This window comes from Triplophysa dalaica, chromosome 12, assembly GCF_015846415.1.
Source record: "Triplophysa dalaica isolate WHDGS20190420 chromosome 12, ASM1584641v1, whole genome shotgun sequence".
In the NCBI taxonomy this organism is placed as follows: Eukaryota; Metazoa; Chordata; class Actinopteri; order Cypriniformes; family Nemacheilidae; genus Triplophysa; species Triplophysa dalaica.
The window spans coordinates 9,900,437-10,188,794 of record NC_079553.1 but is presented as its reverse complement, the minus strand read 5'-3'; the positions used below and the strand labels follow the sequence as shown (position 1 = coordinate 10,188,794).

The following is a 288,358-nucleotide window of genomic DNA, read 5'->3' as shown; positions in this document are numbered from 1 at the left end:
GAGAACCTGAATCTTTTCCCATCCAAGTAGATGTGTCGGGCCTTTTATGTCAGTCATGTCTAATGAATTTCCTTCACTGGTAGTTGAGGCAAAATAAAGAGTGATTGAGCTGCTCAGACATAGCAGTCTCACCTCTTCCTGTAGCTCAGCGGAATTACAACAGCACACAATGTCACAGCCATCCTTTGTCTCACTTACACATAGACTCAAGAAAAATAAAACAAAGCTGAAAGCAAACACTCATAGAGGGATTTTCACTTGTTCACTGATGACTTTTTGTCTACCAAAGGGGAGCAGGGAAACACGTAGGCTATTATGAATCATGTCATTTGCCCCTCAACTGTTATTTCATGATTGTAGTGCCAGAAGCATATTAAACGGAGTCCATATACACTGATGAACCAAATATTGTGACAGTGAAGTGAATATCGTCGATCATCTCCAAACAAGCCACACATGAACTCATTCCCCGCCAGCCATTAAAAAAAAAGTTTCCAGCCAGCACCAGCATTTTTTAAAGGGGTCATATCACGTGTATTTCTGTGTCTTTGGTGTGTTATAAGTTGCCCATGAGTGTATAAGACACGTAAAATTGCATAAAGATGCGTTCTATCTAAAAGCGAACATTCACCAAGACCTGCCTAAAAAACGCCTCGAGTAACCACACCCCCACAAATCTACGTCAGTTTGTGGTATGATTTGACTAAAACCGCCCAAATATATACGCAAGTACATGATGTTCCAAATATGGTAAGAGGCATTACATTTCCATGCAGTATTCGACCAATCACTGCGCACTGGTAAACTGGCCAATCATAGCATACCTCACTTTTCAGAGCGATGAGTTTTTTAAAAAGTCCACGAGTTTCAGAGAGGCGGGGCAAAGAGGAGATACAAACATGCACGGTATGTAAAAAAAAATGCGTTTTTGAACCTTAAATCGAGTATACACAACGCATTTCATCTAAAATAAATGATACTATTCGTTTTAGTCCTATCATATCACCCTTTAACATTTTCACTAAAATTTGATGGCTCACAGTAATTTTTTTGCAACGAATATATGGACAAACAAAATATCAAATGAAAGAACAAAGTCTCTGCTTTTAATGTACCTGCTGTACAACAGTACAAAAACTGATTGCCGTAATAACTCGTCTCTGGCAGGGAACGGTTGATTTTTAAATGACGAGATAACTCGTCAGTGTGGGGGAAGAGTTAAGGTCTGTGCAGAATACAGGTGAAAAGGACAGGAATAATGATCTGAACAACTTTGACGAAAATTGTTGTGACTGGGCCACGGTATCATGGCAGGGATTGTAGGTTCCGCCAGTGTAGCAGTTGTGAACATTTAGCAACAGTGGTCCGAGGAGGGATGAAACCCAAACTTTCGGTCTTAAATTTGACACATTCCACCTACGTAAATATGATTGTTGCAAATGTGCACTCTTCATGACAATTCCTGGCTGACCTTTCTTTAAAAACAATATAACTCAAAATTGAATGGATTTAATGATATAATGGGAACTTTGTTGGTTTTAATGGAAACTAAAATGGTATTAACTGGCATCTGATGGATTCTATTGGTCATTTTGTAATGGTTTTAATGGAAAAAGCTAATACTTCAGAATAATTCACCTGCCACACTGCACACATTGCTCACAAATGGTTTGAGGAACATGATGAAGAGTTCAAGATGTTTCTGTGGCCTCTAAATTCCCCAGATCTCAATCAAGTTGAGAATCTATAGGATGTACTGGACTAACAAGTCCAACAGCGGCTCCACCTCGCAACCAACATGATCTGCTGCTAATGTCCAGACGGCACAGGACAGCTAAGGGGTATCTCAGAGTCAACGCCTTTGTGGGTCGGTGTTGTTTTGGCAGTACGCAGAAGACTAACAGCATATTAGGCAGGTGGTCATAATGTTTTGGCTCATCATTGTAAGCAGCACAGAATCTTATGTCATAATTGTGTTGACCCAGCTGCTAGTGTAGACCTTTCCTTGGTTCGGTTTAGGTTAATATACATCCATAATGCACTCTTACTCGTGTGATATTGCTTTAGTATTGGATGGATGAGATGTACAGCAAATGGAGCTTAATACTACCAATGACAAATGGTAAAGAAAATGAAAACAGCCCATTTGAACAAAAGACCATCATCTTAAAAGCAGCACGTGGTGGTGTCGATGCAGCTGCTTTGCGGTTTAGGATTCGGACTGTGTATTAGAAATAACATGAATGGATTGTGTGAAATAAAACGAAAGAATAGCAGGGAGTCTGTAATGTGCTATAGCATGATTGTGGGTCAGTAGGTCAGCCAGTGTTGCTAAATGGACATGCAACTGTCATGAAATGCACAGACAAGGAACCCGAGGGCAGACAGAGGTGGTGAGAAACAATGACTTTGTAATGAAATAAAAACCCATGATGGGGCAAACAGCAATTAAAACGTACACAAAACAAAATGTTCCCACAAAGGGGCAAAACAAGCAAAGTCCAAATGAAAAGAAATATCATTCCACTGAACACGACAAGGCAAGATTGGAACAGGGTAAGACGCTGGGGAATAATACATGCGAGCTTCTGAAACGAACTATACCCAATGAACCAGCACGGGACAGAAAACACAAAGGACTTAAATGGGGAAAACTAATGAGGGATAATGACACTCGGCAGGTGAGAGGATTAGATTACGGGGAAACCAGGGGGCGGGGCCAAGGCACGCGACAGGAGAGCACATGGCGCAAGGTCGCAAAAAAGGCCACATGCCAAACAGAACACAACAAGCACAAAAGACACTGTCCACAGAACTAGAAAACTCCTGACAAGAAGGGCAGGATCATGACAGCAACCACATGCAACCAGCCGTTGTGTGGTTGCATTAGTGACATGACATAAGGATGCTGAGGAGGTAAATATGGCTTTAAAAAATTTGAGTAAAAATAACCATAATCTACTTTGAAGACACTTTAAAGTAGAATAACCCCCAAAATTATTTTCATTTTGATAATGTCGCATTTTAATTTTTGTGTGATAAAAAGATGCATTTTAACCAAAGCTCTGTCAAACACAGTAATGAGCTCTGGCTAGCCGGTCACATTTTTATTTCCTGTATGGTCAGACAGTGGATGAAACAGATGATAGGTCTCAAAGAGTTTCCGCTCTCCGTAACTGTTTATACAACAAAGTGCATCTGGCAACATGTTTTATGGTGATTATTTTGTCTCTTCTGTTTGTATAATCCTCATCAGGCCTGTGGTTATCTTTATTGTTGTCATAAATTATTGATGTTTGTATCTTTAATCAAGTGTTCACAAACACCATAAACCAAAACTCTCGAATCGAGTGTTTCCAAAATGTGGAAAACTTACAGAAACAGTGCGTTTAAGAAATCTGTCTGGCTTATGAAACTTTTTGGATAATGTTCTACAAAACATACATTACTCTGATAATTCCGTGAATAATAAACTATATAAATACTTTTTAATTGAATTGATTTGATTTATTAATAACGATTACATGAATTACAAATTATTATTTGGTTTAGCCCCATTGTGCGAATTCATTCAAATAAATTCCTGAATTCCCATGATAAATTGATGTTTTTTAATTAATTTACTAGGAAATGATATTAAAATAAAATAATATAAAAAAGTTTGTTTAAAACTTTCGTTAATTTCTTCTGTTGTTTGTATTTTCGTACAACATATGTGTAGGGTTCAAAAATGAAACAGGAAGTTCTGTGAAGAAAGTTTAGAAAAATGGTCTATAGTCTCCATGTAGTCTCGGTGCTACAGTAGCATCGCGATGCTAAAGCTTTGCTCTATTTTTTAAACAGTAGTATCGTAAGTAATGTGGCATATGCACGTTAATGTTCATTTAAACATTTAAATTCTGTCTTTTTCTCTATTAAAAGAAACAATACAGTCTACTACACCTATACTTCCTTACGACACTCTACTGTAAATAACAAATATGTACTGTTTGAAATGTTTTATCCAAACCTAAACTGTTAAATCACATAATTACAGATATGGTGGCTGTGATGAATTCAGTGTAAAATCCTCAGTGGTGCCGCTCTTCCCGTGAGAGTCACGGTCAGGACAAGCCAGGTTTAGACTACACATGCAAGACTAAACACAGGATGAAAGTAAAATGCATTCCTTCCCACTGCTGTGCTGTTTGTTCATGGTGACTCAGAAGTTAAGTTACTTTAAAAAAAACATTTGTATTTTTTGGCATTTCTGCTTTGAAAATATGAAGGGTATGGTGTAATGAAAGTGGGTGGTAAATGATCTGTCAGTACCCAAAGAGTTGTGTCGTAAGGCACACTATGAGAAAAAGCCTACATTCAAGAAAATGCAACAAAGCCAGGAAACTGTTCTAGTATGCTGAAAGTATGTGTTACTCAGAGAAGAATCTTGAGTTATAAACCAAACTACGTGCCTTGGTGGTCCAACCACAAGAACTAGAAAACGGTGGCTTGCCTAGTATGATTAAACATCCAAACCTTGCACAAGTATAGTCACGGGTAGGCCCATGCAGGCAATGTGTTTGATATCAGCCAGCTAGATTGTAAAGGAGGTAGGGTTCCCCTAAAAATGATGGCCAATGTTACTCACACTTCCCAGATCTGGTCCTAGTCAGGACTAGTGTCTGAATCTTCAAAAGCACAGGCGAAACGATAGCAGCACACATCACAAACATTTAACCACATCTGTTGGTTCAGCGGTAAAACAAACACCCGGGCAAATAGAAGGCACCTCTCACACAGCATATACTGTTGAAAACAGATGTACTGATATTTAAAACACTGTAAAAACACACACACTTGGAAATTATATCACTGAGGATGCAAAGGTTTTCATGCTTTAGAAAATAAACCTCACCTTTAAACCTAACCCTCGAAGGAAGCTTGATACCATTATGGGAAAAAAAATCATGTATAGAGCTGCATGTCTTCAATTTTGTTCTGCAGTTGAAAAGTGGAGAGCCCCCAAAATTTCGGGAGGCCACAATACCTTCTCAAAGGGGAACCTCTCTCGAGTTCAGACGTTCATATAATGACTGAATAAATGGGGGACTTTCTTCAGAAGGGCCCATGGCTACATTTGGGCATCTCCAGGGTTTTAGAAGCTCCCATCTGTGCTTAGTTTTTAGCACACTTACTTACTGTAATAGCGTGGCGAAGCAATTACAGTGATTACATTTAATTTCGATAGAGGTCCACTGGACTTGTGAGCTTATGAGGATTGCTTATGCGATTACAGTGCTGTGATGGAGGACAGATAAATCAGCCTTCCACTCTACCAAAGGGTATATGTGAACCCACATACTATACACAAATCTCCTCTCTCTAATGCTTTGTGATCAACACAATGTTTTAATCCACTTAAAAATGAGATGTATCTTTCAAGGGTAATTGTGCATTCAGCCTATTATTGTTCTCAAACAAATAAACAGTATTTAGGCCTTCTGGGTGATTAACTTTTGACCAAGAAAATCCGGTGACTACGTTGTGGTGATTTTATCTAGAAATTCTAAATACTTTTGGGAAAATTACCTATTTCGCTAGTCATTATATTATTATTGCCTTTATCAGCTATTTGTTTTTGTAAATCAGACATAATTCTAAACCCCCCCAAAATCTATTAATTTGTCATCAGTTACTCAGCATTATAATTTTTTTTTTGTGGAATACAACTATGAAAATAAGCATTTAAATACAGTTTAAAGCATATAAAAAATTAGTCATCTAGACCAGTGGTTCTCAAACTTTTTTGGCTTAAGTACCCCTTTTAATGATTTTTTCAAGCCAAGCACCCCTTGACCAGACAACAACATTTTACTTTAAAATACAGTCAAATATGAGCCTTTATTATATGTAAATTAGTGGTGGGCCGTTAACGGCGCAGTGAGACTCTTATCGCGCGATAAAAAAATGTCGCTGTTAATCTATTCTCAAAGTTGGGTTGGGAGCTGGGTCTATACTACGCAAGCTATGATGACTTTCACCTTGATATTTTAGCGCGGATGTATACCAGCTTAACTGCACTGTACGGGGCGAGAATGAGATTTTTCAACTCGCGTGATTCGCGTCATTCGCGGAAGCAGAAGCCGGCTCATCATCTCATAACCAGGGCTTCATTCGCGCGATTCGCGCAGCAAGTAGGTCTATTGGCTCTTTGCATTAACATATAAATCACTCGCGCTTGACACGCCATTCGCGTTTGGTCTGAACACAACATAACGTTACTGTGAAATTACCGCATCAAACGTGACGTGCTAACATGGATGCAGCTATGAAGACGCCGGGTTTGCTTCAGGGAATATTCATTTTTAAGAAGCTTCCCAATAGAAACATCGACAAGACTAAGGTTGTTTGCACCTTGTGCAATGCGGAATTGGTTTAAAAAACACTTTCTCTCAACAGGTAGTGGTCTAACTTTAGTTGAAACCAGTAACTTTGTATTGGCACCTAATGTATTATGGCTCCTGTATGACATATCGCTTGTTGCTCCCTCACTCTTTGTAAGTCGCTTTGGATAAAAGCGTCTGCTAAATGACTAAATGTAAATGTACTGTAGGAGCTCTTCCAGTCTCAAGTACCACCTAAACGCAAAGCATCCCTTAGCTAATGCGGAAGTAAACACAAGTTCATCTTATTGAACATAATTTAATTTTCATCTCCAATTATCGTAGTAGAACAGCTTTCTCAAGCAGTTTGTGATGCATTTTGGAAACAGGAGATGAGCCCCTGGTCTAATGCGCCACCTGGCTTGAGAAACCCGTTCTCAAAGACTTGCTTTTAGTCATTATTTGGGTGGCACACATATTCTGAATGCCTTCGGCAGAATTCAAATGAGCCATTTTAATCTAGATTAATCTAGATTAATCTTGGAATTAATCTAGATTAATCTAGATTAAAAAAATTAATCTATGCCCACCACTAATGTAAATGTATTAATACATTTTTTATGCATCTTTGTGTAGTCCTAATTTCATATATAAATACTAATATCATAATTTATAGATTTTCATTATTTATTCCTAAATGGCAGTTTCTCTCATGTATGCCATGCAGTACCCCTGGGGGTACGCGTACCCCCATTTGAGAACCACTGATTTAGACCAGGAGTTTTCAAACTGGGGTCCGGTTTTAAAAAACAAAAGACAGCAAATTCTACTGAAGATTATTACAATTTAATTTCTATAAGCAATATATTGTCTTTGTTAGACAAATAGTAAGGGTAAAATTATAGTTTAAATGCTTCTTTATACAAAATGTTTTCTAGGAAGGGGTTCATCATATTTGGGGGTCTTTGACATGAAAAAGTTTGAATAGCCCTGATCTAGCTTCAGTCATCATTTACTTTCATTATATGAATATTTCAGGAATTAACCATTTATTTTATACATTTTAAGTGACTAAATGACAGCAAGTTATTGTTAATAGAAATCAAGGGACCATTTTTAATATTCTCACAGCAGGGTGTGAAATCGCCCCTGACTAAAGCACGTCAGCACTTAGGACCCTGACATCTATGGCCTCTGTGGCAGCAGGGTGTACAAAAAAAGGATGTGGCTCCACCACAGGCATGGTTCTACTCATTTCTCTGACTCTCTCGTGCTACGAGTGACCTACAGCTGATCTTACAGGGGAAATTCAAAACCCTGGAATCCAGCTTAATTACCGCGGACCGGGCCAATAGAGGTCCAAAAGATCCATTTATCACAAAATGTGAAAGAAATCTTACTAAAAATCGCTAATTGCAATCAGAGAACCAAATGTGCTATTTGGGGAATTAAATAGTAAACTGTTGTGTGTGGTTTATTGCTCATGTGAATGCATTAATTTATCAAAAAACCCAAAAGTAATTTGTGGGTCAGATTAACATGATGGAGTTTAAGACAACAACAAAAGGCAATAACGTTCAAATTAAGGCATTGTTCTGCAAAGCAACTGCCAACCCCATAAAAAGATTTATGATGAATGCTTGATTTGTGACACAAACAAAAATCTCGTTTGTCATGGTACTGTATACAGAAGCGATGCCCAGACAAGTCACTGAGGAGAAGTCTAAAGGGTGCGTTTTATTTGTAGTTTGGTTATCTTGTTTTTTTTGGTCCAGACCACAGAACAAAAATAAATGTATTCCTGGTTTTCTTAGCATGCTTAGGACACACACTGGGATTTCAACAATGAACCTATAGATACCGAGTTTACAGTATTAAGTCGTTCATTACCAATTAATTTAACCTTTATTCGGCTATGCATGCATAACCTTGAAAAAAGAAAAACGTGAACTGTGGATACTTCGACCTGCAGTTTTATTAGGTTACTAACAAAACGGGAATATAACGGCAAACTTATTCATCTATATATCATTATATAGATCGATAGATTTGATTATATGGCAAACAAGAATCAATAAACAATACAATTTATTTTGAGGTTTTGAGATAATTGCAACAGAATTCACTTATTAGGCTACCCTGCAAGGCAGCTGACTGGATGGGCCTGACTGACAGGTGGGTGGGCCAAGGACCACCCAGGCCCACACGTAGCAAAGCGCCTGTGCAGAATTCAAAGCAACAGGACATCCAAAGCAATGCTGTGTGCTGGGTTATACATGCTTAATATAACTTGCAAGGACATCATAAAGTGTTTAAAGCAGTCAAAAAAAGGCAGATAATTCCTTTTATATTATGACATTTCTTGATGTTCAGGGTTGCATTTTGTATTATTGCTTTATGATTTTAGTAAATTTTTATGCAGGTCTATGTTGCCTTTATAATTCAATCGAACCAGAGTTTTTATGAAAATGGTCTTGGTCTGCTTGTTTGGTGTGCACCAGGGTTTTGATGGCAGTGTTCACATTTACTCAAATAAACCGCACTAACAGAGAAATCACATCAGAGTTTGTTTTAATCAAACCAATCATGCCACGTGTGAACACGCACAAGTCATTGGTTTATGCTGCCTTCACATGCATTCGGAAATTCCTACTTCAACCTGGAAATCATTTATGGAACGGTGCTCTTTTAATGTATGCAGGTACTTGTCATGTTTTAGTGCTACTAAATCCTTACTAACATTAATGTTACTAAATAAATGTAATGTTACTAATTCAGACGTTACTTCTTGGATGAAGTGGGAATTATCGAATTTCTAAATCACGTGAAGGCAGCAAAAGTCTTCAGCAATAGCTACACCTCCGTTTTAGTTTTTAAATGACATTTTTGAAACAGTACTATTACAATTTATTTTCATAAAGTCAAACCTTATTAATATAGTACATTAAGATTTATTTCAATTATAAGATCGTTTTCTTATATCCACTGACCCTAGAACTGCTCCTTGACTCGAGTCAGGGTGAGAGCTATAATGCCAAGAACTTTGGGTTTGAACTTTTTCCTTAATTAAACTCCTACACATCACTTTACTGCAAATTAAACTTTTAATTGAAACAGCCCAGACTCTGACAACAAGTTCCAAACACTGATGATCATGTCTAAGACACCCAGACATTAATAAGGACTCCCTATATTTTTCCATATTTTTTGGCGAAGTGCTTCACGATTGCTCCTAAAGGACACGTATGTCCACCAAAACAGGGGAGAGCTTTGATTTATTTTATACGGTTTTGGCTATATTGCCAACAGATGTGCTGTATTGTACAGCACTGTTGTAGTTACCCCCACCCCGCCATTAATTGGTTCAGAATGGTCGGGTGCATTTGTATTCCCAAAGCAAGGCTCTGGCAAGGCAATGCTGTGCCTTTACCAAATAATAAATCATATTGGCTGCATAAAATTGAGCTAAATCATGAAGAGACATGCATTGTTCATGAGTCAGGAGTGCGTAGTCTTTGGAGAGGTCTGACGCAGGCTGACTTTAAGTGCGAGTATTCTAATCTCGGAGAACTCAACTTTGCGGTACCACAACGTAACGCAATACTCCATCATTGCGCTAAATATGGTACAAATCTTCGTCTTCGAAGAATAAGTGCATGAAACCATAAATGGAACACTTAAGGGATTACTTTTTCTTCAAAGCCTACAGAACAGTGTGTTTTTGGATAAGCAATGACCATCGAATTATAGGGATCATGTGCTTTGAGGATTTTCAAGGAATTTCTAATGTAGATCTTTTACATTGCCGCAACAGACTGCATCTTGTGATGGCATGTTGTCATTAATCCCTACATTCTCCATCGCCAAGCAAACAGGCAGAACTAAAATGACGAGGGGCTTGTCAAGACCAAACTGTTTCAGCCCACACCTGATCTTCAATAAAAGCTTTAGTTTGGTTTTGAATTTCCATTCCCTTCTGTGGTCACTTTGTATCCCCGGTCACGGTGTCTCCACCATCAGGTCAGTCTAGTCCGTGACTGCATTCGGCATCTGGCAAGGAGAGGACAGGCACATTCAGGGCAGAGACAGTGAGTCTCCTGCAGATAGATGAGCTGCATGTTGGGTGCAGAGCCATGCTCATGTTACTATTAGCCAGAAACACTGAGCCTTTCACCTCTCCTTAAGTTGACCTACATTCATGCTGCCTGTATTGTTACCGCCTGGATAGATAAACAGTTCCAGATGTGTCGGCTGCTCTCTGTGGGTCCACGTGCTCGGATGCTTTAAAGGCTGTGCTGTATGAGGGCACTTATGTACAATGTGCCCCTCCATGTTTGACATGGAATATCCCAAAATGTAAGACAAGTCCTTCGGAGTATAGAGATTACCATGGACAGATGGATGGTGGGATGTCGGGGTAACAGCCAGAACTAATGTGCAGGCAAGGATTCTGGGAAGAGGTAGAAATGAGGGTGGAGGGGTTGATATGCCTCACAGAAGAATCAATAAAAGATAAACAGATACTGTAGATACTGATATTCCTAGCTTAAAAACAAAATATGGGGGATATATATTGGAAAATATAATGCAATAAGGGCAGAAAAGCATTGTGATGGTGGAGCCATTTTAATGTCTGATAGCCGTACATGGTAAAGTTTTTTAACAAAGGGGTGGAATTATTATAAGGCCTATATCTAGGCTCCATCAAGGTTTAGGGTGAAGTAATGTAGCATCACAATAAGGGCAATACAGACCTGGAAGAAAGTAAGATTACTGAACAGGATATTTAGAACATAAGGCAGTAAGCCAACTTCCTTTACCCAAATGTTCAAGTTCTGGGAAATGGGATGACTACAGTAAGTATGTTTGGGGGGTGGCAGTAAGTGGGAGATTGAGTCACATTAATCTCAAGAGCAAAAAAAACGTTCGCACATAAACATGGAGAAATAAATGTATAACAAGGAATATTTAATAGTGAATCATTTGACAGTTCATACTTTACATATTTGCCTTTTTAGGGTTTTTAATAAGAAATAAGAAAAAGAGCACTGAAGGTTTACCAACCGCACAGCTGTAAACTAAATCAGCCTTTGTAGGAAATTAGATTTTGCTTTAACATGCCTCAATAATCATCTTAAATGCAGAGCCAAGAGCACAATCTCTGTGAATCCAGGTAAATGATTTGGAACCTCATCAGAAAGCCCTACACTTCTGAAATACCAGTGAGGACACAACACAGCGTGTGTGCGACCATGGTCTTAAACAGTAACTGTTCAGTGAACATCTGATCCTATTTAATATTCCTTACTGGTGCTAAAATGTTCCCTTTACAACTAAATAAACGCTTGACATCGCTGTGTTCATCTTTCCCTGTGTCCTTCTCGACTGTCATAGCACTGGTAACATAGTGTCATAACACACATGGTGTCTGCCAATCTCATATTAATCTTGAGTACCTATAGAGTTGTATTGCATACTTCGTATCTTCGAAGAGTATTAAGTTTGATCACATTTATAAAAGAGAGATAAAGCTTTAAGATTGTTTCTGGCGCGTACGGGGGGGAGGGGTAGGCTGAACCAAAGCATGTGCGAACCCATTGTAAACAAAACACAGACATCAGTTTCACTCACCGCATGCTGTTAATGTCCGGCATCTTTTAGCGCCGGGGCGGCTCCATATATCAGTTTCAAACCATCTCCACATCCAGCGTTAAATCCACAGTTTATATAACTTTGATCACCCAAATGCAGTGACCAAACAAACACCTGAACTTCGTGAACGTATGCTCTCTCTCTCCTGCTTACAAGTGAAAATGACGTCTGCGCATGCTCCTTCTCCTGCTCTCCTGTGGTCGTGCCGCATGCTTTCCAGGAGAATTGTCCAATAAGGACCAAAGTAAAGTTGTTACAAAAAATGTATATGTTCGAAAAAAAACTTTCCGAAACCTGTACGATCGCTGGGGGAGTGTATCGAGCACAGAAATACTACATAATACGCTCAACTCGTTTTTTGACAAGTTCACAATGTTAAGCATGAGAAGACTGCACGTTTAACATTGTAAAGAAGTCAGAATGCATGACACATCATTGCAGGGCCGCTTTAAGGAAAGATCAACAATTTATGTGGTTACCTGGAATTGTTCTTACAGTTTTCATGTGTCTTGTCATGCTGTCGGTCTTTCACATTGTTTGCCCTTCCAAAAAATGAGACGACTGAAAACGAATGGTTACATCTTATTTACAATACTGTTCCAGAACAGTACATTCTGAATATTTAAATGTGTGCAGCGAATTTCACAGAAGATTGCTTCATGAACCTGGGATAGATCAATGCAGGCTGTGCACAAAAGTTTTTGTTAAAAAGTGGGGCAATTTCAACCATTACAACTTCACTAGGACAGTCTGGTGCATCAGATTTGCATACTGTAAGTATATTTTCATTGTTAAAGACTTTGTTACGGACTAACGCGAGTTTATCGTATGTTTGTAGCGCATTTTGTTTCATTGTGTGCAAATGCAGACACGTGTGCAACGTGAAAAAAGACAACATAAGTCTAATAATCAGTAAGTATGTTCCAACAAGAGGCAACAAATGTCATGTTTATAATGGGGTTTATTGTCTTTATTGAGACGCGACGAGACATGGCGTAAGACTGGTTGATCATAAACGGCAAATATTCATAATGTCGTATATAAAAGGTATGACAGCTAGCTGTAGAACTATTTAACCATTAAAAAAATAAACCTTACCAATCCTTTGCATCCTGCTGAAGTCGTGCTGGCAAAGTTGATGTATTGGCTTGATCATCTTCATTTTCCGTAACAGATTTGGGCTCGAATTGATAAGGACAGCATCAGGAAAGACAATCAGTCACCTGTTAATACAATTGCCTGGGAACATGATATTTCGAATTTTTCTGTCAAATACTTCAGTATTCGACCAATTAATAAGCATATATTAAATGGCCAATAATAGCACACCTCGCTTTTCAGAGTGATGTTTCAGAGAGGCGGGGCAAAGAGGAGATACAAACTTGCACTGTATGTGAAAAATACATTGTTTTTAACCTTAAATCGTAAATACACCTTGAATTACATCTAAAACAATCTATAATATTCGTTTTAGCCGTGTCATTTGACCCCTTTAAAATGGCTCTTATTTTCTATTTCAGAAAATCACCAAGATGTTATTGTTATAGGAAGGAGTATCCATTTTTCATTCTTGATCTTTTTTGGTATTAAATTCCATGACATGTCTCAGCCCATAATACAATTAGCACATTAGCACATAGTGTCAGCCGTTTTCTGCTTGTGAATTGGGGTTTACAGAACCAATATAAAACATGCCAGTCAAACTGCCCTTTAAGATCACGGATGGACACAGTCAGCCGTCTCAAGAGACTGGGCTGTCTGTCATGGGCTAAATAACTGTTCTGTTTGTTCACTTTTTCACCCACCCTTATCAAGATGTGTTCAGACGGGACAGATTACTAGCAATACTGAAGTGGTCGGGAAACCTTGAGCACACTGGTTAACTCCAATTCAATATTAAATGGAAGACAGTGTAAAAAATGTCTAATATTTTTGATAGTCACCAAATTCTTTAGGATATTATTATCGATCAGGTCACAAATGTTCTTCTAATGATCAATTGCTCCCTAAGGACATTATAAACATGTGATTCGTGCCAGCATTTAAGAGAATTCACATCATTAGAGAGCTTTTGAATTGTAACTTTTGGGACATTTATGAACGATCACATCATAACATTTCATTATAACTAAATTGTTTAAATGGTAACTTATTAAAGCTGAGAATGAATGCTTGTGTATCAATAATGAATATATCACAGATACCATTGACCTATACAGTTGTCATTTGATTGAATTACATTTTCTTTGTTCATTTAATTAAATTACATCAAATAACGTGATGCTAATTTAAATGAATTAATTTAATGTAAACCGCTCACTGCAGCAGAAGTTGAAGTGGGCCTATAGTCATCTGGCAGTGAAATTATTCCTCATTTGGAGTGCAGTGTGTGAATAATTGTTTGTGAGAACTCGGTCTCTTGTGAGGGGGTTTATGACAAGCTTCCAGGGAAAAAACTTGTGAAATTGTGTTCATAGCAATTTTATGGGTCTGTGCCACCATGATTACTCCCAAGAGATTCATCAAGCCAGGGGGAAATAAAGCCTTCTTGTTCAGAAGTTCCATTGTGGAGAACAGATTCATTCCTTACAAGACAGACCGTTGGTTCAAGCTCTCCAACTCACGTTTCGTTAACAAAGACACGTAACCCCTGCGCTCTCATTCCAACCTCTATTTTCGGCAGAGTCCTGGAAGCCAATGAAAACAATCTTTATCGTGTTTTTCTGTTTCCTGCTGGGCTGTTATCTCGCTGCTTCTGAATTGAATCACAGACAGCTTTATTCCTTACGGGGCTGAAGAATAAGCAGAATTCTACCCAGACAGATGTTAGTCAAGTACTTCTTGTGAATGTAGATGGATCAGTTTTCATGAGATGTAAACAAAGCTGATGGATTGTAATGATAAATATTACAGTAGACGAACTAATAAAACTAAATAAAAACATCATGTGGAGATTGTTTGTTCGCTATCTGATTAGAATTTTTTGGACGTCTGGATAGTTTTGAATTGTAACACATCTCAATACTATGGAAGGAAGGAGTCGGGAACCGGCAAACATTTAAACATATAATAAAGTAATAAAACAGCCGGCGGCCCCTCACGGACGACCGCCGGCGAACAAAACATAATATAAATACAAACATAACATAAGTTTGGGCCCGGTCCTCTCTCATCGACGGTCCGGTCGCTCGTTCCTTTTATGCTCCCATCTCCTACGTGATTCGGGCCCGGTGTGCGCACAGCTGGCGCTAATTCACAATTACTCACCGGACTCGAACCACGGTCTCGCCCCGCCTACTCTACTACATACCCCCATCACCCCTCACAGGCCGGGGGGTACCCCCGCGACTGTGCAAGCTCCCTCCCCCTCCCTCGGGGGGGGTGGGGTGGGGGGTATGCAGCGACGAGACGAGACAACGGAGACGGGAGCCCTCGGAGCGACCGGAAAGAGAGAGGGGAGAGAGGAAAAAAAAAAATCCGGTTCCCCGACATGCTGCCGCTCGTTCCTCAACCAGCCGGAGTACTCTCGTTCGCGGTGCCTTGCGGTGGCCCTGGGGCTTCGGTGGACGGCTCGACCGTCCGCCCCCTGGCGGCCGGCGGTGGCTCCTCCTTTATCCGGGAGTCGGGGCGGGTTCCCCGTCCCCTGTTCCTCCCCCTTGGGCGGACGGACGCAGGCTCCGGCCTCTGGCAGGCGGTGGCTCACCCGGCACTTCCGCCCCCTGCTCCTCCCCCTCGGGGGACGGACACAGGCTCCGGCCTCTGGCGGACGGCGGCAACCCCCCCGCTCCCACTTGGACGAAAGCCACACCACCTCGACCCAGGGGCGCGGCAGCAAAGGTCGCCGTTCCACCGAAGTTTTGAACTTTCAAAACTTCGCACTTCTGCACTTCCGTTTCCCCAGAGCCACCGCTTCGGGCAGCCACTGGCGGACGCCCTTCGTCCGCGCTGCCCGAACTCTCCGGCACCGCGAGGCCACTCGGCGGCCTGGACTCTCCGACAGCATGTCTCTCCTTCCTCCCGGGTTTCGGCACCAATGTAACACATCTCAATACTATGGAAGGAAGGAGTCGGGAACCGGCAAACATTCTAAACATTTAAGAAATTAATATAACAGCCGGCGGCCCCTCACGGACGACCGCCGGCGAACATAACATAAATATAAATACAAACATAACATAAGTTCGGGCCCGGTCCTCTCTCTTCGACGGTCCGGTCGCTCGTTCCTTTTATATGCTCCCATCTCCTACGTGATTCGAGGCCGGTGTGCGCACAGCTGGCGCTAATTCACAATTACTCACCGGACTCGAACCACGGTCTCGCCCCGCCTACTCTACTACATGAATATTTAAGTTTTTTCACACCTACAACAGTGTTTAGGGAACACTGTACCTCTCCTAAAAGATGGCTTCTTAGCTTATAAGTAAGTTACTAGAACATGAAATAATCATTTTAAATATTTTATTAGATTAATATTTTTTATAAATGTGACCTTTGTGAGGAAAACATGTTTACCTTCGGTTTTAAAGTAAAACACAACATTCAAATGCCAGAAAAAGGCAATTTGGTTAAACTATTTGTAAATATTATGTCATATATGGTGTTATAATCCATATTTTTTATTTACAATCGCTCAAATCAACAGCGCAGGGTAATTTGGGTACTGCGTGTCATGCTGAACGGCGCCTTTTAATATAACACAAATTAAATATGCTTAATTACATACATGAGGTTATATTTACGAATGAATAAACAAAATTGCATGTCCATCTATTTTGAACTTTGTGTCTTGCCCTCAAACTGAAAAAGATCAGCATTAATGAGCTAATACAATATTGCTATTCTTATTATATATCCAATAATTTACTAATTTGGTAAGTAACCGTCAAATAAGCTGGATAATGTACATCCAGATGATTTTTATAGCAAAATAAATCCCTTCAGTATGATCAGGACCCGCAGCCTATCGGTTTGGGTCAGGGTTTATTCTGCAATAACAACCAGCTGGCTGGTTGTTAATTTAACATAAACTATAATTTTTTTATCATTTCTATATCTGGCCTACTGTATTTATTGCAATGCTTACATTATACAGACTACAGTAGTTTCACAATGTTAAGATTTCATGCCTTATATCATTTTATTGTAGTAAAAACATATGGTCATTGTTGAGCTTTTACGCAAAACTTTACAATTGAATCGGATTGCCTTTTGGTGTTAAATATAAAGTTATGTGGAGTGAGAACCAAAAAAACAATCAAAAGGAAACCGACTGACTAACAACATGCCCTAGCACTTGTTGTGCCTGCTTAGGACAAACACTCAGATTAACAAGCAAGAGAGGCAATTACATCTTGTTGCTTTATCTCATTACATCTGGTTGGGACACAGTGTCAAGAATCTCTCCCACATTGCACATGATGCTGTTACGCTCTCCAACACATACTGTATTAAAAAGAGATTACAGGCCAGATCCTCTATGACCATCTGGACAGCATCAGCTATCATTTTACACTGTACAATTCAAGAGCGCAACGAAATCCTGGTTTCATCAGCACGGCTTTACATATGCTGGGTGCTCAAACCCTTCACTTTTTTAACTTGTCATTACTCCAGTTACATAACCCTTTCACCCCAATGTCCCAGGAGATCGGAGGGGGCCCATTTAGCTTCTCTGAAAAGGTGGTAAAATGGTTAATCTTTAGCTTCTGTCACCACTGACTGTGTGGGCTAAAGAGGTCTTTGCAATTCTGTTGAAAACCAACACCAACAAGAATATGGCACTTCCCCAAATTTATAAAAGGACTCCGTTTTGTCTATGTATTTAAGGTTTAAATTGAGCAGAGCTTAGTCCTGTTTAACAACACAAGGAAAATGTATCTGCCTCAGATCAGTCACAGGTTGTTTTGAGAGAGCTTTACAAGATCATTCTATACAGTTGACTTTTAACTTGGTATGTAATTCCCAGTTGCTTTTGCTTTGAGTTGATCTAATGCACAGCTAACACCTGGAATTAGAATATTAAATGGCTGATCAGATCATATGTGGACAGATTGACAGTATGAGGCTAAAACTACATTCAAACGTACTGGCCAAAAGTGATGTACTTTGGAAAATTTTCATTTTCTTTCTTTGTTCATACATTTTGTTCAAGACACTTTTTCCAAATAACGTTTTCCAATGAATGCCTTAAAAGTTGTGTGCCGTATACTTCATATTCTTATTTTTATTTTGGTAACCTAAGAGAACATTAGAAAGCTTTTTTTTGTACCAATGTCTACCCCAAACCCCCGGCCATCACTATTGGCCACTACTGTACAGTAGTTGGAAATGCATGTGGCCACATCAAATCAGTGTTATGTCAATCTTTTTACATTCTTTTCTGGTTTACGAGCATACTTTTGTCATCAGATACGCATTGAAACTCATCCAGATGGTGAACCAATTACTGTCTTTTGTTACGACTCATTTCCTCCAAGTCATCCACTAAAGGAAGTGAAGAATTTTGGAATTACTTTAAACTTTTGGAATACTCAGCAACCAGGAATTTTGGGGATAGTGGTCTACCAGCCTACTGCCGACAGTTGACATTCATAAGGATAACACAGCTTCCCACACTCAAAAATGGACACTACTTTATGCGCCAATAAGGCTACGGCGCACTGCTCAGAAAGCTGTACACTACAGTGGTAGTTGGAGACTCTATAATCCGAAACAATGGTAGCAGGGCTACACTTACATACTGTCTTTCTCAAGCAATGATCCTGACACAACATAAGTCTGTAAATCGGACTGCCATCATACATGTGGGAAAAATGAAAAACAGTGATTTTATTAAACTCTTTAAAACACTAGGAAAACTGAAAGTACAGTCATTCATCCGTAGCAAAATGTTTTCTCCGCCACTCAGTCTGAATACATGGCTTCATTAAACCTGCAACGTGAGAGGACTGAATTTCACAGACAATTTCTATCTTTACCGGAGTCAAAGAAAACTTTTTACAACAGATGGCCTTGGTGCAAGAGTGTTAATGGACAATATCTAGCTCTCCCTCCATTATCAAGAAGTAGAGTGTGCCAGTCCACTCCTGAATATTACCTAGCCTCAATGACACCTAGCCTCAATGACCACAGGATTTCACATCAGGGGCCCATTCTCAGTTAGCTCGATTTAATTGTTGACGATTTCGCATGATCTTGAATTATTTGCTTCTTCAACGCTCATCCTGGACTTGTTGTCTTAGAAACAGGTCCCTTAGCTTAAACCTGCTCAGGTCAGGCTTATTTCATGTAAACAGTATAAGATCACGGCCATAACGCAGTGAAGTCGGCTTCAGTCATACAAAAGCATCTTGTTGCACAAGGCACTGGATTAATAGAAAGAGCTTTGTGAATTTAACATGTAATTAACACAACGTTTTGCTTTTAGAACAATATTTATTGTAATATAATATAATATATTTAGAACCATTCCTTTTTTATTGTGAAAAGTGTTCGGAGAGGACCGAAATAAATGAATGACGTAAAAGATTGTGAAGATATTTGCCATATTAAATTGTTGGACCTTCATATTAAATATATATAAAATCACACACAGTGCATATGTATATAAATATACGGTATATACTGTACATATGATGCAGGGAATTTATAAAAATGGAAATATTAATTCTAATATAAGTAATAGTATTTACCAAAAAGGAATTGAATCAATAAGGAAGATGACCGAATAAATCTCTTAGATGGTGTGTGACCTAATGTCCTCAAGGACATGACCTGAATCTGCAACAGTTAACAACAGCCTTCAGATACATTTATTATGGGACTGTGTTTGAAGACACCATTCCCGGACCCAAACCTGGTACACTGGAGATCTAGGACAGGATCATGTTATGACCTTTGGGCAACTGATAGGAATGAAGAATTTCAGTGTATAAAAGGTATAAGGAATGAACCTGACAGGGCCTGTTTGTTGCATGTGCTACACTACACACATCATCAGAAAAGAGAGGAGAGCTGTGATGATCTCCAAACTACTACATAGAGACTGAGCTTCATGAGATATAACTATTGGAATACCATTTCTTTATTATTCTTAAATAAATAAAAAACACAACCCACATGTCATTTTTTACAAGCATTAGAGATGCTAGGCCAGTTAACAATATAGAAATAATTTCTAAATCTCTAATCTTTTTAAAACTAAATTTCCAATTTTAGGTTTGTGTTCTTTATAATGTCATGATCAATGTATTGAAGTTTTGGCTTTTTTATGTATTCAACCTTTTAAAAGTTTATACATGGATGCGTCTGGTGCCTTTTGTGGAGAGAAATCAATCATTCACAATACATTAAAAGCAATAAAATAGCAAAACAAAATCATATTTTCTTCATGTTTTACATGTTACAACTTTTCTGAGCAGATTCAGTAGATGTAGGCCTTTGAGATGATGTGGAAACACCATCTTCACTCCAATTAACCACTAAAAAAGCGAATTTATTTAAAAAAAAAAGTAAAAATGTCTTTATCAGTTATACAACTTAAGTTTACAACTGCTTAAAAATGTCAAAAATATCTCTAAAAATAATCTGTCTGTGCATCAATGGAAGTGTTCCTGACATTTAAAAAAAGGTTTTCAAAATTTGTCATAATCTTAAAGCAGCGGTAAAAAAATGGACATAATTACGTCTTTTAACACAACAATCAGCCAATAGCAGCGCTGCTGATAACTGGTTCTTCTATCGATACATGCTGTCTTTCCAAACAATGCGTGAGCGTGCAAGGACGCAGTCCATTAAACCATATTTACTTATCATCAACAACAGGTGCATTCGTAGAACCGAATGTTTCATTTGATCTTGGATGTAATAAGCAACGTAGGAAGAACGGGCCCCAGCAGTCGGATAGACGCTTTGATAGCACCAATCAGCCACAACAACCATTGCTCACGGCCACCACTCAGGCTGTACCCTGTGCCCAGGGACATCACATCAGTTGGACTGTGACGAAGACTCAACACCCAAGGACGTTTCTGGGGATAACAACCAGGAGAGGTAAGATAACATATTTCAGCCTCCCAAAACACCAGACTCACAGTCCCTCTCTCCACCTACTCTCCGACATCACCTCCTTTGAGCTTCTCAGAGAAAATGCAGGAACTAGTGTTGGAACACAGCTCTCCCACTTTAGTTCACAATTTTCAACCAAAAAACGACAGGCCCCACAAACACCAAAGCCTCTGGGTCTAACTCTTCCACCCCCCTCCTTGTGAAAGAGCCCTCCGGCCCCTCATGCAACGGCAGGGATCACACCAGCCCCCATCTGCTGGAGATGAACAACACAAGAATATGCATTGGGTCCCCTCTTTGATAGAAACAATCACAAATGTTTACAGAACAAGTCCGAATCCAATGTTCTTTCAGCTTTCCCTATATCTGTCCTGATATGTATGCCCTTTCAAGTTGTATGGCAAACCTATCTAATCTACTGCCCATTAGACGTCATTCTTAGAATGATAGGGGGTTAAAGAGTTACTGTTAAATTTGTACTTTTGAACATCTGTCCACTAAAAGACAAATCCTTTTGTGTTAATGACCTCATCACCAGTGAGAACCTGGACTTCATGTTTCTAGATAAAACTTAGTTAGATGACAGCTGTAGTGCTTCAATCCTCAATCAATCAGCCTACCTTAAACTTTACTTTTGTAAATGTCTTCAGAGCTATTAGGAGAGGTGGAGGAAAAGCTGCTCTATTTAAAGATATCTTTCAATACAAGCAAGTGTTACTTGGTGATTACACATCCTTTAAATACTCAAGTATTGCCTTAAAAGGTGCACCAAGCATTCTCTTTGCAATTATTTACAGACCTCCCAAATACTTCTCAGTCTTTGTTGATGACTTTTCAGAACTTCACAGGTCTAAACATTTCATCTACCTCTGTCTGATAATTTCTGTATTTTCTTTGATATATCCATCTTTCCTCCCACTGAAAGCCATCATGAACATATTGCAAAATAAGGACATTTGGAAGTTTCATTATAAATGGCCAAAACATTACACACAACTACAATAAGAAGAATCTTAAAGATTAGAATGTCATGCATTCTGACTTCTTTACACTGTTTAACGTGCTGGCTTCTCATGCTTAATGTTGTCAACTTGTAAAATAATGAGTTGGACGTATGACATAGTATTTCTGTACTTGATACACTCCCCGGCACTACAAGTTGTTTCGGAAAGTTTTTTATAGTTCTGGATCCCTGAAGTTAAGGTGTGTCTGTTTGTTCACAGCATTTCAGTGATGGATAATATAAAAGTGCATACAACACTTTGGATATAACGTTTATGATAAGGATATAACTTTTGAAACTGATAGATGGTGTGGTTCCAGTGCTAGAGGATGCCGGACATGAACTGCACACTTTAATCGGCGTGTACGTGCATAATGTACAAAACATGAAGGGATTAATGTGATGATGTGTTGCTTGCTCATGACGAGTTCCATCCCACTCTCCCTACTACTCCCACCTCTAGCAGCTTGTGGTTTTCCGTAAATAATAGTACAGCTGTATCTCTCTTTTATACATTTGATCAAACTAAATACTCTTTGAAGATACAACGTATGCAATACTACTGTGTGGGCCTTCAAGATTAATATGAGATTGGCAGAAACTGCCTGTGATACACAATCTTTAAAATGTTTTTATTTTTTTATTTGATATCCTTTTCTTTGATTCAATGTATGTGATATTTAATATTAATGTAATGTCATATTGTAATATTATGTAATATTTCCTGAAAAATCTTAATTCGAAGGGCTATATGGCCCTTCCTCAAAAGAGAATCGAGACACTCCTAACTCTTCACATAAACATACTAAACAGAGGGGTATGGGAAAGTGTAGGGGTAAGAGGTAGAGATTGGGTTGGGCCATCATTACCTTGTGCATGAAATGTGCTATGTAAATAAACTTGCCTTACCTTAAATGTACAGTAGCCGAGATACAGACTGACTGCATGCTGCTTCTCTCCAGAGTAGTTACCTTCTAACATGTGGAGTTATTTGCCTTCTGGTGTCTGTACTGATGCTTTTACAAGAACAGATCTTGGACTTCCAGGAAATTATTAAGAGAACCGAGTTGAAGTGAAAATGAAAAATGACAGTCCGGTTCTCCAGAGGATGTTTAGTTTTTCTTTTCTTTTTCACAGCAGCTAAAGTTTGCAACTGAAGAGCAGATTGAAAAAGGGCCATCAAACTTCAGAGTCCAACAGACGGAAATAATTGGGACGTGAGAGGAAAAAAAGCTCAGGAATCGCCCGGGATATTGGTTATGTTTCGTATCTTCAGTGATTTGAAAATCTGCCATTTCTGCAAACTGTAAACAGTCGGATACACACTCTTACCCAGTCTGTTGGCTGTGGATTCTGGCTTTCCCTTCACGCCTCAGACCGGGGTTCATGGAAAAGCAGACCCAGGGGTAATGCTGTTGGGATGGCAGTTTTCACAGAATCCTACAGTTTTTCCTAAAGACTGCAATGATGTGTGTATTTTGCTGGAAACAATCCAAATGAAATGAACGAATATATTTTTTATAAGAGAATGTTATAATTGCCGTATTGGTAAAATACATCATTAAATACTTCTTGAACTGGAACATGTTAAAAATCGCAACTGTCATTCTGAAACCTCGTATGTCCACATTTGTAGTTTTTCAGGATAAGGGATTTTTTAATAATGGCATACTGTGCTGACAAAGTTGGCAAGCACTTTTTAATACGTTAGATATTTACAAAATCCAGTGACAAACATAAAGGGTGATTAATAATAATGATCTATGACAAAAAATAAAGAAATCGTGAAAGATGGAGATAAAATGTTTCAGAAGGGAAAAAAATATTTCTCATAACATTCAGATGTGTTGTCCTAACCTGAGATTTACATATAAAAAATAACAAACAATTCAGAGTTTCATATGCATTTCTCATCTGGAGGTAATTTCTTCTCTTATATGTAAATGCAGTAACACACTCTCTAAAAGCCAAGAAAACTTCAAATGTATTATTAATGTATGGAGAAAGATTAATTGCCACCTATTAATTTAATTTGTCAATGTTTTAAGATTCTTCCAAATTCTCTTTTACAGTAGGTTTTTTGTTAAGAAAACAAGGTGATGATTCAAGTATTCCTAGGTTAAAATAGATATTTCCCAGAAGTCTTAAAATTAGCTAAGCCAATGAGCTCTGGGTAGGAGGGGTCAAGCAAGCTGTGCGGCAGCTACCTATACAAAGATTACAACAGACATCAGATCCTGTTTTCTTTCCCTGTGAGAACGTTTGAAACCACAGTTTGACTTCTCACTCATCAATTTACCTTTTCTCGCACTCAAACATTGGCGTACTAACAAACAAATACACACATACCAGCACAATCACATCAGTGCTGGAACTGCTGATATGCAATGAAACTTTAGTGTTGGCCATGAAGTGTAAGGCTATTGTTCCGTGGAATGGCTTGAATGAATCCTTATGACTAATCTTGCATGTTTTGTGCAGATGTTTTGGTCAAGTGAACATTTTGGGACACCTTTAACTGCAAATCCACAAGTAAATCCAACTAAATAATTACGGCATACATCATAATATTTTGATTTTGCACATGAAGGTTTTCTTTCCGTTTCTTTTTCTATGAAAACACTGCAGCTGTTTGTAGTTTCTCAACGCAATTTCTCCCATCTCAAACCATAACAAAAGTACCACACCTTAACAACAAGTTTACAGAGACATATGACTGGCCGCACGAGGCCCACGTGCTGAAGCCACCGCCGTCTGGGGTGCGTGATAAGCCCTGACTGACCACACACATCAATAAGCCCTCATAACATCCATGATACGACACGGTGAAATATTGTGTTTACGTTTATATCATCAGATGTTGATAGCAGTTTGAATCACAAGAAACTTTCTAAACAGTAAGAACGTTATTATTTGAGTGTTTGATGATACACATGCTTTAAATTAGACGATAGACTGTCATGATGAGCTCTTTGCTCTCACATCATAATGTTGTTGAATATTCTTTTAAATCACTATAATGTAGCTCAGTCAAAAGGTGTGAAAAGGTGTCAAACTTCTTTGGATTTAAGCAGCATCCCTCTCCTGCTCTACATGTGGTGAGCGTAATCCAAAACAGGTGTCAATTAATTGGCCGTGGGTCTGTTTGCCATTACTTGTGAAATATCGGCATCCTATGGAGGTGTGTGCTGGATCACTGGCGTAAAACTGACCTGCTTTCATGTTAAAGAGATTAGAGCTATTAGAGGTGCATGTGGAAACAGAGAGAATTGTGGATAATTAATAAAATAGCAATAACCTATTTTGACATATTTCTATTAAAATCTTAAAGGAACACTCCACTTGCCAGAGCCGAAGATCGACTGAATACATTTCAAAACGGTAAAAAACTTTGGGAGAATTGAAGAATGAGCCTATTTCCAAAAAAAGTGGAGTGTTCCTTTAAGAGAAAATAGGGATTTCTTAATGAGCTTTGTGAATGGTACTGTCCACCCAAAAATGAAAATTCTGTCATCATTTACTTACCCTCGAGTTGTTCCAAAATTGAATACATTTTGGTGTTCTTCTAAACGCAAAAAAAAGAAAAAAGAATGTCTGTAACCAAACCGTTCTGGGGCACCATTGACTATAGGAAAATGAACTACTGTGATGATCCAAAGTGCCCCAGAACTCTTTGCTTTCCTACATTCTTCTTTTGTGTTCAGCAGAACAATGAAATTTCCAAAGGTTTGCAACAAATTTAGGGTGAGAAAGTAATTATAGAATTTTCATATTTTGGGTGAACTATCCCTTTAAGGATTGTAAATATGAAACATATTGATTTTTTTCGATTTGGGAGGCTAAGAGGCGATCGGGGACAGTTAAATAGTCATAAGGACACCTCACATGTGATGATTTTTTTAACAAAAAGTTGGTTGCGACAAGCCTTGAATCAGGCCGCACCCTCACCGATAACTAGAAGGGCAAATCGGGCCTATGGAATCGACACAACAAAAAGAGTGCAGCAATGTGAATCCCCATGAAGTCATCTTTTATAAGCCGTATAATACATCACACATTAAGTGATAGATCATAAAGGATTAGGTGCTGGGCATCTACTGTATAACATGTTTTACAGTGACCTGGAGAAAACACGGCTGGCTCATAATGACACTGATGAGGTGACACTGGAAGGGTAAGACATGAAAAATTACAACAGATAGAAAGCCCATTACAGTATCAAGGAGGATAGTTGTTTCATTTGGAGCTAAGCGTAGTCAAACCTGCGGTTGTCAGCACAGGGACAACGCTGAGACTTACAGTACGGTCATGAATCCTCTATGGTTTCTTTATATTGATGATGCTGTTGCTCCACGATAAACCGCAATTACAGTGTCCTGACAGCTGTTTTGTAACACATACTAAGACCATGTTTTATTTTGTTTACAAAGCTCCCAGCAGAGTTGAGTATAACATATAATGTCTCTGTTCTTTTGTCTGAGAGCAGCTTGCATATGCTTTGTTTCTTGGACAGTCGATGGCTTCTTGCCACGTCTGTGTAAACAGAGCTTCACAATCTAAAACCCTCTTCATAGAAAACCTCTAGAGTTGGGTCCGGCCCATTCGGGTCTTGCAAATAGCTGGACGAAGGCCTGGAGTGAAATAAAGCACCACGGTTTGGCTGCGGTCCAAGCTCTACAATCTGGGGATCATTGCTTCATAACGTCTTCATTTTAGAAATGAAGGATCCCCAAATGAAAGAAAAACACCCTATTCTGTGATGCGCATTGCAAAATGACCTTGCAAACAAAATACGTAGACATCCATAACTCGGGCCAATAAGGATAGCCTGATAATGACAACATTTTCCCAAGAGGGACAATGATAGCAACTCGCCTGCGGGTTACAGTTGGAGATAAGAGAGCCGGACACACAGTTCAGAGAGCAACAGCTGTTAGGTGGAGGTTCCAGCTGTGGCTGAGGGGCATGACTACATGTGGATCTCTGGGATGAAATCTGTCAGTATAAATAAACAGGAGGTCCCTGCATTTTCTTTGACATCACCTCTGGCCATACAGATACTTGACCCTCTCACCTCAATACACAAGGGGCTGTGCTCACAGAGGACAGAGAAATGGGAATAGGCAATATAATATATTCCACAAGATGCTCCCCTTGTGGTTATACTGTACCCTCTGCACTAATGACTCATGGGTATTTATGAAATCAGTGTGGGGGGGTGGAGATGTTGAAGTCTTCATATGGGTAAATTACGTCAAATGCACTCCTGCCGGAATACAGAATGGGACGTCAATGATAAACAGTTATGGTCTGAGTGTGGTCGTGAGGAGCTTTGTGTTTAGAGAAGCACTAACTAACGCCATAATGCATTTGTGTTAAGACATCAGGTGACACATTTTTTAAAATTTATATACCTTCGAGTAGAACCAAAGAGTTCATTCACGCCATACAGGGAACCCCACTATGTGATTCCCATAGATTGCTTTGGAAATGGTGTGTATATAGGCTGAATATTATCCAGGAAATATTTCCAATAAAATAATAAAATGTAACTAAATAGAATGACTCCACAAAATGGGCTGTTAAAGAGGTTTCCCCCAAACTAAACACTTTCCCATTTGCACGCCAACAGCTAAGCTGCCATGCAAAGCTGATTAAGTTTATAATGGACAACTCACCTCTGAGTTCTGCAGTCCAGCTGATCTCTAATGGAGGAGGGAACTGGGAAACAGGAAGCCTAATTTCTCATGGACAGATCATTCCAGCAGGACACCAGACATACTCCAGCAAATGCATCTGAGACAGGAAAGAGAGAGAATTATATAATTCCCATAATCTTGCTTGTGTAATGTTTGGCATGTAATAATCATTTATTGATAATTTTATTCAGAGTTGATTGTTGAGGAAAGAGAGCTGTATACAACAGAGACCAATATAATCCAATAATCACAGAGTCATAAATGCATGTCAATTCAAAATGCCCAGGTGAAAAACTATATACGCCGCAGAAAGAAATTTAGAGACCATTTCAATTTGTATTATCGAATAAGCATTTCTAGATGTACTGTGGCATTTTCAGTCCAGTGTCTGTTGAATTTCAACAAAACCAAAGCTCAGGAGTGACAGCAATGTGAACGACTAACAGCATGACAAGAGACATGAAAACTGTGATTAATAAAACAAGGTTATCATTACTTTTCCTAAATATCTGTACAAATGTTACTGTTGTTTTGGTTAAAAGGGAATTTGAACTAGTTTTCTTTTCAGTATTTTAGGTCTGAAAAAACACAGAGCATCTTTTCTGTTATCTTAAACCTGTATCAGCAAATAAATCCAAATAGAAACAATATATTTATATTAAAAAATAGGGTTAAATATTGATAGTGGCCCACGAAATAAAAAAGAAATTGTCAAGTTCCTTTGCTTTTGCAAAGTTATAGTGTGCAAAACTCCCCACTTGACAGGGCAGCTAATTTTCAGGAAGACTTTACAGGATTCCACTCATCACACTTTTGCTTTCTTTTCTTTATTTAGAAGATTGATGCAATATGAATATCCAGGTGAAAAACCTTTAAACATGAATAAATACCATTTTAAACAATGAAACAAAAATAAATACATTCTATGAAACACATGAGTATTAAATTCTCAATACCCAGAAATAATTTAAATATGGCACACATCTGCAATACTTTCACAGTATGGAATTTGGCTCAACCTCGTGATTTACTATGCAATAACTTAGCAGCTTTTAAGACACATCTAAATACATAACATTTGCATTTCAATCAGCTCACATGATTTTAAAAGACATTAGATTTAACTGCATTTACCTACAATGACTTGCAACCAATGGACAACAACAATAATGCCCAGTTACATCCAAGAATAGAAAGGAGCTCACCGGCTGCGTCTTCCTTGAAAGCTTTGTTTTGCTCCAACAGTCTTAGGTTTTCAGTCTAAACGTCCAGATCTCCTTCACCTCTCATGCTGCTTGCTCCCACTACTGCTTTGTAGAGAGTTTGTGTGTGCGTGACTCCAACCCCAAAATGATTAGTAAATCACCTTCACCTGGTGCACTCAGCCTAGTGTATCAAGGCTGGAGGGGCGTGGCCCACAGTTCAGCTCAACACCTCCCACTCGATCTTCCCACGGAAACCGTTGGGAAGATCGCAAACCATGGTGCACTTGTAGTCAAAATTTCTCTCCCAAGTCTCTTGCCTGCTCTTCAATTGGCAGCAGGACAACCAGTCGCCGGACGTCCCGGTGAAGTATTGTGGACCGAAGGATGCTGGAGACAAAGTACTTGGGTGCTGATCCTACCGGCCTCACTTCAGGGATACAGGAGCTTGGAACAATCCTGACATTAACATCCCGTACAATGGCCCTGGAGTCGATGTTGACACTGACAACTCTTCCAAGCTTGAACTGTCCCCTCAATGCATTCTGATCACACAGCCAAACAATGTCTCCAACAGCAACATTCCTTTGTACAGTGTGCCACTTACTTCTTACAAACAGATTAGGACCAGCAAGCTGGCTCCATGACCTCCAGAACTTGTTGACCTGGTGCTGCATTTCCTGGAGTCTCTTATAGGGATATCTAGTGAAGTCAAATGTCTTCCAGTCACTACTTGAAGATGCTCGCCCCAAAAGAAGTGCATTGGGTGTAATGTACTGCACGCTTTCTTCAAGACTCTGCACCCTGGCATCGATAGGACGCTCATTGGCGAGATTAGCAGCAAGCTGGAGGGTTGTCTGAAGCTCACTGTAGCTAAGGCAGGACTCTCTCCCCAAACTTTGGAATGCCTTCTTCAAGATGCGAACAGCTGCTTCCGCAGCACCATTTCGATGTGGCGAATCAGCTGGTTCGATTTTCCACTGCCAGTCGGTCCCATTTTGAGCTGAAGCCTCTTCCACAGCAGACCTGTCCAGGCCATTTAAAAACGCATACAACTCGTCCAGAACAGGTTTGGCACCGACAAAATTGGTCCCAGGATCAGACCAAATCTTCTTAGGATGCCCTCGAAATGCTGTAAATCTCTGATAAGCCATCAGGAAACTTTCAGTCGACATAGTATTGGCCAATTCTGTGTGGATAGCTCTACTGGCCATACAGCAGAATACGACTCCCCAAACCTTCATTGTGACCCTCTTCCTCACGTCGTCTTTGACTTGATAAGGTCCAAACAGGTCCACCGCTGTGAACTCAAAGGGGGCTGCCGGTCTAGTTCTTTCTTGAGGCAGATTTCCCATCACTTGTTGACACGTCCTGGCCCTGGCTTTCTTACAGATCACACAGCGGTCTATAACCTTTTGAGCAACTCTTCTTCCTTTGACGATCCACGCTTTCTTTCTCACCTTCAGAAGAGTTGCAGCGACTCCCTCGTGACCCTTACTGTGAGCCTCACGAACCAAAAGCGTTGAGATCCAAGCACTGTAAGGTAAGAGGGGAACACCAACTTTGTCTTCTTTAAAGGCCTGGACCCTACCACCACAAACCAGCAGTCCAGTTTCTTCCTCTCTATAGACTACCAGCCGGTCTGTAGTGGTGGTGGGAAAAGTCACACACTCTTGTGCAGCAAGGAAAAGGTCTCTTAGCGCATCTTGGCGTTCTGTTATAGTGATGACTCCGCTCAATGAAACTGCCTCCCACTTTGGAGTTCCCAAGGTCCTATTATGGGCTGCAAACCTCTTTGCTGCCCTCCAGACCCATGCAACAGTCTTGACCAGGCGAACCAGATTGCTGAATCGTCCTTCATTCACCAGACTTCGGACAGCTGCACCTGCAGGTGGCCTTCGATGCTCTTGATCTGGCGGCTCTTTCTTTGTCTGAGCTCTCGTAAGCGCAGCAACGAATGATTTCTTCTGCATCTTACCAATGCTCTCTCTGGCAATTGCAGAAACATCCTTTGCAGACTTGATTGGCCACTCATCTGCTGGTAGACACAGGAACTTTGGCCCCTGCTGCCACGCTGACTCTTTGTCCAAGTCTTTCGGACCAGCCCCTCGAGTGATGATGTCGGCAATGTTCAGGGGTCCAGGGATCCACCACCAGTCTTCAAGTCGTGTGCTGCCTTGGATCTCTCCAATTCTATTGGCGAAGAAAGTCTGGAAACCATAACTCTCGCGCTGGATTGCACCAAGAACTGTTTGACTGTCAACAAAGTGGTACCACTGCTTGACTTGGATACGGCCCTGTTTCTCAAAGAACTTCTTTAAGCGGGTAGCGAAGACTGCTCCACAAAGTTCTGCCTTCACTGCTTCCCCCTTGTGGTCTAGGGGTGTCAATTTTGCTTTGGACTCCACCAATCTCACCGTTGAATCATGGTCACTGGTCCACAGCAGGTATAAGACAGCTCCATAAGCATGTTCACTGCCATCAGAGAAGGTAATGGCATCAGGTACGGTAGAAGCACCCATAGGGGTCAAGGCCCTAGGAAACTTGACCTTGCTTAGCTGAACGTATTCCTCGAAGAGGCTGATGGCATCTTCTCTGAGCTTGTCTGACAGCGCAAGATCCCATGTGTCTTTGGTGGTGCTACCTTTAGGTTTGGCCTCTTGGAATGCTCTTCGAACCAAGATGGCCCCTTTCTGCTTTGCAGGCGTCATCAGGCCAATTGGGTCATACAGCCCAGAGACTTGACTGAGCAACTCCCGCCGCGTTAGTGGGTCTGGCGTCTGGTCTCTCACTTGCTCCAGAACAAGATTTTTTCCAATTCTCATATTTCTCTTTCTTTTCGAGAAGTTTATCCCAACCATGATGTGAAGCTTGTCATCCTTCACTGTGTAGCCAAGGCCTAGAGCTTTATTGTCCTCATCTTTGAGCTGGTTTGGCAGGACCACCATCTTTGTAATTGACTCCTGTCGCAGTCTTCCAGCCGACTCCTCCCTCCTTTGGCCAGAGAAAACCCACGGCTTTAACTCGAAACCCCCTTCTTTCAGAATCTGTTCCACATTTTCTGTAATGATTTTGAGCTTGTCCAATTTGTCATGGGAGGTCAGGAGGTCATCGACATAGCTGTCTTCTTGCAGTACTCGACGCTCTTCCTCAAGATGGCTAAACTGTGGAAGATTAGCTGTCTCTCTCATGGCGAGTTGAGCAATACAGCCTGCTGGTTTGTCTCCAATGTTGACTCTCGTTACTGCGTATTCGCCCAGCTCCTCTTCTTCTGAGTCACGCCATAGAAACCTATGCAAATGTACTTCTCGGTCTTCAAGCCATACTGAATTGTACATTTTCTTAATGTCTCCCAAAGCAGCAAAGGCTCCACTCCGGAACCTCAGAAGTACAGCACGGATTGGATTCAGGACATCTGGGCCTTTTAGCAGGAGATCATTAAGACTCAAACCTCTGAACTTCTGACTGCTATTCCAGACAAGTCTTACAGGAGTCGTGACTGAGTGTGGATTGGGTGCAATGAGATGGCTGATGTACCATACTGGTCCAATCCACGAATGTAGGGCATCCTTAGACATCTTCATTGCGGCTCGCCGGTTAACCATATCGTGAACTTGAGCAGCATAGGCGGCCTTCCATTCTGGTTCCTTCGCCAGCTGCCTCTCTGTCCTCAGGAAGGTGGCTTCGACTGCATTCCTGTTGCTCGGCAACACAGCTGGATCCTCCACCCAGGGGTAACTGGCATGCCAGTGTGGGCTCTCACTGTGATCGTCAGAAGTTGCATATGTAAGACCACTCCTCACCACCTCCAACTCTCTTTCTTCAGAAAGCGTCATTTCTTTGCCACCTGGCTGACAGTTTCCACAGCGACAGCCTCCGCATTTCGGGACACAGCCGGCACCAATACTGTCCCATTTCCACCACTCGAGGAAGTTGGAGGCAGTGGGTGCTGAACTGGAATGCTGACATTGAGTGATTATCGGGGTAGGTTGAATTTGTGGAGAATGGATAGGGACCACACAGGTATGTTCTTCATATTTCACCGCAGCGGTCCTCATTGACCTTGCAAAATGCGTTCTAGACATATGGGCTGATACTGCAACCTCTTCAAACAGCTCAGGGTGTGTGCCAGCAACAGTCTTTCCCAGTGGTCCATCCCACAGCACAAGGTCCCCCACTGTTCGAATTTTCTGGGGAGCCAGCTGACCTTCCTTGTGACTTACAAGGAGGTGGATCTCTCTTGGTCTCACCAGTTCACTGAGCGGAATGTCAGGGAAGAACTCTTGCAGTTTCTCAGCTGCCACATGCCTATGGACATCTGCGATGCTGTCTAGCCCGTAGCAAATCAACTGGTGAGACCTGAAGGTACCTCTTGAGGTGCCAACGCGGATCTTTAAGAGATAACGCCTTGTTTTGACGAAGACTTTCATTCCTCCTACACCATGGACCACGAGTGTGATTCTTTCACTTCTTAGATTAAGTCGACCTGCTGCCTCGTGGGTGATGTAATTGGTGTCTGAAGCTAGGTCAATCAAGGTACCAATCCTTTGTCCAGCATTGGCCTTAACCTCCAGTAGCATCATGATGACAGGCCACTCTACTAAGCCGCCTCCCTTCAGAAGACTTGAGTGCCCTTTTGCAGCATGGCAGGTTCTAGACACTGTGTTGCAGAATACATCTTGGCATTGCTGGGCTAACTCAGGCGATAGTTTGCTGAAGAATTCTTCTTGTACCTCAGTGTAGTTCCTTGTGCTTCCACCTCCCACCATGCTGCCTTTGCTCTTCCTCTGGGTTGTGCTGCCTCTGAATGTTTCAGCACTGGGACATAGGTAATAGTGGTGTTCTGCCCCCCGCCTGCCTTCACATTCAGGATTTCTACACAAAAAGGACGTTTTGCAGTGGTCATCATCATCATCATGAACCTCCAAACATTTCCCGCAGGCTCCCAGTTTCCTTACAGCATCCTTCTTCTCTGGGAGTCTGAGCGCGCGGAACTTTCTGCAGAAGTAGAGTTTTCTCTTATGCTTGATGTCGCCACAAACGACACATCCGTAAAGATGGCTGCTTGACTGGTTTAAGGCCCTGGTTCTGGCTTGCCTTTGCTCAGCCCGGATTTCTTTTCTTGGTGGGTCTTCATCCCTCAATTGGTCCAGCTGCTCATAGATGCTTTCTTGACCCTTGAGGAAAGCTAGAAGACCATCAAAGCGCTTGTCTGGATCAGCACTGCCCTTTTCAGCTACACAAAGTAGCCACTCTTTCTTCAGTGCATCAGGGAGTTTGCTTTCAATGGACCTAGTCACCAGAGGGTTCTTTAAAGCACCAGTGTTTCCAAGGTCACTCAGGTCTTCAAGAGCTTTCTCAACAGCTTGGATGAGCTCAACAATCTTCTTTGGCTGGTAGCTTTTGACAGCTGGAAGCCTCTGCAATTCCTCAACTATCTCAATGGCGATCACAGTTTGGCTTCCGAACCGATTCTCCAGCACACGAAAGATGTCGTCTGCTGTTTTATAAGTTGTCAAGCGAAGATCTCTCTTTATCCTTTCATCTAAACTATCAAGAAGCTGGAACTTTTTGACTTCTTTCGACCCAGTCGGTTCCCCTTGCACCTGAAGGGCCTCCCAGTCTCTTCTCCAGCAGTGAAAGTCACGCTTGATGCCAGTAAATTTAGGGAGGGAAGTTGGCTTCAGTCTAATGGCTGACGATGGGTAGCCTTTGGGAGCTGCAGTCAAATCCTTTTCAGCATCTTCTTCAGCTTTTGCTTGAATAAATTGTGCTTTTCTTGACATTAACTTTGGAATAGCCTGGTCAAGCTCTCGTATGCGCCACTGGAAGTCTTTCTGCTCAGCAGGAGGGGCCCAACACTTCCACTGCTTGTGCAGCTCTTTTGCCTTTTCAACCAGTCTTTCCAGGTAGTCGAACATAAAGTCGAAAGCCTCTTTGCCTCTGCTGAGTTCGAAGGATGCCAGACACTCTAAGTTACCCTCTGCAGCTTTTACCGCCATAGTCAGTTCCTCTTCTCCAAAGTTAGCCCAAAGTGTCTTTTGGACAAGATTTTCCACATCCTTCAGTTTGGTTTCACACTCACTTGCCGCTTTTCCAACATCGGCTTTTTGTTGCTCACTCAGCACAGGAACTGTAGCACCTTTATCCAACTCCACTTCTGCCATACACTGGGCCTCCACATCATCATTTGCCTCCATGACTTTGTTGGCCTCAATTGTAAGCCTTTTGAAACTGTCTCTGAGCTCCTCTTCAGGCAATATTGCATGCATCCTCACAACCTTGTTGGCCAGCCGGGAGAATTGCCGCTTCGCCGTTGTTCTGTTGGCTTTAAGCTGCTCCAGCGATTTTGAGTCGGACATCTTCTATTCCAGAAGCATGAAGTAAGGTGACGTTCTGTTTCTCACCAGGCTTCTGGGTTTCCAGGCCTGGCCGGTCGCGTCGGCCGGTTTTTCACTGTCAAGTTCCTTTGCTTTTGCAAAGTTATAGTGTGCAAAACTCCCCACTTGACAGGGCAGCTAATTTTCAGGAAGACTTTACAGGATTCCACTCATCACACTTTTGCTTTCTTTTCTTTATTTAGAAGATTGATGCAATATGAATATCCAGGTGAAAAACCTTTAAACATGAATAAATACCATTTTAAACAATGAAACAAAAATAAATACATTCTATGAAACACATGAGTATTAAATTCTCAATACCCAGAAATAATTTAAATATGGCACACATCTGCAATACTTTCACAGTATGGAATTTGGCTCAACCTCGTGATTTACTATGCAATAACTTAGCAGCTTTTAAGACACATCTAAATACATAACATTTGCATTTCAATCAGCTCACATGATTTTAAAAGACATTAGATTTAACTGCATTTACCTACAATGACTTGCAACCAATGGACAACAACAATAATGCCCAGTTACATCCAAGAATAGAAAGGAGCTCACCGGCTGCGTCTTCCTTGAAAGCTTTGTTTTGCTCCAACAGTCTTAGGTTTTCAGTCTAAACGTCCAGATCTCCTTCACCTCTCATGCTGCTTGCTCCCACTACTGCTTTGTAGAGAGTTTGTGTGTGCGTGACTCCAACCCCAAAATGATTAGTAAATCACCTTCACCTGGTGCACTCAGCCTAGTGTATCAAGGCTGGAGGGGCGTGGCCCACAGTTCAGCTCAACAGAAATTATAATTTTACCTAAACACAAATATATATCGTGTGGTCCCCAGAATTTCTAGGCGCAGCCAGGGGCCAAGGCGTCGGGTTTGGGGACCACACGATTTCATCTCTGCTCTTTGCGGATGATGTCATCGTGCTGGCCCCATCAGACCAGGACCTTCAGCATGCACTGGGATGGTTTGCAGCCGAGTGTGAAGCGGCTGGGATGAGAATCAGCACCTCCAAATCTGAGGCCATGGTTCTCGGGAGACATAGCTGGAGGGACTAGGTCTCCCGGATGGCCTGGGAACGCCTCTGTGTACCCCGGAAGAGCTGGAGGAAGTGTCTAGGGAGAGGGAAGTCTGAGCATCCCTGCTTAGACTGCTGCCCCCGCGACCCGGCCCAGGATAAGCGGAAGAAAATGGATGGATGGATGGATGGACAAATATCTATAAATAGTTAAAATAAAAACGGCTCTGAAATGGTCACTACATTTATTCTGTGGCTGTATATACTATAATACATTATAATACATTTAAATGTACTTAAAGTGCTCTGTTTACACTCACAAATATTGTATTAAATATACTAAAAACTTTTTAGAACTCCGTAAGATAAAGTTAAGAAGATATAAGTTTCCTCAGTTGTGGTATTTTTAGATATATCAAGAATGGATTTTTTTGTATACTGATAGTTCACGCAAAAAGGAAAATGTAAATCCTCACTTTAAACCTGTATGACTTTCTTTCTTTTGCAGAACACAAAAGAAGATATTTTGAAGAATGTTGTTAACTAGCACCCATTGGGCCCTATCGTGCACCATGCGCAAGTGTTTTTGCTAGTTTCAGCCCGACGCGGTTCTCATCCCGTCTTGCGCTGCGTTGTTTAAATAGCAAATGCACTTGTGCTCATTTGTCCACCCAAGGGCATGCTGGTCTCAAAAGAGGTGTTTTCAGGCGCAGTGTTGGCGTGTTGCAATTTTGAGGAACTGAAAATAGACTGCACCATAGACCAACTCAAACCGGTCATAAGGTCCAAATTCTTATTTATTTTTTTAAGCGCATTAGTAGAAAATGCGCCTCTGAGGCGGGTCCACAACGCACTTTCACTTTGTCCTTATTGCATAGAGGGAAGCGCACCAGCACACAAACATGCCAGACATAAAAAAAATATGGATTACAATGTAAAAGATTGTTATTGTGTACATAAAGATAAAAATCCAGCTTGTCCTGTAGATGCTTTTCTTCTCTGGAGAAGCGTCCAGGCTTTGCTCTTGCGAACTCCGCCGTGAAAATAGCGAATCCGCCATGGCACAAGCGCAACTGGCTCTTAAAGGGAATGAGAGATGACACTCTGATTGGTTTATTGCACGATATGCCCCAAAAACACCCATTACTCTTTAAGAGAATTGGGAAAACCCATTTAGACCAACCATTTTCCCGTTGTTAAACTAGCAAAACTGGTTTCGGACACGCCCCAAGCACACTTGCCCTGCGCTTTAGACCATGGACTTAGATCGTAAAAACAGGCCCATTGACTTGCACTGGTTTTGTGTCCATACAATAGAAGTGAATGGGTGCCACCGCTGTTCAGTTATTGTGACCTGTGTAAGAAGGTCATACAGGTTTGAAATGACAAGAGGGTGAGTAAATGATGACAGAATTGTCTTTTTTGGGTGAACTATTCCCAAATAGTCTACAATATTAATGTGTGACACTTATGTATATTATGGAAGTGTACTTAAAGTGTAGTTAATGCAATTTTACCTCGGTGTATGGAATATACTGAAAAAATAGAAAATTCTGTTTTCTCTAGTGATCTACTTCTCCTTAATCTAACACTTGAAATTCCAACGTGTTCAGGCTTAGCCTGAAGTCATATTTCTGTCTCAAATTTAGACGTCACCACATGAGGTATATTTTAGCTGAGCAGGCAAAACATTACCAAAGCTTTCAAAACACTGTTGGCCATTATCCGACAAGTTCAATGATCAACATGTATTGTGGTTTCCTTAACTTTCACTATCAATCTTGTAAATATGTATCATGAGGCTCTCTTAATGAGGGCATTTTATCTTTGAGAAGATGTGACATCAATGTCAGGATGTAAAGATTTCTTTCCACAGTTATGATTCTCTAGCCATAAAACATCCGTATAGAGCAGGTAATATCTTCAGTTCTCAATGTCCAATGTCATCAGGGTATCACAGGAATGCTGGGCCTCTCCATCTGCTCAATATACAGAGGGAGTGTGCTATCTGTAATAACATCATGGCTGTTATATGGACACAGGGGAAGGACGTACAAGCTATAGATCATCATGGCTGTGATTCATATTGGAAGTAATTCCCTCTCAGGTCATTTTTACAATTAAAGAACATGTATGTTTTACTATTAAATGTTTTGCATTTTGCCAAAGTCACAATTGAGCTTTTGCTAGGCAAGAGACTCATCTGGTTCATGTTGATGGCAGGAGAATAACACAATAGGTGAACCTTTACAGCCACAAGTAAAGAATAAAGAAGCAAAACGAAAAATTATAAAAGAAGACTGAAACGACTGAAAGAAAAGTGTTTTAGGCAAAATTATAATTTTAGTGTCATTCTGTGAACTACTACATTTCTCCCACATTTCAAATAACAATATTGATTCTATTTGTATTCATTTGCAGGAAATGAAAACTGGTCAAAATAACAGAAAAGATGCTCTGTATTTTTTGTAGACCTCAAATACTGTAAAGAAAACAATATATTAAAGAATACAAATAGTTTTACATGTATTTAGGAAAAGTTGTTTTCTTCCATTTTAAAATGATCTGTATGTGATACATTTTTATCGTATGTATGAATGCAGGAATGTACATCTACATTTAGTCATTTAGCAGAAGCTTTTATCCAAAGCGACTTACAGATGACGGAAAGCAATGGAAGCCACTGGAATAACATAAGGACAACAAAAGGCATAAGTGCAATAAAAAACTGATCTCATATAGCCTAACACACGCCTGTCGCGTCTGGTGTAGACAGGGTGTACCACAGTATACAGAGCTAAGGTTTTTTTTAAATAAACAGTCTCTACTCCTCATACATTTAAGAGTAATAAGAGGATCCACCACTTATTCTACTCAAAACAGTTAGAGATGGTCATGCATCATAAATCTGCTAACACTAACAGTAACCAACATTTATGAGCTAAACGTTTTTTGGCATCAAAGTGGATACTTGCAGTACATCACTTCAATAGCAGCCAATAGAGATGCGCCAGACAATAAACAAACAAATACGATTTCTTTACCTAAAAAAAGAGAGGGCATTCAGTCATACCTTTAGTTCTGTTTAGTTCACAAAATCAGTTCTGTGTTCAACAGGAGGTCAGAGTTACATGATCATAGTTTCTTCCTTTTTGTTCTTTGACCTAATTGTGTCAACAAACAGAGGCTGCCCAGTCCTTAAACTGGGAGGAGACAAAAATGAGCATTAACTGCAACTCCTGCCATGTCTTCATCCATTTAATCTCGCTGTTTGACGCTGTAGAACTGTTTGTTTTATTAGGGCCATATGTTTGGCTCATGTTTGGAGGGACTAAATGAACAAATTATCAGAAAAGTGAAGTGTGTGGACTGTGTTATGTCGTATACGCTCTGCTTTCAGACTTCAAGAGTCAGAGAGCAAATATGATGACCGTCTAGACGAGCCACACTTACTACTACTGGTATTTGCTATTTTATTACAAGGTTCTGCCATTTGGTGCCTGGTGTTTTTCTGGGTTCCTGGCCAGTTGGCTTGTTGATACACTTGCCAATAACCTAAATGCCACCATTAAGTTGTCATTGAAGGCCATAAAATATAGAGTGCCAGAGATGAAGGCAACACCTCTGTCCCCTTCTGCGGTGGAAAACCCGAAAGAGAGTTACGCAGCCAGTTGCATCTGTTGCTGCACAGCATGATGTAATGCATACAAAACCTCTGCCTGTCTGAGTTCTGGCAGTCAAAGCCAGCGAGCAGGCGAAAGTGAGCATGTCATGTGACCTGCACAGCTAAATGGGTTGAGTGTTAGTGCTTTTAGCATGGCAAGACCACGCGCAAGGACTTTTCAACCACCAGGCAGTCGAGGCCAAAAGGCTCAATGTTTCATCCTTGTTTGAGAAGATGGGGGTGAGAGGGAACAGTTTGTTTGTTGGCTGAAACAACATGATCACCCAAAATGTTTCCTTCGTTATGTTCTTGAAATCGACTCCCATCAGGGTTTGACGGACCATGAACGGTGATATCTCAAGCTTAGGATTTTCATTCTTCTGGTTAAATAGAATCTTAGCTAAATAAGCCGTTGTGAATTTTGAGGCCAAGAGTAAAGAGTTGTGATGCAAGCGTGTGTCAGGCTTAAAGTTGGAACAGGTTTCATTCCAGCTGGCAGCAAAGCTAAAAGTTTAAACATGTCATACATTATTAAATCCCATTTAATGGTTTCACTGTCTTTAATTTTTTTTATATTGATATTGATGTAAACACATTGACAATCTAATGCTGCATAAAAAATACACTACACACATATTGAGTAAAATCCTATTTTACATTTACATTTAGTCATTTAGCAGAGGCATTTATCCAAAGCGACTTACAAATGAGGTAAACAATGGAAGCAGTTGGAACAACATAAGGACAACAAAAAGAATAAGTGCAATAAAACTGGTCTCACAAAGCCTACCACAGTATAAAGAGCTACGTTTTTTTTTTATTATTATATAGAAAGAATGGAAAAAGATGAAAGTCAGAACTGATCGGTCAGGTGCTGATAGAAGAGATGTATTTTCAGACAATTCTTAAAGATTGCCACAGAACATGCTGATCTTATATCTGCTGGCAGAACATTCCACAAATGTGGAACTGACCCATAGAACGTACATTTTATTTACCCTTAACTATTCTTATCATACTTTTACTGTTTATTAAAGCAATAAGCCCCATAAAGCATCAATGAATCTGTCTTGGGTAGTCAGGATGCGAGGAATACCATTTCGGGGTCCGAGACTTCATTCGTTTCAAGTGACACTACTACTTTAACAGCTGTTTATAGGCACTTATTTATTCACATGACACTTTCATGACTTTCTTCTGCAGAATATGAAATAATATATTCTGAGGATTGTCGGTAACCGAACAACCAATGCAAGTGAATGGGTACCGCCATTATTTGGTTACCAACATTCTTTAAAATATCTTCTTTTGTGTTTTGCATAAGAAAGAAAATCATACAGGTTAGAAATAGCAATAGGATGAACTATCTCTTTAAGAACAGGTGCTATAAACCCAATTTGTACATTACAAAGGGACCAAGCATCCTTGAAACAAATATTTTAACAGTTTATTAAAAATAAATAGCTGTCTGGCCATATGGGATTTCAGTATGTGAATAAAGGTTTAAATTCGTTTTTTTTCAGTGCACTCTTAAAATTGATGGGTTATTTTCAACCAAGCTTTGGATGAACTGTTTGACTGTAATTTAACCTGGGTTGTTTCAACCAAAAATACATTTTACAGTATAGCTTTGAAGCACACTGTGTAGTGTGTATACATAGTATCGTTTGTTGTTTGCTTTTGGCATATCCAAGTGTTTGGACCCTGAAATGGTTGTGTGTGATGACTTATGTGAGAAAAAGTTTAACTGTCGGAGCCCTTTTTGAGCCTACACATGAAAATGCATGTTGGAACTAAAATGGCGGTAACTCATGAATTCTTTGGAGTACAGACTTATGGCTCGTCTCGTTTGAAAAAGGAAAAGCAGCTGATTATTGCAACAAAACAAAAAAAATCACACACACACACACACAAAAAAATTAAAGGTATGTTGTTAGGTTTATTGTAAAATTTTTATAAAAATAGTTTGTTTTTCTTTGATTAAAAAATACATTAAAAAATACGGGTCAAAAGGATAACAAAAAATCTAAGCACAGTCTTTATAAAAAAGAATCAATTACTCTCCCTACATAAATTATAAAAAAAACAAATAAATCTTTATTCTTGAGTCTTAGACCTTTCCAATGATATATAGTTTGTCATGATTCGATTAGAAATTACATGCACAATATTGACGCAAACTTAGGTGCCCATATACGGAACGGGTGACATTTAACAGGCTACATTGAGCAAAAGCTGTTTTTCTGTTTTGATGAGAAAATCCAAAAGATGGAGATTCATGCTGTTAGTGTGGAAGAGTGAGAACAGATCTTATTTCCCCTCTCTCCAGGAAAATGACCTCATTTAGAACCAAGTCCCGTGAATCATTTAATGACAGCAGAAGTCATAGCATGGACTGTGGTGCAGGCTTAGCAACCGAGCCATTAAAAACACAAAACTTCGCAACAGCTGAGGAAATTAGCATTACAGAAGGAGGCACTTTTGACACCCCAGGACAACAATCGCAAGGAAAACACTCAATGGATTTGACTGACGACGTACAAATGTTTACAGCTCGGATCGTTTCAATTCAGACCCATAGGTGGCTGTTTATGAGTATGTGTGGTCTTTCTGCCACTTTTTCGAAAGAGCGAAGATGAGTGGTACTGTAATTTTAGCTTGAAGTTAAAATGTTATCTGTGACTGCTGATTGCTTTGACTTGAACTTCTCCAGCTGGATTTGGTTCTGGCCTTGCCCACAGAAAGCCAAATTTGTTACCGTTATGTTATGGATTGTTTAAATCTCACATGCATTCGAAAAAGAGTATGAAAACTGTACAGTCAACATCCGCTCATTCAACGGACCACCCTAACAGCTGACAGCTACATGGCGTGTTATGTCAACTATGGTCGAAGAGCTGTTTTAAATGTTCAAACAAGGAACTTGTAACCATCCTCCATAGTGTCAAAGCCAAACACACTATAGTGTTATTGAAATGTCAAAAAGGTCCATGGTGTTGACAGTGAAGAAGTTGACAGTAAGCACTTTAGATGTGAAAGCATGTCATATGGCACAACTAATTCATGTCATCAGAACTTTTTTCAATATATTTTAGGGGAAAATAGAACAACATATGTGCACCATAGCCTCTGTTAAATGCCTTGCAATATATTGCCACCCATATTTCTGCTCTGTTTATTTTTGCAGATTGCAGCACTTTTTCATCAAGCCAATGTCAGACCCTGTGAGGTAAAATGTGGAAGGTATCTGGGGAGCCTTGAGCTCCACCATATTCCAACCATATATAGGATGGGATGTGAACACTTCCAAAAAATAGTTACATTTCTTAAGATGTGCTGTCAACCTAGGTACCTTAGAACAACCTTGGTTCATTAGAGAACAGGACATGGCCTCAGAACCTAAAACATAAAAAAACATAATACAAACAAAAGTCACAGATAAGATCTATTTAATATCTCCATTATTTCTCCTAGACATCAATGAACGCAAATGGAAACTGAGAATAACATTTTTGTGTTTCACTGAGGGGAAGAGAGATTATATAGACTTCGACATGAAGATGAATAAATGATGACATAATGTGTTTTGGTGAACAGTCCTGTTAAATAAAACACAACTGAGAACTCCAAATCTCCTGCGCCTGCAAGGCTTTCTATTTTTCCTCTGGGAACCCATAAAACACAACCTGCCTCCTTATTAATAAAAATAAAAACTTTAACCTGCATCTCTGTGCATTTATCTTTTTTGGAGATTTCACTTTAATAGAATAGATAATACTTACTAACTGCAGCATATACTTCTAGCAGAAACATCTAGGCTACACTAAACATTTGAATCAATTTAACTTCTATACAAGTTATTGCTGTGTGTTAAATGTTCGGCATGTATAAATGAACATATACCTGGTAATGGAATAATTTGCATTTTGGAATGGCTTTGACAGAAGTGACATTGAGAAATTAGTTTGAAATGTAGCCATAGTGTGTTTTATATCATATGGGTCATATGTTAAATGAGCTGTAACTATGGCTGGGAGTCAAAGTCTATGATAACAAACCCCTAAATCTCCCCCAGCATGCGGCAACATACATAAAGCATGATATAGAGTTGGTTGTACGCATAGTAAATCCTGAAACGCATAACTGTTCTCTGTGCTTTTCACTGGAGAACATGCATCATCAAGTATGGAGGTAAATGGGGATATTTTCACTTAGTGCTTGCATTGCCGTGTTCTTAGTGGATGGACTTCAACATGGTTACTACAAACCAGCCGTGAAAAAGTCTGACCTGGCTGACATTTTCAAGACTTAAACAACTCATTTCAGTCATGGCAAGATTTGAAGGTGCAGCTTTTACGCCGAGGATACGATTTTCAGCATCAACAGAACGTCCAAAGACAACATACCCTTCAGCAAATATCCAACACAAACAAGGGAGGGACAGGTATCACTAGTTTAACAATAGAATTAGCTTAATACAAAATAAACACATTTCCACAGGGACGTGAGGCTACTGGACCTTCTTGAATTGCTACAGTCATCGGGAAGGACACATGAAGTCTTTTAAATGTCAACATCCATGAGGTTAAAACACCACTGAGTAATCTAATAATATTTTCATTACTAAAACCCAATTATAACTCGGTTGGATAATAAATATGTTAGAATCTAATAAAGCTCATTTTGCAGCAAATGTGACTTCGGTATTCATTTTTTACCGTGAAGATCTCACATAGTAAGTAGTACAGGAAAAGCAAAAAGCCATAACACAACAAAGCCTAAGCAAGATTGTATTACCTATTACTAGTTTTATAGTTTTGGAGGAATATTTGTTCTGAAATACAGAAATCTCTGCTCTGATTAGACATGGGAAAACATTACTAAAATAACAGAGATTGCTCCCTAAGGTCCACAGAGCAAACCTCTTGAGACCATGTAGGTCAAGGGACAGCTGGCACTGGAGTTTCTAAAGATCACATCACCCACCATGAGCGAACATGGTCAAATATACACTCTTTGGCATACTTAACCTTTAGCAGCGATTTCATACAGAACGTCTCTCTGAAGGTTTGGAACAGTAAACAATCTGAGAGCTTGTTAACTTTAACATTGTTAGGATATTCTGAGTAATTGTGTAGATGCAAAGTCACAATGGATTATGACTAGCCCAGCCAACTGCGTGGTTATACTTAAAATAAAATGTCATGGTTTATGTTGGTATTGAGTTCTTAAACATCATGACTAAAATCTGTACAAATGGCCTTCAATTGGCAATCCTGATAAGAAACAAATCCTGAATGCAACATGATTGTATCAGAAGACAATTAAGTGGAAATAGACAAAATAGTTTGTTTATGATTGATTGTTCTTTAAATTTATCTCAATTTCCCCATAAAGCTTGCTTAAGACTAATCCTTCATAAAACTTTGGGAGTAATACTTCACCCATTCATCCATTGTATGTTTAAAGCCATGAAATACCCAATGTTTCAATAAATATGACACTTAAATTTTACTACAAACTGCGAAAGCTTTACAGCATCATAATTGTGGATGTCTACGACACACAACACTGTCACTGCCGCCACAGTTTTGGATTCAAATCTTTTTTTATGTATAACAATTTAAAATCTTTAGGGTTGCATTTGTGTAACATTTCTCAAGACAAATGTTGAATATTGCTCACATATTTAAGGAACCGTTCACCCAAAATGTAAAATTCTGTCTTCATTTACTCACCCTCAAGTTGTTCCAGATCTGTATAAATGTCTCTGTTCTGATGAACACAGAGAAAGATATTTGAAAGAATGCTTGTAACCAAACAGTTATAATGTCCACCATTAACTACTACGTAGGAACAAATTCTTTGCACAAAATAAGATATTTTAAAGAATGTAGGACAGTTTGGGGGCACGTTTGATAACTATGGTAGTCAATGGTGGCCAAGAACGGTTTGGTTACAAGCATTCTTCCAATTATCTTTCTCTGTGTTCAACAGTACAACAAAATATATACAGGTTCAGAACAACTCAAGGGTGAGTAAATGAAGACAGATTATTTATTTTGAGGTGAACTGTCCCTTTAAGGAAAAGAGGGATAAAGACTAAGATTATTACATCCAGATTACAGTTTTCAGGATTGCTTGAAGATCTTCTCAAAAAGAGAACGTGAAACCAAACAGAAAATCATGTTTCTTTAGTTACACCAGTGGTGCAACCTTCAAAACCCGTGGTTGCCATTTTGCAATGTTTTTGAAAATTTACCACAACACCAAATATCCATAAACATCATTTATGATCAGTTCCTTCCTGAAAAATACTTTTTTGATTCAAATACGTTAGATGTTGATATCTTGGAAGGGGGGAAGCGATCTACGCTCTTCGATATGACTTTTCCTCTCATACTTAAAAGAAAATGTCACAGGGTTAAATAAATCCTTCACTACCAACCAGCATGTAAATGTGCTTTCATGGTTTTTAGAAGTGTTAGCCCGTAAATGCAACCGGTTCCCTTAGTCAGCTACCTAAACAAGTGTTTCCTAGCTGAAATTCGAGGAATTTCTGTAAACACTCGTCCTTTTCTAAAATAAACATTTCACCACATGGCTTTCTTTGCCACAGAAACTGCCGTGACAGACCCCATGACACACTTACCTTTAACACACAATAAAAAGTTCAAGCATTCCCTATTAGCTCTATTGATTATGTAATCCGGTCACCAGTGCAGGTTTATTTTAGAAACGCTGAACAGTCAATCTTTCATAGGATGAGCAGTAATTCAAACTTTATTCCCCATCATGTAACTTTTAACAATGTGGGCTTTCTGTTTGTTTTTACTGCTTCTTTAAGATTCCCTTTCACATGCTCTACAGATCAGCCAAAAGAAACAGCGGCCTTCCTAATTCTAGCTGGAAACTGACTCGTAGGCTAAATCGTTTAAAAGAAATGGTTACGAGTTTATTACTGTTGATGTACTTGTCTATCAGCATATCTGTCAATAACACAACTGATTGGTTCTTGAATGTTATCATGAATATTAATATTGAAAAATGATTTGCACTGGAATGTCTACCTGTTCTTTTATTACAGCATGTACATTACCTGATTCCTGTTATCCCATTTAATACTGCTTCAAAAGCATCTTGTTTTTTATTTTAATTTCTATAACGTGAAAGATTTAGTCCCTACTATTCAGAATTGTTCTTTTCAGAAAGGGGCACTGAAGAGAACAAACCCTACACAACCAGAATAGCTGTCTAATCTCTGTTCTGTGAGCTTACTGGAAACACATAATGAGACCGAACGTTGCCAGGCGAAATAAAAATGGGCTACAGTTTCACAAATCAGGCAGACAATTCAGAGACCGCTGTAAGAATCTCTGTTGAATCCCCGAGAGAAATACAGCTGTTGAGTGATCTCATGGGACTGTAAAATCGTAATGACTGTGGTATCATGGAACACTGACAGCATGCCTCACGTTTGTGGGCAAAATAGAGTGCTGCTGTCCAAAACAAAACAGCTCCCGCCCTGAACGTCATCCTTTGGCCATATGTTCTCTGTTTTCTCTGGCTAAATGCTGATGGACTGGGACACGGGGGACACAACAGTCCAGACTTACATACAACAAAGGGGTCCCACAATTTGACACAGCACAAAATGTATTTGCAGTTTAGGTATGCTAAAGCAAATTCATCTAAATGTACTACAATCAATTTTAATAACGTATTAAATTAAAGTGGCAATACACCATTTTTTGGTATAAATTAAATGTCAGTTATTTAGCAAAGCCATACAAAAAAAATCTCTCTCTTACCCCGATTTGCAAAAGTAAGCTTATAATAATGATTGATTAGATTAGTCGTTGGGTTGGATTTCATGGGAAATGTCAGTTTGACCTCATTTGACTTCAATACACGTAAACTTTGTAAAGCAACCTGCCATAGGGTGTTTTAAACAGAGATGCATGAAAGTTGTGGATTGCAGCTTTAAATAAATCTCACTGGTTCTTGCACGTCTTATGACAAAACACCCGTATGACAAATAGATACAGCTTCAGTGAGGGAATTCAGCGAGGGAACAAAGGCAGTGCCTATTGGTTTCTGTTGTATGGACACAAAATCAATGTCAATGTGTGCCGTCAATTTTAGGTTACCAACAATATTCAAAATATCTAGTGTTCTGCAGAAAAAGAGAGTCAAACAAGTTTGAAAGGACAAGTGAGTGAGGGTGAGTGAATGATGACAGAATTTTCATTTTTCGGTGAACAATCCCTTTGAATGTACTCTGGTCTGTATGTTATCATTTTAATACATTGTAATATCATTTTTATGTTTCAGTGAACTATTGCTTTAACAGCCCTTTCTATGAAACAAAAACTACAAATGCAGTACATAAAACATTTGCATTTACAAAAAAATACAGCTTTTTAAGAACTAGTGCTAATGCAAGCTGAACAGGAAAAAATTAAGCCTCCAGAAGTGTTAAAGGGAGTTCCCAGGACTCAAACAAGGGTGAGGTCATGTTTGGGTTCACTGGCCTCAGCAGACAGGTATCACCAGCAGCTGAGAGGGAGACCTCTCGAGATCAGGCTTTCGTGAACCAGTGACCACCAGGGCCTCATGACATCAGCACTAGCGTGTGTCAGACGTGTGGTAATTTGTGAGCACCGCTGAACAGAACTATGTCTGTTTGATGTCTGACTTTAACAAGAGGGGATGGATGGCTTTTGAATGGCTAATGACAGGAATGACTACAGCAAGCATGAAGTTAATGTTAGGTGTACACGAGTATGAATGCTTGAGACATTTAGTCGAGACATTGACAATTACCCAGAGTTAAGATGTCAAGAGCATCAGAAATAGTCATTGAAAGGTGGTTGCACTTTCATAGCTCAAAAGATGTCGTGTTCTCAGTTATGTTGAATGCAAAGGTGCAATCTGTAAGTTTTGGGTTAACATAAACAAAAAAAGTTTTTGAAGGCATGTATTCAAAATCAGTGTTTAAAAATTAAAACGTATTTCTTTACCATGATTTAGGACAAGAAGCTTATTATAATGATTCATTCATTTTTAAAGGTGCAATCTGTAACTTAAAAAACTCTATAAAAGTCATGCTATGTTCTCGCTCAATAAGGGACTTTTGTTTTTGTTTATTACAAAAATATTGCAGCTTTAGCTTTCGGGTCAGGTTTTGCTGAACATTCCAGTGTGTCTTTAATCATTTTTGCGTAGTTATGTCGCATAAGCAGAAACACTGTGTTTGTGAATGCTGATAATCTTTCCTCTCTATGAGATATTAAGAACATTCTTTTTTGTGATGTTGGTCTTTTTGATTCTCTGTGTTGACTATGTAAAACATATTTTCCTTGCATGATTGATGATGTATGCTTAAACTTGTCAAAAAGTTTTCAACTAACAGTTAGGACACAAACATAAATTCATTGCAGTTGTTTATTGAGTAAATCTTTGTGGCGAATATAAGGACAGACTGTACAGGATATGACAATTTTCAACACCACCATTAGGACTTTTCATCGATAGCCGGTAAACACAAGCCTATCTGCAGATCAGACCTTTGCTGTAGGATATGTTTGTTGGATCTGTAACTGACAAAGAACAATAGTTCCATTCTTGGTGTTATGGCATGACAGCAGATTCAGCCATATGTTCCCAGTGTGTATGAGAGCCGCTCTGGTTTCTTAAATGTGTTCTTCATTTCCACTGGCTTGGGAAATGTCACATCCAGACCCCCATCAGACATCCCTCAACATTTACCCCCATTGATGACCATCAAAGTCAGCTCGACGTCAAGCCTATTTGCAGGCAAAAAATATACACCACACACTATGATAAACTTTTGTTGTTGGAGTATGTTCTGCTTCAATAAACATATACAAAGTAGATATATTTCACAATCTTACTTGGGAGAGGTTTTCTTGGGAGAAGTGTTGCCATTGTCCCTCAAATCCTATTTATTTATATTTTCAGAATTCTCTTCTACGTCAAAAACCTCAATCCAGTCCAAATGAGTGAAGTGAAATGTTGCAGTACACAAAGGTGCTGAATGTAATCTGGAAGAGTTAGTAAGAAACACTAAACAGAAAAGGCTTTCTTTCACAGTTTGAATCAGCTCTAAAGATCAGGCCATATATCAGCAGGTAAATAGTTCCAGCTGTACACTAGTAGCAGAGCTCAGGACGTGATGGCTGAATTAAGTACTGTATGTGGTTCCCTGCATACAGTTACCTTTCAGAAATGCTTTAACAACAAACAAAAAACGTTTGGCTTGTCTTTGTACATTTATAATGTAAACCTTTAGTTTGCTGTTCTAATTTCTTGCGCTTATTGTTTGCACCTGTTTCTTGTTATTAGCATCATTAGCCTTGTCTATTTAAGTCTTCTTGTTTCCTGTATTAGAACAATGAGTTGGGTTTTTTTGTCTGTAGTTTTTTAAATGCACATAATTCTATTTAATGCTTTCTGAGACGCCTTTGTGTCAGCCTTATGATCTGATTTATGAGTGAACCATATCGTCCTTTTGCGCAATATATTAATGATGTTATTCCTTTTAACACTCATTTCATCAAGTTTTATAACTGATTAATCAGTTCCATTGGTTCACAAACTGGGGGCATCAAGATGGATCCAGGGGGCCACAGATTTTTATGAAATATAGAAATTTTGCATACATTTTTTATGCAATCACATCAGCAAAATAAGCGGGCAACCTAAGGAATCGATGCATCTACAGCACACAGATGAACAAACATGGATGTTCCACATGTCTTAAGTAGCATTAACTCTACACTTAAAGTATAAACTACTTGATTTGGCTTATTCTTGTTTTTCCATATTTTCATCAAATGTTTTGACGAAACCGGTCATTACCATATATGTAGAACGTTTTGTTTATTATTAAAGAAAATAACATTGCTCATCAAGCTCATGTCCTTTCTTATACAGTTTAGCAACATAGCCAAGTTAAACAGTTAGCTCATTTGTTTCTTTTCAAGTCCGACTTGGTGTCTTGCTATCTTGTGACAATATGCAGGTTTGATTCGGTTTAATATTGTGAACCAGCTAAAAAGAATGGTTGAAGAATTGTACATTGATATTTCACAAATGTGTCTCTGTTTTGATATCTTTCAACATCTGTGTAAACATCTAAAGTAATGGGAAATCGTGGCAGGGGTTAGTTGTCACAAAGGGAGGAGACAACTAGGTTTTACATCATAAATCCATTACACAAATGTTATAACGTATAAAACGAACATTTATGTGTTTAATAATATTCATAACAAACGTCTGACATGTGGCCCTGGTGCAGGCCCAATTATCAAAATACCGCTGGGAATCTTGGCACTATTTCCTTCCGTTATGTCTTTGTCTCTTTTGTCAGGTCAATTGTGAATGTAAATTGTGTTTTTACACTCACAATACTTGGTTATTCAGTTTGTCTGTCATTCATAATATTTCACACAGAATACAGCAGTGTTTACTGTTCTTTGAATATGAACTAAACAACAAAAGATTTCATGTAATGAAATCAACTGTGAAGTGACGAATAAATAAATAGTGGTAGATTGAGAACAGGTTTTGCTTCCCTGTGTCATTATCTAGAAGCAGGAAAAAATCCAAAGCCAGGCATGATTCCAATTAGTCAAGGTCACAATGGCTCAGCTGCTTTAACATTGCACAGATAAAAGTTTTGCTTTCCAATGTAAACTGTGAAAAAGTTGTCCTCAAACAAAAATAAATTCTACCAAGAAAGTGATTATTTTTCTGTAACAAACCAGCCTGTTTTACTTTGGCTCTCATTGTTTGAAACGGGATTGTCCACTTTTAGGCTCATCTTTGAATAAAACCAGAGGTGCTGCGATCTGTGAGAATGTCCGAGAGTTAAAAAGACTCATACGTTTAATGTAATATTGTGAAATCGACTTTAACCACCCAGGGTTGTTGAGGTAAACTCAATTCGAGTGATTCAAATACTTCTGTAGCACAAACCTTCATTTCCTTGAACAGGAGCCTCACCAAATGACTAAGAATTTCTGTAGAAATTACAGTATTACTGGCAGCAGTTTACCAGTAATTTACATTTATGTAATTTACTGGCAACAGTTTGTTCAAAGATAAATGATCATTAAACATTAACATGACTTTATCCTTACTGAAAAAACTATAAAATAACAGCCTCATGTAAAGCATTCTGGGAACCAAATTTGAAGTAAAGCGGTATAGGTTTGTGGATTTCTTGTTTGCATGAGGCTGTAATTTATATTTTTTTCTTTAAGGATAAAGACTTGTTAATGATTAATATGCATTTATCTTAAAAACTGTTGCAAGTAAATTAAATAAATCTACAGTAAGTCACTGGCAACTAGCTGCATAACTACAGCAAAAACGTTTACAAACCGGGCTGTTTTTCCTCCCTGTGCAGAGTGGTGAAGTTTATGGCATTAGTCGGTCACTTCCTACATGCTGGATTCGAGGTCTACCTTGCCGGTGGAGGTGCATGACTCAAAACACAAATTTTCACCTTTGTAGTGATCAACTCACATTTCCTCCTAAACGTCCCAAGACAGCTCAGTTATCAACGACATGAGATCATAAGGGTCAGTGTGACTCAAGGAGGGGGCCCAAAGAGGGTCACGGATCACCAGCTGAGGTGATGGGAGTGACCCTGGGTGTTGCTGGAGTTCAAATCCTCAGAGTCCTTCTAATGCTCTGTTTAAGGCGGAGCAGTTTTGTCACATCAAGGATGTGTCATGGACGGAAGAGGGAGGAGAACTTTGCTCTCCGGGCTGAAGTCAGTGTCACGACAATGCCAAAAACGTAACAATTAAGTGAGAGATGTGCCTGACACGTAGACCTTCACTTTGTAGATCAGGTGTGTAGATCAGCTCTGAGGTCTGATCTTTTTGGCGCCTTGCTTGGGTCAGACCAAGAGGTCAACAGTAACACTACTAACACTAAACGCTGACTGGAACAGCAGGAAGCTTCTACATGGACTGGGCAAGATGATGTTTCTGCAGCTGGCTTCATAGTGCTAGGGCTGCATGGTGATTTATCGCAATACCACTAAATCCTATTGGAATCGAGCTGGCTGTGATATGCAATGTGTCGATATTTCTTTTAATGGGTAGCTTGTCCGTGAAGCACGGCTCTGGGATCAGTAGGAAATGCTGTTCGATCTAAAAGCATTGCGAGTGTGAGTCACTTATAATGTGCATTTGAAATAGCAACAAAAATATATAAACATACTTTATTATCATAAAAACGGCTGATGAGGCTTGAGCTACAGTGATAAAAAGATGTCCATAGGCATTTCCTAGATTCTAGAAAGTGCTTATGGTCTTCTTCTGCAGTGCGTATTTGGAGTTTACGCACGAGAGCGCCCTCTGGCTTTCGGATGGAGTAGCATTTCCCGTACTTCACTCAAAAGCTGTGCATAAATCGTGTGATATTTATCGTCGGTTTATCGTGAAAGCCCTACACAGTGCTATATGGTATGTGGCTGATGTGATAAAACGTCTACTGCAGGACTAATACGAACATGCACAACATACAGGCTAGATAGAAATATTAGCAAGTGACTTTGACTAGAGTTTAAGTTAACACAGTGACTTTTCGGTAAAGTTCAGTCACAACTGAAAATTCATTCATGGTTTTCTGAACCTTGTTTTTCTAACCTGTATGACTTTATTTCTTCTGCACAAAAGAAGATATTTTGAAGAATGTGGTAACCAAACAACATTGGCCCCCATTGACTTCCATAATACAGACAGAAAACCACCAAGACATTTGTCGAAATATCTTCTTTTGTGTTCCACAGCAAAAAGAATGTCATACAGCTTTAAAAAAACATGAGGGTGAATAAATAATGACCCTTTAAGGGCTATAATGGGGTCTAAAATCCTACGGGCGGTTTCACGGACAGGGTTCAGGTTAAGCCAGGACTAGGCCTTAGTTAAAAGAGGACATTTAAATATAGTTTTTACAAACATGCATTACGAAAACAAAACATTACGTTGTGCATTTTGGGACAAAACAATGTATATTGAGATATGTCAGTGCAAGATGTTTTCGGTTTAGACAGCTCTTACATTTCTTTTTGTCTAAGACTAGTCTTATAGTAATATCTCATCGAAAATTGAAAATTCAGACATTATTTACTCAGCCTCTTGTCATTTCAAACCTTAATGACTTTCTTTCTTCCAGAGAACACAAAAGAAGATATTCTGAAGAAAATTGATAACCGAACAGCACTGGACCCCATTCACTTCTATTGTATGGACACAAAACCAATGTAAGTGAATTGGTGACAGTTAACAACATTCTTCAAAATATCTTCTTTTGTGTTCTGCAGAAGAAAGTCATACAGGTTTGAAATGACAAGGTGAGGGTGCAGAGGGTGCACTCTACTTCACCCATGTCTTCTGTTCCACGATGAATAATCTCTATGAGCACTGACGAAGGCCATGAGTATGTAGCCTAAGGCAGTATACTCACGCCATAAAGATGCTTTGAAGTCAAAAGAAGTGCTTCAATATGGAAGTAAAGCAATAAACAGAAGCCTTTGCATTTCCTGTCAACCAGTGAAGCTGGGGTTCACTTTCTGACCCCCAATGCTCCATTAACTTCATAATGAACAGCAAGACTTATTTCACTGCTGTGAAACTTTCATTAACAGAACTTCAAATACAGACAGTTCCCGAGTCCCATCCAGTCCATGTGGTTCTGGTGTGTAATCTGGTATTCTGCCCATCAAAGCAAACTACGCATGTCACAGTTAATAAAAAGTCAGTATTGTTTACCCTAATGAGCAGGGTCATATCATGACAAGTCTCCATCTTCAAAAGCAATAAACTCACCAATAACCTTTATTTCATGTGATTGGAGAACTCTTGGTTTAGTAAATAAGCAAGGAAGCAATACACCTAAGAAGTACACCAAGATTGCATGCCTTAAACAAGCTAATTTTTACTTTTCGACTAACAAGACATTTACGTTCAGACTATTCCGATAAAATGCTCATAATTAAATCAGCACTACATTTCCCCTAATTCTGTTCAGTGCCGTGCGAAGATCACCATAGACGCAGCAAAAACAAGCAGGGTGGAGCATTGTCAACCTGATTTTGACTCTGTTTCCCACACTAGATGACACAAACATGTGCGCCCCACACGCACAGTGACACTGTAAGAAACAAATGCAGAGAGGAACACTCTGTGCTTAATACCCTCACTCTCATCTCCGCTCTCCCATGTCCGCTCGTCTGATGATAATCACCTCTCAGTAATAGGGCCAGTTATTGGGGAGCGGTTATACACCACAGATGATAGCGTAGCCACCGGATGCACTTTTGGAAAATGTGAGTAAGGTGCTTTGCTTTAAAGTTCAAAAAGCACTTCCCCCTCATTACTCACACAGTCAATACTGTGGGCTGCGCAGGCGCAGGGGAGTTGAGGCCTACGCTCATAGACTATTTGTGACACTGGACGACAAAACCAGTCGTAAGGACCTATTTTCGAAATTGAGATTTTTACATCATCTGAAAGCAGAAGAAATAAGCTTTCTGTTGATATATGGGTTGTTGGGATAGGACACTATCTGGCGAAACAACTACTGTTTCAACTACTGTTTACAAAGCTGGAATCTGAAGGTGCAAAAAAATCAAAATATCGAGAAAATCGCCTTTGAAATTGTTAATCTGAGGCCCTGTAGCAGGCCATCCACTCACAAAAAGAACGTTTTAATACATTTACGGTAGGAAATCCATAAAATATTTTTTATGGTACATGATCTTAACTTAATATCCTAATGATTTTTGGCAAAAAGAAAATTCTGTAATTTTCACCCCTACAATATATTTTTGCCGATTACTAACAATGTTCCTGTGCTACTTAAGACTGTTTTTTTCTTGTCCAGGGTCACATTTAGTTTGAGTGCCATGAGCGAGATGAATGTTATAATCTCTGATCACAAGTTTCTCATTCGAACAAGAATCTACAATGAAGAATCATTCTTCTTGGTAATGTTGCGAATCCGTGTATCATTCGTTCTTTTCATATTCAATTGAGATACCAAAATCGGAAAATTAAAAAACGGTTTGTTATTTAGTTATTTGTTTATAAATGTGATACCACAAAGCAAATAACGGGTCATTTTTCGTACTCTTGATTTAATGCTCAGATCAAAAATAGGAAATAAAATAAAGGGGTCACGACCGATTTTTATTTTGATATTTAATTTGTTCGATTTGCGTGAACCGGAAGTTATCTTCGTGTGTGTGTGTTGCACTTGGAAGTTGGCCGCACTGGAATAATATGCTGATTCAATAAAATACTTATTTGAAACTGTCAAGACACATAAAGAGATGTCCTACGCTGCAGAAGATGGGTATCCAGCGATGTTCTGAAATGAGTGTGAGAAGATCAGTGGTGTAGTCCTAACAAAAGAAGTGCTGTACTATACTATACAACCATAACCCCGACCACACATGGCCAAAAGACAGGGGTCAGTGTGTTTGTTAGATTTGTTTTTCTAGTAATATATGACAACTATTTAAGTTAAATATTTATGCATTATTCTTCACTTATGCTTTGAATATGAAGTTATAGAATTGGAAAAAAATAAGGTTGGAAAAAACAGGTCTATGCCAGTACTGTCGACCTAAATACAATATTTTTTACAAAGCATTATATCTTTGTTACGCATCACATATACAAGAATACGTAAAAACATATGCAAGATTTTACAGAGATGTAACTTTATCATCACTGCGATCTCTGTGTTAATATTTGTTAATAATTTAGATTAGATTAGATGATTAGATTCAACTTTATTGTCATTACACATATACAAAGGGGAAGATATTAATGTATGTAGTTAAGGTTGTGGTAAAAACAGACTACATTATTTTAAATGTAGGATAAAAGTAACAAGTAGGTTCACAATGACTTTAATTGGAACGAGGATACATAGATTTCGTGAGGATTCTGACTTTAAACAGTAGGGCTGTGTAAGTGCTATGTTTCATTTCATCATGTGTCATTTAAAGAAAGCTAGTATTAAAAGTTGTGACAGATACCAAAGATTTGGGATGCACTGTAATTTCGTAAAGAGATAAAGCAGCGCAACAGAACCCCTTGAATTCAGTGTCAATGCCAGATGAGAGGAGCCACTGCCGGTGAGCGGCCTTTAAACCAGCTTTGACCAAAAGTGAGCAGTTTTATCAATATTACTGGACGGAATCAGCGGGACTCAATCAGTCATTGACAGGATGAGCTTCTCGCAGGCGAGTTGCCAACACTGAAGATGATGCGCTTGGCGTGGTTGTCGGAGGTGGGGCCGCAATAATTTTTGTGAATTTTCTTAAGAAATGCACCTATTGTATGACTGTAATGTGAACACGATACGGTTAAAGGGAAAGCAACCACAAAAGCAGCTTGGAGACGTTAAGCTGGAGAATAAGTGGGTATACGCTAATATGGATCTTTAGAAGTCGTTATACGCAAACAGCACTGTGGAAAAAGTAAGCATACGGCGTATGAGTGCGTATGGCCCCGACTACACCACTGGAGAAGATTCTGTATTCAGCACAACCTTATGCGAAAAAGACATGTAGTATCGGACACAGAACTGGAGAGGGCTGTGGTTGGATCAATATATGAAGTAAGATTTTTATTTAGGTTTTCACATTTTATATCCTGCCCGTCTTTCAAATGTTAGGGCTGGGCGATATATCGCCATCATCTGCTTTCAAATGGAGCGGCATTTACTACACAGAGCCGTAGTTCACTGACAAGCTGAGCCATATCGCCATTAATTATCACGGATGTATCGCCTGCGATAATTAATGCGATACGGCTCAGCTTGTCAGTGAACTACGGCTCTGTGTAGTAAATGCCGCTCCCTAACATTTGAAAGACGGGCAGGATATAAAATGTGAAAACCTAAATAAAAATCTTACTTCATATATTGATCCAACCACAGCCCTCTCCAGTTCTGTGTCCGATACATGTCTTTTTCGCTTAAGGTTGTGCTGAACACAGAATCTTCTCACACTCATTTCAGAACATCGCTGGATACCCGTCTTCTGCAGCGTAGCGGAAATCTCCTTATGTGTCTTGAAATTTTCAAATAAGTATTTAATTAAATCAGCATATGATTCCAGTGCGGCCATGGTGTCGATACGAAATTACAAAAAAATACTGAGTCAATCACTGCAAGATTGAGGTTTTTCAGGCTTCTTTTAACTTTTTGCAATTACGGCAAACTTCCAAGTGCAACACACACACGCACACACACGAAGATAACTTCCGGTTCACGCAAATCGAACAAATTAAATATCAAAATCAAAATCGTGTTGCGCAATGGTTTTAATGACATCCCTACAATTAAATCAAACCATTTTATTACTTCTGCATTTGTCCATGGCTTTTTTAGCAGAATAAAACATGTTTGTAGTCGTGAGTGATTGTGCAATCACCTCAAGGGGCGACGATCAACCTCCAAAGGAAAACATTCAATTTCATCCGCCGTTTAATGGCTTATTTGTTTGACTTCTGTGGTTTTGGGTAAGGAGCAGTACTATCTTAAATTAAAGAGGAGACATAATTCATGACCAGCAAATAACCGGTAATAAATCTTACAATGACTGGGCCTTTGTTCATGCACACTCTCATTTCTAGAATTTCTTTCTATAGCAACCCTATATTTGTTAAACAATTTGATTATAAGTCAAGCTTGTGAAGATGATTTCTGAGGCAGATATTGAAAAGATGCCAACTGCAGCAGGGCCCTTAACGCTTTTTAGGCAGCGGTGCCATCTACACCCATCTCTCATATGGGTTCAAACACACAGAAATCAATAATACCATAAGTGTCTTAAATCTAAACAAAATGCAAAATGAGTTACACATGGGCTCTCAATGATACCATTGTTCCGAGTGAAATCAAGAAAGTCCGCTAAAGTCTGTAAAAACCAAAACTTGAAAAAAGTTATCTCAGATTTCCTGCCCCATGTAGAGGCGCAGACCCTCGGGTGATTTTTGGGGTACCTGACAGGATAAGATCCATGCGTATGAAGCACAATGTTGCACTGTACTGGCTACAGTATCACATGTAGCATCATATTTTTTTTAATGAGACAGAGAAACATATGGTTGCTCTTCATCAAAGTCAGCCTCGGGTCAACAAACCCCCGTGAAGCCAGGAGTAATTACCTTTCATCCCTCAGCACCTCTGATGCAGGAGTCCGGGAGTCTTCACGTACGCCACGTAAGAGGTGGTATCAATCCTACAGACACATAGCGGTGCGTTTGTTTCACTTCAGACTAGGGTAGCGGACAGCCAGTTGCCCTTTTTGGGTAGTTCAAATAAACTGTGGCCCAAATGAACACACAAGAAACTAACGCATGAAGGGTGCGTACCAAAGCCACGCAAGTGCGCCGTGCGCACTGAATCACTTTTGAAATAAATGGCTATACAGAGAAAGTTGGCAAACAATTAACTAGGATAAAAGTAACATGTGGTTCAGAAACGTATACGCTAGTAGAGGTAACATGAAAAGTAGCTGTGTTTATATAAAGATATATTGCTGTAGGACTTGGGCACGTGTAGCAGATTTAATATTGTGTGGCGCACTCTAGTGGTAAAAAGGCCCTATGTGTTTTACATTGCATTTCCTAAAAAAGAAATTCACAACTGACAATAATTTAGAACTGGCTATAATTTTTTTCTGCGTTTTATTAAAAGTCGCAAAATACTAACACGTAATACCCACTTTAGTTGGCGACGCATTAAGGGCATTTAAAACCCCACATACTAGCAAGATTCATTTTGTGTGTGATCTTGATATTTTTTTAATCAAACTTCTTGTAAGTGTTTTAAACGCATTTTTATGTAATATAGTTTTTATTATTCATTTGTTACTTATATATATTCTAAACCTCACCACTTCCGTGGTCTTTGTGTCGATTTTTTCTTTTCACAGCTGAAGACTGTTTGGCTAATTGCTTGATAAACGCACACACCCCCATTTCGGTTTGAATGGGTAGCACTTTTTTTCCTCTCAGATGTTCGCTCCTCCTTGCCCCCGAACCAACCCCCTTATTAAAACACTCAAAACCCTGCACAGTTAAAAAGAGTCTTACAAATGTATGGGTTACAGGAAGCATAAACTTATAGCGTCTGGGAGAAATTAGACGCAGAAAAGGACAGTTCACTACTTAAACCTGTACGCTTGGATAAACTTGAATGAATGACATCTTAAGTCACCAACATTGACTACTGTTGGATAACTTTGTATCTGTCTTTTATGACCTGACATCATCAGAAGTAACTACCAAGATGCTCCAACAAACCTCATCACATCAGACTGATGCTAAACATACATAATCAATGTATTGGAGGAGGCGAGAAACTTGAATGTGCTCAGTCGTTATATTGGAAACGTGGATATTGCACATATTTGAAATGCAGATGCTCCATTCGGGTCTGCTCTGATTTCCCGACAAAAACTTTGATGGAAAGGTTTTTAGAGTCTCAGTGGTGCTTACAGAGCCTCGTCGGACAACCCAGTTAACTAACGGGACTCCACATAACTCCTCCAAGGTATGGTCGTAATAATTTAATGCATTATATGTTTTCAATATTTGTAGAGAGAAAGACAGCACTTTATTATCCTTGGTTGGTTATATTTAGATGCATTTTATTTCGCATCTTGTTCATTAAACCATGATTATGTCAGATGATTTTGAATGACTTCAGCCATCAGTTCTTGCCATACCAACACGTGCCTTCCCCCCCCCAAGGCCCCACAGGTTGCATTTATTTTATGTACGATATTGTTGTGTATCAAAGCTCACGAATGTGCGAAGCAGCCAGGCAAAAATAGTAATAACCTTAAAATAATATGTACAAAAAATAGCCAACACACATAGTTACGTACAATACGTTGAGCTTGTCATTGATATTTCTTGTCGCATGTTGATGTACATTTATTTTGCTGGCCATGTTTCACCACAACAAAAGCTAATAATACTGTTATTAATAGTTTTTTTCTGCCAAGTTGTAACCGAACACGATCGCAGTACTATTTGAGAATTCCTTAAGGATAGAGGTATTCCCTCTGTAGAGCTTTGAGTGGCAACTCTATCCAATGACAGCGCAAAACAGCTCACGCGCACTTCCAGTAGAATCCATAAAAAATTATGGTGACGCAATCTTCTAATGATGCGTTGTGACGCCTTCAGTGCGTCAGCAATTTTCATGGTAATGGATCACAAATGCAAATGAAACATATGGAAACAGTTTACAAATAGGCAAATGATTTCCAATGAGTAGATCGGGTGGTTGAATGACATACTGTGTTATGACTGGGTTCAAAATCATTGTATATCTTTGCCATAGTTTTTGCGGCTTTAATTATATGTTTAATTTAAAGAGTTTACTTCTCCTAATCGCCCATCTCCTTTTTCACATAGATTTTTGTTATATTTTAATGTTTTTGAGACTGTAACTTAAATTAAAAATGACATCTTTGATCAGGTGCTCAGGAAGACAGTTATGTGAAGATTTGCCAAGAGTCCCCATAATAACACCAGTTAAAGCCTCTTAAGCCACTTATAACAGTTTGTGAAAATGCCAAAACATTCCCTGTCTGACAGTTTCAACCATTAACGAAAAAAATGTTTTTTTACACTTTGAAGTAGTTCTGGGACAAAACCAGAAGCTCTCGTGATTTTAGACTTCGATGCAGGAAGCAGTGGTTGAGTTTAACACCAAGTGTCAAAGACCGGAGCCCATACAAAAACAAACATTGTAGATAACATATCTGACAGGGCCACGCCACAAATCTGTGGCAGATTGATTGATGTGTCAGTGCTGTTGGTGATTTATTTGGGAGGCGACTGTGGCAGTTCCAAGCTTCTCCCCCATCTCAGCTGGGAGAACAGAACCACCCACCAAGGAGAGCCGGCAGTTTACACTGTCGTATCTCATAAGGGCAATAACAAGGCAGTGCCTCTAGACTTGTCTCCTTTCAGAATTCCCACCAACACTCAGTGAAATAGCTTGTTTGATGTGAATACCATTAGCTTTATTTTATGTGTTATCTTTTCCAGGAATTTTGCACATCCAGGAAGCATTTAGCTTTTTGAAGTGTTTCAACATTTTAAATGTGAACATATCAGATTTTTTTACATAATGGAGTAGTTCATTGGAGAATAACATTTATTTCACATGTGTATTCACTTTGCTGCTCAAGACCTTTGAATGACTAGCACTATAGTTGACATTTTGAGGAATGTCCTAATGGTTTTGTGTCCACACAATGGAAATCAATGCTGGTAAAAAAAATAGTTCTTCCAAATATCTTCTTTCGGGTTCTACAAAGAAAAGTCATACGGGTTTTAAATGACATGGGAGTAAATAGATAATGAAATAATCTCATTTTTAAATCCAGTTATAAATTTTGTGATGAATACAGATGCCCATGAGGGTTTTACTTATTTTAGTAAGTTATTTCACCCGTGATTCACTGCTGCTAAACATTCATGCACTATATCAAGGACTTCCCCTTACTTTTCTATTCCTTTCCCCAAAAACAAGAGTTAAGCCACGAGCCTCGAATTTCCTGCCGCATAAATGTCTTGAGGGTCATTGATGAGTTATTGTGTTTCAAATAAAGCTCTGTCTTCCAAAGCTGGGGATAACGATGAGCAAATCCTCCTGTCTCCATTAAATAACACAACCCTCTCCCCCTACGTTCAGACATAGTGTAAAAGTCTTCTCTAAATGAATGTGTATACTGTGGCTGAGCCTTGATGGTCTTTTAAATGCCTTAATCTATTTCTCCCCATTGGCCACGTGCTTAATGATTGATCTACGCTCTCATTTGATCTAAAACAAGCTTTGACTCATTTTGTGGTGCTGTTCACAGGGGCTTTGCAAGCCTGGATCCCTTGTGGCTCGTGCTAATTTACTTTTGCTGCACTGTAATATTTTACCTACCTTCAAAGCTCAAGTTCTAGTTTTCCCTATTGAGGATGATTCAACTCTACATTGAACCACTCCCTGCTTCTCTTTAGGACCGTTGAATCAGTTCCAGAACTTCATAGATATTGTACGCAACATACATGTACTGTAGTTGCAGACTAGTTCATGTGCAATAGTTATACAAACAATAAGGTAATAATAATTTTCGAAAATAGGCTTCCATACAACATGCAGTGAAATAATGAAAATATACTTTAGACTCCAAGAACGAATAGATTTGATATATGGGGTTAAATGCTTATAGCGAACCAGTTAATTACAAATGTCTCACACACTTCCTCCGAACCATTTTAAGGATTATCTAAAGGATAGCACCCCCCCCCCCTCACAACAAGGCAAGTCAATTTGCATGTTAATCTCTCTCATCCTGGGAGACACAAAACGCACACAAATTTGCGTAAACGCGATAAATGATCTCATTCACTAAGATAATGTCCCTTCTGCTATCACGCACGATCACAATTAGTGTCCTTTCACATGTTGGCTGAATTTTGCCGTGTCAGCAGTCTTCACACTTTAAATGAGTCATTTGGGTTCATCTAGAGTGTTAAGCAGGTCTGGGGATACCCCAAGAGCGTGTTTCAGACATTATCAACACACGCTCTCCTTAATCCAACAGGCCGACACGTGTCTAATGTGGATGAGGTGCGGTTCTTCAGGTCCGTTGGGCCCTACGTCAAGGGCCCCATAAACGTGCCGGATGACGTTAAAGGCCGCGACACGTGCCAGTTAGACTCATGCTGTGCCGGAGACGACCGCATGGCCGGAACCGCTTCCTAATCTAAATCAAAAGAAAAAAGGTCATTCAGACAGGTTTTAGTGTTAGGTAAATGAAACGCAGACATTACTGCATTCGTCTTGACTTAGTTGTGAAAAGACAGAGAGACTTTAGCATGGTAATTTCACCGTTCATGTGTTCCCACGGAGATATAAACAGATGATGTCAGAGGGTGGTGCTGCACACTCACGTCTGCCAAGCAGATGGGGGAAAGTGCATTAGCAAGGAAACATGGAACAAATGGCCATAGAGAGTGTTCAGCTATTCACGAGAGGAGGAAAATGCAAAAATTGGACTTTTATGCATTTATGCTGAATGTGTTGCATTCAGTGACATGCAAAAATCTGCCCCCATAAAGCTGTCCTCACATCCGCTGTCATTTCCTTTATATGTGCAGTCTTGCTAGTAATTCTCTTTTATTAACATGCAGGGATACCCAAAAGTATTTGTGCAAACCAAGAAGCATTTGTTTTCCTCAAAAAATTATAACACATGGACAGTTTTCAAGAAAGAAATTTAGCAAATAATCTTGGGTTTTTAATTTCTGACGCAATGAATATTTAGAATTTGTTTAGAATTGGGTTTTTGATGCTTTGGGTGTCAAACTTACAGTAGTGCAGCGTCTCAATGGTTCATGTAATGATCAACATCTGTTGCTACTCTGCAAAATAAAAGTGAGAAATATATTTATGCAGAAATATAGCTAAAAGTATTTTATTTGGGTTCATATTTTATACCTAATGTGGTGAATTTCAATAGGAGCTGAACACTTTTAAAGGGAAAGTTAATAAAAGTTTTTAAATAAGAATGTACCCGCCCTCGAGTTGTTCCAAATCTTTAAATGTATTCGTTCTGATGAACACAGAGAAAGATATTTGGGCGAATGCTTGTAACCAAACAGTTCTTGGCCACCATCAACCACCATTGTAGGAAAAAAGACGTATAGTCAAAAGTGACCCAGAACTGATTGTCTTGCTGCATTCTTCAATATATCTTCTTTGTGTTCAACAGAAGAAAAATATTTACAAAGCACATTTTCCTGCTATGGTAGTCAATGGTGGCCAAGAACTATTTGGTTACAAGCATTCCGCCACATATCTTTCATTGTGTTTATTAGAACAAAATATGTATATGGATTAAAATAACTAGAGGGTGAGTAAATGACAACACTCTTGGGTAAACTTTTCCTTTAAGGCTACTGTGTTTTGTTTAAGAATTGTGAAACATGATACTCACCAGTCAATATCTTCTTATTGATTTCAGATGAGATGTGATAAAGTTTTTTCCTACCTACGGATTGTTGGGACGACACTGTTTGGTATTTCGCTGCTTGTGGGAATCTCTACGGCCTACATTATGGGGTATAAGCTCATAACAACTCCAGGCAATTATTTGTCCTTTGGTCTTTATGGGGCAATCTTAGTCGTACACCTCATCATACAGAGTCTGTTCGCTCTGCTGGAACACAGGAACATGAGGCGTTCACTGGAAACGCCCATCAAACTCAACAAATCACTGGCCCTTTGCATCGCTGCCTATCAGGAAGACCCTAACTACCTTAAAAAATGCCTGATATCCATCAAGAGGCTCACCTACCCCGGCATAAAAGTCATTATGGTCATCGACGGAAACAATGAAGATGATAACTACATGATGGACATCTTCCGAGACACCATGGGCCGGGACAAGGCAGCCACATACGTGTGGAAGAGCAACTTCCACCAGAGAGGACCAGACGAAACGGACGAGTCGTATGCCGAGAGCATACACCAAGTTTCTCGCCTGGTTCTCAACAACAAGTGTGTGTGCATCATGCAGAAGTGGGGCGGGAAGAGGGAGGTCATGTACACCGCCTTCAAAGCCCTGGGAAGAAGTGTCGACTATGTGCAGGTGAGTCTGTTTCTCTCAGGCGGCTCAGGCTTTGCCTGGCCAAGTACACGGGGGCAAAACGGCCAATATGTACAAAGAGGCTTTTGTGACTATTTAAGTGGATGCTAGACGGGAGCATGTAGTACGCTGAGGGTGAGGAAAGTACATTCCTGCTCAACACTGATGCTGTTCATTCGGGCACTTGTGTAGGAAATCATTCGCATATCTCAGGACTATTTCTGGCACTTCCAGAGCACATCGCTGGTGTTTTCCACGCGCATTGCTGTTAGATCATGACTTGAGCTTTTATTTAGCTCAAGGGAATGTGTCACAAATGTTCATGCTGCATTAACAAGTAAAACCCCCTAGACCTCTACTGTGGATTAAAATAAATTATAACATAATACAACATACACCAATTGAAACAAAATATGAACATTCTGTATCTTGTATAACAGTTACAGGAAGAGTTTACTGGTTACTATTTGTTGCACAACATCCATTTATCATCAACTTTATCAGATAAAACTAATTTCAGGGGACCTTCTTAAAGTGATGGCTCTCCCCAAAATTAAAATTCTGTCATCACTTAATCATTTCAAACCGGTTTGTCTTTATTTATTCTGCAGAAGAATGTTGTTTAGTGCCACCCATTATCTTGCAGTGGTTTTTACAAGAGAAGTGAATGGGTGTCGGCGCTGTTCGGTTACCAACTTTCTTTAGAATATCTTCTTTTGTGTTCCGCAGAAGAAAGTAAGTCATACAGGTTTGAAATGACAAAAATGACAGAATTTTGGGTGAGCAAAGTCATTCAAACATCCTCTTTGTGCAAAAGATTCAAGCTAAAGTCTGAAGTAAGTTAGTGAAAGAATGAAAGACACGGTTAAACCGTAGCTGTCATTCACAGGTAATCATGCAAGGGTCGCCTGCGCACCGAACAAATGATGTTATTTTATCCACATGCCACCTGGTTCCAATAAGATCCATGACCTTTGCTCTGAGTGTAGAGCCCTAATTGTGTTTAACTTATCATGGATCTTGCTACCAGGGTTGTGGTTATTCTCACTGTGGGATTTGGTTGTAAAAGCTGATTGGCGTAAACTCGACATTACTTTCTTTGGAGACTATAATTTCAGACTTTGCTAAACAAACAGTATCTCCACATTTGGACAGGATTTTGCATTGAGATACAATGTATTACCCAATCCTCCAAAATTCAGTTAAGCTAGGTGCAAAAACCAGAGTCTTATCCATTAAAATACAGTTGAACCCCCTAGCGTTTGAATACCGTGTCCACATGTTTGTTGAATCAGTATTACTGGCACAACAGAACAGAACGTATAAGTCAGAGCTTAGTGACTAATGCATCATGTGGGAGAGATCAATACGTGATTTCAGCAGCACATCTGATTCTTTTTGACCATTCAAACAAAGGCAATCTGGTTTCTATAGATGTGATTGTGGAATAATGTTTGCAGCATGACCATCTCAATGACGCGTTTCATTTAGTAACGTAACACTTGCGCATGTGGTGCAGATACGGACAGTGTAGTGATGACACAATTTGTTGTTAGGAATAAACGTTATAAACTGAGAGGAACACGGCATCTGTTGCAATTGTATTATTTCAAGTTAAGTTAAAACTTTTGGTAACACTTTAGTATAGGGACCAATTCTCAATATTAAATAGTTGCTTATTAGATGCCTGTTTTTAGCATATTGGCTGTTTATTAGAACTTATAAACCACATATTCAACATGACCATATTCTACTTCCTTAATCCTACCTAATACCTAAACCTAACAATTACCTCACTAACTATTATTAAGCAACAAATTAGTAGTTTACCGAGACAAAAGTCATAGTTAATGGTTTATTAATTCCGAGAATTGGACCTTAAAATAAAGTGTGTCTAAACTTTTGAATAATAATGTTGAATTCTGTTTGATGCAGGTATGTGATTCAGACACAATGTTGGATCCGGCCTGCTCAGTGGAGATGGTGAAGGTTCTGGAGGAAGATCCAATGGTCGGAGGAGTAGGTGGAGATGTGCAGGTATGTGTTCTTTATCACGTGACATTTGCCTTGCCTTAAAGTCCCTGTGAAATTAAAAATGACAATTCCTACTTTTTCATAGAATATTGCATATCAGTGGGGGTCATTTTCTTTTTAAAATTCAGTGCCCTCATAATCTTCAATCAAATCTGAAAATGCCCTCTAGTGGCTATCCATTTCAGATGACGTAAATTAGGCGGCGTGGGGGGAACATTTGTTAACTCCTCCCCTTCAACTTTCAGTCTGCCGCCAGTTCTATTTAAAAATGTAACGCCAATTTTTATACACTAAATTTGCAATGAAAAACAAACTTATTTTAAATTCTGTTTCTCTAAGAAATGCATCAAAATACGGAAGTAAAAATGACTGAAACTGTTGGTTCACAGGGACTTAAACCACTTTTATTTGTATCCATATGAGATGTACATAAAAATATTTGAACTTTATTATGTATCTTATTTTTTATTTAGACAATTTTATTATTTTAAGAATATATCAAAGACAATAATTGAACACTAACTGTTTGTGGGTCACCACGCCTTCACTTTAGCCAAACAGACTCTACTTAAGTATTCCTATACCCATCACACCATATGGAATCTGTTAATGCATAATCTGTTCATCCTATACAAAGAGTCTTAAGATCTTCCTTTCTTGTTCTGCTTGCTACTTCCGTTCATAGAATACAAATGTGGCATAAGAGAAAGATTTACATGTCATTCTGTATGTTGAACTACAGGCTCTTTGATTTGAAATTCTGCTCTGTCCCTCCAGATTCTGAACAAATACGAGTCCTGGGTCTCCTTCCTCAGCAGTGTGAGGTATTGGATGGCGTTCAACATCGAAAGGGCCTGTCAGTCGTATTTCGGATGCGTTCAGTGTATCAGTGGGCCCTTGGGGATGTACAGGAATTCCCTGCTTCACGAGTTCCTGGAGGACTGGTACAATCAGACGTTCATGGGAAGCCACTGTAGTTTTGGCGACGACCGTCACCTGACCAACCGAGTGCTGAGCCTGGGATATGCCACAAAATACACTGCTCGCTCCAAGTGCTTGACCGAGACGCCCATCACATACCTGCGCTGGCTGAATCAGCAGACCCGCTGGAGTAAATCGTATTTTAGAGAATGGCTTTACAACTCCATGTGGTTTCACAAGCATCACCTGTGGATGACCTACGAGGCGGTCATCACCGGCTTCTTCCCCTTTTTTCTCATCGCCACTGCGATCCAGCTCTTTTACCAGGGCCGGATCTGGAATGTTCTTCTGTTCCTGCTCATTGTCCAGGTGGTGGCGCTCATCAAGTCCTCCTTTGCTAGTTGCCTCCGTGGAAACATTGTTATGGTATTCATGTCCTTCTACTCAGTATTATACATGTCAAGTCTTCTACCAGCTAAGATGTTTGCAATAGCCACTATAAACAAATCCGGTTGGGGGACATCTGGAAGGAAGACCGTCGTAGTGAATTTTATCGGACTCGTTCCGATCTCGATCTGGTTCACCATCCTGTTTGTCGGCATTATCTATACGATAATTCAAGAGACGCGAAAGCCTTTTCCGGAGTCTGAAAAGATCATTTTAATAATCGGAGCAATCGCGTATGCAAGCTATTGGGTCGTGTTCTTGACGTTGTACGTGGTCCTCATAACAAAGTGTGGCAAACGGAAGAAAGCCCAACAGTATGACATGGTTCTCGATGTATAGTATTGTCCCTATGCCCCTCCCCTTTTCTGCGTTTACATTACAAAGAATCTCGGACTGCTTCCTGAAGGCGGGCACTTCACAGGTGACAGGAAGTGACACCGTAAGGAGACTCTATTGCTGCTGTGACTAGTACGTGGGATATTCCTTTGAAGTGAAAAATGGAAAACGTTTTAATAAGATTCAAACTGTTTATGTGAGCTTTTACACTCTCAATGTTTTAGTATTCCACCACCAAATGACAACTTCTTTGCACTTTCACGTTCACTCTCATTATGCATAATGCTTGACATAGAACTTTACGGAACAAAATACCTCAGTGGTTATGTTTGCATTGTGTGAGTGAGACTCAATTTTCTTAAGTAATTTATGATTTTTTTAACTTTAGTTTGTTTTATATATATATATATATATAAATATATATATAAATATATTCTGTATGTATACTTTTTTTTTTTAGATCGATTCCTAAACTTCAGAGTATTTTGGTTGTGCTGTACTTTTGTATTTGCATAATGTATTTTATTGCCTTTTTATATAGACTTGTTTATTTTATGCTTAGCCACGAAAGATTCTCTATTTTCATTCATTTTTAAATATGCAGAAATGCTTTGTGCATTTAACTGTTGGGACATTGACTTGTGTAACTGACCAAAATGTGAAATTAAGAAGCTGGATTTGTCTCTGTGATGACAGCATTACAAGCCAAATGTAGGGATAAGTTATTAATTGACAAGAAGGGCAATGAACTCATGGTATTACAGTAAGTGTTAAATGGGAGATCCATCTATTTATGCATTACTTTGGTTTATAGATTTGATTCTTTGCTTAATGTGTTGTAATATGAACTTGTACTGTGCTGTTTTAATTTGAATGTTTTAAATTGTCAATTGTGTGGCACTGCCACATAATTTTGGAAAAATCAGAGATAAGATTGCTTTGCAAATTCTGTTGTGAGTGATCCCAGAACATTTGCACACAAATGCGTGATTTTCACGCAGCCATGTAGTCCATTAAAGTCCTGAGCATTTTTTTTTGTCCTGAGCAAACACTCTTTTCAGAGATGCTAAACCTTCAATTAAGTGACGCCGTGACTTTCTTTCAAAATGAAGATTTGATTCCCTAGAAATGTAATGCTTGACAAATATATAAATATATATGTATGAAGATTATGTTTTGAATCATATCAAGTCGGTGAAACACATTGTGTTACGTTACTTTCTGTTGAAATAAACTATGGATTTTAGTTAATGATCGTTTTTTAAATAAAGGAGTAAAGTTGAACGTTTATTTACTCAATATTACGTGACTAAGACAGTATTTTTATAAAGCACTTTTTCTGTTTGTGCCAAATAAAAGAAAACTATACTTTTTCATAGGTAAACGCAATGTTGCTGTTTTCTTTGTAAACGTCTTGTACTTGAACAATAAATATATGACCTGATGAATGCGTTTTCTGTTTTCACTCTGCCTTTATAACACGCAATTTAATGTCTAGTATAATGGGTGGGGGACTTTCCGAGACCTCGGGTCGCTCTTAAAAGCGGAGACCTCGCTTGGCTTCCCTTCTGCCATTTCATCATGGACCGATGAGAGATGAATAGAACAATTCTTTTCCCGCTGTATCGGGATGCAGGATCGCCATGGTGATGTTCTTTGTTTACAGTGTATACAGTGTTAGCAGGATTGAGTGGTTGAGTCTAGGCTACTGTAAGCACCGAGGTGTATCTCATAGGATGTCCAAATAATAGCAGTGTGATCTTTCACTGCAATTCTCAGAAATTAGTTCAGAAATCAGAGATGATTTCATCAGTCAGGACATAGATGAGATACAGTACCTTCTTCTGTTCATAGCTGTTACCTTGGAAATTGTGTACACTCTGAATTATGCCTGCCGTAGTCTTGGGAAAACTGGGATGATGATGGCTTAAGCCCAGACACAGTTTTCACTGGTTATCCAAAAAAGTCCTCATTCCAGACAGTGTGCAATCTTGGCAGCTACGTAACGGCAGTTTTCCACTCTGTCACAGGTGGAAAGAATTCCAGGCGAAGCTCTGGTCACGCTTAGAGTAGGGCAGATTTTACACTGTCAGGGTGTGGCAGAGTTCAGGTTTATTGTAAAAATCTGGTAAGCCTGAAAGTGGGTTATTAAATTTATAAACAATAATATAAAATAAATAACTTTGTTCTGGGGGGGGCACGGTGGCTTAGTGGTTAGCATGTTCGCCTCACACCTCCAGGGTTGGGGGTTCGGTTCCCGCTTCCGACTTGTGTGTGTGGATTTTGCATGTTCTCCCCGTGCCTCGGGGGTTTCCTCCGGGTACTCCGGTTTCCTCCCCTGGTCCAAAGACATGCATGGTAGGTTGATTGGCATCTCTGGAAAAAATTGTCCGTCGGGTGTGAGTGTGTGAGTGTGAGTGAATGAGTGAGTGTGTGTGCCCTGCGATGGGTTGGCACTCCATCCAGGGTGTATCCTGTCTTGATGCCCAAAGACTCCTGAGATAGGCGCAGGCTCCCCGTGACCCGAGGTAGTTCGGATAAGCGGTAGAAAATGGAATGGAATGGAACTTTGTTCTGTTCATTCTCACATTCAGGCTAAGAAAGGGTATTTGTTAAAGAAGTAATTGACTGAAAAATGTAAATGTCATAATTTAATCACGATAATGCCATCGCAGGTGTGTCCAAAAATACAGTGTAATGCTATCCGAACTGTAATGGCATTGAAAATAGACATGATTTTGAAGCTTACACATGCACTGTAAAACTTTGCTGTAGTTTTTGCTGCAGGTTTGCCAGTAACTTACTGCAAATTCAATGACGACTTACCGTACTTTCAAATTAGTACTGTTTTCAATAACTTTAATCAAAATTAAAACATTATTAACAAGATTAAAACTTCGGCTTTTGAGATTCAAAATGAGCAAGAAGAGATTGGTACTCACTGCAAAAAATGACATTCTTCCTTAGCATTTTTCTTGTTTTCTGTATTTTTTTTTAATTCTTAAGTTACGATACATTTACATAATAAGAAAGGTGACCCAATATATTAAGTCTTACAGTAGGTTACTGGCAAACCTGCTGCGAAATTACAGCAAAGTTTGCCAGTGTGGATTTATCATGAAGTTTATGCAAGAACTGCACAATTTTCTGCGCTTAAACGTTCATATATTCTTAGACATTACGATACGCCGACATCATATGTGATGTCAGAGGTCAGGCTTAAGCTAGAACTCAACTCTTTCACGTAATGTGTACAGCCGTTACCTAGTGTCTATAGTTTTATTAGCTTGAGATATTAATATGTTTATTAAACAAACCCATCATCGCTTCAGAAGTTATTTATTAACCACTTGGGTTATGGATTCCTCCATAAATGATAAATTGTGTTTGATTGTATTACTTTTGTATATTTATTTTAAGTAAGTTGTACATTCTTTGACATCATCTCCGAAAAACACAAGCTTGTAATGTAAGATCACCGCATGGAGGGACAAAAAGTATTATAAAGCAAAAAAGAAAACTAAACAAAAATTTTAATATCAATAATATTATATTGCTTTTCACACTTTTGTTTAACAAAACAGGATATATATAATTAAATAAAAACATTTCTATCAGCACAGAGTCAAACCATTTAGAGAATGATATCTTTTATGAAGGATTACTTGATTTTGTTTTAAACATAAACTTACCTAGTTCTTCTATTTTCTGCAATAAAACAAGACTAAATATTTTAGGTATCATGATACTGTAAATGTATTTTAGACTAGAACTGTATTGTACTAGAACACAAGACGAAAATACTGTCATTTTTCATGTGGCTAGGCAACACAAGTGTGTCATCACAGTCCTGGCTGCTTTTGACAAGCACATTTATACGTTTCCTGAAAAAGTGGAAATGGGTTTTGCTTATGTCATGTTTTGAAGCACTCCCATGGTCACAATACACTTGATGTGAATGCCAGATGGAGGTGGACAAACTGTATTGATGCGAATCACACCAAAGGCTCATAAAACTGCGTCTGCAGATGAGTCGTGCATTGTCTGTTTTGAGAAACATTTTATTTATCAGGATGAACTTGGTTTGCAGTAATGTTCCCTTAGAGCAAATGGTATTGCGTTGAATGATTAACAACAGTGTTTTGGGTTTGAAGACAGGTTACAATGTATATTGTACTATAAATGCACTGTTAATCACTTTGTACAAAGGTGTCTGTGAAATGTTACAGGATAATAAGGCCATGACTAAGTCAATGTTCACCACTGGTTTGCATCTGGTTTTCAAACTCTACTCCAGTAAAAGTGTGTTGGAATGTGCAAGGTGTTTCTGATATCCTTTAGTTCTCAGCACTTGCATCATCAAAGTGAAAATCTAGGTCTTCTGAGGTAAGTTTTTAAAAGCTTTCCCACAAACCAACAAAACTTAAATTCGGTCTCCTAATAATCCAAGCAAATGTTTTTAATAAAGCCAAGAGCTCCTCTGCTCTTCATCACAGCGCTTGTGGCACAAGGAAGTGCTTTTCCTATTAGCGAGGTGAAATTAGGTCAAATTAAGTCATTAGAGTTAAATGGAAAAGATCTTAGGCCGGAATGTGAGGGGGTTTGACAAAAATTAGATTGAGTGGCCACCCATTACACAAATCACGGTCATGCCTCTTTCTTTTAGGATAAACCAGAAGATATCATGAGTAGTCTCCAAACCCCAAACTGCCCATTCGATGTGGCTATAAATCATTCTGAAGTGAGGTTTCGGACAGGTAATGTTCACTGTGATGAAGACAAATGATCCCTTAGCAACATAATGTCTACAACATATTCCATTGAGACAGCAGCCGTCCAGTATTACCTTCATTGGAGAACCTCTCACATTGTCCAGTTCTGTTGGGTATTTCAGCAGGCGGCATTTTGGACTAAGAAGAATCAAATGAAATGTAAATAGGAGGTTGTGGATTTTGAGAGACTGGCTCCGTGTGGAGCTCTTAAAGTGGTGACATGCTCTGCTCTGCTTAAAAGAAAATTCACTCCTTTGCCCACAGTTTTTTCATTTTTGTAAACCTTAGTGCTTCAGAAATGCTCAAATACAGACTGAACATATTTTAACAAATTGACTTAACTGAAAACACATTTTTACCCAAGTGGTGTGAACTTGTCATCACAAAAAGACTGTATTTATGTCATTTCAATGAATATGTGTTACAGAGTAGTTACAGAATTGCTCTGTAAAATCTGTAGTTCAAATGTGACATAGTCAAATACATGTTAAAGGAGCAATGTGGAGATTTTAGCGGCATCTAGTGGTGAGGATGCAAATTACAACCAACGGCTGCTCCACCTCTCCCTTTCGAAGCACTATGTCATCTGACACAGGTCAAACGTCACGTTTCCGCTTCTTTGCCGAAGGGGGATAACATATACGAAACGCGCTCTGTAGAGCGTAGAAACAACATGTTGAATGCCATGTAAGGGGACCCATGTTGTATATAGATAGAAATAGCTCTTTCTAACGTAATAAAAACATAATGCTTTATCATGTACAGTCTTTACACACCTCGTAATTCAAAGTTATGTACAGTATATTTATTGCATTTCTGTCAATAGATCCTCCAAGAAATTACACTATTTGTTGTACTTTTGGTTCCATTTTTTGTTTGTTGAATCTGGCCAGAGCGCCATTGTTTAGGTCCTGTATTGGCTGGAGAAGTATCTTTCAGTTCTCCGTTCAAAAAAAAGTTTGGACTTGTCAGAGTTGAATAAGGGAGCCCTAAAACACCCCCTTATACCCACTTCTGCTTCAGCAATTATATTCACACAGGTAGCCAACACAAAAACACCAAGAAACAAGACTTGGATCAGACTGAACCGTACATAGCCCCTGGAGAACAGAAAAAGCCCCAGACAACCAGTGTTAATTGTAAAAGAAGAACGCCCCGAATGAACTGACTGAACTGATTGAACTGACTTGCCCGCCATGTAGTGCCATGTAGCCAAAACTATTTGGAGGAAGCAGTTTTCAAGGAGGACTGTAATATAATCTTTAGGATGATAATCTATTGATTAGCATAACAAAAAATTACAGAAAAATGAAGGCAAAAGAGTCTCAATTACTGGCAGAGAAGCTTTTTGAAGTGCAAATGGGAGATCGCTTGTATCAAACATTTTGCTTTTGGTGTATTAACCTCTAGCAGCAGGCTTTGACAGCATCATCCATCAAACTCAATGTCCACAGCATCAGTGATCCCAACCCTTTCTCTGTGTGAATGAAAAGAGATGAGCTCTGAAAATTAAATGGGAAAAGAGATTTATGACCCGGCTATTTACATAAAACACACATCCACACAGATGAAGTGAGGGGGTACATCTTTGGAACAAAGCCCCAGAGGACCAATGAAGATAATCAGTAGGGGGGAACCAAGGTCAAGCTGAATTTGTGAGGAATAAATTGATAGGCACCAGTATGTAAAGTCTTTATGTATTTTTGGTGTCGATTTGATACAATATTTAGAATAAAAAAGGAGCTACACATTGTTGAATATAATGGGCTGAAGTGTGTACCTTCACAAAACCAAATGCATAAACCAATCTTGGATGTGTGGGGTTAATCTGAAAGCACAATATTTTCATTGTGCTTCAGTGTTTATTAAGAAAAAAACATACTAACATACTAAAAACAGGACACCTTCTTTCAGTTTAATGAGCTATTGTAATGATCTTATTCAGCTGTATCTACATTTGCATGTGTACTTTCGTTTGAGTACAAAACCTCTCACAAACAATGAACGATTTGTTGAAAAAAATGTTTCTCCCATTCTAAACCGCTCCAAATACATCATCGTCTGTCTTTCATACAACAACATTTAACTGACGTTTTTTCATACGTCTTAATCCCAGATGTGTCACAAATCCAAGCCAAAGTTTTAAAGGAGATTCAAAGCCAGCAAAGTCCAAAACACAGCCTGCTTGTGAAGAAGTCATGCCAGCTCGAAACCTCATAAAGGAAAAAAAAAACAAATGGTCTCTTTGCTTCACAGATTGCTGTTGGGTCTCCCCTGAGCGTGATGATTAAAACATGCTTTTTCAAAACCTTTCTAATCAGATGATGATTATATTTATCTTCAAACGGTATGTGTTGAGAAATTGACATTTGCAAGCCAAAGGGCAGTGAATAAACAGAGCAGATTCCTAGCTCAGTATTTTAAAACTAAAGTTAAATCATATTAACATCTCTGTCAATGCAAAACAGACTTGTCAACCTTATGTTGGTTTGGGAAACCCGTGGTGTCATGTGGAAATGTTCTCCTTCACTATCCAAAAGATACTGTGTCAACTAGATGCCCGAAATAAATGTATTGCTCAGGGGTGGTTCTTCCATGGCTCTGGAGATTTTATTGAGTTCTCAATAATATTTTGCAAAATCTCAATGTTTGGACACAAATGAACATTCTTAGTCATAAAAAACATGACTCAAACCATATTTCAAGTTTCTGTAGTTTTTAGATAAAATGACCACTTGAGGCACTATCTTTAAGAATTCAGTTTGTATAAAATGAATGTGGATATCTCCGATAATTTGATCAAAAATAAGATTTGTATCTTTCCTGTAGCTCAGTGGTAAGAGCAAGGTTGTGGGTTCGATCCCAGGGGATGGCATGTACTTAAAAAGAAAATAATGTATAGGACAATGCAATGTAAGTAAGTAGTTTTGGATAAAATAGAAAATCTGAAAATGCAGAAGACGGAATTTGTCTAAGAAAAATGATTGACATTAAGGCGATCAGTGTTTTATTGCTATTGGTGTATGGGAGATAATTTAGGTTTTCAGCAGGCTGCACATTAATGTTTAGTAGTTTGAATTTAATGCTGTTTGACATTTCTCTGTGTTCCAGATACTACATAAACAAGGGGACTTCCTACAACTTGAGCAGTGCATGACTAACCCTAGCTGCACTCACAAGATAGGAGCACTGTTCGGTCTGATCTCCCAGGACTGGGTGTGGGCCTGGTCTGGCTTTCAAATCCACACGGCATTATACTTCATACTACAGAAATTATCTCGTCGTTTGTGCAACATCTGCTCACGTACTTCCATGCGACAAAGCACACGCCACAATCTCCATCGCGCGTTTGTATGAAGCTTTTGAATGCTTATGAAATTCAAAACACATGATTTAATAGGCACTCCCTGGCTTTTAAGCTTCGTACTGTGATTTAAATCTTGAGCCAAATTTTTTAAAAAGAAGGCATCGTTTCAAGATGTAGAAATGAGCACGGATCTTAATTCAATACAGTGAAGAACAGACGCAATCAACCTTTGCGGAACATTACACAACGTTTTAGTAAAAAATACAGTAAAATATTCACATGTACAGTCTTTATTGGTAAAAAGAGAAACTGCGTCTTTGTAAAAATCAGTACCAGTAACTGATGCTGTGTGTGAACACAGAATAGGATTACCAACATGAGGTCAGAACCCTGTGGTCTGCTTTGGTCCAGTCTTAAAAGTCTGACGCAGATGAAGCTTTTCTTCTGAATTTGTTTACGTACATCAAAGAAACAGTTCAGTTGTCCAGTCTGAAGTAATACAATTACGATCAACTGCATGAATTTTAATGTTTGCCACAAAAATGAAACATCAACAGAAATACTTGATTCACACACAATGCCCACAATGTTTTCAGGGTTGATTTTAGAGCAAATTCCACTTAATGACATCATACAGGTTACCAATATTTTTGTACTGTGGGTCAATGGTAAAAAGACAAACGGCATTGAGTGAAAAGCACATTTAGTCATTTTTACATTTTTACCAGGATTGCAGTGGAAAAGGGGCTCTTAGCTAACAGTCACTAAAGCCACATTAAGTACCACACAAGGTTATTCTTTTAATCTCCAGATTACAATACAAAAGACAATCTAAACAAAAGGCTTACTATCTGACATCAATCTAGACATTTTACAGCTGACGGTCTAAATTCTGAGAACCGATTCTTTGGTCATGTTTAATTGTTTCTAGCACAAATTATATATTACAATATTTAAAACATCTTTACAGTATTCTCTGTATTCTCTACTCCATCTACAGACAATAACAGACAAATGCAGGCTAATGGGTTTTTGGCGAGTGCGATATGAATAACAGATGTACTGACAGAGAGTAGACAAAACATCACATTGACGTGGACTAAAGTCCATATACTGGAGTGTCTTTTGTGGTCAGTCGAAGCAATTCTTAAGAACTGATTATCCTCTGAAAGATTTTCCATTCGATAAGGTTAAAATACACTACAAGACTTTTGCTCAGATTTTGCTCAGTCTGGACTTGTTGAAGATAGTCTGCAGACTTGTTCAGTTAGTGTGCTTCTATCTGAAACTTTAAAAAAGTATGCAAGTGTTTGATGTCTAGTTAAAAAAAATTGGTCAGATCTTAAAAGTCATGTAGTGTATTCCAGTCATTAGTCTTTGTTCATGCTGAATCTAATGTACAATTCAATCTATGAAGGGATTAAATAAAACCAACAAGGGTTTAAATAACATGCACTGTAGATGCATAAACAGATAAGAAAGATATACGTAAGGCATCTGAGATGTGCATGATCTTGGTTACTATATTTAGCTAAGGAAGATGACTTATTCCTGAAGTGGATTTTCAACCATAACTACTCTCAAGAGTATATCATTAAAATTGGCAATGTGTCCCTGTTGTGTTTTGAATGCTGATCAACAACATCTATGCAAGTCAACTTCCAAAGTGTAAGCGTTCAACAATAAGCATAGTTTACAAAGTTATGTTATCTAGAAGGAATATTATTGAAACTGTGCAGGAGTATAAATAGTACTTTTTTGGGATAAGTGATAGTTCACCCAAAAATGAAAATTCTGTCATTATTTACTCACCCTCAAGTTGTTCAAAACTTTATAAACTACTTTGTTCTGCATAACACAGAGGAAGATATTTGGAAGAATGTTATCAATTTTCAGTTCTATAGGACATCATTGACTACCATAGTATAAAAAAAGGGTAGTCAAAGGTGCCCCGGAACTGTATACCTCCTAAATTCTTCAAATTTTGTATTCAACTGAACAAAAAAAGACATTTTTTTTCAATTATGGTAGTGAGGTATGTCCCAGAACTGAAAATTACTCACATTCTTCCAAAAATCTTTCTGTGTTATGTAGAACAAAGTAATTTATACAGATTTGGAACCACGTGAGGGTTATTAAATGTAACCCGGGACTACAAAACCAGTCTTATGGGTCAATTTTTCGAAATTTAGTTGTTTACATAATCTGAAAGCTGAATAGGATGATAACTGGCTGAGATACAACCGTTGAAACTCAGGAATCTGAGAGTGCAAAAAAATCTAAATATTGAGAAAAGTGCCTTTGAAGTTGTTAATCAGAGGCACTGTGGCAGGCCATTCACTCATAAAATATAGTTTTCATATATCTAATGTAGAAAATTTACAAAATATCTCTATGGAACATGATCTGTACTTAATATCCTAATGATTTTTGGCATAAAAGAAAAATCTATCATTTTGACCCAAACAGTGTATTTTTATCTTTTGCTAAAAATGTTCCCGTGCTACTTAAGACTGGTTTTGTGATCCAGGGCCACAAATGATAACAGAATTTCTTAGTGTAAACTGTTACTTTAACAACATCAGAAATTATTAGTCAAATGTACATAGCAATGTCGAGTCTTCAGTTGTTTTGAAGGTTGTGGTGGTCACAGCAGATCAGGTTGAAGCTGGCATCTTATTCCACCAGAGAACAATGGGTGAATGATAGGGAACAAGAAAGTGTCACGTATTTGATCATAGATGGCTGGAGGGAACATTTACATGCAGAACTGAGTTCAGGTTGCATCTGTCCAAAGATGTAAGCAAGATGAAAGTGTCTAATCTTAAAATTTGATCAAAAAATAAAGTTCACTTAAGGAAACCAGTAAATTATTACAGCTGTTGCATACTGTAATCACTTTCAAATATTTATAATATATGGTTCTAAGTCTGTTTCCATTTAAAATTAGACCTTACAACTATAAAAATCAGTTTTCTTTTGAGAATTTTACTGGAATTCTTTGTTTTACCTTTGAAGTCATTTCTTAATCATCTAGGCTTGAAGTACTTTTTAGAGCAGCATTAAGCAAAGGGTGGAGCAGGTCAGCATCAGATGAGAGAACAGAGATCCAATTATTCCTGCTGTTTACACATACTGTACACGCATGTATTTACACATCTTACGTAACTGAGCGTTACAGCGTTACTTTGCACCTTTACTCCAACACCTCTGATCAGTGGTGCTGCTAGGGATTCTGGGCCCTCTGGCTAATTTGTACTCCGGGCCCCCAAAGAGTGATTGTGTATTGTTTTCAAAAAGGGACAAAAAAGAAATACATTTTAATGGTTTATTAATTAATTAAAAATGAGTCTGTAAATCGTAGTCTATATATAAAAAACTAAACCAAAATATTAATTACATTACCAAGTTACAAATACTTTTGCACACATACATGAGCTGTTACACACACCAATAACATTTTTACATTTAAACATGGCAAACGACAACAATACATGTTTTCTAGAAGTTAACTTTTTTCCTTAAATAAGACTAGATCAAGAAATGCTTGACCAAAGCTTGTAAAGCTTGTATTATTATTGTTATCATCATATTCATAACAGCTTTCACACACCAGTTGCTTCAGTAAAGCAAACATGACGACAGATCATTAAAGGCAGGGTGTCCAATTTCCCAATTACCAGCAGTAAGGTGCATAGTCTATAGAATGGACATTAGTTGAGCCGAGCGCTAACAAAAGCGAAAGATGGGGGTAGGGGTGTGTCTGTTTTGGTGATTTGAACATCAACAACGGCTATGAGAAATCGGACACCCCTCCTTCCTTTATTCATAACATTACTCGAGAAAACTGCTACACTTTTAAATTATTTTTAGGACTGTTTTTATCAACAGGATTCTACAATGACTTAAATGAAACGATCAGGATAACTATTTCATACAATACATTTTGATTGATTCTTAAAGCTTTTGCAAGGTGAGAAGCATTCATATACAGTACATAAATGGACTAGCTTTTGTTGCGTTTCTGTCTTTTCTAAAGCACATCACAATCTCGATTTTTCAAGTGCATAAAAATACTTTCTTGGTATAATGTTTTACACAACATTAGTGTGTGTAACTGATAGAATTGATAGTTTATGTTAACTAAAACAGGTTATAGGACCATAACAAAAAACAGGGAACGTATATTACTTTTTTTTAAGCCCCCCCTGTTACGGCGCCCCTGCCTCTGATTACTGGTCAACTGACTGACCTTAACACGTTTAAATCATTGAAGTGATGATGGTGTTTACTATACTGTCATGATTCTGCCATTCTGCCATATTGGCCCAGTCTCGCCTCTGTTCCCGCCCTTGCATCTCCACATTATTGCTCATTACTTATTTCATGCACCGCAGCTGTCCCTCTTGATTGTTCCCTTATTTAATGCCTTGTGTCTTCTGCTTTGTGGTGGATAAATTTGCTTTGTGACGTTGTCCCTGGCACCCGCCTTCTCCTGTATTGCTATGTAAGTCTAGTTTGGATCAGCTTTCCTGTAGCTCGGTGGTAAGAGCATTGCGTTAACAATGTTAGGTCGTGGGTTCGATCCCAGGGGATTTCAGATACCTAAGTATAAATGTATAGGGTATTGAAATGTATGTCGCTTTGGATAAAAGTGTCTGCCAAATGCATAAATGTAAATGTAGTTATTTGAAGTCATGTCTAGTGTTGTCTAGTTTAGTGGAGACAGTCCATGTTCCTGTATACCCTTCCTGTTCTTACCCTTGTTGTTCTTTTGTTTTAGCCCCTCGTGGGTTTTTGTTTCTTGTTTTGTAATTGTTAATTAAAAGTCTTGTTAACCACTGTCTGCGCCTGGGTCCTCTGTCTTTGTTTCACCTCATGATCTTGACACTATACTTTAAACCATGTCCATACTGAATACATATTTTATATTTGTGAACCGAGAGGCCACGTTGTGACGTTTTTATCTTCCAGTGGTCTCCCGCATTCACGTGACGTGAATTCGCAGGTCAGAGTTCACCAAGCTTGAGCTTTGCTACGCAGCCAAATGAAACTTCTTCGGACGAGTTTGCGTTTCCAGTCTGGTGCATTCGCATGCGTATGAATGGAGGGCAATGGAATGAAAAGTCTAGCGTGACCAATTACTCAATCTCAGTTTGCTCCACATGTGGATTCTGTCAAACACAAAGAAAGATATTTAGAAGAATGTTACCAACTAACATTTCTGGGGTAGTCAAAGAAGGGTTGTCATAGGTGCCCCTGAACGGTTTGTTTTTCTGAACTCTTCAACATATCTTCTTCTGTGTTTAACAGTCCAAAAAGAAACAAATCTAATCTGGTAGTGAATGGTGATCCATTAATCACTTTTTCAAATATCTTTCTTGTGTACAACCAAACAAATAAATGTTTGGAACAACTTGAGGATGAGTAAATCATGACAGAATTTTTATTTTTGGGTGGACTATCCCTTTAACCATTAAACCCTTACAGTAAATAAAGCACAAACCCCAGGCTTTTTGTGACAGTGTGTGTCTTTTTCTTTCGTTGTCTGTCTTTTGGTCAAGTTTAAAGTGTCTGATCTACAGATCAGTTAAGGCAGTTATTGCAGGGGTCACACACTGCCCTTCTGTTTGTAGGACTAAAGAGAAAGCAGAGGGCTTGTATAAGCTGCCATCTTTCCGCCCACTTCTGGTCGTCACACGCTGGTGTACAGAAGATGCTTTGTTGGCAGAGGCAGGAGGGAAGATGTGTCCCGAATGCTGTTTGGAGGTCACAGCTTGTAAGTCACAACCAAAACAAACACACACGCACGGATGCACGCACACATGCTCGCACACAAAGAAGGATCTTTTTAAAACTTTTCCGGTCCATCTGTCTGAGCTAAAATGGTTTAGATCAGTAGATTAACACTATTATGACTATTTTTTATGTTATGGCAGTCCAGGTTTTTACAATCCAATTCCAGTCTATTTTTCAGCCTAGAGAGAAAAAAGAGGCACATTTTGTGTGAAAGATGAATTATGCTATTTTAATCATTAATTAGAAGTGATCTTCACAATTTGATTGATATCAATATAAATATTATATTTTAGAGTAGAGTACATTTTAGTAAGCACACAGGAACACTATTAACAAGTTGAAGTGGAAGAGCAGTTGAAGTGAAAGTTTTTAAGAAGATTAAGAAGTTCACATAGACTTTGACGTTGGTACAAAGATACTAGAGTTGAATCATGCTGACCTTATTAATAAATAAGTATTTTGTTAAATGACTAAAAAGTGCTCACTATCCTTTTAAATTGAATGCACTGTATATAGTACAATAGTACATAAGTGCATATTGTACTGCATGTGACACACATGGAGAGGTCAAGCCCATGAGAAGACGTTTGTAGTCAACTCTTAAAGCCTCTAAATCAACGAATCGAAATGTTTCCAACATCTTCTAGATAAAGGATATCACAGTCTGAGATCTAGTGGCCTGCAGAAGGAAAGAAAAATCTGCATGACTCAGACACAAGTGATATCACCGATTGAAGAGCCAGGAGATGAACAGCATCTCAACATGTGCGAGGAATTATGATGTACAGTTCATGAAAAGCCTTTGACCAGAGTTTTTTCATTAAATGCTTTAATTAATAGTCTTGCATCATGGGAAAGCATGTGTAGTGTAATCACAGCAGGGTTTTGATCCGCCCAGGGGAAGTCAGGTGCCTGTTCTGCATTAGGTGGAGACACAGAGACATCAGAGATGAGAGAGGACAGAATGAACATCGTGTGCGTAAGAAAGAGTCATAAAAAAGTAAAATGAGAAATGCTCTGCCATTCTGTTCCGATGGGGACACGTGCACACATGTGGTGGTGTTTAACAAGAGCCATAAGACACAAATTAATAAAAGGCCAGTCTCACACATGAGCGCCGAGAACCGCTGCGATCCAATAACATGGATGTTATAACTGTAAGCTATGAGTTGTGATATCGATTGGTAATCCAGGCCTTCAGATGGACTACAAACACCAAGGATGGGGAAGAGGTTGGACGCTGGAGTGAGCGATGGAGTCGTTTATAAATGCTTGAATTGACAGTGTCTGATGTATGTATATGTGTAACTTTGGATATACTGTATATGATATGAATGTATGAGTGGAAGATAATAACTCGGGTAACACAAAATCCTCTCAGAGCTCTTCAGCAAATCACTCACAGGTTGGGATGTGTGATTCCTACATAAATAAAAACCACTGGTTTTATTCCCAAAAGTCCCTTCTTTCTCTGAACCGAGTGAAATCATAAAAATTGCTGTATAAATCATCCACAAAGCTTTCATGTGTACGGGTAAAAATGAAACTCTAGACTGGGTGGTATTAGACATCTCAGGACCTCATATTTTACTGTACTATTGAGATCTAAGTTTCATTTGGCACTGACATTGTTCTCGCAACGCATTTAAAAGCTTTTGAAATGATGTTGACGTTACATACGTCAAGCATACTTTACATTACGTTTTAACATTATTAAACACTAAAATAAGCACTTATGGCTATAAAAAATACTTTACTATATACAAGAAAAGCTACAGTATTAAAAAGCTTTATAAACGGTATGTCGACTAACCAGCTACTGTTTATTCTTTGTATTCTCACTATATTAAATCAAATAAATCTGTCTTTGCATTATTGACTTCTTTCTATACACTTCCAACAAACGACATTTCCAGACACTCTCTCTCGAACAAAAAAAACAACACTGGGTGTGCGGCCAGTGTAGTGGTTTTCCGCAAAGGCGTTATCCTCTCGAACATGTCCACATTGAAGCACTTTGTCATGATTAATGGAAATGAAACGAGAAGAAAGGAGACAGAATGGAAACGAGAGAAAGTGGGTGTGAGAGACATTAGGAGAGTGGTTTAATCCACCCAGTTCCACTTGGACACCTTTTCTCTGTCTCAATATCACAGCAGCTCAGGTCTGGGAGCCAGACTGGGATACTTTACTGACACACTTTCCATTATTTCCCATCTGAGCTGGCAAGCTAGAGGGTCGCTGTATGTATCCAGTTCAGCCTCTTACGGTCTCTCTCACAGTCCGTGAAGATGTTGTACGGACTCTATCTGGGTGGTTTTAATGCAGTCACACACAGGAAGCAATTCATCTACAGTTGACATCCCGGGATAAACACACACAAAGTTTTTGTATACAACCTTTATTAACCCATTTGCAGTTACACTAGGGCATGTGGCGTCAGCATTACCAGTGTTTGATGTAACTAGTTAACTACAGTTACTGTAATTGAATTACTTTTCCCTTGAACAAGTAAAGTAAGGGATTACTCTTATATTTTCTGTAATTTAATTACAGTTACTTCTGATGTAATTAAACGAAAGACTGTGTTTATTCAATAGTGGAATTGACATCCACATTCAAGGTCTAACTTTAAAATCTGCTTTAATGTATAATTCTCACATTTTTAATACTTTGGTCAGCAAACAATATTTTATATTATTTATTTGAATGAATTAAAAGAGCTGTTTCATGTCTATCCTTGAACCACTTAACTAATCAAGTTTGACGTAGGATATAGAAAGTCATTAGTAATAAATAAAAACATTTTTGGAGAGTAATTTGTACAGTAATCTTATTAAGCTACTGAATATGTAAATATTAACATAACTGTAAATATTAACTGCCCAACACTGGTCATTACACCACTAAAGAAACAAAACACTTTTCTTATAAATAAATATGTGTACAGAAATAAAATCTGCATGTTTTTTGATTTATTAAAAATGTGGTACTTCCTAGTTTTTTATTTAAAAATGCAGGTTTATGCAAGTCTGCTGTAGCTAATTGAACATCTTTAGAACAGGTTATAACAATTTTTGGTGCATTTCTAGATCACATAGGCGTATGTAAAAAGAGACTTTCCACAAACAAGCCCCTCTCTCCACGGTTAAGCCCCAGGTGTTACCTCCAGCTTTCTTAGAAATTATGAGGTAATGTCAAAACAGGTGGGTGTGCGTGTGTGTGTGTGTGTCAGGCAGTTTTTCCTCGCAGCTGAATGTCTCCAGAGAGTGGTGTCCTACAGATGTGCAGGGCTCAATTCTAGCACTGTGCCAGATACTCGTGCTGTGTGATGTCACTCCATGCACACTTAAATACACTTATACAATCATGCTCTGCAATCCGAACACAGAGATCCAATTCAAACTCTCCTGTCAGTAGGCACCCAATCAAAGCTCTGCAGAACATGCTTAAAAGAGATTTGGAGTTGGAGGGAAGTGTCACCTTATAGTAAAGACTTATGCAGATGAATTGGTTGGATAGCTTGATCAAATAAGCAACCATAAATTAAAACTGCTTATTGTTCGCTTTTATGAAATGCAATAAACCTAGTCCTCATTTGGCATTGGGACTGAATAAAGAAGCACTGGAAATATATTTTGGGAGCTGTTGAACTCGCCGACCCACTGACGGTTAATTCAAGAGGGAAAATCCAACTGAGAGAAAAGCGTCTTGAAGAAAATGCTCTCACGGTGTAAAGTCTGAGGACGATGTTCATGTGAATGCTCCTATGCCAATATCATTTGGCTGGGTGGGCTCCCAGGCCGCTCACACGCGCATAAACCCTCACACAAACTATTAACATTAACTGTCCCATTTTTGTTCTGAGTATATTAGTTTTTTTGCCTGTTTAGCAGAAATGGGAATGTATCCCAGACAGTTTCTATAAAAGCTTGTGTTTGACTTTCTTTTAATGAGGGGAGCTTAAAATGTGTGTACTGTTCCCTCTAGTGGAGGGATATTAGAAGGGTGCAGTTGAATTGACATCTTGAAATTGCAAAAAGCCCAGCATGAGGAACAATAGCACATAAAAAGAACACTAGTTGCCACATTTGAACACCGTATATATTATTGTTGTGTTATAAACAACACAATCTGTACTTAACTGAAAACATCTATGTGTAGTCAAGGACGACACATTTTGTGTTACTTTTAACTTAACCTCGTGTTGTCGCTATTTAATTAACACAAAATCAACACAAAATGACCCATAATATAAAGACATGTGAGAATGTGTTATTATTTGACACATCCTTCTTAAGAGTCAATATTTATTAGGGTAAAAAAATTCATAAACTTTTTATGATTCCTTTTTTACCAATAAGTAGCCTATTGGGGTAAACAATTTGTATACTTTTATAACATTCCAAGCACATCCGACATCTTGACCTTAAAAGTTGTAATAATTCATGCTGGTGTTATTTGGAGCCATATTAGACTTGTAGTTTGGAGTTGATAATTTAAACAATAAACACTATGAAAATGAAAAATAAATAAATAAAAGCTCATTTTTATGTAATGGACTTTTAACACATTATGAATCATTGTGTGTGGTGTGATTTTATGCAAAATAAATCAATAAAAAGGGACTGAAAGTTTAAAGATACATGGGTGATTGCATTTTTGAAGTCTAATTTTGAAGTTTGGCTAAGATACTCCCTTTGTGACCCTTTTTGTTTGACTGCATGAAAACATTTGAAGCTACAAGTGTGAGTCAAAAGCTAAATAATCGCATCCAATGCCTCTACAACTTCATATTAAAGGAATCAGTCCTTTAATACGCACAGCTGTGTTGTGGAGATGGGAACATTTGTAAATTGTGGGGTGTTCAAATGGAAAAAAACTGTTGTTTTGTCATGTTGTCATGCATTCATCTAGAAAGCACAAGTAAATAATGTTATTCTGACAGTTTAATTTTCTGCAGTTTTCTGAAGTTATTAACTTCAAACAAAAGGAGGAGGAACAAGAGCTTGTTTGGATTCATCATCTCAGTTTTGGAACTGCCTGTCTAATTGGTGCCAGAACGGAGACTGCCAATATCCATTAGCAGAGTGAAATTATACTGTTTACACAAACACAAACACACTTCTGGAACTACTCTGTGACCACACAAAGAACAACCAAAAAAACCTGTTTGACACACAGCAGTTTATTTACAATGTAAATACTTTGCATCTACATTCTCTTGTAGAACTACTAAGATGCGTTATCGATAAGGTGAATATATAATCCAAACATTCTCTTTCACTATCATTCAAAATAGTCAATAGTTAAGGTTTAATAATGAGTGGTAAGCACCATCACGTATAAGGCAATAAAAATAAAATATAAGGGTATAACTAGGCCTTTCGGACCTTCATTTGTAAAGCACACACCCAAACAAAGTGAAAGCAAAGTTAATAATGTTTTCAGAATCATTAAATTGATCCCTTATTTTTGGCTTCCAGCAGTGAAGTTGCCAGATGTGATTTTATATTGCTGGATTTACTGTCAGTTAAACTCCGTTCCAATAATGACACATGAAACATCATCGTGAGTGTACAATTCTCAAGTTTATTATTCTTGCCAATAGCTGTGAACTTTGAGAATTTAATAATAATATCAGGTCTAAACACCTGCCACACACCAGCCTCTAAAACACACATAAATGCCTCAATGTGACATACATCTTTACCTATACCGAAATGAAATACAATCACCTGTTTTAAAGCATGCACATATGTCTTGGGCAGTCATTTTCCTACCTGGAGCGGTACCAAATCAATTTGGTAAGTATTACTGATGTCCACACTGGCATGAGCCATCGAAAAGATCCATATGGGCCTTTGCAATAACATCTGGCTCCTGCTAACAGCAGATAGTACCATCACATATCAGAATAACATCCAGAGTTCAGGTCAAAATAAGCTTTCAGGCCATTTATTTCACAATCCCAGAACTAGTCGATCCATCCTGGTCCTACAATGGGAGTCCCTAGAGGGATAAAATACACAACATATGATGCCACTGACCTGCTTTTATTCAATCTGTTGGGTAAAAAAGCATGTCCAAAACCACACTATAAATAAAAACACAAGGAGAGAGAAAGAAAGAAGAGATCCGATGGCGAGAAAACGCTGCAGTTTTACACAACTCTACATTCTACTCCATACACCTTGTTAAACCCCACCTAAGTTAATATTATTCCACAAAGCCTCTGCATGTTTAATAGTCCTTCAGCTAAAATAACTCTGTAGTAGGATTCTGCCCAACAGTCTGATTTTGTAGAAACAAATCTGGAAATCTCCCCCATAACAGCTGGAAGGCCTCTTGTGTTTTGTTTGGATTTTTACTTCCATTCTGGATAACCTATTAAAGGGATACTTCACCCAAAAATTGGGTTCATTTACTCGCCTTCGAGTTGTTCCAAATCTGTATAAATGTGTTCTGATGAACACAGAGAAAGATATTTAGAATAATGCTTATAACCAAACAGATCTCAAAACCCATTGACTACCACAGTAGGAAAAAAAACTGTAGTCAAAAGTGCCCCAGAACTGTTTGCTTTCCTACATTCTTCAAAATGTCTTCTTTTGTGTTCAGCAGAACGGCAGCAGAATGGCAGCATCGTACTAAATATAGCGACTAAAGGTGCTTCACGATATCATAGAACTATTTTTCGCCGTGTGGTTTCATAAAGAACCTATGACATCCACAAAATCATTTTATTGTTGTTAGTAGGATCTTTATAGTGGAAAAAGGTTCAATAGACTAAAAAGCTGAAATAGAATTTAATATTTTAAAAACGTTTGCTTGAATGCTTCATTCAAAATGGTTCCTCTGAAATCTTAAAAAAGGTGCTAAATGTTAAGGCTATTCCATATAGAAGAACCATTTTTGGTTCCCCAAAGAACTATTCAGTGACAGGTTCTTAAAGAATCGTCTTTCTTTTCAAATCTGAAGAACCTTCTTTGGCCACAAAGAATCTTTTGTGAAACAGAAAGGTTCTTTGGATGTTTAAGGTTCCTGGAACCATTTAGACGAAAAAGGTTAAAAAAGGCATCATGGAGTACCTTTATTTTTAAGAGTGTACGTACTGTTTATGTCATTGCTGTAAATCACTTTTTTTATAATGTGATCAATCAAATATTTCGCATTGTCCTTGTGTCTATTATACAATTATTTTGCAGTCCTTTATAAGTGAACTGTTGATGTTTTATTCATACACATACTGTCCTCTGCGAGATTCATCTTAATCAGCATAAGCAGATTATTTCTCTTATTACCTCATAAACAACACAATATGCTTACAATTACTGCCCCTCATCTTCCACATTTCCATATTTTGAGGATTGCTATAATTTAAGAGAAATCAACATTTTTCATGAGACCCTTGGCAATGTGAGTTCAGATTTTTACAGTTTGTTTCTTAACGTTTGTTGTTAAAACATGTTGGTCGGAGTGAAGAGAAAAACCAATAAACAAACCCTGACTAAATATATAGGCCTATTAGACATGCTAATTTAATGAGCACACTTTTGGCATCTGGTGTGCTGCTCACTTTGCAAAAACAAATGAGACCACACCATATTTATGTGATGTAATGTAAACAGTCCTTTGTTTTCAGTTATTCTATAATGTAGCATTGTGTGATCTATTAAGTCGAATAACTGACATCTACACTCGTAAAAAAAGTTGCTTCAAAAGTTTTTTCAATGCAAAACTTTTGCATCTGAAGAACCTTTTTGTTTCACAAAAGGCTCTTTCTGGCGAGACAGGGATCTTCAGATCATAAAAAGTAAGAAAGAGAGAATTCTTTAAAGATCCTTTGACTGAATGGTTCTTTGTGGAACCAAAAATGGTTCTTAAATGGCATCGCAGTGAAGAACCTTTTAAGCACCTTTATTTTTGTGTTTTTAAAACAGAAACATTGCTAAATTTATAATATAAAGAACCTATGGACCCGGACAGTCTTCGTGGTTCTCTCTAGTTGCAAAAGTGTTTACCTAAACCAACTTGGCATGTGCTAAAAGCAACATATCTGTGTAAACAAAATGAACAAACTATGCCAAGAATAATATTTATGTTTCATGCATTGCACACTTACTTGTATAAAGGTGTTTTTGTTCTGAGTGACGCAAATGACACATCAAATGTGGCTTTGAGATTATATTTTGCTTACTTATTCCTACAGCGGCTATTCTTAGTTTTTGCTGGCAAAATGAAGTTAAACATTCCACTGCAATTGATCTACGTACAGTTTTCACGCACCAAATGTGACCTCATAATCCCAGACTAGCATAGGGATCCAAAATACACATCTTGATATAACGAATACATCTGCATACAACAAATGACCCTCTTGTGCTGAATTTTTTAGTGAAACAAATGCATTGCAACTTGTGCATTCTCTGTTTCCCATGATGCACTACGATAGCAAAGAAAACCACAACTGTCATTATACCTCCACGGACCATTTTGGTATAAAACTGCACTGAGTCTTGATGGTGGGGGGTGATGAAAGGGAGTTTGTCGTTCAGCACTTGAATTATTCTCTTCTCATCGCACACAGGAGAGCCCCATAACTTCTCATCGTGGCCTTTTATTTCAACTCTAATGAGCTGCATGTGCCTTCCTGCTGTTTCACAATCGTAAGGGATCGACCAAAAAAAAAGAGAAACACGTAGAAAGGAAAAGACTAAGAAATACTCCCCAGGGTATGGCAGCCCTTTTAAATCACAGCCACGGATTCATGAGAGTTGCTGTGGGGTTAACTTGTAAATTTCGTAATTTTTTATTTAGTCATAATCAAACCCAGAAAGAAGAATAAGAGACAATATATAAATGGTTCCAGAGACACGTTTCTCTATCATGTGTTCACAGAATATTTATTTGGACGGCTTACAATGAAATCACTTTTGACTATGTTTTCATTTGGTTCTACCTTTGATCATAGGATTTGCTTTAAAGTCAGTTTCGGAATAAAAGTCAAAAGCACGAATGCAACATTTAACGGTTCTCAAATCATCATTCATTTAGTTCAAGTAATCATCTGTGATAAAATATTTGAAGTGCTTGAACATTCTTTTTTTAGAATCTCATTTATTCCACACTTCATTTATTTTCTTGCTTTGATCATTAGTCAACATAAAACCTAATTACCTCGTTAGATGTAAACGTCCTTATTCCAAGAGTGTCTTCACTTGGTTGGCTTTGTGTTCTTATTTACTTCACACGGGCTGTGATCTGGTTACAAACATTACAAATGCAGTACATTTTCACAAAACAGTACGTTATTGTGTATTTATTTATGTGGATGGCCCCTCACTGGTGGTGTAGTAATCTAAGATCGCCACTAGATGGCACTGAAAACATTTAGTATTCTGCGCATTTGAAAGGCGCGCAGACGGAGGACTTTTCATTGCGCGTAGTGTGTTGTTTACATTGCCGTATCGAGTTTGAGAACTATAACCATTATTAACGCCCTCCAAGTAGGCCACATCTTATTCAAACAAAACAATCAACAAAAGTGAAAGAGCAAAACCTCCATCTTCATTCTAGGGGTCGCGATTTATTGAAATGACTCATGCCGGCAGGAATTTGATCCACATAAACACTGAACGTGAATCCCAGCATTGTAAATTCAACTGCGTTGCGTTTTCTTTCCTCCTAAAAGTGTCAAAAACGATCTCAAAGTATTCATGAACGTGCCTGGAATTAACAATCGCATGTAATATATAAATCATAGAGTTTAATTCGCACATTTCCTGACAGCGGCAGAGTAAAGCTATGCGCCTGCATGGCCACATATCTCACACTGTTGCTCCACCCAAAGAGGATATGCACGGGGAGCTTAGAAAGGCTGAAACAATTCAACCTGAAGCACAACTTTCCCCTGTACGAGGGTAAAGTCCTGTGCTCGTGTATGAAATCACATGGCATTTTAAGAATGCTTCAAAGATGGCGGTAGCATCGGCGCTTTGCGGGAACAGAGCGCAGAGAAGCGCGTGTGTGGAGGTGCTGGTGCGGGAGCGATGGCACGCGGTGTTCGCGAGTTTAAGCGACGAGTCTCTGACGCTCAGCTGCGAGGATCCCTCCGGAGAGCCCGACGTTAACCTAAACGGCATCACCACTAACGGCTCTTACGATCACCCGGACAGTCCCAGGAGTCCGTACGCGGATTCCCAAGTGCCCGAAGCGATCGCGAACCGAAAAAGATGCGTCAAAGTGGCCAAACAGGAGGTCGGAGGACTGGGTATCAGTATTAAAGGTGGGAAGGAGAATAAGATGCCCATTCTTATTAGTAAGATCTTTAAGGGTCTGGCTGCGGATCAAACGCAAGCGCTTTACGTCGGAGACGCGATCCTGTCCGTTAACGCGATCAATCTGCGGGACGCCACGCACGACGAGGCGGTGCAGGTGCTGAAGAAAGCAGGCAGAGAAGTTGCGCTGGAAGGTAAGGAGAAAACTTTTTAAAGAGATTGTTCAATCTAGGGGTGTATCAGGGGTAGAGTCACCTGTTGGTGAGACTCGAAGTAGTTCAATAGACTTTTAAGAAGTACAGTAGTGAACAACACACACCCCGTGCACTCCACTACACACCTTCACCAGGTGTAACGTTACGCGAAGGAGGCGTTTGTACCTTCTAGTAGGCTACTGTGAAAAGGATGATGAACCTTTGAGATTGAAAAAGATAAGAAAGTCACTGTAAGTGAATGATAAAAACACTTGGAAAGTTAATAATTTTGCAGGTCTCGAGGATGGTGTTAAAGGTTTTCACAGTAGGCCTATAGCTGATATTTGAAACATGGATAGACAGAAACACGTGAGCATTGAAACAAATGCACAATGCAGACAAATATTGAACTTGTAATTATTTGTTCATCCATCCATCCATCCATCCATCCATCCATTTTCTACCGCTTATCCGAACTACCTCGGGTCACGGGGAGCCTGCGCCTATCTCAGGAGTCATCTGGCATATTATTTGTTCATAAACCTATTAAAATACATAGCACACTAATCATGTACTACTGTACACAGTGCAGATATGGTGCTATTTTGCAGATATCAAAATAGGTTATACATTAACAGAAATCAAGAGGTGAATTTCAATTTACCATACATTCATTGGGAGAAAGTGTTCTTTAGTAAGATATTGTGTATTTTACAATAAGTATTTGTGACCTGTGGCTCAACATTGTTAGAGAGTGTAGTTTGGTAATGTTAAGGTGGGTCAGTTTATAAAATACGGTTATACTGAGTGAGTCAGTTTCATTGGACGTATTGTATTTGTTGTGTTTGCTGTTTAGAGCTGCGGGAAACTTCATATCAGCTCTATACAGCCTTTATGATATTCAGGTATATTGCTGTGAACACCCACCAGAGGGTCAGATTGGACAGGGTCACCTCACCTTCTATAAAGAATTTAAATAGGACCTTGTCATTCTGCTGTGGGGAAGAACAGTGGGTGAAACTGTTTTCATTTCTGCATTTGCAGTTCCAGCATATCTGCATAAACTCAATCACCTATGACCGCACATATCAGATTAGATCAGGTTTCTTTGTGAATAGAAGAAGTATATTGGTTGCTCCAAAATGTATACATTAAAATAATTTGTCCAGCAGTATAATATCAAACAAACAGTACTCAATCATGTTTTATGAAACATAACAAAAATAAAGATTTTGATGTTATATGCATCCATTTTTACGTATCCAGGTATATGTAATCATCAAGACACTGGTTGTAGGCTTTTTATACTTTGATGAAACCTTCCACCAGCGTTGCTAATTCTTATTTGCGTCAAAAGATTCCAGCTGGTTTTACTATCTAGGTCAATTTAGTGCATAGTTTGAAAATAATAACACAAATTTCAGCCAAAGCAACCAGAGCGTCCAATAAATCAGCCAATGCATGTCCAACACGCTGTCTTACTAATTTTGCTTGAGCGAGAGAATTTTTGCATATCAAATTCATACTCCGGAGATTTCCCTGAGCTTGGGATTTGAGTTCTTTGAATAATTCACTTTGACAGTTCATACCAGAAATATTTGCACATTCTTCTACTCTTGCAAATCTACCGAATCCAACTTGCATTGCTGTGGTGTTGTTTTGAACCACTGTCAATCAAAAGTTGTTTTGTTAAAGGTTGCCTTATGTCCTTTGTAAGAAACACATTTGTCCTGGAGGACGACTAGTCGACGTCTCTGGGAAAATTTCAGAGATAGTAGTGAAGTCAAGCACACTGGGAATACGGAAAATAGATGCAGTTTCAGGCAATCCGTTTTTATTGATTTGTTATTAGTTTTTGTAATCTTTCATAGGCTATATAATTCAATCTTAATGATATTTGTTTTACAAATTTAACATAAAAATAGTATAATGGTATAAACAATGATATTTTAATGGTAAAAGAACAGAAACAGTATTCCTTCTGGACCAGCGTTAAACTATCATTGTTGACTTCACCCGAAGAGGTCTATTTGTATGCGTCAGAAGAAAAAAAACAATTCTTATTTTAGGACTTCAGTGAAATGAACAGTTTTCCTGTCAAATTCATAAAAGCCCCCTTTCTGTCTCTTTCAGCAACATTCACATTTTTCACAATCCAGGCCTACAATGAAGCTGACCGTTTTCAAAATGACTAAAGTGCACAAAAAGCCCCTTGCATACACATTGCATTTATGAATTCAGTATTGAGACACTGAGCGTCTTACAACATTCTCTATTGTGCAAAAAGTAATTGCATAGAAATGAATATTACTAGTCAGGAGATGCATTGAAAATATTGTATTCGAGCATTTGAATACATAGATATACTTTAATCTATAATTTCTGTTTATTACAGCAGTAAGTAAAGGCCTTCCATTGAAGAATTTATATAAAACATTCTGAAAGTCTAAGCAAAATCTCTTGTGTTTCAAAGCATGATCGTGCAAACATTACAATTTTCAGTTTCTAACAGAAGAAAGAATCATTAGCCAAATGCACAAAAAAAATCATTCCCACAATGTATCACTATTTTTTTGTTTTTTTTCTCTCACATATTCAGTACATAAAATAATGAAGTAGTGGCATGAGAGATTAATTGAAAGGATGATTTTTTTACAGAGAAAGAGGAACATGTGTAGTGAACAACACTAATATCATGCACTAGATAAAAGGACAACACATGCAATTCATCCAAGCTCAGACATTCTTTTGTTCATTCCAATAGCTGTTTATCTTAGTTAATGGTTAAGGGAAGTTGAAAACATATAAAGTGATAACATTTAAAATCTTGATGCCACTAGATGTACAATATAAAACGAGACTGAATTCTTCACATTCCTTTGATGGGTAGCCGTCTCGACACATCGAGAACTGAAATATTTAAACATAAGACAAGCAGAACTGGTTTACTTCCATGACCATTTCATGTGGTTTCAGTTTTACCGAAATGTGACCATGACGTGTTTAAATAAGAAAGGTAAATATTCACTGTTTAAAATTCAATAGCACTTGCAAACAAAGTTATTAATGTTTTACTACCACAGTGGCGGAACTGCGTTTGTTTTTTCAAAAGAAAAACAATACCAGCATAAATGACAGATTTTAATTTGTGCACAGATTTTCAGACCCCCATTGACGTTCACCCGTATCAGGCAGCAGCTCTCAGCTGTTGCACTTGAACCAACTTCTCCCTAGAGTGCATATCATAATGAGAGCTATTAACATCCCACGAAAATGTTCAAGAAAATACATAAATTGCCTCTCTCACGGACTCTTTTGCAATAAAAGATGGAATAATAGTGGCCGCTGGAGGCAAAATACAACAAACACACTTCAGCAGCTCTTATTGATCATTTTCACGATCATTCCAGATGAAATTGGAATGCAATTACAAAGTTCTCATGGAAACCAGGAACTTCTTTTTATGACAAAACACACATGAGATACAAAATATTTGTGTATCACACACGTTGAAGGTCACTGAATTAACTTTTAAATCGACTTTTTGGTAAGATAAGGTGTAACTACCTGTTTCTTTGTAGAACACAGGAAGTGCTCTCATAAGCGTGTGTTTGTAACTGCACTTATAGCTTGTCCTTGAGGATAAAGGACTACAGCAGCTCTTAGCCAAAGGAGTTTCACCTGCTGTGTGGTGGACTCTGAAGTTCTGAGTAGTGATGTTTTATGCAATAGCTCAACGAATCCTTGACCCTGAAGCACACCATTACAGTAAAGTATATGTGAGCCGTCGACACTGCATTCTGAATCATTTCCTCGTGTTGGTTATCCTGATTTTGTTACTATGTGTTTTTTCAGTTAAGGATACATGTAACATGTTTATCAATTTTTACATTTTATGATTTGGGAGACACTAATATGAAGCAACTTGCAAGGCATTTAAAGGACCAGGGAATGAAAATTTGCGTCATCTAGTGAAGAGGTTGTGAATTGAGGCTGCACTATGGAGGCTAACAGAGGGCCAGGATGTCGTCACATTTTCATTTCTTTGCCAAAGGAGGTTAAGGTAATATATAATACGATAACGTTATTACGAAAAGCGCAGTTTGTCCATTTAGGGCTTATGTTGAAACAACATGGCCAATTCCATGCAAAGGGTGTATGTAGATACAAATAGCTCATTCTAAGGTTATAAAAATGCAACGCTTGATTATGTGTGGTCTTTATACACCTCTGAACACATAGTTATGTATATCATATAGCCTTTTTATCACTTGATCCTTCAAAAAATTACACAGCACCTTAAAGGTACATTTTATTGGTATGTTTAAAGGGAATCAAAGCCAATATCTTTGCCCTGCTGACATAATGCCATACAAAACGAACTATAGGAGCACAACATTAATTGACACGGAGCGTCTCTGTAAACGGTAAACATCCAAATGATATGTTTTATAAAATCCTTATCGGAAAAGTCCTTCCTAAAGTGTGCATCTGTACTCAAATTGAAATTGTGTTGAGTATTGAGAAGTGTTCTTCTTACACTTTTTTAGACATTATTCATTTTCTTAAAGAGTACATAACTTGAGATCATGAGTTACATTGCATGAAGTGTGTAATGTTGCTGTGTTTAAAGGTAAACAGTCTGCCAAGTTTTAAATCCAAAGGTGATTGAATAATAATAATAAGTCATTGGCTTGAAAAAAAGGAAGTTGACTCAGAATCACCCAAACGGTTTGTCCCTGGTCCGATTCGCGAACCGGCGCAGATGTACGTCACTACGTATAGTCCCAGCCTACGTTTTACTAGGACTGCCCGCGGCGCGAAAACTTGACTCTTCTCCCCCATACACCGTAGCTCATGAGCCTTATTCGCGGTAGACCAATCACAGCAGACTAGACAATCCGACCAATCACAGCAGACTAGACAATCCGACCAATCACATCAGACTAGGCTACCGGATAGGAGGGGATTAGACAGATGAATCGCTGATCGAATAATTTGAGAGTTAGTCAAGAAGTAAGGTAAGAATAACTACCTATTATTATGAAATCATAGTATTTTTTCACCTTCTACGTACATAAACTTGTTTTTGGACACTCAATAAACCAAAGTTGGACCTTCAAAATCCCTACTTGTGTACTCTGTGAAGTAATAGTTCATCCACCAAAAAATCTAAATTCAGTCATTGTTTTCTCACTTCTATAATGTGCATGTCGAGACTCATTTATGTAGAACACTACTGGCCTACACAAGACATGCTGATGTCATGCCAAACAGCACATTCCGTCTTTTCTTTACAGGTAATTGTGAAATACCTCTAGTGTTGTGAAACATCTGTAGTGATGACGTCCAAAATGCTCTCGTAGTCAGAAGGATCCGGTAAAGATTAGGCTGTCATACTGCATTGGGATAATTGGCCCTCAGCGTGAAGTTTGCTTGAGACTCATGGTAGTTATATGTAATCTCTTTATTGCACCTTATCAGCAGGTTCATTTGTAGGTTCTTCACCCTCAGGTTCATTGCCCCGCCGTGAATACAGCAGAAATCGTCCGACAATGAAATAAGATACTATGCAAATGAGTGGTGAATTGATTTCCTCCGGCAGGACAGCTGCCAGCGTGATGTGGTTTGCGTAGGGGTTTCCTGCTTTCACTTTTGACTGGCTATGGTCCAATGCACATGTTTAATGGAAAAATTTACTTTTAGAGATGTTTCGTCTCAGTAACTCTTGAGTATATATACTCACAAAATAAAGCAGTGGGCCTTCATGAGGTTTATTTAGAGACATTCAGTCTATCTGGTGTCTAAGAACTTGACTGGGTCATTTTGACAGAAAAAGCTCTCCGCAAACTGCTGCATCAAAGCTGGATGAACACAATCCACCCTACTGTCTTTGCATTGTGTGCCAATGCGGCTGTTTCGTAGGAATGACTGGAATAGACAAACCTGTTTAACAAAAGAAAGTGTCCTTTGACTATATTGTGTGAAGTTTGTGAATGCATGGATGGTTCAGATACTCACATGTTCTCACATTTTTGTGTTCCAGTTAAGTATATGCGGGAAGCCACCCCATATGTGAAAAAAGGGTCACCGGTGTCTGAGATTGGCTGGGAGACCCCTCCGCCTGAGTCACCACGTCTTGGCAGCCCTCACTCTGAAACTCCCAACCCCCTCTCGCTATCGATACAGGGCGACCGCCGATACATCTCCCTCAAAATGTGCTACATCAGCCGCAGCATGACTGTCCCTGACCCAGAAAACAGGTACAGCTCACATTCAATATATGGATTACAGGAATGTAGCAAACCTTGCGGCAATTACACAAACAAGCTTAAATCTAATTAATATTCAAAACCTGATTGATTGTCAACATACTGCATTCAGCATTTAATAAAAAAGTTTTTCTCGTCGAAACTTTGCACGTTACTCTGGGGATTGCTTACATTTTCTTTTGTAGTGCTTGTTAAAGATGCCGGAGGAACTGATTAGAAATGTTTCCTACAATCTCTTTGTTAACAGTAAGGGGTCTCATTATTCACAGGGTGAATGTGACCGCCCTGGTAATGCACTTCGCACAAGCGGCTTAACTAATGCTTTATCCTGTTGCCTGACTCCGTCTTTGCGGACGTTTGATGTGCGAAGAGTAGTAGTGTCCTTAGCTTTTCAACGGAGGAACCTTCATGTTTTCAGAAAGTGATGGAGGACAACATCAAAGCCTATGTCAACAATGACTTCAAAGTATGTCTCAGTTTCTAGAGTGCTCAAGACAGCCAGAAAAATACATTTACCTTCCATCCTTAAGTAAAAATGTAACTGTAGCATTCATGTACAGGTATTATGCATTTGTGATAAAACCGAAAGAAAGCAGAATCTTATTTATATTTCACATTTAAGAATACATAGGTTTTATAACACGTGTTTTTGGAGGTGCACAGATATATTGGCCAATAATCGGTATTGGTCGATAAAAGGGATTTTTCACACTATTGGGCGATAGTTTAAAGGGGTGATGTTTATACATGATTTAAGGTTAAAAAGCGCTGTATTTTCTACATACTGTGCAAGTTTGTATCTCCGCTTTGCCCAGCCTCTCTGAAACGAGAGAGGCAATCTGAAAAGCAAGGTGTGCTATGATTGGCCAGTTAACCAGTGGTTAGTGATTGGTCGAATACAGCAAGCTTGTGACGGAAATGTATCGCCTTTTACCATATTTGAAACATCAGGTTGTACTGACAGGTACGCCCATCTTACTAACGTGCCGTATACATTTGGGCAGTCTTAGTCAAATCATACCGCGAACTGACGTAGATTTGTGAACGTGTGGTTACACGAGGCGTTTTAGGCAGGTCTTGGTGAGCATTTACTTTTAGATAGAATGCATCTTTTGTTCTGACACTTTCATTTTTGCAATTTTAAGTGTCTAATACAGTGGTTCTCAACTCTGGCCCGCGAGATCCATTTTCCTGCCGAGTTTAGCCCCAACTCTGATATAAAACACCTGAACAAGCTAATCAACGTCTTCAGGAATAGATGCATTCAATTTAATGTGGCGCTGCGCAAATCTATCAGTATGATATTTAAGTACCGCGACAGTTATTCAAGTGCAGATTGCTCCATACGCATTTGAATCGTTCTCTGTACTTTAATGCGATATGCCACACAATCTGTGCAGCCCCACATTAATTTAAGCGCGTCTTTTCCAGAAGTCGCTGATTAGCTTTTCAGGTGTATTTTCAGAGGCGGGGCTAAACTGTGCAGGGAAATGGGTCTCGCTGAGTTGAGAAGTTATTTGCACTTGTGTTGAGTGATAATTGTTTGCACGTTCTTGTAAAATCCAACTGAAATCCTAAATAAAATTTCAATCTTAATATTTAATCATCGCTGTCTCACCATCACACTATGAGCGCATGAGGAGGGGATGGCCCGATTGCATGGAATAGGAGAGCATCAAACACGATAACTGCAGAATAACTATATAACTTGGCATAATCATCAAATTTCAAAGTCTGGACATACAGCCATTAAGCCCTCGCCCAATCATTTCTCTTTATGTCCATGTTATCGGTCCTAACAATTATGGTGTTCATAACAAAACTGAAATGAATAAACATTCGTCTTTTACAATTATGTCTTCAAGTTTAATCTCAGGTGAAGGACACTACTAATTAATGATGTGATTTTAATGCGGTGTTAATGATCAGTATAAATGCTGCAGAGACCTTCTTTGGCTTTAATATAATTCTATATAAATACTATTAGTAATTACAACAATTATTATTTTGTGAATTGCAGTGATTCGCATGTGTGGCCATGGGATCGGGGGTTTTCAGCAGATTTACTTCATTTTTATTTTATGTCATCTAATAGCGGTTGGACCCAGAAACGGTATGTCCATTATGGTGCGTGACGTCAGGCTTAACAAGCGGATTGAATGGCAGGCTCATTATTATATACGAAACGGCATTCATGAGGTGCTTTGCATTGACTATTTATGGTAAAAAATGGACGTGTATAGGGCGGGATATGAGGCAGATTCACGTAGCCAAACTTGCACGTGATTTATAAAGCAAGCATTGCTTACAGGTTTTTTTTAAGTCTGAATACTTTGTGGCGTACGCTATTTTAGCTTTCAGGCGCACGTACACTTTTAGGAAGGATCCTACGCACAGTTTTATAAATGAGACCCCGGGTCCGATATATCCTGTAATTTAAAAGAGGACAGGTCATTTTTGTTTAATATTACTAGTCATGATATAATAAATAACATTTAGAAAGTTAAGAAATATTAATTTAACCTTTTAGACATTAGTTAATGTGAGTTCAAATAACTATCAGTATCGGCAGTTATCACTGCTGAATAATCGGTATCAATAAATATAGTATCGGTGCATCTCTAAATGTCTTATTCTAGTTCTGAAAGCAAATGTTTTGCACTGTATTGTACATTAACAATGAAACAAAGCTGTGGTCTGTCATACAACTAACCATAACATTACACAGGAAGTGCGTCAAAGCTGACACACTAGCGCTGAGATGTGTTTTGACATCCCTCTTAAAACACTGCATGCCATCCATATGTTTAACACACCTCACCCTGATAGATTTCTGCATTGTTTTCTCTCAGTAAATGAAATGGTCTTCAGACTCCGTCTGAAACGTCTCAGCCCAGAATACATTATTTCTCTTGCACAGGTGTATATTGAGAGCGAGACTGATAGGAAGACAGTTGGACCAAAAACTGTCAATCTGGAGCTCTCTGCAGGCTGACTGCTAAATTGTCAGCTCTCGCCCTCAGGCTCTGTTTTCAATTTACACCCATTGTGTCCCGTGTCTAATAGTCCATCCATCACTTTGGTGCTCCTGCGGAGCTCTACCAACACAGCAGACATACATGGCTTACCTCAGATGCCAGACTGTCATATGATTCCTGCCATATTCTTATCTCAAATCTATCAGGAATAAAAGTAGAAGCCCCACTCTCTGTTGTTTTGCTTGTATGGGACTGTTTTGATGGTCCACAGTGGAAATGTAAGTGGGGAGGTGATTGGATGTGAATGACTGATGGTTTGAGGTAGACGATATTCCTCAGATATATCTTTCCATCTGGTCTTTGTTGGTTGTGCTGTTGTGTTGTGATTGGTCGGAGTGATCTCATCTGACCACAAAAGGCACTGAAACATTCACTTGTTTATTACACTTCCTAAATGAGGCACAGGCATTAGTCGTGTAATTCTTCCAGTTATAGCCGTAAAGGGGAGCGCTCTTTGGGCTTCATCCAGAAAGCATTTTTCTCCAAACTACTGCAAACACAGCAGCTCCATCTGTGCTCTGTCTCCACCTCCCCTCAACCCCTCCAAACTCTCTGTCTTCATGAAAGTAGAGTCTATTTTTACTAGCAGAGAGCACCTGAAAATGATTTTGTGGATTGTAAGATTCCTGCTGGAGATGATGTATGAGAGGAGCATTTATCTCTGTAAACTTCCTGTAGCTGAAGTGATGCATGACTCTGTTTGAACCCTCCGCATCTGATTTTCTGGTGCTAAATGTTGACTCGAGAGCTTTTTATAATTGACTCTGACTTGTGGTTTTTGCCAACTTTGAAGTTGATGATCTCTCAACTGAGACAGAAATTTGAGCATTTTCCATTTCATCACATGAATCCTTTTATAGAAGCAATAATTGTTTTTCTATAACTTCAATAACTTACATGCCAGCATATTTTACATATTATTTTTGAATTATTTCTTAAAGGAACAGTTCAACCTAAAGTGATTTAGCCTTTTCTTGACAGAAAGCTGTTGTATCGCTTCAGAAAATGCCATGTGTCTCAAATATAGTGAACTTACAGTCACAGATAATGTTTACAGTACTTTTTCTGTACAGTTCTTATCAGTTACTTTATAGTACTGGTTTCATATGTTTATATGCATTCCCAGCTAACAGGAAATGACTTTAAAAGATAAGATAAGGAACCTTAGCTAGTTTTTATCAAAGTAATCAAAAATGTCTGTGACGTAATACTTAAAAAGCATTTTATCAATGTTATTAGAACACTGGTATAAAAGTCTTATTCTTTGTTAGTGGAAAATTTTAAAACATTCAGAAATAACGTTTTCATAGCTTCCCACCTAAGAGTGGATGATCATAGAACTTAAGCTCTCTAAAGTTATCTCGGGGTTATCAAAAATGTTTTTGCAGTAACGCCAAAAGGATCGCAAAAAAACATTGGTAAAAAACATATTTTTTGTTAGTGTATTGTCAAAAACGTTCAGAAATAACTGTGACGAGCAAAGCGGGACGAGAGCCATGATGGAATGACGCAGGGCAGCTGACACTCATTATCACTCGCGTCACCGACCCCTCCTCTTTTCCTCACGGCTCTCGTCCCGCCTTGCTCGTCGCAATAACGTTTTCTTAACCTAATTGGTAATGTTAGCTAAATGTTCTTAGAACTAATTTTTGTTAGCCGTCTGCTACCTGTAGTACTTTGTTATTCCAGATTATTTATAGATCAATGAAAGGATTGTCTTGGGACCGTTCCCCCAAAATAAATATTCTTTTATCATTTACTCATCCTCAAGTTGTTCTAAATCTGTATAAATGTCTGTGTTCTAATGAACACAGAGAAAGATATTTGGAATAATGCTTGAAACCAAGGAGTTCTTGGCCACCATTGGCTAACATAGTAGTCAAAAGTGCCCAGGAACGGTTTGCTTTCCTACGTTCATCAAAATATCTTCTTTTGTGTTCAAAAGAACAGATGGAAATTTAAGCAGATTTAAGGGTGAGTAAATGAAGTTACAAAATTTCTTAAAAACTAAGCTAAATTGTGCTCCTTTTCTCGTTTTTGTGTACAGACAGCTGGAGCTGCACTCCCCTGATGCAAAGCATACAATTGTCATGCGTTTTAAAGACACGTCTTCAACCCAGACCTGGTTTACCCTGATGCAGTCAACCATCACAAACCTCATCAGCAAAGTCATCGGAGAAGTTGGAGAACACGCGGGTCGGCACGGCATTGCCGGCAGCAGAGATATCCGGCACCTCGGTTGGCTGGCGGAAAAGGTGAAAACTTGATGAATGTGTAGAGTTTGATAAGTGCACAAAAAACGTGATTCACTTATACATTATATGTCATGAGTTGCTGTTACTTAACAGAAACTGTGGGAACAAACAGTTTAAAAGCTTTTGATGCCACTTTATGAAATTACTTGCGGCCGGGATGTAGCTTGCGAAACACGTACCCATAAACCTACATGCCAGCTCGGCTTTATTTTTGCTTATCGTCGCTGTCCTTTTGAAGCCTCGGATGTCCAAATTTACAGTTTTTCAGCATATGGAAATACACTGTACTTTTAAAATGATTATATACTGTGTTTTAAAGTTGACAAGAACTCCATATTTTTTATTCTGTATTTGCAAAACCTAGTGACAAACATATAGGGTTACTAATAATAATGATTTATGACAAAAAATGTTCTCATGAAATTCTGAGATACAAGGTTTCAGAAGGACAGCAGAGTTATGAAGGAATCTGCAGGTTTACACTTAAATAACGTTTAAAACCTTTTGCTGGTTATTTGGATAACTTTCTTTATATGGCTAAAAGTAAGCTGAACCCACAGGGATATGAAACACAAAACCCAGCATTAACTCAAACTCTCTGCTTTGATGTAAGGTTAAATCGGTTTAATATTAAATCAGAAAATATTGCGTTTAACTTGTCAATCTTTGGTGAATATACTATAGAATGAAGATGACTTTTAATTTTATTTATAAATACAAAAAAAGAGTGTTTAGTGTGGGGGATGTGGGGGATTTGAACACAGAGGCTTGTTATCGCTGATTATTAAAATGCATTTATTCACTTTAAAAACCAATAATAATAGTACTAAACATGCATCGACATGTCCTGTTTAGCATAGTTATAGAGTACACAGTGTTGGAGAAAGAAGTTTTGCTGGGAAACATGGCACATAGAGTTCCTCTGAAGAAGTGTTGCTCTTGCCGCTACTGTAGCGATTTATGGAGAATGACATTTCTCAGTGTGACCGCGGGTTTCTCCCCCTATTAAATCCTCTTTTCATGGGGGTCTCATTAGCTGTGGTCTGGCAGCGCTGGCTAATGGAGATCTGCTGTGATGGCACGGCTGTGGGCAGCCCCTTCTCAGTGTGCTCTTTAATGAGAGCTCCCTCGTACCGTCTCCTATTACCAACCTGCCCAACCCTCCATGAATAATTATACCATAGGAAAAAAACTCCAGTCTACCGAATACCCACAGACAGCGGCTAGATTTCCTTGTGTGACGGCCCGAGATTATAACAAGGCCCTGTTTGTGGTCACGCATCTGCTTGTGACGCACTCGGCCCCTCGGGTGTCTCATTTTAGCTTTCTGGAGGAAACAGACCCTCTGGAGAGCAGCCCTGTGATTTGTGAAGATTTGAGTAGTCCGTCAGACGATCTACAAAGCACTGAGGAGCCATCTGTCATAGACAAGAACTTCAGCAGTACATCACACTTGCGCTGAACTTAATTTGGAAAACTTTCTGGACTGTAACTCAATTTTGAAGCAGGTTTAGCTCTGAACTCTTTAAAGTCGATGTGGAACGGCGTTCGTAAATCAGAAAAATTGAAGAGTCATGGAAACGTCTGCAGTGAAGATAACTTTTTCTAGCTGTGCTTGTCCCTAAATTATTTAGACAGCTAGAATCCGCACTTTGTGAATTGTTTTTTTATTCTTATCTAGTAATCTGATCGATATTATACAAACAGATTCATAAAAGCAAATGAAGAGAAGTTAAGTGCAAAAGAGAAAGTTATAACGTTATGATGACAAACAGTGTTTTCTGTAGAATAATGTGCAGAGATAAATCATTCATTGTAAGACTAGGAATGTGCATTAAGAGAGTAATTGGGGTTCATTGTGAGTTTCTGTTGAGTTTAAAGTGTTTACATGGCTGCCGACAAACCTCTTTTAGTCGGCTTGATGGTTTAAATTTGTTGAATTATGTGAAACTTTGTTTCATTGCGGTGATCTGCAGGTAGGGTGGATTATGTATTCCATCTTAATAAAATGTGCTTATCAAATCATCTTACAAACAGTTGCCTCTGGACATGAGAGCTCATTTCGCCAATGTATCAGTTCAAAGCTGGAGAATGGTTCAGGACAGTTTAGAAGCTTCAATTTTTTTTTCTCAGGGTATTTACCTGCAAGAACCTGATATCACATCTCTGTGGTTTATCACTTTGATGGAGTTAAATTATGAATCTTTCAAACGAATGAATTAATGACCAGATGTCTGCACTTTACTAGAAACCGACAACTGAGCAAATTCGATTTACACTGCGGTTAGTCTCATTTTATTGAATGGATGAACCTTTATACAAAATTTTCTTCTAAATAAAGAAGAAGGATTAGAACCGAATGTAATCACGGGGCATGTAATGACCATACTCGAGCTGCTCAGGGTGTGTTTCAGGTTCAACTACATTATGAGGACAAATTCAAACCACTTGATAAATAAATGTATAAATGTTCTGATAAACTGTATAAATGTCCAAACGTTTGTTTAAATGGTTTAATTGTCATTATTTCCTCATCCTTTTGTCTTTCAAACCCACAATGCTGTTTTAGTCTTTCGGAACCAAAACTGATTTGAAAAGTAAAAAAACATCATTTAAAATGAGATGGTTCATCACAAAACCAAAAATAGTTATTTCTTCACCCTGATGTCGTTCAAAATTAGTATATACTGTAACTCTTTCTTTTGTGTTACACAAAAGAAGATATCTTGAGAACTGTCTCAGTGGTTGTGTCTATGCAATGGAAGTCAAAGGGGTTTGGTTAGCACATTCTTCAAAAAATATCTTCTTTTGTGTTCTGCAGAAGAAAGAACGTCATACAGGTTTGAAATGAGTTGGTTGAACAGTTCTATTAATGTCTTAATATGTTCTTGTGTGCATTCTTCATGCCTTAACTGCATCATTTACCGTTTTAAAGCATATTGGTTGTGAAGAACGAATAAAATCATTCAGGGTTGGAAGAGGGTGATAAAATTATCTCACAATATAAACATTTGTGAAAACTGTTCCGTTAAGGTCAGACTAGAGAATAGAAAATCAATATAAAAGCAATAGAGTGAATGTAAAACTCCTTATGTTGTGTGTGTTTGTGTTTCAGTCTGAAAGCGAGAGGCAGCGCTGGAAGCAGGTGCTTGTTGTGTTGACGGAGAAAGACCTGCTGTTGTTTGACAGTATGCCACGGATGAGAGAGCACTGGCTCAGCCCCACACACGCCTACCCTCTGCTCGCCACACGGTACAAACACAAACGCTGACTCATTATATATTATTTCTGCCTTTTAGTTCCTCTTTCATACATACACCTGAACATCCTTCAATAAACACAGCTCACAAAGGCACACACACACACATGTAGACACTAATACATTTTCCCTGCCAATTGGAATGGCTGACCAAACTGGGCCTTAAACGCATGTTAAAACGTGAAGTGAGCCAGTTGGAAAGCGCCACGGCTGTTAAATGGCTGTTGAAGCTGTATGGGGCAGCAGCTATTACTACAAGGGATAAAGCAAGTCCAAGTTTAACTGGACCCCAGCCCAGATCTCACTCCAGGGCTGATAGAGCAGTTATCACGAGCTCAGCTGGCACGTTTTCGTGTTTTGTTGACCCTGAGATTGTCCCGAAATGGTAGAAAGTAGAGACACACTTTTGGCCAAAAACATTTAGAGCTTATCTTGGCTTGGCCGAACTTCCCGTGTGAAATCTGAACGAAGACACTAAACATTTTTATATGGGGTCTATTGAACCCTTAGATGCATGACGTCTTTAGAGAAGATATCAGTTTTCCACGAAACTCCGTGTTTGTTGTTTTCCAAACCATGTCAGTTCATTGTCAACACGGTCTTTTGCGATTTCTGTGATACTTCATTTAAACTTTTAGGGATTTCATAGATCAAGCATCAAAGGGTTCATTGTTTGAGAATTGTTTGTATTGCTTTGTTTGACAGATAATGAATGTAGGTCGGTTTGAAGCGAGTTCTCTGGTTGTACTTCAGTGGTCTATATGTAAGTCAAACCACTCATGATAGTTTCTGATGCAGGCTGGTTCACTCTGGCCCAGATAAAGGTTCACCGCAGCCTGGCAGCGAGTTATCCTTTGCCACACGGACTGGAACCAGATTGGGTATCGAAACCCACCTCTTCAGGGCGGAGACCTGCAAAGATCTCTCACTATGGACCAGACACATTGTCAGTGGCTGCCATGCATCTGCTGAGATGATCAAAGAGGTCACTACCAGTAAGTGTGAATCCCGATTTTCCTCCTTAGACTAGTATATTATAGGTTATACGATCTTTAAATGTCTTTGCATTTGGAATGAAATGTCTTTTTATGAAGCAGATGACTTTTCTGTCTTTTCTTAGAAGTGACACATCTGAGAGCATCTATTTTCGGAAAACGATACATCTGGCTTCCTCTCCTGTGTGTTTACATTAGATGCTTGGCCGTGGTTTCTTTGATATAAATGTACTTAAATGAAATGATATATTTTGGGCTGCTCGACTGCTTGCATGCCAACATAAATACAGCTCAGCTCTCTGCTCTAAGTCTGTGGCTTCTGTAAATGTTGTATTGGGAAGTTCTATGCTGCACTACAGTATTTCTGAGTTTTGGACCGAAGACATTAAAGAAAAAAGTGTATTTTTAGAATGGAATGCCATGGCAGAGTTCCTGTGTGGTCCCAATGCATCAGGCGAGGGGCACCGAGCAAAGCATTGTGGGAATTGAAGCTCTCCGGCGGTCCCTGAGCCCAGACTGATAGGAAATTATCTGGACTGCATGTTGGCCTCTGGAGACCGACGCTCCTTATTTGGATATCTCACGGTTTCCCCTTCTGCTTCCTTGAAATCAAAAGTTTCACAGTTCTGAGATCAGTTCTTAAGAGTATTTTCATTTAACCTTTGAAGTCGGAAAGGCAAGTGGACGGAGGCTCAACAGAATAATATATATTAATTTTGTAGCAATGGGTGACGTATTTGAACAATCTGAGAAAAACGCAGCTGTCTTGGAAGATCTACTCAAGGAAAAAGAATAAAAATAGCCTGACCTTGTTACAACACCCCTGAAACTCTAATTAATACATTTGGGAGAACAGGATAATTGCTGAGAGGATCAACAGATGCACAACACAAACACAACAAAGCAGACCTTCCTCAACACTATGAATGGCAGATCAGATTAATTTAAAAAATAAATTTCATTTGCTTCAATATCTTGGAGCTCCCCAATATTTGGGATTTTATGGGAAAAGTACATTTGGGATCTGATATTCCATTACCTGTGTTCAGAATGGTTTCAAAGCTGTTGCAAAGAGAGTTTGCCTCAGTTGATTTGTTTTCTCATTTTGAGGATCTTGTAATGTTGGATGATGTCATGACTATACTGTTGTGACTACTAGACTCCAAAGTCCTGTTTCAGTCTGAACACCAATAAGCTCGTAGAAAACATTAACAGAAACTCCCTCGGGCCAAACGAGTGCTGGAAACATATTACGGTTTTTCTTTGTTATATTCGCCATGAAACAGATTTACGATGCTCTCTATTTTTTAATTTGCAAAATTAAGAAAATGTATATAAATAAAGTATGTATATCCAATAACCAGAACTATTTCGGATTACCAGTAGAATAAACGTTACTTGGCTTAACTTAAATGCTACAGTTACAAGACCCATTGATCAAATTGTTCATTTAATAAAATGATTATGCAATAACATTAAAAAAAAATGTATTTAATTTTCATACAATCAAATATGAATAGAAATAAATTAAATAAAAAGTAGAATAGTTATATAATTGGCCACTAGCCAGACTGATCAACAAACCCATACCAGAAGTTAACTTGGAGCCAAGCGCATGCCTCCAATAAAACCGTCTATCATAATTAATTTTAGAATACTTTACGAACTTACAACAGCTTCTTAAACAAATAAATACAGCAATTGTTATAATTTGTTATATGTAAATATGTATATTTAAACACTTTGTTTGCTTTGTGGCATCTTCAGCATTGCTGTTTGTCTGCCTCAACAATGTTAAATATTGACATAGACTTTGATTTTGTGATGGATGTTGCAGTATGAGATGGTGGAGGGAGGGACATGATTTGAAAACCATGTTTGAAAGCAATCTTTTTTTTTCAATTTCATCAGAAAAAAGATGAATGACTTCAAAGAGCTTATAATAGAACCTGTGTGTTGTGTTGTTTGTGGGAACAATGTTTAAAGGTAGTCAAGCCTTCCAGTAGAGTGTATACACATAAACACTGGAAACATGATAAATTGCCTACAGTTACTCCATTATTGCAAAGCTTTTGTGGTTTAAGTGACCAAACCTGAACATTCCTTTACTGGAGCACTTACGCAGGAGGTGAAAGGAAGGCATTTTTGTGACAGACTGAAAGCCTCTCTCGGCCCCGAAGCTCAAACTTTTTCTGATGGGTGTAGGGTTACGGTATTGTGAGGAGTAACGTGGGAATAGTATCACGAAAACGCAAACCTCTCTCAAACTGAGCAATTAAAGGATGCGTGAGAGTTTTATGTCAGATTTATTCAGTAAATTGCAGGACAAGATGCTTTTGCATCAGCGTAATGGACTGTAACAGAGGGCAGAGGGCTTTCTCACAGACCCTCAATCCAAAAGCCACACTAACATCGCAATTATCAGTCAAAGAGCGATTCTAAGAGCTTTATTGGGGCAAATGGAGGGAAACGCAGAAGTGGATCTGGCACGTTCACAATAGAAACGGTAACAGTAGGTTGCCGCACATCCTTTGGCGTCTGGTGAGCTGTATTTGAATGTATTTGAGGAGGGATAGTGGATACACAGACTCCTGTGATGTATTGAATGAAACCAGGGAGGTATTGAGATGAGGATACCGGTGGTGAATAACATACCAATTATCAGGCGTATCAAAGGACAGTTTTCTCGCTGATGGATTTCTCTTGTATTTCATTCACACCTCGGTGGAACATGTTCGGATCGAGCCCAGAACGGCTGCTACAATATTCAGTGCTTGACCTCTCGTCTATCTGTTTCATTTACTTAATCTCACCCAGATATGAAAAATGTTTATGTAACAGGGAGGTTTAATAGAAGTCAGTGCGATGGAAGTCATTCGTGCTCTCTGCTGCACCCTCAAGCTTAGTCAATCATTCACGATTATTTCTACCTTTTGTATGTTTTTTGTTCCTCTAATCATGTTTATTTACACATTCTGTACACTTCTCTGCAGTTTTTGTGTTATTTATCTTAATTGAAATGAGCTCAAAGACATAAAAGTGTTTAATAGATTTTTTGAAAGTTTATGAAAAATGATACATGTTTTAAACTGTAGGTATGTAAAGATTGTTTTGAATGTAATCAGTGCTTTTAAAGGAAATTATCATTTATTTACCCTCATGTCATTTCAAACCTGTATGACTTTCTTCCTGCAGAACACAAAAGACGATATTTTGAAGAATGTTGGTAACAAAACAACACTGGACCCCATTGACTTCCATTGTATGGACATAAACCACTTAGACATTTCTCAAAATATCTCCTTTTGTGTTCCGAAGAAAGAGTCATCTAGTTTGAATGTATTGCAAGTTGCTTTAAATAGAATGAAGAACAAAAATCGAATGCACGAAAGTAAATGTGTGTTTTATGATTTCATCATCCTAATGGAGTGTAAAATTGATTTGAGGTTGCTCTCATGCTGTCGATAAAAGTTACTCAATTTGAACTATTCCTTGAAATCTTTCGTTTGTGTTTTCTTTCAGGTTGTATGTATCAAGGTCAGGACTGTCGGCTGGTTATTCACTATGAACGGGGGTTTTCAGTAATAGCTGATAGAGATGAATGCTCTCTGGCTCAACCACTGTTTAGCTACCCCTTTGAAAATCTGAAGATGTCTGCAGACGATGGCGTGCGGATCCTGTATTTGGATTTCGGGGGAAACGAAGGGGAAATTGTAAGTTACATCCTTGCATCTGACAAAATGACCAAAACAATAAACTACGCTTGAACGCTGTCAACGTTTATAGCTATTATCGAATCTATAAAATGTCTAAAGTTTCAGATTGACTTTGAAATTCCTAACAAGAGTAAGTCTGTTCATGTCTATACAGATAAATGGATTTTCTCTGGAAGCACAGGACTCGTCCTAGCACGACTGCTGCTCTCAACATGTGTTTGTTGCATCAGGAACTTCCCTTCATTGCTAAATACCTTTTATTGTTTGTGTATTCACAGCAACTGGACCTGCACTCCTGTCCCAAACCTATTGTCTTTATCCTTCACTCCTTCCTGTCTGCCAAGATTGCACGGCTTGGATTGGTAGCTTGAGATCAAACTCTTATAGTCCGAAACAATGATGCGATTATCCAAGCATGGAGATGGGAGAACTGGGACATGATGGAGCTCACTCGACTCAAAGAGGGAAAAGACGCCGTAGTACATCAGACCTCTGAATGATTTTATTTACACTTGAGTAATGATAAACTGTGTAATTTTCAGAAAAATTATTATAGTGAAATGATTTCACATCAACTGATTTTCTAAGAATGAATCAAGTTATGTAATGAACACTAACTTGTGATTGGACCTGAAACAATACTGAATGTATTGTCCAATACATGCTACATCCTTGACGGCAAAGTATTGAGCACTTATTAAACCTTTAACATTAATGTAATGTTGAGAAGGAAGGAACATGTGTGTATGACAGCTTTTTGTGTATTTACATCTGTCTGGCAGCTATTGTGGATTAAAGAAAGGCTAGTTTTTAAACTCTATTAATGCACATACATGTTAAACAGCCTCAAAAGGGTCCTGTTGTGTTTTTTTCTGGTGTTTTGATACTTGAGATTTTTTTTTGATAATATCAGAAGGCTAGAGTACTGGTCAACAAACTGCCTTGTTTCACGGGGGCTTTCTCTCAAAAGAAGAAAATTTAGGCAGGATCAGGCCCCCTGACTCCTGTATTCATACAGTATTCACATACAAATAGAGTTTCAATGACCTGCAAAATGTGGAGGCACACAATGTTCATTCCTACATGATTCAACACTGCATTATGTGCATGCATGCACACTAACACAAGCATTGTTAGGATTTCATTTTCCACTTCATGTCACTGTGCACACAAATGCCTTTGAAAGACTGTCAATGTCAGCTTATAATAAGAGGTTCCCAGTTAATCAACAATTAGATTCTGTTTTTCCCAGAGCACTGGTTTGATGTTGGGGTAATGGATTTGTGGACAGCAGGGCCCCTGTGGGATTGTTTGTCATCTTTAGACTGTCCAATTGTGTTCCAGTTAAAAACGTATGTTCCAACAAAACTATTAAAACATTTCTGTTTGTTGAAATAAAATAAATCATAGACCTAAATATTATTTTAAAATTGTAACGATGTAAATTAGAAATGATAAACCGAAACAATTTTGAGGCACTAAAATACATAAACATAACTGAAATGACATTTAACAGTAATAAGAACAGAGTAAACATGCAGTTAAAACGAACATTCTATGAAAATATAACCTCTTAAATATTGTTAGGACATTTCAAAGATATCATAGTGAAATCAACAGTTGAAAACCAATTTAATTGGAGTTGATATGATAATGTCCCTTACAAAACAACACAAACATGCCCATTGTTAAAAAACAAAATGCACAATAACAAACGCAATTATATTTATTCTGAAATATTATTGGAGTTTGAACGTCCCCTTTTTGCTAATCACAGTACCAGCTTTAGAAAATACTCACTAAATGGATAGCAGGTGTGGGGTATTTGGGGTCAGTGAGATAGCAGCGAATCTTCATATCCACAGGTCGCTTGACAGCCTAATTTCAAGCAATGCCGCACTGAACACTTTGGAAGCAAAGCGTTGTAGGAAAAACAACGTTAAGAAGGAACACAAAACCAGTATTAACGTAAATAAAACAAGTTGACAAAAAGATTGAATCCAATATTTGGTGATTATAAGTTCTCTTTGGTATGTGGTATCTTTTTGACAACAAATTTTGTACACAAAGCATTTCAAAACAATCTTCCTGGTTCAACAAATTAGTCTAGATTAAAGTAGGTTTATGTGAACATCAGTGCAAATGTTTGTCATCTTTTATGTAATATTACCAAAATTATTCACCAAAAACAATGCTTTTTTCATTCAAAAACTGAGGTGCCTAAACTCAGATTTGACTGGGCCTGTTTGAAAATAACACAAAACTAGTCCTAAATGAAAGAAAACAAGTTGACAAAAAGATTGAATCCAATTTTTGGTGATTTATAATCTCTTTTTGGTAGGCGGGTCATTTTTTTTGTTAAGATTTATTTTTGCCGTTTTTGTCTTTATTGGACAGACAGTTATATTAGAGAGGACAGGATGCGAAGTGGATGAGCGAGAGGAGGTGGGGTCGGTGAAAGGACCACGAGCCGGGATTCAAACTCTGGTCGGTAGGCGGGTCACTTTGACCCAGAAAAACCACAAGTGTAACAAGGTGGGGAAAAAACACAAAAAAGACATTCTTTTGTGAGATGTCGTTATAGACTTTGTGAAGTCACCAAATTTCAGTCCGATCCAATAACATTAACTAGTGTTTTTGGTTAAAATAAAATAAAAATTACAAAATGAGGGTAAAAGAACAACAAATAAGGCTTTTTTATGAAAAAAAAGTTGAAAATTGTGATTCATTTGTGTCTTTCTTTACCACAACGCTACATAGATTCATAGGTCATAAAAACTTAAATGTTGCTTTCCGGTTATAAAAGTGCATATGCACTAAACAGACTAAAAAATGCTCACAAAATTATCAACAAAGCTGCAACTGGGAGGTGAAGATTAATCTGAATTCCCAAGGCTCTTATGTGGAGATTTTGCGAAAGTAAGTTTAGTGACAACTGTAATATGTTCCAGTTTCCCTACACTAAAGATTGACCTTTTTACGATTTATATACATGTATGCTTTGTATACACACACATTTCTCAATGTTTTATATTGACTTATTTCTATTCCTATTCTAAGGCCCTACTTGTGGAGCTAATGGATACAGCTTGAAACAGGAAAAAACTGCAAAAGCAGCATCTTTACATGGAGCTGTAAAAAGGGAATAAAGACTTCAACCAATTAAATCTCAAATCATTTAGATCCATTATAATAGAAGCCTGAAAGTTGTGTGTCAGTTTGTTTGTATAGGGCGTTTTACGAAGTTGATTATGCTTTATTGTCTATGTGTAACAGTTTCGACCTGTATGATAGTATTGGTTATGTGTGAAGGGTTGTGTTGGTGTGAAGGCGATATGAACTATGAAGCTTTTAAAAAAGTGTTTAATGCTGTCCTTGTACAATCACAATACAGAGTTAGATTTCAAGTCAAGTTCAAAATGATACCAAAGCGTTTTGTCAAGATTGTTTTGTTTTGCTTTAAAGAAACAGTTCACCCCAAAAAAAATCATCAATTACACATAATTGCAAAGCTGTATTTTTATGAGAAGTGATTATTGCAAAACAACTTCACATTGACAAAATGTGGATTGTTTTTATATGAATGTCAGAAATTAAATGCAAAGTTATGGAAGTGATGAAATCTTTAGTACTGTCACATTTGTCAAATGTTTCCTAAGACAGATGCTTCCACGTTGCATAAAGTACATGCACACACAAGCATTGTGAAGATTTCCACTCCATGTCTCTGTGCACAAACAAAGGCCTTCAAAGGACTGTCAGTGTTCACTTGAGAGGTTCCCAGTTAATCAACAATTAGATTCTGTTGTCTGTTTAGCAAAGGATTGATGTTGGGGTTATGGATTTGGGGATGGCAGGGCCCCGTTTTAAGACTGTCCAATTGTGTTCCAGAACTATTAAAACATTTCTGGACTAAATATTATTTGAAAAAATAAACGTTAATTAGAAATGTTGCTTTGGCAATTAACTGAAAGAGCCACTAAAATGATTATAATAAATTAAAAGTAAATAAACACTAAAACTGTAATGAAATTAAACCAAATATAAATTAAAAATAAATTGTCAAAAGCAAAAAAACAATTAAATTAACATGAAAATTCTATAAATAAAAGCTAATAGAAATGTATATTAATACGCAATAAAACGACATGTTTTCCCTCATATAATAACAGGCAAAAAACTAAGATGTTTAAAATAATTTAAGTTATTTTTCCCTGTAACAAATAGTTTAAGGACTTTTACATTATATTGTTTTAATTTCCCCTATTCGGTTTATTTGGGGAAAAACTGGATGCATGTGTCACACAAATGTTTAACATCTAAATGAAATTACAGCAGCACTGTCAATGTGCAGCAAGCGGGTTCAGATTGCATGTTGCGTTCGAGGGTTGAGAGTTGCCAAATGTCACGTAAGACCCCTCCTCCTTTTCCCATCACCCCTCTGGGCACCCAGGAGCCAGAACAATGGCCCTGTGTGGGACTGGAATGTGTTGGGCGATTTTGCCAAACGAGACACCCTCAACCTTTCCATAGATGGGAAGTAACAGGGAACAGCTCGTAATAGTTTTAGGAATAACTCTTTATGACCTCAGACCTCTGTGACCTTTTGACCCCAATCATACAATTAGTTTGGGGCAAACCATGATCCATGCAGAAGTCATTTAGCATAGGTAGCTCGACCTGATTTTGCCAAATGGTTGATGTCCCCAGGACAACATATTTTGTTGATTTTTTTTATAAAATCTTTTTTAATAAAACCTAAACCCACACCAAAGCCCAATCATAACCATAACTTACCCCTAAAATCAGAGGGAAATGATAAGTGACAAAACAATGGTGTAGAAGCACCTAATCCTGGTTGAAAGATTACATTTAAAATAAACTGTAATTTATTTCTGAAATCTGATTGGTTGATTTAAATATTGTTTTAGGGTCATGATGTTGTCCTAAGAATATCAACCAATTGGCAAAAACAGGAGAGCCGCAAAGCTAGCTCACATATATGGTCAAAACAGCAGAGGACTAAACACAATAAAACATGAGGTCATGTCAGAAGGAATTATGGGCTTTTGGAAAGAACCTCATGTGTTCCTTATTTCATGCCTGAGTGATGATTTGACCTGTGCGTACTGAAATGGGATATGGGCAGACACATCCAGCTGACAGATTTTCATGATTCAAACAGCATTTCTCAGAAAACATGTGGCTATGTTTGGCTCTTATGCGTGAATGTAATGTGGCCAACTTATATTGATACGAATAACCAAATCAAATAATCATTTTAATACAAACAAATACAACAAATACATTACTATAAAAATAAAATAGAAAACTGTAAATTATGCACACAAGGAATTCTGAGGCCGGGGAGACAAATGAAAACTTTTATACAAGCTACATCCACTCAGATCACGCCTGTTTCCTACTACAGGTTCGCCTTCTATTTCGATGCTTGACACTGAAGAATTTTTCTTTTCATCTTTTAGACGATTTCTCCACAACCCAGTCAATCACCTGTGGATGAGAACACAAAAAGTGTGTAAAACATTATCAAACCAAGTCTATTCACATCTAGACATGCAGAAAAACATCGTAATGCGGTTACAAAATAAAAGCCTCTAGCTAGTAATCTGCTGAATCATTGTTTTAAAATCAGTGGAGATTAGAGCTTTGAGGTCGCCTCGACACCTCACATCAAGTCCGCACAGTTGTTACAAACAGTTACAGTGCAGTTGACTGAAAGGGTGTGTGTGCTTTACCTGTTTGACATTGTTACTGGCTGCTTTTTTCATTTCTTCATGAAGGCCACGTGAGGTTTTCAGATCCTGTTGCAAAACAAACACAAGTTGCTGAGGTGTAACTGTTCAAAGCATTGTGGCAAACAGGCAGTACTTGTGTCTGAGCTATAGACGTTTGCTCTCAAACGGTCTCCTGCATTTTTAAGCCTCCCTGATGTGTCTAAAGAAGACAAATGTTAAACTGAATTGAACATTTCTTTGGTACAAGAAACCTTGACTGAAATAAGTGGACTTTAGGGAAATAAGTAAAATGTTACAAAAACAAAACACGACTTCCTAAAACAAAGTTCTGTTCCTGTCACGGCTCAATGATCTACATATAGCATCAGTCAGGAGCGTTTGGGCGGGATATTTTCCGAGCTTCACAGATGTCCTACAGGCAGGACAGCAGGGTGCGAGAGGCAGAAAGATTCTTACAAACCTTCAGATAAAACTTTGATATGTCAAAGAGTCTCTGACTGCAGGCTTCAAAGCACTTGTGCTGGCTGCTGATCCCATGTTTATGGAGCGTCTTATCCACCACCTCCCTCAGCATCTGAGAACCACAAACACCTGATGACAACTCAAAGTGCACAGTCATTTTGCACTGCAGGTTAAAACATTAAATAAAATGCAATTCAAGCGGCCAGATGATTACCCTGTTGTGTTTCTGTGAGCGGGACTCGATCTGGGTCTGGCTGAGTTTTTGACTTGGTAAGAGCTCGGCAACAGAAGCAGAACGTCTCGTCAGCCCTGTGTTTGAGCGAGAGTGGGCCGCCTGCTGCCGTAGAGACCCCACAGCCGGGTGTGTGCCGCCCAAACCACTGGAGTGAACGCCCAGAGATTCAGTGCTCTCTGATTTACAAAACCTAAAAGCGTGAGAAAAGAGGATTTTGGGAAAGATGTGGTGGATGGTGTAAGACATTGCTTTTCTGAGAACATCAACCCTTAAATCCCACTTTGTAGCCCACATCAAATCTAATCAAAATGATCTGACATGACAGTGTACTTGGGAACTCGAAGGCTCATTTCAACATCCTTGAAATCCCAGTTCCAGCCCTCTCGGTCTGAGCCGATGTAATAAGAAACTGCTGTTCCAGAAACATCATCCTTACATTTCCAGACTTGAGTTCCCGATGACATCACTGTGGTCAATACACAGCGAGGCAAACTGATGAAAGGCTTTAAAATGTGGCCAGGAATTATGCGGTGGGTTACCATTTAATAGAAACATCTATTTCAGTATGTCCGGACAACACATCTGCAACAGGCGTGATGGCCAGACTTACGTGCAGCTCATTTAGAACAATCTTCTAAATTAAGCACAAATCTCAGAAAAGAAACAAGCGGTTGACATTCAAAGCAGCGCACCGTAGTAATTTCCATTCAGTGCTCATTTCGCCTTTTGACAAAGCCATCAAACGCAGATCTATATTCAATTTCGGCACGAGTGACGACGTATAGCGCATTTAAATGCGTGTTAAATGATGGGGCGGGGGCCCAGATGAATGCTATGATGAGTTGGCAGAACTACAATGAGCCCCATGGGGAAAAATCAATGAAGCACCAGCTTCACAAAATGAAAGTAAGTGGAGAAACATTAGTTTGAGTGTCTAATTGAACGTCCTGCTGGTGAGAATGTGGCTTGTGACAAGAGGCCGATTCATTTAAAGAACATCAGCAAAACCGAAATGCCCTTATTATTTCTCATGCAGTGTATTGATGAAATAGGCAGATGCATTGACATGCATTGGCGTTATGGTTCGTCTGTCGGTTCGAGTCTCATGTTATTTTCTATTGACACATTGGGAGCTCTGTCATGTATCATCGACGTTATCTAGTTGCCTACAGATGAGGATTTGCTGAGGTTGCAGGAATGAATTATGATAGCCTTGGGAACCTTTAATAAGAATTGCTTGAAAATTAGAAACCAATCCATAATGTTCTGCGCCGTACGCATAAATGTTTATCAATTTACAGATATAAAAAGTAAAGATACATTTATAAATACTTCAAATGGCAAACGTAAAAGCAATTTGATCAAAATGGTCACTGATCAGCACTCGATCTATATTTTATTTTTAGTATGATGCTTACAGGGACATTTAACCCAAAAATTCTGTCTTCATTTACTCACTCTTGAGTTGTTCCAAATCTCTATACGTTTCTTTGTTCATCTTTCTCTGTGTTCGTCAGAACAAAGAAATGTATACAGATTTGGAACAACTCGAGGGTAAATGAAGACAGAATTTCATAGTGATAGGTGACCCAAAAATGAAAAACTTGTCATCTTTTATTCCTCATGTCATTTCATACCCGTTTAAATTACTTTGTTTGTGATGAACACAGAGAAAGATATTTGGAAGAATGGAAATATTTTCAATTCTGTGACAAATTTTTCCCTAATATGGTAGTGGATGATGTAAACATAACTGACAATAGCTATCTTTCTTTGTGTTCAGCAGAACAAAGAAATTCAAACAGGTTTGAAACAACCTGAAGGTAAGTAAATGATGACAGAATTTTCATTTTTGGGTGAACAAGCCCTTTTACTTTTGGGTGAACTGTTCCTTTATGTAAGAAAAAGCCTATGGTGACAACAGATTCCATAAATCCATTTCTAAAAATAAGATGCTCATACAGTATGCTCTGTAAATAAAACATTGGTAACGGTTGGCCCCTGAGGGCTCCTTATTATTTTTGATGCACCGCAAAGCAAATACTAACAATTTTAAACCCAGCACGCTCAGATACCAGACGATAGGAATAAACAAGAGCGATATGTAAAGACGAAACAGGAACAAACAGGAACACAAATAAAAAGATCTCGAGCATCTGCGGCCTCCACTCAAGAAAAAGCTGAATCTTTACACCTGTTCATATTGGGTTCTCACCTCTTGTGCGGCTGGAGGTGCGAGTCTGTCTCACGTGACCTGCGTTTCAGACGGGCCAGCTCGCTGTTCAGAGCCTCGCCGTCAGGCACGCTTCCCGGTTCAGAGAGAACGGCCGGGGACAGTGCGGGGCTAAGGGCAAATGGCACGGGACAGGGATCCTTACAGCATGTACTCTGGGTCTCGTATCTTATGAGACGAGACTGCAGCTTAACAAAGCCACGATCTCGCTCGAGAGCCTTATGCTCATCCAGACATAACCTGAAGACATACAGAGGGAAAAGATCAAGACAGGAAGTATTATTGTGATGAAATGTGATCTTGTCAGAAAAAAAACCTGGATGGATTTTACAACACATACTCGATTCCGTGGTAGTGAGATTTGGCCACCTTTGAGAATGAGAGCTCGGTTATCTTCCTGGGTGTTAGGTCAGGAGACAACTGAAACACATGTTCCCTAAACACAAATAACAAAACACAGTCAGCTGGTAAATCAATCAATGCAACAATAAACATTAATTTGAACGAATCAACATATGACTAGTTGTTTATTTCTGAATGAACTATTACTTTAAAATTACAGTACAAGTAGAAAGTAAGAACGCTGCTTTCGAGCTTGAATGATAAATGTGCTGTTTAAAACATGTGAGCTCCCATCTGCCATCAGGAACTCCAATCGCAGTTTCAATAAATGAAGAAAGTCATTATTAAACATTATCATTCTGACGCTGTGTGTGTGTGTGTGTGTGTGTGTGTGTGTGTGTGTGTGACTGACCCTCTGAGCACAGTGAGTGGCTGGAGTTCTCCTGTGGGCTGTCCATCAGGAGTGAAGTGTTTCAGCAGCTCTCTGGCATCCAGCAGCGTGCTGCTTCCCCTCTGACCGTCTTTAGGTCCCATCAGACTCTCAGAGGAGGCACTACTGAAGAGCCTGCACCTGTGGCGGACACTGAATTTAGAGAGACAGTTCACCCAAAAATGGAAATTCTCTCATGAATTACTCACCGTCTAGTTGTTTCAAACCTGTATAAATTTCTTTGTTGGTTAAACACAATGCAAATTATTTGGATGAATGAAACTGACCCCTGACAACCATTGTAGAAAAAACAATCACATTTTTTTGTTCTGTCGAACACAAAAGAAGATATTTTGAAGAATTTTGGTTAAACAAAACAGTTCTGGTGCACCTTCGACAACCAAATTTTTTCTACTATAGAAGTCAAGGGTGGCCGAGGAATGTCAGTTGCTAACATTTGTGACCCTGGGCGACCAAACCAGGCTTATTGGTAAATTTTTCGAAATTGAGATTTTTACATCATCCGAAAATTTTATGAACAAGCTTTCAATCGATGTATGGGTTGTTATTATAGGAAAATATCTAGCGGAGAAGATACAATCGTTTAAAACTCTGGAATCCGAGGGTGCCAAAAAATCTAAATATTTAGAAAATTGCCTTTGAAGTTGTTGATCACAGGCGCTGTACCATGCCATCAACTCATAAAAATAAAGTTTCTATATATTTACGGTAGGGAATTAACTACATATTTTCATGGACCATGATCCTTCCATAATTTGTTAATGATTTTTGCCATAAAAGAAAAATCTATAATTTTGACCCATACAATTTGTATTTTTTACTAAAAATGTTCTCATGCTTCTTAAGACTGGGTTTGTGATCCAGGTTCACATTTTCCTCAATAGCTTCAACAGAAATTCAACAGGTTTGGAACAACTTGAGGTCGTGTAAATCATGGCGGAATTTTAAATTGTGGGTGAACTGTCCCTTTAACTCTAAGCCTGTACTCTCTCACTGTCAAAATACTGGAGCTGTGCCATGAAATGTTATGGTATCATTAATCAGAGTACAAAATAACAAACGGTCCATAAAATGTCATGAGCTGAACAAATAAAGGAGTAAAGTAAATTTTTAAGAATAATAACCAAGTGTTTGTTTACCTGGATCTTTGTCGGGCTCTCTGTATGTTCTCGTAGTTTTGTAGGACGCTCCTTTCTGGCCAATATGTGCGTTTCCCATCTTTGGATGAAGATGTCACTGTTAGAAAGATCAGCAAGTTTAGATCACTGGAAACAATTACAAATTATCAATTCTTTTATAAGGTTGTGTTTATTAACATAACAATGAGCATAGTTTTCAGCATGTATTAAACTTTTAATGTTAGTCAATACAGTTTTTCATGTTAGTTCACGGTGCATTAACTAATGTTAACAGTTGATTTTAAAATGTATTTGTAAATGCTGAATATAACATAAATAAAGATATATAAGATAAATAAATTCTGCTGAAGTATTGTTCAATGTTAGTTAATGCATACTTTACAAATACAACCTTTTTGTAAAGTTGGTACCACAATTTTCTTGTCCGATTCAAACAGTATAGCTTCTACAGTAAACCTAAACGTTATATAAACATTATGTTCTATTTTAGTTTTAATCTATCGTCTAACCTGAACATAATCCATTAAAACCGCATCTCACCTTCAGTGGAGCTCTTATTCTCTTTCTCCAGGGATGTGAACTCAGAGGCTCTTGGTAGTGTAGACTCATGCATCTGAAGATACTGCTCTCTGGCCAGACTCAATAGAGCCTTCAGTTCATTCACAGGAACGGCGGCAGGTTTTTGGGCTTCTTCTCGTCGCCCTGGTCACATATGAGATATGCAAGAAAGCACATTTTTGTTCCAACGGGAAACAAGAAAGATGCCCAAAATTCTAGAAAATAAATGAAACACCAAAAACTGTATGTGGTACCATGGCGAAGACGAGCCGTTTGTTGATACATGAAATTATAGAGGGAATGTTGAACAGCGTCGCTTAGGAACGTAATGACGTATGCCATTTATCGAACTATGTAGTGTAACATGTAAAACGGTATCATGAAAGGTATATTCCTTAAGCAACTAATGTTCACACCTTAATCATAATATTAGCTTACCCAGAATAATGAAAATAATGTGATTACTGATGTTCATGTAAACGTGGTCACTGATGCGTCATAAATCTGCTACCACAATAATTTACCCAAAATTAGAATTCTTTCATCATTTAATCCCCCTCATTCCAAAGCTGTATGACTTTTTTTTCTTCTGCAGAACACAAAAGAAGATATTTTGAAGAATGTTGGTTCCCAAAAACTGGCTTCCATTATATGGACACAAAACCAATGAAACATTTCTTAAATACCTTCTTTTGTGTTCCGTGGAAGATAGAGTCATTTACAGAATTTGATTGACAGAAGGGTAAGTAAATGCATTTTGGGGTTAACTGTCCTTTAAAAGAATACAACATTTTTAAAAAGCGCTCATGTGAGATTAATAATGCGTGACAAAAGCAATATGACTGGCCATATACTGGTCTGGGGTTACATGAGTACAGCGTGTGATTGTGAATACATGGAAGTTGTGGGGAAAGGTTTTCCGTTGTCTGGGAAACCACTTACGGGAACATTCCTTCAGGACCAGGGTCTGCACCTTGGCCAGATTTCTCTCCGTCTGCAGGAGCTGCTCTCCACGGATACACGGCAGGGAACGCAGCCAGTCAGCAGCGCTGTTCCCTGGGGAGAATAGTAGACAGAGAGAAAGATAATGCAAGGGAGAGAAAGAGTGAGACCAGAAGAATCAGGAGAGCAGGCTGTCAAAAATGTCCATTATAAATCAAAAAAAAAAACTGAAAACTTGGACATTTTATTCTGATTTCGTGCTGGAATTAAACTTCGAATGGATTGCTTATAATTGTCTCTCCACATGAATCTGAGACATATTTCATACAAGAACATAAACATGTGCTGTGCTGCTCAAGCGAAAATAAAAATGTAGAACTGAGTGAAAGCATTCTGATGCAAGTATCCCTTAAAGAGGGAACTGACCAACTTTAACAGAACATCTTCCTCTGTGATCAATACCATCTTTAGGACATCAGTACCTGTGCAAATGTCAAGCATTTACCAACAAATTTCTCAGCAAACAACCATGAACTAGAGGTCTGTGGTCCTTGGTTACAGCTGGAGCACTGAGCTGTACTGAACATCACAACTCTACAGGAGGCTCTGAACAAACCCACAAGTCCTGAAGACAAGTCCAAGTCCTCAACAAAAGGTCTCCAGCAGTGGATTTAAATACAGTCACTCTCACAGTACAAAGAGCCATTACAGAAATAGTCATACAGGTTTGAAATGATATGAGGGCCAGTAAATGATGATATAAAAAAAGCATTTGTGGGTGAACTATACCTGTAAGGATGATACAGGCAAATCATGGTTAAGAGTTTGTTTACTTTGTAGAAAAAACTCTTATCTTGCACAGCATGCTGAAAATGCTCACTCCAGTGTTTTACACTGATAAAGTGTGATGCCATAATTCCATCACTCTGCCTAAATTGTTGTTTTTGACAGCACAGCATTGTCTTTGGAAAGAAAACATGATGGCGTAACACAGTCTGAGACTGTCCCTGAATCTAAAAATCTCCCACTATATAGTCATGAATAGTATGTCCGAAACCTCACTATGCAAAAAACAGTAGCAAGAAATACCCAGGTGGTCTACTGCTTCCGCCAAGATTTGAGCGGAGTTTAGTGGTGCTACACTGCACTAATAAAATGGTTAAAAGTGATATATACCTCATAAATTCAAGGACACAAGTAAACATTACACAATAAATAATCAATTAATAAATACTGAAATAAAATAAGCTGTGCGACTGTTAATGGCAACAACTTTTGTGCATGCATGTTTTGGTATACAGTGTGCACTACTATGTATATACTTTTCCATAACAAAAACAGTACATACTTTCAGTGCATACTATACCTCAATCCAGCATTTACAAAATTAATATAAAAACCAAATCATGATTTGTTCTACATTAGGAACATTTGGGATATTGCAGTTCTGGTCTAATAAAGTCAGACTTTTGCCATCTCATCTTGCCAACGTCCAGGTGGGCTTAGGAGCTTCAGTGATAGATGACACTGCCCTATGGGTTTAATCTGGCTCTAATGAATGAGGCTTCAGAAAGCCACCAGATCCAACTTCCTTCAGAAGACACCATATTGGAACTCTCATTGATTTATAACAGAACTCAAATATCTGCTCTTGGCGTGCCGCTGCACCTGTACACATTCATGCAGATATTAAAATGTGCATTAATACTGCATACCTGAAGGAGGCGGAGCTTTCTCTCTGATAAGGGCGATGAGCGTTGCTAAGGCAGCGGCTCCGTTGATCTGATTGGCTGTGTGTATCAATCGTGCCGTGCAGCCTCCTGACTCTGCCCCCTGCACCAAGAAAAGGTAGCGGCCTCTCTCACCTTTTAACTCCACGTCAGGCACTGGAGGGATGAAGAGTTAATAACACAGTAGCAAATATACAGAAATAAAAGTTACATGTCAGTGTATAATTTTAACTGGAGAAATACAGACACCAACGCTGAGCGAGGTACAATTATGCACATTTAGCCGCCCTATGAAGCTTCTTCCATTAAACACTGTACATACCGAGTAACTCCTTGGGGCGTTTGGACATGAAGTCTCTCCATTTGCAGGAGCTGATCTGAGAGGCCGATGGGAAGGTCTCAGCACTTATCACACAGGACAGAGAAAACAAAGCTCCCACCTGCAACAGGAAACAGTTCCCGTTACTGTCGCCCAGTGTGCCAGCTGTTTGAAATATGTTGTTTCATGAAAGTGATCAATTTTGTCTCGGAGGACTTTGATAGCTTTGGCTGCATCTCAGCAGGGAAGCGGATTTGACCAGAGTAAGATAATTGGTGATGATCGTGTTAGACTTGGAGGCCTACCTCTCCACGCAACGTGCAGAGCTGATCCAGGAGCAGCTTGGCTTTGACGGATTTGGTAGCCAATCCACTGTAGAATCAAGTCAAGGTGTGAAACAATACACAGAAGAGAAAGTGACAGTACACTTTACAATATAAATCGCTGCAAACATACAAGAAATGTGTTCTTGCCAATCTATTTTTCTGAGTACAGAGTTCACTGTATGACACTGACAAAAGTTGACATGGTTTAGACATGACTGACTGCCTGAATTTGTGCGGTTTCTTTACCAGTCACTCGAGGGCTTTCCACAAATAGGGTGGTCAATGGTGCTCCAAAACCTTCAGGTGCTATGATTCTTCAAAATATATTTTCTTGTGTTCAGCCGAACAAAGAAATGTTTACAGGGTTTGAACAACCTGAGGGTGAGTAAATTACAGAATTAAAATTTTTGGGTTGAGTATCTCTTATACAACTCTTGAGGGCGGAGCTATCGGAGACTTGTTTCTGCCTGGGAAAAGATAACGCCGATTAGCAATTAGCAATATTGATAACGCTCCTCAAGTTCTCAATGGACGAAATTAACTTCCGGGCTACATTTTTGTTCTTCTTTCTGAAGTCGTTTCACTTGGTTATACGTCATGACATGGAGAAGACAACGCTACCTCCGTTTCATGCATATAATAAATTACAATACAACCATTAAATTACAATTTTAAATTTTGACAATTAACAAATAGATGCCAATAAATCAAACGCTACCATCTACAGACCATCTTTCTCAATTTTGTTTTTTTTGGATGCATTGTTGACCAAAAAAGAACATTGCCTGATTTGCATATTCATTCTGATTGGCCTCATTGTTTATGCATAAGAGGACACTTCAGATTGTCAATCTCCTCTGGCGTATTTTGTTTGATTTTCTCGCACCGGACTGCTTTATAAAAGGTCAACTCAAAACGCATCATAATTTATCGCATCAATCCGAGTTAAGCAAAAATCTTTAGTATTGGGCAAACAGTTTAATCTCTTGGTAAAGATACAGTTCAAACTCTGTGCTTGAATGCAGGTGAATGGGGAGATCCGTGACTCTGATCAGCTGAATCAGTTCCAACACAGGCTGATAAGAGTGAAACACCTAATAAACACAAGAAACATGATACAAATACACAGTCATGGATCATCATCATCAAATGAAAATAAGGTCTCTGAGAAAACAAGAGCAAAATACGATCAAGTAGTTTTAACACATATATGCTAACTGAGCATTAAAGTGTTATTGACCGTGACAGTGGCTGGCAAATAAAAACTTGAGTTTTTACAGCTTATTCGCCAACAGGAGAGGAGCAGCGAGAGCTGTTTCAGGGGCTGCTGGGTGCTTGTGCCACTGAGTGGCAGAACAAAATCAGCTTTGTGCTCGGACAGGACTAATGCCGAGCTGTTGGGCTGGAATCTGAGTGCGACTGAGAGGCATCTGGCAACAATTCCACTTCCTTTATCAGCTCTTTCGGGTTCCATAAAAGAGAAGCAGAGCTCTGAAAGAGTAAGTCAATCTGAAGAGAACTGCTCCATTATTCAGTGGAGTCTGACCACAGAAAAGGCGAGCAAGATGCAATATATTGAAAGTAATGCAAGGCTACGTTTTAAGTAGTTTTAAAAACCCTGTTGGAAATCCCTTGGAATTATGGGGTTGGAAAGATGTTAACAGAGTTTAGAGAAATATGAACAAGTTTGTCGAATCAGATCAATTTTGTAAGTTCATATGAGGCCTATTAGTGAGCAGAACTGTTTAACACGACTCAAAGGAAAAGTGTGTAGTTTTTTGGAGGATCTATTGACAGAAATGCGTTCAGATGAAGGTCATACATAATGAAGCGTTGTTTTTATGACCTTAGAGTTAGCTATTTCTGTCTACATACAAAGCTGATCCCCTTACATGGAATGTTGTTGACAGGTCACCATGTAGTTTCTACATCAGCCCTAAACAGATGAAATGCTCTACAGAACGCTTTTCGAAAATACATTCTTTCATTCAGGAAAGAAGCAAAAATGTGACAACATCTTTATCCTCTCTTGACCTCCGGAGTGCTTCAAAAGGGAGGTGGGAGGGATGGAGTGAACGCAGTGAATGCATTTCAGTGAATGCAATGAAAGTTGCAGTTCGCAACCTCACCCATAGATGCCGTTAAAAATCACACACATGTAAAGTATTAGGTTCACACATACTCATAATATGTACTGGTTGAAAGCACTTTGTGTTACTTTTTATGATTGCTGAGGAAAGCTATGCCATAACTTGCTGGATTAATAGAGAACCATTCAGTTCGTAATCCTCAATGCTGAAAGAGTAATATTTAAGCTATTGGTTCTCTAATGAGTCTCTAATGTGTTTTAAGAATGGTTATTTTTGACTGGAGTTTGATTCTTTGTTACCTGTACCCTAAATTAAAAAAAATTAAAAGGCGCAGTAGAATCGAGTAATAATTTTGTGTCAAAAAAAGTTTCTCCGGTGTGTATTGGTAATGATCTTTAACCTTTCCTGTAGCTCAGTGGTAAGAGCATTGCACTAACAACGCCAAGGTCGTGGGTTCGATCCCAGGGGATTGCACTTACATAGAAACAATATGTATAGGATAATGCAATAAAAGTCGCATTCGTCTGCCAAATGCATAAATGTAAAGGTAATGAAGCAGAACATAGTGGCTTACCTCATTCTGTAGTTTATGATCGGTTTGGCATTGTGGGTCTGTATGAGAATACAGCAGATCTTTCCAGTGATTTCTCCTCTGAGCTCTCAAACAGAAACCATCAAACCTGAGCTCGGAGACAAACTGAAAACCGTACACAAAAACAATATTTAGTATCCAGCATCTCTCTGCCTTTGTAGTGACCAGGAAATAGAATGACCATGAAAAATGCATGTACTCAAAACACTGACCATGAATGTTTTGGACGCTTTTTGAAAGTCTTAAAGAAGTGTTCTTGTTTATTTAAGACATCTGACCTGTAACTATACTTCACCTGAGGCTGACCCAAGTGCAACACATGACCTCAGATCTTTGCTGGTCCTAAATACCGTCAACTGTGCGAGTAGCTTTTTTTCATTGAAGCATCAGATTTCCCTACTCAGAATTTCCCTGAATGCAATCGTTTACTTAAATCTTTGATGCATACTAAGCCTTCACATCATGTCTTCATAGTTTTGCAAATCAAACACTACCACTGTATTTCACTAAGACAATTTCTTACAACAGTGCGCCATCTGGTGGTTAAAAGAAATTCTAGTTAAAAATCCTTTACCTTTAAAGGAAAGTTCATCCAAAAATGAAAATACTCTTTGAGTAAATTGATTTATTCTGTTGAACACAGAGGAAGATATTTGGAAGAATGTCAGTAACCAAAAAGATCTCATCCCCCATTAACTCTAATAGTATTTATTTTCCCTACTATGGCGGTAAATGGGCGATGAGATCTGTCCTTTGTGTTAAGCAGAACAACGAAATTTATACAGGTTTGGAACAACCTGTGGGTGAATAAATTATGACATTTTTAGGTGAACTATCCCTTTAACCTCATGTACTTTAACCTCAGATGCTATTTATTTTATTTTACACAATTTAATAGACAAATGGATTCCATGGCAGTAATAATCCACCTTTTTCTCTCTGATGTGGAGACCTCCTCTCCAGATATCAGTGCCATCCACACAGCTGTCAATCATAGAGGGAGAACACATGCGGGCGTTCAGGTATTTGGCCGCTTTCTGCCACCTTTACAGCGCAGAAACAAGAGAAACAGAAAACTTGTAAATAAAAATATGTTTAACGGCATAATCACAATTGTGATGGCAAGTGTATTCCTGGAAAGCTTAAGATTTTACCCAGATCTGTGCTCTGTGAACATAGTCATCTGTGCCGAGTGCCACGCCTGCATGTGCTTCAAAGAGCCAATAAGAGGCAACATTTCCTTCAACCCCCCCTGCTCATCCACACACAGCATGATCACATCCAGTAAAGACTTTCCTGAAACATCACATCAATACATTTACAAAACACCCTTTTTTTCCCTTGGAATATAATGCACATATCAATCACTACTTTCCTGAAACTTTTTCGTATTTAAAGATCCAACTTTTCTTGAAGAAAAGTATAGAATATATATATAGAGTTCATTCTTTATGCCTAACTTCTCATTGGGTCTTACATAGGATAAAGAATATTGTATAACATGAGGTCAGAACAACAAACGTGAGTACAACACAAAATTTTAACTTCAAGATGAACTATTGCATTGAATTTGAATAGACTGTGCACACCATCGCAATGTTTTAAAAACCATTTATTGCTCTCTACAATGGTACCTGGAGCAGGAAGTTTGTCTGCAACTTGATGAAGAACTTCAGCCGCCTCCTCAAAGAGTCTGCCGTGACAGTCATACATCAAACAAAGTAAATAAGAACATAAAAAAACATTGTCAATAAATAAACCGGGAATATCCAGGGAACACACACATAAAATGTATAGCTTCAATCCTCTAGTTGCATTGGATGTAAAATGTAAATCAACTCAAACTTGACCTTATTTACATTTATGCAGACACTTTGATCCTAAGTGCAAATAGCAATGCTAAGGTAATGGGTTCGATCCCACGGATTGCACATACTCAGAAACAAATGTAAAATACAATGCAATGTAAGTCTCTTTAGATAAAAGCATCCTGTATAGTATGCATGTTCTCTGGGAAATCCAACGCATGATAGGTGGAATAAAATCCTGTACCAGTTGAGTTACAGCTTTCAGCTGAGCTGAAAATATAACTTGTTCTTTGGCCCGACCATTTTCTAACTAAGTTTAGTGTGTTTGAGATTAAGGAGAAACAGTAGGCATTTCTCACTCTGCGTGGGATGGCTTTTCCGCCAATGTGCTCTGCTCCTCTTGTTCCTGGAGGGCAGTGATGCAGTTTTCTAGGGCAGATGGCTCAGAATCCTCACTGTCACTGCGCTGGGAGCACAATTCCTCCCACTCTGAGCTGCACCACTGGAAATATACACACACGAGGGATCACATACAGTATAATATGTTCCTGTATAGAGTACATAAGTATACTGCTGTAGTAGTTACCTGTGCTGTACCGTACGTGGCTTGAATGGCAAAGTACCATTTCTGCGGGGCTGGACAACCACTCAGAGAACAAGCTACACATTTCATTCAACAGAAACAACATTTACGTGACTCAAAACTAGTGGCATTATTAAACAGATGTGGAGGAAAGCAAATAGGAATTGTATTTAGTACACCGACCTGGAAATGCAGAAGTCCCCGTTAGGCTTGAGCCTGCAATGTTTTTGACGTTATCGCACAATGTTTTGGCTGCATCGATTGCTGTACAACACAATGAAGTCAAGTCAGGATAACAACACACAGTGCACATGTACTTTAATCGTCACAGACACCGCTTACCGTTAAAGGCGCTTTCTTTCTTCGACTCTAGGTTGACTACAATAATAAGCACGTATCTGTCCATGAGTGTTTGCTGTTGGGTTCATGTAAAGTAACGTTGAATCCTTTAGGACGATAGACACTGGTACTCAAAACAAATTTACGCGCGTTTACGTCCGACACTGACGTACGACAGTGACGTGGGATCGATGACGCCTGCGCGCCGCTAGCATAAAATACAGTCGGTGGGAAACGATTGAAACATAAAATAGGTTTTTGTTTATACACATGAATTTTAGCTTTGTCTTTTATTATAAGTTCATTAAAATGATCATTTTGAATTAATGCAATTTTATCAGTAGAATGATCGAGAATAAACGTATATTTTTGATACCGGAACTGTTTTCTTTTCAGCTGTTGTTTGGGGAAGAAATTTGCTGCTGTACCGAAAGAGCCACATTGAGGTCAAACCTTCCAAATGTTCATGTAAAATGTCTAGTTTTTCAAGATCTGCTCAGGTAACGTTAATGTATTATTGTTTCTATATCATGGCATGATCATACTGGTTCTGTGTCATTTATTAAAACATTATGTGGTCGAGCGATGTTTAACATCATCTTACTGTTAAAGCTTGTACTAAAAGCTTAGGATCAACTTCAGAAAAAAGACCTGAACTCGTATATTTGGGTCTAGAGTATTTTATTAGATTAATATACCTAGTTATTGTAATGTTCAACAGCCTTTTACAAAAGTATGTTGTCATGCATCAGTTGTGAAAGGTGAATCGACTTTTACAGTACGTTACACCCAATGCAAATGTCATCACAAACGTCTGTTAACTTGCAATATTTTCTTCTTTTAATAAGCAATGGGCGACTTTCGCAAGATCGTGGTTACTTATAGACGCAAGGCTACAACCTCCAGGGAAGATTTCCACTATGTGTGCAGTGAGACTTCAAGGAAAACATAAACCCATTTACCATCCACTGAGTGAGTAAACAAAGTCATTCACACATGCGACTCTCCTTTCCCCTAACCTCAGGCAGAACAGAACAACATTCATTTGGGATCGTGTAAAATGTGTAGTTGCCTAATGGCCACAAGATGGAAGTAGATCACAGTTTAAATACTCTGTTAAGACAAACCTTAAAGTTGTGATCCATTTTTATTTTGTTTGTCCACATCATGTATACCTTTAAACCATACTGTTATTGTGTAATGTAACTGATCTGCTTTATGAGTCTGTAACTTTTTTTCGAGCTTATAATGAATGCTAAAATGGCTTCTATGCTGCATAATGTAATTTGTACAGACTAGCTGTGATCACCATAATGTGAATAGCAAAAAATAAATGAGCGGCTGTATCTTTAATCAGCATTTTCATTGTGATAAAAATGATGTGAATCACGATGTATTCTTTCATACCACAACTTATTGGCAGGAAATATATCCTATTCCTTGATTTGAATGCGTAAAGCCAATTTTATGGTATTGAATTCTGGTAAGACGTGAGATGCCATTACTCCTGGCTTGGACAGGCTGTGTCTTTAATACATCCGTCTGGAACTGCATGCTTTTAGAGAAAAGAACATCACCTCAGACCCAGCAGATGATGCTGACTTCCTGAGACATGCTGAGAGTTTTTAATGAAATGCTCACTCTGATAAATGAATAAGCAAAGCAGGCCGAGAGATGAAAATTCCAGGCTTGTGCAGTTCTGCCAGGCGGGATGAAGGATGAGATGTGTTTAATGGCTTAAATATAGGACTTCATACCAGTAACAAATGTGTGTGTGTCGATGTACTAAATAAAAAAAAAGTAAGTTATATTTGGTTTATCCATCTCATTTTTCTACGTGTGTTCATAGTATTGAAATAATAAAACTGCCATCAGCACTTCATCAATGATTTTGGGTCTTGAGTCATGAGGTGTATGTCGTGTGATTCATTTGGAATAATCACAAGGAACTATATGTTCCTCTGCGGGGAACAGTGAGAGAGAAGTTGAGCGTGTAGGTTTAATTATGACCTTGTGTCCGTTTCCCAGGTGATATTGGAGATCATGTGGTGGTCATGAACACTAGACACATCGCCTTCTCTGGAAACAAATGGGAACAGAAAGTGTATTCGTCTCACACCGGGTAAACTCGATTTTTGCTTTCACACTCAAGCTTATGAGACGATAGAGAAAAGCTCTAGTCATTTATTATGGCCTGCGCTCTGCTTGACAGGGAGAGGAAATTTCAAATAGGAACCACTTGACTTACGATATGCGTGATGCATGTAATTGAAAGAATGTGCTGCTAATATCTTGCCTTTTCATCTCAGTTATCCGGGAGGTTTTAAACAACTCACTGCAGCCCAAATGCACAGAAAAGACTCTACAGCTGTAAGTATTCATCTCTGAATTTGTTTTTTGAACCGGAAATTCATATTTCTCTGTAACGAATTGGATTTCGTTGCAATTTCTACAATCCACACATCACTCACAAGCCTGTCAGCGTCACAAATCAGTTGATATTTAATTATTTAATAATAGAATTGCACTGCACTTTGGATGTGTCAGTATACTTGAATATATTAATTTATGTAAATTATGCTCAAATGTTTTTGAGTAATTTGAGATAATGCCAATTGCAAAGCAAAATACTCTTTCACAATCAGCAAGACACACGTGATTTGCATAATTAAGGCAGAATCTGTATTTCAGCCTGTTTTTATAACGCTTCGCTCTCTCTAATGTTCCTGCTTATCTCTGCTACATTTTCACAGCACATCCTTCACACAACTTTGAATTAGTTTTTATAAGATTCTCAAAACGAAAATACCTCTACATTAATAAAATAAAAGTCTTTCCTGTCTGTTGGTCCTGTGCTGTCCCCATCCAATATACACCTCTGCAAAGTGAAACCAGCTGTTTAAACGCCTGGATTAAAAAAACTGTCAACTACGGTGCACTGTGAATCTCACGCTCATGTGTTCGAGAATAACAAAATACCATCTGGTGATCAAACAACAGAAATGGCTTTAAGTGCTCTGTCTACATGTAAGCCATTGCGATCATGTAGGTGACAAACATTTGAGTCTGGCGTCTTCATGTTTTCTTTCACACAGCAATAAAATTGAACAGCGTTGTTTACGTTTCTGAGGGGTCTATGTATCTAATATATATTTAATACAAAATATAAATATATGTCGTAAATGTAGATGTGTATTCCACAGATTATTTGTGTTTATATAATTGGAAACATTTTTTTGGTGTCATAATAAAATTGGACACAAATTCTTGTTGAAATGTAGTGAAGCAGAGCATGTCACATGTCTAACTAGTTTCCTAAAAAAATTCGGTCAATATTTACTCACCTCTAAATTCCGGGGCACTATTGACTTCCATAGTGGGGAAAAAACTACTGTGCCCCAGAACTGTTTAGTTTCCCATATTATTCAAAATATCATATTTTGTGTTTAACAGAACAAAGAACTTTATGCAGTTTTAGAACTTGAGGGTGAGAAAATGGTCACTGGGTTTAATTTTTGGCTGAACTGTCCCTTTAACCCCTCCTCCACCCAACAACCTTGACTGTTACTTTGCACAGTGACATTCGAGCAGCGGCTTATTATTTAGAATCCATCCAAAGTCCAGGCACGCAAACACTTGACCCTGAATCGGTCTGCTCCTGCATCGGTCTGTTCCTGAGGGCAGGGCCGGGACATAACGAGTGGAGAAGTAGACAACCACGTAAATGCCGTACCGTGGCCCAGAAAAAAATCAGATTCAGCCTGCCTCCCCTCTCCGGTCTTGTGTCTCATTCCCGGTCATTAATAAGATGAATGTTTGACTCCGGCTGAGTTATTCCAGTGCAGGGGGGACTGTATCAGCGATAATTGTGGATAATGATCGGAGGAAGGTGGCAGTTGTGAGGACTGATCGTGCCTGCAGACAGCTTTCATCTATCAAGTATTCCCCTCCCCAAAATAATCCTGATTAATGCCGGAGAGCGTTCTGATGAAAGAGTGATGCTGTTGGTTTGGCATGTTGTAGGCGAGGAGACTTTGTGCTTTAAAATGCCTCGCTGCTCATGTATTCAGTTGCCGTGGTGGTATATACAAAGGGACTGATATTCATTCTTTTAATGTTTACCTCGTACAAATGGCGTTTTGGAGAAAAGTGAGGTTATTTGCTCTGTGCATTTGAATATCAAATTTGACAGGGGCACGATTCACTCTTTACTTTTTAATCGTATTCAAATGACAAAGCGGACACATCATGCTCGGTTTTATTCTTGTGTAAACTATAAAAGTACACAAGCAGAATGTGTATTGGTGATATTTGTGGCAGGGTTTCTTAGCAGAAATCTCTCTTTCTCATACATTTTATGAGATGTATTGACACAAATAGTGGCCAAATCTCTGTGTTATTTAATACTTAACTTTTTTGGGGTCACAGATCATTAAACTGGCAGTTTACGGCATGCTCCCCAGAAACCTCACCAGAAGGACCATGATGCAACGGCTTCACCTCTTCCCAGATGATGTAAGCTCACAGTCGATGCTCTGATTTATGCTCATCCATGTTTTATCCAAAACATGACATGTTTGGAAAGCAAATGCTTGTCAGCGGGTTTGATGAATGTTTTCCCTGTTTCCTCTTTAGCTCTTGGAGGATGGGATGTATTCAATTCTGTCTATAAATAATACAATTTCATATGTCTTCTATAACTGCTTAAAATATAACATGGTAGTAATATTCTGCTGCTGAATGACCTCAGCGTATCAAAAATGGTTTGAGGGTAATCTGTTAGAAAGGGTTGTCTCTGATGTATGCTGTTTGTCCTGTGTCAGGTGATTCCTGAGGATATTTTGAAGAACCTGACAGAGGAACTTCCGCAACCCAGAAAGATTCCTCGCAAGCTCAGCGAGTACACGCAGGAGGAGAGAGATGCGTTCCCCTTGCTGTGGAACCCGTAAGTGTCATTGGTCTTTTTTTACTTATGAATCAGTTTATTACAGAAATGGTTCTTTTCAATTGGTTTATCAGATTGAACGATTTGATGTGCGGCTTTCTTTCAGATGATTTCGTATAAGGTCAATAATGACACAGTTTTTCTCTTTGGGTGAATAATTCTCAACTCAACTTTATTTATATAGCACTTTTTACAATTTTTATTGTTACAAAGCAGCTGTACATGAGACACATTGACTACAAGTAAAACAACTAAAGTCATACACCTGTAAAAACAAGAAAAAGGTGAAAACACAAAAGACAGACATACAAATGCTCCATAAACACAATATGCATACATGCTTACACACATCGACATAGACGCACACACGCAAACATCCTCGCACACACGCAGAGTGAAAGCACACATTTCAGATAAAGCAGAGAGAACCACGGGTCAAACATTAAATGGACTATAAATTCCTATATGCAATATTAATTCTGTAAAACTTCTGAATTCTCTCCATTTCTTTCCTGTTATCACTCCTCTGGATTCTGAAGTCTATTAATGAGTGTTGTATTAGATTTAGAGTATAGCTGAGGTGTTCACTTGAGGGGAGAAAGAGATATTTTATCATTCATCTGTGAAGCTGCACTTTTCTGGATGGGCGCTCTGCTGCTCTACACACTGCAGACGTCCAATCAGATTTATGAGTGATGAGTCAATGACTCGCAGGCCAACCAATCACACACCACTTGTGAGGTCACAATGGGGAGCCTAATTTCGATTTCGTTTTTTAGGTTTCAGCTCAGATGCCCTCATTAAAAGTAAATCAGAAATAAGCTACTTTTGACTTGTCTATAAAATCATTACAAATAATTACTTTCATCGTCTGGGAACTATTGTTAAGTGCAGGTTCTCTTTTAAAATGTTTTCTTTTCAGACATTTATAATGCCTTTTTAAATTTGTCAACTTAATGCAGAATTTTCAATTAGCAAAATAAAATAAAAAAGTTGTTATAGAAGTCAATCATGTATGTCAAATTCAGGGTTGGGCAGTAACGGAATGCATTGTAAAGGCTTTATTTTAATGATGCCGATACACTAGTCTAGTAAATGTAATGCGTTACAGTTAGGCCTACATAAATCATTTAGTAAAAAACGTAAATACTTTTAGGTTTACAATGGTTTCATTTAAACTAAATAAATCAGTATTTTGGCGTAACACTTGTTTTTTGAGCGCTGCTTAGGTTCTGTTATCTATGATGACTCGGCGCATGTGCACATAACACGTCGACATACGCAGATTGAAACGCAGCTAGTTGAGACGATGCTGCCCAAAGGAAAAACTCAAAAAACAATTTAATAAAATTTCGCAGCTATGTTTTCAAAGAAGAAAATGTACAACCTGGTTGTATAGTGCAAACTATGCCCTCCAGCTACAAAAATAATTCTTTATGAAAGGTTACAAACCAAATCCTTAATAAATATTAGTTGTTTTTTTTCTTCTTAATTGACTATGTGTATATAAGTGACATTGAAGGACTCCAAAGGTAATCAGATTACATTTAAGCCTTGTTTGGCAGCGCATAAGATCCTCAAAAGAAATATAAAAATAACTAGAATGTTCACACAGCTGCTTCACTGGTGTTAAACACGTCATAAACCCTTTACATCTCCACAGATTGTCCCTCACCTATAACTTTCCCGATCTCAAAATGTTATTTGCACTGCTCATCCCAAACGTATGGGTAGACCTCTAGTTCTAGAAAAAAATCACGCCAGAAAACAACTCTCAGGCTTTTTAATGCAGAGTTTTGGATTTGTTTTCCCATTCACTGCATATGACCGATAAGGACGAGCTCTTCCCGTGGCCTCTATTAAACTTTTATGAGCGTGGCACAGTTGACTGATGATTTCATTATTATCATTAACATACAAGCATGGCCGGATGAATCCTATCGCTTGAAATGCAGAAATTAAATCTGCTTTATAACTGCTGTAGAAGATATTGACGCATATTAGAAACCGCCGCCTCACTGTGGGAAGCGTTAAAGACCGAAAAGACAGATGACAACTATCAAAAACCAAACCCTGAAGGTGTGGAGAGATCAGGAACTGCTGCGGGGGCTTTGAACAGTCTCGCAGAGATTTACTCTTCGTCTGATATTGATAATGTTTTAAGTCCCTGAAAGCTGAAAGACATATGACGGTTCACTATTTCAGAAGCGATATAGTATTTCATGAACCATCTGTTAGTATGGAGACTGCACACTATTTTAGTTCAGCTGGTTGTAGCGTTTCTTGGAAAAGTAGTTAATAGTGTTTGCAAAAGGTAAGTATCAATATTATACACAACCTTCATAATGGTTGTACTGTTATTATTTCTCATATTGAGGGTAAGGGAACCATTCTAAAGCTCTAATGTATGAAATGTCTTTCTCAACGCCGCTTGTGCTGTCAACACAAATGATACCACAAATCATCCAGATAATTGAGATGATGTTTGATTTATATTTCCAAAAACAATTTTTGAGGGGTCCAAGCAATATCTAAGGGTTAGGATATCATGAAATCACAGCTTTGCTTAAACATCTCTTACTTCCCGGTAAATAACAATTAGTTGGTTTACGGGCATTTTCTTTTTAAAGTTTAGTAGCAGCTGTGCCTTTTCCTGTGGTTTACAGTGTGATCTTTGGCATGCGGACCTACAACCATTAAAGCAGCTCTCGAGTTTGGGTTTGATCAGTTGCCAACCGAAAATCCCGTCAGGTACATGTGGGCAACTTTAACTCCCATATGCAGTCTTGTGTTCAATATTTCTAATACCATGTAATTTCAAGTAGTTTCCCGCATGCCTCCAGGCTCTTTGAATCACCATTCAAATCAAATTGAAGTATGTATTATTCTAAATAATGAAGATGTCATTTGGTTACGTTCAAGCTCCAGATGTAAATGCAATTTGTCAATGCACACTTACATAATTGTAGTCACGGTTCCTCAGGGTATCGTTTTATATTAACCAGGGTTTGTCAGTGTTGGCCTTCAGGTTTGATTTTTTTTTCAATTTGAGAATTCCCTGTAAACAGGGACCTTTAAGAGTGATGCATAGGCTGTGTCAGGAAAACAGTATTACATATTTGCCCTTTACGTCAGGTTGTAGCTTTCCAGGCAACTTTTAGTTGCATCATTCAAAAAGTGTCAGGCTTTGTTTTAACATAATTTTTCCCACATTGCGTTTTCTTATTGATCTTGATAGGAGTTGTTGCGGTCCAGAACGACAACTGCATTTAAATAATAAAAGCATAGTTGTTATGTAAAACAAAGGACAAAATTGATATTTGGTCTTTTATCAGGATAGGTGGAAGGTTCCGGGAGCAAAGGCTTTGTCTGTTATATGTGATTTATGAAATATCTTCGCTCTCACCTTGTGCACTATTTCATATAAGCAATTGCATGCAGTTCGCACAAACCGAGGAAATTAATCAATTCTTTAATGCATCTATATCACTTCTAGGCATCATGAGGATGCAAATATGCTATAAATTTTTAAGCATTTTAATTTGTCACATACTGTGTGCTTGCACAGCTAAAAATCAAGCCCCTGAACATACATTTTAACATTTCCAACTGCTACCTAAATTCAACTACTATAGAACTTTTTGACTAATGTCCTTGTAAGCCTAATGTGAGTTAACATTTAAGTTATTTTAAAGAGTAAGTAAACTAGCATATTCATGTTAGGGCGTGTTAGTTAATAAAAACAACCTTATTGTAACTTGCTACCAGGCTTTTTTTGTCTGAACAAAATGTTGGTGTACCCAAATGCACTGTCATTCTTTCTGTGCTTGAAAGCATGGGGTCACAATATGGTTTCACTTCTAACATATCTGAGATCATAAGCCTCTCATTAAAACACTGGAGCAGCCATGAGAGGCTCTTTACGCCTGTGGTTTGGTTTGTCATCTCTATTGTATTATTTTGTGAGAGCCGGTCCCTCCCGAGGAGCCACATGGAGCGTGTAATTAAAACATATCAGTGGGATGGAGACAATAATGAGATAATGAGACGGGCAGATATTCTGTAAATAAGCACCGTGATGTTTGTCTGGGAGCATTGGAGTAGCTGATAAAAGTTGGTGGGGAAACAAATCTTTTTTTCCTTAATAGTCTGAAGAGCACAATGAACCGCAGCTGTTTTAAATATAAAAATAAAACTGATTGTTGTAAAACAATCTTGCTCCGGGATTTATAGTGTATTAACTGGGCAGAAATTGGATGCGCCTCCAGTGATGGCACAGATTTTTGGGAGGAATTGCTTATCGGACTTAAAGTAATGTACCGAACCACACCTCTGCCCATGTGTGCTGAATGATTGTGAGAACTTACCTCTCTCTCTCTCTCTCTCTCTCTCTCACACTCTCTCACTCTATATAGAGCTTAAGAATATAGGTGAATTATCAGGTTTATCACACTCAACACAGTCATGTGTGGATGTACTTGCAGGTTTGAGATCAGACTTTAATGATAGTTCAGAATTACAGTGTTCAGTCTGAAGGCTAGTTCACCCGAAATGAAACTGTTCATTCCAGCAGTGTTTTTTATACTCTTAGTGTCTTATTTGTTGATGTTAGTTAGGACACTGGTGGCATGTTTTCCAAACATACTAAACACATTAGCCAACTTTATAACATTTATTATGTTGCAGCGTGTTTGAGCAGCATTAAAGGGAAACTCCACCCAAAAATGAAAATTCTTTCATGAATTACTCTCCTTCAAGTTGTATAAACCTGTATAAATTCTTTGTTCTAGTAAACGCAAAAAAATGGAAACTTTGGAAAAATGTTAGCAACCCAGTTTCTGTGGTCTGCAAAAGTTACAGTTCTTTAAACCAGAACTGTTTGTTTTACTAAATTCTTAAATATCTTTTGTGTTTAACATAACAAACACAAATGTATCATTAGATATCATTTATTCTACTATGGTAGTCAATGGTGCCCATCAGTTGCTAACATTCTTCCAATAATCTTTCTTTGTATTCAAAAGAACAAAGAAATTTTTATACAGGTTTGGAACACTTGAGGATGACTAATTCATGACTGTAATTTCTTTATAGAGATCAACAAAATATCATTTGTAACATTTTTTTGAATATACATTTGTTAATATTAATATTAAATACAAAATAATCACATGTATATAAATAAATAAAAATTATTTTTAAATAGATTTTTTATACAAAAATTGCTTTTTATCCAAAATTCACTTTATATAAGACCCACATTTCTAACTTTCACTCATGGGGATAACAAGGATATTTGACATGGTTTTGAGTTAAGATTTTTGCCCATCTTTTGGAAAATCTGTGTTGTTTGTCAAGATATCTAAAGTGTTGACCACTTTCCAAAGTATCACAGCATTTCACCAAATATATTTTTTTTAGAACGTCATTTGCTGGTCAAAAAGACCTTAAAGACCTTTAAGGTTTAGACCCCCATTTATGTCCAGTGTTTCTTATGAATGTAAATCTATATGAAAACTACTGCAAAATTTGCTGATGTCCCTTTGAAATCTTGTATATCCATATTTTGTCACGCTTTGTTTGTCACTGGGTTTTGCGAATATCTAACAAAAAAGGTAGGCAAATTAAAAATGCTTGTCAACTTTGACAACACAGTATTTAATCGTTTAAAAAGCTTAATGGTGTTTTCCATTTCCTGAAAAACAGCAAATTTGGACATCTGAGGTTTCAGAAGGACAGTTCATGATGCAAACAGTTTTTAATAGGTTTACTGATTTTTGTGGTATTTATATTTCTCAAACATTCTGATTAAACGACTAAATTCAGCCTGACCAAGATCATCAGTCTTTGTGTAGACATTTTAAGCTATAGACACTGTAGACATAGGCTATTTGTTATTTCTTGTCTTCATTAGAGATTATTATGTTTGAGAATGCCGTATGCAGACACAATGTAGGGGAGTTAAAATGTAGAGATCAATGGGTTGTTCATAATTTATTGCATACTCTGAATTGGTCTTTTCTTGTATGTATTGAACCGCATATCGGTCTTTGAAAACAGAAAAGCGGTTCTGATTCAGCACTTCTTTTACACCGAACCTAAAACTCATTCCCTTGAAATGGAGCAGCTTTAATGGAAAACTTTGCTCTCAGCGTGCCTCTTTAGTCTAGAGTTCAGTCAACAGTGAGACTTGTTCTGAATATAATGACCATTTCCATTACTGTTGTACTCTCAGAAATGATTTAACGTCTAAATGAAGAGGTATAATAACAGCTAGTTTACATCAAAAACGACTTGAATTTTATTTATGCAGCTGCAGTGCATTAACACGTTAACATAAGTACTTGAACGCATTGAATTGAGTTTCTAATTGATTATTGATCCCAGCTGATCTCAGACCTGCTCAAGTGTTTGTGTCAATAAGCTCACTAAAGTAAATTGAGTACCTGACCTGTTTAAATGATGCTTTAGCATAAATATTGGGTAAAAATAACTGCAAACATACTGCACCTGTATTATCTAAATCAGTGGTTCTCAAATGGGGGTATGTGAGAGAAATGGACATTTAGGAATAAATAATGAAAATCAATAAATTATGACATAGTATTTTTATATGAAATTACGACTACACAAAGATGCATAAAAAATAAATGAATACATGTAGATATAATAACTGTTTGACTCTCATTTCACTGTATTTTAAACTAAAATGTTGTTGTCTGGTCAAGGGATACTTGGCTTGAAAAAATCATAAAAAGGAACTCTCTTCTTTGAATCGCAATGTGGAGATTTGTTGAATTGTTTGTCATTCCACCACAGCGCAACAACTTCATCGTATATGCACTGGTGCCTTAACACCGATGGGAGACTAGTAATCCCGAGATCTTGATTTTCCTCAGAAGAATGTTTGCCATTTATTATTTAAATATCTGCCAAGAAAGAGCAATCCCTCTCGAAATGCCTGAAATGTTTGATCACACTCAGACAAAAGATAATCTCATTTTTGTAGGTTGAATTTCAATCACTTGAACACATTTGCTGCACTTGTAGGACTTGATAGATCCGCATGCACTCTTTGTGTTCGTCTGAACTGGGTGCATTTAAGAAATTAACCGTTTTCATCTTAACTTCCTGTAAGCACTAAAGACATGAAAGTGGCAGGTTATCAGGCTAACTGTATGAAGAATTGTGTAAAACTCGCTGGCAGGCAGCATGGTGCTTTTAATTATAAGATAACTGTGACTTATAAAATATACATTTAAAGAAGTTCATGTTTGTGATGCAATTGAGACGGTGAACATGGCTTCTACACATGTCCAGAGTCAGTTTTTGAGATGATTACAAGGTGACACCGTTGTCATTGTGATATATGTGTCTGTTAGTGAGACCCCTTATGTGGGTCATAGTCATTATTCTGCAGGCTCCTGGGCTCATGACCCCTCCTTCCCTCCTTTGTCTTCCTGTGACTTGACAGCAGCAGAGCAATACATTTTAACCTTGAGATGGAATTGTTCTTGTACCTAAAATTGTATTTAAAGTATTCAGTTTTTGATAGGACTGGAACCCACACAAGAACCCACAGTGACAGGTGTCAAACTCTGGTGATGATGTGGAAAAGTCTTTTTAAGAGTTTTACCTTATTGAACACCAGGGTTAGGCCATGTGACATTATGTGAGTTGAGTTCTGTGTTTCTGTAAGTAACAACATTTGGCAAAATTGTGGGCTGCGTGGCTGGCACATGTTTTTAACATGTCTATGTAATAAATAAAACCTGTTTAACATGATGACATTTGTGACCCTTGACAACAGAACCAATCTTAAGGGTACATTTTTCGAAATTGAGATTATTACATTATCTGAAAGCTGAACAAATAAGCTTTCTATTAATATATTATTAGGATAGGACACTATCTGGCGAAACAACTACAGTTTACAAAGCTGGAATCTGAGGGTGCAAACAAAGAAAAATATTGAGAAAATCGCCTATGAAGTTGTTTATCGGAGGCACTGTAGCTGGCTATCCAATCACAAAACGAAAGTTTTTATACATTTACGGTATACTTTACTTAATATCCTAATGATTTTTGGCAAAAAATTAAAATCTGTAATTTTTCCTTTACAATGTATTTTGGGCGATTAATAAAAATGTTCCAGTGCTACTCAAGACTGGTTTCGTTGTCCAGGGTCACATTTGTTTAACAAACTGACAAAACAAGGTAAGAAAATATTCAGATGACATGTCACATCGGGCTTTAAATCTTAAAACCATAGGCGAGGTATTTAATAAAAATATTGAATGTGTTCTGTGGTCCGTTTGATGTGTTTTATATCCCCCATTATAAACCCCCCTTTTTCCTTTAGGGTTCTTAAATGTTAATATAATAATTGAAGTTATACCATAGTTAATAAAGTTACTCAAGTGAATGAAACAGGGCCTAGTTCACCGTGTCAAATTCAGCATTCAGTACAGTCTCTGTTGACATTTGTAAATTACAGTCATCAAGTGAATACAGTATTTTGAACTTTTATGTGCGCAATAAGCACAACGTAATCTTTGGGGATAATGTGTTTATATAACATTAAAATGAAAAGTAAGAACCGGTAGAGATGAAACACTAAATGCAGTGATTAAATCTGTTTCCTTCGGGTTAGTAACACATCCCACACAGACTCATTTTGTATTGCTAGAATTACTTGAGATTTTTTATTGAAATACAATTACACTTAAAATCACATGGTAACCCAAGTTCCTGTTTTATCTTATTTGTCATGCTAACCACAACAAATATGGCCACTTATGAACTCTTAATGTTAATCTTTTGAAATCAGTTAGGATTGCGATTCACATTTTTGTCCTTTGTGTCTTCACAGGCCAGAAGACTTCAGGATGAAATGAGCGTCATCGTGCGGTTTTGGGGAATCTTGCGTCTCAGTCTGTTCAACTGTTGGAAATGTTTCTTTTGTATTAATGTCTGTGTAAAATAAATTATCTCAATGTGTAAAAATAAACAGTGCATTTGTCAACTGTGAAAAAGATTCATATTTATGTCAACTTTAAAAAGGCGGATAGGCTTCTTTCATTACAATTCAAACTGATTTTGCCTTTGTGTTGAGCATTATAATACAGTCTTTACATTACTCGGGTGCAAATCACTTGTTGGGATTATGAAAAATGTATACTGTTCTCAGGGTGATGACTGTCAATTTTTGGTCAAGTTTATGTGAGATACCATCACATGATCTTCCTAATAGAGATGTGAAATGCTGATAATGTGTCTTGATGTAATTCAAAACCATACAGAGGCAGTTAAACAGCAGCTCTATTCATACAGTAATGACTCCGCAGAGTTTAGATTCTTTGCTTGTCCCATAGATGACTTTAGGCGTTGTGAGGTCCGATACGGCTCGAATTCAACTTCAGCTTCACTCGTAATTAACTGCATATGGCTCTATAAGCCCGTTCTAATACCACTTTGGCCTTTTTGAGTTCTGAATAAAAGTTATTTTTTCAAAAATGTATTTACGAAGAATAATTATAGTGGATATTCTATTATCTAAGTTCATCTTACCCAATAATGGTCCCATTTAAATATACATCATTCTTTTATTAGCCAATTAGCATGCAGAGCAAAACAGTCCAGACGAGACATCATCTTGAGTCATAGTCGCAGTACAGTTTTATTGGTTACAAAAACAAATAATAAAGTAAAAATAAATTACTTTGTAGCTTCAAAGGTCTGGCGATGAGTTTTCACTGGTACCCGTTCCACGTGCAGTTAAATTCATTGTGAAAGGACAGTAGACCACAGGCCTAACTATTCAGATGTCATTCACAGTGAACAGGCCCACAGGACACGGACTCCACGCAGAGCTGCTCTTTTAAAAAAAACGGTTGGAGAGCTTTTACTGCATTGTCCAAAAGGTTGCATGACTTATAAGACCATATGCACAGGAAGTTCACATTAATGTGTGTGATATAGATTTACTATGCAGACAGATGTGACATTACACGTAGTGATCCCTTAAAGTACCAGTGAAAAATGAAAACATTACATTTGGTTAATGGGATTAAGAATTCAGCTTCATAAATAGTTGCTAGTGACAAGAACATCAAAAGCATCAACGGAGGTATTTTCTTCACTAAATAACATAAGCAGCCGCTTCCAGATAACTGCAACATCCTGTAAACATTTGTAGAGTTTTGTAGTTCACTGATTTGCACTTGAAGGAACAGTTCACCCAAAATAAAAAAAGTCAAATGTCATCATTTACCGCTTTGTTTTATTTTAAAACCCTATCAGCTTCTTTCTGTATCAGAAAAATATCCTACTTTATTCATGAGCTCTTGTGACTGCTGGAGAGGAAAGCTAGAATGTCAAGACTTTTAGTGAATAACGTTAAATTTATTTTGGCTCCTTTAAAGAAGTCGTATGGCTTGAAGAAGACTTTGAATATATTGCATGTCACACTGAACTTTTTTTTAAATTTCTCCTTTTTTCGCTTTCATTACATGAGTTTTTATTTTCGGGTGAACTGACCGTTTAAAAACAAAAACAATTACTCAAACTGTACAGAAGACTCCCCATTTACAAAATTTATGGACTACACATAACTGAAAAACCTTCAGGTACTTGCTTCTTGTCACGTTGGCCACATGCAACCTCGCGAAAGACAGAAAAGTCGCTGTATGAATTTCGGCACGGTTTCGTTTTCTAATCTTCTCCCCTTGCCTAATAAGGATGCATATAGCAGGCACTTTTCGGAGTTCCCTTAGTCTTATGCTGCAGGATAATTCTATGAAAAGTATTTGTTTGTGGAGGATGGGTTTTCTTGAGCTATTCTGCCTTCGCCCGGACTGCCGTCTCATCTGCGCCCTCCTCTTCGGTCGTGCTGCGGGAGAAGCGACGTGTGCCAGGTGACCTCATCCCCACGGTGTCAACGGGATGGGCGGGGCCAGGGTAGCTGGGTTGGTAGTATTGAGGAGGGTATCCGCGAGGGTAGCCATCATAAGGGTCCTCCTCCTCCTCGTCGTTGTAGTTCGTGGCGGGGCCGTTGTTTTGGTAGGGGCTGGAGGGTAACTGTTGTACTATGGGAACATGGGGGAATTAGATCGATTGTCGCGGTCGCCGTCTTTTCGGTCACCACCACCAAGAGAGCAGACGTTAGCAAGGCAAGGAAGCAGCGAAAAGAGAAATACAGAAAGAGGAGGAAATGAGCAGCTGGATCATGGGAATGTAAATTGGGATTAAGGATGTCAAACTATTAATCCCGATTGAACGCATCCAGAATAAAATGTCTGCCTACTTTGCATTATAATTTTGTCTTTTAAAACACATGCACGTACGTGCATATACTTAAGAAAAATGTATGAATGTTTATATATAATGTTAATTATTGATAAATATAAATAAATACATGTAAATAGTTCCTGAATACGTATACACACATGTGTATGTTTTTGTGTTTATAAATACAAAATGAATATGCAAGGTACACATATATTATGTAAACACAAACATTAATTCTGGTTGCGATTAATAGTTTAACAGTTGGTAATGTGATTATCTTAGTTTACATGACCAGTTAACTCTTTCCCCACCAACATTTTTTCAATTTGCTAGAATATTTTCTTTTGTAAATATATGAACATTCAATATATAACTTCAGAGAACAAGAGCCTCTATACTTAACAATGAATGTGAGTACATTCTAAACAAAAATGCTAAATCCAGATTGGATTTAAAATGATTATCGAAACATTTTTGGGATCTGTTCATTCAGATGTATTGCAGCACCCCGTCTGTAAAGCAGCGGAAATATGAAAAACTGGAAAAACTCCTGGTCCTAAATTATGAAAATATGACAAAAAAAAAAGAAAAATTGCAGAAACCATTGTGTCATAAATGATGGAAACTACAATCAATGTTGAGGAAAGAGTTAAGGGGTCAAGGTTTGCTCTGGTTAGCAGGATTGTTAGCCCCTTCTAGTAGACATTCTGTCTCATTTTCTTTAAACTGATGACTTTCAATGTCACAACATATTCTGATGGAGTTAAATTCAAGCCAGCAAAATATAAAAAGCTAATATTTCATTATATTATGAAATGTTTAACTAGTGACTGAATTTTTCTTAAGGGCGCATTAATAAGTATTTAATATGTAGATGCTGTGCAGCAATGCAAAATAAAGGAAAGCAAAATACATTTGAATGGAATTGAATTAAAATGGGTTTATATCTTTCCTATCTATGGCCTTTAGCGTAACAGCAAAGAATGGCCAATGAAGAATTAGCCCAATCAGCATTATCCCAAAGTGATGATAGATTTCAGGGGGTCCTGCTCCAGCCAAGCAACTGCCATTGAGATCATTGAGAATTAGAAAATGATAGCTTCCTGCACAACTGTATTGTTTAAGACACTTACACAAAAGCAATCAAGAAACAGGTTTGGAAACAAAAGATAACAGTAATGTCAGAAAAGGTTGAAGATGTTGATAAATTGCTCGGAGTGTGTCGAGTGAAGCAGATTCAAACTAAAGCATGATGCTCAGCGGGGTTAAATGCTAGAGCTTTGTAATGGTGGTGATATTTTGAGGGTTGGGGACCATGTTGAGGGTAAGAAGGGATTTTACAGTGGAGGAGTTTGTAGAAAAGATATCCCCCTAGATACAGTCTTTGGTTTGGGCCCATGGCAGGAGAGTGGGATGTAGAACTGAGAGATGAGAGAGGAAGAGCAGTAGGGTCTCAGAGAATGTTTCTCAGTAGTCATTCTCATACTGCTCTAAACCTTCATGCAGTGTGAGAGGAGTAGAGGAAAGCCCGGGGAAAAGAGGAGAGAGACACTGGTCAGTATCACCTACATGATGCTATGAACAAAACCTGGCCTGTCAGTATTGCTCTTAGTCTTTATGTTGACGGAAGCAAAATCAAGGATTCTCAATTATGGCATTAAAACTTGGTCAATACGCATGAAACTTACATCACGCCATTAGAAATGAAATATCATCTGGCTCTGAATAAGAATGATTCGAAATAATATAAAGCTGTGTCGCAAGATTTTATGCTGACGTAAAAGCTTAAAGCTATAACCTTTAGAGATCTTACAAAGTGTTGATGCAGTATTTCATAAATCTATTGAGAAGGAGATTACTCTTCATCTAGCAGACACCCCCAGGCAACATTAGGCTTAGTTTTTGACGATGCAAAACTGCAATAATCTCCGAGGCGTTCTCTAGAAAGCCTTAGTAGCACTTGATAAATCAATTATTTACAACAATGTCAATTTCCATCCAGTCTGACAAAGAGACTTTCTCATATTAAAATGCTCTGCTGAGAATACACGTGTAAATCTTTGATAGCATTTACACTCCATGAGAAATGTATAAACAGTCTAATTGTTTGGGAAGGGCGTTTTACAGGAAATGTTTAGGGCAGACCACAAGTGTGTTTATAAAGCAGCCCTTTAATAGTAGTTCTACAAGGTCTACTTGTGAAATATTTTGAAAGACCCAATAATGGTATGGATGATGCAGAAGGTTCTCTCAGCAGTTTGCTGTATGCAATTAACATCGGTGCCACTGATAATCTACTTTTAGAGTTCCATTATCCACGGTGACACGAGGTTCAAGTTTGAAAGAAATTGAGAAACCTTGACAGCTTCGGGATCTATACAGGATTACCTCCAACGTTGTACCCGAGGCAGGAGTTCTGGTCGCAGTACCCGGGCGGTCCAGCGGGACCAGGGTTGCCGGGTGTACCTGGACGTCCAGGGTTAGCCTGAATTCCAGGTCTTCCTGGAGGACCGTGACTGCCCGTCCGACCTTCTCCTGGAGGCCCTGATGGGATAACATTTTGGATTTTAGCGAGACCCCGTGTCCACAACCAAAACCAGCTTTCCATATAAAACCCATCTCTTCTTCTTCTGACAGAAGTTTTAGCCCCGTCCACATCCTTCCACATATGTCATTTGCTGTTAGAGCTCCGCTGCGTTCATGAATCTCATTTGTAAAGAGTATTGATCAAACCGCAATTAACAGCGAGCAGACGCTGACATTTTTCAAAGTCTACTCAACAGCCGTACTGTTAAAATCGATAGGAAAACATTTCCCTCTGACCCAAATATTGTTTCAATATCTGCTTGATATTCTAGACGGGAATCAAAGGAACCAAAATCAGGCCGAGACGTGTGCGGAGGTTATTAAAAGTTTGCAGGCTTGTATTTTCTTTGTCACGAGACATTTAATAACGGAAATTCCCGTAGTCTGTGCAATATGAAAGTACTGAGCTCTTTTTTTTCCCAATTTGGATGGAGATGTATTTTTTAATACTGTTGCTCAGCTTGCTCGAGGACAAAGAAGCCATTATTATTGACTAAACAATTCAACAAAGCAATCTTGACCCTCCCTTTGAAGGGGACGAGAAAAAACACAATATATGACACCGTATGCTTTCACTAATAATGAATATCTTTCTTTAATCACACTTGATAAGGATCAGAGTTCACAGGGGAAGTCAAAAGCTTGAGTATAAGATGTTACCTGGAGGTCCTGGGGGACCACGGGGACCCTGTGTCCCCACCCCCGGGCTGCCTTTCTCTCCCTTGTCTCCTGGGAGACCTGAACAAAGACACAAAGATCTGTTAGAACAGGAAAACCCTAAAACTTTGAAATAGCTGCAGCCTTCACTGTTTGTGCGGTTTAACCTGTTGGCCTCTGCCGGGAGACTATGAGGAAAGTGATATAACTCTTGGCCAGTGCTGAACATACATATTCTGACAGATCTCATGTGGATATTTGGTGATCCAGAGTAGTGTGAATTCCTGTTTCAGCTCCTAGTCTCTGTGAGAAAGAAAATCTACCAGGAAATGTTTTTGAGGGTCACAGATTATCCGATGACCATTGCAAAGATTATGTGATAGATGCTCGGCTTCTAACTCATGATAAAAACTTGTTGCTCCTGGCAAGGGGATCATGTAAATGCAAACATGTGACTCTGGACAACAAAATGCAGTCGTATGGGTCAATTTTACATAATCTGAAAGCTGAATAAATAAGATTTCTATTGATGTATGAGTTATTAGAATGGGACAATATCTGTCTGAGATACAACCCTTTAAAACTCAGGAATCGGGAGAGTATAAAAAAAATCTAAATATTGTGAAAATTGCCTTTGAAGTTATTAATCAGGGGCCCTGACATCCACTCACATAAATAAAGTTCTTATATATTTATGGTAGGAAATTAATAAAATATCTTCATGGAACATGATCTTTACTTAATATCCTAATGATTCTATGATAATTTTGACCCACACAATGTATTTTTGTCTTTTACTGAAAATCTTCCAGTGGTACATAAGACTACTTTTGTGATCCAGGGTCATATATATCCAAAAAAAGCCCACAAATGCTATATACAGTGGATGTTATATAAGATATTATTAAGATAAGATGCCAAAAGCAAAACACATCCAGAGAGACAAGACTGTCTTACACGAAATTCAGTCCCAAGAAACCTTGTGGTCCTTGCTTCTGAGGATATTGGTAAAAATTCAAGCCTAACAAACTGGACTCATTCATATGCAGCGGTTTTCTGGTGTCTTTGAAGTAGCTGATCTTGGCTATTAAACATGAACAATAAAAGATTCAGTTTTCATATTGTTTATAATACGTGGTATGGATTCAATCACTGGGTTACTAACAAAGCCAGCAAATAGTGAAGCCACAACTCGCATTGTAAAATCAAATTTAGATACTGTACTAAACATAAATAAATATTATATATTTAAATAAATATTATTAACTGTGCTGTTCGTTTTGTCTATTCATGTAATGCATTTAAGAAAATGGATCATTTTCCACAATCTAACCTCCAAATGTATGTTTGTAGCACGGTAAGCAGCACCTAAAGCTGTTCTAAGTGATTTCTAATACAGTTAAGGTTTACCTCTCTCTCCTGGCCGGCCGTTTTGCCCACCGGCTCCGGGAAAACCTGGTCTCCCAGTAGGACCCTGCTCTCCCTGCTGCCCCTGAGATCCCGGTCGGCCGGGCTCACCTGGAGGACCCTGTATTGTCCGCACTGAAACGGGCTGACTGGGAATCTGATTCAGGATCGAGTTGTAACGAGACAAGTGACCTGAGAAAGGAAAAACAAATTAGGTGTGAAAGAACATGGTCAGCAGGACTGTCAGACAATAAAGAACAGCTTTAAATTAACAACTTTCTTTTACAATATTTGATGTTTTATATCCAGCCACAGAATAAATTAAGAGACCATTTTCAAATTTGTATTTAATCAGCATTTCTAGATGTATTGTGGCCATTTCAGTCCAGTGTCTGTTGAATTTCAACAAAATCAAACATCAGGAGTGACATAAAGTCATCTAACAGCAATGTGAAAGACTGACAGCATGACAAGACGCATGAAAACTGTGATCAAAATCCAGGTTGTTTTTTACTTTTTATAGTATTGTTGTTGTTTTGCTTAAAAGTAAACATGAACTTGTTTTCTTTGCGGTATTTGAGGTCTGAAAAAGTACAGAGAATCTTTGCAGTATTTGAGGTATGGAAAATCTCAGAGCATCTATTTTAACATGTTCCTCCGGTTTTCATTTTCTGCAAATAAATGCAAATGGAAACAATCTTTTTATGTGAGATTTGGGTCAAATATTGCTAGTACTTCACAGAATGAAAGAAAAATAATCATCTTCGCTAAACACATAACTATAATAGTTCATTTTAAAATGAGAAAAACTGATTTTGAAATGGTCTCTTCATTTTTTCCACGTCTGTATCTACGAGTTCAAGCTAGCACACACAAACAAAAAAACTCACTCTGAATTAGCTGCTCACAAACTTGTCGTGCTATGGCGCGCACAACCGCCTGAGACTGTATATCACCCTTCAGAAACAAACAAAACACGATTACAATGCCGAGTCGCTGCTTGGACATAAAAACACAAATGCACACACAAATCCGCTTCGGCTGCTTTTAAAAAGAGGCTAACAGCTTGTACTACGTGGGTGGTTAACTCGCCCAATTTAGCACCCTTTGTGTGGCGCTTTGTACCACAGTAGTGAAGAGATCGAAACCGAAGAATAAAAGATTTTATTACTGTATAATAGCTCTGGACTGAGTCTCACGGTGAGGTTTGACAGATAGCTACAGCTCTACCTGTCCAGCTTTAATGTTTTAACTGCATAAAAAACTCAAAGTGTAAAGCTAGAAAGTGACAAAGTGAAGGGGCTGTGATTCCATGCTTTCGCTGCAGATATTTATCAAAGGTGTTGTCAGTAGGCTGCTTAATCCAGATGCTGATAAACCATTATAACGTGTGCCAATGGAGGCCACGCGCCGTCACCTCAATCTAAACTTCACGCTAGTTTAGAGGCAGATCAGACTTACTCGCTCTCCTCTCTCGCCTTTAGTGCCGGGAGGCCCCTGCGAAGAGACAACAATGAAGATTTCAGTTAAGGATGTGCTACATATTTTTATAATTGACTGCTGTGGGTTGCCTGGAAGATTCGCTGACTAGTCATTCCGGTGTTGCTTTTGGGTTGATTTTGGGTCATGTCCAATCCGATGAGTTTCATAACATGACATAACAGCCAAAGACATCCACTTGTGTAATTAAAAAAAAGACCTTAAATGGGGTAAATGACTGATATTCAGCAAATATATGTTGGCTTATTGCGCAAACCCATCATAGTCCACATAAAAATGGATATCCTGTATAATAACAGGAACAGCTGCCGATTTATGTTTCAACAGTAAATGCCTTAAAATTTGTCATTGAACGCATTGAATTGGTTACATAACAGATGCTTAAAGCCAATAAATGTAAAAATGATTCTGAGTTGAAAATCTATAAACATTTAAGAGTGACCAATCCTTTTCATGGTGGGTTTGGAAACAGCTGGAGGAAAGTGAGGTGGACAAACATTGAATTTCTGAATGCAAGACATCCACTTGTGTAAATAAAAAAAAGACCTGTAATGGGGTAAATGACGGATATTCAGCAAATATATGTTGGCTTAACATTCATTGCGCAAACCCATCATAATCCACATAAAAATGGATATCCCGCATAATAACAGGAACAGCTGCAGATTTATGTTCCCACAGTAAACTCCTAAAAAATGGTCATTGAACGCGTTGGATTGGTTACATAATAGATGCTTAAAGGCAATAAATGCAAAAAGGATTCTGAGATGAAAATCTATAAACATTTAAGAGTGACCAATCCTTTTCATGGTGGGTTTGGAAACAGCTGGAGGAAAGTGAGGTGGACAAACATTGAATTTCTGAATGCATGAAAGTGAGAGTTCACCTTAAAAATGAAAATGATTTATTTGTCTTGTCATTTCATAACCATATGACTTACTCAAAATATGAGATATTTTGTAGAATGTTGGTAAACCATTCACTTGCATTTGTTTTGTGTCCATGGTCACCAATAGTCAATGGGGACCAATGGTTTTTGCTTACCATCATTCTTCAGAAAATCTTCTTTTGTGTTTTACAGAGGAAAGAAAGTCATTCCGGTTTAAAATGTCAAGAGGTGAGTAAATGATGACAGAACCTAAGATCTTTAAAGTTGCAGGGACAAAACTACCAGTTTAGTAAGTGTATTGGAACATGTGAGTCATATACGTTTGATGAACACAACACAAATGAAAGGAAGAAGGATCTGGTCAGAAAGAGGAACAGTTCTTCTTCTTTTTTGCGAGAGGGGTCATTCTGAGAGGCAATGCACAAGCCAAATGCATAAAACGGACACATCTCTGAGCTAATGCATTGGGAAACAGAAAAGGATTCGTGGCCAGAATGCTATGGCTGCTAAACAATTCTGATATCATAACACATCTGGATAAAAATGAGATGTAACCCCAAGAAACGGTCATCGTAGGAACTGGGGTGCATCGATACGCATGTAACGTGGACATGCGGTTGCCAAAATATGAGAGAATATGATCACACAGAGTATTTAAGGCACCGTATGTAATTTCACACATCAAATAAAAAGGAAACAGATGTTATGTAAAAGATCCAAATCTGTAGCGAATACCACTGTAGTAGAATTAACAAAGTCCTGCTCTCTTATAAACGGCGCCCACATTGATCATAAACCTATCATCTGACTGACAATCTCACATGCAGGTCTTATAAAAATAAAGATGTGTAGGTTTTCAATCAGTGTCGGGGGGCCACACTGAAACATGACTTCCTGCAGATGTTCAGAGGCATGTGGTTCTAGTTTAAGTCATGAAAAAGCTAAATAACAGAGCTCTCTGTCTTCACTGAAATTCAAACAGGTGTCAGGCTGGAGGATACTAATAGAGACTGATGTTACTTCAAATCACTCCGCTTGCTTAAAATGACAAAGAACCATTTCAATCAGGTGCGCAGTGTAAATAATATCTGAGGTTTGTCAAATTGTGCCTCTCCTTCTTGTCAGTCAAACTGTGGGAAGGTACGAGGGGAATGAAACTGAGCTGAGCTAGAAATGTGCTTCAAAGCCAAAACTGTGCCAGTCTTTAGGATGTATAGCAAGTTTCGAATAGAGCGTTCCGTTCCAGCTGGACAGCAAATTGAGACTCCTGCTACTCAGAATTGAAATGCTGTGGAATAGTGCTGAAGTACAACAATTTTAAGAAAGAATCTATGCGGCAGAACAGATTCCCAGAATTCATTCTCGATCATCTTTAAACCAAACAAAAACTCCACAATATCATATTAAAAAAGAGTGACACAGTCTTAGGATATCTAAAAATAAAACATTATTTCAGTATTAACTGTATGGCTGTCTTTCTTCTGCAGAACACAAAAGAAGACATTTTGAAGTATGTTGGCAACAGAAGAACATTCTGGAGAACATGGACCATTGACGTCCATTATATGGACAAAAAACCACCGAGACATTTCTCAAAATATCTTCATGTGTGTTCCACTGAAGAAAGAGTCGTAAAGGAGTTTTAAATGACATAAGGTTGAACTATCCCTTTAATAAGAATCAGTAACCTGAAAAACCCTTATCTCTCATTGATGACTAATCCACATCTTTAAATTCAGATTGTACGACATGACTGAAATCCAATACTCACAGGCTGTCCCTGATCACCAAGTGATCCTGGTTGTCCAGGAGATCCTGAGGCCCCTGGAGCTCCGGGGCTTCCCTACAATTGAATATTGAGAAGATAAAATGTTATGTTAAGATTTCAATTAAACCCAAAAAACAACAGGTCTTATATTACATACCATCGGCCCTGGAGGGCCCTGCCGTCCCTGGGGTCCATCTTTGCCCGCTAAGCCCTACATAAAAAACAAAATATTTCAAATAAAAATATTACAACTATTGAAATACAGCATCACATTCTCTTTTCATAAAAAGCAGAAACCGTAAAGCAGAGGTCCCTCTCATTCTCAACAGAATAAATGAGGAAAGGATATGCAATGAAGCATTGAAGCAGATTGTAGACTTGATACTCTAAGTGTGTTGAGATTGTACTGTGAGGTTGGCTCCAGCTTTGTACTACTCTTGATGACCTCTGAGGACTTGCGACATGAGCCGCCTTTGGAACTGTTCAGCAGCCATCAATCTCAACGCAAAATACCAGAGTCACTGTGGCTTTCATGAAGGAAAAGAACAGCAGAACAAGTGGATATGTGTTTTAACTTGACAGCCGGAATATTTCTTGAAATTCAGTGCGGTCAATAAGCCAATAATTGTTTTCATGTTCAATTATAAAGACGAAACACTAAGAATCGACACATCCTGATATTTTATATTATACTCATTATAAGGTCTAATAATGATAAAGCTTTACACTTGGGGCTCTTAATTTGGTCTTTGCCATAAAAACCATCCCGTCATTAGAAAGATAATGTCGAAAAAATATGCAAAGAATAAGCTTACATTTACAGTACCGTAAGTAATATCAACAAAAACAATACACAATATCAACCAATACAAGAAAAGCTACCATTGCACTAGTGTTTAAATGTGAAATTCTGGGATGCGTTCAATAGGAGAACAACAAAAACTTAATGTCAAATCAGTCCGTGCAAACATGAAAACTCTCTGTCTGCTTCATTTTAGTGTGTGTTCCAACAGTCAAGTGTTCTTCCACTGAACATGCCATATTGCTCTAAATACAAGGCTTTCTTGGGACACAAGCCAGTGGAACTTTGAGGAAAAACAATGTAACATATAAAACGTCTCAAATATAGCATCCTTTTGGAGTACCGCACTTCAAACCCTCAAAATAGATGTGCAGCATATGGCTGTGAGGTCACGAAGTCTGTGGAGAACCTCCCTCATGAAGAAGTCAAGCTATAAACGTTTCTTTGCTTTCTAAAAGTTCTTCTTGTTTGTCATGTGTAATGCGAGAGGCACATTATGCCAATATTCATAAAACATCAGTGACATGCCAGAGAACACAGACAATTTCACTTGAAATTAGGCTTCCATCTTGAACTTTTGTTTGTTTTAGATGTCGTTTAAAATAATTTCTTCACCGCTTCATTGCATGTCGTTTACAGATTACACAAGCCATGTGTTAACCCTGGAACTGATCAAATGTTCTTTAATACTATTTTACAAACGTTCTTAGACCTTAGCAAAAGTTCAAAGCCAAACATCTGCTTTCTTTGTTAGGCTGTCACATTGAGTTACTTTATGTGGAACAGCTATAGATTTATTCCACAGTCTGCTTTAAATCACCACAGAAAAATCTGCAGTGAGGTCTAAACACCTTCATTTGTACCCTCTGTTTTTCTTTTCAGTCCAAATTGACAGATTTACTCAACATTTTCACTCAGGCTGATCATTACTGTACAAACCAGAGCTGCTCTATCTCTTTCTCTCTCTCGATAAGACATTAACAATTAAATATACCACACAGCTAGGGGAATTGTAATTGAATAACCACCTTGCGCATATTTTCTATTGCAGTGTACAGAATGAGTCCCAATTGGTCATCAATGGCATTCATTCTGTATAGACTCCTTGCAAAATAATGCAAATCTGCCAACACTATCTCACAGGAATTCGTAACTATTTCACGAGATGGCTAATTTTCTATAAACTCAAACAAATTAGTATTATTTTATAGCGCATGTGACTAAGTTGACGGGCTGGGTTTGGGGAGGGGCTTCACTATTTTTTTCACGTAATAAAGTTGAAATAAGTAACAAATTCCTGTGAGATCATATTAAATCTGCTGTTGTAGAACACCTAGGGACGGTTTCCCGGACAGGGCTTGAGCTTGCTCTCAAACTTACTGAAATGTGCGAGATGCCTCGATCAAAAACAACTTGCATGGGGATATCTTAAAATATATCACTATGATTGTTTCGTCTCAAGATGGACACAGTAATTTTTTTGCAAAGTATGTTTTTTTAAAAAACAGAAAACCACCCCATTATGAACATATTATAGTGTAAATTCAGTCAACATTTGATCATCTATTACTTTCATTATATGAAAACCAGCACCCGGGAAATGCTAACATATTTACATTTCTACAGGATAAAGCATGACATAGTCTAGATACAGACAAAGGAAATATTATGTCACTTGAGTGTGTGCAAACACACCAATATTAGATAAAAACATTATAATCACACATGAAGATCCAATTTATTTTCTTTTAGAGTCTTTGCCCACAACTGAGTTCATTTGGTTTGGATACAAGGAATAAAATCAATAAAGAAACACACCGAGCAGTTATTATTACAGTTTACTTATGCGTTTAGCTCATGTTGTGATGTTATCAAGTAGTCCTTTGATTGAATCTGTTAAAATAGATGATTCACCAAAATGAAAATTCTCTCATGAATTACTCACTCTTACCCTTCAGCTGAACACAAAGAAAGATATTTGGAAGAATGTTAGCAACTGACAGTTCTGCAGCATAATTGCCTTTCATGGTAGAAAGAAATAATGAACTGTTTGCTTTTCTAAATTCTTCTTTTGTGCTCAACAGAACAAAAAAATACAATACGTTTTCCAAATATGGTAGTGAGTGATGCCTGAGAACTGTCGGTTGCTAACATTCTTCCAAATATTTTTCTTTGTATTGATCAGAACAAAGAATTTTATACCGGTATAGAACACATAGAGGGTGAGTAATTCATGACAGAATTTGAACTGTTCCTTTAATAATTCATTTGTAAAGACAGAAGAACACATAATCTCCATTTGATAAGATGCTCATGTGCACTGACTGCAGATTTCACCCACGCTATCTTTATCATTTCCAAGCTCTAAGCAAACTAATTATGTTGCTTATGGTTTCAAAAGTGTTTACTTAAGAGTGTCATTTCATTTTAATTGTTTCTCTTGAGGTAAATTTATAATACCGGTTAAATCATAATTTTGATTTCATTGCCTTTTGTCGTTAGATAAAACGTATGCTTACTCTCTGTCCTGGAGGTCCGTCTCTTCCAGGCCCTCCATTTCCACCTGGTACACCCTAAAGATGAACAAACAAAACAGCTAAATCATTCCACAGTTATAGGTTTTTCCATCTCATTTTCACTCACTATATTACTGATATTATCTATTTATCTCCAAGCTAAAAAAATCAACAAGTACCGAAAAGGGTGCTAATAAAGTCTAGTGGTTAAAGATCTGGCATGGTAACCACTAACAACACTGCAAAAAAAGAATTTTCTCAAGCATTTTGTCTTGTTTTCTTGTATCTTGATGTAGGATTTTTAGAAATGTGTACATTAACTTGTTAATTTTGTTAAGTTAAGTTTGGTTCAAGAAAATTGACCCAATAACAAGTGCTCTGTAAGAATATAAACTTGATAAAAAAAATTAAAAAGCCTTCAGGCTGTGTTCACATTGACAAAAAATAAAAATCGTAAAATCTTTAAACTGCCCCAGTATTAACTAAATTCAGTCAACATTTGATCATCTATTACTTTTATTTTATGAAAACCAGCAACTGGGTAATGCTAACATATTTACATTTCTACAGGATAAAGCATGTGTTCACATTGACAAAAAAGAAATAAAATAGCTGACTTTGTTCACGAAGGCAGCTCAGCTTCATAGGCAGTGTAACGAGTCTATTTGAAATATAAACAGAGAGCATCTTTGCAATAACCAAACTCTTATTTAAAAACTACAATGCTAGAAATTGAAATCAAGTTATTGAAAATAAAAATGAAACTGACATTAATACAAAAAAACATTTAATTTTTTCAAGCTTGCTCCTGCTCGACCAATCACCTTCCCTGCATGTTGTTATGGAAACGACACGTCTCAATACTCGCTTGTCATTGGTTAGCTGTGAAAAAGGTGCTTGACGTAGGGCATTTTTCAGAAAAGTTGAACTTTTCAAACTTCAAAAGACGCTCTGAGCAGCATAAAAAAAATCCAGCACTGCCGTTGAGTTTTTTGAAAACACGGTTTACTCCATAAGATTATAATTTAGAACAGAGCCTAGCAGCTTCAAAAAAGAAGTAAAATCTCAACATAGCCTTACTGGTCTTAATGACACAATATTTTAGTGCCACAGCTTCAGCTACAGCATTACACAATGTGACAGTTGTTAACCATATCAAGAAGAGAAATATGTGCTAAAGCACTAGGACCAGGAGGTGCTCAGCTTGACATCACTGCATCTATCAGCACCACACACACTATCGCGGGCTGAAATGGACTTTGCTTTATCATAAGTGGACTCGTAACTCTCATCCTGAAACTGTGTCAGAGCACCCATAACACTATTATATACGGCGCTCTCATCACCAGCGACAGACACAGGTGCAGATCCGGCCAACGATTTGAAGAACTGGCAAGCGGCAGCCAATGAATATAATTCACAGACTGACAGGACAGATTAGCGCTGAGTGAGAAACAGAAGCAGTCCTGCTGAACAACTGCCTGACAAAGAGCACATCATCCTCAAGGCTGACATCAAAATCCTCAATACCATCTGCGAAATGTTAGCAAGGATGCAGAGGGTTCTATCGACCGGTTGCTCAGTACAAACCAGTGGATATCCATCTTAAACTGTGATGTCTGTATTGGAGGAAAACTGAGAATTTTTTGGTGTGTTTGTACTTTGACCATTGGAAGCTAGTCAAAAAGTCAGGATGTTCTTTTTTCTCACCCTGGAGAACTTGAGGGGATTTTTGAGTGTCTGTCACGGGCTTCAGATCAAACAGCCGTTCTTTAACAAATGGAACTGTCAGTGTGAATGGTTTGGAAGCATTCTGGTGACATTTTCAGCAGCCATCTGAAACCCAGCAGTTGGTTGTCAGAGAAACGGCAAGAATTTTAACAACTTTCCAAAAAAGACTTTAGAAGCATGAAAGTTGAACAGATCTGATTGAGGGAAACTACTGTGTGAATCCCATGTTCTCTTGTTATTTGAGTATAGACGAGTAGGCGTGACAAGGCTGGATTACATTGAACAAAGTTTAGATTCGACATGTGCAATCGGAAAAGAATCTGCGCAAACCGCTGCGATGCAGACTGAAGATTCTGGGCAGTCAGAACTTAAGATTTAACAGAGAATGATTTTGTATAAATACACATCAATACAGATACAGCTTGGCTTTCTAACTCTTACACAATGATTTTATATAAATGGAAGATGTCTTGCCTGCGTAATTTAAACTGAAGCTTGTAGTTTTTGATGCACCAAAACTCAAATATAAAAGAATGGCAGTCAGCTTCTGTGTGCGTTTGTTGTGTTCAGAACAGTAGTTTGGCAATGTGTGATCCTCAGTTATTGAGCTTCTATTAAGACGTTAAAAGCTATCCAAGCCTTAATACAATGTTAAAATATAATATTTTCAAGCTTCATTATCAGTTATCATTATGAAACCCTGAGATTAAACTTAAATGTTTTCCAAAGGTGGGGAAATTAAATAAACAGGAAATGGTTATTGTTTGATTAAGCACCGTATGTACAAAAATGTAAAATGTTACTTGAAATATATCTTGCATTATTAACATATCTGCATATGGTGACATGCACTGCTGTATAAAGACACCTCAAATCTCAGTTTTCTGAATGTATTATTTATAGGTAGCATGGTTATTTTTGTTTACTAAAATGAAAACTTTGAAAACGTCTCAAATAAAATAGTGACCTAAAAATTATATGAAAAACTTAACTAAAAATAAACCGAAATCAATTTAAAGCACTAAAATTATAATAAACAAAAATTAAAATAAAACAAAAACAGAAATCAATTAATATTATTTAGGAAAATAAAAAATTATAAAATGACAAAACCATATAACAAAATTGCTAAAACTTTAACTAAATTAATATAAAGACTAAAGATATAAAACTAAAAGGTAATTTAAAATGTTAATAAAACTAAATAAAACTAAAATCAAAACTATAATAACTCTGAAAGGTAGGTTTGTAAATAAGTAAAATTATAATTTTTGTTTAATTCTGTGAACTAATGACAACATTTCTTTCAAATTCCAAATCAAAAATACAGTTTGTATCGAAACAGGTCAAACCGGTCAAAATAACAAAAAAGATGCAATGTATGGATGTATTGAATATTGCAAATATTCGTTTATATTCATGTTTAAACAACACAATAATAATGATTTCATAATATATTTTGGGATCTGTTTACAAAAACGATAATTGATAGAACAAGCCAGATTTTTTTACAACTTTCATGTCTTTGCATTCTGTCAGTCTTTCACAGTGCCTTTTGACTGACAATGTCATTCCTGAAGTCTGATGTTGTTGAAATTTAACAGACACTGGACACGAATTGCCACAAAACATTCAACAGTAATGCTGATAAAAGGCAAAACTGGAGTGGTCTATTAATTTTTTTCTGAATCTTAATAATAATAATAATAATATGAAAGAAAGTAGTTCAAAATGTATGCTGCCATACATATATATCTTGTTTTTAATTCCTTACACAAGCGATCCAAAACTCAATGTCTCATACATCATTCATTTCCTTTCCCTTCCTTCAAATCAAAAGTAATTATTTTACAGAATCATATCTCAGTTCTCACATCTTCCTCTGACGTCTGTGATAACAGGTGAGTTTCAAGCTTACTTCAGGAAAGTTCAGTAATTCATACTGTCTCCAGTTCATTCATCTAGTCCCTTAGAACATTATCTCTGTTTGCTCCTTCCCTTTCTGACAGGTGTTTCCTGCAAGTCTGTTTTTCTAAATACATTTTTTAAAGATAAGCTACATAAACACACACACAGCCTATTCCTCATCACACACATGCAGACAGAAAGGACACACACTCTGCGGCACACACGCGGTCATGAAGTGGGATAATTATAACTCAAGTGTCGGATGTAAGGCTAGCTAATGAGAGACTGTGTCGGTTGATGGAATAGAAAGCTGGTGTATTTTTACTTACCTGAGGACCTGGCAGACCTGTCTCACCTTTCTCCCCCTTCTCGCCTGGACCCCCCTGAGGTGAGAGAAATTGAAAGGAAAGAAGAAAGGAAAATTAAGAAAGAAAAACGAAGAATAGTAACAATCACTGGCGTCTAGCTGAGATCCTACCGGTTGCCCCTGAATGGACATTCCATTTGGCCCTGGGGACCTGGAGGTCCTTGTGGTCCTGCAGCTCCCATCTCACCCAGTGGCCCTTGAGGTCCCTTAAACATAAAGACTCGTATAATGAACTATATAAATGTATCCCCATTATAACATAATCTCGCTTTCGTTGCCCATTTGAATTTCCTGAATGTAATTACATAACATTTCAGGCCTACCACCAGCCGAGTTGCTGAAACAAAGTGTGAAGAATGCCCAGCAGGCTCCTTCTCCATCAGTGACGCAATAATCAAAAAAATCAAAAGACACTCGTCACACTCTAGCTTATGACAAAATCCTTAGAGACAAATATTTGGACGAAGTTGTCCGAAAAACTTTGGAGCATGAAATGAAATAATGTCTCCCTCAGCATGTGTTTATTTGGACCGGAGCATTTTGTGCGTACACACACATCTGGAGGGACTTTAATGTGAAGGGTGTTATAGTTGCAAATAAACAAAGTAAACTCTTAGCAAAACTCCTGGACGATTTTATCAGCGTGTGAAAAGACCAGTACGGTCCAAAAACAACAGGGAAGCACATGCATTGTGTATTTGTAGATTTTCACAATAACACATGCGAGTTATTGATTTCTGAAAATCATCAACAGCTTTGAGGGGCCAAACTCTGGGTGGCCCTCATATGGCATACTGAGAAACATAATACAGTGTATTTTTACCGTCAAGCCCGGTTCCCCCCGATCTCCTCTTGAGCCTCTTATACCAGGACCGCCCTGAGAGTCAGACACACACAATTGGATAAACACAAATTGAGAAACACAAGATAACAGAAGATGCCCTAATGACCACATCTGGTGCATGTCTCTAAGACAGCGATTTTAAGCAGTCACCAGTTTGGATATTAAACCAAGCCCCATAAATGTGGTTTCAATGCTAACAATGTGCTATTTGAGAACATCAGGGAGATGGATTTTGTTTTATATCGGAGGAAAGCCGAGACTAGACAATTTTGGGGAGGATCTATTGACGGAAATGCAATATAATATAAATATGTGTTCAGAGTTGTATAAAGATTTTACATAATGAAGCGTATGTTTTTATTACCATAGAATGAGCTATTTCTGTCTACATACACCACTGGTCCTCTTAGATGGAATTCATCATGTTGTTTTTACAGTAGCCCTAAACGGACAAACTACTCTACAGAGCGCGTTTCGTAAATACGTTTTCTCAAAGAAGCGAAAATGTGACGACATCTTAGTGTGTCAGCCAGTAAGGGGAGAGAGGTGCAGTGACCCGAAATATTGTCTGTTATACTGTATCTTAAACGTTAAATTAAACTGAAACCCAAGTGTGTTTAAAGTTTAATATACGGGTTTGTGGCTCTTCATTTCATTTTTTTATCAACCATTGTAATGTGATATTATTTTGAAATATCTTAAGGATTTGTATTAAATCTATAATCCTTGACTCCGATCGAGAATCGAATCGAGAGCTTGTGAATCGGAATCGAATCGGAACAGCAGAATTGATACCCAGCCCTATTCGCAACCTCACCGCTAGATCCTAAATTTCATACACTGGACCTTTAAAGGGATAAAATGTTCACCTGGAATGAAAATTCTTTCATCATTTACTTAACATCATGTCATTTTAGACCTGCATGACTTTCTTTCCGTTGCGAAACACAAAAGAAGATATTTTGAAAAGTGTTGGTAACCAAACAACATTGCCCCCCCTGACGTCCATTGTACAGACACGAAACATTTCTCAAAATATCTTCTTTTGTGTTCCACAGAAGAAAGAGTCATATACAGGTTTTGAATGACATTTTTTGGGGGGTGATCTATCCCTTTAACCCCTGACTGGTGGAGACCCTCATAAACTCTTGCCCTCCCTGTGCAGCGAGTAATTTGACCCAACTTCCTTTTCCTGTGTATTTAATTGCCTCCCCAAGGGCAAAGGCTGCAATAAAGTAGTTCTCATCACCTTCAGCTAAGGTGGAAAAATTCATTGATTGAATTGATTCATAGCCCAAACACACCAAACAAAGCCAGCTGGTGGCAGTGGAAGCCGAGACGATAGAGGCATTAATATTCATTTAAGGGACACACGTGACGACTTGAAAAGGACGTTCTCGATTGATTCAGGCTGCCAGGGCAATCAAAGGAATGACTTCAGAACACATGACAGTAATGTTAATATCAAGATGGGGGGATGATAAAAAACAAAAGAGCATTGCAATGGTCTTCCCTGCAGTCCCGGCTCAGGATGCTGGTAGGAATGGGTCGTATGGATGAGAGAATCTATAGACACAGACAGAACAGTAGTGAACTAATCAGCTTTGATAAATCGATCTCCCTGTAATGACTTTCTCCAAAGCTCTGGTGTTTATACAGCATGGCCTTTTCGAGGTCTCAGAAATACATTTTCCCTCAGCGTGAATACGACGGTGTCTTCCAAATGAGCTCATTTATTTGTTCCTGCCATATCGCGTTGGGCCTGCAGCATGGGCTGAATTGAGCAATCTGATCCTAGCTCTCTCTCTCTCTCTTATGTCCTTTTCCATTGCATTGAATTTCTTTAATCTCTTTATGCAGATTAGAATGTATTCTCCTGTGTTTTGACCTCGAGGGGGGAGATGTAGTGGTTCAAGCTGATAACTGGAAGGTAACAGATTCGATCTTCACATGGAGCTCCAATTACCATTGTACCCTTGAGCGAGGTATTAAACCTGGGGTTGTTCCAGGAGAATGTCAATGTAACGTGATCACGTAAACGTGACGCATAAAGATCCTTTCGCAAACAAGTTTACGCATCTTTACAATGTGTCCTAACCAGGCGCACGATGATGTGCGACAAGCAAGTCATCTGTGCACAATGAACATCAAACAATGTTAATATGACTACATGATAATCAGATATTTAATCTTGTTGACGTTAATATTGAGTAATGTACAGTGTATGTGAGTAGTTTTACCGGAGGTCCAGAAGGTCCCGGAGGTCCTTTGCTGTCCTGAGCGCAGGTGCAGGCGTGGGGCATAGCAGGACAATCCTTTTCTACTCTCTGAGGGGAAAGCATAAATATAACAACATGTCGTACAACACTTCCAAGCCCTCTGAACACTGCAGGTTTTCCTCTCTGAGTCAAACAGAAGTTTATTTTTCCAAGTCAACCGTCGGTGCAATTCCCTCAAGTCATTCATTCATAAGCGCAACAACATGGCGAGTGATCTGGAAATATTGTTCCTCCCATCTGTGGAGAACTAAATCTATTTGTCTGCTACAGGACTACATAATTGAATTATTTGAACAGAGGACATGGATCTCGAAAGTTAGGGATCATTTCCAGACCGGCTGGTTGGAGATTTTAAGAGAATATATTGCTGAGACAAGTACAGTCCTGGTCAAAAGTGATGTCCAATTTTGGTTAACCGAAGACTTAGTTTTTTATTCAAATGTATTGTTAAAGATGTATTAAAACTTCGTATTTATGTTGCATGGTTGTACTTGGAGTAAAAACTGAAGCTGAGCTCTAAGAATTAAAGAATGCTTGGCAAATCATTATACACAACACATGAGCCAAAATTGACTGCAAAACATTACTGCTATAAGATAAACAAATATTAATAACAGATAAAATTGTAGTCACTGTATGCTTGATGTATGCAGTTTTTGTATACTTGAATAAAACCCATATTTCCTGATATGCTGTAGTTTGCCTTTTTACAAATAAATACCTAAATCAAACACCTCACATATGTTGATGGTTTAATCGAACCTTGATGGGCATTAAAAACCAATATTGTGCAAATGTACCCCCGGGATATCACTTTAAATAAATATTGCATATATTTTCTTTAGAGTATTCAAAATTGTTGTCTGAATGATACATTCATAATACATAAGATATTAATACATTAAATCTAGCACACTCGAAAAACAGTTGTGTTAAAACAACACCTTTTGTGTGAAGTTAAACAAAAAATGTTTTGTCCTTAACTGAAACTTTGTGTTACTTTAAACTCAGCTTGTCTTGTCCCTTTCATTCATTTAATACAAAACAAAGACAAAATGTGATAGAATGACATATAATGTGATAAAAAGCATAACACAACCCTTTTTGAGAGTACTGTGAATACTGTAAGGTGTCTGTCCGTATGCCTTAAAAAAAACTTGTCAGCTATCAAAAAGCCTTTTTTTGTATATGCAAGGCTTATGATAGCATAGGTGCACATGGACCACTACAGGGACACCATTGCATCATAACATGTAATGTCACCTCTTCAGATGTCCACGCAAGATGAAAAGAAAAGTGAAAAAAAAATGTGTACAATCAAATCTGATGTCTGTGATAATGTCAAATTCAGATTCTTGACACATTAACCCTCTCATGAATGAATGAATGAATTCAACTAAATCCCAGCCATAGTAAACAATGTGTTCATGTGCTATACTCTCATCTGCAGTGCTCTATTGCGATGTTTATTAGGTAAAAAGTTTAGTTCTGCATATTTAAATTTCAGATTGTAGCCTTATTGTTTGGAGTTAAATGTCTGCCATGTTGTGGTCTTACTCTGTGTAGTATTAATGTAAGTTGATAACAGTGTAGCTTGCAAGGTTTGCTGACCGTCAGACGACCGAATGCTATGACAGAAAATCCCTGTATTCACAAAACTCTTACCAAGCCGGGGAGTTCGCAGCACTTATCACGAGCCGCCCATGATGTACTGCAGACTATGTCAAACATCTGGAGTTGAAACTGTGGATAACACACAAACAGAGTGTTTATTCAAGGCTGTTGTTTTGTAAACACTCATTTAGGAACAATTACAATTGTTACGCATTAGGAATCTCATCAAGCTGACAAACATTTTATAAAAGCGTAAACAAATCACAGGAACGCCTGTTGCATGCTGAACGAAATCTACAAAGCAACGGTTGTATGTGTTTACCACCAGCCATGTTTCAGATTGATCTGATTATTTGTTTGGACGACTGAATGACTGAGTTTTTTTACTTTTGCTTCACACATACTCAGATCACAATCTTCACCAACATAATCACAAAGACAATTAGTCTCATCTATTCCGCTGGCACCCTGAGATGAATATAAAATCATGCTACACAATTACACATAATGATGGAAAAACCAAAAAGCATAGTCAGTTTTTACTATCATTTTAGTTTATTTACATAGCGCTCTTATATGATGTTGCATTGTTACAAAGCAGCGATAGTACATGAAAAAACAGAAAAGAGGAAAATTATTAAATGGACTTTCAAAGCTAAGAGTCCATGCTTTGAATTCCATTTTTCAGTTATTTTTAAATATGGATCTGAAAGGATGATTTTCCCTTAAAGGCCTTGTATCTATAAATGCAGGTTTAGACATCCATCAAATGCAATTATCCAAAGTCCAAACAAAAGCTGCTCCTCAGAGACATTCCTGCATTCATATACTGGGGGTTTGTGTTTCGACAAAACCCAGCTCTGTTATAAGATTTAACGAGTGATTATTTTATTCCATGTGAGATTCACTGTGTTCTGTTCTGTCCCTGCTGTCCCGTAGGCACAAAGCAATACGACAAAAGCAGTATTTACGATACTAAAGACAAACAACACTTGAATGATGTCATGCACTAGCTGAGAATCAAAGTAGCAACTACTGCTATCCCATAATGCCACGAGTGCCGAGGAGCTATTAGATTTGAAAAGCTGAAGAAAAAGCTTACAGGTGGGTGGCTGGGTGATTAAATTTCGTTTTTTAATAACACCAAAGCAAATTATTTCTGAGGTTGTTGATAGTAAATCATCTGTTAAAGAACACAGACAAGGGAAAGAAGGTTTTTCTTGATTCTGGTATTACCGGAGCCGAGTTGTCCTTCCTTCCATGCGAGCGGAGCATACGTCCCAGAACCTCTACTCCATCAGTGGTGATGTTCCCCGCAGCATTGATGGTTTTCTCTCCCACTGTTTTGCAGTCGATCACCACTTTAGCCGCCGTTTTGCTGATGGCCACATGCAGCTAAGTGAGATAGAAAGAAGGTGTGTTGAACATTTGAAGATATATCACTAATATTTAGAAATAAATGAATGTTGTCACGTGTTGGACATTTTCATGTGTTGAAAATGTTTTTCACTAAAACAAAAATAAAATGGTAAAATATTAACTTGAATACAGCATCCGATAGACGCGTTTATCCAAAGTGACGAACTCAAGCTGTACACTATTTATAATGTGAACTCCCTGGGAATCAAAGTCGTGTCTTTGGTGTTGCTAGCACAATTCAGTACCGGCCGGGCTACAGGAACGCAAATAAACCTGATATAATCAGGGTCTTATGTGAATCTTCTTCATTCCCAAAACTCCATGAAACTTTTGTCAAGTTGCAATGTGAGACTGCTCTAGTGAATGCTATGGAACTGATTACATCCATTAAAGAACTCCAAGGAAAAACAAATGAACCTCGGAGTGTCTATCACCCGATGTCTCTTGTGATTTACGACGTGTGTATCGCTCAAAAGACTTCCATAACGCACTGCACTCAGAGGGGAGAGCTGTAACTTTGTCTCCAAAATAACACCGTTTCAGAAGAATGTAATACGAAGTTAGCAAAAGTTCATATTCGTGTGTCAGAGCGGATTTTAGTATGAGACAGCACATGTCTTCCCTTAATGGATTTGGGGTCTAAAACTCAATTTTCTCAGTTCACTGGACACAATTGTAAGTGTGTGTGTGTGTCAGGCGGGCTGATAGTAGACCCAGACTAAGCTCATTATTGTGAAGTCTCGCATTAACGTCAATTACAAAGAATTATGAACGGAGACTGTTCAGTGCTCCAAAATTAAACTTCTCTATCAAGGTAAAATGAGACAGATAATATTTTGTTAAGTCTGTGAGGTGATGCGTCGGTGCTTTAAAAAAGATGTATCTTTGTATTGGGTATGGTCTTTTATTCTCTGAGCGGCAGGTGTTACTGAAGGAGAATTATATGCAGCAGCTGCGGTAGGGACACGCGACTGGTCCATGGGCTCCATGCGTTTAATCTGAGGGTGTTTATGAGTGTGTCTGGACCGGTCTGACAGTGGTAATGCAGTGCTAAGCGGGAGAGGCAGAAGGGAATTAGAGGTCGGAGACGTCACTTCTGTCTCTGCTCAACTACTCCGGGTCACATCTCCCTCTGGATCAAACTCACGATTAGTTTGTTTCCAATATGATCTGCTTGCCCATTTCACACTGCAGGTTTATACCTGGCAAAGCCAACTGTTCATGTTCCCGAGAGTACTCAATATTGGCATCCAAGAAGGACTGTAGGGAGATGTCTCGGCTGGTCTGGTCTGCTGGCTATAGAAGGGTTTTGGAGACGTGCCAGCTGATTAGGGGGGAACGAACGCTGCCCAACCAAAAAACCTGATTGGGGAACCAGCTAGGCTTGCTTAAACCGCCAAAGACCAGCATATGTGATTATGACCATTTTTGAGTAAGATTATGGTGTTGGTATATCAATGGAGTCTGTATTCGTGCCCTCAGGGACAGACCCAGACAAGGACTCAGCTATATCGATTCTATGTGTTTATACTAAAGCGTTCAAGAGGGCACTATATTTGGAACCAAGCAGATCGCAGGAAGTGCTTCTCTGACTGAAAAAAGTGATGTCATACTTACAACATACAAGTCATTCTAGAATGATTTAACATTTGCATCTGATATAAAAGTGTGGGCATTTTGCACTGGGTCAGTCAATGTCAGTCAATGTCTCTTTCTAATGTTTACTTTTTAGACCTATAGGTATTTCTCAATATTTTTAATTAATTTATATAATTAATAAGAATGCTTTTATAATACAATAAATAAACATGAAAAGTACATTCTTGTTTTTAAAATGTAATAATATTATATTAAATAATTATTATTTATTAAAAATATATTTTATTGTATTATTATAAAATATGATGCAAATTATATAAAGTATTATTATGTTACTGTTATGCACCAGTACACCAAGGCAAATTCCTTGTAGATGTAAACCCAGTACTTGGCAATGAAGTAGAATTCAAGTTATTCTGTTTATTAAACAGCTTGTAAGACAAATATAGTTAAAAACTTTAAATAGTTTACTTCTTAAAAATTATATATATATATTTATTAATAAAGAATTGCTTCATAGACGGTTTCAGTGGCAACATAATGTGGCTCTAACTTAACTTTTTTTAACTAAATACTTTTAAATTACAATAAAATATGAATATAATTGAAATATTAAAATACATAAATTTAAAATGTATATTATTTATAACCAAACATAGACCACAAGTTAACTTTGGGCCAGCATGTGCGTCCAATGAAACTATATTTCAAGTTCAAAAAAGTTAAAGGAAAGTTTGAAGGAATTCATCACATTAGCATTTGAATATATAGAACAAATACAAAAATACACAAAACTGTGATTATGAAATGTGATTATTTCTCACATATATTTTTGAATTAATGACTTGAACTTCGTATGAGCTACAGTGTGTTGTCTTAGTAGCCGAGTTCTGGTGTTTGTTCAAAACTGCTTGTGTCATCATACCCTCAAATTAATCCTGCACTCTTCTCACCTTGAATCTAAATGTGCAACAGCAAAATGAAAGCACCAAATTCATAATGACATTCATAAGATCAACCACCAAAATATCTGAAGCATCAAAATATCCACATGACTTCCTCTCAAGACCTTACGAAATTACACCGGTTCAACAGTGGTTTTACAAAGTGTGGAATAAGTCACGGTTGAAAGAAGCGGGCCGTTTTAAATCGAGGGCTGGAGGGGGCCGACACGAGTCCTAAACGGTCTAATCGCGACAACAGAATCTCATCCAAGTCGGGGTCTTTGTTTAAAAGCTGTCATAACAACTCAAGCCAAATGTGCTTTGCTCAGGGTCAGGACTGTGAATGCCGTGCAATGAGGGTTTATTACATGGTGGAACTCGCATTCGGCTGTGGTCAGATAAACTCTCAAGCTTTAGCCACAAAGCCGCTAAAAATAACAGCTTTTTTTTTCTTTCTTCTAAACAAGAATCTCATTTAAAAACCACAAAATAAAACCATGCTGACTCAATCCTGAAGCAGATTATATGTGCACACACAAAGAAATTTGCACAGCTTACTTTGTGTTTGTCTCGCTTTTAAGCGCTCCTTTGTATTATTTTTTTGTACGCCCTTATTTACAGATGCAAAGAAAATATGAACAAGGACTTCGGAAAAATATTGTGCGAGTGACGAAAACGGTGACAAATCTTTAACAAAATTGTCTCATTCCACTCAAACCATTTGCATAAATCGGGCTGTGATTTATTAAACAATTCAGAACCTGCAGCTGAGACGCTGTTGTAGTATCTCTGTTACTTGAGTCTCTAATCTAGACGAGCTCTGCCAAGAGGGATTAGCGTCCAAACACATCAAAAGTGATGTCAGGAGAATACTCGCTCATAACCACACACACGCGTCACCGCATCAAAGCCTGTGGAGGGCTTGTCAAGCAATCAAAGGTAGAACATACTTGGCAAGAAATAGGGAATTTTAACCAGACAGGCAACACATTTAGTTTTGAAAAACATCAGACAGATTCTGGGGGGAGGAGACTGATAGAGTTCTCTTCATAAGCATTGATGTGTAGAAAGAATACATAAACTGGATAGGACAGGGCTATCATAAACCATTCGCATACTGTCAGAACTCTGTAGATGAATGATCATTAAAAATCCCATGTGGACAATCTGACAGTACCACTTCCTGTTTCTAATGGGCACAGAGGACAGTTTAGAAAAAGGAAGTGGACATGATATGAAAGGCAAAGAAGTGCAAAAGAAGCTCATAAAACTGCAATTCTCATCAGATATACTTAACTTATATTTTAAAATGTCATTACAACGATATAATTTGAACTGTATGGAAGTAGGCAAAAACAGACACAGCGTTCAGCTCGTATAATAAAAACCTTCAGGATAACTCTGTTTTGACATTAAAGGCACCACTACAAAGCAAATGAGGTAATCTTCTAAAGGAAAATGAGAATATTCAGCTGTATTCGGTGAGCGGACACATCACATGGTCTTTAGCACAAATTAACATTAGATTTGTAAATATAATCCAAGAACGATCAAAATGTTCATTCGATTGACAAGAAAACCCCAAGTCTGTGACACAAGTGACCGTATAGATTTTGTCATCGCGTTTGTAGCCAAGTTCCAAATTGGTAAAATGACTGACCTTATGGAAACTGCCATAGAAAATTTTCTTAATTTCGGGTCCTTTGAAAGTCACCGTCTGAAATTCTCCTTTGTAGTCATGGTTGAAAAATGTTAATGTTTTCCCTCCATCTGAAGACACACAAAAAGTTATGACTCATGTGCATGGAGACATTACTGAAAAATATGGAATCGATACCAAAAAAAAAGGGAAACACTACATTAAGGTAGATAGAACATTCCATTATCTTTAATAAATTGATTTTATGTTGCCAAGGAGCATAAAAGAAATCGCAAAGACTAATAGGTCTACTTACTATCCAGGATAATGCCCACCAGGGGCTCGTTGTCTTTGTCGAGGATTTCCCACAATGCAAAGGGTTCGTGAGGAGTTTCAGGCAGTATGCGGAAAAGCACTGATATCGTGTAGTCAGAAGGAAGTCCTTCTGGATGAAGATATCTAAAAGTGTAAAATCGCACATAAGTAGAACTTTGACACACAATATAAAGAAATGTGCATTAATCAAAACCTAAACTAAAAAATATATTTTATTGTATTATTATAAAATATAATGCAAATTATATAAAATCTTCTTCTATTATGTTACTGTTATACACCAGTACACCAAGGCAAATTCCTTGTAGATGTAAACCCAGTTCTTGGCAATAATTTGATTCGGATTCCTGTAGAATTCAAGTTATTCTGTTTATTAAACAGCTCTTAAGACTAAAATGTTAATAAACTTTGAAAATGGTTTACTTCTTAAAAATTAGATATAAATAGTAATAAACCATTGCTTCATAGACGTTTCAGTGGCAACATAATGTGGCTCTAACTTAACTCTTTCAATTTAATACTTTTTAATTTAATTTACAATAAAATATTAATGTAATTTGCATATTAAAATACATTAATATAAAATGTATATTATTTATATCCAAACAAAACACATTCTTTAAAATATAACAGATTCATTATAATATTACTCTTTAAGACCAACCAAACTTTATTATGACACGTATAAATCTCTGGTATTGAACTGAATAGTTTGGATATGAAAATGCATTCAAACATTTGTTGTTCAAAAGGCCCTAATAACCAAATCTAAATATCCTTATAAGTAAAATTTTGTTGATAAGAAAAACTTGTATGCTTGTTCTTGTTTATAGATTTTTTAGCCCACTGGCACATTGATTTGTCTTGCTTTAAGTAAGAACAAAACAACATTAAACTTAACCAATCCAATGAGAACAATTCACCTAATTCAAGATACGGTCTCTGAAAAAAGCCATGATATATTATGCAAAATTTCTTCAGAAGTAAATGTGACTTGTTTAAAAGATGCTGTATATTTTTACAACAAAACGAAAAAGTCCTAACTAAAACGTTTTTTGCATCATAAACGAACACATTCCACTAAAGAATAAATGAAAACAGTATTATCCAGAATGTGCTCTTTGGGTCACCGGCGTTGCCCATAATCACAATTGGGATTATCATAATAACCGTGTTTCAGTGATTTTCAGATGCCTGTGGTTAGGGAAGATCACCCACCTGCTGAAACTCTCCACTGTAATAACAACATTCCTCCTATGCGTAGGAAAGTCAAGCCTAATCTAAATATTATGACATGCTACGAAGGAGGCGGAGGGTCAGCGCTCGGAGGAACGGACGCAGAAGCCCAATCGCTTTTTACGTAAACCAGGGGCTAATCCGTTCCTGCTCGCTGACAGCACTTCTAGATTGGATTAAATTGGATCTATATTTTTCTCTGATTTGACAGGTGACATGCTACAGCTATTGCACATTTTCTCATTTCGCAGCCTCACATTTTAGAGTCGTTCATACACACAAAATTAAAGCTAACACACACACCTGGTTGGCTGGGAGACGAAGGCGTCCTTGTGCAACCTGTAGCAGGGGAAGCTGTTGAAGGTTCCAGGCTCCATTGAGACACCCTGCACGCTACTGTAGTGCTTCTCCACCAAACCAAACATCTCCATCATACGGAAGCCTGCAGAGGACAACAGATTTATGCAATGACATGTATGAAGAAAGAAGCTATTTCTTAATACTGCAGATGTTAAAATACTAATTTCTCATCTTTAAATGTATTACCAATATAACCAAGTGTGTGAGAACTGCGGCTTTTACTGTTGTCTTACCTGCTAAAGTGTTCCCGCCCATTAGCACAGAGGGGCAAGCTGCGAAAAAACAACAATTAACTGAGAACAAAATGACTTTTTAAAATGATACGTTACATAATGATGCATGCAAATGTTGTTCCTGTTCAGAAACCGTTTTAATAGTATATTATTCAAGATCAATAAACTTCAAACTTGGTATTATGGAATTGAAGTAGTTTCGAGACAAAACTGAGGACTATTTTAGAGAATGTTAGAAACAAAGAACTTAAAAAGTCATTAGAAAGTAATTGCCTTGAATCGTATAAAGTAATTCTGACCTAAAAAAGCAGTTTGAAGCTCTAAAGCGTTAAGGCTTTAAACTTTGTTTGACAATCTTACAGAGACTGTAATGCCATGACTGTAGTCCTACTGACTTAATGGGATAGCTCACATGAAAATGAACATTCTGTCACCATTTACTCATCCTCATGTCATTTCAAACCTGTATGACTTTCTTTCTTCCGCAGAACATAGAATAAGATATTTTGAAGAATGTTGTTAACCGGCATCCATTCACTTGCATCTGGTTTGTGTCCATACAATAGAAGTAAATGCTGTTGTTTGGTTACCAACTTTCTTCAAAATATCTTATTCTGTGAAAGAAGAAAGAAGAAGAAAGAAAGAAGAAAGAACGGCAAACAGGTTTAAAATGACAACAGGGTGAGTAAAAAAAGACAGATTTTTTATTTTGGGGGGAATTGTCCCTTTAAGGGTCAAACTAAACCAAATATCTCAAAAGTATTCACACACATGATCCCTGGATGCTAATTTGTAAATGAAAAGTTCCAGCATGGCTAAAATCATTATATATACTGTAACTAGCTATGACCTTTACGACAAACTACAGGATGTGCTAAAGGGTGAACAACAAGCGGAACATTCTGAAAATTGTCAACGGGACGTACTGGCTGTCGCAGCCTCACAAACAAAAGTTATGAGCTGTTCTTCAATTTTCTTGAAGGCATCCAAATCATCCACAAAGAACACATGTCTCTCGCTGGGCTTGCTGGCAATGTTCACAAGCTCCCCGTAGTCAGCGTCAGCGAAGCCAATGGCAAAGATGATGAAGCCTACAGTGAAAACAACCAAAACACAGAAACAGTTGGCGTGTTTCAAATCCTATCGTTTATTAAACACATGTACTAGATGAAAATAAACCCCGCTCACCTTCCGTCTGCATCTCCTTGGAAATCTTGTTGACATCATCCTGAGATCGACCATCCGTGAGCACCACCAACACTTTAGGAGTGCCTCTCCTCACCCCCGCGTCCTCACTGAAGATGGCCTCCTTAACATGCCTAATGGCTCGGCCTGAATCAAGAGTCATAAAAATGAATGTCACTGTCTTAGGCCAAGAGCAGGATTTACACAGCTTCTAGGAGCCTGGAAAGCCCAAAATGTGATGGATTTTACAGGAATTGTGTACTTCTGACAGCAAGATTTGTGTTTGCTTGATGTATTTTGCAAGACCTTAGAGAATACACTGTAAAAAGAAATTGGAACGGTGTATAATAAACACATCATAATGTTGCACAATTGTTTTGCATTGTTACAATGCATGTTTCGAAAACTATTATCTTGTATGAATATGGATAAATCTATCATTTTCTAAAACTCTAAAGTATAAAAATGAAGTTTCATTACTTTTTCCCAGAAAAAAAAACATCTAAACACCCTAAAAACGTTTTTGAATCTTTCACATTCTCTCAGGTACAGCAAATATCTCTTGTTTTAAGAATTTTAAGATATTTTCACCAAATACAAGTCAAAAAGCCATAAGTAAGCGATTCTCGCATCGTAATCCTGTCATGACACTTTGAGGTTGTTAAAGTTCACAGACTTTGCTCTGGCTTTGTGACACGTCTCCTCACGACTCACAAGGCGTGTTTTCTTAACGATTGCTATTTTTAAGCTCACGAAGTGCCAGAACTATTTAGCACTCAGACCCCTGATAAAAAGCGTCTTAAGCCGTCAGTCCAGACACACTTGAACTGTGGGATATTACTAGCTGCACATTCCTCATTTCAATATTTCGTCATTATCGCCAGCTTGGTTCAGTTGCTGAGAAACATCAGCACGCCTGCTCGTTTCCAATTTGCATCGCTAATCTCTCCGAAACGTCTCAGGTTCCCCCGGATGAGCGAGTATTAAACGCAATCCCCTCACAAAAGCTGCGCTCTGAATAAAATATAGACGCGTCTCTGAGATGCTGCGTTTTGACGATATATTGCGAGGGATTGAACGAGGGTCCCCGTGGCTATGCCTGACTGACTTCAGAAGCTGTCTGTTTTGTTGCTGGCTTTTCTTCAGCTGCTGTCAGAGGGAGACAAATGACAGACTAAAGAAGCAGACGGAGGCGCCGTGTGAAGTGCGAGTTATTTTGTTTTGAAATCGCATTAGAACAAAAGGATTTCGATGGGAGCTGGGAGCTTTGGCTAAACACTGCCCTGAGTTGATGGGGACAACAACACTGGTGCTTGACTGGCAGATGAGCACAACTTCATGACTGCATCATCAATCAAAAGTGTACACGGACGTGATTGGCTCGTTTGTGGGCTTTGGCCATTGCCTTGTGAACTGACTTTTAATATGCAAAATAAAATACAAAAACAAAAAAAACACTGAAAGAAGTCATTTCAGAGAAGCGCTGACCTTCTAAATCCTCAAAACTGACTTGTTTTTGCAAGTTTAAACACACTGAATGAGGTCAATAGCCCAGAGTCTTGACATCACCCTCGGCATATGAATGTATAAACGCAAGCCAGGGATTAGCCCTAATATACTCAGAGAAATAAATCACGCTTATGTGTTTTAAATAAGCAGGCTGCTAATGCTGAGATGAATAAATGCACAAGGTCATAATGCCTGGATCACGCATGTCCACTGACACGTACACGCCATCAGCAACGAGACACTGGAGCCCAGGAGGTTATTGCTATGGAGAATATACGTTATACAGAGGAGATAATGTGTGTGCGTGCGTAGACACAGTAGGGTGGGAACTCTGTGAAGACGTCTGCCACACGCCTGCTGCTGTTTCACCACAAGGAATGAGAGGTGTTTCATTTTAAAACAAAGCCACACGGCAAGACCTCCGAGCACATGCGTGCAGACACATCACATCATCCCGCTGCAGGCTGAGAGGGAACCAAGCAGTTCTTATCAGATTTCTCAAATTGATTCATGAATCATGATCTGAGGTTAGGTTCCTAGTCTTGATCTTCTACAGCAGGGTATTACAAAGCAGTCTTGTCAAAAGCACAGTGATGAATGTTTATGGACACCCATTGTGAGTAAACCCTTGAGGAAGTTTTACAGAAAGCATTCTGAGTGTACTTGTCTGTAAAGGAGTAACACTGTCAAAAATGCTAAATAAATTACCCAAGCTGTAGGGTTCAAGACGAGACTACCTAAACCAAGACAAGACCAGGGTGTCGAGACTAGGACAAGACCAAGACTTTGAGGGGCTGAGATCAAGACCACCAGTCGAGACCAAGTCAAGACCAAGACCAGTACCCCTAAAAATCATCTAAAACATCCACATAACACTAAAATGATTTAATTATTATAATTGCACAATTATGTCATAATTACAAAATTGTTTTTATCTACTCGGCTGAAAAATAGCTGTGTGTTGCACAAAAGTTCTGATTTGTTTGGGTATAGCCAAACTTGTGTTTGTAATTGTGTCTAAAATGTGATTTACTTATTACCTCATTGTATAAAATCATAATCACATTTTCAGATAACGTTATAATATAATATGTTATACTATAAATAAACAAGATCTAATAGTAAAATCACTTTTTTAATATTGTAAGCCTTTGTGTTCATTTGGTTGACAGATTTCTTTAACAACAATTTATCTCTTACCGACACAACAGAAAATCAAGAAATTAAGACCAAGACCAGTCTTAAGTAACAACACTTCCAAGGTGTTTCTGGTGCAGGACCCTTTCACAATGTACATCTTTGTACCTAAAGAGTTAATATTATTACCATAGTACATATCAGTACTAAACGTATACATATTGGTACCTAAATGGTTCATATTATGAGCTTTTAAAAGGGTTGCAGCTTGCATATATTTTTATACCATTTTTTTCTGACAATGTGCGTTACAAAAAGCACTGACTATACAAATACATTTATAAAAAAAGTGACTTATATCGGCATTGATTTACACCGGTGAAGGTCGGCTTATGCTGGATAGCGCTGATCTAGCAAAATCGTACTTATAACCCAAATTCAGATCCCAATGAATTACTACTACTATTGTTTGTCTATCAAAAACCCTTAAGTGCTTTTTAAATCACACTGAGGACTGTAAAACTGTGCTGTACGTGCCTGTCTTGGTGTTTCCTCCTTTGTAAGTGATGCGTTGCACGGCGTCCAGCAAAGACTCCTTGTCACTGTGAGAGTTCAGCTTGAACTCAGTCCTGGCATCATCACTGAACTGAGCAATGGCCACCTGTCGGTAACAGACAGTCAGTCTTTAGTCATTTAGCACAAGGTTAAAAGTAAGTATACTTACAAAATCCCCTTGGGACAATATGAGGTCATATGTCTTGCTCAATGACAAAATGCTGTCAGTAGAAACATGGACTGATTCTTTTGGGGTTTACATTTACATTTGCAGTATGTATTTGGCAGATGCTTTTAAGTGACTCAAAACCATGACCTTGAAGAACGAAAACCTGGGGTTGAGTATATGAGTATAAGTAAAAGACGACAAAACTATTTGATTTGATTGATTACTTATTTATGTTACAATTTTATTCTAGAACTGTCAAACAATTAGTTGACATTAATTGCATTCAGACAACTATGAACATTAATTTTGTATTTATAAACACATACATTCCTAATTCAATCCAAGAAAAATATAAAAACATGTTGATATATATATTCAATTATTAATAAAATAATAGAACATATTCAAATTAATAAGCTTGTACACCCCCAAGCTTGTACACAGATAGGGGACTCAGGAGAGCTGTTGTTGGCAGCCCATACCGTGACAGGGGCGACAGGCACTAGTACACAGAATATATCATTTCAATTATTGAAAAATATATATAAATGCATCTAAATATTCCTAAATATACAGTATATACGTGTATGTGTACTTTTTTATAAATATAAAATTAATATGCACAGTATACAGACATACTGTAAACTATGTAAACAGTTTTATTCTGGATGTGATTAATCGGATTATCGCTCGATAGCCCTATTCATTTGTTTTTTATTTTTATCCATTTATCCTATTTCAACCTCTAAATATTACACTATATGAGAGTCAAAATCATCTTGTATGAAAGTTTGCTGGTACACTGTTGACTCTGTTGGCTTGAGCCAAGTCAAACATGTCTACACGTCCTACTGCAAATGTAATGTAGGGTCTGTTCCCACACAAGTCTCACTGCATCTGTTCTCTACTAGTGTGTAAACTCGTCAGTTTTATCTGTGATGTGTCCCTCTGTTTATTCTGGCTCCGGCCTTTCATTTATTCTCCTCAAACATGCCCTTTCTCTTGTTTTTACACCCTTCTTGCAAATCCACTGCAATGATCCTAATGCTACTGATGGTCTTGATGAAGATCTTATGAGCTCGGGACTGAAATGTCTAGACTAAAGCTATTTTTACCTAACGCTCTCAGGGTACTGGGCTAAATGCTAGACAGTGTGGTCTCAACGCCACAACAATTATTCCCAAGATGCCTCAGTTCAACAAACAAGAGAAGCACATTTTCTAAATTAAGCAAGATTTCTCACTTTTTCACAAAAAAAGTGGGTTTGCAACCCCAGCTTTCAGAGGTGCAGGTGGGCTGCTGAAGATTGCTATTGGTCCTTATAGGTAGACCAAAAATAGATTAAAGTCTTAACTTTTCAAGGGACAAACAACATCCCTAACACTGTTTATGATGTTTATCCTAAAAGATGTGTGTCTGGAATAACTGGATGCTGAAATCTTTTTGTTAAAACATTAGAATATTATATACAGTAATTTAAACAGATTAAACAGCGTACAGAATTTAATCAATATTTCATGCGCAGCACACCTGTGTTCCCTCGGGACCAATCACGTCAAGAGCTCCAGTTGTGCTGTATAAAAAGCGGATAATCTTCTGAAAGTTGTCATCTCCGATACTCCAGGAACCATCGACAAGAAAAGCCAGGTCTGCCCTGGCTGCTTTGCAAACTAGAGGTTTTAAAAAAGTGTGAGAGAGAGAAACAGAGAGAGGAAGCAGGTGAAAAATCACTAACTAAAATAAGAAATTCTCATTACTGTCGAAGCGCTGCGGTACAACAGATGTCAAATGCTTCCAAACACTTTCCTTTCTTCCTGACAGGATTTCCATCACAGCCGGCAGTTAAAAACAAGAAATTAATGAATTCCCCGCTACCTCTCCTCCCTCCCGCTTAAACCTGACTGTTGCTTTGCAGGATTTAGTGCTAAACACATTGTCTGTCCTCAACGGGAGTAATATACAACACTGAAAGCAAAGCATTTGGGTTAACAATGCAGAGGAGTGGAAATAAAGCCGACAAATAAATCTATGATGTGTTCGGTTTCAGGCCAAGAATTTATTAGGAGGAATGTTTATGATACATTAAAACACGATAAACATTCATGGGTCACCGCGGGTGGTGTATGATCTTAAAACGATTTTAGGAGAATTAAATAAGTCCCGTGTGCTTTAACTGGGTTTGTTCGGAGTGTCTCAGAGAACAAAGAAAGGTTAGCTGTCAGTAGAGATGTACGTTAGTGAAAGGTCAAATAACACAGAGGGACTCGGCCAGAAAACAGCAGAAAAACAACTGCAGTCAGGACAGTTTTACAGAATTCAGAGGCGCAAAATCTCAACGATTTAAGAATGGCCGGAAAGATGAAGAGAGAATAAAAGTGAGCTGATGTTTTACCTTCTTTAGCTTGTGGGATGGTGGGAGGAGGGATTGTGGTGGGTGCGTCAGTTGGTGGTTGGGTGGGTATTGGAGCTACAGATACAAAACAAAATAATAATATAAAAAACATTTCTATCACACATTGCAAAGCATATTAATACAAACATCAGAATTGTGGTTTCAAATGAAACGCATTGCTTTTATTCACTTCATTGGCTGGAAATGGCCTGCATCATTGAACGGTTACTGTTGGAGAGAATGCAGAGCTGTTTTCCTCTAAGATTAAGTGCACAGTTGGAAGAACAAATTAAACTATTTCAAACTGTCTGTAAATTCATGCTCCACTATTGTTCACAGATCAGCTAGTGTGACATCTGCAGTACATAGTGAATAGCTTCTTAAGATTTTTATCCAGCAGTCATTATCATCCAACGCCTTGTTACCCAAAATACATTTTGTGAAGCAAAATACTATTAAAATGCTTAAAGCAGGATACATTTACTTGTGAAGAGACACAGCGTATGATATTCCGATATAACGACAAGCCTTTAACTCATTCGCCGCCAGCCTCTTTAAAAAAAAGTTGCCAGCCCACACCAGCGTTTTTTAACATTTTCACCCAAATTTAATGGCTCACAGTAAATTGTGTGTAAAGAATATATGGACAAACAATATGTCAAATGAAAGAACAGAGTGTCAGCATTTATACAAAAGAAACTGTCTTCTTCTATCTTCATTTGTTCGTTTTTTTTACTTCGTAGATGTGGGTAGGTTTCTTCAAAAATGCATCACTTTGATTAAACAGAGATAATTAACGTTTTTTGTCAAAGATTCCGCCCAGATTACACTCAGAACAATCATTAAAAACCGCTAAAACATATACGTTCTAGGTTCTTGGATTCTGTACTTTTACCCAAAGGTGTGTAATAGCGCCACCTGCTGTACAACAGTACTAACGCTTATTGCCGTAATAACTCGTCTTGGCGGGGAACCGGTTTTTTTTTAAATGACGAGATAACTCGTCAATGGCGGTGAAAGAGTTAACTAAAGTCTTAATAAATGTATTATACTTTGTGTCTCACAGTGTGTGAAACATGCAGTCATGAATGTGTACAATATTTACATGTGGATGCCATGGTGGTGACTGCAGGTCCCTCCGCGTCCTGTAAAAGGGTATAAACACTGATTTTGTACGGGGTGTTGGGGGAAAGATCGAAGAAGCAATGTCTGGATGCGCCACCCCCAAGTCTCACTTCCTGTTTTTTCCCACCTACAAATAAGAAGAGTCCAGTTAAAACCTGATCATTAGGTAGCACACACCAGAATAAGTATGAGGGCACAGGCAAACAATAAAGTACAAAATGCCATACATTTGGCTTACAACACCAATACTTATGTACACTACAGTATGTCGACAAAATTGGGGGACGCCCCCTTCTTATGAACATGCTTGACTAGATAAGTCATTCTTGTAAGCACAAATCTTAATGCTACAGCATTTAATGAGAATTGTGTGCTTCACATTTTATAGCAAGAGTTTATGTGGGACTCTTTTATTCCAATGACAATACCCCTGTGCACAAAGCAAGATTTAAACAGAAATGAATGATTCAATCTTGTGTGAAAGAACTTGAATGGTCTGAATAAAGCTCAGACCTGAACCCAGCTGAACACCTTTGAGACAAACTCTCTTCACCCAAACCCATCAATGATGTGTACACAAGCCTAGAGTCAAATAAGAACAAAATAATATTGTTTTTAAACTGTTGCAACAAAGATGAAGATCAAATTTTAATATTGTATGGTATAGCATGCTATATGTTTAGTAGAAGGGGGCGTCACAAAACTTTTCTCCATATAGTGTACATAGAAAATTTGTGTAAAATTACGTTTTGTACAGTTATTATTTTACAGATTTACCAAATATAATTTACAGGGTTATTTTTACAGATTTTTATGTAATTTAAAAAATACGTAAAAAAAAGTAGAATTAAGACGAAACGTGTTATTTTACATAAATAAATAAAAACTATTTTACGTTTTATTTTTGAAAGATTTTCTTTTTACATTGTACATACTATACATGGTAAAAACTGCATACAGTACCAAGCTGCACATGTCAAGTCACTTATAATACACTGTCAAATGCATAAATGAAAATCATTGCAATTACAACCGCTTCCTCAAGCAAACAATTCTTCTATTACGAGACAGTACAGTGATGCTAGAAACAAAGCATAGTGTTAAAAAAACGCAAACATGGGAGCACCACAGCAGCACTGAAGTGTTGTTATTTTTAACAGCCATTTGCTGCTGATGCTCTAACAGCCAATTTTCGGTTTGTTTTAATGAAAGGAACTGAAAGTAAATCATGTCTTAGGAAATCACTCGGAGCAGAAGCAGAGCTCAGAGTACAAATTAGGATGACCGTATATCACCTTCATAACTGTGATTATTTTCCAGAGCTGATCCGAAAGAAAAAAGGGCCAGTACATGAGCACAGGAAAGGTAACCTTGTATTCAGCCCCGAGTTCAATGCAGAGGTTTTAATCGCTTTAATCTGAAGACTGCAGGGAAATGACTACACCATAATAAGCAGTCCAGGCTTAAGTGTAGAAAGACTCGAGTGAACCTAACCAACATTTTCCTCTCATCTTGAATTCTTTTCAAGTAAATGTGTTCCGTCTGACACCGGCTCCCGTTTTCTCTTTTTCTACATATCTATCCCATCGATCTCTTTGTTGTGTTGGTGATGGCAGACGGTAATATCCAGCAGCTTGGCTTGGTTCATACATCTTCATTTGTCTGCCATTAAACAGCTGTGTCCACCGGGACGATGAATGGCTGGGAAGGCTATTCACAAGCAGTCTTATGCAGTTACTGGTAGATTACAGGAGGAGGAAATGTTTTCTTCTCCCTCGTTTTAATGTAGGACTTTTTCCCAAAGCACTTCTTTCTGGACTGTGATATTATAAAAAGGTCTCCGAAGTACATGAAGTATTTTTCTTTCTATTTTCCAATGATAATGTGGTATGCAAAATTTTGGAGGCTGATAATAAGATCAACAATATTCCCTCGCTCACACGTTTGGATTGCAGAGCCGATCAAACAATAGGATATGACATTTGCCTATTACAGTCCTGCTCTGTGGAATAGCAGCCGATCGGCTCAATAAACAGCTCAGAATCGCGCTTTAAGCATTTGTTTCAACAAACTGCTCTTCTTAGTCTGGTCACATCTCTGACACATGCGGGACACTGTCTCCGCTCCCCACGTTTGTGCGCAGGAATGATCCACTTCACCGTGAGCTCCCAGCACTAAAAATTCATGGATTTGACTGTAATGCTACAGCTGAAAAGCCACGTATCATAAAAAACTGCTGTTTCAAATGTGTACGTTATTTCAGTTTAACAAAGACCTCTGAGTTGTGATGTCTATGGGCAGTGAAAATAATACCCTTTCTGGTTTAAAAGGACACATAACAGCTTTAAACATTAACTGTTCCTGTTTATTTACGTTTTGTCCATTAATAGAGTGTTGCCAAGTCTTTTAAAGTCAAGATAAATGTACTTGCAAATATGTATTTATTTGCTAAATGTGTACCATATGTTTCATTTTCTTAAAATACAACTGACATTACTGTCAATAATGTTTTATAGCTTTAGAGTTACCGTATTATATTTGGTTATCATGGTTACGATCATGCACATCTCTGCCAGGGTTCGAAGATCCGAAATGTCATTAATTTTAATGATCTGGGATCAGATTTATTAGTTATCATTACCAAACCCGCTAGAGTCAAACAGTCAAAAGGACCCCTAATTTAAGACCCCTAAACTTCTGTTGAGCGATTCTGTATGTGTCTATTTGTTGCTATGCTTGCCATTCAGATACTTGTGAACACATACAGGCTCCAGGCGGGATCTGTTTTTAATAGCAATGCTGAGCTGGTGGCCATCTGAGCAGTCAGACGCTGGAAGTGGGACAGAACAGTTATAGGATTGCGAGATGAGGGTGAGGTAGCACACAGGAATAAGAATAGCAATAATGAAAAACAGGCTTCTGACTCTGTCATTTTAATAAATGAGAATTGAAAACATGTTGCATTCCAGCAAAGCAGCATGCATATAATAAAAGAGAAGTCTTTTAAAGCCCAGAGGCTCTGAATTACGTATGTGCTGAAATGGGGCGTAATATCCCATTAACTTATCGAAACATGTCTGAAATTGAACATGTCAGTATTGGTTGGTTTTGCTGACGAATACATTAGTGTTGTTTGTGAGTGGTGATGTGTGTATTACTCACTGAGGACTGGTTCAATGGTAACTCTGTAAAGGGTGGCATGGCGTTGAGGTTGCCACTGGGCACACATGCTAGTACTGCGGACCTGGTATGTGTTGAGATTGTTCACTCCCAGGAACACTGCAAGAAAAAACACAGCTATATGTGAAATACACAGATACTTCTTTAACAATTTGATAACAAAAAGCACAAAGTTAAATTAAATACTGAATCAATATCTTTTCAGATTTTACAACAAAATGTGTGTCATTTAAATGCTTAATTAAAAAAATTATTCCTTTTTGTCGTCTGGTTTCCAGTAATGCTTCTGCCCAATATACTTACAAAATGTATAATTTAAGCAGTATAAGTTAAGTTTGAATAAAGGGTCCGCCAATTGAGTGTAAAAATATTTTACAGTAATTTGTCCCAAATTAGACAGACAAATAGCAACATACCAAATGTAAAAATACCTTTCTTAAAACAACACATAAAACTACATTTTCAAGTCCAATGTATTTTGAGATGGCTGTGATTTGCATTATTTGGAATATACCTACCATGACTACATGTATATTTTAAAATGATTGCATATTTAATCTGTCAATAAGGTTACTTTCTACAATAAGGTTGTATTTTTCTAATGTAATTTGTTACATAAGTAAATGCATTAACTTACATGATCTAACAATGAACAATATCGTTTTTCAGCATGTATTAAGCATTGTTAAAGAAACCCAAAAATACAAATTCTGTCATCATTTACTCACCCTCGAGTTGTTCCAAATCTGTATAAATATATTTGTTCTGATGAACACAGAGAAAGATATTTAGAAAGAACTTAAGTAACATTTCTTGACCCCACTGACAATCACTGTAGGAAAAACTACAATGAAAGTGGCCCAGAACTGTTCGCTTCTCTACATTCTTCAAAATATCTTCTTTTGTGTTCAACAGAACATAGACATTTATAAAGCAATGTTTCTACTATGGTAGTCAATAGTGGCCAAGAACTGTTTTGTTACTGACATTCTTCCAAATATTGTTCTCTGTGTCCATCACTATTATTGCTTTAAAATGGAAAGGTATACAGGCATAACTTATAATTCTTCTATTCTAACCTGTTGTGTAGTCTAATGCAAAGGAACTTAAAATGCAAGGAACGACACATGTTGCAGCAACGACTAATGATCCATGAAATTTCACGCAGGTTCTTTGTGATTCTACTTATGTGGTAAGAAAAACCTGTTGACTTCTCTTGGAGACCAGCTTTCTATTTAAACTTAACTCCGATTTCAGTGCAATACCCTTTAAACACTACAAGTCATGCAAAGCTAATGGATCTAAAAACAGTTCGGGCATAAAAACGTGATATTCAAACATATGCTTAACAAACGGTCCTTCCATCCGAAAGCCACAAATGGTCTTCCGCAGCATTTCTTTATTTCTTTTGCGTCTCCGTTGAAACCACACAAAAGGTGCTGTGTGAAAGAAAACTCATTTGAAAGAAGAAAAATACGCTTATTTTGGAATTAGCACATTTTTGAGTCAGCAAACCCTTAAAACACAGAACCCAGCCACAACACATGGTCCACATTAGTCGTACAAAACAATACTCATTTTGGACTTCCAACTTGTTGGATCACAAACACAATTGTGGCTGTCACGGAGGACATGCATTTTCCACAGAACACTACGCCAAAAGTTGTGGCAAACCTAAATTCAGCTTGTCCTGGATGAAGTCCATGTGAGAGAACATTACCCTCCTTTAAACCTTTATATGCGAGCCAGATCCTAAAAAAGCGAATGCTTACGATGCTCAAGCTGTCCATTGTAATTCAAGGTACACATACGGGACGTGATGTTGGTAGGGTTGTGACTGGGGGATCCTGATAAGCATTAAATGGAGACTGTGTGCAAAACATATGGTGCACAGTGGTGGAGATTGGTTTAATGCTTTGAATAATGCATGTGACATGCGTTCCTCCTAATATAAACTATTTTAATGAACTATATGCATGCATAAAGGGCTTCTGGCTGATTGTAGTAATACAAGGAGGTGAAGAAATCCATTATTGTGCATTCAATTATTCAAAGGTCAAACAGAAAACGTATGAAAAATTGATGGAGCTCAAGATCAGGCAGAATGAAGATGTCATCTTGTTGGATGAAATAATATAGAAGGCTCCTTAGACAGCAATGGAGTGTGAAGGGAATAATCGTTTATATTAGAGACTGAGATTGACAGTATATCTTTTAATACTGCGTTTTGTTGGGCTTCACGATGTCAATAGTCTTCATCCTTTGGTCAATCTTTGGCTTATGTCCGTAGATTCGGAAAAAGCAAGACTAGTAGACTTAAAGGAATAGTTGACTGCAAAAATTCTGTCATCATTTACTTACCCACAAGTTGTTCCAAACCTGTATTACGTTGAGTTGTTACCAAACAGTTCTGGGGGACTATTGACCACCATTGAACCTCTACAGTAGTCAATGGTGCACCATAACTGTTTGGTTATTCTTTAAAACATCTTGTACAGGTTTGTACAGGTAATACATTTGTACAGGTTTGGAACAACTTGAGGGTGAATGATGACAGAATTTTCATTTTTGTGTGAACTATCCCTTTAACATTTACATTTATGCATTTGGCAGACACTTTAATCCAAAGCGATTTACATTGCATTGTATTATACATTTATTTCTGACTATGTGCACTCCCCTGGGATCGAACCCATGACTTTGCTAGTGCCATGCTCTTACCACTGTGCCAAACGAAAGCTTTAACTGCAGGGAATTGTGGGAAAGTCAAGGAAGAATGTCACAGATATGGAGAGGGGTTCACTAAGAATGCACTTTGCCTGTTGTTTATTTACTCATGCTGTCTATGTTGCTGCACCTAATTCACTTAAAAAAAATATGCTAATAAGATTATGGTGCATCATGGCCAAAAGTTCATGCGGAGCGTAATTTGCATGGCACAGTTCCCAATCTTGTGAACTGAAAGTGCTGCTTTACTAGGACTCTGCAGCATTGCTCCACCACTGTGATCCAAGTATCCTATTTTTAAAACGTACATGTCTGTACCTATGCCTTCTTCATTATTATTGAATTTTTATTCATTTAATTCATTATTCAATCATCATTTGCTGAAGAACTGCTGGCATGATGACATCTTAACAATAATTTCAAATTTATGACGTCATTCTGTAAGCAGTAATAACGCAAGGTTAATTGCACCATAGTGAACAGCCTCCATTCAACACTGAAAAGGATTTTTTGTTGAAAATTATCCTGACAATGTAGTGCATTTCCAGCAAATGCAGTTCCTGTTTAAACTGGATTGTGGTGGTCGTGAATATATTCTTTGCACAGGTTTTTCCACTGAAATACTACACGCAAAAGTGACCATTTGGGTGATGTGTCCCTGAATTTTATGTGAAGTGCCTCAGTCTCATGCTATATTTTATATCTAACAATACCTCAGATAGTGCGGTTTATTTGACCACCCTGAAACGAGACATAGCCGTGAGCTCATATTGGTCCAGAGACACCACTGTATTCTGATGGATAGCCTCTGCACTCCCCAAGAAAACATAATCTGTTTGTTTTTTGATGAGAATCGCTAAAACATGTATTACTTTGCGATGTTCCTGCCGATATCGAATTTATATGCAAAGGATTGTCATTACTGGAGCTGTCTGCCTGTTGATGTATGAGTAGCCGTCTATCAAAAGGAAAGCTTCAGGTTTCATTAAAACACAAAAGGGACAGTGATATTATAACAGCTGCGTATTATCAATCATGCAAAAAGTATTAGCAAGGACGATCACGGAGAGAAGGCAAAATCAGAGGTGACTGTGGAGGAAGACGTTGGTGATCTGTCAGGCATTAAGCATAGGTCCCAAAATGCATGTGTGGGTGGTGACTCACGTGTTTTGCCCTTGCCGGTGAGGGGTTGACTGGAGCCTGTGGTGTAGGAGGCGACGACCTGAACTCTGTATTCCGTGTCACTCAACAGATTGAGGATCAGCAGGGTGTTCACATCATCACCTACAAACGTCTCCAAAGCTGGACCTGACACTGTTTACAGAGACAAGAGCCAAACATCTCAACATCCTTGCAGAATAATTTTGAAGATGTTATTATTATTATTGTTTGATTAAAGTCCATTTACAATTAAATAGAATTAGGCTACATTGCTTTTAAGATGCTTTTTAACATTGTGACACAGTCATAAACATTTCCTCGGCCACAATTGACTACCATAGTAGGACAAAATTGCTATATACATGTTTTTGTTCTGTTGAACACTGTAATAATGTAGGAAAGCATCTTGACTACACTTTTGACTACCTTTGTCATTTTACTATGGTAGTCAACATTGTCATTTTTTGTACAATGGTAGTCAATAGTGGCCATGAACTGTTTGGTTACAAGCATTCTTCCAAATATATTTCTCTGTGTTCATCAGAACAAAGTCATCTGTACAGATTTGGAACTATTCCAGGGTGAGTAAATGAAGACAGAATATTTGTTTTTGGGTGAACTGTCTCTTTAAGTTCTGACAACAATACAACAGCGATTTCAGAACAACCTGTTTCTATAAATGGGCCGCGTGCACTGAAAACATCTTTCTCTTATCCCAGTTTAATACGCAGAGACGGCTATAACTCTTTTATACATTTCTCCTTAAATAAGGAGTGGGCCCATGACACTATTAAAAGATTGCTCTTCTTGTTTAAGCATCCCGACAAGCCTAACACAGCAACACTGGCAAAACCAACGATATCGGTTTGGGGAAAGTATTGGAAAAAGCAGGCGTGAAAACAATCATTGTGTTTGTATGCACAGGAAAAAGAATGAGATTTTTTGAAAAACACACTAACTATACAGACAAACCCACACTAAAGAACATCAGAAAAGTGGATGTGAAACTAAATAAAAACAAGTAATCTTTCTCTTTCAGCAACACTCAAAAAGACACGCGGACAAACAGACACACAGAAAATGAACCCTGAACAGAAAAAAAAATGCGATGACCGCTGCTTGGGTGAATTATTAGCAGCTTGTCGGGAGCTGTTTCAAAGGGCATTAAATGTAGGTGGAGAAGCCATTTCTCTTCACCGCAGACTGGAGTTTAAGATCATATAATGGAATACAGGGCTTTATTGGGCTGGACTTCACTGGAAAACAGAGGAGAGATATTTTTCCCTCTGGTGCGCTGAAGCCACATTACAGCCTCTGTTTACAGCCGACTGCAGATGGAAGAATGGTCCTATTCAGAGCTGTAGACATTGATGTCTGCTCTACAATTATTATTATTTTTTGGCCTTTTGCATCTTCATATGGATATAAAAGCAGAGAGTGAGACAGGAAATTATGGGATGAGAGAGAGGGAATCGGAAGCCGGGAAAAGACCACGAGCCGGGAATCGAACTCAGGTCGACTGGAAGTGCTGCTACACAACATGTCGGCACACAGTCCACTGGACCCCTTGGCGCCGACATCTGCTCTTGTTTATGGTAAAGCTTATTGCGAACCTAAGGTGTGGTTTATCTGGAATGTTTATATAGGTGTATATATATATATATTCTGTATAAATATCACAGGAGTAGGTTATAATGTGTGTGTTTACATACCAGAGATGGGTTGGTAGATGACCCTGTAGCCCATAGTGGGGAACTGAGGGGCATCCCAGGTGATGCGGAAGCGACTGTACCATTCATCAGAGACTCTCAGGTTACTGGGACCGGACAGTGGCACTAACCAATCAGAAGAGAGAAGACCCTGATAAGTATCTACAGTACCAGACAATATTAAAAACTGATCCATAGATTAACCTACCACGTGATTTGGACAACCATGCAAACTTTACGGAAGATAAAATAATAAAAGAGGAATCAATGCTAGATAAAAAAAGATTCTAGAGATAAAAAGCACAGCTGAAGAAGTTTCAGAGGTTATTTTCTCATTCTGAACAGGAGCTCTGCCGAGCAGTCCCAGCATTAAAAGTTCTACATAATGACTCCTGCGCTGAGCATCTGATAATTAATTCAACCTCAAACTCAATCGAAAACAAGGACGAGGTTTTTTCAATGTGCGAGTTCAACGTGAGGTGACATTAGCATCTCAAATCAGCCGAGCTAGAGACACCGGGCTGTAATGTGAAGGTAGAAGAGAGCTGTAGATGATCAATCCCATCAGAGGAAAACCAGTCGGGTTTGAGCAGTCCATTATAGCGGGGACATCAGCAGAGGGATGGATAGGATTCATTATGCTTACTAATAGGCTAAATCAATACAATTCAACCTGTTCAGTAATGTGTTTCACAGAACTACGGGACTGACAGTGTAACTTCAATCTGCAGTAGGACAGACTGTGCCGGATCTATTTTCAGCTCACAGGTGCTACATCGCACAATGAATACCATCAGTCTCCAGGATCCTGGGATATTAGTAAGAGAATAATTCTATGTAAATGTGCCGCAATAATACAAAACTAGTGTTACTGCATCTGTTCACGAAGGTTTGAAAGGTACGTCAATTAAATGTTCACTGGGTAACCCGGACTCACATGTTTTGCCGGATGAGGTCATGGAAAGCCTGTCGAACTCTTCGTCGGCATACACAGGGGTCACTTTGATTTTGTAGTCCGTGTCTGAGAGGAGAGGTTGCAGTATAACACTTCTTCTGTTTCCCGCAACTAAAACCTGGAGAGGAGTGGAATATTTCAAACTGGACATTGCCCCATACATTGTGATTATTGATTATTAAACATAGTAAATGATGTAAAGTTCATGTGATGTTTAGGTTTTGGGGTAGAATGACGGTTATGGGATAAAAACCATTCACATCTATGGAAAGTCCCCAGTATATATAAAAGCAAACCTGTGTGAGTTTAATTTTTAGACTGCATAAAATGACATTCTAAGTAGGCATTTCTGTCTTGTTTTCGAGTAAAAATATAAAAACTTCAATATGAAAATATACAATTTCTTGACAAGAAAAGTGACCCAAGATCTGCCAAAAAATCTGCCAATGGGGTGTGAAAAATAAAATTTTACTTAGTTTGACCTTTCTATCAAGTATCTAATTGAAGTTTTTTGCTTGTTTTTACCATAAACTTACTTCATTCTTATATTTTTCTCCGTAAAAAGGGACTAAATATCTTAGATCAATTTTCTTTAAAGAAACGGCATCTTTATTTAAGAATGATTAGATATTTGTTCCATAAATCAAGACAAAAACACTTAGTAAGAATGTCATTTTTTGTGTGTGATCATTGTGAGGATCAATTGTCCTTGTGGTCCCAACTTTGTATGTTTGTATAGATAGGCATGGCTGTATAAACTATGAGCGCTTTTCCACCATCACGCAGAAACGTTCTCGTTGCTTAATCGTTCCACTCCGAGCCGATCCATGCCTGCCGATACGTACAGTAAATGGCTTCGATTTCCACCGTAGGGCTGATAACAGATTTTTTTGTTACGTAAAGACAAACGCGTCACGCGCTAGCTTGAAGACTGAGCTAAAGCTGTGTGTCCACTGAGCCCCTAACGCCTCTGTGCGCATTCATAAGCACGATTCGGAGCCAAAAACAGTTTGTAATTGTCGAACAAGGCTCACGTGGAAACATAACTTTTATCGTTTCAGACTGTGCTTAGAATGATTGGGCGCGATGGTGGAAAAAGCGCTCTAAGATTATGATCTTGTGGCTACGGATAAAGGTAGAAGCGAAATGAAAGGCTCACAATTCCAAAGGCATTAGGAGTTGTCTCGGCTCTAATAACAATGTTCCTAAATGGAGAAATTCTGATCTGCTCGCACGGAAGCAATTCTAAGTATTAGCCAAAGAACTGGAAATGTGTGTACTGAACTTTAGGGGTTTGGATGGAAATCAAGAGAGCCAGCACTCAGGTCTCTAACCAGCATCCAATCACTCTAGTCATTCACCATAGACACACCATTAATCACACACACACACACACACACACACACACACACACACACACACACACACACACACAGTCATGGCAGTGCACTGCCTGTTGATAATGAAATGTTGGGTTGCATTATGTGGAGTGCCTTCCTCTGTGTGAGAGCACAATCACTGAACAGACTGCAAATAAGTCAACTAAAAATAAGGCAACACTCCAACATTCTTCTGTGTCATGGGTATGTTACAGTGCCAAGATGAGGAGGTTATAATGCAAATTCCAAAGTTCTTAAAGGCACAGTTCACCCAAAAAACTGTGAGTTATTTATACAACAGTTTAATTTAGCAACTTTGTGTACTACTGATGAACACAAAGATATTTGGAAGAATCCTTGTAACCAAACAGTTCTTTGCCACCATTGACTACCATAGCATTAAAATGCTTCATACATGTCTTTGCTCGGTTGAACCCAAAATAAGATATTTTGAAGAATCTAGGAAAGCAAACGGTCCTGGGGCACTTTTGACTACCATTGTCATTTTCCCTACTATGGTTGTCAGTCCAAACAACTGTTTGGTTACAAGCATTCTTCCAAATTTATTTCTCTGTTTTCATCGGATCAAAGACATTTATCCAGATTTGGAACAACTCGAGGGTAAAAAAAGTCTTAATTTTCTTTACAATTTTAATGTATTTCACGTTATTCAAAACCTGTCTGTTACTTCTCATTCTATGGAACAGAAAAGAAGATATTTTGAGAAATATCTCAGTAGTTTTGTGTCCATACAATGGAAGCCAGTGGGCTTCATAAATATTCACATTTATGTCTCTTTCTATATATCATATAGAAAATTTGGCTTTTTTGTAACCGGAATATGTAACCGTGACTAGAAAACTCAAAACAGCACTTAAAAAATCTGTTTTAAAGCCATCAACACGGGGGTGAACAAATAAGGACAAAACAATAATTTTGAACTAACCCTTTAAGGCACTCAATAAATATAATACTGTATTCAAAAATAATTACTAACAACGAAACCCACCCCAAAATGATATTTTACAGAACATGTTCTCCCTTTACTTAGAAAAGCCAATGCATTATTCATTTTGAAAAATGGCAGGTCATTTTTCCATTTCAACATCCTTTGAAGTTAACCAGCAGGAAGGTGTGCTTCAGCTAGCGCTGAAAGTCAAGACGTTTCTCTTTCACCTCCTGCTGTGGAAGATGCTCCTGTGTGTCTATAAAGCAGCATCCCATCAGTGGAGCTGTCCACCAACCCTGTGGTGCTGAAACCACCTCCGTACAGCCACTTACACACTTCCTTTTACTTTTCTTGCTTTTCTTCCTTTATTTCTTCTCTTCCTCTCTTCTTTTAAAACTTTGTCGAAACTTTCACATAAAGTGCATTTTCTTTCCTTTCCTTCAGTCTCTCTGCTTTTCTCTCTTCCTCCACCTACCTCTCTCATTTGGTCTCGGTGACCTAAATGACACTTGAAAAGATAATGGAATTTCCTTTTTCCAGCCCCATCTGCTTTATCCTTCTATCAGCTTGACCCACAATGATTCTCTGAGAATTACAACCAAGGAGAGGTCGATATTCCATACAGTCGGGGGCACAGAGACACAGCAGATTCCGGATGAAACTTTACACCATGAGCGATCATAAAAGTGCCAGACCAAGGTTGTGACAAAGTCAGACGAATACCATGAAAACGGTGGATCACATCAAAAGCACAAATAATGTCTGATTTGGCTCATGCAATGAGTCGCGGTGTGTTCTAGATGGAACAACTACAGGTTTCCACCTCAAGCACATGCATTAAAACAGTGACTTTAGCCAACAGCAGATAACACTAGTGCAGATAAAAACAAAACTTCATCATTCTAGTCCAGTTACACAGAGGAATATGATAAGCCTGGAGTCACACAGCACAGAGGTAATAAATTTGTCATGTTATATTTTCATAGTGCAACAGCAATATAGGCAACTTTATGAAATAACAGCCTCGCTGGGACACAAATAAGACAGGTGTGCAATGGCCTCTTTATACGCTCTTATGTGGAAAACAGAGTAGAGATAAAGTGATCGAGAAGACAGAAAGAACACGATGACAAAAGAGCATTTTTGCATTTTGTTTGTTTTCTTGACAAATACCTCCATTAGCATGTTAGCACGCAGTGGTTATGTTCACTCACCGTCTGTTCTGCGCGGTTTGCACTGACGTACGTCACTTTGTGCTGCTCCACGTCTGAATCCAGCACCACCCAGCTCACTTCCAGACTATAGGGGGTCTCTTCGTCCACCCGCAGGTTAGTCACTCCCAAACGAACAACTACATGAGATGATTTAATTCAGTTACACTCTGATCTATCCAACCCTTCATCCATTCATCTATCTATCCATCACAGTAGAAATAAAAGTAAGGGTAGCATTAAAGTCTTACTTTCTGTTGTGGGGTAAATAGTGGTTGGAATCCCGGTGGTCAAGCCCACTGAAACAGGAGCACAAAAGAAAAACAAGCTGTGTGATCATACTTGAGATAAAGTGCGTCATACAGCACATGCTTACAATACATACAGTAGATGCAATGCATGGATTATAAAGATTATTTCATCTCTTACATGTGTTCTCCAGCACAACCACTGAGCTGCTTTCCATCTCATCTTTATAGACAGCTGACATTGACACCTTATACTCGGTGAAAGGAGACAGGTGGTGAATCACATACGAGTCCACAGCTCCATTCAGTAGTACCTTTATAACACAAATACTTTATAAACACTCAGTTATAAACCAGCTGTTATAATGCAATGATGCTTGGCTAACAAAGAATGTCAAATCCGATGTCATTTCAAACAGGAGTCAACATTTACTATTGACCGAACATGAAATCTCAGTTAAGTCATAACCTTTTTTATACTTTTCTGCTTAATATAAACCATAAAATTGCAGGTTTCCCTGGACGCACGCACCTTATATATTAAAAAAAACATATTTATTTTATATTTAATTAATATTAATATAAATTTGTATTCATATTTTATTGTATATCAATGTATTTCATTCAATTAAAACTTCTCAACAGTTATTGATTCTTTGTAAAGGTCTAATGGAAATTAAGTTTGGGTCAATTCCCATTTTTATATGTTGTTGCTGCTGAAACCGTCTGTTTTTGGAATCAATTCTAATTTTGATTCTTGGTTCTGGAATCGTAAGAATCAATTTCCAAGAATTGAAGAGTTGATAAGAGTTCCAAGAATTTCCAAGAGTTGTCCTTTATAATAACATTTGAATCCAATAGAATTTTCTGAGCTTTCACTTTCAACGCTTCTAAAAAAAAGTTTCTAAAACAAAGATCTTAACCAAATATGTTATATCCCTCGCAATTTCAATTCATTATTAATAACAATCGACTCTCAATTCCAAACGTTTCGGAATCTATTTCTTTTAGAAAGTAAATCTTTACTTGCGTAAAGATGAATGACTTCAAACTGACATTTCCTGTAAAATCCGACCAGACAGCTCAATGATTAAAAATCATTATAATTTGAATTCCTTATCTTTGATGTGGACTGTGTAGAATAGTGTAAACATTTCATGGGGTCTACAGTTTGTTTTTGTTAAACAAGAGTGTCTACTCATTGACAAATGTATAAATTAGTAGCAGTCAAAAATACAGACAATACATTTCAGCTGTATTTACAACATAAAGTCAGTGACAAACTTACAGTGTTTCTCAAAAAGGTTTATGACAGCTCAAGGCTATAGCTCTACCAACAATGTGGACATTATAAAACACACCTGCTATGGGTTGAACTACAAGAGATTTGGCTCTCGGTGAGCTCTGGGCTCTCCCAGTAAAGCCATCTGACGAGTGAATGTGTTTCTGGGCTGACTCCACTGCTCTGGGATCAGAGCTCCAGCCACATTCCAGTCTGCCTCACAGCATGTTATTATTTTCTGCTCCGGTGGCTGACGGTAAACATATCGACCTGCGGTGCTATCTATAAAAAACAGCTGCACTGAATCCCGGCCAATAATAAAAACTTTTGCCGTCACGCACACAGATACGCGAGTACTCGTGCCGTGGTCATGTGAGCCGTTTTTAGACATGCTCTGAACGCTTGGGCGTTGATGACTGACTGGTCATTTCTAATAGAAAGTAAGTGCTGGCCCCAAGCTCCAAGTTTCTGGAGAGTATTGATCGACTCATAAATCAGTTTCAAGGACCTCATAAAAATCTTATTTTAGTTTCTCTTTGTCAATGTACAGTGCAGAGTTTCTCTGAAACAGTGCAATCTTGTTATAGAAATTTAGGAAAGTCTGTTAGTCATGGAGACTTAGGTAGTAATAAGTCGATTCAATATCAAACTTTTCAAAAACTTTTTCTATAAACACCGGAGAGAAACAAACATTGCAGTGACTTATATCTGCCGCATCACGACTCATACATCCAGTGACTGACCTCCTTTGCATCTCCTCCTTCGCTGGGTGACCAGGACAGCCTATACAGCACTACATCCCTGGCAGGGGGTGACCAGCTTACCCGGAAACTCTCCGAAGTGACCTCATTGGTCATCATTCCAAATGGAGCAGGCACCAGCTCTAAAGGAGATATACAATATACAATTTAGTTAATCCAAAAACGCCAACCAACACATTCAGACACATATCACGTATATCTTTTTAAGACTTTCCATTACGCGACTGCAGGCTTCTTTAACAGTTTCCTCTATCACAGCTCCACCTCTGACAGCTCATGTCTCGAGTCCTCTTAACATTGGTCTTGTTAATTTGTGCTCGCAGGGATTCAAGACTGGCAGTCTATTTGAAGTCTGTATTCTTCATAGACGATTGTACTTTGTTCTTGATTCAACCTTGTTAAATATTTGGAAATTGTATCAAGCGTCCGCTGATGTGTATTATGCAAATGGAACGATTTGTACCATGTAATTCAGTTGGATTTATTCTGTTATCTCTGTGGGGGTTGGATTGTTGTCTTCATTACTCTGTTCAAATTACAGTGTAGGGAAACTGATCAAAGAAAAATTGCTTAAATATTGATCTGGTTTTAGACAGTTATCCCTTTGCACTTACTTATCAAGTGACTTTTAATGAATTTAATGAATTATTTATTTAATGATTTAGTAGCGCAATTCACTTTTTTCACTTTAAATGTATTGGGAAAACATGAGTAAATAACCAAATTTGGGTGAACTGTTTTAAAGGCCAATAAGGCGTTAAAATAATTTTAATTCAATTTTTGAATAATTATCATACATTGTTCTGCATTACTAAAATGATAAGGTGTCAGGACGCCCACAGAACGAAAGTAAGGGTCCAGACCTAATAGATTCCAGCATCCAATGAATATCTTACATGCAGGTACCAAGAAAGTGATGTTTTATACAGGGCACAGAAAGGTGTCCACTCCTGGTTGAGTAGAGGACAAAGCATTAGAAAAGCACTCCAGCTGGGAGTAAATTGTAGACTCTGTGTGCAGCGAGAAATGGAAGATGTTCTCTTGGAGGTGGAAAATATGGCAAAAATATGCACATACATGTACATCTTAAATCAGCGGTGCTGTGAGAAGATGAGGTTTGTTGTTGTTCGCGCTCATAGTAATGAATACCAGCGGGCACTTGGATAAAAAACTTGCATACATCCACACCCTCTACCCAGTATAAAATATCCGCCTTGATACAAAACAACTAATCCCTACATTTTTCAGCAACAGTTACTTACTTGTAGTGAATCCACCACTGAGTGCCTCTGATTGGCCATAATCATAGAGGGCAAAAACTGCAACAGTGTACTCAGTTAAAGGCGACAGATCTTTAAGGTACACATTGGTGACAGGACCCAGCACCACCTGAGCAACAGAAAATAATGTGCAATGCATTAAGCTACACTAAATGAGTTATGGTACAAGCGTGTAAATCATAATAAAAATAATGATTTAAATATAATTAGTCTGTAATTAGTGCTATAAATATTGAAGCTAACGCAGTCTCACAAAAAATCTAAAGGTTAACTGAGCGTGAGAGTGAAAGCGTGTGCGCATGTTTGTTCAACAGATTGGAACGAAAGCTTGTTGTGTATAGAAGGTTCCGCTCTGGCGTTCACCTCATTGGTCTGGACGCCATCTGTCTTGACATACATGACACGGTAGCCCTTAACCTTACTGGAAACCGCATCCCAGTTGAGTCGCACAGAGCTGTGGTCCACTTCAGTGACCCGCAGGTTACGTGGAGGTCTCAGAGATACTGTAGGAAGATTGATAGACTAATGTTATACATTCCCAATAGAGAAAAGATGATTCAGTAGTTCATGGAGTCACTTTTTTCATGCGCACTGGTCAATTCAATACTGGTTTTGTACTTTATACTGATCTGTATTGGAAATAATGAACAAATATAAAAAAGTAAAAGTTTTAAGTTACAGGCTTATTGGCAGGTGCATTTTTATTTGCCGAAACACAGGTAGAGTACGCAAAGTGTGTTGGGTTGGACACTCACTGGTTGTCTCTTGAACAGTAGACGGATCACCGGCCTCCTCTCCATACAAGGCATAGACTGTAACTGAATATTCAGTGTCGGGAATCAGTCCCTGGAGCTCTACATCAGTCACTGTCTCATCTACTCTCATCTGTAACACAGTAACAATAGCATGAGACTTCTAGAACCAGCATCATGTCCTTAAATTGGATTTGATATGCAACTTCTATAAGGGCCTACATGACAAAAATCTAAATTTGGCAAGTCCGATAAAATCACACCTTCTTTCAAACCTAAAATTCTTATCATGTGCATGATGGCCCTAACAAAAAACCAATAAAAGTGAACCAAGGGAACTCAAAAGTGATGAATGTTATCTTTCACAGCTTCGGTTTGGGTGGAAGTGTCATCACGGCAGTGTGCGCACAACGTTCACACAAACACGCAGACACACTCACAAAGATGATTTGTGACCTCACCTCTCTTTCATCTACAGTGTCACTGATCAGTGGAGCGTATAGGATCATGTACCCAGAAGCCCCTTCCGCATCCCTCCAGCGGGCTCTCATGCTGTTGTCAGTCACATCGTACAGCTCCAGATCGGTTACTGTGGGTAGTGCCACTGATACACACACACACAGACAGTTTTCATATGTTCTTGTCCGTATAGTCACAATCATTTTACATAATAAATATATCAGTCTTGTTAAACAAGCATTCAAAATATACAGTCATTCTTTAAAGAAGACAAGCTACTTGAGAAGATAACACAGGAAGACTTGTTACAGAATATTTTAGGAATTACGTTTATTTTTATTTTCCTTTTTTGTTCCGAGCAGAAACCTTTCTTAATTGTGTCAGATAAACTATGCCTACAACAAGAAAAAACGATTTGCTTTTGGGCGAAGAAAAACAAACAATATATATTCTCAAGAAAAAGATGCTTTGCCTCTCAAGTAAATTTGTCTTGTTTTTCAAACAAACAAACAAGAAAAACAAACAAGAAATTCAGAATTTTTGAGTATTACTGACTTTTGTCCAGTTTTGTGTGGCTTAAGTAAATTTTCCAAATGTTTTGATGTGTGTGTATATGTGCAGATCAGATGAAGGATGTTCAGACCTGAATTCCGGGCAGACTGGGAGATTTTAAAAGTGAATGACAGAGTGTAAGAGAAGCAGGAAAGGTTTTCATTCTGGCACGAGCACACATGGATAGTCTTCCTTTGAAAAAACTATCATGTGCCTGCGCAATTCATCACATTACAGCAATCCAAAGATTTGAAACATATTTGGTCAAGCACAAAATACTTCAGACTTCAGGTCTGCTCAATTTGCTTGCTGAAACTGCTGAAAGATGTCTGCTTTACATACACAGTACATAAGAAAGTGGTGATAGAAATGTGGAGTTAAGAGGCATTTGGCAAAATGATTTCCACGTGTGGTTTGTGTAGTTACTGTCCTACAGTGTAGTCATGTTGAAAGACACAATGCTGTAGCACATATGCTTTAAGATGTTCTGGAGTCGGTTGTGCTGCACGACTCACGTGTGATCTCGTTGCCTCTAAGAGCGTCACTTGCCGAGCTGAGGTATACAGCAAACACGGCGATCTCATACTCAGTCAAAGAGTTTAAATTCTGCAGGACGACTGAATTCTCTGTGCCGCCCACCACAAGCTGTAAAGCAAGACAACAGCGATTTGTGATGATCAGCGTGGCAGTTTGGAGAATGAATAAGAAAAGAGCAGAAACCACAAGCGTGTTAAATAATGACTGTAGTGTAGTGTACTGCAGTATATAATATTTATACTGAGAAATAAATCCAAAAATAGACAAATGAGAGACCCACAAACCTCATTTGATCATTTAAGCCACATTTCAAATTGTTTGTTGTTGCATTGAAAGTGGCGTTCAGTTTTGTTATAATGAAAGATAAACACACTTTAAAAAATATATATATTAATAAAAAAAAATATTATTACTACTATTAAGATTGAGACAAAATCTATTTGGACATTTTCTGGCTGATATCTAGAGCAGTTTTCAAACTGGGGTCCGGGGACCCCCAGAGGGGCCTCCAGAAGGTTCTAAGGGGTTCCCAATAAATCTTATAAATAACAAAACTTGTGAACATTATTACGGTTTCATTTATTTATTTCTAATGCGATTGAAGCGATTTGTGCATGTAAATTACAAAAGTCAATGCAAAGACACGAATAGACACAAACTTGATCCGGAAGAGTCAATTCACGCGAACTTCGTGCGAAGAGTTTATTGACACCTTCTGTTTAACACATCCAGACACGCGAAGACACTCCATCGCGTGAAAATATCTAAAAATATTAAAATACCTAAAATAGCTTAAATGTTTCTATATACTACATACCTTAAGGATTATTAGGAACACCTGTTCAATTTCTCATTAATGCAATTATGGTGGTGGTGTAATGGTGTGGGGGATGTTTTCTTGGCACACTTTAGGCCCCTTAGTGCCAATTGGGCATCGTTTAAATGCCACGGCCTACCTGAGCATTGTTTCTGACCATGTCCATCCCTTTATGACCACCATGTACCCATCCTCTGATGGCTACTTCCAGCAGGATAATGCACCATGTCACAAAGCTCGAATCATTTCAAATTGGTTTCTTGAACATGACAATGAGTTCACTGTACTAAAATGGCCCCCACAGTCACCAGATCTCAACCCAATAGAGCATCTTTGGGATTTGGTGGAACGGGAGCTTCGTGCATCCCACAAATCTCCATCGACTGCAAGATGCTATCCTATCAATATGGGCCAACATTTCTAAAGAATGCTTTCAGCACCTTGTTGAATCAATGCCACGTAGAATTAAGGCAGTTCTGAAGGCGAAATGGGGTCAAACACAGTATTAGTATGGTGTTCCTAATAATCCTTTAGGTGAATGTATATACAGTATGTATTTTTTAAGTGGGTCCTAATATTTAAGAATGTTTGAGAGTACCTCGCATAATATATTTTGAAACCCCCTGATCTAGATTACATAAGTGTGACTCAGCAATTCCCGAGTAACATATTTAAGTTGTCATTGAGCTAGCACGTGATTGGTCACCTCTTCCAGCACGTCTACACTGGTTGGATGGTAAACCACTCTGTATTTTTCCACACTGCCGGGTGCACGAGTCCAGGACACACGGAAACTGTGCGCAGTCACCTCAGAAGTAACCAAGTCCTGCGGTGGTAACGCTGTCTCTTCAGGCAAAGAATCTCCTGCGATGAAGAGATAATGAGACGTCAGATCCACTGCCATGCTAACTAACACTAATCATGTTCCTGTGAGTCACTGATTTATTATTCTATGAAACCGCTGGGAAAATCACTCACCCTTGATTTCTTTGTCTTGTTGCTCCACTCCTTCACACACCGTCTTGGTCAGACCCTCCACTATCGTGCTCATAATACTGAAGTCAGCCACATTATAAACGTGTGTGTCCTCTGGCTTAGAGGCGATGGCATTTAATTCATTTTCATCGGCGTTCTTTACACCTACGTGCAACAACAAATCCACATGTCAAAGTGAGCACATCTCGCGAATAGCTACAGTGAGAGTTAGTGTTGATAATGTACACATACACAATATTTTGTAAATACTTAGGAGGGGTAGAATTAACAAATCTTAAATAACCATTGCAATGGCATGTACAAACTATAACTGAACATTTTCATTCAAAACTTGAGTTACAGTGCATGCGTGGCAGACCAAATTTACAGGAGCAGAGAAAAAAAGTTGGCTTCTTCTACACCAGGCACAATGACCATAGTGGACCTTTTTGGCACCCCCAATGCTCCCAGATAACCCTCGCTTACCTCAGCCCTGCCTACATGCACAGATAACTGTAAAAAATTCAAGACATAGCTAAGACTAATACAAATAAAGAATCCTCTAATACCAATGGCAAATAACTCGACTCCAGCATCTCTTAGGCTCTCAGCGGGCGGGAGAATGTCATCCTGGGATTTGCCATCCGTAACCAGAATTCCTATTTTGGGAACATTGCTACGAGCTCCAGACTCGGGTTTAAAGCTGTTTTCCAGGATGTAGGTAAGAGCAAGACCTAGAAAGGTGAATAAAAGAGAAAATATTAAAAGCACCACTATAGAGTATCCGAAAGCGTACATGTTAGTGAAGGGTTCCAAAAGTGACTGTGCCTAAGCAAATACAATTCAATGCATGATCCGAGGTCCTGAAAAATGAGAATTTTGCTTGAGGGTCTAAATACTTTAGCAGTCCATGTCACAAACGTTTGAAGAGAAATTGAAGACCACAACCCTACACACCAGTCAGAGTGTTTCCTCCCTTGTACGGCAGGTTTTTGACAGCATCTATCACTGCATCTTTTGTGCTAAAACCATTCAAGTGCCACTCGATCCGTGGATCTCCGCTGTACTGGGCCAGTCCTGCAAGCACAGACATTGAGGAAGCACATTCACTATGCTTACATGAACATCAATTTCCAGTTAATATTCACAACGTACTGTAGTTAGGCCTTCTGAAAAAGAGGCAGACATGCTCCACAGCTTCTAAAATATTACTGTATGTATGTGATCAGTAAATTGTAAATAAAAAGGAAATTTTGGCAATTTTATGAACTCAATTATTTTTCTTAACAACTAAATACAATAGCTTATTGCTTTCAAAAACGATATATATATATATATATATATATATATACAGCTGTGGGGGAAAAAATCAACAATTATTTACAGTTTTTCTGAATTTACTGTTTATAGGTAAACATACATTTTTGTTTTATTCCAGCAACTACTAACAATATTTCTCCTAAACAAGAATATTGCTTCTCATTTGAAACACTGGATAAAGAGGTCAAAATAACAGAAAAGAAAAACAGAAATGCTCTGTATTTTTCCAGACCTCAAATACTCCAAAGCAAAGAAGTCAGATTCACTTTTAAGAAATACAACAGTAATATTTGTATATATTTTAGAGAAATTAATAGAAAACGTATGTGATCATTGTAATCACAGTTTTCATGTATCTTGTAATTGTTGACAGTCTTTAACATTAAATTCAACAAACAATGGACTAAAATGGCCACAAAACATCGAATTGCTGTTTAAATGCAATTTTATTTTTAAAAAATCTGTAGCTGTATATATATACACATATGCATACATAACAAATGTATATAATAAACAGTTTTGCCAGCAGTTTCATTCATCTGATTTATAGAGACCAGAATAAGATTTGAAGCTGTGAAGATGTGAAGCACAAAATATTTTCAGATTAAACAATGAAAAATTAATTAAAATTAATTGTGGAGCCCACCGATCCGGGTTTTGTCTATTCCCACATCAAAGGCGTTAACCAGGTTTTCCAGAAACATGCGAACCAGGCGGAAATTGATTCTTCCAATACTCCAAGAGCCATCGACCAGGATCACAATATCTGCAATGGCGGAGGTCGTGCAGACAAACTGGTCCACTGGATAAACATGAGAGAAAGAGAGACAAAAAGAAAGAAAAAAAGAGAGAGAGAGAGAGTGAGCCTCACTGCACATACACACTCGCACGTGTACCTATAAATTGAAACATTGTCCTTTGCAACAACAAACAACACTATCAAACAAATGACACAGCAGTCATTGAACGTGGGTACGGTTTTATTTGACCACTTTTTCATTGCACAAAGCATCTTCAGAGAGCAGGAGGACACGTTTGATTTATGAACGCATTGTTAACAATCAACAAAAACAAATTTATTTTACTCAAACAGCCATGCAGGTAGATCAACTCTGAGGTCCACAGCGTTCAGAGAGCAAGAGTTCTTTCAAAACTGATACTCGTGTGTGTTTATGTTTCTGTGTGTGTGACGTTAACTCGTGGCATTGATAAGTATCACGCTGCAATAAACACACACACAGAGAGTAAAGTGATGAAGTGTCAAGCCCAGGCAGTAAATCTGAGGAGTGCAGGACCACAGAGCTCAGCAATGCATCATGGGAGTCTGGTTTGTTCCTCGCTCAATCATTTATTTCCCAGCAGAACTAGCCGTCATGCCCTCATATCATGATGCAAGTCTTTCTTGTGAGCCTTCTCTGTGAGCATTAGTGTTGGGATTTTTGGCAGCATGTACAGAGGCTTTAAATACAGAAGAGGGACATAATCAACCTCAGCTAGCCGTGGACGGGAACACAAAGAAATCAAAAAGATGGCAGCGTTGCATCTCGGGAGGAGTAAACAATGGAGACTCTTAATCTGTGACTTCACGAGTTCACCTACACAGATAACAGTGATATAGATAGGGATAATGATAAAGCTTGGTTATGCGTATTTGGCGTGCTGTCCGGGAAGCAGGCTCCGAGCTCGCCAGATCTATCCGAGCCCGAAACACTCTACCTTAGTACGGGTGAGTGCGCCGAGCTCGGAACCGGTCTGAGCCCAGAGCACACCCCCCGGGTTCCTGCAGGATAATGAGCTTGGCAGAGGAGCCGGGGTGGGGGAGGGGTGCTTAATCTTAGGAGAACGAGCAGGTAAGATGGTTTCCCTATTTATTAGCTAGCTCGCTAGGCTGATTGTGTATACGTTGTGATTGCTGATTACACACCAGCTGGCTGGTTATATGCTCCGGCTCCTCCCGAACTTTGTTAATTAAACATCATTTCACGAGTTCACCTACACAGATAACAGTGATATAGATAGGGATAATGATAAAGCTTGGTTATGCGTATTTGGCGTGCTGTCCGGGAAGCAGGCTCCGAGCTCGCCAGATCTATCCGAGCCCGAAACACTCTACCTTAGTACGGGTGAGTGCGCCGAGCTCGGAACCGGTCTGAGCCCAGAGCACACCCCCATAAAGCGAGAAAGTGGGACAGCCGCCGGAGTACGTATACCCCCCAACATGATGCCAAGCGCTGCGGAGGCGTGGCCTGTGTTAAGGTAGAGACGAGAGGATGAGGGCTCCTTGGGAGATGTTGTTCGTTATGGGACGAGAAAGGGGTAGGGGTTCCCCCGAGGATGGTTCAGACTGAGAAGATAAAAGAAGGTGGGTGCCCAATGCAGTGATGAGAAGTATGAATCTAGGAGGTGCTGGCAGTAGTGCTTGGAGAGATTGTAATATTAGGGTTTTCGGGAACTATCCAAATGAACGCTGCTTCATTGCTTCATGCCCCTGTTGTTAAGACTGATACTGGAAAGAGGCAACTGAAGGCGGGGGCCGGCTGTAGCAGAGCGCCTGATGGAGGCTCCTGCTGTGGTGATTGCTGCTGTGATGCTTGCTTCGTGGAAAGTTGTAGATGGCCGAAGGCGAGGCAGAAGCACTGGCCTCTGCGGAGGCGAATGCTGCGGCGACGCCGGCTTCGATGCCTCAGATGGAAGCTCTGGCCTCTGAGGGACGATCGCTGTGGTGACGATGGCTTTGACGTCTTCGATGGAAGCACTGGCCTCTGCGGAGGCGATCGCTGCGGCGACGCTGGCTTCTGCACATAAGATGGAAGCACTGGCCTCTGCGGAGGCGATCGCTGCGGCGACGCTGGCTTCTGCACTTAAAATGGAAGCACTGGCCTCTGCGGAGGCGATCGCTGTGGCGACGCTGGCTTCTGCACATAAGATGGAAGCACTGGCCTCTGCGGAGGCGATCGCTGCGGCGACGCTGGCTTCTGCGCATTAGATGGAAGCACTGGCCTCTGCGGAGGCGATCGCTGCGGCGACGCTGGCTTCTGCACATAAGATGGAAGCACTGGCCTCTGCGGAGGCGATCGCAGCGGCGACGCTGGCTTCTGCACATTGGATGGAAGCTCTGGCCTCTGCGGAGGCGATCGCTGCGGCGACGCTGGCTTCTGCGCATTAGATGGAAGCACTGGCCTCTGCGGAGGCGATCGCAGCGGCGACGCTGGCTTCTGCGCATTAGATGGAAGCACTGGCCTCTGCGGAGGCGATCGCAGCGGCGACGCTGGCTTCTGCGCATTGGATGGAAGCTCTGGCCTCTGCGGAGGCGATCGCTGCGGCGACGCTGGCTTCTGCGCATTAGATGGAAGCACTGGCCTCTGCGGAGGCGATCGCAGCGGCGACGCTGGCTTCTGCGCATTAGATGGAAGCTCTGGCCTCTGCGGAGGCGGTCACTGCGGTGATGCTGGCTTCTGTGCCTTAGATGGAAGCACAGGCCTCTGCGGAGGCGATCGCTGCTGCGACGCTGGCTTTGGCACTGTGATGGAACTACTGACCTCTGTGGAGGTGGTCACTGCTGCGACGCTGGCTTCAGCCCTTGTGACGGAAGCATAGGCTTCTGTGGATGATTCTTAGTTGCCGCACTTGGCTCCATGCTTGAAATGGGAAAGCTGGCCTTGGCTGAGGCTGTTGCTGTGGCAACGCTGGCTTCTTTGCTTGAAACGTAGTGTTGGTCTCTGCCAGGGTAGTCGCTGCTGCGATGTTGACTCCTGCTGTTAAAACTGCTGCTGCAGAGCCTGAGACTTGAGCACTGGCCCCTGAGCCGGCTGAATCGGCGGTGAGATCTCCTGTAAGTGAGATTTCGGCTGGCATGGAGGATGTTCGAACTCATGCGTGTGAAGTATGAATTCTCTAGATGATCTTGGAAATGAGGGTTCGATGAGCTTCCCTGATGATAGAGCGATCGGACCTGATGTAGCTCTTAAAAGCTTCCGATGTCCAGCGCCCTAGTGCTTGGATTTGAGAGTGCGAGAGGCCTTTTTGGGCTGCTGTGGTTGCTGCGCCTATGCGGAAGGAGTGGCCGGAAAAGTGGTCTGCAGGGATACCGGATAGGAGCAGGACAGCTTTGAGGTGCTTTTGGAACCAAAAGCGTGTAGCTGGGCGGTTAGACTCGTCGACGAATAGAGGATCCGATGTGGTTGTGGTCTGGGATTTCCTGAAGTGGAGGTAGGCTAGGAGGGTCTGATAAGGTTGAATTGGTGAGTGGAGATTGAATATGTAAATGAAATGTCCTCTCCTGGTTTGGTCCGTCTTGCTCTGTTTAATGGAAAATGACATAGTCTCTGAATCGACTACTGACAGGTCGGATACCGTTGGATGGGTTAGGGGGTTGAAAATGGATGTTGTGGAAATTTCTGAACATCTTAGAAATCCAAAGAATGCTAGTATAAACATGGTGTCGAGTGTGCGATCGACGTGTTTGGAGTGGTATCCTTTACGAAGGGTGGAAATGCATCTGGTCAATATATCCAGGGTTATGGGTTGCCTTGCATCCTGGCGAGCAGGCTGGGTACGTTGAATGCCCTTGATAAGCATAGATGTTTGGGAGCTGGCTATGGCTGCGGAAGGAGAATTGAATATGAGTTTGTGGAAGAACTGGACTCCACTCATGTAGCCTTTAATTGAGCTGGCCTGGAGGTTTTTTGAAGAGTTTAGGAAGGAGATGAAGGAGGTGATGGTGATGACAGAAAAATCGGGAAAGGGAATGTTGAATGCCAGGTGAAAGGACTTGAAGCTTTTCCATGCAGTTAGATAAGATTGGAGGGTCCTGAGGGAGACGGCTTGGATGATGGAGTTTAGAGAGGCATCGATGAGGGTTTTTAGGGGGTGGTTAACTGGAATATCAGCTCCGAATAGGGAGGTACCGGTGTTGGCAAAGGATCTGCTTCGGGTGCCAGCAGCCTGAACTTCTGGAAGGCAAAACGAGAAAGGGCGTCAGCAATCTGATTTTTTGATCCGGGAATGTGTTTGGCAGTTAGAATGAATTGGTCACAGGCTGAGATCCAGATGAGGCGTCTGAGGAACGGCATTATGGCGGGGGAGTGGGAGCGGCCTTTGTTAATACAATGAACAGTTGCCTCGTTGTCACAGTGCACGATTATGCTGGAAGCTGACCACTCTTTTCCCCATAGGGATGCTGCGACGACCAGTGGATATAGCTCAAAGAGAGCTGAGGATGCTAAAGCATAAGGGATCTCTAAAACCTGGGGGGGCCAGGTGGACGCGAACCAACGGCCTTGGTAAAAGCCTCCGAAACCGACGGAAGGGGCGGCGTCTGTGAATAGGCGAATATCGACGGGGGAAGAGGCCATGTCACTGTAGAAAAATGACAAGCCGTTCCATTGTCTGAGGAATTTTATCCATAGGCTCAGCTCGTCGAGGCAGGAGCTGGATATGGATAACGAGTCCTCTAAAGCGTGTGCGGATGACGCGAGAGAGAGGAGGTGTGAAACGAACGGGCGACCTTGCGGGATTATTCTCATCGCGAAATTTAGATGGCCGAGAACAGACAGAAGCTCGCGTTTTGAGCAGCGGGGATTTGATAATAGGGAGGACGCGATCAAGATCGTTCTATCGATTTTCTCTTTCGGCAGAGAAGCCTGGAATTTAAGCGAGTCTAATTTAATTCCGAGAAATTCGATGGACGTGCTGGGACCTGAAGTTTTGTCTGGGGCGAGGGGAACGCCGAGATTTTTGAAAACCTGTTGGACTTTTGCTAGATGTGCAGCCGGAAACGAGTCGGGAGACGAGATGATTAAAAAGTCATCCAGTAGGTGGATAAGGTAGGGAATTGCATAATTGTTAGAGAGAATCCAGCAAATTGCCTCCGACAACATGTCGAAAATTTTTGGGCTGCTTCTGCAGCCAAAGGTGAGACGGACAGAAAAGTAAAATTTATTGCGCCATCGAATGCCGAAAAGGTGCCAGAAGTCTGGGTGGATTGGCATGACTTTAAATGCTGATGTGATGTCGACTTTTGCTAGCCAAGCGCCACGACCGGCATGTTTTATTAAAGTGATGGCTTGATCGATGTTATGATAGTGCAGGGAAAATTCCTCGATCGGAATGAGGCTATTAATGCTAGGGAAGGTAGAGCCGTGTGGTGACGAGAGATCGAAAATGAGGCGCTTTTTTCCAGAGAATTTACGAGTCGCTATGCCAATGGGGCTGATCCGAAATACAGGAAAAGGGGGAGCGTCGAAGGGGCCAATAATGAAATTAGCGTCGATCTCCTTTTTAATGAGGAAATCGACTGACTCTGGTTCGGCGAGCGCAGACTGGAGGTTGGGGCATATTAAGCTGTGTGACGGAAGACTGACGACGCCGGGGTTGAAACCGTTCGAGAGACCGGTCAGAAGATAGTCAGTGAATTGAAAGTCGGGGTGCAAGGACAATTCTGAAGACAAACAAGAAATGTTCACGGGAGTCGAAAGGTAATTTTTTAGTTTTTTATTCTGCGTTTGAGACAATGGGCACACGATTCGTGCGTGTGCTCCGCTACAAAATGAGCACACATGCAGGAAGCGACAACGCTGCCTGACGCATCTTCCGGCGTTGAAATTCCTACAAGCCTCCAAATTGCCAGGTTGCCCTTGGGTTTGGTGAACTGGGCGGGTTGGCAGGCGCGGAACAGAGCAGGTAGACTGGGGAGGCGAAGCTGAGCGTGGGGGAAGAGAGGGAGTGACTAGGGGACAATCTAATGTGGTATGCGCAACTGAGCGACACACCGCGCATGTAATATTGCGGACGCCCAGAAAAACCCTGTTATGCAGCTCAGTGTCCAATGCTCCCCAGTAGGGGCACTGGTTCCACTGAGCTATACGAATTGCACATTTGGCGGAGAAGAGTCTGTGATACGTGTAAAAATGCGCGCCCCCATAGGAGAGAGCGAGCTCTGCCACGATAGCGAGATAATCGCCCAGCTCGCGTCTCCTATGAGGGAACGCAGTGCAGATCACGTCAGTGTAGCGGGAAAAAGCAACGATGAATTCGGGGAAAGAAAGCGTGCGGGTGTGGTTGGGTGACTGATTTTTAAGCGTGAGCGACAGATCGCCGTAAGTGATCTGTCGCTCGTTTGACGGAGGTGATAAAGGTGAGAGGAGTAAATAAAGATCTGTGTCCGCACCTGCCAAGATCTGTGACCTGATGTTGCCTGGGACGGGGGGCGGTTCCAACGCTGGTGCGTTGATTGGCACTGGCATTGCTGTCGCTGTGGCCAATGTGAAGCCTGATCTGCTCTGCGGGAGAGATAAAAGGGAGGGGATTGCAGCCGCCTGAGCGGCTAGCGGAGCCATGCTCGCGCTAGCGGCGGCTTCTAAGGGGGCGGTGAAATGGCTGATGACCGGCACCTGCATCGCTAGCTGAGGCAGCCTCGCGCTAGTGGTCGATGGGGGTGCCGTGGGCCAAGAGCCAGGGGCAGGGAATGGGTGGGATAGCACTGGAGCTCCGAGTGCTGGTGAGCCGACGTTTCTTGGGCGGCCCGCAGTGTTTACTGCTGGCGTGGTGTTGGCTGGAGGTTGGAGCTGGCCTACTGCGAGAGGGACTAGTTGCTGGAAAACTTCGACCGGACGGTTTGAGGCGTCCGGGAGATCCGTGGCGGTACCTGCGCTCGCGGAGGGCCTGCTGTGCCGGGTTGCCGGCGGACGGCCACGACGGGCCGCATTGGTGGATTGCCCGGGCCGGGAATAGGGGGAACCACGAGCCGTGCCCGGCTTGTCAGTGCTCCTTTGCGGAGCTGACTTTGGTGGGGCGGTGTCGGCCAGGGAAGAAGCGTAGAGGCAGTAAAGCTCCGCCTTGGTCATCCGCCTATGGAACTCGATGTCCGCGTTGGATAGAGCCAATCGTAGGCCCTGGACAGTCCATTTATGGATGGCGGGGATCGTGTTGTGCGTGGAGGTGTAAGAAGAAGCCGGTGAAGGCGGCGGACGTCTCTCTGGCACAAGTGATGGAGTGTCCCCTCTGATTTTGGCCTTGCGAGGTGCGGAACGTCGAAGCTGGCGGCCACGTGATGAAGCCGGGGAATCAGCTACCGAATCCGACCCTGAGCTGGAACAATGGGACGCGCTCGTTGGCGCTGAAGGATTGCGGTCTGTGGATGCGTCGTTAATGACGGGGGTCTCGGACATAGCGTCTAACGTAGGAGTTGGTGCTTAATCTTAGGAGAACGAGCAGGTAAGATGGTTTCCCTATTTATTAGCTAGCTCGCTAGGCTGATTGTGTATACGTTGTGATTGCTGATTACACACCAGCTGGCTGGTTATATGCTCCGGCTCCTCCCGAACTTTGTTAATTAAACATCATTAATGAAACATTTCCATAACTTTCAAAGAGACGGATTAACATTTTAATAGACATATTGCCAAAAAAAGCAGCCGAATCTATATGACGTGTCTGTTGTTTAGACCCTTTGACTGCGAGGAGACAATTTGGCTCCATTTTTTCGGGGAACGCACTCAATAAAACCCCATTCAATAGCAGCACGTTGTGTTTAATTAAGTCCCGTGCTCCTTAATTCCCTTCTATCCATTTATGTCGGCGTGGTTCGATCCACGCCATTACACAAAGAGTGGCTTGTCAGGACACGGCTACCTTCTGCTTTTATCAGCGAGCCACTGAGAACGTCAGTGTCAGTAATCAGCGTGATCTTCTCTATCAGAGAGCTCTGGGCTGATTGTATCCTGAGATTCAGAGGTGAGGATACATCACACCCATCAGCAATCCGCCAACATCGATTCATTAAGCCCCGAGATCCTCTGAATTTATCTACTAAGCAACAGACTCCTCATTGTTTCCTTGGAAAACCCGGAAAGGTCATGCGATCGCTATACGATGCTGCAATGCAGCTCCTGCGAACCGGCTCTCCGGGCTGGTTGTGGGACGTCCACATGATGCTCACTCATACGTATGCTGGGGGAAGAAAAGAAAATGTGAGAAAATGAGATTAACACAACAGACAATGCAATCAAATGTCTTGGATGCTTCGTGAATGCGAAATCAAAGCGGCGCTGGTATGTATCGCATAAGTCTTCATTAATTATGCCTCTATTGGCTGTAATGTTGTTAGTTGTGTCCCCCCCGATGTCTCCAGACACGGTGAAATAATCCCTATAGGTGAGACTGTAGAGCGAGGCCTTGTCACATTTATTGTTCTCATTAAATGCTTATTAAGATTAACCGCCGAACGGACATGTCTCCTGTTCGCTGTCAGAACCCTCATGTCAAAAATTTGTCACCTATCTTCATTCTCTTGCCACTGGAGTGTCAAGACTACTAATGTTGGGGAAGGAGGATTGTGCTTTGTGTTAGAGGTGTTGAATAATGAGTAGAGATGCACCGATTGCAATTTTCTTTGCCGATTCAGATTTCCGATTTCATTATAAGTGAAACCTGCCGATTCCGATTTTATATCTACAAACTATAATTGACAGTATATAAAAAAACATTAACTTTTCTTCAATACACATTTTTTCATATTTTTTTATTATCATTACATACATTTTTGAACATTACAATTTCCCTAAATACAGTTTTACAACCTGCATTAAATTACAGAATCTTCTCTTGCCCAAATAACTCTTAAATTGAAGAACTCTGTGACTGAAAATAAGTATAAATAATAAAATATAACTAAACTTAATCAATAAATCAACCTTTTTCATTTTTGTACTCTCACAAAAGTTTAAGATAACAATAAAATACTTCAATTTTATTCTTGTCTGTTTCTGTTTATGAAACTATCATTGCTTTATTTATTTTTTTCTGAAATGTAAAATAACTTGTCTATATCTTGGGTCTGTAGTACTAAAAGAAGTGGGTTGATTTTAGCTGCCACTTCAATAAAAAGTTAAAAATCTTATGAGTGAATTCTCCTCTAAATATGTATATGTATTTGCCCTTTTTTGTGTTAGTAAAAAACTCAATTAGGAATATATCACAAATATTGGTTGATTTATTCGTTTTTATAGTTTTGATTTTTTCAAGTCGTGTCGAATGTCATTTTACCTCAGTGAAATGACCATAGTTTTAACGTACAACAATTAATCGGGTTGAATGGAATTTACATTTGTTTTACACATAGTGAACGACTTCAACATGAGTTTAGCATGTGTCAGAGTTTAGCATCACAGCTAGCATGTAGTACATACCCGAAGTAGACAGAGCAACGAATGTGAACTACTGGACAGTCAAACATTGACAAAAACATTTGACCTTATTGCCCGCGTTGCTGGCAACATACGATTGGCTTCGAATTGGCAAGACGTTACACTGACCGGCCGGTCATCGGTCACGGCCGATCATGCGAAAACCGACCGATTCTGGTTTCTGATCATCAAACGGTGCACTTCTAATAATTCGTGAGATTATATTAAGCACAACTCTTTTTGGACTGAAAATATCAGGAAGCATTAGGAAATACAGGTACTGTTAAGGGACAACAGGAAGACTGAGGTTAAACAGTACCTGTCTGGATGATGAGGCCAAGAGCGCCCCTCAATCTGCCAAAATAATTCTGCCTCAAGTAAAATCCCTAAATGCCTCTTTCATTCGTTCATTCAAGCAGCTATCATAAAGTACAACAAATGAAATGCAATGTAATACGTTCTTAAATAGATACAGAGCTGCTGTTTACACAGAATTCAAGTAACGTGTTTCTCTCAACCTAACAACAAATAAACCTTTACAGCACATCGTTTTACTCTGGAAAACATGTACAGTAAGATCTTATAGTCTCTTAAGGACCCTTCACACCAAGAATTGTAACCAATACAGACTAATTGAAAAAACAACAAGTAACTGTATTGTTGGGAATCGGGATCAGGTTCAAATATTTTTTTTCTGCTGATGCAATAAAACTTTGGCAACCCATCAAAACTGAAAGACTCAAGCATTTAAAATGTGAAACTGTGGATTACAACAAGATTATGAGAAACAGTCCCAAAATGTACACAAGGTAAAAAAAACATCACATAATGTAATTAAGTTGTCACAGAAAAAAAAAGTGAAAAACACATGTTCAGAATAAAACTGTAAGATATAACCTTATGATTCCAAGGCAAAGATTTCTCAAAATATTTTATGTATTCCTCAGAAGAAAGAGTCAGGTTTTGAAGGAAATGAGAGTCAATACATTATGACACATCTTTATTTTGGGGGTGAACTATCCATCCATCCATCCATTTTCTACCGCTTATCCGAACTACCTCGGGTCACGGGGAGCCTGTGCCTCAGGAGTCGGGGGTGAACTATCCCTTTAAAAATAAAAATGTTTAAACCTACAATAAGTTATCACAATATGTTTTTTTTTTGCAAGTTGCACTCTAAATCCTCTTGTCTCAAAAATATGTGGGGGCATGACACTTCTAATTACAGTCCATACAGAATATAAACAATAGAAATGTTTCTTCTTTCACACTGGAGGGGGATTTGAGTTCATATAAGGTTTTTTTCTGAGAACAATTATGTGGTTGTTTCGCTGCTGCAAGTCAACATAAAGAACAACAGAGAGAAAAAAAAAGAAAGTGTGTCCTTTATCTGAAATGGGCAGAGCAATAAAGTCAAATGCATATCCAGAACAAGACTCCATCTGGGACTCTCAAGGGTATATTTAAATAACATTCAATGCCCATTCTCCTCAAGGTTAACAGTTAGAAGCAAAATATTTTTCCTTTGTTTCCACTTTATATCCCACAGAATGCAGACAAAATTTATTGAAAAAGAGAGCGGCGAGGGACTGATCTATCTAGCCCATTTTATTACTACACCATCTCCCATATAATTCAGTTCTCTTCTTGTTGCCAAGCATACTATGGGTTGTGACATCAGCAAAGGACTCTGGGAGCAACACCGCCAACTGCCAAACAATGCACAGGCCGAATAATGGCTGCCTTTGTTCTAAAGAGCACATGTAGTTAACCAGTCCATTTCATCCATATAAACCAAAATGACAACATGCCACAGTCTGGGCTCTGCCGGCTCGCTCGGGCAATTCCACAACCTTTTCAACCAGTTCTGCAATCACCAAGAGCTGCCGAAAGTCAGGAGAGCCCTTGCACATTCGGTTGGGGAAAAAAGTGTTCTTTTATCTTTTATGTCTTTATTGAGAACAACCCAAAAAAACTCATAGTATTTGTGGAAAAAGTATGTGAACCCATGAGTTAATGACTTCAAAACAGCTTATTGGAGTCATGTTTTAGCACACCTGGAGTCTCATTGAAATAATACGTTTGGAGGTGTGGACTACAGCAACCCCTCAAACTTTTAGAGTTTGCTCTGCACAAGAAGAACACGCTTGTGAGCCATGCCTCGCCAAAAAGTGCTTTCAAAGGATCTACGATAAAGAATGGTGGATTTACATAAAGCTGGCAAGGTTACAAAGTTATTTCAAAGACTTGAGAAATTCACCAGTCTACAGCAAACAATCTACAAATGGAGACACTTTGGGACTGTTACTACCCTACCTAGAAGTGGGCGCCCAGTCAAAATGACACCAAGAGAACAACGAATACTCATCAATGACGTAAAGAAACCACCCCGATTTACAGCCAAAGATTTGAAGGCATCATTGGAACTTGCTAACATCTCCGTTCATGAGTCTACAATACGTAAAACGACCAAAACGACCCAAAACACCGGAGCAAGTCCACAACAGAATGGCTTCAGAAAAACAAAATCTGCCTTTTGGAATGGCCAAGTTAGAACCCATCCCATCAACCCAATAGAGATGCTATGGATTGACTTAAACTGGGCCATACACATGAGACGGCCAAAGAATATGACAGAGCTAAAGCAGCTCTGCCAGGAAGAATGGGCTTAAATTCCTCCTCAACGATGTGCAGGTCTGATCCACAGCTACAGGAAGTGCCTGGTTGAGGTTATTGCTGCCAAGGGGGGGTCAACCAGTGATTGATTCTAAGGGTTCACTTACATTTTCCACTGGCTTCTTGAATGTTGATTGAGTGTGTTCAATAAAGACATGAAGGATCAAATATTGTGTTTGTCCACACCCTTGACTTAGATGAAGATCATATCACATTTTATGACAAATTTATTCAGAAAACCATGACATTCCAAAAGGTCTATAAAGAGGCCTAGAAATCTCTCGCATGTCACCTTAATATATTTATTTGTGTTCCGAAGATGCCGAGAGGTCTTAAAACATGTTGAACCTCATGTGGGCGAGTAAAAAATAACAAGATTTTGATCTGAACTTTTCGTTTAAGCCTGTCATTCCCTCTTCTAATGTTTATAAACACAGAAATCTTTTCCAGTTAGAGAACATCACGATAGTCCAGATATGAATCTACAGCGTAAAACAGAGATGCTGATGTGCATGAGAGGGACATCTAGATTCTTCAAGACAGACCAGCTGGAAACAGTGATGATTACTATTCTCTTTTTCAAGCTGTTTCTGTTGTATCCTCTTTCTGAGTTCAGGCGGCGCTAGACCAGACATGCCAAGTCTGCACACTTAACAGCCTGCTGTTTCTCAAACATATTCAACATGCATTTTTTGTTTGCATATTATATAAAGTGATTTTGTGTTTGTTTTGTTGGTTGTCTATGACACGGACACTTGAAGCAGCATCATGCAAAACTAAATGGGTTTTAGTTGCAGAGAAAATAAAAGACCAGTTTTAAGACCATGTAAAATGAAGTTTAGGTACAATTATTACATTTTTTTTGTTCTGTGAACTAACAATATTTTCCTATTTCATTTCGGTTTGCATTTATTTGTAGAAAATGAAAACTGGAGGACAATATAACAAAAAAAAGCTTTTTCAGACCTCGAACAGTACATGCATTTAGGGGGGGGGGAAATCTGTGATATCTCAATTTTTATCACAGTTTTGTCATGCTGTCAGTCTTTCACATTGCTGTGGATGACTGTCACTCCTGAGGTTTAATATTGTTGAAATATTGGACAGAGTTTTCGAATACTCGCCAATACATGCCTGTACCAATGCCTGTACATTTTCACAACACAGTGAGACTTTATTCTAAAAATAAAATAGCTTCATAATTACAAACAGCAAAAATGTGCTTTTTACAAACTTTCAAATCAAATTTCACAACAAATTTCTGTCAGTTAAGAAACATGAGATACCGTTCTTTGGTATCGGTGCATTTTTATGACTACATGAGCTTACTATCGGGGGCCAATGCCCATACTGGTATTGGTTCATCCCTAATTGAAATTCAACACTCAACTGGAATGGCCAAAATAAATCTGGAAATACTGGTTAAAAAACAATTAGGACTAATTTTGCAGATGTATGTCCTTATCGGTGGATTTATTTTTTTCTCATGAAAAAGTGATTCCACAATAACTGACCAATCAGGCTTGTTATTGAGTTCCCTCTTATGTAAAAGTCATCAGAAGCCTCTAAGCCTCCCTCTGAGAAACGCCAAATAATGCTGTCGAATCGAATTGCTCATCCATGCTACGTTCAAAGGATTCAATCCCTCAAACTAAAAGATTCCAATCATTAATATGCTTTGCAGCGCACGGTTTCTTTACAAGCTCATTTTTCCCTCAAATGACCATTTCTTCCAGACAAGATGATTTATTGTGAGGTCTCCATTTATCTGGGAATGAAATTGAGTATGTTGTAATTCTGTCTATCTGTCTATTTATTTAATTTCTGGATGCTTAAATTCTTTTCAAGTGGCATTCTTACTGAAGCACAGGCTTCGGGCTGTGTCTGGGCTGGAGGGATTGTTTTACGCACCGTCTGGGGTTTGTGTGGGAACCGGCGCAGACCAAAACGGCCTCTGGACCCTTTGAACATGTCACCACCGATTTGTAAACTGCCCTTCAGCGACCCTATATACAGCATCTGCTAACAGGACTGTCGCACAAATGATGTTATACTGATGTCTAAACAGGGCTAGACACATGAAACAAGCCAGCACTAATATGCTCACAAATAAATCCACAAGAAAAACATACAGGGTTTGAGTAATTGTGGGTATAAAGCATGGGTGCCTATTCCATACATTTTGTGCATTCTCAGTTTGAGGCTATAGACTAAGAATAATAGTCAACAAAAAGTTCGGTTTATTTCACATAGAAACACTTAACATGTAATAAAGCACTCTTGGGTCTAATATCCAGCTGGCTAACACATCATCCAGACATATAAGCTTTCCATTTCTTTATTAAATGATATCCATCACGCCGCTTGTAAAATATTACTAGACAAAAACAGCCAGTGACTCTATCCTACATGTAATGCAAGTATCAGAGCAAAGAATTTCATTCAATCACTGGTCCACGTCAAAAATAAATCACGCACACCTACAGTTATACTAAGCACGTTTCAACCGCCTATAATAAATGTGTTCACTTTTGAGGCCTAAGTTGCTTTGTACCGCATTATACAGCAGCCATCCAACAAAGATATCAATTTGACTAGCGCGTCTCCCGGCGGCCATTATGAGCGATCCTCATAGGGGTTAATTAACAGTATTTTTCATTAAGCTATAGGTCAAACACAGTGTAGCTTTGAAAGGTGTCACTCTTCAGCATAAACTGTTTAAATCATATGACCAGAAATGTGATAGGAGAGAGAATGGAGAGGTGAATGAGAAAGACAAAATGAATGAGACGCCCACTCGTCACCCCTACCCAAGTCACATAGTGAACCCAGTGTCCTTTGGCATACTGAGTGAACTACTTCTCATCTTCAGAAGCCCCCTACATAATAGCTTTATTGCAATTAGCTTCATTGTGGCTAGCACTCTGACCTTCTTTCCGTGTGTGGGTGAAGGGCGGGACGGAGAATCCTTGTCCCATTAGAGCCGCTTTTAGCCAACAGCTCAGTCTCCTGTGCTTCATCAAGCTCCAGTCAAACCTCCACTGCGCCACACCTCGTATGCACATCATGAAAACAGTCCTTGGGAAAGAATATCTAGAGGCTATTGTAAATCCTGAAGGAGGGCAGAGCCTAAATAAATGATAACGGTGGAGATGATCAGGGCGATAAATTCAAAGTACCCGAGCAGGCTTCCTCCCAAAGCTCTGACAGATGTTATGAAAATATCAGTTCGCCCTCGTGTTGTGCTTTCCCTCAGGCCCTGAGTGCAGGCGCTTTATATGGGCGAGGTGTTAGAGGAAGACTCCTTATTGAGTCGTTTGTTAGCCCACCGCGGTCTTTAACAGCTGTTTGCTGGGTTGGCCCATTTTTAGGGTCTTTGGAGGCAATTTTATAGGAATGAAATGCACCAGCTGATGGGGTTGTTTATGCGCACGTGTTGTTTTTGCGCCCGAATTAACAGCACAAATGTGCCCAAATAGCAATTTGGCACAATCCATCCATCTGTAAGACTCGTTTTAAATGCTTATGGAAAATGCAGACTACTGTGATCTGTCAGATTTATTGACATGTCGGGCGTCTGTGCAGCACTGCAGGGCATGTACCAGAATCAGGGCTAGTTCAAAAAATGTATTCTTTCACTATTTATTCAACCTCATGTCAATCCAAACCTGTTTGACTTTCTTTCCTGTGCAGAAAACAAAAGAAGATATTTTGAAAAAAGTTGGTAACTGAACAATACTGGACCTCATTCCATTGTACGGAAACAAAACCACTGAGACATTTCTGAAAATATCTTCTTTTGTGTTCAACAGAAAACGAGAAAGTCATAAAGGTATGGAATGACATGAGGGTGAGTAAGTGATGCAAGGATTTTCAATTTTTGGGTGAACTTTTAAAATGCAGAGAGCACATCTGGATATGTTTGTGATTATCCATCCATCCATTTTCTACCGCTTATCCGAACTACCTCGGGTCACGGGGAGCCTGCGCCTATCTCAGGAGTCATCGGGCATCAAGGCAGGATACACCCTGGATGGAGTGCCAACCCATCGCAGGGCACACACACTCACTCATTTGTTTGTGATTATGATGCTTTTTAATACTTTTCCATTACTTGATCATTGTGTGCTAAATTACCTCTGCCATGATGAAGCGTATCTTTTAAAACAATTATTTAAACAAATACTTTTTTCATATTTTTATCAAAAACTTTTTGATTAAAAAAGACTCTGGACTGGCTTTGTGTACAAATAAATAAAATACAGTGCATAACCCTTTAGTGAACTTTTCCAACCCTTCCAAAAAACAACATAAAATCAAATAAAAATAATGAGAATGTAATCTTCGAAACAAAGCCCACGTCGGCTTCAATCCAAACACAACGGCATCAATGCGTCTTAATGTGTCGCATAATTCCAAAGAAACAGCTATTAACTGATGATTTCATCCAACATTCTGAAACGTAATGACCCTGAATCGCAGCCAAACTCTCCTCCCAGGCGTATTAATTCCCGAGAGAGACCAACACATCATCCTCCCAGATGCTTAATGGTGCTTCTGCAGAGGACGATCTTACACATATATTCATAGCTATGCCCGGCTGGATTATGACTGATTCCCCTTGGTGGGCGGCACTGGAGCAGAGATTTTATTACCTCACCGAAGCTGTGCGTTTTAAATGCCCATAACACACACGGCCTCAACTGAGACTTTCATTAGTGTGCAGAAGACGTCTTACAGGTCACATGCAGGGTGAGAGATGAATGTGATCACTGACTTGAGCAAAATGAGTGAAAAGAGACTGCAGGAGAAACGAAACGGGATGAAAGGAAACAGGGCACGAGGATACACATAGACAGACAGGGGGAAAGAGAGGAAGGTATGGAAGTTACAAATGCGGCTGCAAACAGGTGGTGTGTGTCGCCTGGCTCTAAGCAATCATTCAAAACCAGTCTCGCACCTGAAGGTGTTTATAACAGCAGAGTTAAATCTGCTCATGATTCTTTGATAAAAAGAGACGCAATGCCACATAAGAGCAAGACCAAATCCAGCAGGTTGTGACCCGCAGCTTTGTGTGGTTTGGTTAAAACGATTATCAGCATCTTAAACTTTGCCACTCATTATTATACTTTTTGATGTTTCTCCGGACACATGCATCTGGCCCGAAGTCTGTGTTTGTTGATCAGTCTGACTAGCGGCTAATAATTTAACTCTTTATATTTTATGTAATTTATATGAATATTACTATTTTATTGTATAATCTGCAGGGACTTGATGTGCACAGGAAGTTAAATTTGAGCCACAAAAGTGTGCATGCGCAGTAATTATGTTGTTGCTTTGAAACCGTTGCTTTTTAAAACTATCACTTTATAGTGAAATACATTTTGATATTTGGAATATCTCATAACTTCATAAATACACCTAAATGCCACTTAAGAGGCAGCTTCTCTGCAATCTTTTAATTGTAAATAAGCCCGTTCTCGTGACGAAGCACTTTCTTCCTGCCTAAGTGGGTGATTCTTTGCCAGAAAAAGCTGCAAGGTCTGGTTACACATGACTGGGTAACACTAGAGAGAGAAAGAGATCCGCCAATCTCAAACCAAACTTACATTCTCACATCAGTAACCTCAATCATGTACCGTTTACAGCGATACATCTTCATCGCTTCTGTCCCCTCGCTGTGGAGAATACAATGGCATTGTAATACATCCTCTAAAAATGGCAACACTTTCTTGGAAAATTGTTCACTGAAATTTCGTAACTGAGACAACCGTAGACGCTTATGCAGGCGTGCACACGCACAGATTCAATATGCTGCTCTCTAGGCATCAAACCAGCTCTTGATGATTACATCAGTGCCTCAAAGCATCAGAAGCCCTGAGCTGCCCTCTCTCTTAATTACAGGAAGGGATATTAAATCAGCCATGAACCAGGGTGTCCCTCAGCCTCATGCATTGAGATGAAATTTAACTACTTCCTGCTGGAAAACTAAAAACAACGGTAGGGCGACTGGGTCGTAAACAAACTTGGGTCATACAAACATAAAAAAATGAAGCAAGCTGGATTGGACGTTGACCTGTCGTTCATGTTCCAAGATGAATGATTTCTATTGCAGACAAGGGAGCAGATTAGAAAGAAAACAAATCTCTAACAGCTTCTGTTTAATCCAAACTTGCCGTCCCCAGACAGCAATAACAGAAACGGCTCCACTGAAATGAAGTCAACAACGGTTTATACCTGCACTCACTGTGATTCTGCCTAATGGTTATAACAGCTCTTTAGTGGACTTGGTGGTCTAGTAGCTGTAATGAAAAATTCAATCAGGCCATAATAAACAACAGGGACATCCAGAGTTTGTTTGCTTTGCTTGGGCAAAAGGCCAGAGGGGCAGCTGTGATGGCCTTTGGTGTCACATCTGGAACAGTGGAGATTGGTGGTCTCCGTGCTAGCAATATGGCAAGGTGATTACACCTGCGCTCCCGCAAATTAATCAAAAAACTGATTCCACGTATAGTCACTTAATCAGAGCGAGATTAAGAGGCCGCGGCTGCACTGCCGGCCCTTGACGAAAAATCAGACTGGAATTTCAAAGACTTTGTAAACAGAGAAATAGCCCGTGTCTGTGGGGTAATGATGCTTGAGGCACAAAGCCACAAAGTTTAGCGGAAATAAAGGTGCAGAACTGCTCCTTGACAATGGCCGTGCCCATGAAATCAACATCTTTGTTGGGCCTTTAGCTAAGATTACCTATGCTGTGGAGAATAGAAATTGAACAGGGATAAAACAGTGCAAGGTATTTATCATACATTTAAATAGACATTTGGAAATTAAAATAAATAAGTAAATGGGAAATTTAATGATTTAAATTACTGTCATTGTCTTGAAGGGATATTCCCCCCCCCCCAAAAAAAATCCTCTTGTCATCAAGACTACTCAATCTCTTTTAATTTTACACATATATGACTTTCTTCTGCAGAACACAAAAGAAGATATTTTGAAGAATGTTCATAAACACAAACAGTTGCACCCATTGACTCTTTTTGGGGGGTCCAATCTTGTTTGGATACAAACCTTTTTCAACATATCTTCTCTTGTGTTCTGCAGAAAATAAGACAGACATGCATGTGTGAAATGACAAGAGGGTGAGTAAATGATGACAGAATTTCACTTTAACTAAGCGATTATGAAGTAATACATACAATACACTAAATGCAGTAAAAACACTTTATTGTGTTCTGCAAAAAGTAATACTGTATTAAAAGCTGTCATGCAATTAAAGAGATGCTTCACCTAAAATTTTATTTCTGTCATAAATACTTCCCCTCCATGTTGTAGACATGTCTTTGTTCAGTTGAACGAACAGAAAGATATTTGGAAAAATATTTGTAACTGACATTTCTGGGACATCTATGAGATATTTTGAAGACTTTTAGAAAGCAAACAGTTCTTGGACACCATTGACCATGGAAAAATTTTTTAATGGTTGTCAAAGGTGCCCCAGTGTTGTTTGCTTTCCTAAATTCCTCAAAATATCTCATTTTGTGTTGAACAAAACAAAAAAAATGATAAAAAAATTCTACTATGGTAGTCAATAATTTCCCATAAATATCGGTAGCTAACATTTTCCAAATATCTTTCCCTGTATTCATCAGAACAAAGACATTTATACAGATTTGAGAACTCGAGGGCGAGTTCAAAACTTCCTCCTTACTTCGCCACAACTCAACACAGCAAGTTTGTAATAATGATTTCCAATTTGAGCTGTCAAGATCAGATTTTTACGGGAAACTCTCACCCTTCTTGCTTTCTCACCAGGTTCTGTGTGACATGGTTGAAACCTGGTAACTTCTTATAGGACTTCTTGTATTTTTGCTTCCCAGAATGAATCTCTTCATTATTTTCCCCACTATTGCAAGTTGCTTTTGATAAAAGCATCAGCTATACCTCTACATGTAAATGTAACTGTAACTTTTTTCAACACACATGAAGTACATTAAGTAACCGGCAATTTTACGTTTCAAACAAATATGTGATAAAAAGCTAAAGTTAGCTAATGCAGTTTTAAAATGAGCTGTAAGGTCCATGATCTACTATCTATAGACATACTGTAATGATCGATATTGATTCGGAAACAACCAATGTTGCCACATGTATGCTGTGTGTGTTACAGCAAACACGCTTTGAATGTATTGGTGAAATTGGGAAGATCAGCTTTTGCATGAAAAAAGATGTTCATGCAGCAACTTTGATATATGACAGCATGTAATCTTCATGCACTTTGGTCATATACTGTACACGTATTAGCATTCTCGAAAGCACCGACATATAGTGCACAACACTCCCTGTATTAAGACGCAGTTTAGCTGACACACAGCAAAGTGCCATATCAGTGATTTGACATGCGGCTAAGGTTGTCGCTGGCTTCGCCTATCGGGTGCCTCCACCAGTGGGCCGCAGGGCCTGATAAGACGTCACACTCCGAAAGTCTCCTTCAGAGAAAGTCCTGGAGCTTCATCCTCCTTGTGAGAAAGATCCAGAGTGTCATCCTTATCGCTGCTAACCTCAGCAGCCTGCCACCTGAGACCGCAGCCAAAATAGACATTATTAGCATTCCCTGCGCTTTACGCAATCTAATGCAGGGCAGTGAAGTGCTTTAAACGACAGCCATCTCTGCCCCTTATGTAGCACCTCTGAAAATAATGTTCTACACCAACGATTCCTTATTAAAAGCGCCCCCCTCTGCGCAGAAAAACTTCACATTAAAAATACCATCAGGTGAAACTGATTTCCATTATAAGGAGGGTCGTCTGAGGTGACTCACTCCGTCCCCTGTGCTGGCAGCTTGTGCTCTCTTATGGGGTGATATCATCTCCCTCAAGATCACAGTGGCTGCAGGTTGTGAATTCCTAAGTAACAGTCCCCTCTAGTGCCCTGCCCTCTGACTACAAAGGTTAGAAAAGACTATTATCAGGCTTTTCTTTGCACTATTACCGGGAGGGGCGTGAGAAGAGGTTTATGTATGAAGCAGACGTGACAGCTGACCCTGCAGCCTTTTTCCGACAAGCCCAGACGAGGACCATCACGTTAAGGCGGATCTAACCGGCTCTGAAACCTGCATTCTGGACACTTCTATGCATTGTCTCAAATGTTTGGCCATGTTTACATACGGTGCTAAGGTCTCTCAGATTCAATCGCAACTAAAAGTGTTTGGCTGAGATCGATGGCTATGTTGCTTCATGCAGATAAAAAAATAAGCTGACGCACACCTTTTGATCGGATTACCACAAATAGACCATAATGCCAGATGTAAACTGTAAAACGCCACTTTATTGCTCAATATGAGGCACAGGCATTTCGTCACAATTTACACACATCTCATGAAGATTATTAAGTTAGACAATATACTCGGAGCTCTATCGCCCACTTAGAGTCAATGTGTCAAATCTTGCCCACTCCGACGGAGGTCTAAAAAGGAAATCAGGACAGCTATGGTCTCTGTGAGCCATACCATTTTAAAACCTCTGCCATTTGGCACTCATTCAAAGGTGCCCTTAATTAAAGACTCTGAACAACAGATGGGAGGCCACGTAGCAAAATGGCTGCAGTACAGAGGACCCGAGGAAAATGTTCACCATATTTCATGCTCCTTGCAGCCCAGGCTGATCTTTTCACACACTAAAATCAAATGTTCACAGCTGAACAAAGCACAGTGAGTCTTCTGAGCTGTGAGTAAAAAGCTCACGGAGAGGTCTTTCTCTTTTACAGTCATACCCTACATGGGCATTTGGCCTGATTCTATGACACACACCCTATACGTATATGCAGTTTCACCAGTACAATCTCTTCTCATATTGCATTACAGTCAAAAATCTTACTTTTCAAATATTTTCACAATAGTCAAAATGTAGGGCCATGATGTTTCACTTTTGATACTAGAAAATGGGTTCTGGTACTAGGGTCTGGTCCAGAGAGACACCAACATAATTTGATTTTGACTTCCTGACTATACACATTTTGTCAAGTATGCATGAAAACTGACACTGAGGAGACCTATGGATAGATACCCCTCTATAACTTTAGATAGTTTCAGTTTGTATACTTCATTGACAGCACTATGAAATATTTTGACAGGTCTCACTGGACAAACAGCAATAATAAGTACTGTACATAGTAGAAGACAGGCTGAAATGCCATAAAGTGTGAGAGATACATGGAAGAAGTGCCGAAGAAAGATAAAGAAACATCAAGATCAGAAAACTTGGGAAGTCTTACATCCCTTTCCACTAAAGATTAAAAAGAAAGTTTGTAAATAATATCAGATTGATCATAATACCAAAGTCTGAGTTAATCACAAGTCACGGACTTTAACACAACATTTCTCGACAAGTTTCCAAGAACCCGAATTAGCTGAGCTATTTACATCATAAATAAGGTCTAAAATAAAATAAATAAATAGCTCTGTGATTTTACTGTAGAAAAGCAAATGGAAGAATAATGTGTGCACTTCTAAATGGGAAATTAAAAGAGTAACATCACAATGCAGAGTTTTTTAACCTTGAACTCCGTCCGAGTTGAAGCATTAAGTTAACCTGTGGAAAGGTTCAGCTTTAGCTTTACCTGCTGAGATCTCATTGCCCTCTTCCACAGGACTGTGCTCTTTAAGTCTTTGAGGTTGAGTGGTCTCTCCATCACTGCTCTGCCCTTCTGCTGAAAAGACATGAGGGATTAAGTAAATTTCAAACAGTATTGTTATGTGTAAAAGTCGCAACAAATTACAGAATGTAAACTAAACTCACTGCCTAAGTACCTTATAAGACTTTTATACAACAGTGGTTTTGTTTGTATGTAGTGATTTTACTCCAAAAAAGCCATCGTCAAAACAACAAACGTATGTGTTTAACGGCACACAGAGGCGACAGAAACTTATTATCGCAGAAAGCACAATAAACAATGTAAAGTATAATGAAGTGTAGCTCGCGCAAGAATGTTAATAATGCAACCTCCAGATGCCATTGCTACTTTAATGCACCGCGATGCGAGAATGGCGATTCCGCGATTAATTTTGCAAAACATCAAACACGGAAATTGGATAATTCCGAATTCCACCCGGAAATAATTTTTTTTTTAATGTAAGCTGATACTTTTAAAGTTTTAATGCTACTTAATCATTAGTATACTTTTAATATACTACTAAATACTTTTAATGTTAGTTAATCCAGACGTTACTTCTGGGTTGAAGTAGCAATTATCGAATTTCCGAGAGAGCACGTGAAGGCACGTACATTACCAACAGTGTTGGGTAAGTTACTCTGAAAAATTACTAGTTACTTAGTACATATTCAATAGTGTAATTAGATTACTGTCCAAATTACTCTGTCCAAAAAGTATTTAGTTACTCATTACTAATTACTTTCTATATCCTACATCAACCTTGATTAGTTAAGAGACATGAAACGGCTTATTGAATTCATTAAAATAAATTAAAATAAATAACAAATAAATAATATTATTAACTGACCAAAGTATTACAAATGTGAGAATTATACATTAAAGCACAGATTTTAAAGTAAGACTTTGAATTTTGATGTCAATAGCACTATTGCACACGCATATATTTCACAAAGTATTTAGTTTAAGTACATCAAAAGTAACTGTAATTAAATTACAGAAAACATATGAGTAATCCCTTACTTTACTTTTCCAAGGGCAAAGTAATTAAATTACAGTAGCTAATGTAACTAGTTACACCCAACACTGATTACCAAATATGTAAATATTTTTCTACTGCTATTGAATGATTATTTTAAAGGTATATTAAGAAGTACTTAATTATAAAACATAATAATCTTGAATGGTCAGAATTAGATTTCTCAAATCAATATTAAATAAACACATATTGAAGAGTTTGGTTCCAAATTGTGATAATTCCGTTTTTTTTCTTCCAAAAAATATGTTTTTTGTGCATTCCAATTAATATCAATCAAACTGCAGTTGGTTTGTTTTGAAAAATACAACTAACTTACACAATAAAACACAATAAAAAATAATAACATAATACAAAACATGATTTTTGATTTTGGAACCACCGAACTCTTAAATATATGAATGTACAAAACTGCTGTATGTAGTCACATTTGCTTGTTTTCCCAATACACAAAGCAGGGTATAATCAAACACATTGTTTCCACTTACAAACAGTTGCTTCAGAGAAAATGTATTTTTCATACCAGCATATTTTCCCTGAAGTGCCCTGCTGTGCTGGTTTCCACTCACGGCTATAACTTTGACTGAATACTCCTTCTTGGGATTAAAATCCTTTATGACTGCTTTATTCTCTCCTCTTGCAATTGGCAACTCGGTCGTTTCCCCACCTGTCATCGGAACAAATCAGACAGAGGATGATTAGTATGCGATGTCTCATTCCTGCTTCTCTTCACAAACCTACTGAAATCGGTCCTTACTGTCTGCATTTCAAGTGTTTAGTGTAGTTGTAATCTAAAAAAAGAGGAATAATACTCAGGAGGGATCACACATTGGAGATATGAATAGTAAAAATAACAGTAACACAGAAAGGAATTTACTAACAATGTTGTGTATTTGCATCTGCTGTCAGTATTATTTTAGCATCTAATTCCGTTAAAGACTTATGGCTGATTATGAGCAATGCAACATGTTACCTTGAGCCAACATATTTTACAGGATCGGTGTAATATCACTCCATTCAAAAGTACAGAAAAACTGACACAGACTAAAGTTGAAGACTGGCATTCTATACTTTGTGTCCCCGGCCATCTAATTCAACAGCTTTAAATTTATCCATGTGATTGGATGCTAAAGAAAACACATAATCTCCAAAATACCCTGAAGAACAATCCCTCTGGAGTAAATTGCCTGCTCAGTTCTACTATTTCAGAGATCAGGTCAGTGAAGGAATAGTCCCGGGCCTGCTAAGCTGTAATGCACAAGTTATCACACAAGTACGATGTGTGGGTGGAAACTTTATGGCCATTGCACAGCAAACAACTTCATGAAGTTTGTTTGCAGTATGGACAGTGACAAATGGTCTGTTCTATAAAGGTCTTGACCACAACTCATCTTTCCTGCTACATACTGGGATCCGGTGACAAGGTCTGAGAATAAAACATGAAAAAGGGTTGCTTTTAGTAATTTTGTGAACTCAGAAGGAAGGACAAGTTTCAAAACAGACTTTATAAGGTATTCCTGACAGACATGCCTAAAGAAAAATGACAGATGAGAACTCTTTAAGGTCTCAATAAATGATCCTTGACATCGATTAAATTTAATGGAGAGATTTAATGGTAGTTTCCTGCTTCTTGGAAATTTTTATGTGGAAAAGACCCAGAAATTAAAAAAATGTCTCCATTTGAATTTGAAAAGAGATCTCAAAAATGTCAAAAACCGGGCACTGGTTTATCAAGTCTCCAGTCAAAAGACAATATTATTAAAGAGTTCAATATGAGCGCAAACATTTCTTATCAAAACTACCAAAATTCAGATTATTTTGCCTATACAATCTACATTTATTTTACAGCTTCATACTCTTAATATATTTCAACAAAAAATAGGCTTTGATTATGTTTTTTGGGTGTTTAAAAATGGATGTTCATGTTTGTATAAAAAAAAAACGCTTTATTTCACATATTTCAAGTCTACTGTTCACCGCTGTGCCTCTTCTAAAAAAACGACTGGATTTCTTCTGGTCTGTATAAAGTCCCTTTTTCAGAAATGCTCTGATTGGTAAAGCTGACCAGGTCTGTCATGATTGGTTCCCCGCTTAGAGTGTGTGTTAAGATGTCCCACCCATTCAATATCAGTGAGCTTTCGCTTTTCAGGCTGTTGTGATTGGTCGCCCTCCCTCTCAGTGCATATGCATTCATAAACTTTTCATAAACAGTTACAATGGTGTCAACTTCATTTTATCAGTTAAAAACATGCGGATTGATTGAAGTGTAATGGAGGTCTGCTAGTGCATGTTTGTTAGAGATCGAGAATTTATTTCCTACTATGGCGAGAGAAATGACACCAGACAGGATGGCGTCAGACCGGTTATATTACTTAACACTCATAACAGAAACATTGGTAATGCCTTTTTATAGTAGACCAGAGTTGGATAATAAAATAAGCAGATTGACCAGGATACATTTGCAAGCAGGACTTCAATGGATGTTTCATAGAAGTGTTTTAGAGGAAGGCTATGTGCGCACACACACGCAAGCACACAGACATGCAAGCACACACACTCATCACATGCAAGCACACACACTCATCACATCACAGCTGATGTTAGTCATGGAAGCTGTTATTTGACCGTTGGTTATCTTAGAATGTGTGTTGCTGAACTCTTATTACCAGCTGTACCAATGTGATAAAAGTGAAAGTAGTTTAGCGCGTAGCTCAGTCAAATGTTTACGATCTCTGATAACCAAACACTACTCGAGCGGCTCTTCCTCTTCTCTAAGGAAGGCCTCGCCCCTTCTTTGCCGTATTTTTTTGGGCTGAGTATATAAAAAGCACTCGGAATGGTGACATCATGTACCCAAAAAGTAGAGGGCTGTAGTCCGATTCCAGCGATTCTCTGTAGTCCTTGAAAAGCCAATTCTGTCAAAGACAATATCTCGCTTGGCACTGAACTTTGAGCTTTATCATTTTGCAGGTATTGTTTATGCTCTAACAGCAACATTACTCACTAACTATAGGTTGAAAAATGGAATCACGGGGAATGGGATTTTTAAGAAAAACATTTGAAACCATGCTGGTACTTAAAGGGTCCAGTGTATGAAATTGCAACCACCTGCTCACTCCACCCCTCCATCCTTCCTGTCGAAGCACGGTGGCTGACACAGGACTAAGACATTATCACGTTTTCACTTCGTTGCTTTAACAAAACACACTTTGTAGAGCAGATTATCCATTTAGGGCTACTGTAGAAACAATATGGCGAATTTCAAATAAGAGGACACCCGGTGTATGTAGATAGAAAAAGCTCATAAGGCAATAAAAACATCTGTATCCACCTCTGAACACATAGTTATCTGTCATGATTCTGTCCCATCTTGTCATGTTTCTCTTGATCTAGTGGCAGGATCATGACAGAACCTCATGTTTTATGTGGGGAGTGGCTTTTTTGTCCCAGTTGGCATTCCACATGCTCTCTCCAGGACTCGTCTCTGTTCCAGCCCTTTCGTCTCATTATTGGTTGTAAATTAGTTCATGCCCCGGTCCTGTCCCCTCTGTATTTTGATCCCATATATTGACCTTGTGTCTCTTGTCTTGTGCTGGTTCATTGTTTGTGTTATCTGTGGTGAGTTCCTGGGTTTTGTGTAGTCTAGTTTATTGTAGTTAAATGTCTAGTGTTATTATTAGTCTAGTCTAGTTAGTCCTTGTTCCTGTTGCCACGTTGTTTTATGTTACATCCTGGTGGATGTTTGATTTGTGTTTATATTTTATTCAATGTTTTGTTAACCCTTACCCACTGTCTGCATCTGGGTCCTCTGTCCTTGTCCTCACCACCCACGTTCATGAGTTATCTATATTAAATTGCATTTCTGTGATTTGATCCTCCTAAAATTATTTACATTTACATTAAGGCATTTGGCAGACGCTTTTATCCAAAGCGACTAACAGTGCACTTATTACAGGGACAATCCCCCTGGAGCAACGTGGAGTAAAGTGTCTTGCTCAAGGACACACTGGTGGGGGCTGCTGGGATTGAACCAGCAACCTTTGATTTACCAGTTCAGTGGTTTAACCCACTAGACCACCATCTCCACTATTATAAACTGGACCTTGAAGCGAAACACAACTGAGAACTATATTAAATCTCCTGAGCTATGTAAGAGCAATACAACTTTCTTCTGGGGATCAAAAGTTCAGAGATTTCCAAATAGCTTATTTAATGCATTAGAAGTTCCAAATTCAAGATTTGTTTTAACTCTCTGGCATTCGAATTGGTTGTTCCCGAACAGTGTCATCGTCAGGTCATATTGTCCCTCGACCTGAGGAACAAGCCTGCCCCTGCAATTTAGATCCCTGACCAATGATCCTGATTAAAATCCTTGTGGCTTGGAGAGAGATCAATTGAAGGGGAGTGAAAGTCGCTTACTCAGCAACCGTGGGAGCGTGATTGGGGTTAGGCTCAGAGCGGACGGGGAGCCACATTTTACCGATGACTTTGCACATCACACTTCATAGAAAAGTAAAAGAAGATTGCTGCAAACAGCAAAGTGCCGCCCGTCACAACGCCATGAAGAGACATCAAAAGTGCTCCAATTCTCATTTGTTGAAAAGAGACCAAAGGACAGATTCACTTTGTCGTACTGTAAGTGAACGTCTGCCTTACTGCTTTGATTTCTGAATAGCCATCTACAACCACTATAAATAGGCATGAAATCAATTTGAGCTTCCAATTGAAAAACTGGACAGCATAACATCCCCCGTTTTTATATTTGACCACAGCTGCTATCGAACATATAAGCCAAATAGAAGTGTTTATTTTGCATGTTTTGAGCTCAGCAAAGTTGACAGGTCAAGTTAACTTAGAACAGAACCGTGAGGTTAAAAGAAAAGCTTGTACTTTCTAAAGGATAGACAAGTGAATATAAAAAATATGTTAATATTTCATTTCTGGTTCTATGGAAGAAAGTCAAACGGGTTTAGAAAGACATGGGGGTGGGTAAATAATGACAGAACTGTGTTCTTTTTCTCTAACTCTCTCTGTTGTTGGGAGATTCGGACCCTCACACCACTGATATCTGATAACACACAGCTGGATCTGATGAGAATCTCTGCTTGACCTTCCCTTGATTCCGACTGGGTACCATAGCCAGACATCACTCACAAAACAACCGTATTGACGCTCTCTCATTGACTGATGCAAATCATCACGTGTCCTCATTCAACCCTGCTCCATCATACCTAATACCACAATTCTGGCCAGTGGGGAAAATTATCATGCCGATAAATGCCACTTTGGACACAGAAACGCGGCAAACGAGCTGCTATAATTAAAACAAGTGCCCTTGCCATCTGCTGTGGCCGGCCTGATGAATATCTTTTTTTTTTGTGGAAACCATTCACAGGGCTCAGGAATGCGCAAGAAATAGCGAGTTTAGACATGGCTCACTGTTGCCTCAGCAAAGAGGTTTGTGAGAATTTAACAAAGGGGGAGTTTATAGAACTAAAGGCTAAGCACCTGGCCTACGTAAAGCTGAAGTGTGACCCTCGGGTTTCTGTGTTATCATGAGTCATATCAAAGCCAAGGTGGGGAGTATTGTCAAAAATGTGTGGAAACAGAGAGTCCTTTAGACTTGGCAAGGTTAATAATCACATCTGTTAAACCTCAGAGAGAAAAGTAAAGAAAGTGTAATACTACCACAGAACATATTTTTAGGACAGAACTGAAGGCAACAAAAAAGACTAAAACAGAGACATTGGAGATATTAAAGGGACATTCACCCCAAAATAAAGATTCTTTCTTCATTTACTCACCCTCGAGTTGTTCCAAATCTGTATACATTTCTTTGTTCTGATGAACACAGAGAAAAATATTTCGGAGAATGTTTGAAACCAGACTGTTCTTTGCCACCGTTAACTAACATAGTAAGAAAAACGACAATAGTAGTGCAAAAGTTTGCTTTCCAACATTCTTCAGAAAGTCTTATTTTGTGTTCAACAGAACAAAGACATTTCTCTACTATGGTAGAAAAAAACAACTGTTTGGTTACAAGCATTCTTCCAAATAGCTTATCTGTATTCATCAGAACAAAGAAATGTGTAAGTAAATGACGATAGAATTTTAGTTTTTGGGTGATTTGTTTCTGTAACTCTTCATATTTCACTAGAATTGCTTCTTACCTGTTTCACTATTATATATGAACTTGTAGCCATCATATTGTCCTTTTGGTTCCTTCCATGAGACAAGTAGCTTTCCAGCACTGATAACTTTAAATCGAAGTCTTCTTGGAACTGGAACTGCAAGGTAAGAACAGACATTTATATACTGTGCATGATCGAGATAATTATTCAAATGAATGGTGTTTTTTCAATTTGATCAAATGCAACAGTACGGTAAGATTCAAGTCAAATTCTCTTTCTCTTGTTTATATGATTTGTAAGACCAGTTTTAGTTCATTTCTTGATGATCTCCAATGATTTTTGGAAAGGCCAGGTGGTTTAATATTACAGATCTAACAGAATACACATACAGTAGAATCAAAACAGAGACAAAATCGAACTTTGTTATTGACTCGGTAAGATTGACAGGAATTTATGAGAAGAGAATGTGACTTTAAATCCCAGAGAGGATAAAACAGTGTTTGTATTATTTTCTAAAGTTTCTTAAATACCATGACATATCATATATCTTCAGTATCTACACATAAACCATAAACAACTGATTTGGGGTCATCCTTCATAATTCAATTCCAAAGATTTATCTGCAGAAGCAAACTAACACTTCTGACCCTGAACCAGTTGTTAAAGCTGTGTGAGAAATCACCACACCCGAACATCACACATCTCCAAGAGAAGATGATAAAAAAAACATTGACTAATCAATGTGTGCATGCCCAGTTCTACCCAGAAAAAACCAGTGAGCTACACAAAGTGTATAAAGAGAAAGGTTGACACAAATAGAAAAGAGAAAACTATAAGTCAATACTACTGGGGGGAAAGTGTTTATAGAAGACAAAACAGATCTTCTGGCACCAACCTGGAGAACGAATATCTGCTGGGTTCCTGTTGCATCTCCGTTCTCATGGACACCTAAACCACACTCAGTCCCGCATTCTTAAGTTGTGTGTGTTGGAACTATACAGTACGTTTGATGTCCCTCCATAAAAATACACGTTGAAAACCTCATTTAAAAGTGGAAACTTACTGTTTTGATTCTCGGTCATTCATGTGAGTGGGACGGATCCAGAGAATTCAAAGCATGTTCGCCCTCAGATTTTCTTTGTATACTGTAACCACCCCACTAGCACAAATATAGAGGAAAGAGTGTGGTGTTGTGCCAGCATAGTTTCTGAACACCATGAGATGAAAAATGTATGTGAAAAACAATTTGGAGAGTAAATGCCAACAATGTCGAGATGCTGAATGTCTGTGAATAATGAGGACCAACACAATACATTCATTTGTATGAAAAACATCTTTTTGAAAGCACATTCGGAGAGTATCTCGACAGCTTCAAAGAAAACTGTCTCCGCTCACTCAAACACCTTCGCAGGTAGCTGCAACTCCTGGATTTTGGTGATTAAAGATTCTCGGGGCAAACCGGCTGCTGGGGAGATTGAGGAGGAGGAGAACAACCGCCATGGTGGTTTAAGGACGACAAGCGCTGACTTGTAACTTGAAACGCGAAATTCGAGCAGGAGGTCCTGTATGAGTCTGTATATTAGAGACGAGCACCGACAAATCTGCCTTTGATGTGGGTATCTTTCATCCTTCGGAGACACCCGTGCTTTAGCGTACCTTTTACCAGCGCTCTTCCAATTACTCACCTGTCAGACGACTCGTTTCAAACTGTTATTTTCCACAAACACAAATCCCTTTTGAAAGAATTAAAGTTTAATGTCTGCTTTTCGTTTGGTAGAGGGAATATTTAGCTCGCATGACGTCTGTGGCTGCTTGGTGCGATGTAAATTTCCAGGGTGGGAATTATGGAGGAAAAAAATGAAAATTACGGCCGCTTGTCTGCGTTTTTACCACACCCATGAAATTGTGTAAGGATTTTCCCCACTTCCACCGAAATGTTTAAAATTACCTCATCCAGACAAATTGTTTAATTAAAGGTTCTGTAAATGAGATTCACGGCCCGTGAATCCAAACAACAATTACATTGAGGTGTGGATGTGTTTTATGGCTGTTCTGCTTTGTAGTTTTGATGGGATTTCAGGCAGTTTGGTGATTTTGTTTCATATTTCTACATCACACACACAAAAAAGATTGTGTCAGGCTTTATAAATTTCACGTACCGTCTCGCTTTCTTCCGCTGCCCGTTCATTTTAAGCAGGGCTGTCACAGCGTTCGAACACATTTTACTTCAAGCCATCATGAAGACAGACTATAGTATTTGTGTTGTGTTAAAGATTAGGTATCATGCTATGTCATGCATTCTGACTTCTTTACACCGTTAAACGTGTTGGCTTCTCATGCTAAACATGGTCAACTTTTAAAAAAACGATTTGGATGTATGACGTAGTATTTTTGTACTTGATACTGTCCTCCAGCACACCAACTTGTTTCGGAAAGTTTTTTATAATTCTGGATCCCTGTGTCGTCACAGGGATCCTATTCCTTTTATTGGCCAAAAGCAAGGCGAAAGAGCCTGCCCACAAGCCAACCGACGAGCTGCGCTGCACTGCAGCACGTTACTCTTGCGATTGTAAAGTGTAGGTCTGTCTGTTTGTTCACGGCGTGATGGATTTTATATAAACGGTGGATATAACGCTGGATTTGGAGATGGTTTGAAACTAATAGATGGCAGATCCCAGTGCTAAAAGATGTCGGACATGAACTGCATGCGGTAAGTCAAACTAAGTCATACATCTGTGTTTTGTTGGAAATCGGCGTGTACGTGCATATGTACAAAACACAAAGGGATGATGTGATGATGTGTTGCTTGCTCATGCTGTAGTTCCGTCCCACTCTCCCCACCAGTCCCACCTCTAGCAGCTTGTGTTTTTCAGGAAATAATCATACAGCTGTATCTTTTTTTTATAAATTTGATCAAACTAAATACTCTTCGAAGATACGATGTATGCAATATTACTGTATAGGCACTCAAGATTAATATGAGTTTGGCAGAAACTGCCTCTGATACGCGATCTTTAAGTGAATCTGTGTGGTTTGCATTTTCCCCTTTTTTCCTATATTTTTACATAATGAGGTGGCTGCGCTGAGCTGTTTAAATGGTACCTTTACTTTTCTGTGGAAGATTCTGCCAACAGCTCTCAGTGATGTGAGGTTGAAAGAACAACCCTGTCTGTGTTGCACACATTTAAGAACTACACCTGTCTATCACACAAAATCAGATCTTGGAAAAAGAACGAAGACCAGAAAATCAAGACAGAGACTGAGAGGTGAAGTAATCCCAAATTTGTCATATGAACACAATTCTAAAGATGATTCAGGCTCCACCTTCCACTCCAGGGTTAGGGAGAAATGTAAAACTCCAAACATAGGAACCATTAAGACACGTTTAGATTGTCCTACTGAGATTAATGTGGAGGTGCAAAAACGGTTAAATGTTTAATTCATTCCACAATCCAGTTGATCAATTAATCAGATGTAAACATGCTGCTTGGCTTCAAGTAAAAAATCATACGGACAAAATTAGCAAAACATCTCATGTATTACAAAAGCAAAACCAGCCAATATTCCGGAACACAATGCCAAAAATGAACCATTACAGACAGCGAAACCCATTTGTTGCAGACGGCAATTACCTTGAGCCGAGACAGGAGCAAAACAGTGAATCAGTGCCAGAGAGATAAGCGGACACCACAGCTTAATCCTCGATCCGGACACCTGCATCCTTACAGCTGTGCGAGTGATGCCTCCACTGTACCTATGTGGAGAAAGAGAGACAGAACGGAGGAATTCATTGAAGCTGTGCAGCCTCAGGGGGATTTCAGAGAGAGGGGGCGGGCGGGATTGAGGGGAGAATCTCTGTGGGTCAAGAACAGTAAAGACTTTGTTGAGTTTTGATGGACAGCCCCTGAGAAGAGCTTCCTGAGGACCATTGTTGTTCCTGAGAACAAGCACGCCACTACAGCTTCTGTCATTCATTATGGATAACAGGGCTGATGTGCGAATGGATGGGAAGCCAATCGGCCTTGTTAAAGAGGGCACCCCCACTTAACCCAAACAATGGTCTAAATGAGGGTCAACAAATTATAGTGAACTACGTAGTTCAAAAAGTCAAATTTCTTCAGTCTTTGGAACTTTGCATTAAGACAAGAATATTCTTTTGTAACAAAAAATATGAAATGTTAAGTCCTATTTTCAACTAGGTAATAAGCACTGGTTTACAATTTTACATAAGTGTTATGTTTTTTATTATTAAATGTTGGTTACATATATCACATGGTTGTCTATTACAGTTTTGAATTGCCTTAATGTATGCTTTCTCATTTTGTACATGAATGTTAATAAGGCACTGTTCATTTGCACGATTTCCCTCAAATTGTGCACGCTTTGTATTCAAACCAAAGCTTTTCTTAATCCACAATGCGAATTCGCTTGCAAGTCTGGCTTTGTCTCTCTCTCTCTCTCTCTCTCTCTCTATGTTTCACCTGCTACTCTCACTGAATCCGCCACCGAAGTCCTAAAATAAACATCAAGCGCTCACCTCGACTTCATTTTCAACAGCAGAGCACAGTGACGAAGAAACATACAAAAATACACGGAAGACAAATAAAGTGCAGCCTGCATCCGCTCCAAGTTTTTTTGCGCAAGTTTTTTTGCGCAAGTTTTTTTCAAGTTCTGCTTCTGTTCACCAGAGTTTCGATTTTTTGGACGGAAAAAATATAATAATTATAATACCACTAATAATAATATTTAAAAAATGCTCCTTAAAAGGAAAATATAAAGAGATATTAAATAAAGAGAGCGAATTTATTAAAGATGCAACACATAAAGTACAGATCATAATTTAAATTTCTGTATGCTCATACAACTAAAAAAAGTGTTAATATTAACGAATGTATTGTTTGTTTCTCTGAATGATCCCAATCTTGTTCTAACAAACGCAGTTCAGGTAGAATAATGCGAGAATAACAAATATATCAGCGGTCTTACCTTTCACACCATTCGCTTTAAAGAAATCCCACAAAATCCTCTTGATATGAATGTGATCCAAAACCCGCGTCTTGATAGTCAGACTTCACTCGTGTCTTTTCTTAGCGCTCTCCGTGTGGGTGTCCGTCGTCCTTCGTTATTTGTCCATTCCTTTAGCCCTTCAGCTCTGCGCCTTATTTCATCCTTTAGTCTCGAGTGTGAAAAAAGCGTGCGTGCACATGCGACCAATTGCAGCCACTGGACAGACGACGAGCGATCCTCAAGAGCTCTTCTGCTGTTCTTGAGCCTGCCTACATGATTCATTGCTGGGAAATCGTACACGGGAGTCACACTGTCATCTATGCAATACGACAGGATGATGGATGAATAAGTTGATTCTGTTATGACACCCTCTAATTAAAATATAGCCTGAGCCAAATTAATCGGTTTAACTTGAATGTTAAAGAGATTTGTCTCAATAGCCAATGCACTTTCCAAATAAAGTGTTCATTTTAAAGATCACACAATTTGATGTGTTTGCTTTCTCTTTTATCATGGACTTGTTATTTGAAGAAATGTGATTGTTCAGCAGCACCTGCACCCTCCATCAGTTTAGTTCAAGTTGAGCAGGGTACAAAGCTATCTCAGTGTACACAAACAGCCTTGAAAAGAGAAGATGTGAAAGATATGTGAGATATGTTTATTGGACTGAATCCAAAGCTCGATGTTATTTTTTTAAATGTCTACCAACAAGTATGCTGTAGAAATATGGTATATAGGCAATTCCTATGGATGTGCCATTTTCAATCAAAGCTTGCAATAATGTCTGAGATAATGTACTTATTAGCAATACTTTGAATTATCTGATATTTTACTAAACGCCATTTGATATTCAAGACCTCAGAAAAATACCAGTAGGCTATGTACAAGTTTTCTATTTATAAAGAGAGAAAATTGGATGTGATAAGAAACAACTTAATGGATCTCTGTTAATTAAAATGTACACAGAAGCAATAATACCCAACAAATGGAGAAGGGATGGATCTTTATAGACAGTGAACTAGTCATTTAATAATTGTTTGTGCCCATTTATGAGGAGTTTAGACCGTTATGTATGTGACAACTCCATTATGGATGTGTTTGCACTTACCATGGAAAACCATACACTTAAAAAAACCTTCAAGACAGACTTCACATGGATCATTAAACCACCAAATACTGATATAAGACTTATCAATATGGTGAAAACTTTTGGAAAACTTTTTCATCCTAAGGTTGACATTTGCATGGAGTTGCTCACAGAATTCAACAGCTTTTCATTTATTTCATGAATAAAGAGTGGTGAAAAGATGTTTCCTAGCCCAAGGTTTCCTGGAGTCAAGCATGCGCCAGTTCAGAATTCAAACCTCACATGATTTGTATTACTACCATTAAAAGCCAGAACACGATCTATATCCGCATTCCATTTTACAGCTCAGTTGTGAACATGTGTAAGAATATCTTTAAATATTGTTATTCAATATTTGATTGCTTTGGGCCGTCACAACGACTTCCCTGGAATCTCCAGAGTGAATCTCTTCATTTGCATGAAACATCTACTGAGTAAATAGATTGTCAACCAGGGGTTCGTAAACTTTTATATTATCCCCCAGCATGTTTCTTGAAGGCTGCATGGACAATTATAGTATTGTTAATGTAAATGTGCAGTCTGTTGACCATGATATGATTTCCAAATATCAAATTACGACCAATAACAATGCATGGCCACTAATAATAAGTCTACCTTGAACCTCTCTAGAGAGACGACTTTAATCTACTCGAGCTTGTTGCTGAACATTATTCCACTACAGCAACTCCTTAATGAGCATTGTGCGAATGCGCTTCGGAGACCTTCGCAGTCCTTTAGTCTTTATCACGTGCTCATCCTTCAGAAGAACATTTTGATCTTGAAGGTAAGTGGATCTCACCGACTTTGTTTGTGTTTTAGAAACCACCCAGTTCTTCATAACTCAATGGCGTGTTGAAAGCAGCACAGCTTGCGGTGCATTTATCAACATCATCGCGCAGTCAGCAAAGGATTGGAACAGTGACACCTGGATGCTGACATGTAGTGGCTGTAGACTCTTTATCCCTGAATGGCTTATTCCCAAATGACAAGGCCAGACGTAATGAAGCATTGTAGGCTAATCAGTGGGTTCTTTCAGCAGACTCCAAAAGAACCTTACTTAGCAACTTCTAATTAACCGTGGGATACGCCAAAAGATGATGGTGTAGAGGAATCTGTAAGACCCTGGGGATACAGGAAGGAGAGGCTGAAGTAGACAAGCAGATGCACGCTTGCCCATGAAAGAAGATCTCACACCTACGCAGACATAAATGAGGAGTAGACAAACAAACACAATATTTGGACTGCAAGCTGTGTGCGTTGGGTTGAGCAAAGCACCCTCCCATTCATGTGTTCTTTTCTAAACGATGAATGAATGATTCAATAACAGAGCAGAGATTTGTCTGGACAATGCAGGTTCTGAAGAATGTCGAATGCAAACATTCTCCCAGGCCTTGCGGAGGTCACGGCCAAGGCACGACCGACTGATCCACTGCATATTGATCTTTGAAATTACAGCTTGTTTGTCTTCAGTAAATGTTTTAATCTCTGTGGTGAATATACGTGAACGTTTATATTAGGTGTATTGACAACAGCAGTGATATTAAAAACCGTGATTATCGTGTTAATACATTATACATGTGATAATATTGTAATTTATCTTTAATTTATTAAAGAACCACAATGGTTGCAAACCATTCTCTGCCTCGCTCATATTTTATGTGAGATTCATCGGCCAAAACAGAAAAAAAAACTTGATATAAAGTTGCACAAAAAAACTACAAAATGAAAGATACATTTATTTGTTAAACAATATTGATAGATAAATTATAAATTTTATCATTATTGTACGTTATTTTGGTCAAAATAACACAGTAACTCTAAAACTGTAATGTTCCGGAAGCCCCACAAAAAAAATCTACAATAAAATGTAATTTTATCACATTTCAGAAATTCTGTTAAATAAAACCACAATATGCAGTAAAATTGCATATCTTTTAACAACGTACTTTATATATAGGGACAGCGTACACATAAATTCAAATTCTATCATTATTTTCATATTCATGTTGTCCATCCCATATTAACACAAAAGATGATAGGAACCATAGCATTTCATCCACTGTATAAAAGAGAGAGGCGTCAGCATTTTTTTAAAAAAAAATTATTGTGTTCCACAAGCAAAAGAAAGTCATACAGGTTTCAAACGACATGAGTCAGTTGAATAAATTACAGAATTTTTATTTTTGAGTTTGCTATCTCTTTTAGACCCGGACATCTCTTATCACTCAGCGAAGGAGATAAATTGTATTTTGGGAAGAAAGCTCAGGTTTGCATTCATAAGAATCAGTCTGATTTAGGAGTATGAGGGGGTGATGAGTCACGCCCTTGTTTTTTAATATTCGTGACCATGTCTGTTAAAGTCAAAATAACAGGATTTAAAGTATGATTTCAATCTTTGACCAGGCCTTACTCAGACAATACTGAACATATCAAGAATAAAGAACATCACAGAATTTTCTTTACATTACGTATGATGATTTTATAAACGTAAACCACCCAAAATAAAGACAACTTAACGCCAGTCTCTTCATCTAAGTGTGTTATTCATTCATGAGGTTTCACAAAAGATTCATCATTAACACAAATGGTTAATATTTTCCTCAGGAAGCCTGTAAAGGTAATCATTGTGCATAGCTTCATCGCCGGCCAGCGATATCGTGCATGTTCTGTCCTCATAAATGTGCAAGGGGTCTGTCATCTCCCAAGCTTTGAGCCAAGATATCTTGTCATTATTTCAATCCCAGCCAAACATATGAACCCAAATACATCTTTGAAAGATTATGAAAGTTTACTGTATTTTTGATAACATAAAAACATGCCACAAGGAATGTACGACTATGGAAGATGGGTGGTCAGAATGACATCTAACACAGTGTTATGGTGCGAGACAGAGGGATTATCTGGGAAAGGAGCGGTCGGGATCTGATAAGATTCATCCATCAGTTGTCACTGAACAGCGTGGTCTATTGAACTCAGAAAACATCCAGACAGCCTCCCCCTCCCATTTGTTGAGAAACCAGAGCAGTGCTTTAGAAGATAAACTTTTGTGTTGCCCACATGTGTAGACAGGTGTGGTTGCTCTGGATCAGTGTCATTCCATTTCATTTGTTTACATCTGCTTTGCCTTTTTTGCAGAATTTATGTACATTGTCTCCCATTTTGTGAATCCTGTAGCTCATTTCTTATGCAATTTAATTAAAGATTCTTAAGAAAACTCCTCAAAAAGATGATGTATTAAACTCGGGTTATAGGCACAACAGGGAAGGGTTGACTTATACCAGAGGTGAAAGTCTGTTTGCCTGGTCTGACCTTGTTTTATGTGCAGAGAGATGTTTGCTTTAAAAGACCACCTTCTTTCAGAACTCCCATTTCACTTTGTCTGCTCCAGCATTTGGAGCAGTTTGTTTAGCTAGCTCTGGTAAAAAAAAAGATATAAATAAAAACAGCGTAAATGTTAAAACAGCATCAGGTAAGATTAATATACCGGAAGTCCGGAACAGACAAGTACATTAAAAAGAACTGAAAAGACACATTGACTCAGTGGAAAGCGTTTAGGCAGGAAATGTAAAACGTACATTAACCTTCTGTTAACAAAACAGAATACACAGATAAGTTACAATAACAGTAAGTTATTTAAAGAAATGTCATCTCAACATTGTGATGGCTGCTACAGATCAACTCATATTGTAATCCACAAGAGCTGAGAATGTGATGACAGACAGGGCGTCATAGTGCAACACTGCTCTCTAGTGGTAAAACAGAAAAACTCGACGATAAAACACGGGTCTATGGATGTCTTAGCGGTCGAAATAATAATAAGAAATCAAAAACTAGATTTCAAGTACGTGAAAAGAATTTCATTTTTAAAGATAATTAATTTGAACCATTAGTACAATAAACAGGCTTAATTCTCTTCAACCAGCAGGTGGCACTACAGTAATGCCTGACAGTTCAGGATGTCGACTGCATTACGTAATAGCAAACACATCGTGCACATCTGACCCTGAGTACAGAATGATACGATGATAAATGTTTACAAATGCTCACAAAAAAATGACAGGATTGAAAGTTAGCTGAGTATCATTCACTAAGAATAACAAAGAGTACAACAAACACAGTAAGCATAACCTGTAGGCCAAACAAAATAGTTTAACATGCATTTCTATTCTCTACTGAAGTCATAAAATCCCTTATTTTTAAAACAAAGTTACCTTTACAATCATGTGTCTATTTAAAAAAAAGTTGGTTTCTAATGGGATCGACAAGATAACCCTGGTTTGGGAGAACCAATTTGTGTTTTTTAAGTCAAATGAATGATGTGATGCATGATTTAAGCAGAAATAAGAAACGGAGAAAATTCTTTAAATAAAATCAGTGTGTTTAATAAAACATTAATCAACTTGACAATTATTATCATCTAGAGCTCCACAAAGAAATACAGACGTGGTACCAGTTTCCTCCTTGCACAAAGACACACATAAACACAAATGCATTGAACTCAGTTGCATTGAAGTGAGTTTTGGACGAAATTCTCCCTTATTTAATCAATAACTAAAAAGTGATTAAAAACAGACCTTTCAGATAATCTTTTGCATTCTGCCGGTAGGGTAAATGTGACACGTTTACACCAGTATTTATCAGACTACCAAGAGTAAAGAATGTTGATTGTCAAGAACATCCCACAATCTATCTTCACTAATAAAACAGCCACGGTATGTTCTGTACGATTAGTAAAGATGTTACAAGACCAGCCTTGAGAATTAGCAGCACAATGTGAGTCATTAAGGCAGAAGATTCAAGCTTATTGTTGTGCTTATTATCTACACACAAAACGTACTGTATAATCATAAGAAAAAGTTGTTCCGTGAAACAACCGTCCCATAAAGATAGCATGATTCTGCAATAAGAAATACAGGGAATGAGTGTTGTATTGATATGAGTTAAACAAGCACATTTACAACTTTCACTTTTAAATGTGTCATGATGAATAACACACTACTGAAGTTAAACATTGTCTTGATTCCTTCACAATCCATGCATAGACGTTCTTAACACACATTACAGGACTATTGTATCCAATTAGTCTAATAATTCTTCTATAGTGTTACAGATGTTTTTCTTAAACTAGCTACATAGCTTTGCAACTATTGCATTGTCTCATTAATTGCTTTTTATATAAACACACTACGTGGCTTTTCTTTTATCCATGATAATCGCTGTTAAAACAGGAACTTATTCACAAGTTATTTTGTGATACAGTATAATAATAACATTATGCAGATAACTACTTGATTGCTTTCTTGTTGCCTAATGGGCATATAGACAAAACACAAAGAAAATCAAAACTAGTTATTTTTACAAGATACTTGTAGGCTTCCTGTAAAACAAGGACTGAGACACAACACAACACTATCTTTTGGATGTGCGTTACCATTTAAACACTCCCTTTTACGTTTAAGCTAAAGAACAGATTCTTTAAGTGCTGTTGTTGGTCTTCCCCTGCATATAAATGGTTGTGTGGGTGTGCTTAATAGGAATATAAGGTAGTTATTCAAATATATCTATATTAAGATTATGTGATCAATAATAAACCTGAAGCAGCAAGTGCTGCACACGTATCACAACACCTCTAAAACTTTAAATGAAGAAAGTCTCATAGAGCAATGTATTCTGCTCTCTCCTGAATGGCACAAACACATTAGCATGTGTTCTAACGGTTTCACCTGCTACAGTTCTATCTGCTAGAACATTATATTTGGCAGTTGCTCATATGATCTCGCAGATTATGTCTAGTTACAGTCTCGGCATATGTGGACTAGTAACAGTCAATGAAGAGCCAATGGGAGGCACACATTTCAAAACATGGATTAGTGTCATGCTCTTTACCCTAATGGTCTGGATTAAAATAAAGAGTAGAACCAGGAGGTCCGTTCTCTGAACATTTAGTCTCTCCAACAGAAAGAATGACTTGAAAGACTCCAATCTTATCTTCAGTATTCTGCTTCTTCCATAACTTCCATAACCACTGTTCTGGGACCAGTAAGGATGAGGTTACTGACAGTCCTGTAGTCCAGATTGAGCACGTTCAGTCCATTAACTGACACCACAAACTGACGCACCTGTGGAGAAAAGCAGGACAGAATGTTCATAAAGATAAAATGGTACTGATAAAGCACATAAAGCAATATGGAGCAACCTTATGCACCACTTAATAATATGTTTATATTTATAATCACACATCATATGTTAGCAAATATCATTGATCGTGTTAACTGCATGTACAAAAGGTCAGATTTCCTTCTTTCTTGTTAAACGGCATGATATCATTTTAGAAAAGGGGGGACACATGAAATACTGAGAGTTTCTAAAGCTGATGTACAGTTGTTTCACATTTTGTAAAAATGTTTCACGTTATGAATTCAGTAGTATTTAGTTCTTCCTAGAAAATCTTTCAACAACACCATCAGAAATGAGTCACAGTGTTTGTTTCACTGTTATCTACATCAAATCATAATGAAGCATGTGATGGAGAGCCTAAGGAACAGTTTTCCATAATGATTTCTATGGGGACCTTAAAAAAATGATCAAATAATACGTTTAAATATTATTTAGATTTTTATATCCATCCTATTTATTGGATTTTGCTATTATTATTGACACACAGAACAAAATGTAATGGAGATCATTTACAGGGGTAATTTTAGGGCTTGAATTCAACCTCCTAATTGATTGTAAATTAAAGTTAAGTTAAAAACCGTGGAACACCACTAATGTTTTTCTCACTTGTCATTTTATGATTGTCCTTTACTGCTGTCCTGATCCTTACCATGAAGCAACATTTGAGAAATGTTATCACAAAGCTCACCATTTCCTTATGCGCAAGTGTCAACATGTCTTAAAACATGTCAACATGTCCACATCACTTGTGATTATCTGAAATGTTTCTCATTCTTGACCCTGTGATAATGTAACAGTCTTAATCTCTGAGAGATGACGTTGTCTTGACCTTGACCATTAATTCCCAGGAAGCACACATACTGATAAAATGTGATAAAAAATGTAGAAGGCATTGTAAAGTGTTTGTCAAATGTAGACGTAACGTTATAATATGATCACATGAAAATAATTTATAATTTTACAGCTTCATAGGTTTAAAAAACTTAAAATGAAGACAAACTGAGTTCTGACTTTAAATCCTATCTTATATCTCCTATCGTATATATCTCTTTAAACTGTAAACATTGGCTTCCGGGTAATGGTCATTCACACATTCTCCAGATAAGAGTTCTGAAGTGTGACTTCTGAACTCTTGTAAAGACCATGTCATTGTACGTGCGCACGCCTGTACCACAGTCAACTTCCGTTTTGTGTTTGGCTAGTGTCTAATAATATAACTATTTATATTTTATTTATATTATTATTTTACTCTATAACAATTATATTAAATAAACAATTTGTTGAATTTTTTTGTATGTTCATTTTATTAAATAAACAATATGTTTAATGGGTCCTGCTAACACATTCTCACTCCCAACTCGGGTGCAGAGGAGATGACGTATTTTTGTAGTCAAAGACCGTGATCGAGTTAGCATTTTAGGACTTGTGGTTACATCGCTCCAAAGTCTATGAATATTTTCAAGTTTTATTCTATGACATAAAACACAACAGTCCTGCTTGTGATTTTTCAAAGCCTTATTGTGTCTTAAAAACGACGGTTGCTACAAGTTGCTAAAAGGGACGCTTATAAAGCTCACAAATAATGTAACATGGGCACAGATCTCTTAAAACATAGATGCGTATTCATTCACGGAGAAATGACATACAAGTGAACACATTTTTAATACAGTTTGAAAGAGTTAAAAGGTATTCCAAAAGTTACATCTCATGAAACTCCGTCTAAGTGTAGTGGTTTGGAGATCATCATCAGTCTGCACCTCCATCACAGGTCTGCTTTCTTTTCTGATGACGTGTGTAGTGTAGCATTGAACAGTAAAGGCCATGTCAGGTTCATTCCTTTATTGATCCAATTCCTTTTTGGTTAATACTATTACTAATACTAGACACGTCATTTTCTGTTGAGCTTGGCAAGTTCTCATCAGCAGCTGCCCCTATTATTAGTGAAGTTCCTCAGAGCTCTATTTTAGGCTCACTTCTTATAAATCTTTATATGCGTCCACTCGACGATATCATGAGGAAACATAATGTTGTGTTTCATTTTTATGCTGATGATACACAATAATATCTGCCTCTGAAAGCTTGTGAGGCCATAAAACCGCTTTTGGACTGTCTCTGGGACATTAAGACATGGTTGTCTAATTATTTTCTCGAACTTAACGAATACAAAACTTGAATAATTGTTTTTGGTCCTCTGAAAGGAGTTTAGCGATCATTCCTACTCAGTTTCTTCCCATGTTAGAGACCTTGGTGCTATTTTAGGCTCAGAACGGTGCCTAACCAAACAAATTAACTCTGTTGTCAAAAGCAGTTTTTATCAATTGCGGACCATTTCTAAAATCAAGTCATTTCTGTCTTCTCAAGACTTGGAGAAGGTGATCCATGCGTTTATAACCTCTTGATTAGATTATTGTTATTTGCTTTACATGGGTCTCCCAAAGTCATCTTTAGCACGACTCCAGATATGATCACGTCACCCCAATTTCAGTTCCCTTCATTGGCTTCCGGTCCAGTTTAGGCTTCAGTTTAAGATTTTATTGTTCGTTTTTCATGCCCCATCTTATCTTCAGGATCTTCTTAACCCACTGACATCCGCTAGACATTTAAGATCCTCTGAAAAGGCTCTCTTATCGGTCCCCCGTTCCTGTTTAAAAACTAAAGGGGATTGAGCCTTTTCGGTTGCTGCCTCGTGTTTCTGGTATCAGCTGCCTCTGGATCTCCACCTCGCACCTTCTGTTTTGTTTTTAAATCTAATCTGAAAACTCATATTTACTCCCTGGCATTCAATTTTTTTATAAATTCTGTTGTTTATTTTCCTTTTAAGAAAAGTTGACTCTGTGAAGCACACTTTGGATAGCTCTGCTGAATTTAAATATGCTTTATAAATAAACTTTACTTACTTACTTACTATTAAAAATAATATTACCTGCAAGTATTATACTTATTTATTTTCAAAAAATAACCTCAGAACTCAGAGGCCTATGATGCAGTCTATGGCATCAATCAAGACACATACAACGCTCATTGACATGATCATGACTGCAGAATCTTTAGTTCCCTTATATAAAATTTATTAAGCTGGGGTCTTAAGAGACTGAAGTACCACAAATTTGCAAATGGCAGGACAGAATGCATTTTTTATAAATTCCCTCCAACGTCAGTGCGTTTATATATATTTCCTATGAAGGTCCAACCAATTAATATGGCAAATATCTCCTTCACAAGAAAAAAACAAATTTATTTATTTATTTATTCATTCATTCATTCATTTATTGCAGTCCTCAACGAAGACTTTTAACAGTTAATAAACATTGTTTTGAATATATTATATTATATTAAATTACAATAAATATTGTTCTAAAAGGAAAGCATCGGGTTATTTACTATACATGTTAAATCCTTTCTTGTAATCCTGTACCTTGTGCAACAAGTTGCTTTTGTATGAATGAAGCCGAGGTAAGCGAGGTATGAAGAACGGGCCCCTGGGCTCGATATTAACGCCTGTCCGGGACAAGAAAATGTTTTGTATGGGCAAGTGAGAGAGACATTTGCTTGCCCAACCGGACAAGTAGCTTTAAAAAAAAAAAACAGTGCTAACGAAACAACGGTCTGTGCCAAGAAAAATAAGGATAAGTGCAATAGACAAAGCTGCATGTGTGTGTGAATTGCATTTGTCGTGGTTGTGCTTGTTTGTGTGTGACAGCACAGTGAGATGTTCACATGGTGACCCTGTTGTTTTTCATGAAGAAAATTAATAATTCTAAATATTTTCTATTTCCTACATGTGAATCAATTGTTTTTATTTTTTGTCTTGGATGTGTTAATAATTAACAAAAAAATGATTTTTATTGCATTATTATTTTTGAATAGTGTCAGAATTTAAGGCTCAAATACACTACAAGACTTTTGCTCAGATTTTGCCCAGATTTTCAGTCTGGACTTGTTGCAGAAAGACTGTGCCAGTCTACAGATTTGATCAGTTAGTGTGTTTCTATCTGAAACTTTCAAAAAGTATGCAAGTGTATAATGTCTAGTTTAAAAAAGTCTTATAGTGTATTCCAGCCATTAGGTTCAAAATGGATAAACATTTCAATGTTCAAAAACCCTCAAAAAATGATTGTATATTAAATTTGTTCTACTTTTACAAACTTTATTTTTTTTAACCAGATCCATAATACAGCAAAACAAAAACACTGAAATGCTTCATAGACTAAAACAGAGAAAGGCAAAAGGCAAATAGTTCACATTTGAAAATGTTGCATTTTCTTGAAATGTATTCATTTTTGTAATTTTGAACCCTTTGCCAACATAATGTAAGGATTTTAATATGGAATGTATGATATATGGGTGCATGGCAAAACGCTTCAATGAGGACTATATGGTAAATGTTATTACTTTTCCGTCACATGTTGCAGTATTCAACCAATCACTACGCACTGGTTAACTGGCTGATAATAGCACACCTCGCTTTTCAGAGTGATGAGCTTTGTAAAAAATCTGCACGTTTCAGAGAGGCAGGGCAAAGAGGAGATACAATCTTGCAAGATATGTCGAAAATACAGCGTTTTTTCACTTTAAATCGTGTGTACACATTGCATTATATCTAAAACAAAAATAATATTCATTTAGCCGTGACATATTACCCTTAAATGAAAATACAATACTTACCCAATTATATTACATTTTTTAAAATGTAATTATTTTATTCACAGAAAAGCTTTTCTTCCAAAATATAATTTGTCTAATTTTCCATAGATGTTCCTTCGGTTTGAACTCTGTTCATTAAACCACAAACATTTGTCCGTGTATTTCAACAGGTGCAGAATTATGGCCCTAGCACAGAAGTCGTCTTCAAATAGTAACAGCAAACAAGATCTTTTGTTATTAATCCGGGCGTGTTTCTTTAAAACGGCAGTTAACCGTAATATTTCATTCTTCCATTATTTACATCTGTTTGGATGGTAAATGCACGTTAATGAACCAACCTTTGTGGACATTAGAACCGGTCAGATCCCAGTAAATTTTTTAACCACCAAGAAAACAACATGGTCATCCTACTGTCTCTTCTTCCTGCAGTATTCTTTCCTGTAAAACTAATAATGTACCTTCATTCCCACGGCTGCAGCCGGACCCCCGGGGTCCACTGCCTGAATGTGACAGGGTTTACTTCCTCTCACCACAAACCCCCAGCCCACTGCATCTCCCATAATCTGCAAACACATACATATCCAACACATTAACACATCCAGTGCTAGATTCACTTCTGCTTACCCTGTGCAAAGACTCATGGGTAATTTCCCTAATAGTTGTAGACAAAACGTTGGCTTTTGGGTGAAATACTCCTTTAGGAAACATACTAACCTAAACTGAAGAATGTATTGTCTTCGTAAGCTAAATGACAGCAGAAGTCAAAAGGCTCAAATATTCTTGATATCTTGATATGTATTCTTCTTATCTCTTCTCTGTTTTTCTGTTGATCTTGTGGTAGCAACAAATCCACATGCTTCTGAAGGAAAACTTCCTTTCGCTATTTTTAGTTTTGAACTTCTCCTCCCCTCTAATGAATTCTCAGAACCAAACATAGTAAATGATGCTATCCAGTGTTGGGTGTAACTAGTTACTAGTAAAAGCTGTATTTTAATTACAGTTACTTCTGATGTAATTGAACTAAATGCTGTTTAATGTATTCAATAGTGGAAATGTCATCAAACTTATAAGTCTAACTTTAAAACATATCCTTTTAAGGCGGGGTGTCTGATTTCCGAATTACGCTTGTTTAGACAAAGACGGGCCGAGTACCAAAACAACCCCGTAGCCAATCAGCAGTAAGGTGAACAGTGGACAGGATGGACATTAGTCGAGCGCTGATGAAAGAGAAAGATGGGGGCAGGGGTGTGTCTGTCTTGGTGATTTGAACATCAACAACAGCAATGTGAAATCGGACATCCTGGCTTTAATGTATCCTCACGTTTACATACTTTTGTCAGTTAATAAAAAATCTTTTGCAATACAACGTTATTTGGGATGTCCTCACTAATAAAAATGCTAAATGTTTTTTTTTTTGAATATTTTGTTATGGTTATGGTTAGAGTTAGAGTTAAGTAACAATAAATAACCGTATACAGTGTATAAATCAAGTCTTTGGTGTTTCTGAGTATTTGCGTTTGAGTGTTTGTGTGTAACTTACTGTGAATGTTTTCTTTATGAAATGTCCACCAGGCGCCTGCAGTTCATCTGGGCTCACTTGTCTCTTCAGTACTGTAAATACAGTAAAGGCATCATTTTCAGACACTGCATCATTTCACCATTTCTACCAGTATAAAAGTATTATATATTACAACAACACAGAGACACTATGTACTATATTGCATCAAAAATGCGAGACAGAGATCCAGAAACAAATGTTGCTTTGAGAAGGGGAGAGAGAGAGATGTAATCAAGCATTAATGGGATGCTAAAGGTTTGTTTTAATGAAATAATGGTGAGGATGTGGCATTGCTGAGGATCATTTAACACAGAACAGGTTTTAAATGGCCTTATCTCTACATCAGTAAAGTGAAACAAAACCTAAATTGTTTGGTCACACCTGCACAAATGGACATTGTTATTAATTCCAAAAAAATGTGTGGTAACCAAACATGTCAGTTTACTCAAACCTCTATGAACTCTCATTTCCTTTGTGGGGCAATATTGTTGCTTAACAAACATTACCAATATGTAAGGGATAATGTACAGGCAGCCGTTTGTTATCGCAGAAAAAGGTTCCGACAGTGTTATCAGGTATGTATCACACTAAAGGGGCTTATATCACTTCACGATGACAGCCGGCTGCTTGTGCATTATCCCGCTTATTACACGCCTACTTGTGTTTTTAGTTTTGAGAGGTTGTTATAAGGGAATAACCAACCTGCAAATGTCGCGACTGGCCAATCAGAATCAAGCATTCCAACAAGCCCTGTAATAATAAGTGATAATACTGCTTTTGTCCATGTCTGTGTTTCAAGAAAAAATAAAAGCTTATAGGTTTGGAAGGACAATTGGACAGATTTCTGTGGATGAACTATCCATTAACAAGTTTTTTTGTAATTTACGAGTTTTGTCAGTTTACCATGATTTCACTGGTGGACAGTAGGGGGTGCTGTTATACATTTTCTAAAAGAGTACAGCATATACACTTCACCCAGAGTTGGGTCAAAAAGGGAATATCCCAACCCATAGTTTGTAAATTAAAATGTGATTGGTTAAAACCAGCATTTTGGGTTTAAGCAACCCAAGTCCGTGTACGGAAGTCGTGCCATTTGGTGACCATGTTTGCAATGCCTCTGGGCAGCTACAGTGTATTGACGTCATAGCAAGATAGCAGGCAGATATTAAATCATTCAGAATGTTTACAATCAATAATTAAACCTTACATGAACTGTACCATAAGGTTTGCTAAGCTTTAACTGCACTTAAATATTTTTTTTCGAGCAGCCACATTGAGCGTTGCATTTCTCCTCATTCATTGTAATGGCAGTGGTGCCATTGGCAGCATCTTGTTAATATCTATTATAATTGTTTTAACCCGTGTTGGGTCAAATATTAACATATTGGGTTTAACCCATTTAACCCCTCGGTTAGCTTTGTCCCTTTTTGATCTGACACTGGGTTGAAAATCGGCCAGTAGGTCTATTTACAGATCCAAAAACAACAAGCAAATGCTTTATCTATGTTTTGATCATCATTCTAAATCTAACCTGGACGAAGTCTTGGACACAAACACAAATAAAAAGAGTTTTTGTTTGTTTAAATGTTTTCTCATTTGATATACTGTCTATCCATATTCATAGAAGAAAATATTCTGGGGAAAGTTCTGTGAAAATGAACAAAAAATCTTATGCTGACTGGTGACTATTGAAAACTTACACTAAGTGGGCGTATAGGAAGAGAAAGGGCCTCTACATTCATTCTCTTCCATGTCGTTCTATACATACCTAAATCCTTTCCACACAATAACACATCCTTTTCCAAACATTCAAAACATTGAGCGTCCGTCTCTCTTTACAGCTGTGAGAAGTCACAACGTGGCAATGGTTAACACTCTGTCAGTCATGACAATGGCAGGAGAGGATTTATTCCCCAATTTATCTGTGCATCCATGTGTCAGACACAAAACTTCACAGTGTTTCTCTCAGTCCGTTTTTTGTTGTCACTGATTATGGGAGGGCAGCTGAGACGTCACGGGATTGGTTGAGCAAAGCAACCAATTAGAGGCAGGCAACGGCAGTGCCAAACCGAGAGCATGCTCATCTCTTTAGACATTTCTGTTTATTAACCAAATACTCGCAGAAGGAAACCAGTAACCACACAACTGATGACAGATTGCATCTTGGGAATGATTTAGGATAACAGTGGGCCTCTTCGTACTGAAGTTTCAGTGAGATCAGTGAAGTGAGTCTTGTGTTAGTCTAGGTGTGGATTGCTTCCTTGCAGTCATGCTCGGGGGTTGACTTGGATCACCACGGAGGCCAATGTTCTTATTTGGCAGTGTGCGGTTGTGTATAAAATGTTTTTCTGCCTCTCTGCCTGTTGGCTATGCTCCTTGCCTTTCCTTAGGGGGATTGGGTGTTCCTGCCAGACCGTCTCGCACACATAGTCCACGTGAACAACTCCGCTCAAGGTACACAACGGTTTATACACACACGCACACATGGGGAAGTAAGACAGTGTGGAAAACCACACATTGAGATACAGACAGACAGAAAACGTGCATAGTTAGTGAGTTATAACATGTGGGATTTATTTTTATCTGGGTGTTTATGGAAAAAATTGTTACTGGGCACTTGAAGTGAGCACTCAGAAAGCAGCAAGACTTTATAAGTCTTATACAGTAGACATCTTGAAAACCCTACACTACCACTCTACAGCAGCAAAAACACATTTTTAGAGCTCTTAAAGCGAAAGCTTCTTTGTGTCTTTATTGTGAACTCCTTCGGCAAAGAAGCAAAAACGTGACGGCATCTAAAGCTTCTAAAGGCAGGGGCAATGGGTGGAGTGAGCCGTTGGTTGCAATTCGCAACCTTACCACTAGATGCAGCTTAATGTCACACACGTGACCTATAAAAGGTAGTTTACCAAAGAATGAAAATCGTGTAATCGTTCCAAACCTGTTTGAGCTTCTTTTTTATCTGCAGATCCCTTTAAATTGTGTACACATCTGTTCAACCAATCCAAGATACTTACCTCAAGGTTATGAATAGCAAGGACGCGCCACCCAGCATCATATAATAATAAACTGCAAAATGACTAGCCTGGAAAGATCACTGGATAAACAATTAAATAAGCCTTGTAGAAGGGCTCGTCTGTAAAAGACTCGGTTCAGCTCATTTTGAAACAACACTACGAGTAGCATCCCTCTCTTGCATAAGACTTCAAGGTTGCAAAAATGTCATTTGGAATAAGCCCATAATCCGAGATCAACACTTCAAGGTAACAAGGAGAATCTCTGTCAGGGAGCTAAAAAGTTCATGGGAAACAAATGATCCACGCCTCATAGAATTACATTCAACAAGCACAATTACAGTGGAGCAAGGCCAAGTAGAGCAGGGGGGAGCTAGCCCATGTGGATTTTATGACCTGAAAGCACACAAACACACAACCTCCCGACCCACCCATGGAAGTTTGGACAAACATAGTAGGAGTCTGAAACAACTGCACAGTGTGTACGGTTCAAGAAAAAGTCATACGTTATAAACAAACTTCAAGAATTATATGACACTCTCCCTAGAAATTCGCCATTGTGAAATTCTCAGGAATTCAGGCAGAGCAGTGTCTGGTTTTCCACATGTCTCTTAACTCTGTGGTCAACTAGGGCTTGAGAAAAACAGTGGAGCCAGATTCTCTCTTTAGATTCAAGATTATTTCCTTTATGACAACATCGTATCTATATTATTTGCCTATATTTATACAAAAATACATAACATCATGGACGTTACAGTGATAGTTCATCGAAAAATGAAGTTCTGTCATCATTTATTCACCCTCATGTCATTCAAAACTAGGATATGACTGTGGAACACAAGAGTAGATATTTTGAGAAAAGTCTCAGGGGTTTTGTGTCCATCCATTGGAAGCCAATGAAACCAATGTTGTTCGGTAACCAACATTCTTCAAAATACTTTCTTTTGTGTTCTGCAGAAGAAAGAAACTCATACAGGTTTGAAATGGGTGAAGGTGAGTAACTAATGAAGGAGTCTTCAATTTTGGAAGAACTAGTCCTTTAAGCATGTAATCATTTTTAAGACACTAATTAGAAAGCATTTATGGATTTGGCCCCTAAGAGAACAGACGCACGTGTTATCGTCAGGGGGGATCTTACCAGATTTTGGGTTGCAGAGCACAGGGGGGCTGCTGCTGAGGGTGGGGCTGCTGCTATAGTAACCGATGCTGCCACAGCTGCTGCTCAAGCTGCTCCGCCTCACTGCAGTCACCAACTTGATCTCTTTGGTGGGGCTCACTGGAGAAATCAAGCAAAAAACAGAGAAGTGAGAAAAAGTTTTTCTTCTGAAAACAACATTCACACTCGATAGTGTCAGAGCAGTATAGATTGTGTTATGAGATGTAAACATCCCTCTAATGCTTCAAATAACTGTCATACGAGGCCTCTCAGATCACAGTTCTCCTTTTGAAGCGATTAGAAAGCGGCAATATTTTAGGAAACACGTGCTTGCTGTGGTTGCATGAAGAAATACCACGGACCTCTACTGTTTTGATAAAGCGAATTATAAATCTATATATTCATAAAATCATCATAACAAAAGTCAAATACTCTGAGTTATGACACAACCTATAAGGCTAACACTCACCCACACACATATTGTTTACCTTTATAATTCTTCACAGCAAATTGTGATACTATGTTGTAGACTGCAACATATCAATTTGATACATTTACGTATTTATAAATTACATGCTTTGGCTTTGTGAAGATTTTCGTATTGTGTACGTTGAAACCAAAGCACAACACACACCAGCACAACACACACATACACACCACAGAAAAGAGATCTTATTTTCTTCAGCTGTGTGAAGAGGAACCGATCGACCTATCCCAAGACACTAGCTCATTTCCTCTGTTGAGTTATTATGCCGTGATACTGATTCAACAGCCTTGTACTGAAACTTGATCTAAACCAGCTTTACATTTACATACTATTCAATATGATAAAAGGCCATGTTTAATGCTCCGAGTAGGCTACTCTGAATAAAATCATGAGAGCATGAAGCTATTTAAGTTGAAATTAAGCTGATCTGTTTAAATGATTATGAATGTAATGTAAATACATAAAAAAAATACTTTTTAAATTTAGACTATAAAATTGACAAACAGATCTAATGTGCAGTAAAGAAAATGCAACCTCACTTGTTTGAATATAAGATGGTTATCCGAGTTTAGCTCTCAATTTTTTTACGATGATCATAATCACATATATTATAAATGTAAAGAAAGGCTTTCTAGACCGCACTTTTACACAATGTATCTGTGCTTTCTAGGTTGTCGTTTAAAAACTTCCTTCAAGACTGTAGACTAACCTGAAAGGAAGCTGGTGTTTCCCCCCTCGGAGGCCTGTTTGCGCAGACAGAAAGGGCTGTCTTGGTTCTCTGGGATGCTACGCCAGCGCTCGTTCAAGAGCTCCATCAATCGCCGCCGCCGACGAAAATTCATCCTGAACTGATAAAGCAGTCCGCCGTCCATAAAGTGATGCTTGTTAGAAACTGAAGACATATAGAAAAGCTCATGAGAAGTTATACAAAGTCAACTTAAAAACATGAAAATGTTATATTAATAATTACATTTAAGATGTTAATCATTATAAAAGTTTAACTGGAAATAGGACTATGAAAGCCGTTTGTTATTTTGTGCTTTAAGAAAACCTGTTTAGTAAAAGTCTAATTAAGTGTGTGCTTGTATAGGAGGTACTGTACCATCTCCAGATCCCATCCCATAATCCTCCAAATCATAGATCAAAGCAACACACACTGCCCATGCATAGTGCCATGACTCATGTTTTAAACATACAGCCTTAACTTTCCATGTTTATTTCAATGTTTAGCGCTCTACTGTGCTATAACTATGCCATGCCACCAATAACAGGGCTGTTACAGCTTCAGCAACATTTTAAAGATTTACAGGCTAAATAAATTCAATATGCCATTTATACTTTCACTAATAAAAGTAGCGCTTGGGAGTCGATGTGCACACGATTTTCCTTTTCCCGGCGTCAACACTCCGTCACACAAACATTTTCCAGGCCATACTTCAACACTTTAAAAATGGGACCACAAAAAAAAGACAAAATAAAAGAGGAGATATGCTTTGGAGAGAAACGCAAAGTTCATGTGTCATATGTTTTGTTGTTGCAAAGAACAAAGTCTCCAAGAATCTCTTTTGTTTCTATAACATGTTATGCTAAATTATGCTAACATTAATTTTAGCATTTAATCCACAATAATGGTATATGTTGTTTAACCACAGCTCAGTCCAAAAAACATTGCAAAGCTGTGTAACCCCCACACACAAATACACATTGGCTAGTGGGAATACAGTCACATTCAACACACAAGCAAAAGCAAGAAAGCTAGAGAATTTGGGTTCTAGACGGTTTGCTACCCTGACAGGGGGAATGAGTTCACAGGCTTGTGTAAGCAGCACTGTATATCACGCTTATTTATCATGTGCACGGCGACTTTGGTTGTAAAACAATGACAACAGATTTACACACTTTACTCTACTCTCACTATTAATTCAGAGTGTTACGCAACTTTGCAGAGGGCCACTGACAGCTAAACGGCTGAGGGGAGCAGAAAAATCTGCTCTTTTGCTTTCATCATTTACTATTATTTGCCCGTAGGCAAGATTCACTTTTCCAGTTTTGTCATTGTGTTGGTTTAATGCAGGAGATTTCCCAGCATGCCCTGATGAATCTGCAAATGTGCTGTGGTGATTATTGACTGGATTCAAATACAGCATCCAAATTTGAGCCAAAAGCTTCATTCAGTTTCAGTGTGTTTTTTATGTGATATTTGTATATCTACCAAAAACCGAGTAAAGGTAAAGGGATGCTCTACCCAACAATGAAAATTCTGTCATGAATTACTCTTACCCTTAAGTTGTTCCTCATCTGTATACATTTCTTTGTTCTGCTGAACACAAAGAAAGATATTTGGAAAAATATGCAACTGACATATCTGGGACATCCTTGACTACCACAGTTGGAAAAAAATAAGCATTACTTTGTTGTTCTGTTGAACACAAAATAATATATTTGGAGGAATTTAGGAAATGCAAACAGTTCTAGGGCACCTTTGACTACCATATAATACCATTTAAATATCTGTCTTTGGGTTCAACAGATCAAAGAAATGTATCCAGGTCTGTAACAACTTATGGGGAGTAGTTCATGAAAGAGTATTCCTTTAAAATAAAATGCAAGTGCATAAATATTTGTATAATTAAATAAAAGCATAAATTTGAATTCAATATCAAACATGCAAAAGTGTGTTATTGCCATTGGCACTAGTTTATAAGATCAGCAGATTTTGTGTAACAAGCAGAAATCCGACAGGAAAGGTGCTGTTAAGCAGAGACACTACAATGAATCCTTCGACAGAGCCAACAGAGCACTTATTGTGGTTGTGTGCATGTGACTATTTATGTGTATCATGACTGAAGGGTTCAGCTATGTCCTATAGTAGTCTTGTATGTGTGAGTGAAAGACTCTATTTGTGTGCATTATGCATGCAAAGCCTTGTGTGTTCTAGTGTGTCACGCTGTGTTTTGGATAGACTCAGAATTTTGCTGTTGCCTGGTTAAAGGCATGTCCATCTGTTGCTGACCATCAAAAATGCTTTTCTCTATTTAGATCACAGTTCTGATATTGTGTCCAGTAAGGAACATGAGTCAGTGTAGTGCAATATTTACTAAGTGTAAATACTATCGAAGTAAACCATTTTACCAGTAAAACATTAAATCTATTTTAAATTATAATACTTTAGAACAGGGATGACTAATCCTGGTTTTGGAGGCCTGCTGCCCATGACTTTTTCGTTCCAAGACAGTATGAAAAAAAGTTAAAATAGTACTATAGATTTTGATATCCTGCTTGGGTTTGTTTAGAGTTGGGGGTTAACTCTCCAGGACAGTGTCCCTACTGGAGCAAGACTGTCCCCTTTTGATTTAGGATGGGAACCTGGCTGTGTGCTAACCATGCTGAATGATGCCATGCTCCAGAAGTCTGCGTCCTAACTGCTCAGTCTCCTCCCTCGTATCCGTTTCACCCTCCTGCAGCAGCCAGTCTGTAAACTCTGATGCCACTAGCGTCCGCTCGTAAGTCACCCCGTCCTCATCACGTGCTTGTAACATTGTGTTTTCAGTGTTCATCAACCTGAGGTGGGAGAGAATATGTCCATTAACCTGTAAAATGCATCTTATATCAATCAGGACCATGACAGTTCTACACAACCCCACTACATCAAGAAAAAAAAGCAGCAGGACTTTCAAGAAATGCAACATTCTTCACTGTTCAAAGGCGTCGGGTGTTGACAGGTAAAGATCAACTCCCTTTTACGCACTGCAGCGCATTTACAGAGACAAAAGGTCATGATACAACATCAGCTAAATACAGGTTAGTAGACGGAGAGACGTCATTAAAGGAATAGTACCGTCAAAAATGACTATTCTTTCATCATTTACTCACACTCCTGTTATACCAAACTTTCATATGCAGAACTCAAAAGAAGATATTTTGAAGAATGTATCCCCATGTGGCCCCATTGACTTCCATTGTACAGACACAGAACCAATGAGACATTTCTTAAAGTATCTGCTTTTTGTTGCACAGAAGAAAGAGTTATATACAGGTTTTGAATGAATAATAGATGACAGAATTTTCATTGTAGGCGAACTATTCCTTTACAGGACAACACTTTCATTAGCTGACCACCATGTGCATTTTAGAACAGACACAATTTGTGATGGAAGCGTGTGCACAGTAGTTTAAAACGACTATCTTTACAGGTTGTACATGTTGAAGAAAAGTGCAAACGATAAAACTTGAGCAAACATCCAAATGGGTCAAGCGAGAGTACACGACTCCCTATCAGTCAATGTCCATAAAGAGGAACGCAAGCCTCAGAATGACATGTTTGCCATGTACACATACATTCTTGTGCCTTTCAACCTTGATATCAAACTCTGCAGTTGAGCAACTATTTAATATAACTGACCTTGGCAATAACAAAGATATCCAACACTGTCCTAGTTTCAAGTACCTTACTATTTTTGGTCACCACTGTAACTGTAGCTTTGGTTTGCTAGTAAACCATATCATGCTCCAAAAATTAGAACCACAGGTTTGGTTGTGACATGTTAGTCAATGCTTTTGTATAATTTGTTGCTTTGCATTTTAAGCTTCAAGGGACGCAATGTGATTTTTTTATGGCATTATGGTCATTTAGAAATGCTAGTATATACAGATGTGATTTGCATGCATTACTTTGCTCAGTACAGCAGCACTATATAATACATTCACAGATCTCTTTTAATGACAGTAATGTGTTCTGTACGGAAGTCTTTGTGTAAAGTGAACCAAATGCTAATTTGATCTTAAAGACCGTCATTAGGACAAGTATGCATCCAAGCAAGAAGCTTTTAAAGTGGCCACTGGAGAAAAACATTGTTTGCTTCATGTTTTTGTAATCCAAGCCCAAAGTCTACTAAAAATAAATTGCACACTAGCAAACAGAGATTTTTTTCTCATTCTCCGCTACATGCTTAGAAACCAGGAGGACAAAAAAAGGGAGGTTAACAAAAACAAGGTGTACAACAGTTCACAATGACTAATCACGGTTGCATAGCGACAAATCACAAAACATTCCAGGTCCCCTGCACATGTTGTTCCTGAGCCACAGTCCGAATGACGCTCCACGTACTCTTTGAAACTATTCATATTTTTATGCTCTGTCAGCAGATATTGGGAAGCACCAGCTAAATCTGCAAATACCGACCACAAGCATAACTTGTGATTGCATAAAAGCACACTTGTGGTTTGTGTGACAGATGTCCCACTAGACTCCATCTTCCTGTTATGCAAGAGGGTGGCCTGCAGAGCGAGGCGTCTACAGCACAGCAGGACAGAGAGCAGCATATTGACCCCTCTCCTTCATCCTGGTCATAAGTGAAGTGCAAACACATCCAGAAACCGCTCTGGAGCAATAGCGGTGGGTAAACACAGTCATTTGTGACACAGATTGGCCTTGTTTTAACATAACGCTGCTGTCCTTCTGAAACCTTGTATCTCTATAATTTGTGATTTTAATTTTTTACCATAAATCATTATTATTTGTCACCCTTTATGTTTGACACTGGGTTTTGTAAATATCTAACCACAAATAAAATATTAAAAAGTAAAAAGCTTGTCAACTTTGACAGCACAATATTTAATCATTTAAAAAATACAGTGTTCCATTTGTGGAAGGACACAGACAATATGTTAAATTAAAAAGGGAAAAAAACATGCACCAAATTATTGATTTTCATGAGATAATAATTTTAGTTAGGCATTATATAATAATAAAAAATGTATCTATATATTTGATTAATTACTAAATGACACAGCTAATGATCATTTAAAACAAATGACTACGGCTTTTTAAAGGTTGGGTGTGTACTAACAGTCAGGATGTGTTTCAATTATAAAACTGGTTAATCTAACTAATCCAAAAAGGTGACCTTTAATGAATGAATAGACTTTCTTAAAATCTCATTCTGCAAGCAGGAAAAAATATGTGGATAAATATATACAAAAAAATCTACTAAACAAAATAATTTCCCTTCAAAACTTTTAGTTTTGCTAAATCAGCAGTTCATTCAGTCAGAAGATGATTGTGTGCAGACCTACATCAACAGGCAAACACTTGCAGGTAAATACCTACTTCTAAATGGATCCAGCTGTAACAGAGCACTCTCAATCTGCTCAAAAGTCTCTGTTTCTATGGATACTGTTCATTTACCAAACAGCCTCCAAATGTTCACAATCAATATGTACAGACTTGTGTGACACGTGACCACACAATAACATCCTGTTTTGGTGGTACATGTCAGTAGGAAAAACACATTTAATGGAAAAGAACAAACATGCGTTTTCCAATCATTTAAATCTTACTTTTCATATATACGTTGGCCTCTCATGAAAACTTTGGCTTCATTATCGAGTGGAAAGGTTCCATCATCCTTCCTGAAACGGTAGAACAGCTTCATATCTTTGAACTCCTTGTGCTCATCACAGACTGTGAAGAAAAAGAAATTCAAAAGAGGCATGTTAAGTGAAGCTCATGTGAACAATATATTGCACCACACAGGAAAAAATAGCAACAAGTGTATGGACTATGGATCAGACTAGTTTTTTGGGTAGTGTAAGAGTGTAGTGTTGGTTTACACAAACGATTAAAGGAATAATTCATTTAAAAATAATTATTATGTCATTGTTTACTCACAATCATGTTGTTTTAAACCACATCTTTTTTTCCATAGGATACAAATGGTGAATTTTTTGGCTGACAATGACAGTGAAGGGGGAGCTAATTTACAAAATGACAAAAAGACCGAAAAAGTCAAAATATCCTGAAGCCATATTATATTGTTGTGTGAGAAGTGTGTTGAAATTAGTCTTCTACTTTTTTCTCTAATTTTTAACACCCCCAGTTTCCATACGCTTTAATTTCACTGTAGTGCCAATGGCCAGTGAATTCTTATAAAAATTGTCATTTTGTTGTCCACACAAGAAAGGAAGCCCATTTTATGGGGAAACCGATCCTTTACAGGAACATTCTGGTGTACAAATCCAGGACTGATCAAATTTTATGTATGCTACAAGTCCAGAAAGAGGTGTGGTATGGTGGACAAACCTACCATGGTGAATGATGCTCTGGTCGAGAAGTTTCTGCATGATCTTGATGGCCGTTTCTCTTTCAGATGCTTCTTTGTGCTCAATCAGCCAATCGATAATCTCCTTGGCCACAAAGCAGTTTGGATAGGTGCGGAGATGATGCCTCCTGTCTTTGATCACTTTACCCTCATGGAGACGCAGCCTGGAAAGCATTCAGATGAATCAGATTAGATACCGATCTTTTCCAACCTCCATCCAGCCACCTGTTTCAACTGACTGTCTTTAAGACATCACAACCTATATTTGAACAATGACCACTATACCCACATTTCTGGAGCTGGATTTTTTCTGGGTCAACTCTAAACTTGATCAGTATGTTCTTGTACATACAGGTAGTGCAAAGAACAGATACAGAAGTCAGCAGTTATATTTGGATCCTTTGTACTTTTTAGTTCATGCAGTTATGTTCTAGGCTTCTTAACTAATTTCAAATGCCACTGATTTTTTTTACATCTTCAAATTGTTATTCCCATCACTGAATGTGAACATCTACTTGTACTCATCATAACCACGTTGTTTGATATTACGCAATAGTCTTGATGCACCCTATACTTAATCCTCAAATTAAGATTAAGGAGTTTACAACCAGCTGTGCCAAACCTTTCTTACTTTTATGCCTTTTCTTTATAACACTGTAAACCTCAATTGGTGTAAAGAGCAACAGCTTCACTAGGTTGTTCAAGCAAAGTGAAAAACTGACACTACAGTAAGTCAACAACAGAAAGTAAACAAGAAATTTTGGCAAACGTTACAGCCTCCAAAACTGCCAGCAGAAGTCTCAATCATATCTTGTCCTAACACTCACAGCCAATGCATTTCAAATTGGATTATCAGCAACAAGCAGTCAAACAGCCGTTAAAACACTGGCATGCGGCTAAACGCTGAGTAACAAAGACTCACATGACCGACCGTGACTGCAAGCAGTACAGAGCCAGTAGGTCACACCATTAAAGTGCACTTTAGCACTTTCTGACACTAAACAACAGAGCTGTGTGACACTCGTGGCATGGCATTACTATACAATAGCATGAGTGAAATGAGTGAGGCCTGGTGGCTTCTCTTTAAATGGGCACGAAAGTGAAATAACTGTCTGTTGTTAGTGTGCTACAGCCTCTGTAAACCCAGACCGGGTAAAGTCAACAGGACTGCCCAATACCTGCATAAGGTGCACTTGATACTTCTCTCGGTTACTCATACTTGATTATACAAACCTGAGTCAGCTGTTACATGGAAAGTAAGGAGTGACACCTGCAATCGCCTGATAAAACTGGTTTGCTGTGACCTATAATAGTATTGTAGTAGTGATATTTGAGCACAGAAGTCATTTATATATTTTATTCCTGTTGTTAATACCACATTTGTCCAGAAATAGTAAATATCTTCAACAGGCAAATTGACAGAAGTAATCTGCCTGCTTGAGAAGTTACGTTGTGATGTTGGAAACAGTGTTCTGAATTGATGCTCTTCATGTGCAAAGCCATACAAATGAAAAGTTTGAGCATATATGACGATAAAAAGTCTCCTGTAAAATTCTGAGAAGAAAAGACGCTATTATAACGTTGAGTTGAAAGCCTGTGAAGCAGGATTCAAACATTGTGATACTCAATGGTAAATCAAATAGATGTCTTTCTATCCAAATGAGTAGCATTTTGGACGTTCAATAGGCCATTTAATAGTAGCGATATGGATAAAAAGACAAGAAACTGAATAGCACATACGGAAAGATTGCTGCAAAAAATCGTCCAGAAATGTTATTGCAATTTAATGAGCCCCATGTGAGAAAGTGTGTCATTAACTCCTGGGGCTGGAAATCATCAAACCCCATCGCATACAATGATGCCTGTGTGTTAGTGTTTTGTTGAATAAAGAAAAAATGGTTCAAACTTAATAAAACTGTTTTAACACAAAGAAATCTGTGACTTTGTATTCATTACTGAGCCTTGACTAAACATGTTTCCACTCCATTAACTATCTACTACAAACATAAGCATGAAAATTGCCAAGTTCACTACTTAACACAACATATTAATAAAGTTTTATTGCACATAAACAGGTTTACATCAAGTGTATACCTAAAAACTCCAGCAAATGACACATATGAGGGGTTGGAAATCTGCAGCTTACTAAATATGCCACGACGTCCTGAATTCAAACCCAAATATCGTCATTGAAGCTGTGCACGGACCGCGGTCCTAAATAAACGCAAGGAGTCTTTCAGATGTCGACTCGACGCGTTAAACTAGCGCGGACGGTTTTGTTTATTATAATAAAAGTGATAAAGGCGCACGTCGCGTCTCTTGTGGTCTGGATGAGTGTCAAGCCACACCTACCGTAACTGTTCTCCTGTAACGAGGACTTCGGCCATGCGCTCGAGCTCAGCCGCCTTCTTCTGCATGGTGTTCCCGATGCCGTCCATCGCTGAAAGCTGCGCGAAACACCGAACAATGTGCGCACATGAGACACACACATGAGATGTTTGTGTAATGAAATGACAAACGTAGTTTGTATCGGGTGAACTGAACACGCCTCTCTTTAAATCACTGTGTGAGAGGCGCGTGATAGTGTCATGACAAAATAAATATTAGACATTGACACCGGCCAGTACATTGAAATGAATGAAAACAATACGGCGTTTTAACAACATCCGTAATGTATCAATTTACATCTCCGTAAGAGCAAAAAAACGAAGCACCATAAAGAAACGCTGAAAGCAATGTTTACCTCAAACGCAGAGTCTCCCCAACAATCCGAAATTGTGTATTTGGAGGGACTGCAGAAATGTCACTGAACGAGCATCATTCAGATCCTGAGAAGTAACTTGTGTCTATTGTTTCATCAAGTGCCGCACAGTAAAGCCTATACATCCAATCATATGTCGAAATGCCTGAACCGCGAAGCCTTTTCATAAATCAAAGCAAATCTTCACAACCGATAGGTTTGCAGGACAGACGCCTGTTGAAGGATTTCATGCCATTAAAGATTGTTTACTACGCGACACTTAAAGAAAGCGCGTTACTGAACATTGCAGGGCAAGTACTTGACCGCACTCGTTGGGGGAGTTCAACACGAGGGGCGGAGCCTGGGGCACATCACCATAAGACCCTTTTTAAAAACAACGACCCCTTTAAATCTGTCATTTTGGACAAAGGATTTAAACCTAACAGTGCATGTTAGTTCCTCATATATGTAATATAATGTTAGATGTCTTTTTATGTGACTGTGGGATGCAGCCTCTGTTCAATTTTGTTCTTCTAGTTGTACTGTCTCTGCTGTACTGTAAGGACTTGACTCTGGTTCATCTGTATATAAGAGTAGAAAATATCATACCTGTATGATGAAAATATTATATCTATTAAAAAGCGACTCGGCACAGACTGGTACATTTTTGTGTACATTAGAAACTAGAAAAAGCTTATAGACAGAACATTCTGGCGCCATCTGGTGGACTACTAACGTACTTCCGTAGCGCACGCGCCTGAACAAGAGTACGCATTGGCTATCACTGCTGCCAATAAACGTCAACTTCCGGCAAAATGTCGCGGGAAAGATGAGTGGTGAGAGTCACGTTATGTCCGATAGATTCAGCTAAATAAAATCTGTTTCAACATGAGGACTTTAGAAGAGGTTCAAGCTACACTGCAAATAGCTAAAGTGAAAGAAGAGGATCTGCAGTCCACCGCTTACTGTCTCACTTTTGGAGATAATGTGTCGTCAGGTGACTACTGTCTGATGGAGCTGGATGAGACGCTCTGCAAACACATTGAAGCAGGCAAAAGGTAGCAACATCATAATGTAAATTCTTGTTATATCGGAATATCAGCAGTGATGTATTCCAACACAACTTGCCGACTCAATGCGGTAACAGAACAAATGACTGGCTTGCATTCTGCTTTCGAAATGTTCGTCTGTCCTCATGTCTTTTCATTTTAAAGTCTCATCATCAGAGGCGATAAAGATGAGCACGCGGTTCTGTGTAGCGATGACAAGACGTACGACCTGAAAATTGCGGACACGTCGAATCTGCTGATGTTTCTTCCCGAATGCAAAACTCCAGAGCAACAAACGTTACCTGACAACAAAGTGTCTCCTCAACTCGTGCATGCACAGGTGACTACTGAGGTTACAAACTCCTCACCTTTCAATGACCATTTACCCTTTTTGAGATGAAAATAGGTCACCTATGAGTTTATGAAGATCCAATGAGACTTGTTATTTCTTGTATTATATTATCTTATAATATAATTATATTATATTATAAACAAGAAAACACTTGTTTTGGCCTACATGAAACAAACAAAACCTTTTTACAAGTTTCGGGTATATGTTTAAGTAGAAGTGAGCATCTTTAAAAAGACAACATTTGTTGTTCCCCTCAGTTGTAGCAAGTTTTCTCCAGCCACAAGATGATCTCACCTTTTTTACCCCTTACCTGTTTGCATCCCTGAATTAAAATAATGTTTGATAGAATGATATATTGCTCTGGCCGATATATCATCTGATTTAGATTTTCTCGTTATCGGCATTCGCCAATATTTAGTGGATGTATATCACTAAGATGTAAAGCAGGTATTTGCCACTCAGTAATGTAAAATGATCACAGTAAAATGGATCGTGTTAGGTGGATGAGATACAAAAACGGTATTATAAGTAATATGTAAAAAAAAAATATATTACTCTTAAGGCTGCACGATCATGGGTAAAATTATAATCATGTTTTCTTTGGTCAAAATTTAAATATACGCGATTATTTGGCAGTTAAGAACTTCGTTTTTTTTATTTATTAGGCCTTTAATTTACAGCCAATGAATATGTTATAATCTGCTGTCATTGATCTTCTTCAACAAAGCACGCAATCGATCATCTAAACACTCCACCTCAAAACTTTACATTTTGTGACCTTCAGAATGAAACCTTGCTACCGTGTTGTATTGTGCTATTATCAGCCACAGTGCTTTCCTAATATTGGTATCGGCATCTGCCATTAAAAAATCGTAATGTAATAATCATTTTCTGGCATTTAATTCTTTCAAACTTATTTTACAGATTTGGGGTTTTTCAAATTGTTACTGGGAGTTGAGAAGGCACAAACCAAAGTTAAAGAAACTTAAGAACCTTCTTATGGAGAATCCCTATAATGGTCCACCGGTTGGCGTGCAAGAGGAAGAGCCAGAACCGAAGGTGGACTGATGCTCGTGTCTATATTTTGTTGTTTATTTAAACTATTCATTTATCACCTTTATTTTAATCTAACTGCATTGCAATCCTAATTTAATGTATGGTAATTTGTTAGTACACGATGGATGAACTTCTCGAAAGAATCCAAGCAAGTAAAGAAGAAATTGAAGCACAGTTCCAGAACATTCATGCTTGTGAAATTGATGGTGAGCTACGATGGATTTTCTGAGTTTGGATCTGACAATTTTAAGCAGTCTCCAAATACCACATTATATTTTCTGCATGAAGGAAATAACTCTGTTCTCCAACTTAAAGTGAACTGATACATTTGAATGTTTCACAGGTTTTTGGAGGATCCTGGATTTTGATTATGAGATGAAGCTTCTGAATCATGTGACCCAGCTGGTGGACTCTGAGTCTTGGTCTTTCAGCAAAGTTTCTCTCAGTGTCTGTCTGGAAGAGCTCGGACCTCTTGAGCCAAAGTAAGATTGAAGATCTAACAGTCACATGATTCACAAATTTACAGCATTTCCTAAACATCATACTTTTGTTTTGTGCATAGAGCAATGATAGAACATTGTCTCAACTGTTACGGAAAACGCTACAGTAACGAAGGTTTGTTTTTTTGTCTATTTTATTTCCAGTGCATTACAAATTTGATACAAGTATGCAGTTTTAAGCTTAACACAAGTCTGTGTATATATTTATTTTCTATTTAGATGGTGAGGTGATGTACACATTGGATGAGGATAAAGTATGCAGGGCCACGGCTCAGCTACTACTTCAAAACGCTGTGAAGTTTAACCTGTCAGAATTCCAGGAGGTGTGGCAGCAGAGTGTTCCTGAGGGAATGACCACTACACTTTATCAGCTCAGGGTGAGGACCTCAGTTTTATAGAAGCAGAAAGCAGTGTCCACATTGGTTAGCTTAAGACCACTTAAACCAGCTCCGAGCACAGTTAACAGCAGTACCTTGCTGGTTTGAGAAACTTCAGAGTGCTTTAAAATTTGCATTATGCCAAACAAAACATGTTGCACTTCTGTTTTCTGTATAGTGTGTGGTACACATATATATGGTATGTATAGTAGCATACATTTTGTGTGTGTGTCTTTTAGGGTTTGGCTCTGTTAGATCGACGCTCTAAACCGGAGACCATTTCACTGCTACGTGTTGAAGATCTACCTGAGGACACACTGGAACGATTCAACAGTCTCTTCAACCTGAGAGAGAAATGGACTCAAGATGATATTGAGCCGTATATACAGTAAGTGCTTAAACTTTTTACAGTTAAAGGAAAGTTCAGCTCAAAATCAAAATTGTGTTATTTTTACTCACCCACATGACGTTCAAAATGTTTTAAAGCCTCCGGGCATCTCTGGAACACAAATAAAGATATTTAGGTGATATCCGAGAGATTTCCAGGCCTCCTCATAGACATCATGAGATCCACAATTATCATAGCCAAAAGAATTTATGCTACCAACAAATTCATCTTTTATTTTGTTTTTCTCCTCTTTTGGCAAATTAATTCTACGCACACAATGCAGGTGTATGAAGGTGGGTTCTGAAACTGCCGGCACCTACTAGTATTATACATGTATTATCAACACAATTTTAACCAATATTAATAGTATGAAAAATATATTTGCATTTGATTATTTAAGGTAGTATTACATAAAGTATTAACACAATTTGAATCAATAGTATTAATATGACTGTACCGGTATATTGACGCGCCCCTAATTCAAAAGATATACTAAACCTAAAGACAGTGTTCTAAAACCTCCACACGTAAAATGACGACTGAAATAAATAATCCTACATTAAGTTTGATAGCAGACTTGTGAGTCATGAAATAAGAACGGTGTTATTATGAAGTGCTGTTTTGTAATTCAATCCTACAATATTTCTTGAGATAAATAAAAGTTTTGTGAATAACATGGCAGTGGATCGGGTGGGCATCAGATCTGTCCATTCCGCAATGCATTTGTGTTCTTTTATATGTTTAATAATGAGGTTGATGGAAATGCAAAGAAAGAAAACAATCCTTCTCTCTAGCAACACCTACTGAAATCATTGAATATAGATAACACTCGAAAAACCTGCTCCCTGTTATTTAGAAGAGTTATAGCAATGGGTGCTGTGTTGTAGTAGTTATAGACAATGTATGTTATATGTTCATGCCATATGTTCTAGACCATTCAGTTATTTTCCAAAGTTATTCAACAACTACAAGGAAAAATCAACTCTAAAGAGACAGAGTTCTAAATCATATTCTTGACTAAACAGGATTGGATATAGGAGTGTGAAATCCCACCCTTCATAACCTGTGAAAAGAACTTTGTAACTACGCTTTTATATACAGACCTATACAGGTCGGTTTCCCAGACTGGACCTTTGGTTAATTGGTATTTTAAGTTGTTTTTAGAAACATACTTCACAAAATACATTACTCTGCATATTGACACAAAATAAATGCTCTGGTACATTATACAAGTTGTTTACGATCAAGACATCTTTAACATTTAATTTAGTCTTGGATTAGGCTTGAGCCTAAGGAAACCGCCCCAAAATGATTGTGATTGTGTCCTTTTTTACAGTGATCTCTGTGGAGAAAAGCAGACCACTGGAGCACTTCTGACCAAACACGCCCGCTCGTCCATGCTAAATGGGAAAAAGGTCTATAATTCAAGAAGACCAGTAGCAACTTGACTTTAAAATATAATTTTGTAAATGCATTGAATGTACAATTTATAAATACTTTAATTGTTACTGCTTTGGTTTGTGTTTGTTGTTACGTATACATGCCTGCTCAAAATTGTTGGATTGAAGAGTGTGCTTCAACAATTGATACTTTAAAAAGCTTTGATACTTAGGAATACCTGAAAATAAAAGGGAGTTCTGAACCCGAGAACTATTTTTTTATATATATTTCTATACTATACAGCAGCCGATTTGTGAGTGCTAAAACTCTTCAGCAAAATTAATGAAATAAGTATGTGACCTCTCTGTTTACTAAAAAAATTGTCAAAGTTATCCATTGTTATAAATCAAAGTTTTATTTTGAAATGAAAAATTATAAATACAGACTTCAAGTGTTGTGAATTATCTTACAAAGAATTCTCTATATTACATAGTTTTGCTCTCTGAAGACATCCTAAAATTCATCATGAGGTCAGGTTGTTAAGCCTCACTGTAAAATATGGAGTTTTGTTTCCTACACCAATTGAGTGAGCCAGATATACTTTTTTCTGAAATGCTTATAGGATTTATTAAGCATTAAGGTGAGTCATAATTCACTATTGTATTGAATTCAAAACACTGTGTACACACTCTATCAAGAAGAAAACAATTAAGAGCCTACGCCTTAATAGACCATTTTTAAAGACCTTCTAAATGTTGTATGATATACTTTTAGTTTTCAGAGACATCTCACTCCATTTATTCGTTATTGTCACAAATTTTTCTCTGCTCTTTCTCCCACACTGATCAATTGTTACAGTTAAAGTAACCAAGCTGGGACATTTAGGATAACTTTAGATGAGGGACATTTTGAGTGTTTTATATAATTTATTTTAAAGTTACCTTTTAAAGTATTAAAACGAATAAAAATTGAACAATTTCAAAACAACAGTTTCTTAAGGGCAGGGATGGATTTCTGACCGGGCCAGATTGAAGATTCAAGATTGCTCAATCCAGTTTGGTACAGAGAACCCAACAACAATGAAAACAAATGTTTGTCTATGTTTAATATGTGGGTCCCATAGCCTATACAAGGCCTCTGTGGATACTGTTTAAAAATTAAATGATCAACAAATCATGGCATCTTATGTTTTATGTTACTTCAACTTATTAAATCAAGTTTAACAGATGTTTCAAAAGGGCCTTTTTTAGTTAGAAATATGTTTTATATGATGCAGTAAATATGTGTGTATTTGACAGTTAATTAAAGAAGTGTGTTTCACACGCCTTAATTTGAAGTCATAATCCGTCCCTGCTTAATGGGTATGATACCTCAAAGAAAAAGTTAAAGAGCAGTTGGTCTATCATTGTACAAATATATTTAAAGATAATTATGTGCCTTTGAAGCCACTGATTTCTCGGTTTTTCAATAATAGACATTTACATTTAGTCATTTAAGATACGCTGTTATCAAAAGCGATTTAAAAATGAGGTTAACAATTGAAGCAACAACATAAGGACAAAAGCATAAGCACAATAAAACTGGTCTCATATAGCCTACCACAGTATACAAAACTATATATTTTTTTAAAGGATAGAAAGAGTAGAAAAGAGATAGAATTCATAACTAATCGGTTAGGTGCTGACAGAAGAGATGTGTTCCAAGCAATTCTTAAAGATTGCTACAGAAACTGCTGATCTTGTAGCAGCAAGCAGATCCTTCAAGAAATCCGTAAAAGATCCAGAGAAGTGGGAGTGATTTTTTACCTTTTTGGCATGGCAAAGATTGGCGAGTCAAGATATGGGGGTGCCAAACCAGTTGGTGGTTAAGAGTATTTTTTTCATATTTGTGTATGTAGCTTGAAACGTATAGCTTTCGTAAGGCTTTCCCCTTTTTTGATGGTCAATGTATAGTATTTGGATAATTTGATTCATGTCGTTGACCGTTATACTAGGTGCAAGTTGAAGAGACCGAGTGAAAAACGCCATAGCTCCCGATGGACGCTATATGCGGATGTGAAAGAATAAGTACCTACATTTACATTTAGCAGACGCTTTTATCAAAGCAACTTACAGTGCACTTATTACAGGGACAATCCCCCTGGAGCAACGTGTCTTGCTCAAGGACACACTGGTGGTGGCTGCTGGGATCGAACCAGCAACCTTTGATTTACCAGTTCAGTGGTTTAACCCACTAGACCACCATCTCACACACCAGCTACCTTTCTGTATCTGCTTAAAAACAATAAACAGAAAAAGTGTGACAAAACATTAACCCACCTCAAAGAAGTCAAGTGTTGTGAGCTCTAAACATTCTGACAGAGACGTGCTAAAGTCATCTTGTGTCCTGGTGACCACCTCGATTTTACTGTAAATCTGAAATTCCTTCAGTGAGCCACATGCGTATACTTTATATATTGACATTCCTAGGTGATTTATTAAGCATTCAAGTGAGTCATAATGTAGTATTGCTTATTGAATTCATAAAACGGTCTACACGCTCTATCAGCATTTTGAGGGTCATGCATAAAGGAGAAGCCAAAATGGATCACAAAATCTCACAATGTTTAAAAATAGATGTGTATTGTTTATGTGGTACAGGTATTTTCCAGTTTTCAGAGACATGTAACGGTCACTCAATTTTCTCTGCTCTTTTTCCTACTTAGGCCGGGGGTGTGGTTTTATCTTGTGGTGTTATCTTGAGGTGAGTTGTCTTGAAACGCAGGGAGGTGAGATGAACATTATTACTCAGAAACTCTGCTACAAAGACAAAACGTCAAAGCCACTGGAAAATTTCTGACCTTCAACACTAACTCTCAACTCAACTTTATTTATATTTATTTATGTGGCACTGTTAACAATATTCAATGTTACAAAGCAGCTGTACATGAGAGATGTTGACTATAAGCAAAACAATTAGTTATACCTGAAAAATAGGAAAAAAGGTGAAAACACAGATGACAGACTTACCCACATACAAATGCTCCACACACACAATATCCACACATTTAAGATAAAGGAGAGAGAAACACAGGTCAATTATTAAACCGACTATAGATTCCTATATGCAATATTAAATAAAACTTTAAAATTCCAATTCTAAAGCAGCCCCAATACAAAACAGTCTGCAAACGGTGGCGAGGAACCTAAAACTCCAATCGAGAAAAAAAACTCAGGAGAAACACATTTACTTGCATTTACGCATACACAATTCAGACTTATGATGGACATAGATGGACATTGTTGTGCTTTATTGTATGTCTTCTAGAATATTTGGAAAGTACAGTAAACTATTTTATCTACAGATAATAATAAAATAATCTACATGTTTTTCTTCAATAGTCTAAAAATGTATAATGTTGCTCACTATCATGCTCTGGTCAAAGGCTGTTTAAAGTTCAAACTTTACTCTGGATAATGCAGAATTACATGCTAATGTATGTACAATGCCATGCATTTCCTTATTCTTTTGTATTTTAGTTTTTTGTACTCTTCAGTTTGTATCCTTGTTTTTTTTATATCTCTCTTTTTTGTTCTTTCAGATTAGTTTCAGAGATTTTAATTAAAATCGTTTTAACAAATACCATATGATTTACCAAAGTACATACGGCATCTTTATTCTCTCTCTCTTTTTGTGATGATCTGCACCTGCTTGAACTTGAGGGAAACTTCATGCATTCACTAAAATAACACTGAGGTCAACTCAGTTAAAAATAATTGCAAAAAAGAAAAGCGAAGGTAGTTCTGAAACGAGCTCAAGCTTCATCTTTTTGCAGATGCTACTTACCTGTTTCCAAAAGTGTCTCAATTCTTAATTGTCATCTGTGAAAACACATATATGGTCCGAGGACCTTCAACCTTAATCATCACGTTGCTTGAGGTTAACAGTTTTTGTTATAAGGACACCAACAGGCCCTGAAGTGGGTGTTCTAGAGGAAACATCCACCTATTGGCTTGTAACCACTTGACGTATATATATATCATGGTCCTGGGAAAGACACATTTCACAAATCTCACTGTGCACCCTTGAGGTATGTATTCTGTACTATCATTATTCATTTTCAAACTTTGTAAATACTTACATGTAAGTACTATTCACTTATTCTTTTCATTTTGATATCCCAGTTGAAAAAAAACTGCATATAACGGTTAAGTTTTGAAGAATGGTAGATGGTTTGTGCTGGTTTAAGCTCATGTGCTGGTCATGAGCTGGTCCTAAACTGGTTTAGGACCAGGACATGACCAGCTTAAAACAGCACATGACCAGCAACAGGGATCTAAAGTATTATCTTTGTATTTCAAGATTGTATTTTAGGACTTCCAAGATCTGAAATGGCCGCCATTATCATCTTGTTGATCTGTCTTCATCTTTGCACGGCTGATCTTGGAATCATGGAAAGCAATCGCAATCCCTGTGCACATTCTGATAACTGGTCAGGACTACACCGATTCAACAGACATCATCTAAATCCAGACTCCCCAACCACAACTGACATTGAGAAGTGGACTAAATTCATAGAAAAAATTAACAGCTGCTCAAGAGTTATGCAAAGCTTTCTGAATCCTAAACAGACGAGCAAAGTGAATCAAGTTTGCACTGAAGCTGGAGGCAAGGTCTATCAACGCAACAAGAATCTGTGTATCAGCAAAAACAAATTTACTTTTATTGAAGTGAGGATGTCTTTTGATGGATGCAAAGTGTTTAAAGTTAGCAATGTGACCCAAAACATCATCCTGGGCTGTGACAAATTACGAGATAAATGTCTCCCAGTGCATTTTGAAAGTAACTCAAATAATATTACCCCCGAAAAAAGCCTACCAGATTGTGGTGCTGCACTGGATCTGTGAAACTAAAAAGTGAAAAGAGGTTAAACAAACCGGTTATAGGACTTTGTAGACCATAAACTGCATAGAACATCTTTATTTTCTAAATGTATCAAAAAACTTAAACTGGTTTTTGTATTATCCAATTAGTTATGAAATTTCTGTTAGCTCATTTTTTTCATTGTCATTAAGATGGTGTCTGTTATTGCATATTATTAAATTCTGTCATTGTGACATGTCTGTTTTTTGTTATTTATTTGTCTCAAAAAGATGCCAAAGTAAAAACATTTTGATTGTATTATTGACGACATACATATTTAATGAGATCTTTCAACTTTTTGGGGGGGATAGTGCTCAGCGATAGATCTATTGACAGATAAAGTTACTTTATAGATGCAAAAGAATTACCCACTTCCTGTTGAACTCATAAGCATCCAACTACTTAACCACTCATATAATAAAAAAAGGCTGTGAAAGATCTGCCTTGCTATGAAAACATCAAACCACTTCTCAAAATATGAGGAGGATTTCCTCTGTCAGGCCTGACAGAAAATGATTTTCATTTAACATTTAACTGAACTTCAGTGAGAGGAGTGATTTAGGTAAAAAGTTAAGCATCTTTCAGCATCCAGCTATTGGTTTTCTCACATTGCATTACATTATAGGCCTACATAATCTAATGAATGAGGTCAATAAATATATGCGAATAACTCGTGTTCATATTGTAACAAAGTATTTGGTTTCTGCACCTCATACACCCAGCATGAGTGAGCAGAAGCGTCATGGACCACAGCAGGTTTAATTCCAGTTAAAGAAATCATAATGCAACAGCATACAGTGACATTGCAGAGTGTTGTGTGTTCGTACTTTTATGGCTACAGCAGGAAAGCCTTCTTCTGAAATAATTGTGCAATGTTAAACAATGTTATGTTAGGCCCTTAAAAAACTGAGATGAAAAAAAGATTTCAAATGAATTGAGATGAAAGAGTTAAAGACAACGCTTAATAGAAAAGGCGGTTATAACCACTTCCTTTAGGGTTTTTAATCATCTAAACTTTGTCACACAAGACCCCCAGATATATAAGTGTACTCATTCAGGATCCTCTAACAAAAGTAAATCTGCAAAGGATTGTCAAAGATCTCTCTGCACTTAATCTGACTGGATAGACACTTCTTACAGTATGGTAATAAACTATTTCTATTTGTATTACTCTGTACAGATGATGAAAGAAACAGGGTATGAATAAAACACTTTGTAAGTGTAAAATTACAGGCTTTAACTTTTTACCAGTTTCTTCATTAGGAACTTCAATATACTTTAATGTTAATGAAAACATACAAAAATGTATAGTAAATAGCCAATCAAACATATTGCGATAGTTTTGAATAATAAACAGAGTTTTACATCAGTGGAAACTTCTGCGAAACACCATGTTAGTGACTTGTGGTGGTATATAGTCACTAAGTCTACGTGACAAACGTGACCGGTGCGTTTTACATATAGGGGGATACAGCTGCAAATAATACATGTGCTAAGAAAAACAGCTAAATAATCATACTTAGCTAAATAAACACACTTAGTAAAAATACGAAAAATAGTACTAAATTATGGTCTAATATTTTTTTTGTATTTATTATCAGATTCTTAAAATGCTGTTATTCATGGTGTTCTTGACTCTGACACTCCAATCATGTCTTGGTGAGATGGACACAGTGTACCCATCTAAGCCCTGCACCAACAATGGGAGAAAGGAGGGTTACGACAATTTTTGTAGACATCATCTACGCAAGGACACCCCAGACAATCTGGACAAAAAAATATGGCAGAAGTTCATAACAAAAATCGACACCTGGAACAGGACGAAGCAGTCTTTCCTCCCCTTCAATGAATTAAACAGCGTGCTGGCTGTGTGTTCTTCAGGAGGAACGATTTATAAAGGCAACCTCTGCATCAGCAAAAAGCCACTCTCCTTTTTTACTGCCCAGATCAACAGTAAGAAAAAGATAGTGAAAAGCGTCAAGCGTCAGAAGCAACATGTTATTCTTGCTTGTAGCAAAATCCAAAATAAATGTCTACCTGTTCATTTTGAAAAAAACACCAAGGACTTTAAACCAAATAAAAATCAAGGAAACTGCAGCTATCCAAATTTCACAGCAAATTAAATCTTAAGCTTATTACTTTGGAAGAAGTGTTTCCCTGGTTGTAAGTAGCCTGATGCAGGCCTGACTGTAGATTTTTGATATTTTACCAGCGTCTTTATGTTATGTTCATGTGAGTTTGTTAATGAAAAGTATACATTATTACCTTTCTTGTTCAAAATAATGGATGAAATGAGTTGATCAGGACATCAGCGATAGCCTATAACCTAACATAACGTGTAGCAAGAATATGAATCTAAAGCACCACATATAGTGCGCCTGCATCAGCAATATTAATATGTTATATAAGTTTTATTTTGAAATTTTGCTAGTTTTCAGTAATGGCAAGCATCACAGTTTCAGTTCTCTAAGCATTTTCTATAGTTCAGTATAGTTTCAGTTTTCTGTCTATGGTTTTTGTTTCAGTTGTAAAATATAAGGGCTGATAAACTAGACACATTGATGTTTTTTTCAGTGGCATTTGTTAGTTATTGGAATCATTAAAGGGTACTTTAAGGTTTGGGTTAAGCAGTTTATTAATAAACCAATTAGTTTGTGTTAAATACATTTTTTCCAATCCATTCGCAAACGTTTTCAGAATGTTTATTAATATACTTTACAAAAGAGTAATTATTACATAAAAAAATTAAAAGCTCATTTGAAGAAATCAGACTTTGTGTTATTTTTGTGTCATTTAGGCTAGATATCACAATAAGAGTGCTATAGTGTATTTTTTAGATAATCTCCAAATCTCCTTCTGTGGATGTTTAGAAACGGTATCCAAGTTATCCAAATCCTATCACAATATTGTGAATTGGTCTTGTGACAACAGGTGTACTGATGTCTCACAGAGACTAGGCCTATCGCCAAATATTATTCAACTATTTTAAAGAATCGGAATCCATCTCATGGAGTCATTTCTCCATAGAAAAAAGATATCGGCATGTATACCCTATCTATTTATTTAATCCTTCAAAATATGTATAACTGTATAACTGTGTAATAAACATTAACATATCAGCATGAGTCAATTGGCAAACAAACAATAAAGGGGAGTTGGCTTGCCATGACAAGTTTCAAGATATTTAGTCATTCATACCATTCATACAGATCAGCAGTGAATGGTCTGTCCGCCAGGTGGAAGACACAAACGAAAAACATCAAATCGTCAGTCTGCAAACGCCGTCTTTTTGATAAGGTAACAAATTGTATTCTTAATGTAGGTCTTACTTTTATATAGGGATAGCCACACACATGGCACGAAAGCTTAATATAGCGCACTGTATTTAGCTTTTGCAGCAGCTGCTCCTACATGTTGTTATGCGTAACGCTCCGTTTTTTTACTTTTGCAGCAGATCTTCACCATGCTGTCTTTCTTCCTTTTGGCTTCTATCTTCCCTCTCATTCACTCACTGGATAAAAACCCTAAACCCTGCATGCCAGCACAGTACAACAACGCTCATAACACTTTCATCAAGCGGCATATTCCCGACGGTGTTCCGGAAACCTTGGATCAGAACGCATGGCAAGCTTTCCTGCGCAAAATCGATATGTGCGGCAGACCGACTCAATCGTTCTTTCGCGCAAACGAGAGACAACGAGTAGATAATGTGTGCACTAAAGCTGGGGGTAAGACCCAGTCTGGGAATATGTGCATCAGCAAAGATCAATTCTCCTTCGTCACGGTGCGCGTGGACAACACTGCGGGGGCCTGCGGGATCAAAAGCATTCACCCGGAGAGCAAACACATCATCCTCGCGTGTGACGACATCGGTAACGTCTGTCAGCCGGTTCATTTCGAGGCGAACCCAGAAAATAAGGTGCCGAGCAATAACCAGCTCGACTGCGGGGCCAAAGAGAGCTCAGGGACTAAAACGGTTGCGTTAAACGTCATGATGTTATTGTTTACCTTGGTAGCTTTGGTTTATATCTTGTGAGACTCAAAAGGGTAGGCAACTGTTATTGCCACTTCTAGGCTACAAAGCCAAAAATGCACGCATTCTATTATGTTTATACTTTAAAATAAAATTGTAAGAGATTGATTGTATCGCTATTTTTGCATAGACATTAATTACATTTACACAAATGCTGGCACTAATTTTCTATGTTTGTCATATTTTGTAGCCTTAACATGAAATGTTTGTGCAAATTGTTTACTATTTAGCTTACTTTTCCTGAATTTTCTCATTGTGTAGCCATGTTTAGGTACAACATAAACACTAGCCTACCATAAAGACATTGAAAAAACAATGAGAGGATCTTGAAATCAATTCTGAAGGACACATGGTCTATGTCCTTTCATTTTGGATTCATCCAGTCGCATTTGAACCCTTCATATTTTTTTGTGACCTAGAAACCCAATAAGGAAAATACTGTCAGTAAAGAAAAGCTACATCACATTAGATAATGCGCAATATAGGCTACTTTTACAAACATAGCTTATGGTTTTTAATACTGAGACTTTTGTCTTGGATCTGCCTGGTTCTTATTTAGCTGCAGAAGTTTCTGTGCAGTCCAGAAGGATGCGAATCAAATTCTAATAAATATTTCATAATAAAACATTAAAGAATGACTAAAGTTTTCTATGATGGATAGATTTAGAGGTATATATGATATACAGTTTGAACAGTGGAATGATGTTTATGTAAAAACATGCAATAAGGTTTCTGTGAGGGTAAGGTTTAGGGATGTGGTTAGGTTAGGGGTAGGAGATACTATTAGGTCAGTATTAAACAAGTTTTCACGGAAATACCAAAACAAAGCTCTATTTGAATTAAATAACCGAGTACAGAGAGAAAATGCACATTCGAGGAACAAAATATGCCATGTAGCCCAGGACATTCAGCCTTTTCTCCTCATTGGTTACAAGTGACTAATGACCTTCTTCATGGGGATGCATACCTGTTGAATATGTATGTTGGTCATGGAGTGAATTTCTTGAGGGTTTAAACTTCTCCTTTCTAAAAGGTTTTTGCGAAACAGGTGGTTTTGTGTTAGGGAAGTTTAGGTTTAGGCAGAAACCATAACCGAGACGAGTTAGATATAAATGCAGAAGTTATGGTATTAGGGATGCATTAATAAACATCCAGATGCACTATGTGGACAGTATTATTATGGGGTTATAAATCTAAACCATCAGGTCAACAGGGGGGACTGAGAACAATTATATTTTCTAATAGTAGGCCTACTTTGAAATTGCATGCTTGGGCAGAATGTGAAGAGGCAAAAATTGTGTTCAGTGCACACTGCGGAGCTGGGTAGTAACTGATTGCTTATCTGGAATAAGTAATCAAATTCTAAAAGTCAACCACTGACAACGCCCAGTCAATCGACTGATAACATTCAAATTGTCATGCAAGTCAACGACATTTTAAAATAATCATAATCAGAGTACAGCTACTATTTTATTCTTACAGATTATTATTATAGATTACTTATTAATTTGTATAGTGAGTCTGCCATGTTTTTTTTACAAGCATTTATGTTCGCTTATATTATTTAAGAACAGTGTTATTCTTCACAATCTAGAAACAATAATAGTTGGATTTGCGCGATTAGTGCAAATCACAAGAATAATGCGAAACTGCATTGGTCATAATTCCGAATAGATTTCAAAGGTAATACATGTGAAAAACATTGATATTTTTTCCATTTTTTTAAATAGGATTTTGTATAAAACAATCACAAGTAGGTGGGTGATAAATTTAATCTTTCACAGCTTCATTTTGTTGTTTTGCAACTGTGTGTACCTGTCATTTATAGTCCAGTCTTTCCGTTGTGAACTACTTGTTTACATATGCTATAAGCAAACTTATTAATGTGGCTATACCATATGCAGGTATTTAGGAATCTAAATGATGTAGACAGTAGGCCTAGTTTAGATTGTAATCTTATTGTGAGATTGCCGTCTGAATGCTTTTTGTTTTACCCATAACTGCATGAATATTACATCCATTGATTTAGTATCTACACTGTAAGGCCCTTTTCATATTCTTTAACTATATTCTTTCATTTTAACTGTGCTGTAGTATTGCAGTCATTCG

General features: G+C 38.4%; 8 protein-coding genes across 9 annotated transcripts; 5 read left to right on the top strand and 3 right to left on the bottom strand.

Moving 5' to 3' along the window:
* The first annotated feature begins 60,241 nt into the window (after positions 1 to 60,241).
* On the top strand, positions 60,242 to 70,837 carry has2 (hyaluronan synthase 2). Its single transcript, XM_056762789.1, has 4 exons — positions 60,242 to 60,671; positions 65,158 to 65,784; positions 67,717 to 67,818; positions 68,593 to 70,837. The coding sequence occupies exons 2-4, from the start codon at positions 65,158 to 65,160 to the stop codon at positions 69,520 to 69,522; spliced, it is 1,659 nt and encodes a 552-aa protein (XP_056618767.1). The 5' UTR covers positions 60,242 to 60,671; the 3' UTR covers positions 69,523 to 70,837.
* A 22,398-nt stretch (positions 70,838 to 93,235) lies between these two features.
* sntb1 (syntrophin, basic 1) lies at positions 93,236 to 114,234 on the top strand. The gene is made up of 7 exons (XM_056762400.1): positions 93,236 to 93,871; positions 99,918 to 100,134; positions 105,229 to 105,436; positions 108,552 to 108,688; positions 109,494 to 109,690; positions 113,213 to 113,403; positions 113,685 to 114,234. Exons 1-7 carry the CDS (start codon positions 93,376 to 93,378, stop codon positions 113,775 to 113,777), a joined length of 1,539 nt encoding a protein of 512 aa, XP_056618378.1. The 5' UTR covers positions 93,236 to 93,375; the 3' UTR covers positions 113,778 to 114,234.
* A 4,432-nt stretch (positions 114,235 to 118,666) lies between these two features.
* mtbp (MDM2 binding protein) lies at positions 118,667 to 133,559 on the bottom strand. 2 transcript variants are annotated; one of them, XM_056762398.1, is made up of 22 exons: positions 133,318 to 133,559; positions 133,159 to 133,239; positions 132,979 to 133,052; positions 132,752 to 132,894; positions 132,219 to 132,277; positions 131,739 to 131,880; positions 131,514 to 131,628; positions 130,567 to 130,689; positions 128,902 to 128,996; positions 127,882 to 127,948; positions 127,580 to 127,697; positions 127,243 to 127,413; positions 125,528 to 125,641; positions 124,568 to 124,729; positions 124,028 to 124,124; positions 122,850 to 123,020; positions 122,436 to 122,531; positions 122,078 to 122,335; positions 119,842 to 120,052; positions 119,626 to 119,739; positions 119,166 to 119,231; positions 118,667 to 118,920 (listed from the first exon to the last, which is right to left on the bottom strand). In XM_056762398.1, the coding sequence occupies exons 1-22, from the start codon at positions 133,379 to 133,381 to the stop codon at positions 118,882 to 118,884; spliced, it is 2,580 nt and encodes an 859-aa protein (XP_056618376.1). In that variant the 5' UTR covers positions 133,382 to 133,559; the 3' UTR covers positions 118,667 to 118,881. The 2 variants fall into 2 exon arrangements, with proteins under 2 accessions (XP_056618376.1, XP_056618377.1); XM_056762399.1 differs by having other exon boundaries at positions 122,850 to 123,008.
* A 133-nt stretch (positions 133,560 to 133,692) lies between these two features.
* mrpl13 (mitochondrial ribosomal protein L13) lies at positions 133,693 to 147,269 on the top strand. The gene is made up of 7 exons (XM_056762401.1): positions 133,693 to 133,814; positions 134,163 to 134,286; positions 135,343 to 135,436; positions 135,624 to 135,684; positions 137,743 to 137,829; positions 138,138 to 138,259; positions 147,132 to 147,269. Exons 1-7 carry the CDS (start codon positions 133,788 to 133,790, stop codon positions 147,154 to 147,156), a joined length of 540 nt encoding a protein of 179 aa, XP_056618379.1. The 5' UTR covers positions 133,693 to 133,787; the 3' UTR covers positions 147,157 to 147,269.
* Positions 147,270 to 147,389: 120 nt separating this feature from the next.
* col14a1a (collagen, type XIV, alpha 1a) lies at positions 147,390 to 244,438 on the bottom strand. Its single transcript, XM_056762397.1, is given in 50 exon segments — positions 147,390 to 149,346; positions 151,937 to 152,092; positions 152,795 to 152,872; positions 154,202 to 154,390; positions 155,089 to 155,155; positions 155,660 to 155,695; positions 158,359 to 158,430; positions 158,513 to 158,566; positions 161,677 to 161,730; positions 165,642 to 165,695; positions 165,791 to 165,825; positions 165,828 to 165,885; positions 166,003 to 166,050; positions 166,503 to 166,556; positions 168,764 to 168,850; positions 170,468 to 170,545; positions 171,653 to 171,811; positions 176,039 to 176,148; positions 176,334 to 176,476; positions 177,893 to 178,031; positions 178,183 to 178,221; positions 179,109 to 179,273; positions 179,371 to 179,514; positions 182,551 to 182,674; positions 184,268 to 184,407; positions 185,130 to 185,204; positions 186,235 to 186,381; positions 189,417 to 189,533; positions 193,326 to 193,475; positions 195,035 to 195,157; positions 195,969 to 196,104; positions 199,529 to 199,665; positions 199,777 to 199,824; positions 199,955 to 200,087; positions 201,799 to 201,938; positions 203,079 to 203,205; positions 203,460 to 203,599; positions 203,852 to 203,981; positions 204,310 to 204,452; positions 205,375 to 205,504; positions 206,920 to 207,077; positions 207,192 to 207,353; positions 207,758 to 207,922; positions 208,146 to 208,265; positions 209,155 to 209,310; positions 231,986 to 232,072; positions 233,596 to 233,739; positions 239,243 to 239,359; positions 242,836 to 242,957; positions 244,190 to 244,438. Coding segments are annotated over 49 exon segments (5,607 nt in total). The 5' UTR covers positions 242,924 to 242,957; positions 244,190 to 244,438; the 3' UTR covers positions 147,390 to 149,095.
* Positions 244,439 to 249,693: 5,255 nt separating this feature from the next.
* On the bottom strand, positions 249,694 to 272,561 carry deptor (DEP domain containing MTOR-interacting protein). The gene is made up of 10 exons (XM_056761870.1): positions 272,216 to 272,561; positions 271,825 to 271,919; positions 269,458 to 269,636; positions 268,712 to 268,835; positions 265,755 to 265,933; positions 263,082 to 263,264; positions 261,868 to 262,005; positions 257,698 to 257,768; positions 256,616 to 256,720; positions 249,694 to 251,455 (listed from the first exon to the last, which is right to left on the bottom strand). The coding sequence occupies exons 2-10, from the start codon at positions 271,908 to 271,910 to the stop codon at positions 251,327 to 251,329; spliced, it is 1,194 nt and encodes a 397-aa protein (XP_056617848.1). The 5' UTR covers positions 271,911 to 271,919; positions 272,216 to 272,561; the 3' UTR covers positions 249,694 to 251,326.
* A 288-nt stretch (positions 272,562 to 272,849) lies between these two features.
* Positions 272,850 to 277,759, top strand: dscc1 (DNA replication and sister chromatid cohesion 1). Its single transcript, XM_056761871.1, has 9 exons — positions 272,850 to 273,270; positions 273,427 to 273,601; positions 274,538 to 274,672; positions 274,785 to 274,875; positions 275,013 to 275,151; positions 275,232 to 275,284; positions 275,389 to 275,546; positions 275,786 to 275,934; positions 277,271 to 277,759. The coding sequence occupies exons 1-9, from the start codon at positions 273,101 to 273,103 to the stop codon at positions 277,380 to 277,382; spliced, it is 1,182 nt and encodes a 393-aa protein (XP_056617849.1). The 5' UTR covers positions 272,850 to 273,100; the 3' UTR covers positions 277,383 to 277,759.
* A 7,647-nt stretch (positions 277,760 to 285,406) lies between these two features.
* On the top strand, positions 285,407 to 286,357 carry LOC130433159 (uncharacterized). Its single transcript, XM_056762880.1, has 2 exons — positions 285,407 to 285,513; positions 285,668 to 286,357. Exon 2 carries the CDS (start codon positions 285,680 to 285,682, stop codon positions 286,250 to 286,252), a length of 573 nt encoding a protein of 190 aa, XP_056618858.1. The 5' UTR covers positions 285,407 to 285,513; positions 285,668 to 285,679; the 3' UTR covers positions 286,253 to 286,357.
* The last annotated feature ends 2,001 nt before the right edge of the window (positions 286,358 to 288,358 follow it).

What these genes read in the sequence shown, in the direction of transcription:
- LOC130433159 (XM_056762880.1), top strand. Translation starts at nt 285,680, where the DNA reads ATGCTGTCTTTCTTCCTTTTGGCTTCTATCTTCCCTCTCATTCACTCA.
- mtbp (XM_056762398.1), bottom strand. Translation starts at nt 133,381, where the DNA reads ATGGACAGATACGTGCTTATTATTGTAGTCAACCTAGAGTCGAAGAAA. An exon ending in CCACGTACGGTACAGCACAG is followed by an intron (nt 132,895 to 132,978) that starts GTAACTACTACA and finishes GTATATTTCCAG; the next exon opens with TGGTGCAGCTCAGAGTGGGA. An exon ending in GAAAAGCCATCCCACGCAGA is followed by an intron (nt 132,278 to 132,751) that starts GTGAGAAATGCC and finishes CTGTCACGGCAG; the next exon opens with ACTCTTTGAGGAGGCGGCTG.
- mrpl13 (XM_056762401.1), top strand. Translation starts at nt 133,788, where the DNA reads ATGTCTAGTTTTTCAAGATCTGCTCAG. An exon ending in GTTTTTCAAGATCTGCTCAG is followed by an intron (nt 133,815 to 134,162) that starts GTAACGTTAATG and finishes TCTTTTAATAAG; the next exon opens with CAATGGGCGACTTTCGCAAG. An exon ending in TTCACCTCTTCCCAGATGAT is followed by an intron (nt 137,830 to 138,137) that starts GTAAGCTCACAG and finishes GTCCTGTGTCAG; the next exon opens with GTGATTCCTGAGGATATTTT.
- has2 (XM_056762789.1), top strand. Translation starts at nt 65,158, where the DNA reads ATGAGATGTGATAAAGTTTTTTCCTACCTACGGATTGTTGGGACGACA. An exon ending in GAAGTGTCGACTATGTGCAG is followed by an intron (nt 65,785 to 67,716) that starts GTGAGTCTGTTT and finishes TGTTTGATGCAG; the next exon opens with GTATGTGATTCAGACACAAT. An exon ending in GAGTAGGTGGAGATGTGCAG is followed by an intron (nt 67,819 to 68,592) that starts GTATGTGTTCTT and finishes CTGTCCCTCCAG; the next exon opens with ATTCTGAACAAATACGAGTC.
- sntb1 (XM_056762400.1), top strand. Translation starts at nt 93,376, where the DNA reads ATGGCGGTAGCATCGGCGCTTTGCGGGAACAGAGCGCAGAGAAGCGCG. An exon ending in TACCCTCTGCTCGCCACACG is followed by an intron (nt 108,689 to 109,493) that starts GTACAAACACAA and finishes TTTCTGATGCAG; the next exon opens with GCTGGTTCACTCTGGCCCAG. An exon ending in GATCAAAGAGGTCACTACCA is followed by an intron (nt 109,691 to 113,212) that starts GTAAGTGTGAAT and finishes GTTTTCTTTCAG; the next exon opens with GTTGTATGTATCAAGGTCAG.
- deptor (XM_056761870.1), bottom strand. Translation starts at nt 271,910, where the DNA reads ATGGACGGCATCGGGAACACCATGCAGAAGAAGGCGGCTGAGCTCGAG. An exon ending in GCATGGCATCATTCAGCATG is followed by an intron (nt 263,265 to 265,754) that starts GTTAGCACACAG and finishes ATATGTCTTCAG; the next exon opens with TTTCTAACAAGCATCACTTT. An exon ending in TCATAAAGAAAACATTCACA is followed by an intron (nt 256,721 to 257,697) that starts GTAAGTTACACA and finishes ATGTGTTTGCAG; the next exon opens with ATTATGGGAGATGCAGTGGG.
- dscc1 (XM_056761871.1), top strand. Translation starts at nt 273,101, where the DNA reads ATGAGGACTTTAGAAGAGGTTCAAGCTACACTGCAAATAGCTAAAGTG. An exon ending in CTACACTTTATCAGCTCAGG is followed by an intron (nt 275,547 to 275,785) that starts GTGAGGACCTCA and finishes TGTGTCTTTTAG; the next exon opens with GGTTTGGCTCTGTTAGATCG. An exon ending in GATATTGAGCCGTATATACA is followed by an intron (nt 275,935 to 277,270) that starts GTAAGTGCTTAA and finishes CCTTTTTTACAG; the next exon opens with TGATCTCTGTGGAGAAAAGC.